This window comes from Phacochoerus africanus, chromosome 10 (assembly GCF_016906955.1).
Source record: "Phacochoerus africanus isolate WHEZ1 chromosome 10, ROS_Pafr_v1, whole genome shotgun sequence".
In the NCBI taxonomy this organism is placed as follows: Eukaryota; Metazoa; Chordata; class Mammalia; order Artiodactyla; family Suidae; genus Phacochoerus; species Phacochoerus africanus.
Window position 1 is genome coordinate 114,198,125 of NC_062553.1, and position 288,358 is coordinate 114,486,482.

A 288,358-nucleotide genomic window follows, 5' to 3' on the forward strand; every position below is an offset into this window, starting at 1 on the left:
CTGCCCAGAGGAAACCACTGTCACCAGTTTTCTTATTTATCTTTCCAGAGCAAGTCTATGAATATATTTTCGAAATAGGTGGTGATGATGGAAAATGACATTTATGCCAGATACTGTTCTAAGCATTTTACATAAATCAACTTATTTAATCTTCACATTAGCTGTACTAGAGGTACTTAACCTTATGATAGTATTTTTTGGAAATAATTAACTTGTCTAATGTCACATAGTAGATTGGAAGAGCTGAGATTCCATTCCAGGTAGTTTGACTCCAAAGCCTAGGCTTTTAATCACTAAATTATCTACATAGTCTACAAACTGTTTTGTACCTTTCATTTTTTTTGTATATACCTTTCATTTTTCACTTAACATTTTATCTTGTAAATCACTTCTATCAATACATATAGAACTAGTCCATTCTTTGAATACTATTGCATTATATCAGTTCCTAACTTGGGGACATTTGGCAATGTCTAAGGACATTTTTTGGTTGTTATAACTGGAACGGAGTCTGGGTGCTGGGTACAGTTGAAGGACACCCCTTCACAACAAAGAATAATCCTGCTCAAAATATCAACGGTATTAATACTGAAAGGCTCTGTTATATACCTTCATTTAACTCATTACATATTTTTCAAAAAAGAAATGTAAGCTAAAAATACACACAATCAGGAATCTAATTGTGCACGTTTGCACTCTATTTTTCCTAAGATGAAAGAGTATATAAAAGAAAAAAAAATCTAAAATTGACAACTCCAGATGAATTTGAAGATTCAGAGAAACTTAAGGATTCTGAGAAGGTCAAGACAGAGAAGGCCCAAAGTTGAAATCATTTTTTTTTCATTGATCTGGTTAAGTCTTTACTTGGAGTGATAACACATCAAAATACAAAGCTGACTTTCTTTTGCCCAGTGAACTCTCTGGGACCCAGAATGAGTTCTACAACAGAGAAAGCTGTGTTCTTTTCATTTCTCCTTAGGTAGAGAGGCCTGAGAAGCCTGGCCTGGTCTCTTGCTCCTTCTGGAGCCATTTAAAAAAGCTGCCAGAGTGGACATCTATGAAGATAAGTAACAATTCTCTAAAGAGTTTTATTTCGATAATTTATATTTTCTATAGCTTTTGAAAGTCATACACACATGTAGTAATTCAAATAATACTGAAGGATATGAAGTTAAAAATAAGTTTCTCTCACTGCCTGACTAATCTTACTTTCTAAGGATAATAACAAGAGTTTGTTATGTATTCTTCTGGATTTATTTCTTATGCCTGTGTAAACATCTATGAGTATATTTATTATAAATGCACATGTATAGCATATTTTCCATTGTAATGAGCTCTGTTTATCTAAAAATTATTTTCCCACCCACACTCCACCACGACTCACCAGTTTATCATGGAGATCCTCCAAGTCAACTCAGATATATCAATTTTATTTTTTTTGTCTTCTGTCTTTTTAGGGCCACACCCGCAGTATGTGGAGGTTCCCAGGCTAGGGGTCTAATCGGAGCTATAGACACCGGCCTACATCACAGCCACAGCAATGTCAGACCCGAGCTGTGTCTGTGACCTACACCACAACTCACAGCAACGCTGGATCCTTAACCTACTGAGAGAGGCCAGGGATTGACCGCAACCTCATGGTTTCTAGTCAGATTCATTTCCCCTGCACCATGACAGGAACTGCACTATTTTTATTTTTAGTTTTATTTTATTATTATTTTTCTTTCTTTCTCTCTCTTTTTTTCCTTTTTAGGGTCACACCAAGGCATGTGGAAGTTCCCAGGCTAGGGGTTGAATGGGAGCTGCAGCTGCTGACCTATGCTGCAGCCACAAAAATGCCAGATCCTTAACCCACTTAGCGAGGCCAGAGATTAAACACTCAACCTCACGGATCCTAGTTGGTTTCGTTACCATTGAGCCACAGTGGGAACTCCTAGCTTATTGTTAATGACCATATAATATTTTTTATTTCTTAATGACCATATATGTGTCTAACAAAATTTATTTAACTATTACCCTATGGCTGAAAATTTAGATCATTTCTATTTTTTACTACTAGATAATGCAGCAAAGAACATATATATACTTACATACTTAGGTAATTTCCACTCAAGGATAGAATCCAAGAGATGAATTTGCTAGGTCAGAAGATGTGTGCATTTAAAATTTGATAAGTATTCTTGGAGTTCCCATTGTGGCTCAGTGGTTAACGAATCCGACTGGGAACCAGGAGGTTGTGGGTTCGATCCCTGGCCTTGCTCAGTGGGTTAAGGATCCGGCGTTGCCATGAGCTGTGGTATAGGTTGCAGACGCGGCTTGGATCCCGCCTTGCTGTGGCTGTGGCGTAGGCCAGCAGCTACAGCTCTGATTTGACCCCTAGCCTGGGAACCTCCATATGCCGCTAGAGCGGCCCCAGAAATGGCAAAAAGACAAAAAAAAAAAATTGATAAGTATTCTCAGTGTTTAAGAGTCCCTATTTGCCCACAACCTACTAAAAAAAATTGGAAGGAATTATAAATTACTAATGATAGAGAAACAAATAACATGGTACTAAAGTAGATGAATTATTATACAGATATTTACAGTTGGATTATTTTATAAATATTAAAATAAGTATGAAGGATGTCTTACAACATGAAAATGTTTATAATACAATACTAGGGTTAAAAGTAGAATGCTTTATGTGTAAAACTATATGTGTCAAGGGATGAGAAATGAAACAGTTACATGGAAAAAGTAAAAACAGGTTCTTTGGGTGCTAGAAGTAGAGATAATTTTGTTCCTGTCTTTTTTGTTTTCTATTATTACGCTATTTGTAGTTCTTACAATAAAACAATAACATGATAATCTTTAAATAATTAACAGGAAAGATCAATATAAAAATTAATTCTTATCACATTTACTGGTATCTAAATCTAGCCTTGATTTGTCATTTGTCCCTTCAAATAGAAAACGAAAAATTACATGTGTATTGATGTTGTTGTGACTGGGTTCTTTAAAGAGATGGTCCTTCTCTAATAGCAAGTGCTATATTGCTGAAAAAAAATCACTGGCACATAACGTTGTGAAAATAACTGGTATGGCACCAACCCAATTAGCAGAGTCTCTTGAATTTGGACAAATGTCCATTTGTTTAAATTCTCCTTTTGTTTGAGAAGGTCCTAAAAGAGATTTTCATGTTTTTTCTTCAATAAGTGGTATTTTCAATTGTAATGATAAAAATCAAAGTTCCAAGGATGATAAAATTGCAGAATTGTGATAATAAATATCTTTGCCAATCCTGAGGCAGGTTTGGAAAAATAAAAATGTCTTGGCTAGGTACAGAGGAAACGGGCCCAGGCGTTCAAGTATAGCTTGACCCAAAAGATGAAAGCAGGCATGGCCCAGAATACATAGGGTTCTGAGAGATACACATAGCTTGAAGAGAAGGTGCCTGTTGTGATGTGAGGGAAAGTAAGGTTATATAGGTAGAAGGCTGGGGGAAAGGACAGGCCTTGAAAGCCAAGCAGAAAGAGTGTGGATTGAATGCATTAAATTGGATTGATTGAAATATGGAGACACTTTAAGATCCTTAGCCAGGAAATGAGAAAAAGTGAACAGTTGCTATTTTTACCAGAATGGGGAGGCATGTTCTTATCTAATTCTGGGATAGGGGCAAGAAGGAGAATGTTTAGTTTGAAAACAAAATAGTATTTTGTCTCATTGCTTTAAGTTGTTTTTAGTTACAAAGTTTACTTCATTTCAATCTCCAGATAATAGTAAAACAATATGTGGTTTTTGTTTGTTTATCAAATGCAATCATGTGTTAAAAATTGTTGAAAAACACAGAATATAAGCTCCTGTACAAGGTACTTTTCATTAATATAATTAAAATAATGGGATATAATAGAGAGTTACAATTATAAAAAATGGCCCTTCTTTCCCTGTGCCCAGTCTCAACCCCTAATTTTTAATCCTTTCCCTGTGTCTTCTGGTATTTGTCTTTATATATGAGAAATACATATTTATGCTGCTATATCTTATTACATCTATTTTATACATTATCTATTGTCTTTTCACATTGGTTAATGAGGATTTAGCTCTCTTACACAATCACCCTCTTCCTTTCCCTCCAACCTCCCAATATAATTAAATCACAGGTTTGGCTAAATTTTATTAGGTATTGACATTATTTTGACTGTCTGCACATATTTTATAGTTCAATCTTGTAGTAGTGTACCATGATTATGCTTCTTTTCCACTTTTTTTTTTTTTTCACTGAACCACAGCATGTAGAAGTTTCTGAACCAGGAATTAAACCAGAGCCACAGTAGCAACCCAAGCTACAGCAGTGATAATGCTAGATCCTTAACCCACTGAGCCACCAGGGAACTCTTATAATGAAGTTCTTTTAAAATTCCTAATTTAATACCGCATATACCTGCATTTATCTCTGGAATGCATTTAGTATAAGAATTGTCTGTGCGTTTATATAAGAAGCAAGAAAAGAATAAATAATGGATAGCATTGCGTTAATATATATATGTCATATTGATATGAAATGACATGATATTAGCATATATAAATAATTAAAATTTAAGAAATTAAACACTGAAGCAAGAAACTAAAAGCATTTCCCATATACCAACAGCTAGTAGAGTGGTTCTTCGGCAGTATTTCTAGTACTTTTGGGTGAGAGATTATCTCCATATTCTATCCATTTGAAAAACATTGGGGGTTTGAGATGCCGGACAACTGATATTTATTTTCTTCACTGAATTGATTGTTAGTAATGTATAAGTGTCAACAATTATGCTCTACTGCTCATACTTTCTGAATTTTGTTTCATGCACATTGGGCTGAAATTAGCTGTGTTTATATATACACAAAAGGACTGAAAAATTAAAATTTCCATCGTGGACTGGCTTATACCAGATCCTCTATTATAACCCTTGGAGCAGAGCTGTCTTTGAATGAAGTGACTACTCAATACATATTTGGTTGCTTTTTTTGTTTTTTTCACAACTTGTTAAGGGCTTTGATTTATACAGTGTAGGTGAACTATGAGGGAATTCATCCAGTCCAGGTATAGATGTATCATGGTAGAATTATTTTTTACTTCATACATAAAAGATAGGAATGGATTCCCTTATTCTGTCTGGACTGAAAAATCATTATTTCGTTAGGCGTTCTTTCATGGTCTCCAGTCAATCTAGTAAATTATCAACTTATTTTATATCTTCTACTTCTAAATCATGTCTCCTTTTTCCATGTTTTACATGAGAGAAAGCATATTGCCTGGGAAGAATGTCTTGACCAGTCACATCTGCCTCACTCTTGTAGACCTTCTGCTTTGTTGAACTTCCTCTAGACCTTCCAACAAAAATATCTGACTTTTTTCCCAAGTCTTACTTCCTGACCATGGAGTGCAGCTTGGAAAAAATACACAAAGCTCATTGGCTCTATCACTGCTTGATGATTTCCAACATTAGCTCAGTTTCACTCTCTGGATAACTTCCTCACCAATCAACAATAAAGACTATTCCAGACTTCTATCACTTATCCAGCCCGATGCTGTAGGTGTACTCCGCTTATCTCTGCTCTGTCAGAGAAAATAACGACAGCAGCTGCCACTTAACAAGCACTTATTGCCAAGTGCTTTACAACAAAACTGCACAGTAGATCTTTTATTCCCTTTTTGCAGGCCAGGACAACCTCAGAAGAAGAAACATACTCAATGGCACACAGCTCATACATACACACAGCTCATCAGATAACAGCTGATTCATGTCTTATCTTTTTTCTTTGTTTTTCCCTTTGTTACTTTTTAATTTTAATTTTTGTATGGCCCCACCCATGGCTTATGGAAGTTCCTGGGCCAGGGATTGAATATGAGCCACTGCTGTGCCCTGCACCACAGCTGTGGCAACGCCAGATCCTTAACTCAGTGCACCAGGCTGAGATTGAACCTGGACCCCTCAGAGACAATGCCAGATCCTTAAACCACTGTGCAACAGCAGTAACTCCATCTTACAAAGGATGATATTTTATGTACAAAAATATATAAAGTTGGAGTTCCTGTTGTGGCTCGTGGTAATGAACCTGACTAATATCCATGGGGATGTGGGTTCCATCCCTGGTCTTGCTCAGTGGGTTAAGGATCTGGCATTGGCATGAGCTGCAGTGTATAGGTCGTAGATGCAGCTCAGATCCTGTCTTGCTGTGGCTGTGGTGTGGGCTGGCAGCTACAGCTCTGATTGGACCCCTAGCCTGGGAACTTGCATATGCCATATGTGTGGGCATAAAAAGTAAAAAAAAAAAAAATATATATATATATATGCACACACACACACATATATATATAGTTAGTTTTATATTTATTATTCCTTTACTATTTTTAAACATTTATTTCAAAATCATTTAAAACATGGAAGAGTTTAAGGAGGAGTTCCTGTGGTGGCGCAGCAGAAATGAATCCGACAAGGAATCATGAGGTGGCGGGTTCAATCCCTGGCCTTATTCAGTGGGTTAAAGATCCGGTGTTGTCATTAGCTATGGTGTAGGTTGCAGATGTGGCTCAGATCTGGCATTGCTGTGGCTGTGGTGTAGGCTGGCGGCTACAGCTCCGATTAGACCCCTAGCCTGGGAACCTCCATATGCCATGGGTGTGGCCATAAAAAGACAAAAGACAAAAAAAAAATTACAAGAAATTCCCATATACTCTTCACCAGATTCAACAATTGTTATCATTTTGCCACATTTGTCTTCTTGTCCTCTTTCTGTATGCATACGGCTGTGGTTATTCTTGAATCATTTGAAGATAAGTTGCAGATATTATATTTCTTTGCCTCTAAAATCCTGGGTATAAGTTTTTTTAAAAAAAACAAGGATATTCATGATCAAAATCAGAAAATTTAACACTGATATATTACTATATCTAATTTATAGTTCATTTTCAAATTTCACTGGTTATCCTAATAAATAACCTTTATAGCCATCCTACTCCACCCTCATGCCCATCCCCCTACCACAGGATCCAGTCCAGGATCTCATATTATAGTTCAGCTGAATTGTCTCTTCAGTCACACTTAGTCTGGAACAGTTCCTCAGACAAATGTTTTGCTCTTGATCGTGACATATTTGAATAGCTCAGGCCAAATATTTTGTAGAATGTCCCTCAATGTGGGTTTTCTTCATGGAATATTTCTTTATAACTAGACTTAGGTGATGACTTTCTGGCAGGAATACTGTATAAGTGAGGTTGTTTGCTTGTCAATGTAACATTCAGGACAAATACAGTATCAGCATTTTACATTTTTGAAAATGTCAACTTTGATTACTTGGTTAAAGTGATGTCTTCCATGTTTATCCTCCCTAAAAGCAGTATTTTCCCTTTTGTAATTAATAAGCTACTTTGAAACTATGTAGCTATCTTGTTCTTCATCAACTTTCAACCCAATAGTTTCAGCATCCATTGACAATTTTCTCTGAATCAATTATTGTAGTAGTTGCCAAACGGTGATTTTCTATCTCCATAATTCCTTCTACACGAGATTCTACTGTAAGAGAATTTTTCCTTCTTCCATATCGATTTATTTATTATCAGAAGAAACACATCTATTTATTAAATCTCAGTGTAATATTTCCTCACTGATCAGCATTGCTGCCTCTGACATTTGTCAAGTTTCCATATGTTCGTGGGTCTTTCTGGGCTCTCTTTTGTTCAATGATCCTTTGGCCTTTCCTGTTCCAAAACAACATTAAGTAATATGGTTTCATCATTAGTTTCAATGTATGATTGGCCAAGTTTCCTCTTTTTACTGAAGAGTTCCTAGGATATTTTTCCTTTTCCATGCAAATATCAGAATCAGCTGTCATTTTTCACAAAACTTCTGTTGATATTTTGATTAGGATAACATTAACTCTGTAGGTCAATTTGGGGACAATAACTTTTTTTAAAAAAAAAATTCGAGCCTTTCTTTCCATGAACATAGCATATTTCTCCATTTACTTAGGTATTTTGAGTGTCTTTTAAAAATGTTTTGTGTTTTTTTTTTTTTTCTGTACATGCCTTATACATCTTTTATTAGATTTAATTTTAGATAACTTATTTTTGAGTTATTTTTAATATAGTCTCTTTCTAAATTACGTTTTCTACTTATGTGTTGTTACAGAAATGTTTTCTGAGTACTTGTTAAATTTAACAGAAATACAACTGAATTTTGCATATTGACCCTATGGTAGATTCTTATTACTTCTAAAAAGAGACCTTTTAGATTTTTTACATAAACTTATAACTTTTGTGAAATAATGCAGTCCTTTGTCTTCCTTTCTAACCATTTTGGCTTTGATTTATCGTTCTTGTCTTTCAGCGTGAGATTAATAAAATGGGTAGGAGACGGCTCACAGTCCTGGGCTTCACTATCCAAAATCCATGCTGGGTCCCCACTACAGTTTGGCACCATCTAGTGGTGATTGTTCACTCCAGTTTACATATTGATGGGAAGTATTCAGGGTCTGTAGTGACTGGATATCACAAAAGTATCAGTGATTCCAGGAAATTCTTGGCTAGATGGCAACAGTTTTGTTGGCTCAGTTTGGAAATATTGAATTGGGAGATCACTGAACAAGCAGGATTCAAACTCTACCTCCCCTTTGGGTTTTGTGTTTTTTTCATGTTAAGTTCCTTCCCTACCCCTATCATATTCCATTCCCTGTCCTCAGGAAAACAACTTTATTCTCCTTCCTCTGTTCTACCTGTGAGGTTAGGTGGTGGATGGGAGCAAATCATTCATTCTATAATCTCAGAATTCATGACATCTGGGTGTGTTTCACAGGGTTTTACTGTATTTATTTGTGCATTTTTCTCTCTCCTTCCATTATAGTAAAATAGTAACTACAAAAGATTGAGGATTTTTATGTTTCATTCACAGCCATATTTCCAATGAATAAATAGACATTTTCTTAGCATTCAGGCATCCAAGAACATTCATTGGATAAAATGAGCAAATGGATATTGAAATAGTCCATTACACAGTAGATTTCTTAATTTCTTCCTGTAATTCTACCAACTATTACTTTACCTTTTCTTTTTTCAGCACCTGTGGCATGTGGAAGATCCTGGGCAAGGGACTGCACCCAAGCCACAGCAGCACCTCAAGCCACTGCAGTGACAATGCAGGATCTTTAACCCGCTGTGCCACAAGGGAACTCTGCTTTAAATTTTTAAGGCTTTTGGGAGTTCCCATTGTGGTTCAACAGGTTAAGAGCCCAACATAGTATCTACGAGGATGTGGGTTTGATCCTTGCTCAGTGGGTTAAGGATCTGGCATTGCTGCAAAATACGGCATAGGCTGCAGATGCACGTTGGATCTGGCGTTGCAGTGGCTGTGGACTAAGCCAGGAGCTGCAGCTCCAATTTGACCCCTAGCCTAGGAACTTTCATATGTCACAGGTACAGCCATAAAAATTTTTTAGGGTTTATTTTTATTAGATGCATACAAAATTAAAATTGTTGTGGCCTTTTGATGAACTCAGTCTTCCTTAATAATTTAGTTTTTTGGGTTTGGGTTTTCGTATTTGGTCAAAAACCTAATTTCAAGGCACTGCACAGTGCACTGCCCTGTGGATCAGTGTCTTGCTTCAATAGTGTTTGGACCAGGAGTTCCCATTGTGTCTCAGTGGTAAAGAACCTGACTTGTATCCATGAGCATGTGGGTTCCACCCTGGCCTTTCTCAGTGGGTTAAGGATCCAGCATTGCTGTGAGCTGTGGTATAGGTCACAGACATGGCTCAGACCTGGTGTTGCTGTGGCTGTGGTGTATGTAGGTTGGCAGGTGCACCTCCCATTTGACCCCCAGGTTGGGAACTTCCATATGCCACATATGTGGCCCTGAAAAGAAAAAAAAATAGTGTTTAGTGTTTGGACGGAAGAGAACCTGGGACACCACTTCTTCCAGCCTCTGACCACCATCCAACCTTTTTTCCAGTGACAACTGTTGGTACCAGATACTCAGCTATCCTCAGCCTCTAGGAGGAGCCAACACCATTTTTAAAGCTTAGTTCTTACTCTCAATCAACCGTGAGCTTGCAGGTTCATCAGAATTACTCCACTGAAGTAGAGGCTGCCAACAACTGCCTGGTCAACATGAATCTGAAGGTCTCCCACACCTACCTCTCCCTGGGCTCCTATTTCCACCACAATGATGTGGCTCTGGAGGGCATGGGCCATTTTTTCTGCCATTTGGCCAAGGAGAAGCACAAGGGCACTGAATCTCTCTTGAAAATGCAAAACCAATGTGATGGCCCACCCTCCTCCAGGACATGCAGAAGCCAAAACCCAGGACAATGTGGAGGCCACCCTGCTCATGCAGAAGAACATGAACCAGTCCTTTTTGTTTTGTTTTGTTTTTTTCTTTTTACAGCAGCACCTGTGGCATATGAAAGTTCCCAGGCTAGGAGTTGAATCATTGCTACAGCTGCCGGGCTGTGCCACAGCCATGGCAACACAAGATCTGAGCCGAATCTGCAACCTATGCTGCAGCTTGTGGCAATACTGGATCCTTAACCCACTGAGCAAGGCTAGGGATCCAATCCGCATCCTCAGTGAGACAATGTTGGGTCCTAACCTGCTGAACCACAGCAGAAACTCCTGAACCAGGGCCTTTTGGATCTGCGTGCACTGGGTTCGGCCCGTGCAGACCCCCACCTCTGTGACTTCCTAGAGAGCGATTTTGTACAGCAGGAGGTGAAACTCATCAAGAAGAAAGGCAACCACAGGCTGGCTGGTCCCCAGGCTGGGCAGGGCGAGTATGTCTTCAAAAGGCTCTCCCTCAAGCAGGACAGAGTCTCTGGAGCCCAGCGGGCTCTCTTGTGCCAGAGCGTTTGCCTGAAGCCTCTCTCTGCAGCCACTAGGCAGCTTTTAAACCACTTTGGAATCCTCTCCCGAGCCTTGGACCAAAACGAAACAATAAAGCTTTTTGCAGCAAAACAAACAACCCCTCCCCCAACAAAACAAAAAAAAACTGTTTCATTAATAACATGCCACTAAGCTTTCTTTTGGTTAGTATCTGACAAGTATCTTTGTACTTACTTTTACTTTCAATCTTTAAATGTCCTTAGGTTTTATGTTCCTTTCTTCTAAACAGTGTTTAGCTGGATTTTTTTTTTTTTTTTTTTGTCATTTTGCCTTTTCTAGGGCCACTCCCGCGGCATATGGAGTTTCCCAGGCTAGGGGTCTAATAGGAGCTGTAGCCCCTGGCCTACGCCAGGGCCAAGGCAACTTGGGATCTGAGCGGCGTCTGCGACCTACATCACAGCTCACGGCAATGCTGGATCCTTAACCCACTGAACAAGGTCAGGGATCCAACCCGCAATCTCATGGTTCCTACTTGGATCCGTTAACCACTGAGCCACGATGGGAACTCCTTTAGCTAGATTTTTAAAAATACAATTAAGAGTTCCCTCATGGCCTAGTGGTTAAGGGCTCAGCATTGTCACTGCTGTGGCTCAGGTTTGATCGCTGGCCTGGGAATAGCAGCATGCCATGGGTGTGGCCAAAAAAATTTACAAATCAGTTATTTAACTGGTGAGCTTAATTCATTTATGTTTATGATAATTATTGATATATCTGAATTTGGGGGTTCCCAAGGTAGTGGTCGAAACAGCGCTACGGCTGCTAGCCTACACCACAGGCACAGCAACAATAGATCTGAACCACATCTGTGACCTATACCACAGCTCACAGCAACACCGTATCCTTAACCCACTGAGTGAGGCCAGGGATTGAACCTGAAACCTCATGGTTACTAGTCAGATTCGTTTCCACTGAGCCACAACAGGAACTCCCGAAACTCCTTATTGATTTAAAAAATCCTTTTGCTTCTTTTTCAGATCAGGTTATTCCTATTAGTCTTATTTCACCTGCTCATCTTTAATTTCATTAGTTTTTAAAAAATTCCATCATTTATTTCTGTAAATATTCTATGCCCAATCCTCCATTCTGTAAGTAGACCTGAAACACTTATAGAATGCTAACATATTTATAGAATGCTAACATAATTGTTACACACATTAGGTAAACACATATTTTCTAGGTACTCTCTTTAAAAACTTTAATAATGTATTTTATTTAACCTATATATCCAAAATGAGGTGCTATTTTAATGAGGTTATCATTTCAATGAGGTACTCTTTTAAGAACTTTACTAGCATTAGCTCATTCAACTCACATTTTACTGATTAACTGGAAACTGCAATAGAGAGAGGTAAAAAAAATGTGGTCATGATTACATAGCTAGGTAGATTTCTGAGCTGGGATTTGAAATCAAGTTGTTAACTGTACTCAGCATAAAGCAGGGGAAAAACCCAAATGTTGTTTTTGGCAAAAGAAAGTTTTATTTTTGTCTTCTTCTTCTTTTTTTTTTTTTTTTATAGCCACACTCCATAGCTTTATGGAGGACGTTCTCGGGCTAGGGATCAAAATTGCGTTGTAGCTCAACAGGTTCAGAACCTGACATAGTATCCATGAGTATTTGGTTCGATTCCTGGCCTTGCTCAGTGTGTGAAGGTTCTGGTGTTGCCACAAAGAGCAGCATAGGTTGCAGATGCAGCTTAGGTTGGCAGGTGCAGCTCCATTTCGACCTCTAGCCTAGGAATTTTCACATGCCATAGGTGCAACCTTAAAAAGAAAAAAAAAAGTATGTATTCTTCTGTTATGTATATTATGGAAAATATCATTTCTGGATCTCTATAAAATTAAATAAAATATATTAGATATATCAAAGAACTAAATATACTGAATATTCCATAAGCATAATACAATATAATGAGTATATAGACACAATTTATATTTGTGTTATTTTAAGGAAAAAAAAATTCAAAAAAAAATTTTAAAGGTAAAGATTAGTGATTTTGCAAGATATAAAAAGAAACACTTCATTTTCAAGAATGAGCCACAATACGGATCCTTTATGGAGAGATACAAAGTCTTATTTGATTTTTTTAAAACAAAAAACAAAACAAAAAAGTTTCAGAAATTAAAGAAACATACAGTCCCTTTTAGAAGCTCTCAATATTTGCCATCATCAGAAAGGGTCTTGGTGGGGAGAAGAATAAAGATGGCAGAAGAGTAAGATGTCATGCTCACCTTCTCCCCCAAACACATTAAAAAAAAAAAAAAACCCTACATGTAGAATGATTCACACAGAACATCTACTGAAAAGCTGTCCTTTTTTAAACCTCTAAAAAGGACAAGAAACCCTCCACATAACTGGATAGAAAGAAAGAAAAAAAAAAAAGAGAAAGAGAGAGAGAGAAAAGGACTCAGGACAGGTCTAGCACCCCTGAGAGGAAGCTGTTAAAGAGGAAAGGAACCCACACCCTGGGAAGCCACCTAACTTATGGGGAGATCAGCCAAGATGGAGTGACCTTGAAGTCACCAAGAAAAATGCAACAGCTGGATTGAGGAGGGCAAAGCAGAGTGAGAGCAGCACAGATCATCTGCACCACTGCCCTAGGCACCACAGTCTGAGATGCTTGGGTGAAGCCTGGGAGCTGAGACTCAGGCTCCAGAGGTCAGTTCTTGGTAGAGGACTGGGGTTGGGTGTGTGGAGACAGCCCGAGGGGCTAGGGAGTGGTGTGCCATGGACTGGGGAGGGGAATACCACAGCCAAGGGAATCTGGGAGGATGTATGGGCCCAGGAGAAGCAAGGCACCATTGTTTGGGAGGGCAAGAGGAGGAGGGGTGGACTGCCATAGGACTCTCTTTCCCTGCACATGCAAGGACTCTCAGAGGACAGGGTGCCTCTGGCACAGGCTACAGGTGGTAAGAAACCACTTGCTTGGGCTACAGGAGACTGGGTGCCTCTTGTGCAGGCTGTGGGTGGCTGGTCACCTCCTGTGTGCATTAAGGGCAGTGGGGGGTTAAGCACGATATGGCATCTCTCGTGTAATCTACAGGTGGCAGGGATAAACCACAGTAGCCATCTCAGAAACCAGAGGCAGGGCATGGCCCACCACTACTAGGGGTCTGTGAACAGGCTCCACCTGCAGCCCCAGTCATCTCAGAGGTCAGTAAAAAAGGGGGCACTGCAACTGAGCACCACCTATTTTTGCTCTCATTCCTCTGGGAACACATCCACCCTGCTGCTACCACTGCCAAATGCTCTGGGCAGCGTCCATGTATGCCTGATCCCTGTCACTTCTCAGGAACTTTCAACTAGGAGCAGCCTGTGCAGCACCTCCTGTGTGTGCTAAGCAGGACAGAGTGCATCTTGTGGTCTACAGCTAGTGGGGGCAAACCACCACAGTTATCTCTGACTCCAGAGGTGGGCATGGCCTGCCATCACTAGGGATCTGTGAACAGGCACCACTTACAGCTCCAATCACCTCAGAGGGGACCACAGAGGAGGGCATTGTGACTTAACCCCACCTATTGTTGCTCTCACACCCCTGGCTACTTACACACCCTGCCACTGCCACTGCCAAATGCTCTGGGCACCACCTAAATCTGCCTGAAGCTCATTACCACTTCCTAGGGTTCTGCAACTAGGAGTAGCCTGTACTACCTTCCAGTGGTTCCTCACTACTGTCAAGAGCCCAGCAACTAGGCACTGACTACTAGTCCTGCCCATTGCCTTCTTCTTCCTGGAAGTACACGCAGCATCCTATCAAGGGGATAAGAGACTGCTCGCATTGAGGAAAGAGACAGCAAATATCCAAACTCCCATGCCAAAAATAAGTAGTAACCCCCCACAAAACACAAAAAGGAGCTCTTACTTAGAAATAGCCCTCCAAGACTACAGTAGTTGGTTCCCCTAAACTCACAGAATAAGAAAAATATAAGCAAAATGAAGAAGCTCAGGAACCATTCCCAGTTAAAAGAACAGGAGAATTCACCTGAAGAAGCAAACAATGAAACAGACATCTACAGTCTGATAGACACTGAGTTCAAAAGGGAGATAGTGAAAATACTGAAGGAATTAAGGGTGAGTATGAAGGAATTAAGAGTGGATATAAACAGTAATGCAGATTACTTTAGAAAGGAATTAGAAAATATGAGGAGCCAAGAAAAATTAGAAAATTCATTTGCAGAGATGCAAACTGAGTTAAAGGCACTAAAGAATAGAATGAATAATGCAGAGGAATGAATTAGTGACTTGGAAGATAGAATAATGGAAATCACCTAATCAGGACAGTGGACAGGAAACCAAAAGAACAAAAATGAAAGCAATATAAGAGCTCTATGGGATAATATAAAGTGGACCAATCTATGCATATAGGGATTCCAGAAGGAGAAGAAAAAGAAAAGCAGGATGAAAATATATTTGAAGAAATTATGTCTGAAAACTTTCCTAATCTAAAGGAAACAGATATTAAGATACAGGAAACAGAGAGGGCCACAAACAAGTTGAACCCACACCAAGACATATTATAATAACAATGGCAAAAGATAAAGAGAGGGTTCTAAAGGCAGCAAGAGAAACACAAAGCATTAATTATAAGGAACCCCATAAGGCTATCAGCTTATATCTGTACAGAAACACTACAAGCCAGAAGAGAATGGCAAGATATATTTAAAGTTCTAAAAGGGAAAAATTTGCAGCCTAGAATACTCCCCCTAGCAAGAATATCTTTTAAAATAGAAGGAAAAATAACGAATTTCTCCGATAAACAAAAACTAAATGAGTATAGCAACACTAAGCCCATTCTAAAAGAAATACTAAGAGTGCTGCTCTAAATAAAAAAGAAGTAAGAAGAAATAGGATGGAGGAAATCACAATTGAAAGCAATCACTTAAATAAACCAGCATACAGATCTGAAAGGGAATTTTAAAAAAGCCTACTGTAAAAGTGACGGTAGACACAAAGAACAGCAACAAGAAGATGTTAGAAAAGGACTTCAAAATCATAAAATGTGGGGAAGTTAAGTCATAAAACCTAGAGTCTTTTTTTTCAGAATGTATTTGAGCCTATGTGACTATCAGCCTAAAGCAAGCAGATATAGAAAGGGGTTAACATACTTGAAAAACAGGGCAACCAGAAATCAAAACCAAATATAACATTCACAAAAACTAAAAGTACACGAGCATAAAATAAAAGGAAATCATCCAACCAAAAAAAAAAGAAGAAGAAAAGAAAAAAAGAAAGTAATAAAGGAGAAACATAGACTCAACTGGAAAACAAGGTTTAAAATGGCATTAAATACATATTTATCAATAATTACCTTAAATGTCAATGGACTAAATGCTCCAATCAAAAGACAGAGTGGCAGACTGGATGAAAAAGCAAGAGCTTACAATATGCTGTCTACACGAGACTTACCTTAGGGCAAGGACACATATAAATTGAAAGTGAGGGGATGGAAAAAGATATTTCACGCTAATGGAAAAGACAGGAAAGCAGGAGTTGCAATACTCATATCAGACAAAATAGACTTTAAAACGAAGGCCATAAAGAAAGACAAAGAAGGACACTATTTAACGGTACAGGATCCATTCAAGAAGAGGATATTACAATTGTCAATATACACACTCCTAATATAGAAGCACCCAAATACATACAACAAATACTAACAGACATAGAAGGAGAAATTGATGGTAATACGATAACAGTAGGACACTTTAACATCCCACTCACATCAAAGGACAGGTCCTCTATACAGAAAATCAATAAGGCAACAGAGATCCTAAAGGACACAATAGAAAAGTTAGACTTAATTGCCATTTTTAGGATATTACATCCAAAAACAATCAGAATATACATTTTTTCAAGTGCACATGGAACATTCCCAAGGATTGACCACATACTGGGGCACTAAACTAATAACCTCAGCAAATTTAGGAGTATAGAAATTATTTCAAGTATCTTATCTGACTATAATGGCATGAAACTAGAAATCAACCACAGGAGAAAAAAATGAGAAAAAACTGACTATATGGAGACTAAACAACATGCTACAAAAAAAACCAATGGGTCAATGAGAAAATCAAAAGGGAAGTTAAATACCTCAAGACAAATGATAATGAAAACACAATCATTTAAAATATATGGGATGCTGCAAAAGCAGAGCTTAGAGGGAAGTTCATAGCAATATGGGCCTTCCTCAGAAAAGAAGAAAAATCTCAAATCAACAACTTAACCTATCACCTAAAAAAAAAATTAGAAAAACAGGAACAAACAAAACCCAAAGTCAGCAGAAGGATGGAAATCATAAAGATCAGAGAGGAAATCAATAGATAGAGATTCAAAAAACAATAGAAAAAAATCAATAAAATCAAGAGCTAGTTCTTTTAAAGAGTAAACAAAATTTACAAGCCTCTGGCCAGATTCACCAAGAAGAAGAGAGAAAGAACTTAAACAAAATAGGCAACGAAAAAGGAGAAATCTCCACGGATACGGCAGAAATACTGAAATGGTCTTGGGTTTTGAAAACAGCACAATTTAGGAGCATTGCCATCTAGTGTTCACTTTTAGAACTGGTCCCACAAAATTAATGTAATCTCAACAGACAATTTCAAAACGTAGTTAAGATCTTGACTCTTTGAAATTGGAGCCAGAGATCAAGAGAGTTTCCTGAGGTAATGAGAAAATTTTTTAAATTAAGTAAATAAAGGAGGAGGTTACTAAATTACATGTACATACATGTGAGGACAGCAATAAATAAGGTTAGACAATGAAAAGAGAAAATGGCAAATGCACAGGATCCTTTAGGGAGAATAAATAATGTGAGGAGGCTGAGGGTCAGATTGTGAAGCAGTAGAAAAATAATGAATTGGATGGGAAATTAAAAAAAATACAACATACGTTTACAAATTTCTAAGAATTTTTGCTTCAGATAATAAAAAGCAACTGTTTGTTGAGTAGTTAGTGAGTACCAGATATTCTAAATGTTTGGCATGTAATACATATTTGACTTCTATATTTACTCTTATACCTTCATTTTAAAGATGAGAAAATTGAGGTATAGAGAGTTTACAACGCCAGTAAGTGGCAAAACTGATTTGTCTAAGGCAAGAGGCTGGTTCCAACTCCATCCTCTTAATCCACATACTATAAACTTCCTTCTAAAATAAGTACAGAACTCGGCCTGGGGTCATTGCATAACATTAGAAAGTTTAGTCAACCATCCAAATAACTCTGACCAAATTTTATTATTTTTATTATCTGGATCTGGTGTTTAGATAACTGATAAAATCATCTAAAAATTTCTCAGTTTTCCCTTTTACATCTGTGCTAGGTCCTAGATAAACTTTAGTACACACATGTCTTACATATAAAAATACTACAAGCACTCTACTTTCATTTGTACAGTGTGTAATGTCAACTTTTTTGGGAGAAAGGGTACATTTTTTCTGTCAGCTCTTGGTAATCTTTGCTCTCATCAGCTCAATGGTGGTCACCATTATAGGTTGAGTTGTGTCTCCCACCCCTTTTCTCATTTATATTTTGAAATCCTAACTTCCAGTATCTCAGAATGTGACTATATTTAGAGAGAAGCTCTTCAAAGAGGTAATTAAGGTAATATAAGGTCACTAGTTTGGGCCCTAATCCAATATGACTTGTGTTTTTTTTTTGTTTTTATTTTTTGCTTTTTAGGGCTACACCTGTGGCATATGGAGGTTCCCAGGGGAGGGGTTGAATCCGAACTACAGCTGCCGGCCTACACCACAGCCACAGCAATACCAGATCCAAGCAGCATCTGCAACCTATACCACAGCTCACAACAACGGATCCTTAATCTGCTGAGCGAGGCCAGGAATTGAACCCACAACCTCATCGTTCCAAGTCAGATTCATTTCCGCTGCACCGCAGTGGGAACTCCCAACTTGTGTTCTTAAAAGAAGAGGTGATTTGGATGTGGAGAGTTACAGAGGGAAGCGCATGTGAGGACAAAGGGAAAAGACAGCTCTCTACAAGTCAAGGAGAGAAGCCTCAGAAGAAACCATCCCTGACAACTTTGCTCTTAGACTTCTAGCTTCCAGAAATGCTAGAAAATAAATTTCTCTTGTTTCAGTCACCTAGTCCATGGTACTTTGCTATCGCAGCCCTAGCAAACCAAGTAGAATGAATGCACTGTTCAGGCTCTTGGTTTTTACAAAACAAACAAACTACACTTGATAGTTTGAGGAGAGAGAGAGGGAGAAAAGACATTGCCTAAGAAGTATTAAATAGCTCAGAGAATCTCTGAAGAACTAAAGAGCCAGGTTTGAAGGCCATCCAGTCAGAAATTGTGCCAGAACCTCACTGTGAGACTGTGTCAGTAAAGGCTTCAATGAAACCAGACACTGCAATGCACTTCACTCACTGTGGACATGAGACACCAGGACTTCCCACTTCTGACCGTGAACGGTGACATCTCAGTGGCTACATTTGCCTTCATGATGGGTTTCCTGCGGCTCTGCCTTACATGTAGCTCATTTGCGGTTTGACATCCTGCATGAGTGTGTGTTGGGGGAGCCGAGGCTCCATGCCTGCAGCCTAGCTGTGGGTGGGTTGGGAGAGTGCGTTTTCTGGCTCTGCCATGTGGAGGTGGATCAAAAGGCAGGAAATTGTCTAGACAGGGAAAGGGTGCTCAAATGTAGTGGAAAACCAGGAAAAGCACATAAAGGGAATCAACTTTTTTTTGGCTACGCCTGTGGCATGTGGAAGTTTCCAGGCCACAGACTGAACCCTTGCCACAGCAGTGATAGTGCGGGATCCTCAACCCACTGAACTACCAGGGAACTCCAGGGAGTCAATTTTAAAACCTTTGGAGTTCCCACTGTGGCTCAGTGGAAATAAACCCGACTAGTATCCATGAGGATTCAGGTTCCATCCCTGGCCCCTCTTAGTGAGTTAAGGATCCGGCTTTGTTGCAAGCTGTGGTATATGTCACAGATATGGCTCAGACTTGGCATTGCCTATGGCTGTGTCCCAGGTCCCAACTGCAGCTCCATTCTACCCCTAGCCTGGGAACTTCTATATGCCGAAGGTGTGGCCCTAAAAAGAATAATAAAAAAAAGAAAAAAGAAAAGAAAAGAAAAATCTTATTAGAATTATTCTTTGACCAGATGCTCTGCTGGTACATTTCTCTGTGACCTCATTGTCATTTCCATAGCACTTTCTTGAATCTGTTTTAATTCTCATTGGATAAAACTCTCCCTTTTCTAGATTCAAATGAGTATCAAGCACGAATAGCTGGACCTCTCACCCACCTTGTTGTCTTCATTTATAAGAAAGAAAGGAGTTCCCATTGTGGTGCAGCGGAAACGAATCCGACTAGGAACCATGAGGTTGCAGTTTCGATCCCTGGCCTTGCTCAGCTGGTTAATGATCTGGCATTGCCGTGAGCTGTGGTGTAGGTCACAGACGTGGCTCTGATCCTGCATTTTTGTGGCTGTGGTGTAGGCCAGCAGCTGTAGCTCGGATTCAACCCTTAGCCTGGGAACTCCCATGTGCCACAGGTGTGCCCCTAAAAAGCGGAAAAAAAAAAAAAAAGAAAGAAAAAAGGAAAAAAGAAAGAAATAAAGAAAATAAGCAAGTTGGTATGAAGATGTTGCCTGCCAAGAAGTCATTACTCTTTATGCTGGTAAAAGAACTCCCCAACTTTCCTCACTGAATCATCTCTCTCTCTCTTGAACCCATGTCCTCATGGATGCTAGTTGGGTTCATTACTGCTGAGCTATGACAGGAACTCCAGTTTGCACATCTTAATACCGTACTTCTCTACTACCCTCCCTCCCCCACTGGTAACCACTGGTTTGTTCTATGAGTCTGCTTCTTTTTTGTTATATTCATTAGTTTACTATATTTGTTAGATACCGCATATAGGTCACATCATAGAGTATTGGTCTTTATCTGATTTATTTCACTTAGCATACATAATGCCTTCCAAGTCCATCCATGTTGCTTCAATTGGAAACATTTTCTTCTTTTTATGGCTGAGTAGTATTCCATTGTGTATATCCCACGAATATATTATATCTTGTTTATCCATTCATCTGTTTATGGTTACTCAGGTTGCTTCCTCTTGGCTACTGTAAATAATGCTGCTATGAACACTGGTGTGCACATATCTTTTTAAATTAGTGTTTTGGGGGTTTTTGGGGGATATATATGCAGAAGTGGAATTGCTGAGTCATACATTTCTATTTTTAGCTTTTTGAGAAAATTCCATACTGTTTTCCATACACAATTTATATTCCTATCTACAGGGTTCAAGGGTTCCCTTTTCTCTTCATCCTTGGCAATGTTTGTTATTTGCGTTCTTTTTGATGATAGCCATTCTGACAGGTGTGAGGTGATACTTTATCGTGGTTTTGATTTGCACTTCCCTGATGATTAGCGATGTTAAACATCTTTTTATATGCCTATTGGCCATCTGTATGTCTTCCTTAGAAAAATGTCTATTCAGGTCTTCTGCCCATTTTTAATTGGGTTGTTTGTTCTTTTGATGAGCCGTTGGATATACCCCCTTATTGGGCATATCATGATATAAAATATCATTTGCAAATATTTTATCCCATTCAGGATGTTGTCTTTTCATTTTGTCAATGGTTTCCTTGGCTATGCCAAAGTTTGTAACTTTAATTAGGTTCCATTTGTTTATTTTTGCTTTTATTTTCCTTGCTTTAGAAGATGAATCCAAAAGAAATTAATGCTATGATTTATGTCAAAGAATTGCTCTGCCTATGTTTTCTTCTAAGAGTTTCATATTATCCAGTCTTACATTTAGTCTTTAATCCATTTTGAGTTTATTTTTGTATATGCTGCTAAATAATGTTTTAATTTCATTTTTTTTACATGCAGCAGTCCAGTTTTCCCAATGCCAACTTATTGAAGAGACTGTCTTTTCTCCATTCTATATTCTTGCCTCCTTTGTCATAGATTGTTGATCATAAGTGTGTGGGTTTATTTCTGGGTTCTCCATCCCAGTATCACTCATTTAAATCCAAATTTGCCTTGGAAGAAATAGTTCATCAAAGGCACCGTAACTGAATATATTAAGCATCTAGCTCTAGAGTTGTGTTTCTACATCAATTACAAAATAAGACATAAATTAGTATCCTTTAAAAATTATGGACATAAGCACTGCCTTAGTCTGTTCAGATGATTGTAACAAAATACCTCAGACTGGGAGACTTATAAATAACAGATATTTATTTCTCATAGTTTTGGAGGCTGGGAAGTCTAAAATCAGGGTGCCAGCAGGGTTGAGTTCTGGTGACAGCTCTCTTTCTAGTTCATAGCCTGTATCTTCCCACTGTGTCTTCACATGGTTGAAAGAGCTAGGGATCTCTCTGGGATCTCTTTTAGAAGGCACTAAACCCAATCATGAGGGTTCTACACTGTGGAATTATAGAACCTCAGCTAAAATTAAAGCCAGAACAAGTCTGTAGGGGTAGCTCTCACTCCCTGCCATACATAATCAACTACTTCAAACAGGAAAAGACTTTAGTCTCTATGTCCAACAGGAAGGTGCCTTTTATTATCCAGCAGAAAGAAGAAAATTTCTCTCCACCCCAATCTGAGGCTGTAGCAGCCCAACCAATGAGAAGCCTCCATAGTTATCACAGCCCCTCCCAACCCTCACCTTTTCCCTGCAGAGGCAAGTACCCTCCCTCCTTTCTTCTAGCTCTTCTTTTAACAACATTAACTTTGTGTTTTACTGGACATAATGTTATTAGTGTGTCTTTTCATATCATTTGGAAATGTGTTCCTATAATTCCAAAATTAAAACTTACTCTTTTCTTCTTTTTGACCACTTCCGTGGCATGTGAAACTTCCCAGGCCAGAGATTGAACTTGTGCCACAACTGTAACCAGAGCCACAGGAGTGACAATGCTGGATCCTAAACTTGCTGAGCCACCAGGGAACTCCAAAAACTTACTCTTAAATCTTTGAATTCTTGTTTTATAATTCTTGCTTTAGTGAATATCATATACTAAAACATCCAATGGAATAATTTTTGTGTGATTAGAAGTCATGTCCAATAAAGTTAACCAAGACTACAGCTTTTATATAGAGATGAGCTTGATTTAGGATTCTGTGTATCTTATGTTGCTAGATTGCTTAACCTAGAAAGGGGTAAATCTAAAATGGAGATTAATTTTTGATATTATAATAACACCACATCTAGGCTTCTGACTGGCTTGTGTGAAATGAATGTGTGGGTTTCTCAGAAAACCACCTCACAACACTCAGACCAGTATGATTTACCTAGTATTTTGGACATCCAGGGAGAAAAGGCTTAGACTTGAGGGTGGTTCCCTTCTCCCTGGGCAGAAGGGAAGGGGGAAGGAGGAGGAAAGAAAGAGAACTGTATTTAAAATTTTATCTTCTTAGGGTAGATACTGAGTATTCCGAGGCTTGTAAATAATAGGATAATGCTCCCCACTGAAATTAGGACCTTGTCTTTATGTTATAAATAAATTTATAATTTCCTAATTGCTATTGATATTTGTTGCAGCCTAAACAAGCAGATGTGTTTTTAAATTAGATCTGCTTATAATAAACTAATGGATGTCTCAAGTTCAATTTTTTCTTAGACCCTTATTTTATGAAAGTATTTTAATTGTGTTTACTGAAAGAAATATGCACAATTAAATTGACTTCTCTGTGATTACATATTTCATAACTTCCTTTGATATATAATCTTTATTGATAAAGTGGTTATTCTCAAAAGTAAATGGAGGCAAATGATTGTGGTAAACAGTAAAATTAAATATTTATAAATAAATATCAAATGTATTTCCTCTAAAATGAGTCATTTCTGGAGAAGACACATGTGCATATAAACGTGATTTAGGCACTTGATATATTAAGTTTATGCAGTATTTTCTCAAAACAGTTAATCTATTTTTCTCTCTCTCTTGCTTTTTTTTTTAGGGTTGCACCTGCAGCATATCGAAATTCCTAGGCTAGGGAGGAATCAGAGCGAGCGTAACTGCTGGCCTGCACCACAGCCACAGCAACACAGGATCCAAGCTGTGTCTGTGAACTACACCACAGCTCAACGCCAGATCCTTAACCCACTGAGCAAGGCCAGGGATTAAACCCGTGTCCTCATGGATGCCAGTCGAGTTGTTACCACTGAGCCACAGTGGGAACTCCCAAAACAGTTAATTTATTTTTCATTTAACTACTGTTGTTTAAAAAATTACTCCAAGACTTGTTGGCTTAAAGCAACACAATTTTGCTATGCCTCACAATTTTGTTATGCCTCACAATGTGTGGATTGGGATTTGGCAATGGCTTTTTGATTTCATATTACTAGGACTCACTGGAATGTCCAGGATGCCTGCTTCCCTCACATCTTCCACTTGGGCTGGACTGATTCTCTTGGGGTCAGATCGTTGAGTCTTTGGTTCCTCCTGTTGGCTGGGCTCCTTGGTCTTCTCCAGATAGCATCAGAGCCTCTCTCCATGTGGCCTCTCTATGTAGTTCTTCTGGCAAGGTAGCCAGACTCCTCAAGTTGTCAGGTATAAGCCTGGAACTAACACACAGTCACTTCTGTCACATTGTGTTGGCTAAAGTAAAATCACAGGGTCAGCCTGGATTCACTGTGGGAGAGGACACACAGGGTATGAATACGAGGATGAGTGGTTCATCAGGGAAGAGGGAGTACCTTGCGGAGTTTAGCTGCTTCAGTCCATGTGTTCCTTGACCACATCATTTCCTGGATCCTCAAGGGTAAAAACTGAATATTTCTCTTGGTGTATCTTTTGTGTTATCTGAGGCTAAGAAATGCCTTTCACAAGCAACAAGTTCCTATTACATAGCACGGGGAACTATATTCAATATCCTGTAATAAATCATAATGGAAAAGAATATGAAAAAGAATACATATAGAAGTTCTCACTGTGGCGCAGTGGGTTAAAGATCTGGTGTTGCTGAAGCTGTGGTGTAGGCTGCAGGTGCAATCTGGTTTGATCCCTGGCCAGGGAACTTCCAAATGCCACAGGTATAGCTGAAAAAGGAAAAAAAAAAAAGAATACACACACACACACATATATAATGCTGAATCACTTTGCTGTACACCGGAAGCTAACACAACATTGTAAATCAAGTATACCTCAATTTTTAAAAATGTCTTTCAGAAAAAGAGCACTCAATTTAATAAATTTGGGAGATAGTGCAAACAATAGCCCTTCTCTTGGGTTTATAATGTCATACTAAAAACAGTAAGGTTTTTGCAGTATCTAAGTACATATGCTTTGTTTAAGCCGGCATTTCCCAAACACTTAAGTGCATGGAACTGTGCCTGACACTTGGTAATCACTTACAAATAGTTTGTTGAATGAGATTTGTCATGGGATCCTTTTTCACAAAGTATACATACATGGACATTACAAAGAACTGGTGTTGCCAAAGGAAGGAACGGGAAAAACAGGTTTATAAGAAAGGAGTATGTGATTCTGAGTTTCTTCCTGACTTACAACCTTCTTGTAGGTGCTTCCTAATGAATGAACTGTGGTACTTTAGTCTATACCACCCCATCTCTTGGTTGTAGGTGACTAGATTTGCATGGGCACCTGACCCAAAGGCAGCAGCCAACAACTATAGGCTGGCCAGCAACATAAAAGATAACCTGGCACACGAACTTTTACTAAAAGTAGTCTAAATTGGCTTGTGATTGGCAGACTGAATTCAATCCTGTTACTTGGATGGTTGGTGGGAAAATTGGTCAGTTAGTTGGTGGAGACAGGAGTAGGAGAAAACAAAGCAGAAAAGAAGTGAGCTTCTGTTCTATGGAGCCTTGGGATGCTATTTCTTCATTAACCTGGTTGTACAGCTGCTGAAAACACCGCCTATTTCCCTTTCTCCTCTCATTTTAGAATAAAACCCCATTAACTGAGGGAGCTCAACTATGTCTCCACTCCTTACAATATGAAAGAGTGTAATAGCTGATGTCAGGGAGAGAGGCCTGAGGCCCTCTTATTTAGAAGGAGAAAACATTTTATTCAATCAGCTGCTCAGGGGAGAAGTGTCACAGTGACATGTCCCTTCAAAGCATGTGAAGGACTCCTACTAGTGGGAGCTCCTACCAGTGGCCCCAGTAATAAATAGAATTGCAGGAGGGTAGGGTAGGCTGACAAACCACTTGCTCAGGAAGTCTTTTCAACTGTTGTAGGAAACTCTCTGTTTAATAGCTACAGAAGAAACTGGATGTGAGATTTTTTTCTTCAAAGGATCTCAGAAATATATGCTGAAAATTCTAGTTCCGGACATGTTATTTGATTGCCAGAAAGGAATAATGAGGAAATTAATTATGGAAGGAAGACGACAAGTAGAAGGAGAAGGCACATGGACACCAGTGAAGCTGGAAATGTTGTGCCAAATTTGGCTCACTACTAAAGCAGAGCTAGGGAACAATGGAACACCGGAAGAAGTGCTCAGCAGGCCACCAGTCTAAGGTCTAAGCCTGTGGTAGAGTCCGAATGCAACCACCACCTTGGGTATTAGGAGGGCAGAGTGAGGAGTGGGGAATAGCACCCAGGGAGTTCAGTGTAAGTTCACAGAAAGCCAGGCTGAGAATGTCAGTGAGAAGAAGTAGAATATTGACATCCTCACACCAAGTTGATCAGTGGGCAGGGCTACAGTTTACATGAAGGAGAAGAAATTAAGTTGAGATGCCTGGAGTAAACAGAATCTGCCTGTTGTTAAATGAACAGGTTCAGTGGATGGTGTGCACCAGGGGACTTAGCACAAGAGAAAAACGTGTTTGTTTTAGGGTATCAGGATTTTTAAATTTTATTAAAGTAGTCTCTATTTTTTAGAATAATTTTATATTTACAGAAAAATTAGGCAGATGGTTCACAAATACCCCCACACTCAGTTTTCCCCTATTGTTAATATTTATCTCACTATCGTCCAATGTTATACTTGATGAACACTGATATATCATTCATTACTAACTAATACAGTTTATTCAGATTTCCTTAGTTTTTACTTAATTCCTTTATATCTCCAGGGGCCCATTCAGGATACCACATTGCATTTAGCTGCCATGTCTCCTTAGTTTCCTCTTGGCTGTGATAGTTTCTTAGAGTTTTCATGTTTTTGATGACCTTGACAGTTTTAAGCACTGGCTGGGTCTTTTGTAGGTTATCCCTCTATTGGAATTTTCCTGAAGTATTCCTTATGATTCAACTGGAATCATTACTTTTTGGAGGAAGATCATAGAGATAAAGTATCATTTTCATCACACCACATTTAACTATATATATATATACCATCAACATAACTTATCATTATTGATGTTGACTGATTAGCTGGCTAAGGTAGTTTGTCAAGTTCATTCACTATAAAGTTACCTTTTTCTCTCCATTTCCATAATGTACATCTGGGAGGAAGTGTGCGCAGCCTGTAGTTACGGAATGAAGATTTATGGTCCCTCTCCTTGAGAGTTGAGTATCTATACAAATTATTTAGAATTCTTCTGCATGGGAGGCTTGTCTCTTCTTTCATTTATTAATTTATGCTATCATTTATTTATATCAATATGGACTCACAAATATTTCTTTTATATTTGTGGTAATCCAATATAACTTTATTTTGTTGCTCAAATTGTTCCAGCTTTGGCCATTGGGAACTCTTTCAGTCAGCTCTTGTGCTCCTTTGAGGGAACCACATGAATATGATGTTTTATTATGTTTTGTTTTGTTTAATTGTACTTCCTTACTTTCTGACACTATAAGATGTTCCAGGCTCATCCTGTGTATTTCTTCACTAGTCCTAAAGTCAGCCATTACCACAAGGAACCCTGGTTATTTTTACTGGAAGTGGCAACAGAAACCCAGATCTGGGCATTAGGTGTACTTGTTATTATGCATGGGGTGTTGTTTCTTTGAGTCCTCTCAGCTGACAGGGCAAAAAAAAAAAAAATATACATACACATATCACTTACGAATATACACGTATTTCTAAGTATTTCTTTACGGAATCATATGTACCTATAATATGCTAAACATGAGTTCTTACTAATGTCTCCAATTCTAATCCATTACCAAATGAATCATTCAAGCCTCTCCCCAACTCCCACCCCTTGCTTATCCGAATCCCATTCCAACAGTGAAAAAGTTGGCTCTTACTTTGTGCCATCCATTTACTTAAGTGTTCAATTCCATTATTCGTGTGCAGTAGCATCAGAATTGCTAACCTGTATACTCATGAGGAATGATTTTATCAACCTGAGTACAGAGTTAATGTGCAGTTTATTTTGCTTTTAGTTTTATGGATTCCATTCTTTTCCAAATTTACTTAGTTATTCAACATCATCTGTCATTAGCAAACTAACAAGCTTTTGCACAGCAAAGGAAACCATAAAAAAAAAAAAAGACAGCCTAAGGAATGGGAGAAAATAGTTTCAAATGATTCAACCAACAAAGTTTTAATCTATAAAATATACAAACAACTTATACAACTCAACAGCAAAAAAACCCAACAATCCAATTGAAAAATGGGCAAAAGACCTGAATAAACATTTCTCCAAAGAAGATATACAGATGGCCAACAAACACATGAAAAAAATGCTCAACATCACTGATTATTAGAGAAATGCAAATCAAAACTACTATGAGGTACCACCTCACACCAGTCAGAATGGTCATCATTAATAAGTCCACAAGTAACAAATGCTGGAGAGGATGTAGAGAAAAGGGTACCCTCTTACACTGTTGGTGGGAACGTAAATTGGTATAACCACTATAGAAAACAGTATGGAGGTACCTCAGAAAACTAAATATAGAACTACTATATGACTCAAAAATCCCACTCTTGGGCATATATCCAGACAAAACTTTCCTTGAAAAAGACACAGGTATCCATATATTCACTGTGGCACTATTCACAATGGCCAAGACATGGAAACAACCTAAATGTCCATTGACAGATGAATGGATTAAGAAGACATGGTATATATATTATACACAATGGAATACTACTCAGCCTTAAAAAAGAACAAAATAATGTCATCTGCACCAACATGGTGGGAACTAGAGACTCTCATACTGAGTGAGGTAAGTCAAAAAGATAAAGTCAAATACCATATGATATCACTTATATCTGGAATCTAACATATGGCACAAAGGAAACTTTCCACAGAAAAGAAACTCATGGGCTTGGAGAACAGACTTGTGGTTGCCAAGGGGGAGAGGGAGAGAATGGGATGGACTGGGAGTTTGGGGTTAATAGATACAAACCATTGCCTTTGGAATGGATAAGTAATGAGATCCTGCTGTATAGCACTGGGAACTATATCTAGTAACTTATGATGGGGCATGATAATGTGAGAAAAAAGGATGTATACATTTTGTGTGACTGGGTTAACTTGCTGTACAGTAGAAAGTTGACAGAACACTGTAAACCAGCTATAATGGAAAAATAAAATCTTTTTTTTTTTTGCTTTTTTTTAGGGCCACACCCATGGCACATGGAGGTTCCCAGGCTAGGGGTTGAATCAGAGTTGTAGCTGCCGGCCTATGCCAGAGCCACAGCAACATGGAATCCGAGCTGCATTTGCATCCTTCACCACAGCTCATGGCAACTCTGGATCCATAACACACTGAGGGAGGCCAGGGATCAAAACTGCAACCTCATGGTTCCTAGTTGGATTCGTTTCCTCTGCACCACAATGGAAACTCCCATAAAAATCATTATTAAAGTGTGCAAAAAAAAAAAAAAGATGTGGTATATATACACAATGGAATACTACTCAGCCATAAAATAGAACAAAATAATGCCATTTGCAGCAACATGGTGGAAACTAGAGACTCTCATACTAAGTGAAGTAAATCAGAAAGAGAAAGACAAATACCATATGATATCTCATATCTGGAATCTAATATATGGCACAAATGAATCTTTCCACAGAAAAGAAACTTATGGACTTGGATAATAGACTTTTGGTTGCTGAGGGGGAGGGGGAGGGAGTGGGATGACTGGGAGTTTGGGGTTAGTAGATGCAAACTACTGCATTTGTAGTGGATAAGCAATGTGATCCTGCTGTACAGCACAGGGAACTCTAGCTAGCCACTTGTGATGAAACATGATTGAGGATAATGTGAGAAAAAGAATGTATATATATGTGTGTGTGTGTGTGTGTATGATTGGGTCAGTTTGCTGTATAGCAGAAATTGACAGAACATTGTAAATTAACTGTAGTAGAAAAAAATAAAAGCCTCAGGAAAAAATAAATAAAAATACAAAAAAGAGAAAAAAGTATCATCGGTCATTAGGGAAGTGCAAATTAAAACCATGAGAGACCACTGCATACTTAAACAATGACTAAAATTAAAACGACCAGACATACTAAGTCTTGGCAAGGGTGTTGAACAACTACAATTCTCATACACTGCTGGCTGGAATGTAAAATTATATAGCCATTTTAGAAAATGGTTTTGGCACTCAAAAAATTAAACATATACCTACCAAATGGCTCAGCCATTCCTCTCCTAAGTACATACTCAGGGGAAAAGAAGGCACAGGTTTACACAAGGACTTGTATATGAATGTTCATTTGCAATAGCCCCAAACTGAAATTACCCACATATCTATCAACAGATGAATAAACAAATCATGGCATAAACATATGCTGAGAGTTAAGCTAAACTACTCAATGGTATTGCTATCTCAGCATCATTTTGTGCAGCCTTGGGGAGGGGTGACTTAAACTGACCCTAGCTCCCTCATGCAAGCACATGCCCTAGAAAACGGCCTGCAGAATCACAAGCAAATGTAGGTTCCTGATATGACTTTCCCAACAGCCCTTGTGATCAAGTCTCCCCTGCCTCCTAGGACCTTTTCCTTGTATGCCTCTTAGAGAGAAGACCACATGTCCTACCCCATGACACACACACCATAGAGCTCACCAAAACCCTGTTCTTTTTCATTTGAATTAACCAATATAGCCTTAGCCCCAAAGCACCCACCCACAGACCCTAATAATGTCATGTACTTCTGGTCCTGCCTCTCTCTCTGTCTGCACCTTGCCTCAGCCTCCCAATGTGGCCCTTCAAGGTGTGCTATGTACTTGTTCAGGATCTGTGAGTAATAAACTTATCTATTTTGATTTTTCCTGTGCTCTGTAGTTGAGCCACAACTCATCACCCAGCACCCTATGCTCCACTTAACAAATGTTCATTTGACCATGTCCTAACAACATACAATGAAATACTAATCATCAATAAATGGAATAAACTACTGATATACACAACAACACGGATGAATCCAATAATTATAGCAAAAATGTAGGTGCTGTGCTTGGTTCTGCATCCCATTTCTTACTACTCAGTTCCTTTAACATACAGGGATTATTAACGACGCTTTACATATAGTGAGGTACTTAAAGACAATCTGTGGTTTTGATTAAATTATCATTTCCAGGTATAGATGACACACAAATTAAGAACCTAGAATAATTTTAAAGGGAGAATACTTTCAGATAAATGTATCCAACAGCCTCATTCCCCACCCCCCAGAAGTTACATGGTTATATAATTAGCAGAAAACCTAGATTTTTAGCACTCTGAAGATCTCCTTTGAATTATGAATGAGCCATAATTTTAAAATATAATAATTTTCAGTAACTGAAATTCACTATTTGGGGGCTTTTATCTAAGGAAAACAAGGCAATGTTAACCAGAAGAAGATTCTTCAGACAAAATCGCTAAGTGTGTTTCCAGGATTTTTTTAGCTCTGCTCCTTTAGTCAATCAAACTTCCCTGGTGGAGAAGATAGGCCTTTATGTATCTTCTCCACACAAAATGTGGAGAAAATGGAATTGCCTTGACTTAGAGGGGTCATTTTCTCTACAGACTGACTTTGAAATCTTCTGGCAGATCCCAGAGACTTGAAGTGATTAGGAAGAAGGGAATTTTCCTGAATCTGTGTTGTTTCCTTCCAGACAGAAACCAAATATCCTTGGCTGCTTCCAAACCATCACACTAGTTTCTCAGCTGGAAGGGATTTAATGAGGGAGTGTGGAGGATGAATGAGATCCTAATGGCCATTTACCTTTGGCTTTTGCGACATCTTTTTAACTCTGTTCATCCCAGACGAACTTCTGAGACTGATGCTCTGATATTACCAAGGCAAATGACTTACAATATTACCAAGCTTACTTACTTAACTACTACTCTCTTACTGAGCACTCCTGTGTACCCAAAGAGTTAAAATACACTTTGCTCTTAAATTTCCTAATTTTTATAGCTCCTCAGTTTAGCTTAAAATATTTAATTTGTTCTTTTCATTTTCGATGATATTTGAAATATGCAGTTAAATGACAGGAAAGATTTTAATGCCTAAGGTTAATTACTTTCCCCCCTGGCCACATCCGTGACATACACAAGTTCCCAGGCCAGGGATCAAATCCCATCTGGAGCTATAAAGTATGCCACAGCTGCAGCAATGCTGGATCCTTAACCCGTCGTGCCTGGGCCGGGCCAGGGTTCCAACCAGCACCTCCACAGAGACAAGCCAGATCACTAACCCACTGCACCACCGGTGGAACTCCCCTAGGGTTAATTATTTAGTTATAGTTATTTAGGAATGCCCATCTAGAGCAATAGTTCTCAAAGCATGGTTCTCTCTCACTAATGGTCTTGCTTCATACTAACATGACAAAATAAAAGCCTTCAATGGAAATTCCTTTATCTTTCCATCACCTATACAGATGGACTAGCATCTGTGCCTATCTCCTTTTTTCACTTGGTTTTGCAGAACTTACTGCCCATTAAAGACCCATCTTTACTTGTGCTCTGGATTCTCAGCTGCAAGGACCTCCATCCATCTGTTTCCTCTCTCTCTCTCTGATGGATCATTCTTGCCAGCATACAACTTACTCTACTTTCTCCCTTCTTTTTAAACTATTTTATCTTGATTCTATATTATCCCTCAGCTGTTTCCCATATCTCTGCTCTTTTTTTCAAGCCAAATATCTTAAGGGTCGTTCTTACATGATCGGTTCATTTGAATTCTTTTTTAAAAAATTATTTTGGAGTGCCCGTCATGGATCAGTGGTTAACGAATCTGACTAGGAACCATGAGGTCGTGGGTCCGATCCCTGGCCTTGCTCAGCGGGTTAAGGATCTGGCGTTGCCGTGAGCTGTAGGTGTAGATCACAAAAGCGGCTTGGATCCTGCGTTGCTGTGGCTCTGGCATAGGCTGGCAGCTACAGCTCCGATTAGACCCCAGCCTGGGAACCTGCACATGCCGTGGGTGCAGCCCAAGCAAAGACAAAAAAAAATATATATATATATATATAAAATTTATTTATTTTTATAATCATTTTTATTTTTCCATTATAGTTGGTTTACAGTGTTCCATCAAATTTCTACTGTGCAACAAAGTGATCCAGTCACACATATATACACTCTCTTTTTCTCACATTAGCCTCCATCATGTTCCATCACAAGTGACAAGATATAGTTCCCTGTGCTATACAGCAGGATCTCATTGCTTATCCACTGCAAACAGTTCATTTGACTTCTAATTCGCTCTTTAAAAAAAAATTTCTTTTGAGTGTGTGTAAAAATTATACATCCAAATAGTTTAGAGTCCAATAATTCTACAAGAAATTTTAAGACAGAGAGCAAAGTCCTAGTCATATTCCCCTCCTCCCCCAATTTTCCTTTCCTGGAGGGAACTATTCTTAAGTCTTTAAGAGAATTCTCTTGGAATTATGCATTCTCTTGGAATTTAGTCATTATTATGACTAAATATGTGTGATTTAAAGCTGAGCCATGTAGTAAAACTATTATTAACCTTCCTTTCCAGCCTATTTTTCCTCTGGAAGCAGTTTCTTTTTTCTTTTTTTTAGAGTGGGTGCGTGTGGTTTCCTTTGAAAAATTCTTTATTGTTTTTTATTTTCTTAAAAGAAGTACCTCTCAGAAAAAAATACAGAGTATAGAAAGATGCTTTTTTTTTTTTTTTTTAAAGAATACTTAATAAGTGGCTATAGCATATACTTCTGGTGCCCATCCATATCCACTCAACCATTATTATTTTGGAGCATGCCATTTGGAGCATCTGTGAATAATACATGGCCATCTCTTTGTATGAGCGCTCTCTTTGGGACATGTCCTCTCTATTTATCTATGCACATTGCAATCCGAAAGTACTGGGGAGTGAACGAACACTCTCTGGGAGTAGTTCTCGAATAATGACTAAAGGGAGTTGTATAAATACCCTAGCTCTCTCCCTCAGGAAACATACTCTGAAAGACACATTCAACACTGTTTCTCAGAGTCTTCCCTGGTGGGATTAAGCTCCAGTTACCCACAATGACTGCTTAATAGCACACTTTTTTTTTTCCTTTTTTTAGGGCTGCACCTGAGGCATTTGGAAGTTCCCAGGCATAGGCGCTGAATGGGAGCTGCAGCTGCCAGCCTATGCCACAAGGGCAGCAATGCTGGATCTGAGCCACATCTGTGACCTACGCTGCAGCTTGGGGCAAGGCCAGGTCCTTAACCCACTGAGTGAGGCCAGGGATTGAACCTGCATCCTCATGGACACTATGTTGGGTTCTTAACCTGCTGAGCCACAACAGGAACTCTGATAGCACATTGTTTAAGGACGTCTTGTTCCTGTATCACTCTACTAATGGTGTTTCCTGGAATCACCTCCCAAATAAATGACTCGTATTTAAATCCTTCTTTTTATGCTTGCTTCTTGAACAACCCAAACTAAAGTAATAGTGCTAATTATTTTGTATTACATCACATTTTAAGGTACATAAAATCTGCTGTCAGTTTTAGAGATGCTAAGATTGGTTGGTGGATGCAAGTGGTATCACCCTGATTTCTCCATTATAAAATTTATTTTCCTACCCGTATTAGTGATGGTTCTCCAGAGAAACAGAAACAAAAGGATAGATAGATATAAAGAATATATAAGGAATTGGCTCACATGATTATGGATGCTGAGAAGTCCCAAGATCTGCAGTCAGCAGGCTGGAGACCCAGGTGCAGTTCCAGACCAAGTCCAAAGGCCTGAGAACCAGGACTGCAGGTGATGGATTTTCTTGTCTGAAAGACAGCAAGCTCTAGATCCAAGAGCCAGTGTTTCGGTTCAGTTCTGAAGGCAGGAAAAGAGCAATGTCTCAGCTCAAGGAAGCAAGACAGGAAGAGTTCCCTTTTACTTGAAGAGTCATCTTCTTGTTCTACTCGGACCTTCAACTGATTGGATGATGACCACCCACATTAGGGAGGGCCACCTGCTTTACTCAATCTACTGATTAAAATGTTAATCTTATACAGAAACACAAACACACCCAGAATAATGTTTAACCAAGTATCCTGGCACCCAGCAGCCCAGTCAAGTTGATGTTAAATTATCCATCACACTACCTTTCATCTAATACTTTTATTACCTATGTCAATTCCCTCATCAGGTGTTTAAAATGGCGATTTTTAAATGCCAATATTCCTTTTGCATTAATTAGCTAAAATTCTTATCAGTATGAACTTTTTCTTATCAACTATTTGATGACCCTGAAATATAGTTTGTACAGAAAAGGTGGAATAACTGTATCCTTTTTGATGATTTAGTTTTCTAAGTAGTTATCACAAATTTAATCCCAACTCTGTCAGCTGCCTGTATGATTTTCAGTATGGTCATTCCCATAGAAGCTCTATCAAGTTAACCTTCCTAAACAAGGCTCTCTGACTTCTTGGAGAAGCTTCTCAATAATTATCCTCTATGGCTGGTTTTCCAGCAGTTATCCTGGGATCTCCCTTCACCATCAATCTGGGAATTCCCTCCAGCCGTCTCCTGTGTGGGAAGTCTTTTTCTCTGGAAGCCATGTTTTTCTCTTAACATTTAGGTGAAACCTATCATCCAATATTCCTTTGAGAATGGCTGTGTGATAATTCCAAATTCTAAGTTGGAAATACTTTTCTTTTAGAGCCCTGAAGCTACTGTTCCATTTATCTTCTAACTCTTGGTTTTTCTCTCAATAGCTTCAATTCATTTTTACTCCTGATTGTTTGTGAATGTTCCTTTTCCTTGGAAGCCTTTAGGATTTCCAAACAATTTCAGAACACTGGGCAACAGTGTTTGGAGACTTCATAGTGCTGTGCTTTGTTTGATTTTTATCTGTTGAAATGGACATTCAGGGAAGATCTCAAGTCTTTCAGTAATAGGAAGTTTTATTGAATAGTGTTCTTGGTTATTTCCTCCTGTGAGTTTTCTCTTTCTGGAACTCCCAACATTTGGATGTTAAATTTCCTGGACTACTCTCTTTAAAAAACTTTCTCTAATTCTCATCATTTTGATTTTTGCTCTGCATTCTGAAGGAAAGCTTCACCTTTTCTTCCACTCCTGCTATCTTGTGTTTAATTTCCAAGAGCCTAATTTTGTTTTCTAAATACTTATGGCATTGACACTTCATTGATAAATCTTTCTTTATATATATCTAAAATAATTCCTTTAAAAGTGTAATAACAATGGTATTATTACACCAAAAAAGTGTTTAATATCAAGAGTCTAGGGTCTCTTCAAATTTATGTTTAAAAAGATTTTTTTGTTTGAATCAATATTCAAAAAAGTTCATATATTTCAATTGCTTGATATTTCTCACGTTACCTTTTAATCTTTAGTTCCTCCTCATTTATTTTTTTATAATTAAATTATTAATCATTTATAATGTAGAATTTTCCAGAGTTTGGACTTGACTTATGGTGATTTTACATTTCCCCCTTTCTCTGCATTAACTAAAACTGATAATTAGACCTAAAGATTTGATTAGAATCAGGTTTGATTTTTTTGAAGGGCATTAATATTTCATCAGGAGGCAAAAAAGTTCTAATATTCTTATTTTCATGATTTAGCAGCCAATGAAGACCATTGTCTTTATTCATATTTCATTAAAAGGTGTAAAATGGTGATATCGTAAGTCTGTCTTTCCATTTTAATTTATTAGCTGTATGTCTACAAAGAGAAACTTTCCCTCACCACCTTTTTCATTACCTGACTCACAGTTAGTGCATGGAAGGCAGGGTAAATTCTTTCCTTTTATTTATCAGTTTTCAAAATGATGAACTGGTTTATTAGCATCCCCCAGGGATGAAAATGAGCTCTTTTAAACATCTAGGTTTTGCTTTTTTTTTTTTTTTTTTTGGGCAGTGCCCATAGCATGGGGAAGTTCCTGGGCCAGGGGCTGAACCTTAGCCACAGCAGTGACAACCTGGGATCCTTAACCACCACAAGGGAACTCCATGAATATCTAGATTTAAACATATTTTATTTGTTCAATCTCATAGTTATTATCCCTTTAGCACTCTAATTGTGTCATTTGGCACTGGAAATCTTCTTCAAGTTGGCGTTTGAGTCCTTTTAACATAATGCTAGTAGTTTTTGATAATTCCTTGTTTTGGGTTTGACAAGATGTTTCAGGCTTATCTGCAACAAATGAAGAAATGATAAATTCAAATTTATAAACTTACATTTTACCAAGAAAAAGTCTTTCCCTCAAAAAGTCTAGAAATATAGATTAACTCAGAAGCACTGAACACACCAAAAAGCCAAGATTTTGATATCCAAATACATTTTCTTTCTAAAAATGAGGAGCCCTGGGACTCCTTGGAGAAATGTCTGATTCCAAATGTGGTGCTGTGTTTTCATTTGAAGGTTGGGATCCTTTTCCAAGCTCATTCCTGTTATTGGCACAGTTTAGAATTATACCGAAATTCAGTTCTGTATACAGGCTGTAAATGAAGACGCTCCAAAGAGAAAGCTATAAGGAACCATTGACAACTTAAGAGGTAAGTAACAAGATCGAATTTACAATTTAGAAATACCACTCTGACAGTGATGCTAAGAATGGAGTGTGTGGGAGTTCCTGTTGTGACTTAGCTGCTAAGGATCAGATGTTGTCTCTGTGAAGATGCAAGTTTGATCCCTGACCTTGATCAGTGAGTTAAGGATCCAGTGTTGCCGTCAGCTGCGGCACAAGTCGAAGATGCAGCTCCAATTTGACCCCTGGCTGGGGAACTTTCATGAGCCACTAGTTCCACTATAAAACTGAGAGAGAGGAGTGTTAGGGGCAGCAGATCCATGGGCTGGAGGATGCCCAGTTAAAGGGATTAGTTGTGATTCATCCTGGATATGGGGAAGGCCTAATACTTTGACAGTAGCAGTGGGGTAAGTAAACAGGGGACTGATTTTGCTAGCTATTAAGAATGCATGGAAAAAATAAAGAATGTATAGCCATCAGCATAACTGACACCATTTTGGACTTATATTTCTTGCTGTCCTTCCAGTGACCCCACCCAGGATTGTACTCTGCAGTAAATCACTTCTCTGTCATCAAGGGCTTTTCAGTTAATATATAATTAATAATCATTAGGATCCGGTGGCCTCTGCTTTATTAGTCCCCAGTTATGAAGACTTTTGCTGACATATTCCTGGTACTCAGGAGACTTGTAACCCTGATTTAGGAATACACTTCCTATTTCTAAGCACTACTCTTATACCCTAGGTTAACTAGAAAACCATCCCAATGGCCTCTCAGCTATTGGGAGTGAAGAGTAGCTGCGAATGCTTCTGGGTTATAGTCCTCTTGATCTCATTGAGTCAGGCTGAGACCTGGGACCTGGGACCTTTTGAGGCAGTGCTTGTACCTGGACAAACTATTTCCTCCAGCAACAAAGTACAGAGAAACTTAGGGGACTAAAAATAACTGCAGTTAGGGCAAATAACCAGCAAGATACAAAACCACCAAAAACCCAACTGCTACCCCTGAGTTGGGAACAATAACAGGGTATGGGGCATGCACCCTCCACACAGTACCACCAAGGGGGTGGACAGACCACCTAAGCCACCCCTCCAGCTTGACTCATGGTCCGGGGCGCCGATAGACCCCAGGGGGCAAGCAAAGGGAAACTTAGTTGTTTCGCTCCCTAGGGCTGTAGCACATGTCCTAAGAAAGCCTTGTCTGAATTTCTTGTCTGGTCTCTTAATTTGTATTGATTAAGGAGTCCAAGAACCCTGGTTAATAACACCGCCTTGTAAGTTACTGTATATAAATCGATCCACTGATAATATGGAGATGCGTGCCTCATTTTTTCAGTTTCAGTTTGGTGTGCCCCTTTCATTGTCTCTGTCCTTCAACCAAGAGGCAGTAAAGTCAGGTCTTAGCGATTGGGGTGTGTAAGTGTGTGTGGAGGGGAGGGCACTGGGTTATGGAGAAGCCCTTCAAGCAACTATCTCAGTGCTAGGGACCAGCTATAGAAAAGCCCTGAGAGTAACGGGGGTGGAAGTGGAGAAAGCTCCCCCACACCTCCAGCCCATCCTCCTGTGAAGTAGCCCTGGAATAATTTAAAATTAGGTGAATTTAAAAGTGTCCTCCACAAATGGACATTCTACTCTGTGGTAACCCAGGCCCTTCCCTCAGCCTGGATTGCATTCCTCTAAGGATTTTCTGAGAAGCTAATAATACAGAGGCCCCATTTTGGGCCTCGCCGGTGAGAAGTACCTGAGCGAAATCTCCTGAAGAGAGGTGTCCAAGTGGGGAAGCAGGGACCTTGCAGACAATCACTAAAACCACAAGCCATATTAATGACTGATGTCCAGAGATGGGGTATTTTTTTTTTTTTTTTTGGAAACTGTGCGTTGAGCAGAATTTTAAAGCAAATCGGTGTGGAGAAGGAGCTGGTCAGTAAATCGATTCTTCCCCTCGCGCGGCTGGAAAATTCCTTTTTAAATACGGCCAGGCCGACATGGGCACAGATGTGGAGAACAGGAGACTTGGTTGCCGGGCTTACGGAGAAGGCAGAGGGGCGGGGAACCACGTCAGCGTCTTCGCCGGCCCACAAAACAGCAGCGGGGAGCCTCGTAACTTTCCTGCCCTTTTTGGCCCAAGCCCGAGAAGCGATTTCAGCTGTGCGCATGCGCACCGCCGGCTGCGCTCGGAGGAAGGACCGGGAAGTACCACCACTGCCTCCTCAGGCCCCGCCTCTTCCTCGGAAGCAAGAGGGAAGAGCCTCCTGCGCGCTCCCGTCGTGCGCGCTCTCAAGCCCGGCCGCCAACTCCTGCCTCCGGTTCTCGTCCATTGCTTCGCCCCACCCCACATACCTCTGCCCCGGACCCATTTCGGCGGAGCGGCTGACGCGACGTGGTCTGAGCCACGGGCACGAGCGCGTGCTTACGACAGCGCGGGCCAGCCGCGTCGCGAGGAGGCCCCGCCTTCCCGTCCCGCCCCCGCCGACCTCCCCTTCTCCCGCTACCCTGTGGGCACTGCGAACACCGGCACCCACGCGCGCTGTGTAGACATGGAAGTACCCGGTAGCCTGTGCAAGAAAGTCAAGCTGAGCAATAACGCGCAAAACTGGGTGAGCAGGCACAGAGATGCGGAGGAGGCTCTGGGAGGCTCCCGCTGCAGCTCGTTTAGGAGCAGCTGCCTTCCTCCTGCCTCCTCTGCATCCTCCCGGGAGAGCCGGGGGTGGTACCCGAGGCCGCGGCGCCTTCCAGCTGGGGAGGTGGGTGGTGCGGCTGCGGGGGGGGTCTCCGGCTGGGCTCAACTTGTAGTCGGATCGACTGTCCGTGGGAATAACGCCTACTTCTTCAGTTCCTCGGCTCAGACGGGACCTCGGGGAGGATTTTTTTGGAAGTGAGCTGGCGGCTGCTAAAACCTGCACCCCCGAGGGGGAGCTGCCCGCATCCCCTGTAGCGGCCTGAAGGTCTGCAGCGGAGGCGGAGGCAGGCGCCTTTGGTACGTTCCTGGTTTTTCTTGCCTCTGCCAGAGCAGTTAGCCCAGGTTTGGGTCCATGTCCGTGTCTTTCCATTTCTGAGTTTCAGTGTGAAGGGAGGGTACCTAACAATGTGGCCATTCATGAGTTGAGACTGTCCTGAACTGAGGTTCTTTGTGACTTGCTGTTAAATTGGAATATCTAATAAATAACATGGAGACGGTGTGTAGGAAAACTAATGGTTTATAACGTTTAGCAGGGACTGCCATTTGGCTTCGTTAGTGTTGCGTCCTTAGAAGGTTGCTTCCTTCTTTAATTACTCTTTTGTAAGAAACAGCCTTAAGTTTTTTTTTTTTTTTTAAGTGCAGAAGGGGTGGAGTGAAGGAGATGGTGACCAACTCTCCAGTCTGGAAAGGCACTGGTTTTAAGTTTGGATGGAAATTTTTATTTCACGGTAGCACAAGATCATGAGGTTTAAATGCAGCCTTGCAAATCATCATTGCCCTTGGTGAGTCAAAGAAAAAAAGAGAAGCCATTTTAGGCAGACGTTCATTTTAAGCCATTAATTTACCATATCTGTTGTTACCAAGGTTCTCATCCGATTCCTTTCTTCTTTTAGTTATTTAACTCTTCTTTAGGTAATAAGGAGGGAGAGGAGATAAAAGTACATTGGAAAGAGGGTTGGACTACTGGTCTGGTTTTGGGTTTCAGCTTTGCCATTTAGTAGCTGTGTAATCTTGAGGAAAAACACTCTACTTCTTCAGCTGACTTAAAGGCCTAAGAGTGTGTACGTCACTGGACTGTTTTGAAGAGGAAAGAAGATAATGAATTGGAAAGTGCAATGAGACCACTGCCATGGAACTATTGATATTGCTCCGGTTACCTTGAGGTATTTCCTGGTTAGGGAAATAAGGTTGGCTAACTTAGGGTATTTTTCAGACCATTTCACCTACACCACTTGTAACTCACTTACTATTCCATTTGCCGGATAAGTGTGTGTTCCTTGTAGAGGCAGGTGCTAGTCTTGGAGAAAATGAGGAACTCGGTGCTTTTGCCTTCCCGTTGCTCGTGGCCTAGATGGGGTTGTAATTGGCATTTGCAGGTGATGATACATCATTACAGACCCCAGGGAGTGGTGTGGCAGTTGTTTTATCACAGTTTAGAGGAGAGATTGGTTTAGCCTGAGTGTTTTGGGGAGGGTTTGTGGAAGAGAAGCGTGCACAGATTTCTGAGGCAGAGGGGAACTGTATGAATAAAATCTAGGAGTGATAATAGTAATAGCTGTTATTTAATCCAGGAGCAATGAAAAGACCTGTTTAACCACTCTGCAGGATTTTTGTTGACTGAAGGAGATAAGACTGAATAATTGGGGTGGGACCAGGTTATGCAGTTGTTAATATTTGGCTGCTGAGTTGAGAATTGATTCTGTGGGAGATTTTGGATGAGGCTAGAATTTTTTGATTTTCAGGGCCTGTAAATCTTTCTTTGCCCCAGTAGGGAACACCCATCATCGTTCCCTCTCACATACTTATATCAACTAATGGGCACAAGTGTAGAGAACCCATGCACCTTTAAAGTTCTCATCACATGATGAGATTAGTATTCCAGGAAGATGGGGTCTGCTGAAGAAATTAGACACTGTTGGAGCCCAGAAGTAGAAGTTTTGGAGAACAGACAGGGTTATAGTGAGGTTTAAATGAATTAATAGATGTGAATCATGCTTGGTACATGAGCACCATTGAAGGTGTTTTCCTTGTTATTAATTCATCTAGTGTGAGGGTGCTCAGTACCAGGCGAAGGTGGTAACATTTTTAAGGTGGGTGTCATGAAGGACAGTGATTTAAAGTGAGGACTCTGCCTGGACTTGAACCTGGGCTCCATCACTTACTAACTATGTAACTTTTGGCTAGTCAATTTCCTTGTGCCTCAGTTTGCTCATCTATGAAATGAGAGTGATAGCCTCATAGGGATATTGTGACAATTAAAGGAATTGATGGCTGAAAAATACTCAGAACTGTGTCAGGAAGTGTTGTGTGTGTGTTAGCTCTTAGTGCCTGAGTATCATGTGTGTTAGCTCTTATAGTTATAGTTATCCTCTTTATTAGTTAGTTTCTATGTTTTATTGATAAAGAAACAGGCACAGAGATATCATAGAGCTTATAAGTGGGGGATCCAGTTTTAAGCATGCTGTGTGTAAGGGCTGGCCTTAGTAGAGATAGTCTGTAGAATAAGGCTATCCAGTAGAAATATAATGTAAGCCACATAATGTAATTTAAATTTTTCTGGAGGTCTATTAAAAAAAGTAGAAAGAAAAGGTTGAAATAAATTTTAATAATTTATGTAACCCAGTGTATCCGAAGTACTGTCATCTCCATATAAAAATGAGTTTAATACTATCATAAGTGATATAAAATTATTAAGATATTTATGTAAGTATATATTTCACACTTAGCAAATGTCTCAATTTAGACTAACCATATTTTAAAAACTCTGTAGGCACAGGGGGACCGCCCAACTATAGGGATTGGGTTGGGATTAAGGTTGGGAAATAAAGATTTGATAGTTAAAGTCATTCGAGAATATAGAGAGAAAAAGGAGAAAGCATGCACTAAGTTTTGGGTAATGTGTCGGGTTAAGGAGCAGACTGGGGAAGTGGTTTCATGGGGGATGCAGGCTGGGAGATGGGAAGAGGCAGTGTGATGGCATCAGGAAACTTGGTTCATCTCCCCAGGAAGGTGTCTCCATGTATCTTATAAGAACAGTAAAGAAAGTTAAGAGTGAACGTGCCCTTTAGCCTCCTCTATTCCTCAGTCTGAGAAAGCCACAGATGTAACGAATATCATCCTTCTCCATCTGATTGAACCTTTGTCCACTGGGACCAGTGTTCATCTGCCTTCGGTGAAACATTTCAAACTGTGGGTTGGCTGGGCTGAGGGAGGCGTGGGGCACTCACTGCAGACCCAGGTGTCACTCACCCATTTTGTAGACTCACGTCCAGCTGAGTCCCGTGCCTGGGCCTTTCTTACAGCCGAGTTGGCTCCTCCTGCCCACAGAGGTGTCTGAAATTGAGCCTGCCATTCCAAAGCACATGCAGTCGTCTTCTGGTTTGCCGTTACATTCAGGGTTTTACACAAGCCTTTCCTTCTGCCTGGGATGCCTGTTAACCTTTATCAGTTGTGGAAATCTTCAGGGCCTTGGGCTCCTCTGCTGTAACAGTGGGGCCCTCCTGTGTCCACACACTTTTGCACATGGGCCGAATTTTTTGTGTACCTCAGTATTACATTGCACCCTGCTATTATCATGCAATCATACTTCATTATAGACGTTATTGTGTCTGCACCGAGCTTCTCCTGATGTAACAGGATGGGGATGAGGGCTGGAGTGCCGAGTAAGCTTGTGTACTTCTGATATTAAAAGCCTTAGATAACAAAAACTCAGCATAGCCAAAGTAAGAGACTAAGTTCCATATGTGGTAGGATTAAAATTATAGTTTTGTCACTTAATTACCTGTGTGATCTTGGGCATGCTACCTAATTCCTCTGTGCCTCAGTGTCTTCAAATGCAATAATGTGGATAATAAAACATACCTTGTAGTGGAGGTAATAGTGCATATTTCATAGGGTTATAGTGAGGTTTAATGAAGTTAATATATTTAAACCCTTTAGTGCCAGCTCATGTTCTTATTTATGAATTCATCAGATATTTAACACCTGCTTTGTATGCACCTTTGTTCCAGGTGCTGAAGGTGCAGTGGTTAAAAGGCAGAAAAGGGTCCTGCTGTCATGGTTATTACCTTCCACTTGGGAGAGAGTCCATTAAAAAGCAAATAAATGAATGAGATCATTTTTTTTAACAGTCTGTCGCTCACACTGTTTGATGCCTTTCATAGAAGGCCAGCAGCCCATTCTGGATTTGGGGAAGACCGAGGTGATCTAAAAGTGAAACAAGCATTCAGAAATGGAACACACAGCATATGAAAAGCCATATATTCATCCTTCAGAGCACTGGCCTGGTTGTGGGCAGGGGTAGGTCTTGATTTTCCTACCCTGGAAGCTAGGGAGATGTTGCTGGAAGAGTTGCCTAAAGAAGAAGGAAAGCTGGACTTCTACCAAGAATATACTCTCAGTGTTAACTGACAACTAGAACAAGCAGAATGATGACAGGTCTAGATCTGCGTTTTGTCCAGTCGGGTAGCCCCTAGCCACTTGTGGCAACTTAGGTTTAGTTAAAATGAAAAATTCTGTTCCTTTATTGGACTAGCCGCCTTTCAGGTGCTACATTGCCACAGGAAGCTAGTGGCCACTGCACTGGACAGCACAGTATAGAACATTTTCATCGTCTCAGAAAGTTAAATGGAACAGGGTGGCAGGTCTAGATAGTAACTTTGGGATGGCTGCCAACATCTTTCTACTTATCTGTGTACTTGTGTATTCATGTATTTATTTTCACTTTCTTCCCTGGGCAAGGAAATTTCAAAAGGTAGTGGCTACTTTGGTGCCACGGTTTTAGGCAGTTCTGCAGTCCTGGTTCTGGCAGGGTACCCAGCAGGCAGTATGAACATGGGTACTTCTTTGAAGTTGAAATGTAGAATAAGTTTCCCCAGCATGGCTGTTACACTGTCCTTTGAGGAATAGTTTCTTCTCTCGTGGTTCTTAACCAGGTAAAAATGTGCCATCCCAGGGAGGTGTTCAACAGTATCTGGAGACACTTTTGGTTGTTATATTTGTGTGTATGTGTGTGTGTGTAGGGGCTTCTGACATCTGTTGGGTAGAGGCCTGGGACGCTGCTCAACATGCTACATTGCACAGAACAGCCCTTAGCACAAAGAATTATGATTGCTGAGGTCCAAAAGTCATTCGTCAATGCTAAAGCTGAGAAACCCTGTCCTATTCTGCTTTGAGTAAGAAAAAGGGGAAATTATGTAACTCTGAGATGCAAAAACTAGTAATTTGAAATGAAATCTAGTTGGTAATAGCATTTTCTCATCCATCAGCCTAGATGTTACCATCTTTTCTCTGAGATGGATCAATTACCCCATAGCATGCCAACCATAAAACAGTAAAACTTCAACCCTGAATTGTTTTGAAAGGAAATTACTGAGTAATTAGTTCAGATGAAGATAATCTGTTTTTCTTTTTGGTATTTACCTAAGTGGTAATTATTTCTGAAACATCCTTTCTTAAGGACACAATTCTTTACCAAGAAAGTTTTAACTAAGTAAAAATAGTATAAATATTAGACATGTATAGAAGTCCAGTTTCTAATCTGAGATAGGAATTAGCTATTGCTCTTATTCTTCCCTCTAATTTCTTTGGTGCTTGCATCCTTTCCCTGTCTTTTTTTCACATATGTTTAGGCGTTCAATTAATTCACAGTTTGACAGCCGTCACCAGTGTTTCGTTTTAGAGTGTTTTCATCACTCCTCAAAGAAGCCCTGTACCCATTCGTGGTTGTTCCCTATCCTTCCCTTTCCCCCTCTGTAATAACCCCTGACAAGCAATAATCTACTTTTTGTCTCTGGGCTTCCCTATTCTAGACTTTGTGGCAAATGAAATCATATATGGCCTTCAGTGTCTGACTTCTTTAACTTCACATACTGTTTAAAAGGTTAAGCCATGTTATAGCTTATATCAATACTTCATTCCTTTATGTGGATCAATAATACTACATTTTATGGATGTATCACATTTTGCTTATCTGTTCATGAGGTGATGGTCATTTGTGTTATTCCTGCTCTTTGGTTGCTGTGAATAATGCTGCTGTGAACATTCATGTACAAGCTTTTGTGTGCACTCTCAGACAGTTTTAATGGTTAATTTCAACTTCTGAGGTAGGCATGAGTATATTTTTGGCTGCCTAGCCTCTGAACCCCCAATTTTTTTTTTTTTTTTTTGCTTTTTAGGTCCGCTCAGTGGCACATGGAGATTCCCAGGCCAGGGGTCCAGTCGGAGCTACAGCTGCCAGCCTACACTGCAGCCTCAGCAATGCCAGATCTGAGCCAGGTCTTCGACCCACACCACAGCTCACGGCGATGCCCGATCCCTAACTCACTGAACGAGGCCAGGGATCGAACACGAAACCTCATGGTGCCTAGTCGGATTCGTTTCTGCTGCGCCACAGTGGGTACTCCTGAACCCCCATCTTGTATGTAGGAAATGGCTTGCTGTCACCATGGTAGGAGGCAATGACCTGTCATAGTGTAAAGATTTCTTTATATGTTTATTGTTTGTCTCCGTCCCTGAAATGTTTTTTTTTTTTATTTTTATTTTTATTTTTTTGTTGTTGTTGCTGTTGTTGTTGTTGCCATTTCTTGGGCCGCTCCCGCGGCATATGGAGGTTCCCAGGCTAGGGGTTGAATTGGAGCTGTAGCCACCGGCCTGCGCCAGAGCCACGGCAACGCGGGATCCGAGCCGCGTCTGCAACCTACACCACAGCTCATGGCAACGCTGGATCGTTAACCCACTGAGCAAGGGCAGGGACCGAACCCGCAACCTCATGGTTCCCAGTCGGATTCATTAACCACTGCGCCACGACGGGAACTCCCCTGAAATGTTTTTGAGCTGTTTTATTCCCCATATTTAGGAGAGATCAATCAACAAATAATGAATGATTGAACAGGTAGTCTCAGACTCATTTCTGACTTCTAGGAATTTCTTATAGCTGGGCTTCCCAACTGGAGGGGTCCAGGGGCCCTTCCAGTAAAAGTATTGATGGTTTAAAATATCCATTTAAATGTTACCCATTTATTTAGATGTTCTTTGATCTTTAAAACAGAGAGTTGGAGAGCCATAATGTATAAGCAGAGCGTATGCCTGATGATCAGCAGTCAGGACAGTGTGCCAGTATTTGAGCTCTGATTCTGGAGGTCTGGCGGGTAGTTGGAGATTCAGTTCCTGACAAGCTACCAGGTTATTGTCAGTGTTGCTGTGCATTGCGCTTTGTAGCAGCAAGGTTTTCAATGTAGCCTTTTCAAGTTGTTTTCTTAACCTCCAGGGATGTGGGAGCCTCACTTTTGGTGTTTGTCTTTGGCTCGTTAACCATTCAAAAGATTCATTTCGGTTATTAGAAACTCCGAACTCAAGTTTTCTTCTCATTGTGCCCTTTTCAGTTTATCCACACGTCTTGGGATATATAAGGCATGTGCCTGTTGGTATCCCAGGCCTTCTCTTTGGAGGAGTACACTGTTTGGCAGTTGGTTTAAGATGGTGGTAGGATGAGTGATAGATGATATTTGGTATATGCTCTTTGCCTTTACAAGTTTCGTTTCAAAATGCAGAGTTCTTAATAAAATCGTAATAAACTCACAAACCATGCTATTCTCCAAATAGCATCATAGAAGTTCGTATGTCCTATAGGGAAGTGGATAAATAACAAAACATCCCATGTAGAAATTAAGGTGGGTCAAGAAAGTGGCACAGGGCCATGTGTGTGGGTGTTGAGGACAGCAGTTTGTAGAAAGTGTAGAAAACGTCCACTGCAGATATGAGAGGCCCCTTGATGTTAGCCTGGTCACCCGCTAGTACCATTTAGTCCCGGCCGTAGAAAGAGAATGAATTCTTTTGAAATGAATTGTCCTGGTTCTGCTAGACTTTAGATTTCTGAATGTCAGTCATCACTGAACTTGCAAGAGAACACAAATCACACCTTAAAATAAATATCTTTGGAGTTCCCGTCATGGCGCAGTGGTTAAGGAATTTGACTAGGAACCATGAGGTTGCGGGTTCGATCCCTGGCCTCGCTCAGTGGGTTAAGGATCTGGTGTTGCTGTGAGCTGTGGTGTAGGTTGCAGACGTGGCTCAGATCCCACGTTGCTGTGGCCATGGTGTAGGCCAGCAGCTACAGCTCCGATTAGACCCCTAGCCTGGGAACATCTATTTGCTGCGAGAGCAGCCCTAGAAAAGGCCAAAAGACAAAAATAAATAAATAAATATCTTATATCTAACTTTCACTGAGCACTAACTAGGCACAAGAGGTTGGGTATTGTGAAAAATACATAACTCATAGTACTTGACCTGTCCTTCCAAGGAAGAAAAAAATGTACAAAAAGACACCTAAAAGCATACACTGGTCCATAAATAACAAATGAAAATCATGTGGGCAGTAAATGTTATTGGAACTGTCTGGGTGTCTGTACACCAAGCCAAATACTACTACAAACCACTCCCTTTTCCTGTTAGGAAAGAATAAGCCTGCTTTTGCTGTTCTCTGAGTAGAAACTAGGCCATTGAATACCCTGAAAATAGGAATGGAGAATCGGAAGGAAATAACTCACTCTGGTTCTTAGTCACTAATGCTGTGCTTTCCCAGCAGAATTATAGGAAGGATTTGGCTGGAGTGGATGGAAAAGGAAAAGAAAGGGGAAGGGGAACTAGAAGATTATGTATGGAAGTGGCCTATAGATTCTTAGCATAATTTGGGCACATACCCAACACCTTGCAATCTTAATAGTTTTAAAAAGTGCTCTTTGATTTACTCAGAAAAATTGGGAGGTAGGACATTGTGGCAGATCTTTTTTTTTTTAGGGCAGCACCTGTGGCATATAGAAGTTCCTAGGCTAGGGGTGGAATCAGAGCTGCAGGCCTATGCTGCAGCGATGGAAACACCAGATCCGAGCTGCATCTGCAACCTACACCACAGCTTGCAGCAACACCAGATCCTTAACCCACTGAGGGAGGTCAGGGATTGAACCCACATTCTCATGAACATTACATTGGGTTCTTTTTTTTTTTTTTTTGTCTTTTGTCTTGTCTTTGTTGTTGTTGTTGCTATTTCTTGGGCCACTCCCGCGGCATATGGAGGTTCCCAAGCTAGGGGTCCAGTCGGAGCTGTAGCCACCGGCCTACGCCAGAGCCACAGCAACGTGGGATCCGAGCCGTGTCTGCAACCTACACCACAGCTCACGGCAACGCTGGATCGTTAACCCACTGAGCAAGGGCAGGGATTGAACCCGCAACCTCATGGTTCCTAGTCGGATTCGTTAACCACTGCGCCACGACGGGAACTTCAGATTGGGTTCTTAACCTGTGAAGCCACGATGGAAACTCCAGTGGCAGATCTTTTTATTTTAAGTTTTTTTACTATGAAAAGATCAAACAGACATAAACAGTGAGCCTCCTTGTACCCAAACTGCTGAATTTGCTTCAAGATTTTTTTTTTTTTTTCCGCTTTTTAGGGCTGCACTCATGGCATATGCAAGTTCCCATATGGGTCAAATTGGAGCTGCAGCTGCTGACCCAAACCACAGCCACAGCAATTTGGGATCCGAGCCACATCTGTGACCTACACCACAGCACACAGCAACACCGTGATCCCCAACCCACTGAATGAGGCCAGGGATCGAACCTGCATCCTCCATGGATACTAGACAGATTCATTTCTGTGTCCCACAACGGGAACTCCACTTCCAGGATTTTTTTTTTTTTTTAACCAGGAAGCAAGAAATCCCAAGGGAGAGTACTTTTCTAGTAATTAAAACAATGTCTTATTCTCTGTTTTCTCTCAACCATGTACTCAGCAATTTATAGCTTCTCAGGTATGCTTTCTACTAAATTTAAAAAGAAAAGCGGAAGATATTTCATGGTGCCAAGAATTAAGTTTCATGGTGCCAAAATAAATTAAAATTCGTTAGATGCATGTTTCTTCTTGCCCAAAAGTAAAGTAACTTGGAAAAATATCCCTAAACAAAAGACTCAATGAGGCAATTTCTGCAAGTGTAGGCAGCTAACTGGTATAATACCCTCCTGGGCCCCAGTCCCCTTCCAGCAGACTCAGCTCCTGTCTCCTCCCAGGCAGCCTGACTGGGGGCTAAAACTGGAGGCCTCAGGGAAGAGGTGCACTTGCTTCTCCAGAGATACAGTTGTCTGTGTCTGAAACCCCATTTTTTGGTTTAAAATCCTGGAAATACAGAACTGGAAAGTCTTATTTGCTTCATCACTTTAATTGAAACGAAATGGGTTAGGAGACCAGTGTTAGAATTTTTTATGATTAATTGATCATATATTCTCTCTCTCTCTTTTAGCCATGCCTGCAGCACATGGAAGTTCCCAGGCCAGAGACTGAACACACACCACAGCTGTAACCAGAGCCACAGCAGTGACAGTACTGGATTCTTAACCCACTGTGCCACACAGGGAGCTCCTTAATTATATAAAAACATGATTTTGGGAGTTCCCGGCGTGGCGCAGTGGTTAACGAATCCGACTAGGAACCATGAGGTTGCGGGTTCGGTCCCTGCCCTTGCTCAGTGGGTTAACGATCCAGCGTTGCCGTGAGCTGTGGTGTAGGTTGCAGGCGTGACTCGGATCCCACGTTGCTGTGGCTCTGGCGTAGGCCGGTGGCTACAGCTCCGATTGGACCCCTAGCCTGGGAACCTCCATATGCCGCAGGGGCGGCCCAAGAAATAGCAAAAAAAAGACAAAAAAAAAACAAAAACAAAAAACAAAAAAAACAAAACATGATTTTATTGCAAATCCATCTATTAATGAGATGGTTAGTGCCAGAGGGGTGCAGCTTTCGAGGCATGCCTATTAAAAGAATTGTCAAATGGTCCCTTTGGCTCCTGAGGATCCACCCCAGGGCAGTGAGTGATAGTAAGATGCAGATGGACAGAGATGCTCTCTCCTGTACCCCAGGAGGACTCTGTGGGGAGAGGTGGGAAAAAGATCCTCAAACTTGGGCATCTTCTCAGGCTGACCAGCTTTAACAAGGCATATATCTGGAAGTTAAAGATCTGGATGGAAATGATCTCTTTAAAAAGTCCATGTTTTTATACATAAGAGGGTATGTGTTCATTCCCCATTGTGAAGACCTCTGGGTCAAACCACAGCCCTGGTTGAATGTCTCTTGACTGTTCCATGTGTCAGCCTGAGCCACTCATGTGACATGGTCATGGCCACTGGTCTTGCTTTATTTATTGATTGATTTATTTGTCTTTTTATGGCCGCACCTGTGGCATATGGAGGGTCCGAGGCTAGGGGTCAAATCAGAGTTGTAGTCACTGGCCTTCGTCACAGCCACAGCAACGCAGGATCTGAGCTGCGTCTGCAACCTACACCACAGCTCACGGCCACGCTGGATCCTTAAACCTACTGAGCAAGGCCAGGGCTTGAACCCGCGTCCTCATGGATGCTAGTCGGGTTCGTTAACCACTGAGTCATGAGAGGAACTCCGATCTTGCTTTAAATGTACGACGGTTGTCTCCAAGTGTCTTGTTGGGTTGCCCAGCAATCATTCTGGATTTCCTGTTACTTTTTTACTTTTCTTTGCACTTGCTGTTTGTTCCCTGTCTGGAAGGTGCTTCTGTCAAAGTTTGTCAGAAGTCTTAAATGTCTCCTTTTTGGTGAAGCCTTCTCCGGCCACCCTGTGTAAGCATCACCCTTTCTCTGATAGATCTTCACATTTTTTGCTTTATCTACTTTTTTTCCTCTGATACTTATTTCTTTTTTGTCTTTTTGCCTTTTCTAGGGCTGCTTCCCATGGCATATGGAGTTTCCCAGGCTAGGGGTCTAATCGGAGCTGTAGCCACCGGCCTATGCCAGGGCCACAGCAACTCGGGATCCGAGCCTCGTCTGCAATCCACACCACAGCAATGCCAGATCCTTAACCCACTGAGCAAGGGCAGGGATGGAACCTGCAACCTCATGGTTCCTAGTTGGATTCGTTAACCACTGCGCCAGGATGGGAACTCCATTCTCTGATGCTTATTTCTAACTTATTTACATCATTTCCTTATTTATCTTGGCGTTTTCTTTTCCCTCCTCCATCTCTCCTGTTAGTCCAGTGGTTCTCAAACTTGAACTGACATCCAAGCCACTTGGAGAGCTTTAAAATGCAGCTTGTCAGGCCCCACTGCAGAGTTTTGAGAAAGAAAATACTGCCTGCCACATCAGTAAACAAGCGGTGTCACAGTCATCGGTGCTGAGCCGGTGAGCCCTGAGGGAGCTCAGGAAGGAATATCTGCTATCTAGCAGCCATCAGATTGCAGCCATTGCCAAAGGTGAGCCCTCAGGATGTGGAAAGCACCAGATAGAGGCCCCAGATAACTGAGGTGCTTATCGAAGGAATGATTTTCAGGAGCCCAGACCCTTGCATTTTCCCATACCTAGGAAAGAGGCTAAATTCCTTGAGGTAGCTGATTTTCTTTTATTAACAGTAAACTTTCATTCTTATTGCCTACCCTTTGTTGCAAAACTCCTATATACCCAGCTCTCCCCTCAGAGCTATCTGAAATGCTGCCTTCTGGGCCATAGTCCTCATTTTACTCCCAGTAAAACTTACAACTCTCACATTGTGCACTTTTTTTCTTTTTTGTTTCATTCTTTTTTTTTTTTTTAATTTTTTGCTTCGCCTGAGTTATGGAAGTCCCTGGGTCAGGGATCGAACTTGAGCCACAGCAGTGACTCAGGCTCCTGCAGTGACCATGCTGGATCCTTAACTAACTAGTGTGCCACAAGGGAACTCCATACTGTGCATTTTTAAAAAGTTGACAGTTTCTGGAGTTCCCGGTGTGGCGCAGTGGTTAACGAATCCGACTAGGAACCATGAGGTTGCAGGTTCCATCCCTGCCCTTGCTCAGTGGGTGAAGGACCCGGCGTTGCCGTGGGCTGTGGTGTAGGTCACAGACGCGGCTCAGATCCCACGTTGCTGTGGCTCTGGTGTAGGCCAGCGGCTACAGCTCCGATTAGACCCCTAGCCTGGGAATTGCCATGTGCCATGGGAGTGGCCCTAGAAAAGACAAAAAGACAAAAAAACCCAAAAAACAAAAACAAAAAAAAATTGACAGTCTCTAACCTAGTGGGCTTAGGGCTAGGTATGATAATTTGCATTTCTAGCAGTTCTCTGGAGATCCAAAGCTGCTGGTTAAGGGTCAGGCTTTGAGAAGCGCTGCCCTGGGAGGGAGGATTAGAGAAGCCCCAGGAGAAGAGTGCTTTTATTGGTATCGACCACTTCTGTTTCATCAGCACCTAGAAGAACATCAAGCATGTAGTGTGCATGCAGAAAATATTTTTGAGTGAATGATGACTAAAAATGGTCTTGAAAAATAAGAGCTATAAGCAATGTCGAATTCAACACCTTTTCAGAAGAATGCTGACACCTATTGATAAAGGCATAACTTGTTAAAAAGAACCTAAGTTATGTTTTTGCTCCATAGGAGGAGAAAATAGAGGCTATGGTGATTCATCTTTTTAGTTTGGGAAAACAGCTTTATTGAGATAATTTGCATACCACTCACTTTACCCCTGAAAATGTACAATTTGATGGGTTTTAGTATAGTTATCAGAGTTGTTCAACCAGCACCACAGTCAATTTTAGAGCGTTTTAATCCCCTCAGAAAAGAACCCTGTACCCATTAGCAGCCACTCCCCATTTCACTCCCAACATCCCAGCCCAAGGCGACCACTAATCCACTTTCTATCTCCCTAGACTTTCCTATTCCCGACAGGCCATATCAGTGGAATTATATACTGTGTGGTCTTTGTGACTGGCATCTTTCACTTAGTGTAATGTTTTTGGATTTGTCTATTTTATAGGATGTATCAGTTCTTCATTCCTTTTTATTACCAAATAATATGCCATTGTATGAATAGACCACATAAGTTAAAAACTTATTTTGTTTATCTAATTATCAGTTGATGGACAGTCCGGTTGCTTCCACATTTTGGCTTCATGAATCATGCTGCTGGAACACACACGTACAAGGTTTTGTGTGGGATATCCATTGGCAAATATACAGTGAATTTAATTTCTCCACATCCTCGCTAGCACTTGTTATTGCTTGTCTTTTTGTTTATAGCCATCCTAGTTGGTGTGTAGTGGTATTTCATTGTGGTTTTGATTTGCATGTCTCAGGTGGTCAATGATGTTGAGCATCTTATAATGTGCTTATTTGCCATTTATATTTTTCCTTTGGAGAAATGTCTCTTCCGATCCTTTGAGACCTATGTAATTTTCTCCCTTTTTTTTGAAGAAGAAAATTTGGGAGAGGTTTTTTTTTTTTTTTTTTCTTACAGTCACATCTGTGGCATACCAAAGTTCCCAAGCTAGGGATCAAATCGGTCTATACCACAGCACCAACACCAGATCTGAGCTGTATCTGTGACTTATGCTGCAGCTTGTGGCAACACTGGATCCTTAACCCACTGAGCAGGGCCACATCCTGCATCCTCATGGACACTATGTTGGGTTCTTAACCTGCTGAACCGCAGTGGAAACTCCCCATTCCATTTTTTTTTTTTTTCTTCATGCATTTCATGATACCTGCAGACATCCCTTCCATACCTCATTCAGGAATCTGCTCAGATGCCACCCGATCAGAGGTTTTTCCTGATTTTTCCCGGTCTAAAGAGGCACCCCCTCCCCCACCTCTCCAGTCTTACTGTGTTTTATTTTCACAGCACACTTGTCACTCTCTGACTTAATTAGTAAGTTTTACTGGTTTGTCTTCTCCAGTGGAATGTAAGCTCAGTGAGGGTAGGAACCCTGTTTCGTTCGTTTGGTGACTAGTAGGGCCTCAGGAAACACTGGTTGAGTGAATGAATGAATGCCTGAGTGAGTGAGAAGACCGGGCTCTGGAGTCCACCACTCACTAGTTATGGGAACTGGGGGAATTATTAACTTTTCCCAGTTTTAACACCTTCATCTGGGAAACCACAGTAGTGGGAGTTTCTGCATCCTTGGGGGCTGTGCCTACTACATTGACTGGTGTATGCAACGAACCCGACTCTGTGCCAGGTACTCTCAAGAAAGAAAAAGCTCTTCGTTTTAATCTTTTCCCTTGCTTTTGGTGTATTACATAGGGCAGCTACTGTATATTTGCAAGGAATGTATGCCTGTCTTTTAAGGGACTCAGGTAAACCAGAATTCTTTTTTTTTTTTTTTCTTCTTTTTTCCAGGGGATGCAGAGAGCGACTAATGTCACTTATCAAGCTCATCATGTCAGTAGGAACAAGAGAGGCCAGGTGGTGGGGACCAGAGGTGGCTTTCGTGGTTGCACAGTTTGGCTAACAGGTATGGTTCAGAGATAAACCAGTTTATTTCAGAAGCGGAATTTAGAGACAGCCTTGAACTAGGAATAAACATATTTAAACTTCGAGCTCTGTTCTTATAACTAGAGCATCATAATATATAACTGACAGAGTTGATTCATAACAGCTTATTTTCTTTCAGTAATTCCTTTCCTTCTTTACAAAATTGCTGTTAAAGGGGAAAGGGGAAAAAGCAGAGTGTATCTTCTTTTTGTCTTTTTAGGGCTGCACCGGTGGCATATGGAGGTTCCCAGAATCGGAGCTGTAGCTGCTGGCCTATGCCACAGCCACAGCAACACCAGATTCGAGCTGTGTCTGTGACCTACACTACAGCTCCTGGTAATGCCAAATCCTTAATTTACTGAGCAAGGCCAGGGATCGAACCTGTGTCCTCATGGATGCTAATCAATTTGTTTCTGCTGAACCATAACGGGAACTTCCAGAGTGTACCTTAAAACTACTTTCTAGTTGATAACTACATTATAGTCAATAAACTTCTGCATGCAGATAATTCCTGGATTCTGCCTTCAGGATGCTAATAATGGAGGCCTTATGAAGAAAAGGAATGGGTAATGAATTTCACAGTTTCTGTTATTCTTCTTTTGCTTTAGCCTCTGATTAAGTCTTGTGTTAATTTTTTTTTTTTTTTCCCCAGAGTGTCTCTTCTTTTTATTTCTTGGCTGCATTTGAGGCATATGGAAGTTCCTGGGCCAGGGATCGAACCCACAGCACAGCAGCGACCTGAGCCACTGCAGTGGCAACACTGGATTCTTAACATGCTGTGCCACAAGAGAACTCCCCCAGAGCCTCTCTTTCAGAGGGTAAATTGATCCAGGTTTTTGGAGGTAGTTGTAAAAATGATGGATCTATTTACTTCCAGGAATTTTATTTAAAAATTTGATGCATCTTGCCAAATTACCCATGTTGGAGGATAGAGGGAATGAAAAGTGCCCAGGGAACTGAGAAAGTATCTTGAAACTGAAAAAATGAGACAGACAGCTCCATATGATCAGTGGGTCTGTTCGTTGTGCAGTAACTTACTCACAGGGTGGGGTCAGGAGGACAATAATGTGGAAATATTGACAGTTGCACTCTGCACTCTCAGGGGCCACTGGGACAATTTTATAGTTGACGTAGGGTATGGGGTATGTGTTGGGAAACAGGAAGTGCATTCCTAAGTCAAGATTTATGGACTGTTAACTAGTCCTCTGGGCACTGGGAATACGTCATCTAAGGTCTTCGTCATTGGGGACTGACTAACAGAGGCCACTTAGACCTAATGATCAGTAAACAGTATCTATTGACTACAAAGCACTTGATGACAGAGAAGTGATTTACTGCAGAGCACAGTCCTGGGTAGGGTCATTGGAAGGACAGGAGGAACTATACGGGCCCAAGATGGTGTCAGTTATACTGGTGGCCATACAACCTACTAAAATTTGTACCTGTTCATTTGCCTAATGTGGGAGAGGGTCCATTTCCCAGTGTCTGTGTCAACACGGTTATTACCAATCCTTGAAATTTTTGCTGTTTTCCAAAAAACAGCATTCCTATTTTCTGTTTTTATAAATTAAAATTTTTGGTGGTAGACAATTTTCTGTTGCTGTATGAAAGACGACAGCACTTTTGGACTCTTCCCATCTCCTCTTTCTTAAGTCTAGATGGATGTTAAATTGTTAGGTTTACATTGTCTAGGCTTGTGACACATTCTGTTCTCAAATCTTAAATGGAAGGACAGGAGGAAGTATATGGGTCCAAAATTGTGTGTACTTGAGTTCTGTAAGTAAATTGATTTAACATTACCACTTCAGCATCAGTTCTGTTATGGCATGCCCACTCAGGAGCTCTTTAATGAGCTATATTTTTTGTTTAGTGGTTTCTTTAAGATGGCTTTCCACTGGATTCTTTTTTTTTTTTTTTAGGGCCTCACCTGCGGCACATGGAAGTTCCCAGGCTAGGGGGTCAAATTGGAGCTGCAACCGCTAGCCTACACCACAGCAACACAGGGTTCAAGCTGCATCTGTGACCTATACAACAGTTCATGGCAATGCCGGATCCTTAACCCACTGAGTGAGGCCAGGGGTTACTAGTTGGGTTCATTTCTGCTGAGCCACAATGGGAACTCCTCATTGGATTCTAAATTCCCTGAGTTTTTACATCTGAGAATGTCTGCCTATCTTTTATGACACCTTGGCTGGGGAAAAATTATATTTGGTTCATACTTTCTTTGTTCTGGAATTCTTAAATCATTACTCCATTTTCTTCTGTTAAATGTTGTGAAAAAGTGTGACACTAATATGATATTTTTTTTTTCTCCCCTCTCCTTAGGAGCTTTCCTTTTTTCCTCTGCGTGTCCAAAGAATTATTTATTTTCCTACATTTTATTTTAGAAGTTTTGCTTTTCTTGTTGAGGCTCTTTATTCTTCTGCAGTTGGTTTTTGTGTGTAGTGTGAGGGAGGGATCCATTTTCTTCTTTTTCCACATGGACAATCAGCTGTCCCAAGAGAAGATATCGATGAGGGTGTCCTTTTCCTGTGATGTGCTGTGCCAGCTGTCGTGGATCAGGTCTCCATTTCTGTGTGGACTCCTTTCTGGGAGCTCTGATCTGCTTTACTGGTATACTTGTCTAATGCCCTTAGTTACTATATATTTGTAAAGTCTTGAAAGCCAGTGGAATAAGTTCTCTTACCTTCTTCATTAGGAATGTCTTGACCTTTTTGGGCTTTTTTTTTTTTTTTTTGCCTCTTTGTATTACTGCATAAATTTTGTTATCAGTTTAACCATTTCCTCCCCAATCCTGCTGGGATTTGGTTTGGGATTGCATTGTATATAAGGGTCAATTAGGAGGAAATTTATTTTTTAGAATATTGGGTACTCCTCTTTTTAAACATGGTTTATTCCATTTATTTTACCATTAATGATGCTTATAAATACTGTTGTCCTATTTTTTGGGTACTTTATAGTCTAGAATGTAGTCAGTTTCACAAGTTTGTATTTGAAAAGAAAATTTATTCCCCTTATGTAGGTAGTATTCTATATATGTTCCTTAGATCAAGCTTGTTACTTATGTTGTCAAATCTTCTGTAGCTTCCATTGTTTTTGTTTTTGTTTTGACAACACTGTTGGAAAAAGAAGGTATGATTTCTTACCTTTGCTAGCAATTCAGTAGCTTAGCCAGGTCTGTCCAGGTGTGGAGTGGTTTGTATGCCAGTTTCCTGGAATACTTTTTTTTCTCAGATTTTATTTCAGATAAAGTTTCTTATTTTGTTTTTTATGTTTGTATATTGGTTTCCCAGGGCCACTGTAACAAATTAGTACAAACTGGGCAAGTTTATTCTCTCACAATTGGAGGGTGGAAGTCTGAAATTGAGGTTGGTTCCTTCCATTGGCTCTGAGGGAGAATCTATTCCATGCTTCTCTCCTGTGTCTGGTGCTGCTGTCACCTTTTCATATCTGGTTTTTTTTTTTTTTGACTGTGCCCATGGTATGTAGTGGTTCTGGGGCCAGAGATTGAACCCACTGAGTCACCAGGGAACTCCATTGTTTTTTTTTTCCGTATCTTTTTTTTTTTTTGGTAATCTTTAGTGTTCCTTGACTTGTAGACCAGTCACTCCAATCTCTGCTTTTGCCTTCACATAAGGCCTTGTTATAATGACACCAGTCACTGGATTTAGCTTCCAACCCAGTCCTGTCTGATGTCTTTTTTTTTTATGGCCTCACCTTCGGCATATGGAAGTTCCCAGGTTAGGGGTCACATCGGAGCTGCAGCTGCCAGCTTGCACCACAGCCACAGCAATGCAGGATCTGAGCCATGTCTTCGACCTATACTGCAGCTCTTGGCAATGCCAGATCCTTAACCCGCTGAGGGAGGCCAGGGATTGAACCCACATCCTCATGGATACTAGATGGGTTCGTTCTGCTGAGCCACAGTGGGAACTCTCTGTGTAATCTCATTTAACTAATTACATGCTTAGAGACCCTCTTTCCCGTTAAGTTCACCTTCTGAGGTTCCAAGTGCTTATGAATTTTGGGGGGGACTATTCAATCCGGTACATTTGATTTCTCTTAGGTATACCAATTTTCCTTACCTTACTTTTGGATGATTTTGCATTGTCTATGGGTTTTCTCTAACTGCTTTAATTTCCTTGCCTTTGTGTCCACTATAATCATCTCATTGAAACTTTCTGTGTCAGTGGTTCCATTTTCAGCAGTGTCTATTCTTTGTTTCAAATTAAATGTATACATTAAAAATATATATGTACACCTGTATGTATAAACAGACACTTTAATTGTAACATAGGTTGTCTTTGTTGTATAAGATTATGTTTTCAGGTTTTTTTCTTTTTTCCCTGATACTCAGTGTTCAACTGGTAGTTAAAAATAACAACAGGAAGGAACAGAAAAACCCAATCTCCCCAGCTTCCATCTCTTTGTTCAGTTATTGTTGTTGTGTAACAAGTTACTCAAAACCTGGTGGTGTAAAATAACCGTTTCAAATTGCTCACTGTTTCTTGGGTAAGGAATTCAGGAGGCCTGCGCCAGGCAATTTCCCCTTGGGTTTTGCTTGTTTGCAGTCACGCTGACTTAGGCTACAGTCATTTGGAGCAGCAACTGGCTGGGTGTCTACAGTGACTTCTCTAGTTAATGCTGCTTGTCAGCTGGGAGTTTAGCTGGCTGAGGCAATTGACTGGAACATTTATGTCTAGTTTCTCTATTTAAAAAAAAATTTTTTTTTTTTTTTTTGGTCTTTTTAGGGCTGCACCCATGACATATGGGAGTTCCCAGGCTAGGGATTGAATCAGAGCTGCAGCTGCCAATCTATACCACAGCCACAGCAACTTGGGAACCAAGCCATGTCTACAACCTACACCGCAGCTCATGGCAATGCTGGATCCTTAACCCAGTGAGCAAGGCCAGGAATCGAACCCATGTTCTCATGGATACTGGTTGAATTCTTAACCCGCTGAGCCACAATGGGAACTCCTAAATCTTTTTTGTTATGGTTTATTTACAATGCATCACTTTATTCTGTAGAGCAAAAGTGACCCATTTATACACACACACACACACACACACACACACACACACACATTCTTTTCTCATAATATCTTCCATCATGTTCCATCACAAGTGATTGGATATAGTTCCTGTGCTCTACAGCAGGACCTCATTGCTTACCCATTGCAAATGCAATAGTTTGCATCTACTAACCCCAAACTCCCAGTCAATCCCACTCCCTCCCCCTCATCAACCACAAATCTGTTCTTTACATCCATGAGTTTGTTTCTTTTCTGTAGATTGGTTCATTTGTGCCATATTTTAGATTTCACATATAAGTGAAAACATATGGTATTTGTATTTCTCTTTCTGACTTACTTAGTATGAAAGTCTCTAGTTTCATCTATGTTGCTGCAGATGGCACTATTTTGTTCTTTTTTACGGCTGAGTAGTATTCCATTGGGTATATGTACCACATCTTCTTAATCCATTCATCTGTTGATGGACATTTAGGTTGTTTTCATGTCTTGGCTATTTTGAATAGCACTGCAGTGAACATACAGGGTGCATGTATCTTTTTGAATGAAAGTTTTTTCCAGATATATACCCAGGAGTGGGATTGGTGGATCATATGGTAGTTCTCTGTTTAGTTTAGCATCGTGGTCTGAGGGTATTTAACAGCTGGCTTCTCCCAAATTAAATATCCAAAGGGAAGCTGCATAGTCTTTTCTGACCTAGCCTTGGAAGTCATGAATCGTTTTTGTTTTGTTCTTTTGGCTATAGATGAGTCCTGAGTCCAACCCAGATTCAAGGGCAAGGAATTAGTTTGTATCTCTGGGTGTGATGGTGACAATGTCACATTGTAAAAGAGCTGTCAGGCCATTTTTGGAAAATACTACCTGCTGTGTACTCATGTTGATATACATTTTTAATGTAGAAAGCATCTAACACTATACTGATTCTCTTAACATACTGTCCTCTTTTTACTTATTTTTCGGTTAGCCTTCTATACTGACAGGTCAAGAGTGTCAGTACTTTATGTTTCACTGTTTCATCTCTTGCCTCATAACCACCTTGTCAGTTTTGTAATGACCCACACTCACCAAAGTGGCAAGTATTAGTGCATAAATGTCCTCTTTCCTTTACCCCTCATTGTTTAATGACTGAACACTGCTGGTAGAGGGAGGTGAATTGAAATGAGGATATCCTTTCAAGGTTAATTATAAATTGGATTCCCAGATGCTTTTATTGTGGTAGTTTGTGAGAAGTGTTGATTCTGGGGTATAGGGGTGACTTTCTAGTATTTATTTATTTTTAAATTTTTAAAAGCTTTTCATTTACTTCTGTTAAAAATTTTTTTTCTCTCAAAGTTTTGTTGAAGTATAGTTGATTTACAATGTTGTGATAATTTCTGTTGCACAGCAAAGTGGTTCAGTTATACATGTTCACATATCCATTCCCATATAGATTATCACAGAATATTGAGTAGATTTCCCTGTGCTCTACAGTCAGCCAGTCCATATACCAGAGTGTGCATCTGCCAGTCCCAAACCCCTAGTCCGTCTTTTCCTCCCACCCCACTGTCCTCCTTGGTAACCATAAGTTTGTTTTCAAGGTCTGTGAGTCTGTTTCTGTTCTGCCCATAAGTTCATTTGTATCCTTTTTTTTTTTTTAGATTCCATTTATAAGTGATATCATATGATGTTTGTCTTTCACTGTCTAACTTCACTTAGGATGATAATTTCTAGATCCATCCAGATTGCTGCAATTGGCCATTTCATTTGGCTGAGTAACATTCCACTGTCTAGTGTATATTTCACTTACTTTTGTCCTTTCTTTTTCTTTCCTCACCAGAAATAGTGTGGGCATATAACTTGGTCTTAAAATTGGCATGCAGCTTTCGAATTTAGTAATGAGAGGACAAAGTGACTATCCACCCAACCGTGTGTCATTCTAAACTTGGCTAAGCCTTTGTAGCTCAGTGATTTCTAGGATGCCTTTGGGCATAGACAGGAATTATTAAAAATGTAAATGCTTATTATATTTAAACTCCGTATGCTTTTCTAGCCAAGAGGTGGTAAATCTTACAGAAAAATATTAGATAAGAATATCACTGAGAGACTGCTCTGAATAATGAATGTAATTAAGCCTGTGATGAAAATTCTTTATTATGAGGTAGTTCTCCTCCTAACTTGAACTAATAGAATCTGTTTGGACCATTCACTTGTAGGCTTATCTGGAGCTGGAAAGACCACAGTAAGCATGGCTTTGGAGGAGTACTTGGTTTGCCATGGTATTCCATGTTACACTTTGGATGGTGACAACATTCGTCAAGGTCTCAATAAAAATCTTGGCTTTAGTCCTGAAGACAGAGAAGAGAATGTTCGACGCATCGCGGAAGTTGCTAAGCTGTTTGCAGATGCTGGCTTAGTGTGCATCACAAGCTTTATATCACCTTATACTCAGGTATGTGGCTTTTGTGCCATTGCTGTTCTACTTACAGGTATTAAGAATATGGTATCATGCAAAGAAAATACTTTAAACGTTGATGTGTACTTTGAGGCTAAATTAAAACACTTAACCTACAGCATTTTTGTACTGCAACTTTCTGAGTAAATTCATCTTTGAAAAGTGTACTGTAACCCACTTACCCACCTACCCCAAAGTATAACCAGAGTTGTCGAACTTGACTTTTCAATTCAGAAAAACGATAGTAAATACTCAGCATGTATCAGACACTGGGGACAGTCTTTTTTCTTTTTTTTTCTTTTTCTTTTTGTGGCCACACCTGTGGCATATGGAAGTTCCAAGGCTAGGGGTCAAACTGGAGCTGCATCTGCGGGCCTATACCACAGCCACAACATGGGATTTGAGTGGTATCTGCGAGCCATGCCACACCTTGCAGCAACACCGGATCCTTAACCCACCGAACTAGGCCACGGGTCGAAACTGCATCCTCACAGACACTATGTTGGGGTCTGAACCCACTGAGCCACAGTGGGAACTCCTTCCTTTTTTTTTTTTTTTGCCACACCCACAGCACCCACAGCATGTTGAAGTTCCTAGGCTAGGGAATCAGAGCTGTGCCACAGCAGCAGCCCAGGCCACTGCAGTGACAACACCTGATCCTTAACCTGCTGCAGCACAAGACAACTCCACCTGTTCGTGTTTTGAGACTCAGGTTAGACTTCTTCTCTTCCTGAGTCCCTCATGCTTTGTTGGGTAGCTGTCTTTAGTGCCCTTGTTACTGTACCACAACACATTGCTTTGTTATAAATACCAGTTCTTTGGTTGGAGGTGCTAATAGCAGCAGCAGCAGTAATAGTAATAATGATGATGATAAGAGCAGCTAACATTTATTGAACACTAATTATGTACTGGTAGTAGTTTTTAAGTGCTTTTAGGTGAATTAGCTCACTTAGTTCTCATCATGCAGTGAGGAAGGTGGAGGTGAGGAAACAGAGGGGTAAATTACCCAGGCTCTCACACTGTACATGGTAGAGCAAGGATTTGTACCTAGTCAGTCACTGGCACCCATGCTCTTGCCCACGGTGTTTTGCTGCCTCTAGATCTCACTGGCTCCTTGAAGGCTGGGGACTCCATCCTATTTACTTTTATAATCTTAATGCCAAGACCAGATCCTGGAACACAGTCAATATTTAGTGTTTGTTAAAGGATAGCATAGCCCTTCAGGAAGCCCAGATGTGAAAGAACAGGCGAGTTAGTGTAGGGGTTAAAGATAGCAGCTCTGAAGCCAGAAACAAGAAACAAATCTCAGCTCTGCCAGTTCCTGTTAGAACGTTGGCCAGTTTACTTAACCTTTTTAAGTTCAAATAGTGCTACCTCATAGGCTTTCTCTGAGGATTAGGTTAACTCATGTATTCAGAGCTCTTAGCACAGTGCCTGATGGGTGGTAAGTACTCAGGAAATGTAATGATAGCACAATATTAGTACTATTTGCACAAATCTGGCTGGCTACCTAGACTCTCTTAAAACACAAAAACAAAATTTGAGCTGTAAGGGAATTTAAGATAAATATGAAATTGAGTGTTAATCATGCAGGTTAATTTAATTGAACCATGGAAGGCGTCCTAAAAGATTCTCTGAGGACTAGCTCCTTTTCATTTTCCAAAAACATTGGGGTCAGTGTCAATACATCGGTTTAAAGTCTCCTGGGTAGTGAAGTGTATAAGACAATGAGAGTCGTTAGAGCTCCTGAATCCTTGCACATAAACAGTTTTCATGGTAATATAATACCAGGGATATTCTTGGGCCTTCTGGGAATCTTTGCAGCTCCTGGAAGCAGGGAAAGTCAGTAACACCTAATTCGGAGAGCTAGCAGCTGAGGCCTGGGTATCTAGAAGTATATACTAATCTGCTTTTTGGCCCCTTATTTCCATAGCATGGAGCAAAACTTGTTGTTCTCATCCCTAAAAGCCCTAAGTATGGGGTTAGGACTGTGCTTAGGGTATGCCAGAATCTATGAGAATATTAGACCAAATCATATAATGGAGGAGAGGTTTGTTTTTTCTTTGTCACCTCTGAACTTGGACATATTGGTTGTAAACACCCTGATAGTTCTTATCCTTGAGGAGTTGGTAGGTTGTCTGGTGGGAGCATAGAGATGCAAACAGTTGCCATGTCTTGAGGCAGGTAATTAGGTCTGTGAATATGAAGGTGCTGTGGAGGAGTCACAGAGAAGGTGCTGCTTGCAAGGAGTCATGAAGGATGGGTCAGTGTGCCAGTTAGACCGGAGGGAGAAAGCTATTTCAGACCGAGGAGACCCTACAGTATTTGCACAAGTATGGAACTGTGTGAGAGAGTTTGGTTTTTGGGGAGCTGGAGGTAGTTGATTTTGGCTGCTCTGCAGGATGAATGTGAGGGGAGATGAAGCTCAAGTAAGGTCTGATGGCAAACTCTGGACCACTTGGGGCTTTACCCTGCAGGTGGTCTGGGTTTGAGATTGTACTGGGGAGTGAGATCACTCTTTTTGTGTGTGTGTGTGTGTGTGTGTGTGTGTGTGTCTTTGTCTATTTAGGGCTGTATCTCGGCATATGGAGGTTCCCAGGCTAGGGGTCAAATCGGAGCTGTCGCTGCCAGCCTACACCACAGCCATAGCAAGGGGGGATCTGAGCCGTGTCTGCAACCTACACCACAGCTCAAGGCAACACTGGATTCTTAACCCACTGAGCATGGCCAGGGATTGAACCTGCATCCTCATGGATACTAGTTGGGTTCGTTAACTACTGAGCCACAACGGGAACTCCTGAGATCACTCTTAAAGCCTGGAATGAGGACAGTCTGGAGGTAGGAGACGAGTTAGTGAGGAGACTATTGAAGTGAATTCAGGCAGCGGCCATAAGAATAGACACTATGGGCGAAACAGAATTTGGAGGTGAACCTGAAGGGTAGGGCTTTCTGAATAGAAGATGGGGCGATTGAGTTAGAAACTGTAGGGTAGGAAGGGAAGAGAGGCTTCTTTTTAGGCCAGTTAGGTTTGAAATGCCGGTGGAGTGTCTAAGTGAAGATGACTGCTTGGTTCTAGGCTCAGGAATATTGTGTAGAATTGAGGTATAGAGTTGGGATTCCTTAGCTATATTAGTTGAAACCCAGATGAGGCAGAATATACAAAAGAGTACGTAGAATGAAAAAAGAGTCACGGATGGAAACTTGGGAACACCTTCATTTAAAAGGACAGATGCGAAGGCTGTAAAGCTAATGAAATCATTTTGGTGTAGTGGGATAAGATCTGCGGCAGAGACACCTGGTGAGCGCGCTGAGAGTCTGGAGGAAGCAAGGGCCTCAGTCAGTCTGGACATGCGAGGTCAGCTTCCTGGAGGACTTGCAGGGAGCTGTGCTGGATGGAGCACATTGCTGTGGCCAGAAGAGGGGGTGGAGTGTTTTTGGCCAGGGGCGATGGCAAAGGCATAAGGCCCAAACAGCCTGGTAGACTAGGCAGGTATTACTTACAATAGAACATCAAGTTCAAGATGGAGTATGGTGGGGCCAGGTAGAGAAGGCCTGACACGTCACACTAAGATGCTTGGGTTTTACCCTGACAGTGGTGGGGAGTCCGAAGAGTTTAGTGACTTGGTTGAATTTGCATCCTCCGTCATCCTTGGGACAGGGTGGAGGCTTTAGACTAAGTGACAAAGGTGTTACTGGAGCTGTGCAGAAAAGTCAAGTTCTGGGAATGCTGGAGACGTAAAGTTGCTGCAGGGGTTTGTTTCTGGCCAGAGAATAAACTAGCCTCGGGGTTCTGAATCGACCTCTTGGGAAGTTACTTCATGCCAGCTCAGGCTGAGGTCGAGTTTGTTTTTAAGAGAGGCCTGATGACATCTGCATTCGAGCTGAGCTTTGGCTCAGGGTCCCCATAAAATTTAGATGAAAGTTTTATAGGGTATCCATTGTTCTGCCTCCTGCAACTCCCCAGTGTCTCAGATTATTAGAATAGTAGGCCTTTCAAAATTCCTACTGAAGAATAGGTGTGGTAACTTAATGATTTCTTGGGTTTATTTTTTTTCATTTTATAGAAATTACACTTTGTCTGATATATTTTCCACTAATTCAGCTGAAAAGCACTTTTACTTGTCCTTGATATTAATACATACCCTTGATTCATATGAGCACTATTTATTATGTTTCTCTATATCTCTTTTTTCTAAGGATCGCAACAATGCAAGGCAGATTCACGAGGGTGCAAGCTTACCTTTTTTTGAAGTGTTTGTTGATGCTCCCCTGCACGTTTGTGAACAGAGGGATGTCAAAGGACTCTACAAAAAAGCAAGGGCTGGAGAAATTAAAGGTAAGTCACATTGTTTCCCCCAGTTTCTCTTTCCGTAGATTCCTTTTATGTGAGACTGATGATCTTTTCTGAGAGAAGTATCCAGGCAGCTTGGAGCTCCTTGAGAGAAGAAAATGAATCTTACCACACCACTCTGTCTCTCAGGCTTACCAGTAGTACTTGGCCCTGTGCACACTCAGCATCATTAGTCAGGTTGAAATCCTAGTCGCCAGAAAGTTTTAGAGGATTGCGACCTTGGGGGCTGGTGGAAACTTGTTTGGTATAATTAGGTGCCTGGCATTAGGTTGGATATCCGTTGCTAGCCGCTGCCACTTCTGTTCTTTTGTTCCAGTGAAAATATAGGAAATCTCATAACTAGTGGGGAAAATGTCTGAATTAGAAGCATCATGAGAGCGTGGACAATGACTTGTTCTTTTTTAGACCATGCTTAGAGTGGTCTGAAATTCATTTCTGTGTATGATTGTCCTATAAGATTGAAGGAACATACCTGTGATTTTATCAAAGTACGTACAGCTTGCCTTTTAGGTTTATGGTCTGCTCCTGGAGTTTCGATGGTGATGAAAATTTGGACATTGAAGGGATCTCCTGTTGTGGCTCAGCGAAAATGAATCTGACTAGCTTTGCTCAGTGGGTTAAGGATCCAGCATTGCCGTGAGCTGTGGTGTAGGTTGCAGATGAGGCTTGGGTCCCACACTGCTGTGGCTGTGTGTAGACTTGCAGCTGTAGTTCCAATGTGACCCCTAGCCTGGGAACCTCCATATGCTGCAAAAAAGACAAAAAAAAATTAAAAATTGGAACATTGAGACATTTAGAACTCATTTTGCTGTGGCCTTTGATGCCAGTAATTGTATTTATCTTCTAGACATCCTTTGACATTAGTCCAGTTCTATTATTATTATTGTTATTAATGGTAACAGACAATATGGCAGCATTGAAAAAAAAATCAAAGATAGATTACTCAGTTGGCATTGTTTGAGATCTCTTCATGCTGGTAACTTTTGTTTGCCTTCTCTTTATGGGGTGTGATAGTCTGGGACTCTCAGAAGCTCCAGGAGCTCTACGACGTCTGCGTTTTGGCACTAGCTTTAGACCCTGAAAAGGAAAAGGCGGAACAGGAAGGAAAATGCTTGTTATTCTGGGCTCTTCTGTTTGGACCTAGGAACGCATCAGCAGTTGGGGCAAGTCCCCCTGGCCGTGGTGAATCTGGTTCCTTGGGCAGGGCTCCCATCTAGTCTTGCCCCTTGGGAGACTCAGTTTCATCCATAGAGCCTGTACTTTCTTGACTCAGTGAGAATAGGCTGCCTGATCTGAATAATGTATGACAACAGGAGGGAGACCGGTTTATCCTTTTTACTTTCTAGATCACCCTCTCTCTGTTGATGGCTGATATTCACTTTGGTTTTTTTGTAATAGAGTTTTGGCAGAGAGAAGCAGAAGAGTGTGTTCAGGTCCTGAAGTCTGAATCTTTTACTTGTTTTAACTGTAGTTGGTTTAGTTGTTTTGCAAGGATGGATGGTGAGGGAGGTAGACTCGTTTGCCCAGGTGGAATAAGCGCCCTGTGAGCCAGAACATCTTTACCATTTTTTGTATTTCTAGAATTTAGCACAGAGCATGGCCCAAAATGTAACACCTGGCACACATGCTGCAAATGCTTGTTGGATATTAGAAGGCACAGTGGAAATTGGATGTGCAATTCATTGATCAGTGCTTCCCATTTGTAAGGTTTATATTTGATGCTGAGGATGCAAAGATGGATAATTAGACTGAGTCCAAAATAATCTTGAGTTATTTGCAGTTTGGATTCTGTACCTGGAAGTGTGTTTGTATTAGTTCAGTTTTCTGTGTGTTACTTGTTTACCAAGTGCTTCTTAATGCCTTTGAATAGACATTGATAAATTCCTTAGGTTAATGAATACCTCCGTGCATGTATGTACACGCATTTATTTATTTTAGGTTTGTCATGGTACTAGAGTTTCTGACTCTACGTTTTGTAAAAAATTGTTTTGTTTTTTGGCAAAACCTGAGGCATGTGGAATTTCCTGGGCCAGGGATCAAACCCATGCCCCAATTGTGACCCGAGGTTCCTGTAGCGACGAGACTGGGTCTGGATCCTTAACCCATTGTGCCACAAGAAAACTCCCTGACTATACAGTTTTTAAATATCATTTACTCATTGTCAGAGTGATGCTTAAAACGTTTCCTATCAGTGCTGATTCAGAGCCGGGATGGTACACACTCAAGACAGGTGAGATTGCATACATTCAGCAGACTTGAGGCTCTTAGAGGCCTTAATGTGGCAGTTTCTAAATGTACGCCTGTGTCACCTACAACCTAGATTATATTCATGATTACTGCTCAGGTTGTTATTGTCTACTTAAATAGAAATATTTTTCTTACAGTGAACATTTATTATGGTTGCTTACTATAAATTAACTGGGAAGAGAATTCCTGGGCTTTTAAAATGTCAAACTAAGTCTTCTAACACAGTGATCTCAAGCTTTGCCGTTCATATGCTTTACCTAGGGGAACTCAAAACATCCAGTGCCAGGGCTATGCCTCGGACTGGTGAAATCAGAATTTCTTTTGGCGGGGGAGGTGGGGGGGAACCCAGTGATTCCAGTGTGTAGCTACATTTGGGAATCAGAGCTTAAGAACTAGTGTTTTTGGCTGTACCTGCGATGTGTGGCAGTTCCCGGGCCAGGGATTGAACCCATTTTACAGCTGTAACTACAGCCACAGCAGTGACAATGCCAGATCCTTAGCTGGCTGAGCCACAAAGGAACTCCAAGAACTTGTGTTTTAACCAGATTTGTTTTTTTCCTCATGTACTTCACTGTGACTCATCATTAATACTGTTGGGAGTACTGGAGATGCAAAATATTCTTCTTGGGTTCAGGACTTCGTGTGATACTTAGAAGTATGAAATAGAAAAGAAAAGGGGATAAGTGGGCTGTAGACTTGGAGTGCTTATTTGAAAACTTTTTTGATGCCATTGCCTTTTAGAAGTAATGATTTTGGATTCATGTTTACCATTCTAAGCCAAGAATGACTTGGCATTCCAAGGCAGACAGGTCTTGAAGGACTCAGGTATGGAGTAATGTGTAAGACAGAGGTAGCATGTCTTCAGCTTAGCCAGCCCAGTCTGTGGTAACACCAAGTGTTCTCTCTCTTCTTGGCAGTTACAAGGTAGCACATATACGACAGGGAAAATCTAAGCCGTGGTTACTATCTAAATTGATGACATTTGGTTGTGAAGCGGAGGTGGTGATAGACATGGGATTCCTTACTTAGGTTTTGCTTAAGCCAATAGTAGTTAATCTGTCTTTCCTGAACACTTCATCTAATGGCAGAAGAAGCCTGCAGGGCTTTACTTCGGCTGTGGATTATCCTGGTGGAGATGAGGGACAGATTGATTGGCCTCAGTGTTTGCACTGAGAGGAGAAAAGCCTTGTGGAGTTGGGTTGCAGGCCCAGGCTTTAGGCACCATGGCCTATGCTCCTGTGGAGAAGTCGGGGTGCTCTGGATCACTTGGTATTCTTTCCTGTTTCTTCACAGGTGGTTGAGGCATTTACTTAACAGAAAAAAGGAAGGGCGATAGAAGGACCCTCTGTCCTCATTATTTGAAGATTCCAGGTTTGCGAACGTGCCTACTCATCAATGTTTATCCGTAATCCCCACATCCGTGTACCCACTAGGCTTTGGCTGCTGCTTGTGAATACGCTCAGAGCAGCAGTGTTTTAGTCACCCAGGGAATACAGTCCCAGCTGAAGGGAACCAGGCCTTTGTGTTTCAGCTCATATACTGCAAAGAGGAGTCCTTTTACGGCCTGTATAGTGCCATGTTTTTTGTTTTTTGGTTTGGCTTTTTGTTTCATATTTTGCTGTTTAAAATGGGCCCCAGGCACATGCTGGCTGGTGTTCCTAAATGCAGAAGACTGACTTGCCTCATGGAGAAAATACACACATTAGATAAGCTTTGTTCAGACTGCAGACATGAGTTCTAGCGCTGTTGGCCATAAGTTTGGTGTTAATGGATCAACAGTATATATTAAATAAGGTATCTTTAAACAGAAACACTCATAAAACAAAGTTGTAAGTTAGTTGACCAAAATTTGGTGACAAGAGGCTCACAGGAACCCAACCCTGTGTTCCCCTCAGGTGCAGTGAGTGGTTCAGTAGTCACTCATTTTGTGTTTGTGGCAACTAATGAGGAGTGACTGTGTTCAAAAAAGAAACAAAAGTTTAGTTAGAAATCTTCTTCCAAGAAAGAAGTTTCAATATTATAACCCTGCAGTATAGAAGGGGCAGCATAAATATGAACATCAGCGTAACAGAGACTTGCACTGAAAAAACAAACCTATTTTAATTTTCACCCCTCTGTTATCTGTTACCTTTTACAGGTTTCACTGGGATTGATTCTGAATATGAAAAGCCAGAGGCCCCTGAATTGGTGCTGAAAACAGACTCCTGTGATGTAAATGACTGTGTCCAGCAGGTCGTGGAACTTCTGCAGGAACGGGTAAGGGGAAGTCAAAGAGGGGATCACCAGAGAGATAACGATACCATCACATAATATTTCCCCTCCAAAACAAGGTGGTGGTAATAGGGTGTAATACCTGTATTTTAAAGTCTTTTCTTTCCTTCCAGTTTTATTGAGACATAATTGACACGCAGCATTGTATAAGCTTAAGGTGCACAGCATAATGATTGGACTTACATACATCATGAAATAATAATCACAAGTTTAGTGACCATCTGCCATCTTATACAGATACAAAATTAAAGAAACAGAAAAAAAATTTTGTATGTGATAAGAATGCTTAAGATTTATTCCCTTAGCAACTTTCATATGTAACATCGAGCAGTGTTAATTATAGTTATCATGTTGCACATTGCACTTCTACTATTTATTTTCCTTATAACTGGAAGTTGGTACCTTTTGACAGTCCCCACCCCATCCCACCCCAGCTTTGGTAACTACAAATCTGATCTCTTTTTCTGTGAGTTTGTATGTTTGTTTGTCTTTGAAGTATAATTGACCTACAGCACGAGGTTAGTTTCCACTATACAATGTAGTGATATTTTTCTATACATTTCAATATCTTTCAATACATTTCAACATTTTCTGTACATCACCATAAGAAGTGTGGTTACAGTATGTCACCATAAAGGTATTATTTAGTTATTAACTATATTCCCCACACTGTATGTTTCATACCCATGACTCATTTATTTTGCAGCGAAGTTTATTCCTCTTAATTATCCTCACCTATTTCTTGCCTTCCCTCAGCCCCGTCTCTTCTGGTAAGCATCTTTTTGTTCTCTGTATCAGTTTCTTTTTTGTTACCTTTGTTTAGTTCTGTTTTTTAGGTTCCACCTATAAATGAAATAATAAAGTATTTGTCTTCCTCTGTCTGACAAATTTCACTTAGCAGAATACCCTCTGGGTCCATCCGTCTTGTTGCAGGTGGCAAGATTTCATTCCGTCTTATGGCTGAGTATTATTTCATTGTGTACGTGTACCCCATCTTTATCCATTCATCTATTGATGGGTCATTGGGTTGCATCCATATCTGGCTGTTGTAAATAATGCTGGAATGAACATAGAGGTGCACATATCTTTTCTAATTACTGTTTTTATTTTCTTTGGATGATTATTCAGGACAGGTATTGCTGGATCATATGGTAGTTCTATTTTTAATTTTTTGAGGAATCTCCATACTGTTTTCTATAGCGGCTGTACCAATTTATATTCCCACCAACAGTACATGAGGGTTCCCTTTTCTACACATCCTGACAACACTTGTTCTTTGTGGTCTTTTTTCTTTTTCCATTTTTTAAAGTTTTATTGAAGTATAATTGATTTACATTGTTGTGATAATTTCTCCTGTACATCAGATTGATTCTACATCTATTCTTTTTCAGATTCTTTTCCTTTATAGATTATCACAGAATATTGGGTAGAGTTCCCTGTGCTATACAGCAGGTCCCTGTTGGCCGGTCATTCTATATACCACAGTGTGCACATCCCAAACCCCCAATCCCAATCCCAGTCCCTAACCCCAATCCCTAACCACCAGTCCATCCCTTCTGCCCACCTATTCCCTTTGGTAACTGTAAGTTTGTTTTCAAAGTCTGTGAGTCTGTTTCCGTTCTGCAAATAAGTTCGTTTGTGTCCTTTCTTAAGATTCCACATATAAGTGATATCATATGATATTTGTCTTTCATTGTCTGACTGCCTTACTACAATAATCTCTAGGTCCATCCATATTGCTGCAAATGGCATTATTTTCTATGGCTGAGTTATATTCCACTATATATCACATCTTCTTTATCCATTCCTCTGTCAATGGACATTTAGAGTTTATTTTTGTGTATAGTTTAGAAAGTGTTCTAATTTCATTCTTTTACATGTAGCTGTCCAGTTTTCCCAGCACCACTTATTGAAGGGACTGTCTTTTCTCCACCGTATGTTCTTGCCTCCTTTGTCATAGGTTAGCTGACCATATATTGAGGATTTTTGTTTCTATATTCATCAGCCATGTTGGCCTGTAATTTTTTTTTTTTTTTTTGGTGGAATTTTTGTTTGGTTTTGTTATCAGGGTGATGATCGTGGCCTCATAGAATGAGTTTGGGAAAGTTCTGTCCCTGTCCCAGTCTGTTGTTGCTGCAAATGGTATTATTCCTCAAAGACAGAAACAGAGCTGCTTAAGGTCTGTAGTGCCAGTACCCTAGACTGTGACTGACTATAGTAGTGGGGTTTTAACAGATGTCTGATTAATGATGAAAAATGAAGTAATGGATAAAGGAGAGATGAGTGAGAATTCAAAAGTAGAGTCACAGGACCTATTAATCAATGGAAAATTGGAGAACAGTAGAAAGATGAAAGAGTAGGAAGAGACAAAACCTCCTGGGATTAGGTCTCATTGACCTGCAGAGACTATGTCAGCATATATGAAGAAAAACCTCAGAGCAGGGCAGTATCAATTCATTTAATTTATTTTATTCTCTTAGAGTTTCATCTCAGTTTTTAGAAGTTATTTTTCTTTCCTTCCCTGCTCCTTTCTCTGTACTTCCACTTTTCCTGCAGAGGGTTACATAATTCACTTCATTGAGAAAGATCTGGCCTTCACGTGGATGTCAGTAGTTCCTCTCTCCCCAGGCCTTGGGTCCCTGCCTTTGCTGTTGAGTATTGTGCAAGAACTCCTGATAAAGTGGTACACAGTTGGTGATGCATTGTTGCTCCTCATTCAGTCCTAACGTGGCTTATGATGTCTAAACTCCCTCTTGATTTTTAGAATACATTACCATAGAATTCTTAAAACTCTTTCATCTAGTATCTCTTCCTGGATATTTTAGATGTACAGCTTCTAAGTGAAATATATTATGAATGTTTAGCCTTTGAATTTTGCCCTGTTATTAAAATGTCTACAAGCTGATTAATCTGGGACTAGCTTTCCTATTTTATTTCCCTTATGAAAACATTTTAGCTGAATAAATATAAATTAAATGAATCGATTCTGCCCTGATCTGAGGTTTCCTCCCCCCCATTTCTCCTTTTATCCATTCTTTCATCATGATGAAATCATTAATCAGACATCTGTTAAAACCCCACTACTGTAGTCAGTCACAATCTAGGGTACTGGGCTACAGACCTTAAGCAGCTCTGTTTCTGTCTTTGAGGAAATTACATTGTAGGTGATAGAAACAAATTAAAGGATGTAACATCTAGAAAGTGTCTCAGAAGTCACAGTTTCAGTGTATACCTAGCTTACTGAGAGGCACAGGGGGCTGAGTTTGGAAAGGCTTTATACCAGATCTTTCTCGCCTGTTTATTCATTTTTAAAATATTTTTGTTGGGCACACAACTCTGGGTTGGTCAGATTTTTTTCTTTCAGTACTTTAAGGATGTTCCATGGTCCTCTTGTTTACATTGTTTCTGATGAGAAATCTTTTCTTTGTCCCCCTCTTTGTAATGTTTATTTTTTTTCCTGCCTAAATTCAACATTTTATTTTGTTTTTTAATTTTAATTTTTAATTTCTATAGGGCACTTTAAAAATTTTTACTTTTTTTTGTTTGTTTGTTTGTTAGGATATAGTTGATTTACAGTGTTGTGCCAATTTCTGCTGTAGAGCAAAGTGACCCAGCCATATATATATATATATATATATATATATATATGCTTATATTATTTTCCATCATGCTCTGTCCCAAGAGATTGCTTATAGTTTCCTGTACTGTATAGTAGGACCTCATTGCTTATCCATTCTAAATGTAGCAGATTGCATCTACCAACCCAAACAAACTCCCTGTCCATCCCACTCCCTTCCCCACCCCCACCCCCCTTGGCAATCACAAGTCTGTTCTCTATGCCTATTAAGCTCTTTCTGTTTCGTAGATAGGTTCATTTGTGCCATATTTTAGATTCCATGTATAAGTGATATCATATGGTATTTGTCTTTCTGACTCACTTAGTATGAGAATCTCTGGTTGCATCCAAGTTGCTGCCAATGGCATTATTTAATTCTTTTTTTTTTAATGGCCAGTTAGTCAACATTTTCTTTTAATCTTTGGTTTTTAGGTTTTTTTGTCTGTTTTTGTCTTTTTAGGGCTGCACATGCGGCATATGGAGGTTCCCAGCCTAGGGGTCTAATCAGAGCTGTAGGTGCTGGCCTACACCACAGCCATGCCAGATCCCAGCTGTGTTTGTGACCTACATAAACTCACAGCAATGCCAGATCCTTGACCCACTGAGCAAGGCCAGGGATCGAACCCGCAACCTCATGGTTCCTGGTCGGATTTGTTTCCTCTGCGCCATGATGGGAACTCCAGTTTTTAGCAGTTTTAATGTGAATTGTCTAGCTCTTTCAGTATATTTAGGTCTGTTTCTTTCAGTTTATTTATTTATTTATTTTTAAGTTTTTTAATTGTTGTTCCCCAAATACAATTTTTTTTCTACTGTACAGCATGGTGACCCAGTTACACATACATGTGTACATTCTTTTTTCTCCCATTATCATGCTCCATCGTAAGTGACTAGACATAGTTTTCAGTGCTACACAGCAGGAACTCACTGCTAATCCATTCCAAAGGCAGTAGTTTGCATCTATTAACCCCAAGCTCACCAGCCACCCCACTGCCTCGCCCTCCCCCTTTGCAACCACAAGTCTGTTCTGCAAGTCCATGATTTTCTTTACTGTGGAAAGGTTCCTTTGTGCCATATATTTGATTCCAGATGTAAGTGATAACATATGATATTTGTCTTTCTCTTTCTGACTTACTTCACTCGGGATGAGAGTCTCTAGTTCCGTCTATGTTGCTGCAAATGGCATTATTTTGTTCTATTTTATGGCTGAGTAGTATTCCATTGTGTATATATACCACATCTTCCTAATCCAATCATCTGTCGATGGATATTTGGGTTGTTTCCATATCTTGACTGTTGTGAATAGAGCTGCCATGAACATACGGGTACATGTGTCTTTTATAATGAAAGTTTTGTCTGGATAGATGTCCAAGAGTCGGGTTGCTGGGTCATATCGTAGTTCTACGTATAGTTTTCTAAGGTACCTCCATACTGATCTCCATAGTGGTTTTACCAGCTTACATTGCCACCAACAGTGCAGGAGGGTTCCCTTTTCTCCACACCCCCTCCAGCATTTGCTATATGTGGACTTATTAATGATGGTCATTCTGACTGGTGTGAGGTGGTATCTCATGGTACTTTTGATTTGCATTTCTCTAATAATCAGGGATGTTGCACATTGTTTCAAGTGCTCGTTGGCCGTCTGTATATCTTCCTTGAAGAAATGTCTATTCGGTCTTTTGCCCATTTTTCAATTGGGTTGTTGGCTTTTTTGCTGTTGAGTTGTATAAGTTGCTTGTATATTTTAGAGATTAATCCCTTGTTAGTTGCATCATTTGAAACTATTTTCTCCCATTCTGTAAGTTGTCTTTTTGTTTTCTTTTTGGTTTCCTTTGCAGTGCAAAAGCTTGTCACTTTGATTAGGTCCTATTCATTTATTTTTGCTTTTATTTCTGTTGTTTTGGGAGACTGATCTTAGAGAACATTTGTAAGGTTGATGTCAGAGAATGTTTTGCCTATGTTTTCTTCCAGGAGTTTGATGGTGTCTTGTCTTATATTTAAGTGTTTAAGTCATTTTGAGTTTATTTTCGTGCATGGTGTGAGGGTGTATTCTAGTTTCACTGATTTTGCATGCAGCTGTCCAGGTTTCCCAGCAATACTTGTTTCTTTCAGTTTAGTGTTCTTTTACTTTCTTGGGTTGATAGTTTGTTCTTTTCTTGGTTTTTTTAGAACTCTTGACCATTATCTCTTCAAATACTTCTTTTGTCCTATTACCGCTCCTCCTCCTCAGACTCTAGTTACACTTATGCTAGACAATATAATACTGTTCCACAGTCTAAAGATACTTGTTTTTTCACTCTTTTTGTTTTAATTTTTCAGCTTTAATAACTTCTCTTTACTTATTTTTGTTTTTTGATTCTTTAGCTGTATCCAGTGTATTGATTTGTCCATAGAAATAATTTTAAAACTCTGATAATTAAAAATTCTATCATTTTTCAGATTTTAGAATTTTAATATAGTGTGCACCTCTAGTGTTGAAATCCTCTGTCTTTTCATGCACACTGCACTTTTGCACTAGATCTTTTAACACAGTTATTGTAGTCATTTTAGTGTCCTGCTTGAGGGAGTTCCCATCATGGCTTAGTGGTAACAAGCCCAACTAGAATCCATGAGGCCCAGGTTTGATCCCTGGCCTCGCTCAGCAGGTTAAGGATCTGGTGTTGCCATGAGCTGTGATATAGGTCACAGACATGGCTGGAATCTGGCATTGCTGTGGCTGTGATGTAGGCTGTTGGCTACAGCTCCGATTTGACCCCTAGCCTGGGAACATCCATATGCCATGGGTTCACTAAAAAGGAAAAAAAAAAAAAAGTCCTGCTTGATGGTTCCAACCTCTGGGTCATTTCTAGATGTTGCTAAATTTCTTATCAGTGGGTGGTTTTCTTGCTTTTTTGGTCTAAATTTTTTTTTTTTTTTTTTTATTGAATGCTGGATATTATATCTGGAAGAACAGTAGAGATTGAGGTCATTAGTATTTATGTTTTGGGCATTTATGTGCTTTTCCTGTCACACTGTGAGTGAAGTGAGTTGAGGTAATTTAGTCAGTAGGTCAGCTGGGTTTGAGTTGCCTTATTCTGCAGTTACTTTAAGGACCACCAGCTTCAAATATCTCTAGCGATGGGCTGTTCTACCCTGTGCTTAGTGTGGGATCTGGCCTGCTGGAGAGTTTTCCCCAGTGTTTCTACTCAGCCCTCAGCTTTTGGCATTCGCTATGTGCCTGTATCACAGAAGGGGGTCTTGCTCCAGGCTCTTGCTCCTCTTAGCAGTAAACTGTGGTTGCTTATTATTTTGTGCCAGGCTTATGATGGGGGAGCAGTGCTGGTTCCTCAGTTCTCTTGGTCCAGCTTCAGGCTTTAGCAGGATCTATGTGCCTGGGTCTTGGAGTGGGTCTTTCTTAATGTCTCTTCCCCTCCCTGCATGGTTGCCAGCCTGTCTTTGAAATTGAGAGGTCTTGGAGGGTGAGTTTTCTGCTCCTCACATGCAATAGCAGATCCCTGGTTTGTATCAGTTCAGGATCCCTGGCCAAGAGTGTTTCCTCTACTTCTCTGCAGACTACATTTGCTTCTACCCCTCCCCAGAAACAGCGGACCCTGGAGGGGTTCCTACCCTTTCCTATCAGCTTTAGGTTTTTGTGTTGGATGAAACTACACAGGGATAGTTTGTTGGATGCAGAGAGTGGGCAGAGCTTTGTGTCCATGCACCACTGACTGAGAGAGCTCTCTCTCTGGTCTCCAGACCTACTCCTGATCTTCCTTTTGCATATGAGTTTTAGACCTTCTTGTAAGTGAGCAAAGAGCGCTTCGTGTCTGTGTTCCAATCATACTACCTGTGACAGTAGTTCACACTTAGGTCTCTAAGAGTTTTCAAAACTTTGAAGCTGTTTTCTTTCTTTTTTTTTTTTTTTGTCTTTTATTCTTTTTAGGGCCATACCTACAACATATGGAAGTTCCCAGGCTAGGGGTCTAATCAGAGCTGTTGCCACCGGCCTATGCCGCTGCCATAGCAATGCAGGATCTGAGCTGCATCTTTGACCTACACCACAGCTCATGGTGGCACTGGATCCTCGACCCACTGAGCAGGGCCAGGGATCAAACCTGCATCCTCATGGATATTAGTGGGGTTCGTTACCACTGAGCCACAACAGGAACTCCTAAAGCTGTTTTTTTCTACCAGTTTTTTTTAAAGCCACCTTTTCCCCCATGCTCTATTAAGTGAAATAGTTCATGTGTCTTGACTTTTTGTGGTGGGACTTGTCACTCTTTGGAAGCAGTTCATGTTACTGCTTTAGGACCTCAGCTCCTGTGATGGGCTCAGGGAAGGTGGATTTTATAGATTAGCTGGCTTTTCCTCTTGTTATGTATTGTGTAACCTCTGTGTTTCATTTTCAGTGAATTATTTATCCTTACCCTACTTTTACTCTAGGGTTATTTATAGTTTTGTTACAATTTGTGTGAAATCAATAAATATTCTATGCCATTTTTATCAAAACTGTATTTTTGGTATGATTGTAGTTGTGTTTGTATCTTTTTTTTTTTTTTTTTGGCTGCACCTGTAGCATGTGGAAGTTCCTGGGCTAGGGATCAAACCCCAGCTGCTGCAGTGACAATACTGAGTCTTTAACTTGCTGTGCCACAGGGAAACCTCCCATGTCTAGAATCTAAATTTTTTTTTTAACTTGAGATTTGTCATATCAGTGTTATCAAGTTATTCATAGTTTTATTTTCTATTAGTTTGGATTATCTATTTTTATATCTAGTTAATGATTTTACAAAACTTCAGAACAATACAAATAGATATTATCATATAATTTTAGGGGGCTCATGAATCTCTGAAACTAATTTATGGGCTATAGATAATTCCAGATAGTTCAGACATTTATAAGGGGTTATTAAACTTAGTGATGGGTAGCCTCCTTCCCTTCTTTCTTTCCTTCAGCTCCTAACCACTTATTTGGGGCCATACTCAGAATAGCAATTTAAAATTTTTTTTTGTAGTGGACAGGTGATTTTATAGTTTAAAAAATTATTTTGTAAGAATTTTGCATCTCTTCTGTAAGTCTAAAAATAGTACAGACTATGCTTGTATATTTTTCACTCAACTTCCTCTTAGGTTACTAACTTATATGACCATAGACCATTTCTCAAAGCTAAGAGATTAACCTTGGTAGTAAAGCACAAACTTAACTTGAATTTTTCCACTAATGTCCTTTTCTCTTGTCGGATTCAATCTGGGATCCCACACTATTTAGACTTAAATTGTTTTTAAGCATGATTCTGTAAAATAAAAAATACTGACTCATTTGGTGTCTGTTACGCACATGACTTTGCTTTTTTTTTTTTTTTTCCCCCTGTAATGCTAAAAAATTGAGGATGACTGCCGCTATGCAGTTTTATACCACTTGATATTCCCTTACTTGGTTACCCCACCTCTGGTTCTGTATTTCTTTTATTCTATCCTATATTGTTAGCAGAATCATCTAAGGTGTAGTCTAATTTTTTTTTTTGTTAACTCTATGACATTCATAACATTCATATATTTTCCCATTGTTTATATAATTAAGGTAATTTGTGTTCAAAGTTCTCCATAGTTTGGTTCTAAGCTGCATTTTTTCTTATTGCTGTTTATATGTCTTTCTCCACAGAGTTTACTTTTTTTGGTTGATGCTGTTGCTTGCCTTTTGTCTTTGTGGCCTTAATTAATGCTTTGCTCCTAATTCATTCCTAATTAATGATTATATTTATTGTTCTTCCCTTATACAGATATTACTCTGTATTATGCTTGCTAGACAATCTGATAATTGGACAGTTTCATCCAAGGTTTTGAAAAAGAGGATAGATGAGAAACTAACATTTGGTGGATACTTATTATAAAGGACATATATGTGGGGCTTTGTGTCTTTAAAAATGTTTGCTTCGTTTGTTAGAATCTAGAGGAAAGCAGGCTCCTACTTTAGCTTCTATCTACCTCTCACTTGAATTACTGTGTAGTTTCCCACTTGGTCTTTGCACCGAATGCTTTATACATGTTGTCTAATTTTATTCACACAGTAAACCTATGAAATATTTCAGAGATGTTAACTAACTTGCTCATGAACTTACTGGATTCTATACCTAGAATTCCAGGTATATGAATTCGTAGAATTCATTTTCATATGCCTCTGACTTTTACTTTCAGGAATGCTTGCATTGTACTTCAGGTATAACATAATTAAGTTTACAGCCAGAAATGTATTCTGGTTATATTAGTTTAAGACAGAGAAATTTTCTTTTGAAAAATTGTTCGTTTTTATCCTAAAGCATGATGGTGACAAAAGAAGAAATGCAAGAGCCTCCTTAATGTAGTTGCTTTTTTGGATACCACCCTCTTAAGGGGAAAAGATTTCAATTGTATGCTTTCCTAAGTCAATGACTTCACTTCCTATTGAAGTCTGAGTTGTACTGGTTGATCCTGTGAATTAATTAATAACTACTCAGTGCCGTATGTACTAACACTATTGTAAAATACTGTGGACGTGTCAGTGGATTAGACAATACAAATTCCCGCCTCATGCCTTAATTTTCTGTCCTTACTACCATTACTTCTAGTTATTAACCAGAATGACTATATAAATCCTTTTTTTCTTTTATAACATGATGTAGGAGTTAAAAATACAATTGAAGGAAATGCATACATGTACACAGCTGCTTCTGTTCTTACATTTATTTTCCTTTGATTGATTTTCTCAAAGTTGACTCTTAAATAAGCCTCAGAACAGATGGGTAAACAAGTGAATGCCTGATTCTCAAAGTTCACAGTTAGTTGGTGATACAGGGAGTTTATTTGCCTGTTGTGCCCAGATTGAAGGTGACTTAATATAATGTGCACTTTTCCTGACAAAACTTCTTCTCTCTGGTGATCTAGTGCAATTCAACCTCCTTGTCATCCCAAAGGCATTTGTTAGGTTTTCCAAAGGTGGGTCATGTGAGCTCACATAGTCCAGCTAATAGCACAAGGACAGGCTGGGGCCGGAGAGGATGAGAATGTCGAGTGCCGTGGTGTTTTAAACAAGGAATAGTAACCAGATCTCTGTAGCTTTATAGTGTCTTTTAAGAGGTTCTGCATTGACCAGCATTACATGGAAGAATATAATTGTGTGTATTGAAAAGGGGTGGCGTGGGGGGAGGTGGAGGCTGGCAGCAAGAACTCCCATGAGCTGAACTCTTAGCATGTGCAAGGCCTTTGGTAGTTGCTTCCGTAGCATTACTGCTTTTAATTTGTGTTAAAATTATGAGAGGGAGTTATCTTGTGGTGCAGTGGGTTAGGGATCTGGTGTTGTCACTGTAGTGGCTTGGGTTGCTGCCGTGATGTGGGTTTGATCCCTGGCCTGGGACCTTCCACATGCCACAGGTGTGGGCAAATACCCCCCCACCCCCAAACTAAGAAGTAGTTATAATTTTCCTCATTTTACTGATGAGGAAACAGATTCAGGGAGATGAAGCTGTTTGTCCCAGGATAGTTCATTCAGAGTTCAACTCATTGGGACACTGATGGATCTTGCAGCCCACACACACTCTTTCTACTACAATGGCTTTCCCAACACTGTCCAGATTCTATTTCTAGTTTATGTCTAAAAAATGAATCTTTTCTCCACACTCTTTCACAGTCAGTGACCATTTGTTTTCCTAAGTGTAGTTGGGATTAAGAAATAGAGAGGCATAGGCCTTAGAAAGAATTAATATTTTTAGAATATTTCTAAAGTAATTCAGATCAAAGATGACACTGTCTCAAATGGAAAGAATGTTTACTCTGTAAAGAAATAAACTACCCATGCCTGTCTCTAGTTAGTGTAATGTGTTCTTTGTGGTGTGAAATAAGAAAAGTGTTTGCAGGTTATTTACTTTGCCTTGGAAAACTGAGGAACATTTTGCCAGATGAGTTATGATTTAATTAGGTCCTAAAACCTCAATCTAATTGGTAAATGAGTGACTTGGGTTATTAATGCCGAATACTTCTTTTTAAAATAATAGAGGTAAATAAACTTTATGTCTTGTTCAGGCTCTACTTTTGAGGTTTTATTCCTCACGTCGACCAATTCTTTGATTCTCTGACACCAACTGGCTGTCCAGCAATTCAGTTCAGTTCTGACAGTAACTATCCAGAGGTGGCTCCAACCCTGTGGATTAAGGGCTATGCTTTTAACCTGGAGTGCTGTGTGGCATAAGGAGGTAGGCTTCTTGCTCACAAGATTGCCTCTCCTTCAGATGCCAGCTGCAATAGGTGACCAGGCTACCTACATTTTTTTTTTTTTTAATACTATCACCAGTTTGTCATAAAGGATACAAACCTGGAGCAGCCACGGGGAAGAGACTTAGGAGGTGAGAAGAGGCAGAGAGCATCCTCTCTCCAGACACTCCATCTTCCATGTGTGTTCAAAACCTCAGAAAAGCTCTGAACCGGTCCTTTTTTTTTTTTGATGGTTTTATCATAGAGGCATAGACAGGCATGGTTGATTAAGTCTTTGACCATTGGTGATTGAACTCAATTTCCAGGCCCTTCGCCAGTGCAGAGGTCTGGGTGTGAGGGGTTGGGTGGGGGGCTGAAAGTTTGAATCCTCTAACTGGATTGGTCTTTCTGGACAAGCTCCTAAGGTCAGAGTATCTCATTTTCATACCAAAGACACTCTTATCATTTGGGAGATTCCGAGGGTTTGAGAGCTCTGTGCCAGGAACTAGAGACAAAAACCAGATAGGAGTTACTGTTGTGGCTGGAGTTCTTGTTGTGGCTTAGTGGTTAAGAACCTGACTAATAGTATCCATGAGGATGTAGGTTCAATCCCTGCCTGGCCTTGCTCAGTGAGTTAAGGACTTGGCATTGCCATGAGCTGTGGTGTAGGTCACAGATGGGGCTCAGATCTGGTGTTGCTGGCTGGCAGCTGTAGCTCTGATTCAACCCCTAGCCTGGGAATATCTATATCTATATGCAGCCCTGAAAAGAAAAACAAACAGCTAAATATTTTCCATTGTATTACAGCTTTTTAAGAGGGCAAAGAGTAGTGTGGTTTGGGACTCTAGGGGATGAGGGTATTTGGGAAGTGCTGCTTCCCTAGTGATAAATGGAATTTTTTTGTAATGCTTGGCATTACTTTGGAGAGACTCTTTTGAAGTGTATTCTACGAAGTATTTTTTCTTTAACGTTCTTTACCATTGATAAAAAATTAATTGGTTCATCTAAGAAGGAAATGGAAATTTTTATTGAGGCCCCTTCTAGAATTATAACCCAGGAAAAAACAGCCTCTCAGAAGCTCTGAGGACTTCCACCCATTAAAGCTCAAAGCAGTACATAGTTTGTTTTTTTTTTTTTTTTTTTTGAGACAGAGGGCTGTACTTTAAATGACATAGATAATTTGCACAATCCAGATCTGTAAGTACAAAGTGGTGGGTCATCATGATCCCTTACTAGATCAAGAAGGAATGTTATCTTTTAAAAGAGTTGTCTCATTGGTGCCAGGAGAATGTTGCTTTTTAAGGTTGAACAGGAATTTCTGCTGATGGGGGAAGGTTTGACCAATACGTAATGGAGCTACACAGTGCACCAGGGGAGGGGGTGTCAAAGGTCAAATTTTCATGTTTGAATTTTCCTTGATTTGCTTTAGAATACAAATACTTATTTTGTCATTACTAAGATATGAAATTGGTTTTTGCTCTCCAAAATGTATATATATTTTTGGGGTGCACTACAATTGGGTATTTTATGTATTTTGGTTCTGTCATCTCTGGATTGTCTTCTTTCTTTTTTGACCTGGCCTATGTATTATAATTGGGATAGGCAATGTGGTCATTTATATAAATAATTTCTAAATATTTTGTCGCTTAGTTTTAAAGTGATGCCAGAATGTTGTTTGGTGTTCATGCTTCGGGGGCATGTAGTTTAGATAATAGAAATTTAATAGCTACATAAAAATATGATTGAACTTGAGTGCTCAATAAGTAAAGCACATTTATTTTCTTAATGTGCTTCAGTGGGCACATTTTTATTCAAGAAAATAAAGAACACCAGAAAATAACGAGGATTTTTTTTTTAGGTTGACTTTTTTTTTTTAAATAAAGTGTAGTTGACTTACAATGTTGTTCCAATTTCTGCTATACAGCAAAGTGACCCAGTCATGCATATATGTACATTCTTTTTCTCATATTCCATCATGTTCTATCCGAAGAGATCGGATAGAGGGCTTTTTAAGTTTTTTCCTAACCCTTGAATGGTCACTAGATGGCCTGCTGGTATTGCATTTTAACTTGGCGTGTTATGCCATAAGGAAGTAGGTTTCTTGCTCATGGTTTTAATCTAAAGTGATATTTTAAATACTGTTTTAAAATCTACTAGGAACTCTAGATTTACTAGTGTTATGAATTATTTAAAGGTCTGGCTTTTTATGAAATGGCAGTTTAGTGCTCTAAATGGATTTTATATTGCATGTAAAAGCCGACTTTGCAGCTTAGTTTTAAGGTGATGCCAGAATGTTGTGTGGTGTTCATGCTTTGGGTGCATGTAGTTTAGATAATAGAAATTTAATAGCTACATAAAAATATGATTGAACTTGAGTGTTCAAATCTGTTGCGATTTGGCTCAAGAAAAAAGTGCAGAAAAATTTTAAATATGAGGGAAAATTTTTAAATGTGACCTTACTATGTTTATTAACATGTTCACAATTCTTTAGGAAGATTAAAGAGAGAGGCAAAACTACTATTTTCAGGTACTAAATGTTGTGTATTTTGCCTGCCAATTTCCAGGAAAAAACAGACAGTTGTCTCTTTGAGCAAAGATATGGATATAACATATGTTAGATCTTAGATGTTTAGTCAGTCAAGCATAAAAAAAAAAAATTGCCTATCCATGATAGATTTTAGCATTAAATTCATATTTAAATATTTCTAGACCTATTTCATTAATGGTAGCATGTGAATTGTTTACCAACCCTCCATTCCGAACTCCTAAGAGCACCCATGTTTCCCCTTTACCCTTAAATGCTGCTTGGCTATTTTAAGGGCGGAAGGTTAGATATGTAGGGGTTAGATATGTAGACACTAGTTCCTGCCCTGGCTTGTGATCTTTTTTTTTTGGTCCTTTTCTTAGGGCCTCACCCATGGCCTGTGGAAGTTCCCAGGCTAGGGGTCCAATCAGAGCTAACGCTGTCGGCCTCCATCACAGCCACAGCAATGGAGGGTCTGAGCCTCGTCTGCGACCTACACCACAGCTCACGGTAGCACTGGATCCTTAACCCACTGAGCAACACCTGGGATCCAACCTGCATCCTCATGGATACTCGTAGGGTTGGTTAATGCTGAGCTACAATAGAAACTCCTGTTTTTGTTTTAAAGGAAATTGCCTGAAATAAAGGGTTTTATATGTACAGGTTGCAGGTTGTAAACAAACGCATTGTTTTCTAATAACTGCCTGTGTCTCTGGAAATCCTGATGAATCCCAAATAAAATGGTAGCTCATATGTCAGGGATTTCATGTTCTGTTGGCCAGATATCTTGTCTCACTTTGAGGTGGTTTTGATCCTTCAGATGTTTAGTAGTGGTTTTGGAAACTAAAAATATTTGTCCATAGATGTGCTCACAACTGCCTGTGTCTGCATTTTAAAAACTCTTTTTGTGTTCTCGATAGAGAATTCCCTCTACAGAGAATGTGCTTCCTCTGAGCACGTATTCCTTGTTCCTGTTGATTCACTCTGTTTGTGTTAATTCCAAAAACACGTACTTTATGTACCGTTTTAGAAGAGAAAAACAGTAGCAGCCTCTTTATTTTGCTACCTGTTAGGCATCAGAAGAATTTTATATGTGAATTATGAGGCTAGAATTCACTTTAGAATAATTTCTAAGTATGAATTTTGAAAAGTGCAGAATTTTATGAAATGCTTGTAATGAATAAAAATTTCACGCTTAAATAATTTTGAGAGAACGTTAATTATAAAGATCAAGCATATTAAAATGTGATGTAACTTAGAATAGTTTCTCAAAATAAGAAATTCCCCCTCTCTTGGAAAAGAAAGTGATTATAGCCTCTATGTTCATTCATATAATGCAGCACATTACAAAAAATGCATTCATCCTAAAGCTATGGCATTGTTAGTGTACAAAACATTAAAAGATAACTTGGTTGGGCTCATAATATAGATAGTACTCTTTCATGCCCAAACTCGTTCTCTTGGAGACACTGAGATTTGCTTACAAACTGTACATTTGGTTAACTTATGGTGTGGTTGGAAGGAAATAGACATGATGTGTAGAAACATTTGTTGGTTCTCAGTTCTTTGAACAAATTCTCTTCAGAGGGAGCAGATTCACATGCCAAGTGCACCCACCAGTGTGGTGGCATTCTAGAGAAGGGTGGAGGTAAGGCGGGGGCAGACCCAGCCTTGCACCGGGAGCATCTCAGTGGGCAGGGTGCACTGCTGCTCTTCATTAGTATTTGTGGGCTGACGCTAGTGATGCTGGCTAGGAAACCAGCTAAGAATGCCCTGTTGCATCCAACAGAGATCAAAAGATTGAGTCTGTTGTTTGTATTCCTCTGACCCTCCAAAATTGTTGACAGCTATTAGCAGTAAATCAGGGGTAGGAGGAGAGTAGTCAACACCCACCACAACACAAAAAAAGGCATCCCATCTTTACAAGGATGTAGGCTTCAGAGATGGCAAAAAAAAAAAAAAAGAAGCTTTATGTAGGACTGTTCCTATCAGTGAAATTCTTCTCTTCCCCGGAGCTCCTGTGTCCTTTGTTCCCCTATTGTGGATTCTGGTGTTCAAAGTTCTAAGGGGTTCAAAGTGGTGGAAGTGAGGTTTTCAATGTATTCACAGTGATGGGGTTTGAGAAAGTTGGTTGAAAGTTTATTTGTCATTAATAGAAACGTTTAGGCATAACTGAGAGATGTTGAATATCTTAACTTTGTCTAGAAGTTTATTAACACAGAAAGATCACCTGTGGACCAGAAACCCTTGGAATTGTAAATATGTAATAAAATCATGAAAATAAGAACAATTTATGTGACAAAATAGTTTCATAACTTAGTTTTCATGGGCAAGCAATAAAAGTTTTTTGTTTTTGTTTTTCTTTTTGAAGGAGAAGAGTACTGGGATCTGAGTTGAAATACCCGTTCCAACACTTATCAAAATTAACTATTCAACCTTGGAAAAAGTAACTCAGGTTGTCTGGTTCAATTCTCCCATCCGTGAAATGGGAAATAATAGTAATACCTGTCCCAGAATTGTACTGAGGATTCCATTAATAAATTAGAACAGTTCCTGGTATGTAGCAAGCACACTGTAATTTTTATTATTTATTGTGTGTTAAGCACATTGGAAGACAGAATAGCAGGGACTGGGAGTGAGTTTTAACCTCTCCTGAGTCTCAGTTTCTGTACCCGTAAAAGGAGGATAGCGATAGTTTCTTCTACTTTCTTAGGTAGGATTGCATGCAGATCAAATGAATTGATTCACATGAACCCCTTTGGACACTGCTGGTATGGTTAGCATCCAGTATATGTGAGCCCTGCAGTTACGTACTTTAAAAGTCATTTGTCACAACAGCCCTGTAACTTTATATATGAGTAAATACATTTTTCGTTATTGTTAAACAACTGAGAAGGAGACAAGTTGAGAAATATTAGATAACCTGCTCAAGGTTGCACTGTTAGAATTTGAATGCAGGTCTTAAATACAAAATAATCAGAGATAACTGACCTATAAGCCCCATATTGCTTTCTTGTATCTGTTTTTGGTTTTGAAGATAGTGTGCCTCTAATGTTTTGGGATTAGTGTAAATATTTAATTTCGAGTGTGTTTTATGAAACTTTATCATACTTTTTCTCACAAAACCCTCATGACACCTGTGTAACTTTACACTTTTGTGTAACTTAAGTACGGAAGTTAATGTTAGCATTTGTTCCTAGTGCGGAGGATTTAAATTCTTTATTTTACAGCTACAAAAATGGTACCTTTAAGTGCTTTATATGTCCAAGAAGTGAATTGAGCATCTAGGGAGGAGTGTGTGCAGTTTAATTAATGCACTTCATACAGTTTTTCCAGCAAAAGTTGATTCTGAATTTGTATTTTCTGGTTGACAGAGTAACAGGCTTTGTACAGACTGCTGAAGCTATCAGTTGCCCTCTAATACGCCCATGGGTGCGGAACGCTTGAGGGAGAATATACAGAAAGGACAGTGATAACCATCTATAGGGTGATTGGTTTTTCTCATTTACACATTCTCTTCACTGCTATTTTATAATTTAAAATGAATGTGTTAAAAGTAATTCCTGGTGTTAGGAGGTTCAGAGTGGACTACTTAAGCTGTTTCTCTTGCTAGATTTTTTTTTTTTTTTAAATGGTTGCACCCAGGGTGTATGGAAATTCCCAGGCCAGGGATTGAATCTGAACTGCAGCTCTGACCTGTGCCACAGTAGCAATGCTGGATCCTTTAACCCTGGTCATACCTGAACCACAGGAGTGACAATACTGGATCCTTAACTGCTAGCCCACCAGGGAACTCCTCCTGCTAGATTTAAAAAAGAGTCTTTTCTATTATGTAGTTTTTCTCTTTAGGTGCACAATGAAATCAAGTATTGTGTATACATTATGTATGTTTATCATTGCTTTGACTTCTTTGGAAAAATTTAAGACATGCTCTCTTTAGCTTGGGTTTATTAGAAATATTGTTACTACAAGATTGTATAATATTTACATCTACAAAGAGAAGCCAGTTAGAAGCTCTCTCTCCCCCTTCATCATTATTCTTTCATGCCCTCATGTAGTGCTTATGGTTAGTAAACACGGTAAACAGCTTTTTGCTTTGGGTACCTGCTGCAGGTCTAGAAGGTTTATGAAGTGCCTTATGCTGTGCAGAGTTTGTGCCTAACACTCTCCACTTTTCCTGTGAGCAGCAGGATGCTCAAGGGACAGAGGGCCTTCAGACACTTAGCTGAATGTGGTATGGTAGCAAACATATTTCTTTATTTCTTTTATGTCTTTTACTATTTTTTTTCCTTCATGTTTACTCTTCTTCTTCATTCTTGGGTTTACCATGAAAAAGATCAAGAGGCCTTGAACTTACCTATAGGAGGAGCTTGATTTTGGTACCTGATTTAGCAAGTGCTCTTCATCTTTGAGGGAACAGAGTATCAGATAAAGGTAGCAGAGTAATTCTTTCTAGGTTCGCAGAACCTGGAAGGGATGCTTGAGTGGCAGCACCCAGGCCTTTCATGATGTCATCTAGCTTTGAGACACCTATCTGACTCTGCTTCTTCCCTCCACCAAAGATAATAACATTAAGTCCAAAGAGAAGTTGAAGTTTCTTACCAAACTTTTCCCTCAGGAAAAAAAGTATTTAGTATCCTTAAACACCTGGTTCTTCCATTAATATTTATTTTGAATTACATTTTTGTTGTTTTGCTCTTTTAAAAATGGACTTTAGGAGTTCCCATTGTGGCTCAGCGGTAGTCAACCTGACTAGTATCCATGAGGGTGGGAGTTCAATCCCTGACCTTGCTCAGTGGGTTAAGGATCTGGCTTTGCCATGAGCTGTGGTGCAGGTCACAGACTAGGCTTGGATCCTGCCTTGCTGTGGCTGTAGCTCCGATTCGACCCCTAGCGTGGGAACTTCCGTATGTCACAGGTATAGCCCTAAAAAAGCAACGTAAATAAATAAATAAATTACTTTATTTTTAGAGCAGTTTCAGGTTCACAGCAAAACTGAGTGGAAAGTACAGAGCATCAACTCCCATACCACCCCCCCACTCCCCTCCTCACTGTGTACAACTTATTCCACCTTCACCATTCCTCACCAGAGTGGTGTGTTTGTTATAATTGGTGAACCTACACTGACACATCATTATCATCCATAGTTCATAGTTCACATTAGAGCTGAACGTTTTATGGGTTTTGACAAATGTATAATGTCACTTATGCACCATACATGGGATCCAGGCCTTGTCTGCCTGGGATCAAACCTACACCACAGCAGTGACCCAAGCCGCTGCAGTGACAACAGTGGAACTTTAACCTGCTGTGCTACGAGAGAAATATATAGCCTTTTCTTTTTTAATTTTTTGTCCTTTGTCTTTTTAGGGCTGCAGCGGAGGCATATGGAGGTTCCCAGGCTAGCAGTCAAATCTGAGCCGTAGCTGCTGGCCTACGACACAGCAATGAAGGATCTGAGCCTCTTCTGTGACCTACACCACAGCTCACAGCAATGCCAGATCCTTAACCCATTGAGCGAGGCCAGGGATTGAACCCACATCCTCATGGATCCTAGTCGGATTCCTTAACCACAGAGCCACGACGGGAACCCCCATTTGTAGCCTTTTCAGATGGGCTTCTTTCACTTAGAAATCTGCGTTTAATGTTCCTCTACGTCTTTTCATGGCTTGATGGCTCATTTCTTCTTAGCGCAGAATAATGAATATTCTCTTGGATGTACCACAGTTTATGCACTCATCTCCTAGGGGACTTCTTGGTTGCTTTTAAGTTGAGGCAATCATGAGGAAGACTGGAATGAATCTCCGTGAGTAAGTTTTTGTGCAGATTTAAGGTTTCAGCTCGTATGAATAAATACCAAGGAACACTATGGCTGGATTATATGAGAGTATGTTTAGTTTTGTAAGCAGTCACCAGAATCTTCCAAAGTGGCTGTACCATTTTGCATTCCCACCAGCTCTGAACGAGAGTTCCTGTTGTTCCACATCCTTGTCAGCATTTGATGTGGTTAGTGTTTTGGATTTTAGTCATTCTAATAGGTGTATTCTAATAATGGTATCCTGTTGTTTGACATTGCATTTCCCAGATGGTATATGTTGTAGAGTATTGTTTCATAGACTTATTTGTCATCTGCATATCTTCTTTGGCGAGATGTCTAGGTCCCTGGCCTATTTTCTTTTTTAAAATTTTATTTTATTGAAGTACTGGTTTGTTTGCTGTTTTTGTCATTGTTGTTTTGGGTACACCCTTGACATGTGGAATTTCACAGGCCAGGGACTGAACCAAGGCCACAAGATCCTTAACATGTTGCACCCCAAGAGAACTTCCTGAAGTATAGTTGATTCACAATGTGGTGTTAATTTCTGCTGTACAGCAAAGTGATTCAGTTATATGTATGTATGTATGTATATATATTTCTTTTACATATGTTCCATTATGGTTTATCACAGGATATTGAATATATTTCCCTGTTACGTAGTAGCACCTTATTGTTTATCCATTCTGTATCTAATAGTTTGCATCTGCTAATCCCAGACTCCCACTCCTTCCCTCTACCATGGTCCCTTCCCTTTGGCAACCACAAGTCTGTTCCCTATGTCTGAGTCTGTTTGTGTTTCATAGATAAGTTCATTTGTGTCATAATTTAGATCCCACATATAAGTGATATCATATGGTGTTTGTCTTTATCTTTCTGGCTTCCATCACTTAGTATGAGAATCTCTAATTGCAACCGTGTTGCTGCAAATGGCATATTTCATTCTTTTTTATGGCTGAGTAATACTCTATCATATATTGTATCACATCTTTTGTTTTTTGTTTTTCTTTTTCTAGGGCTGCACGTGCGGCATATGGAGGTTTCCAAGCCAGGGGTCTAATTGGAGCTGTACCCCCTGGCCTACTCCAGAGCCACAGCAATGCGGGATCCAAACCTTGTCTGTGACCTACACCACAGCTCATGGCAACGCCGGATCCTTAACCCACTGAGTGAGGCCAGGGATCGAACCCGAAACCTCATGGTTCGCAGTTGGATTTGTTAACCACTGAGCTATGATGGGAGCTCCAGTACCACATCTTCTTTATCCATTCCTGTATCAGTAGACATTTAGGTTGTTTGCACATCCTGGCTATTATTAATAGTGCTGCTATGAATATAGGGGTGCTTGTATCTTTTTGAATTATGGTTTTATCCAGATATATGCCCAGGATTGGAATTGCTGGATTATGCCAACTCTATTTTTAGTTATTTGAGGAACCTTCATACTGTTTTCCATAGTGGTTGCACCAATTTACATTTCTAGGACAGTGTAGGAGGGTTTCCTTTTCTCCACACCCTCTCCAGCATTTATTGCTTGTGTTTTTTTTTTTGTTTTGTTTTGTTTTTTCCATCTTTTTGCCTTTTCTAGGGCTGCTCCCGGGGCACATGGAGGTTCCCAGGCTAGGGGTCTAATCGGAGCTGTGGTTGCCAGTCTATGCCAGAGCCACAGCAACACCAGATCCGAGCCGTGTCTGTGACCTTCACCATAGCTCACAGCAACGCCGGATCCTTGACCCACTGAGGGAGGCTGGGATCGAACCCACATCCTCATGGTTCCTAGTCGGATTCGTTAACCACTGAGCCATGATGGGAACTCCTGTTTGTGATTGTTTTAACAGTACCCATTCTGACCAGTGTGAGGTGGTACCTCAGTATAGGTTTGATTTGCACTTTTCTAATTATTAGTGGTGTTGAACAGCCCATTTCTAATCGGGATCTTTTCTTGCTGTTGAGTTTTAAGACTTCTTTGTATATTTTGGGTAAAAGTCCTTTTTCAGATATGCCTTTTGCAGGTATTTCCCACCATTGTGTGGCTTGTCTTTTCATTATCTTGAGAATTAATTTATTTTGAATAAGAAGTTATTGTTGGCACATGCATGAAAAGCCCTCACTCAGTACCAGTTTTTTTTTGTTTATCAAGGTTACTTGATAGATTTGACTTTAAAAAGGTGAAAGTGAAGTTCCTGCCATGGTGCAATGGGGTTAAGACTCTGAGTGCAGCAGCTTGGATCACTGAGGAAGTGCAGGCTTGATCTCTGGGCCAGTGCAGTGAGTTAAAGGATCCAGCATTGCCACAGCTGCAGCGTAGGTTGAAGCTGTGGCTTCAATTCAACCCCTGGCCTGGAAACTTCCCTATGCCATGGGTGTGGCCATAAAAAATTAAAGTGATTAAACACATTTGGTTATTTTTCCTCAGTGTATTACGAATGTAAACAGGCTTTATAAAGGTTACTTGAGCAGTGTCTAAATTTGTGGTAATGACAAATATATACTTGTAGGATAAATGAGAAAAAGCAGTGTCCCAGTGTGATACAAATGAGTACATGGAATTTGGATAAAATTTCCAGGCTGCGTTTCATAAAAGATCAAAGAGTGCTGTTTCTCAGAGCACAGTGGTGGGAGTAGAGCTGACGTGCTTTGGAGTGCTGTGTTACATGACTGAAAATGTGGCTTTAAGTGACACCAGTGATAAAGATACACATGGAAGCTGGAGTAAAATGATTTCATGATGTGTTATGGATAATATTGATTATGTTCAGAGTGCTTTTTTCGTTTCTTTGTTTTCAAATTCCTTTTGTTGTTACCCTTACTTGAGGTCACCTCTTCTTTGCAGTTGCCTGATGTTGACATGGGCGTTACATTCTGGGAATTTCTTTCTCACTAGAGAGTGGGACATTATGTTTCATGGTTTCTTATATGGGATGTTATCTGCTTGAGAGTAGACCAGCTGGTCATTGAGAAAAATGATTGGGAGGTGCAGCATTAACCCCACCCCCCGTACTTCTTTTTTAAAGTCTTATTTTGAAATGTTAACTTTCTTCATTAAGATACCCTTTGGGGAACTCTAAATTGTTGAATCAAACATTTAATTGTATTTTTTGTGCATATATAGGATATTGTACCTGTAGATGCCTCTTATGAAGTGAAAGAACTATATGTGCCAGAAAATAAACTTCATTTGGCAAAAACAGATGCAGAAACATTACCAGCATTGAAAATTAATAAAGTAAGTCTTTGTTCCTTTTCATACTGAGTGATTTAGCCTAATATATAGTCATTAGTCTATAGAATTTGTGATTTTATTATTGTGTTTGAGGGCATGGGTGGTGGTGGTAGTTTTGTATATCACAGTTCCCAGGGGCAGGAAATATGTTTAATTTGAAAAACCATATTCCCAAATTACCCTAGCTCTGACTTGCCTTTAGTTGTAATATTTATTTTGAAATATCAAAGAACAAAGATGATGTAAGATTTTTAGGTTTATCAGAAAGAATACGGTCTAAGAGGTTAAGAAATACTAATCTATAATAATGAAAATGAAATTTTTTCCTTTAAATATGTTTCCTAATCCCTTGCCAAAACCCTGCCCCTCCCTTTCTTATAGTGTGAAGAATAATCCTATTGTATCTCTTAGCTCTAATAATCTCATTAGGTGTTTTTCTCAATAAAAAACTGCTTAGCGGAGTTGCCTTTGTGGCACAGCGGAAATGAATCCAACTAGGAACCATGAGGTTGCGGGTTTGATCCCTGGCCTCGCTCAGTGGGTTAAGGATCCAGCGTTGCCACGAGTTCTGGTGTAGGTTGTAGACGTGGCTCTGATCTGGCATTGCTGTGGCTGTGGTGTAGGCCGGCAGCTACAGATCCGATTAGAGCCCCCTGGCCTGGGAACCTGTATATGCCACATGTGTGGCCCTAAAAAGATGACCAAAAAAACTGCTTAGCTAAACTAGATGTGATGACAGTAGAGACTATACTTTATCACTTTGAACTCTTAGGGAATTGTAAATTGTATCATTCAGATATACTTTAAAAATGGAGAGATTTAGGAATAAGAACTTGGACTAGGACTGGAATTTCTCAGCCTTTCTTCAGTGTAGTAAAAAATCCCAGACACCCAGGAAGGTGCCAAGTCTGAAGGTAAAGTGTCAGAGAAAAATAAAGCCCCCAAACCTTCTGAGGAGGGAGAAAGATTCCTCAAACAGTTATTCAAATCCCTGGTAAGAGTACATTATCCGAGGTGGATTCTGTGATTTGGTCTCTGACCAGAAGCTAAGACATGCTGGGGGAAACAGGCGGGAGAGGTGGAGAATAGAGCCACCCAGAAAGCTGACTGTTGCAAAGGAACAGCAGATTCTGTCACTGACAGACTTTGCATCAAATGAGTACACACACACACACACACACACACACACACACACACACACGTGCACGTGCACGTGCGCGTGGAAGGAGAGAGGGAGAGAGAGAAACTGAGAAAGAATGACTTTGAATCCAGGTCAGTCAAACTAATCCAGAAAGATTGTAGCTTTTTCTGAATGTGAGCTTTTTCTCAGTACAGTGGTTTGTTCTTTGTACAACAGTATGAAAAGTAATTTATTAAAACAACTTTGGCCACATCATATAGTGTATTAGCTTGGGCTGCCATTAACAAATACCATGGCCTAGATGGCTTAAACAATGGAAATTTATTTTCCCACTGTTGTGTAAGTTTGAAAAGTCCAAGATCCAGGTGCTAGCCCATTGCTTTCTGGTCAGGCTCTCTTCCTGACTTGCTGTCAGATGCCTTCTCACTATATCTGCACAGGGTGGAGACTGGGAGCTCTCGTGTCTCTCCCTCTTCTTAGGAGGGCACTGGACCTATTGGACCTCTAAGGACCCACCCCACCCTTATGACCTCTATTAACCTTTATCACCTCCTCAGACCTCTATTTCCAAATACATTCACATTGAGGGTCAAGGCTTCAACATACCACTTTCAGGGGACAGAGTCTCCCTTCAGTCTATAATAGACACCATCTGACATTGGATTCCATTAGAGACAAGTGCTGGCCATTGTCAGAGGTCTCAGAAAAATTAATAATAGGAGAACTTGAAAGTGAAACAGTTTGGTACATGAATATAATTTTTTCCTGCGAGGTGAAGGAGAACACCTTTGTATCATTTGATTATTCAGTGGCCAGCATACTTTGGGACTACATGGTAAGCTGCATCTTACTGCACACCTCTTAGTCAGGTGCTTGATCTTTTCTCATTTGAGAATCACCACTATATATATATACCCGGTTAAAAAATGAGCATGTCCAGCTTCCATTAATGATACATAGTTCACCAGTTCTTTAATATTCTGATGGGGTATGCTGGAAATCTTAAAGTTTAAGAGAGAGGACAATGTTTGTAAAATTGATGAGGGATTTTTTTTGGTAAATGTTATCTAAAGTCTGTTTTAGTTTAGGGCAGTGGTTGTCAGAGGGTAGTTTCCAGACCTTCATTATTAGCATTTTCTGGGCATCTGTTAAAATTAAAAATCCTTGCACCCCATAGCAAACCAACTAAATCAGAAACTGTGGGCATGGAGCAGTCTTCATTTAACAATCCTTCCAGAGTTTTTTAAAACACGTTAGTGTTTGAGGACCACAAGTTTAAGAGATGCTATGCTTAATGGAAATATTGGGAAGCCTAATATTATTTTTGCTTATTTAGGCCTGCACCTGTGGCATATGGAGGTTCCCAGGCTAGGGGTTGAATCTGAGCTACTGATGTCAGCCTACACCACAGCCATAGCAACACCAGATCTGAGCCACATCTATGACCTACACCATAGCTCACAGCCACACTGGATCCCCGACCCACTGAGCGAGGCCTGGGGTTGAACCTGCATCCTCATGGATACTAGTCAGATTCATTTCTGCTGCGCCACAATGGGAACTCCCTATTTTTTAAATTTATTAAGAAAAATGTGTATTTTCCTAGTGCCCTTTTTGTTTATCAGATTTGTATAATCCGTAATCATTCTTGATAAGTTTGTTTCCATTGCTTTCAAAATTAAACTCCAAAAAACCATTATTGCTCTTGTTTGTAAGTATGTAAAACAGACTTTTTCTTCACTGTCTCATTTACTAGGTGGATATGCAGTGGGTACAGGTTTTGGCAGAAGGCTGGGCAACCCCGCTGAATGGCTTTATGAGAGAGAGGGAGTACTTGCAGTGTCTTCATTTTGATTGTCTTCTGGATGGTAAGACTTTTTACATTCAGTACATTGAGTATGGAAAAGACATTACACAGTTGCAGGGATTTGTCACTATTTATAGAGACTAGTGGTAACATCTTTTTTTTATAAAAGTAGAGTTGGTTTACAATGTTGGGTTAATTTCTGCTATACAGCCAAGTGATTCAGTTATATATATATGTATATACACAAGCACACACTCTTTTCTTTAATATTCTTTTCCATTATGGTTTATTATAGGACACTGGATATAGTTCTCTGTACTATACAGTAGGATCCTGTTTATCCCCTCCATGTTTAATAGTTTACCTCTGCTAAACCCAACCTCCTGCTACATGCCCCCCTCAAGCCTCTCCCCTTTGGCAACCACAGGTCTGTTTTCCTTGTCCGTGAATCTGTTTCTGTTTTTTAGACAGGTTCCTTTGGATCATATTTCAGATTCCACGTATAAGTGATACCATGTGGTATTTGTCTTTCTCTGACTTATTTCACTGAGTATGATAATCTCTAATTGCATCCATGATGCTGCAGATGGGATTATTTCATTCTTTTTTATGGCTGAGTGGTATTCCATTCTATATACATAAGTGGTAATATCTTAATGAAGATAGAATTTTAGGACTAAATTATATCAGTACTGAACATTTCAAGTGTATCACGAGATCTTTTTTCTATTTTTAGTATTCCTGCTAGTGATTTATTGCAGGGAGAGAAGGACAACCTGGGAATTAGGGCTGAAAATGGATTTAAAAACAAATACAGGGAGTTCCCATTGTGGCTCAGGGGTAATGAACCCAACTAGTATCCATGAGGACTTGGTTCAATCCCTGACCTTGCTCGATGGGTTAAGGATCTGGTGTTGCTGTGAGCTGCAGTGTAGGTCACAGATATGACTTAGATCCCATATTGCTGTGGCTGTGGTGTAGGCTGGCACCTGCAGCTCCAATTTGGTGCCTCGCCTGGGAACTTCCATATGCTGCAAGTGTGGCCCTAAAAAGCAAAAAGAAAAAAAAAGAAAAAAGAAAAAATTGCCAAAGAAATTGATGTTTAGTATTTTATAATTATATTCCAGCTACCTTAAACTTTGTATACTATTGGTAAGATTCATTTACTACAATAAAGAAAATAATGCTAAACAGTAAAGAACTCTAGTGCCAAATGATCCAGCCATTCCACTTCTGGGTATTTATCTGAAGAAAACAAAAACCCTAACTAGAAAAGATATATGCATCCCTATGTTCATTGCAGCATTTTTTATAATAGCCAAGATAGGGAAGCAACCTAAGTGCCCATCAACAGATGAATGGATAAAAAAGATGTGGTATATATACACGATGGAATATTAATCATAAGTAAAAAATAAACTTGGGCCACTTGCTACAAGATATATGGACCTGGAGGGTATTATTCTAAATGATTTAAGTCAGAAAGGGAAGGACAGATACTGTATGATTTAATTTACATGTGGAGTATGAAAAAAAAAAAGAGCAAACATAACAGAAACAGATAATAAAGATACAGAGAATAAACTGGACTTTGCCGTGAGTGAGGGAATGAGGGTGAGCTAAGTAGGTGAAGGGGAGTAAGAGGTACAAACTTCCAATTGTAAAATCAGTAAGTCATAGGGATATAATCTATAGCATAAGGAATAGAGTCAGTAATAACGTAATAATTCTGTGTGGTGACAAATAGTTGCTAGACTTATGGTGATTATTTCATAATGTATTTAAATGTTAAATCACTATGTTTTACCTCTGGAACTAATGTAATACTGTATGTCAACTATAATACTTCCGTTAAAAAAAGTCACAGAACCCGACAAAATTTCTACCCTGTTCTTTTGTGTTATTTATGATTTCTTTTAACTGAGGAGTAAAACAGATACTAGAAAATGTAACTCATAATCATTATGCTCCAGAACTTTTGTTCTAAGAATATCGGGATTAAATTTTACTTTTTGATTTTCTTCCTTGGAAATAATGGTAAAGGCTTTGTGGACTGCCTCCTTAGTAATGATTCAGTCTTGGGTGTGATGTAAATTTACCTATTTATTTTCCGTTTTGAACTGTACCTTGTGGTAATTTTAAAACAGCTGTCTAGTTATCACTGATTTTGTTGACACGTTTTGCCCAAAGAAGACATGTCATGGTTTCCCAAAAAGGTATGGTTTCTCTTTGATTTGTAAGTAATTTCCACCTATGGATTTCTGAGTGCATTTTATTTTTCTAACCTGTGCATGATGAGTAGCAAAGGAAAACAAACAAACACTTTTTGAGCTTGAAAGGTTGGGAACTGAGAATGTCCCTTTAGGCTCACCAGCAACATATTTTGATTTAAATGGAACCTCTGATTATTTACTACCTTTGCTTCTTGACCAGTGGTAGCTGATGTTAGTTCCATTCTGGTTAAAACAAGAAAAAAAAAAAAGCTTTTTGAAAGTGTTTGTCATCATCTCAAGGATACCAGGCATACCAAGTACCCTCAAGTATACCTAACCGATTTGCCACTCAGAGCGTAGTTATCAGCAGGGGTTTATATTTTTCCTGAAAAGGCCCTAAAGCGTAATCCTTTGTTTTACTCATGTATTTTTGGTGGTGTTAAGGCTTAACCACCTGATTCTTCCGTGTTAAACAGTTTCTTTGACTTTTGTGACTCTGTACCTAGAATCACCCTCTGTGATTTTTCCTCACCAAAGACAGTTTCCCGAATGGTTGTTAGAAGTTTTGCCGCACACAATGTTGATGCTCTGAATTTTTGATTTTTTTTTTTTTAAACCTCTGAATTTGTTGCTTGTTCGCTGTCCTGATTTTCCATACCAGGTACTAATGGAACGCCATCACTGGACCCATAAATCCTGTATTACCTGAGGAGTGCCCACTGAAGTGTGAGCGGTAGATGTGAAGCCTGTTGAGTGATCCAAGCTGTATGCTTTATGTTTTTTTGTGCCCTGCAGGGGGTGTTATCAACTTGTCGGTACCTATAGTTCTGACAGCTACTCAAGAAGATAAAGAGAGACTGGACGGCTGTACAGCATTTGCTCTGATGTACGAGGGCCGCCGCGTGGCTATTCTTCGCAATCCCGAGTTTTTTGAGCACAGGAAGGAGGAGCGCTGTGCCAGACAGTGGGGAACAACGTGCAAGAACCACCCCTACATCAAGGTCCTGAATGAACCTTGCTGCATTTTATCTTGATTTGGCAGTAATGTTTGTGCTGAAATGTGGGCCATCCCTTATATGTCGAATCTTCCATTGGAACTGTTAATATTCTCAGAATCGAGACTAGATGTTGTATTGGTGTGATGAGCATATGGTCTTGTCGTTTTGGTGTAGATAAATATTTGTTCAGCAAATACGTTTTTAGTTTATTTTTAATTTTTAAATTTTAAAATAATTTTATTGGAATATAGTTGACTTACAAAGTTGTGTTAATTTCAGGCATGTGGCAAAGTAAATCAGTTATACATATGCACATATCTATTCCTTTTCAGATTCTTTTCCCATACAGGTTACCACCCAGTACTGAGTAAATTTCCCTGGGCGATACAGTCCCATTACCCATCTATGCTATATATGGTCGTGTGTATTTATCAATCCCAACTCCCTAATTTATCCCTCTCCCAACCCACATTTCTCCTTTGGTAAACCTAAGTTCGGTTTTGAAATCTTTTAGTCTGTTCTTGTTTTGTAAGTTCTATTGTATCATTTCTGTTAGATTCCACGTATTAGTGATCTCATATGATATTTGTCTTTCTCACTTCACTTAGTATGATAATTTCTAGGTCCATCCATGTTGCTGCAAGTGGCATTATTTCATGCTTTTTTATGGCTGTGTAATGTTCCATTGCATGTATGTACCACATCTTCTTTATCCAGTCCTCTTTTGATGGACATTTTGGTTGCTTCCATGTCTTGGCTGTTGTAAATAGCAAATATTTTTAAACACCTACTAAACACCAGACACTGAGTTAGGTGCTAGTGCTGGGACTATAGGGCCAGTGTGCATGGCAGGCACAGTCTTCACATGCTTGGAGCTTACTGTCTGGTGGTGGAGTAGACACAGATCTTGTACTTACAGGTAGGATGGGAGGGCAGGTTGCTATGGGAGCCCACAGCAGGGTGATTTTATCTAGTCTTGGCCTTTGATTGAACATTATGTTTCTGCTATGAAAGCAGTGACATATTTAATTAGTCTCTCCAATGGGCCTTATGTATTTTATGTGAAATTTTAGTAGTTTTATTTATCTGGAAGATCGATACAGCATCTGTTTAGATCATGGTAATGTGCTAATCGTCATTGTCTCATGTAGGACAAAAAAACCCAATAGACTTAAAAATTAGCAGATGTATTTCAGAAAATAAGGAGGATGAACTAATGATGGTATCAGACATTTCTTCAGGATCCAAATTCTGTAGTTGTTAATAACAACGTAGCTTACAAAACATGCTTATGTAAATTCTTTGAACTTACAGGATGGGTGGTGTTTCCGTCTTACACATGGAGAAATTAAGACTTTATAGGGGATATATATCTTGACCAAAATTATGCTTAATATAGTTGGGATGAGAGCCTGGTTGGAATCCAAGACCTTGAGTTTTGATGCCGTCTTCCATCATCCATAACTCAGTCATTATTGATATGTGTAGAGCTGCATGTACTGTGTGACTCCTACTGCTAGATAGTGCTTTTTATATGAATTCCTTAGAGGAGACATTTTTATAAATCACTCAGTGTATGTGAATGCTATTTATATTTTGTGCTACTTGTATTTGGAGTGATTTGTAAGACTTCATAGCATAGTTAGTTCATGGTACACAGCCTTGAGGAACCAGTCAGGCTTGGATAAGAAGGAAATGTCAGAAATAGCTTTGTAGGTTTCTGGAGCAGGAGGAGCAAAGACACGGTGTGTTTGAGAGCTTGCTCATCATTGAGTGGGAGAGTGGACCTTGGGCTTAGCATTATACCTGAGATGTCAAAATTTTGTTTGGTCTTAGTAGCGGTTTACACAGATTTATGCTTTTCCAGGCACATTTCTGTTTTTCAGTCCTTACAGTGACCCTTAGAAGTAGACAAGGTTGTTCTCTTTTATCCTGAGGAGTTGTAGAGTGGGTTCACTTGCCCAGAGCTGCAGAGGCACCAGTGAGGAGTCAGGATCAGAGTTTGTGTTAGGTCTTGTGTTCCCTTTCCATTGAGCTTCTCCGCCTTACTGGGTACAGAGAGGTGGCAGGCAGGCCTGACAGGGTCACAGACAAAGTGGTGCTTTAAGAAGCTAGCCCTGTGGTCTAGAGCAGGCTGTCCTGTTCCACCTCCACGCTGCCCCCGGAACTGTCATGCTCTCTTTGCAGCTTAGACTGTGGCTGTTGTCTCCTGGCTGCAGTCCTGCCCTGCTTCCTTTCATACCCACTGCAGTCTGTTCTCCTTGGTGCCACCAGAGCGAGGCTCTTGCCACATAGATCTGAGCATGTCACTGCACCATTTAGAGCTCTCCAGGTGCCTGAGTATGGACTGTGAGGCCCTGCATATGTGGCTCTGGCCTTCTTACTCATCTCTTCCTCTGCTGCTGCCCCTCTCGTTGCTTCGACCTTTCTGACCTTTTAGTCACTTTAGCCTTCTCTTTGCTCCTCAAAGACAGAGCCAGTTTCTGCACCAGGACTTTGTCCCTCTGCCTGAAATACCTTACCTCTGTGACCGGTTCCATTTCATCACCCCAGGTGAAATGTCTCTCCTCAGAGAGGCCTTTACTGACTCTTTTCTCTTCAGTGCCATTCACTCTACTCCTTAGACCCTGTCTTTTCTCTCTAACATTGGTCACTAGCTGGTATTTCTCTGGTTTCTCCTCTGTCTCGCCCACTAGAATATAAGCTCCGTTGGAGTAAGATCTTTCTCTCTTGTTTTCTGCTGTACTTCCCAGTGCCTAGCGCAGGCCCTGACACATACATTTCCTCTGTGACTATTTGTTGAATGAATGGTGTGATGGATGGAGAGAGACCTTCTAGGGAGGAGACCAGGCAGAAAGTGACTACACAGTCTAGGTGCATTGTTAGCAGGTAGGCTGAAGCAGTGGGGGCAGGAGCTTGAGCTGTATTGCAAAAAAGGATGAGTCCTAGAGGGTAGTATCTTCTGCTCTCAGAAGGAAGACTAATGAAGTGGAAAGAAATACGAGGCGGTGTCGAGGTTGGAAGGAATGAATCTGTGTCCAGCTCCATCATCGTTACTTTAATTGCTCCAAAGTTTAGGTCTGGAGAACACAAGAGGGTGGAGGGACCCAGGGTTACACGTTTTTTCTGTTAATCAACCTACACCAGCAATGAAAAGAATGTTTTTGTTCCTTAAAAAGTCAAAATCATTCATTTTTGTTTTGTTTGCCTTTCATATGCAAGTACAATAGCCATGTCACAAATCATTTGTCAAATTATGAAGTATTTTCTAATTGGAAGCATCTCTAATCCAAATTCAGTTGATAAGCCAAACAAACTTACCTTAAGACCTTAAGATGAGAATAGTTTACAGGTGTATTTAGCTTGTGTGAGAGAAATGTTCTTCCTCAATTTTGACCTTGGTTCCTGTTTAAAAAAAATATTTTCTTTCTCTTGCCAATTAGATGGTTATGGAACAAGGAGATTGGCTGGTTGGAGGAGATCTTCAAGTCTTGGACCGAATTTATTGGAATGATGGTCTTGATCAATATCGTTTTACTCCTACCGAGCTGAAGCAGAAATTTAAAGATATGAATGCTGGTAAGAGATGGGCCTGGTTTTCTAACATGGGACTACTTGGACTCTGCTTGATGGGAAAGCTCTTGAAGATTTTTTCCAATGCTTACTAAAATGAAAACCGGGATGAAGACTCAAGGTAAATGTAGTTAGCATTGGAGTATGTAAGGAAAGGTAGTTAGTCTAATCAGGCGATGCATTTCATGCGTATCAACGTGCCTTATATCCCAGAAGGTCTCGTATGAGTGGGATGGACCACTGACAACAATAATAGAACAGCAACATCATGTTGTTCAGCAAGTGTTTGTCATGCATCTTTATGTGTCAGAATGCCAAGTGCTGAGGATTCATAAATAAATGATACGGGAGCTCATGATGTGGAAGAGAGAGGAGAGTAAGTAGATCACAGAAACAGTTGTTACAGAGTAAGTTAATCATGATTTCAGATTTCTGGATTAGGATGAAATGGTGCAGTGCAAGTAGAGAGTCTGTAGAAACTGTTCTTTATAATACTGTTTTGGAAAGTGCACCAGGACAAGGATTTTTATGTTAGACGTCTGTGATTGGCAGGTCTTTACACAGAGGTAGGTAGATGGTGTGTTTACACTGGTGCACCCACTCTTGCAAATTCCAGGTGCCACAGCATTTGCTGTAGGTTTTGGAAGACTTTCTTAAGACCTGAAGAATTGGAAGTCTGCAATCATGCTGCTAGTGAATTCTCACCCTCTACAGAAGTGGTTAAACCCTAAGCACTGGTGCTGCTTTTTAATTATCTTTTGTGTAGAAATTGAGGAGATGGGACTGAGAAAAGTCAGGTGAATGTGGTTGCTTTTTAAGGAACTTGCTGGCCACCCAGCCGTATTTGTTAACCCTTCCCAAGTGCCTCAAGAATCAGGCAAGAGCTCCCATTCATCAGTTGTGTTCGGCTTCTGTGAACCTCAGCTCCTGCTAGTTGCTCAGAGTCCTGTGTGCACACTGCCTCCTGTTCCACCACCTGGAAGTTAGGTGTTTGTGGGGAAATGGGCTTCCTCTCTAGGGCTCAGTTCTCTCAGTTGTACGTATGAGGACAATGATGGTACCTAACGCATAGGATTTTATTTTAAAAATTGAAATAAGATAGCAAGGCCCAGTCACAGTACTTGGCCCACAGTAAGAGGTAAAGGTGTGGTTATTTCTGTTACATGAGTCTGAAGGTAGTTTTACCTGTACTGTAAAGAGGAGAGTAAGAAGATCTGTTTGCTCTTCCATTCTATCATAGTTTGTTAATATTTGAAATGATGTGAAATGGATCAAGAGCTGGAGATATGAGGTAGGCACACTCTTCAGAGCTCCGTGGTCCCCAGCAGCCTGCCTCATTGATTCACATTTTTTGCCTGGCCCCCTTAGGGTGTTTGATAGTCTAGGACCCCATTCCTCCTCCTGAATTTTATTCCTCTCTTCTGAATTTGAAGCAAATATATTGTAGGCCCAGGCTTAGGGGATGGTGTTGATGGCACCCCATTCTCTTTTGTCAGCATGTGATTTAAGGATTCATGTGTAGGTCAGTTTTGGCCTTTGAGATGTAAGGAAGAGGAGCCTCTGGGAAAGATTTTCCTTCCTGGAAAGAAACTGGCTTAGGATAAAAAGTTGTTTTTTTCCATCCTTCCTTTTCCTCCTGCTTTGCGTGCTGTCATGTAAGGATACGGTGTTTGGAGCTCTGGCAGCCGTTTTGTGTCCATAAGAATCTTATACTGCTTGAGTTCTTTGATCCCACCCTGAAGTCCTCTGTATCCAAATTTCTTAAAGACCTTGAGTTACATAAGACACTTCTAGTTGGGTGTTCTTTTATTTGCAACCAGAAGCATCTGATAGTTTAATATGTATAGAGGTCTCTTTTTTTCTGGCGAACAGGAACATGTTTAGCCAAGAATTTGCTGAGACCATCTCGTTTACTTGAATTTTTTCCAAAATAATTCATATCGGGAATTCATGTTAATGAATTAATTGTTGGCACTGTTGAGGGGTCTTAGCAAGAAATTATCATTCATAATCAGAGACTTTATTACATCTGTTTTATATTCTTTCTTGTGTGCCAAACATTTTAAATCATTTAGAGAATTTGTTGCATAATGAGCGATTCCAACTTTGTTTAAAATAGCTGAGAGCCGGCTCTTAGCCTTACATCAGGCAAAAGAAGATGGTGGAGTGTTATTTTGTTTACTTTTCCATTTTAGACTAAGACAGATAAACACCAGACTGAGGATTTTTCTTTATAGTTCTTATTCACTCTATTAGGAAGGAAGTCCCAAGTCATCTACTCTTGTGTGCAGATCATAGTTCAAGAGAGAGAAATGGATCTTTTTTTTTTTTTTCCTTAGGGTTTCTTCTCTTACCTCTTTCTCCTTCTCCTTCCCGTTTCTTAGGAGAACTTTGATTCCCCTATGTGGCCTCTTGTCCTCTGCACATTAATAGAATCAGTTTTGCTCTTTCTAGGCCATTCTGTAGTGGAAGGATTGAGAGGTCTTTAATACCCACATCAGGACTTCAAGGTGACATGGTTCCAGATGGCAGGGTCTTTAAACCACTGATGACTGACCACTATCCTGGAAAGGAAGAATACATTTCACTGGAGCCAGTTAGTATTTATTACACACAGAGTATTGGTGGCCTGCTGGGTTACCAAGGGAAAAGGTGACATAATTTTTTTCAAGCTAGTATGCGGTAGCACAGTGTTGAATCAATCTGAGAAAGCTTTGTAGAGTTGTTGAACCACAGACTGTTTTAAGTGAATGGAAAGAGACGGTAGGTGGATATCTTAGGCACAGCTGGGAAGGACAGATACAAGAGAAAGCTGAGGTGGAAGCTGATAGTTTGTCTCTGAAGGCACTGGGCTTTCTGGACCATAAATGGCAGTGAGCTGGAGATAGCGTCATCTGAGTTTGGGCGACGGAGCCTCTGTCAGTCAGGACAAGGCACGCTCAGGTGAGGCTGTGAACATTATCTAACAAAGTGAGTATTTAAAGAAGGGTGGTCAGGGTTTAGGAACCACTGAGGAATGATAAGGCATCCGGGGACTAACAGTTTGGGGTAGTATTATCATTCCTGATGGGGCATTGGAAGGAAGCATTGTTTCTGAGTCGGGGGTAAGTGGAGCTGGAGCTGTGAGGAGGGGCTGCTGGGCAGAAGCTAGTTGTAGGGGGATGCAGGCACTGCTCTAATCACAGCACCGAGGCAGGATGCTGCCAGGGCCAGCTTTTTCTTCCTTTGTCCTCTGGTTGTCTGCTGATGTCTCCCATAGGTAGGTGGGAGTACGGCACTGCCCCCCCACCCCAACATGTGTGCACACGCACCCCCCCCCAACACACACACAAGACAAAGGCTAGACGGGAAGGGGAATGGAGAGCAGGCAGTACAGACTCCAGCTGGCACAAAGCTTTATAGTCAACATTATTTTTCACTTGACTTTGAAAGCATTTCTAGTCTTGAGAAAGCAAAACAACTTGCTGCCATACCTGGGGGTATGAGAATACCTGTTTGTGAGAAACTCTAGTCTGTTCATTTATTCAAGTGGGCTCTCTCTGTCTTGTTGGGCCCCCCTCCGCCGCCGCAATGGGCAGTTTAAGTAAAATAAAGACTGGTAATTTATGACAGTCCTGAGGGAGGAGGAGGATCGACTCTTTTTTTCTTATTTCCAACTTTCTTCAGAAACCTCGCACAAAGCAGACATAGCATGCACGCACACACAGACTCTCGACAGCTCTGGAACTACTGTCAGGGCTCTTCTGTTCAGGTACTCTGACCATTAGGGAAAATCAGAAACAGCTTTGGGGTAAAGTGGCAGATCACAAAGCTTGCGTAGGACTCGAAGAGAAGACTTATTAATTACTGCTGTGTGTAGGACAGTTTTCAGAGAAGTTGAAAGGGAGGATGCAGGAAGATGTTATAATTCTGGGTTTAGTGGTTGGGATGCAGGCCAGGGTTCTGCCTGTGGGCCTGGCAGCGAAGCACTGTTCTGAGAGATCTGAAGGAAGGGTGACAAGGAGTTAGGAGCACTTCCCTGCTCCCCAGTTCATCCTTGCTCACAACAGCCCTGCTGGGGAGCTGCAGTTGACCCCAGGCCCCTGGGGAGAGACTGCAGAGCCCAGTTAGTCAGGCCCAGCTGTTTGTACTGTGACTCATTGGCGTTGCATGGCCGTGATGCCCGAGGAGGCAGCTCATATCCTGCACGTATCTGGGGGTCAGAGTCCACCCTCCTCCCACCAGCAGAAAATGCTCATGCATGCCGTTCCTTCCCCTGTCACAACTTGGCATGTCCTCAGGAGAAACTTCCCCACTGTCTCTTCCCTTTCACCCGCTGGAGGGATTAGACTGTACTTGTGAACAGTGTGTTGGCTCCTGGCTGGAAGGTGTTGAGTCCAGAGGAGTGAGGGAGGTAGACGCTGTGCTCCAGGGCTCTTCCTTAGATATGAAATAGAGGAGAAGGAACTGGTTTTGGGAGCTGGACATGCGTTTGGCTTGAGATGTGATTGTAATAGTGAAGGTGGAGGAATTGGGGGGTGGAGGGTGGTAGTGAACAGTATCTATTAAAATGTTTTTAGTAGTAAGTCTCTGTAACTGATGAGCTGGAAGGTCAGGACTTAGAGATGCAGCTAACAGAAGCCATCTGTATGCACATGGTAATTGGATCCAGGTGAAGGGATAAGTTTCCTGAATGAGTATGTAAAGAAAGAATTCCATGGGACCCAGCAGTGAACCCTGTTGCTCCAAGAGGACTACGAAATGTCAGAAACAGGTGATTAGGTCAAAACGGCCAAGCAGAATATAAAATGTCATACATATTCGATCACTGCTGTGTAAAAATGTATGCATAAGGAGAAAAACTAGGATACCAAAAGTCTAAAAAGTTATGTTAAGGTAGTGGATTTGGGGTGATTTTTTCCCCCCTCCAAATTTTCTTCAGTGCTTTATGGTTTTTACTAAAGAAAAAAAAAGAGTAAAGAAGCAGATGAAATAGAAAAGTTTGGTGCTATAGTTAGCAGGCCTTAAGGCTATGAAGACTGTCTTTTTTTGTTTGTTTGTTTTGTTTTGTTTTCTGTTTTTTGTGTGTTTTTTTTAATGTTAGAAGCAGTAGAGAGATCGGGAAGGTGCCTTTTGGATTAGGCAGTCATACTCACTGTGTGACAGAGCAGGAAGGAACTGGTGGAAAGAGGGACTCCAGTTCTGTTCTGTTCTTCTGTCACTCTATCCTTCACACCGTCCCCGGACTTACCTTCTGAAAACAAAGATCTGATCGTGTCCTCTTGGAGTGGAAGGAAATACATTCCTTCTAACGTGTATTTATTCTCTGATGAGTGACGGTTTGCTTCTCCTCCTCTGACCGGATTGTAAGCTCCTGGGGGCAGGACCAATTTCACTCTTCCCCCAGGACAGTGTATGGAAAAGGGAATTCTCCCCTTGTCCCAGACTGGTTTCTTCCCTGTCCCCCTGCTGGGGAAGACTAGGCTTGTGAAATGGATAAGGGCCGATGTGTGTGTCGTGAAGAAAGCAGGGTTGTGAGTGAGGTCTAGGGAGAGAGAGGTGCTTTGTGTGGAGGATGGCGGGGTCCTCCCCCATCTCAGTCTAAGACCAAGACTCGGAGGTGGGTGATGGTGCTGTGTCCTCGGAGGGCACGGAGGAGGACCAGAAGTGCTTGGGGAGGCTGGCAGGAGGTGATTTGAGGTGCCCATGGAGTGCCCAGGGCTAAGAGGCAGATGGCGAGATGGCCTGGACCTTAGGGAAGTTTGTCACAAGACGTAGATCTGTGAGTTGGTGACGCGTAGCGCTGTGCTCAGGGACCTCGGGCCCGGGGAGCAGGAGGGGGAGGGGCCCTGGGCAGAGGGTGGTGCTCTGTTCCCCAGTGTGTAGGCTGTGGTCCGCGGACGAGCCTGTCTGCATGCTGGGGGAGGAATGGGTTGAGGGGGTGGAGGGAATGGACGAACTAGAGGACGCTCTATTTTATGTAGAAATGTGGGAGCGTGTTCCTGTGCAGCAGCTTCTCTTGTTGCCGTGTCCCCGCTTTCCCCACTGACTCTCTACTCTCCTCACATTGACCCTGCACTATCCGCTAGGCTAATTTTCCGTGAAATATTGCCAGTGAACTCACAACTTCTGTTTGGAATGTAGTCCCCTTCCTAAGCTACCATGCAGAATTCTACATGCTAATCATGTGCTAGGCTTCATCTCTGTTTTTGCAAAAGTGATGGTTCTGTGTTCTCACACACATCTGCTTTCTGCCTCCACACTTCTGCTCATACCAGTTGGCTTGGTTCAATGCTCTTCTTATTTCTATCAGCCAAATTTCATTTGTCTTTCAGAGGCCTGTAAAGTGAAGTCTGCAAGCCAAATCTGGTCCACTGTCAGTTCTTGTAAATAAAGTTTTATTGGGAAATATCTACATACTCCATGCATCATCTGTGGCCATTTTTGCACTACTCCAGCAGGGTTGAGTAGTTGCAGCAGAAACACCATAGCCTGCAAAGCTTAAAACACTTAATCTGGATCCTGAAGGAAAAAGTTAACTTCTGTGCACAGCGTCAGCAGCTTTGCAGTGTACTTTCCATAAGTAAAGATTATAGAATTCCTAAATCCTTTCCCAGGAATGGGGACAGAGGGCTAGAGAGACATGGAAGTCACGAATGCTAATACTAAATTTCAGTGTTCTTGTGGCTCACCTCCCATTTCAAGCACAGTTGAAACCCTGCTCTTAGGTAAAGCAGCCTTAAATTAAGCCATAAGGAATTGTAAGTAAAAGGGCAGATATTTTATACCAGTTGTGGTGTGACAATAGGGAAATCATTGTCCTTTAGAAAATGGGATGAGAATGTGAGAAACTATTGAAAGTTGCTGCAGGTATCAGTGGCCCCAGGTCCATAGTGGCCCATTATTCTTTTTCCGTCCTTGATGGGAAACTGATGGAGGAAAATTTAATGGTGATACATGTTGGGTTAAGTTAGTTGAGACAGGACCTTGGAAATGTAAGCTTCCAGTGGGATCAGTACTCCTACCACATTGTTCATCCACACAAGTTCTCCAGTGGAGAAACCGGATGGTGGGGATGAAAATACAGTCTGGAACTGTACTCAGAGCCCTTCGTGTGACTCCCTGATAAATAGTAACAAAGGATTGAAAAGACTGGAAGTTTAGGAAAGACTTGGTAATATTGGAAAGAAAAAAAAATGGGCAAACAGATCAATGATCATTGGATTTCTTTTTTTTTTTTTGTCTTTTTAGGGCCACACCCGTGGCTTATGGAGGTTCCCAGGCTAGGTGTCGAATCGGAGCTGTAGCTGCCAGTCTACACCACAGCCACAGCAGCGCCAGATCCAAGCCACGTCTGCCATCTACACCACCGCTTACGGCAAGGCTGGATCCTTAACCCACTGAGTAAGGCCAGGGATTGGACCTGCAACCTCATGGTTCCTAGTCGGATTTGTTTCCAGTGCGCCACGACGGGAACTCCAGATCATTGGATTTCTGAAAGGAACTGATAATAAGGAAATAATTCTACCTGGAAGAAATTTTGGCAGTAAAATCCTTTATAGGCTGCTAATATAAACTTTTAATAAGTCATTCATCTTAACTTTATCTGTAACTGTCCAGTGTGGAGCTTGATTAATTCTTCTTGGAAAAGAAGCCTGGGTAGATGAATTATTAGAACCTGTGAAATATGTATATTTGAGACAGTTTATTTTTTCTGTTTCCTTTTGCACATCCTGCCGTATAAATAATCTTGCTAAATGGCGATTTTATAAAATCAGATTTGACGTGATTGAAGTGTAGGAATGTAGGCATCACACACCTGAGATGTGTAAACCCAAGGGGCCTATTCACAGGCACCTGTTCCTGATTAAGGAGGGAGGAGGCTGCTTAGCCCAGCGCAGAGCTAATGCACCCTTGTCTTAAAAACACTCTCTGGAGTCTTACTTTGTACTGGAATAGACCTTGAGCCACTGTTGGAACAGCGGGTTGAATTTCTTGCCAGGAACGTTTAGATATGATGCTTTATATTGTTGTTGTTGTTTAAAAAATAAACTATTTTAGGAGTTCCCGTCGTGGTGCAGTGGTTAACGAATCCGACTAGGAACCATGAGGTTGCGGGTTCGGACCCTGCTCCTGCCCAGTGGGTTAACGATCTGGCGTTGCCGTGAGCTGTGGTGTAGGTTGCAGACGCGGCTCGGATCCCGCGTTGCTATGGCTCTGGCGTAGGCCAGTGGCTACAGCTCCGATTGGACCCCTAGCCTGGGAACCTCCATATGCCGCCGGAGCAGCCCAAGAAATAGCAAAAAGACAAAAAAAAACCCAAAAAAAACTATTTTAAGAAACTTAGATTTATTGAACTGCAAAGTGCATCCCGCTCTGCTAGGTACTTTATGTTATAAAACCTTCATAACAGTAACTTTAGTTATCATTCCCATGTTGAAGATGTAGAAAGTGAAATTAGGTCCTTAAAGACCACAGTCCAGTGGTTAAAAATTGGTAGACTTCTGATTTGAACCAGAAATATCCTATTCGAAAACAGTGCTTCTTCTGCATCTATCTTTCAAACGTATATTAGTTATGTTACTTTATTTGTAGAGACAGTAGTATAATGAATCCCTGTTTACCTCTAACCCAGCTTCAGGAGTGCCAGCTCTGGAGTAATCTTGTTCCATCTGTACCCCCCACCTATCCCAGTGCCTCCCTGTATGTTATTCTGAAGCAAATCTCAAACCTCATGTAATTTCCATGTAAATGTTTCCGGAAGTCTTTCTTAAAGTTAAGGACTTTAAAAAATACAACCATGATATGACTCTTGTGCCTCAATAATAATAATATATATATATTTTTTGTCTTTTTGCCATTTCTTGGGCTGTTCCCGCGGCATATGGAGGTTCCCAGGCTGGGGTCTAATCGGAGATGTAGCCACCGGCCTACGCCAGAGCCACAGCAACGCGGGATCTGAGCCGCGTCTGCAACCTACACCACAGCTCACGGCAATGCCGGATCGTTAACCCACTGAGCAGGGGCAGGGATCGAACCTGCAACCTCATGGTTCCTAGTTGGATTCGTTAACCACTGCGCCACGACAGGAACTCCAATAATAATATTTTTTTAAAAATTTTTTATTCTTTTTTTAGTTTCTTAATATCATTAGCTATCTAGTCAGTGTCCATATTTCTAATAATTCCATAGTCACATTTCTTTTTCATTGTTTGTTTGGATCAAGTTCTAAATAAAATTCAGCACATTGTAATCAGTTCATATGTTTCTCGTCATAAATCTTCACTTTGTTTTTTAACTTTTTATTTTGAGATAACTTAGTTTACAGAAAAATTTTAAAAGTTTCCAAAAACTCCTATATATTCTTCACCCAGATTCCATAATTAACATTATACTTTATTTGCTTTCTTATTCTCTCTTTGAAAGTTACAGGCGTGATGCCTCATTATTCCTTTGTTTTTTCCACATGTATTTCCTGAAAATAAGGACAGTCTCCACCTACCCTCACTGTGCTCATCAAACTCAGGAAAATAGCATTAATGTAAATCGGTCTAATTGGTATATTTCAGTCACATCATGCCATCGTCCCAGTCATGTCCTTTATCACAAAACCAACCACTAAAGTCTTCTCTTTGCCACCTTTCTTTCCTGGTTCAGGATGTTGGGCATGTTTCTTTAGTCTCCTTCATCCAAAACAATCGCTTAGTCTCTGTGTATCTTTCATAGTCCTGGCATTTTTGAAAAGTGCATATCATTTATTTTGTTAATTCTCTTTCAGTGTGAGTTTATCTGCTATGTCCTGATTAGGTTCCAGTCACACATTTTGTTCAGGAAACCTGCAATACTGAATTCTTGGTGCATCATATTTGGTGGCTCAGTTTTGATTTGTCCTATTACAGATGAAGTTAACTTTTATCATTTAAGATTGTGTTTTCCAGGACTTTCTGCTATAAAGTTAACAGATTATTTTATATGTACTAACAAGTATTTTGGGGGAGAGATTTTGAGATTCCATAAATATCCCATTGTCATCAAATGTTTACCTGCTATTTTTAGCATGCTGCGAATGCTGTCAAATGATAATTTTTTCTAATTCCATCATTCCATCTATATTTATTAATTGACCTTTTACTGTAAGTTAGAGTTCTACTTCTCCATTGGTTTATTCATTTATTCTATCTGGACTCACAGATTCCTATTTTACTCAGTGGTTTATAATCCATTCATATTATTATTTACTTTGATGTGTAGCTTGTCCTCAGTTGGCCTTTGAGGCCCTGTCAGACCACTGGCCGTATCCTTTTGACGTGTACTTATCATCCTCTGAGCATTTCCTTTCTTGATGACAGTGAAGGACCTTCCAGCTCATGTACTCTCTATTGCCTTTGCCCTGGAATTGGCCATTTGGCCAAGGAGCCGTGGGTTGTTTATGTAGTACTTATAATGTGAAATTTGGTTTTGCTCATTGCCACTGGGTATTCATTGCTCGTAGGACCTTTCAGTGGATAGAACCAAGAAATGTGCATAGACACAGAAGCATATGCTCAAGGCATATGTGTTCCTGTATCTTTCTCTCTGACTTTCTGTCTGAAAACCATGAGATCACATTGCTATTTTCAGTCCTAATCCAGTACCCATAGTCTTTTGTGGCCTTTATTCTCCTACAGTGAGAATCCTGGCTCTCATTATTCTCAGTATGTTTGCTTATTTGCTCTACTGCCCTAATAGCCCCAACCATGCAGGCATCTCCTTGGCCCTGGTGCTGCAGACTTGTGCTGGACCAAAGTCTCTTAGTCCCCTCTCCTCCCCACGGGGCAGGTGTGGAGCCACTTGCCACCAACCTTCCCATCAGTGCCGTTACTTGCATCAGCCCAGGAGTAGAATTCATCCGTGCTTAGTAAGTGTCTCTGTTGTGATTCAGGCTTGGGTTATAAAGAATGGATAGTACAGAGGGAAGGGAGGAAGGGGAAAGAGCTAAACTTCTGATGTGATTTAGGTCAGAATCAGAATATAGGCTAAGTTGAGGCAGTGAACAGAACTGAACTCCCATCAATGGAGCACTGTTAAAGCTCATGTTCAGGGGACCTTCATCTGTTCTTTTCTGGAAGGACTGGAGTATAATAAATTAGGCAGTAGAATTGCTTCCTGGTCTTGGGGAAGGGGAGTTCTAGAGTTCTACTTAATGGTTAAAAGGGATGTTTTGAAATCTTTGCATATCCATATGCTATATCCACAATTCGAAGTGATTTCAGAAGGATAGAAAAACTTTCAGGTCTGTACCTGTCCCCACATTTCCTTAAAGCAGAATAATTTTTTTTTTTTTTGGTGTTTTTAGGGCCGCACTCATGGCATACGAAGGTTTCCAGGCCAGGGGTTGAATTGGAGCTGTAGCTGCTGGCCTACACCACAGCAACAGCAACACAGGATCCGAGCTACATCTGCAACCTACACCACAGCTCATGGCAACACCAGATCCTTAACCCACTGAGCAAAGCCAGGAATTGAACCCACGTCCTCATGGATGCTGGTTGAGTTCGTTAACCTCTGAGCCACAGTGGGAACTCCTAAAGCAGAATAATTTTAAATAATCACATATTTGTATCAAGGATTCTTTTTTGTACCTATGTCATATCGGCAATTTTTTGAGTGGCAACTGGCCTTGTTTAATATACAAGGTAATTTGAGAACTTGAAAGCGTAATTAATGATAATGATCTAAATTTTGAAATATTGCAAGATGTGTGCCTCAAAATCTCCTGGTCAAATAGAGCTCCATAGTTTTCTTTCTGTGCCTTTTGTCATGATGATGGAAGAGGGTCAGAAATTGAGAATAGATTGAAAATGTTGTACTGTTGAGCTTAAAATTATTAGGGGAGGGGAAGATACTCGTCCCCCAGTCAAGATTGGATCAGTACAACAATGCACGAGATGTTGTGAGGGCTTAAAACACATTTACTGGGTTGTTACTCCTCTTACTGGGTTGTTACTCTGTTCTGTGAAATTGCTCTGTGACCCCAAGGAGCTGCGCCTTTGAAGAAAGGTCTCTTAATAGCAAGTGCCCTATGTAGGAATGAAGCCAGGCTTGTAAGCAGGCCGTATGGTTTAATTAATCGAGCAGTTTTCAACATTTGACTAATAGCAATGGCTCTTGTAAGGGATACTGTTGCTAAACTATAATCCTGAATTCAGACCTGGCATCACAAAACAACATAGGGTTCCAGTTAAGCAAAATAATCAGTATAAATGAGCCTGTTTGGATAGTACGTACATTTTTTAAACTCTGCATTTCTTCTCATTTCTGCCTTTCATGTTAATGGAGTTCCTGCTGCAGTGCAGCAGGTTAAGGATCTGGCATTGCTGAAGCTGTGGTATAGGTCACAGTTCTGGCTGAGATTCAGTCCCTGGTCTGGCAACTTCCATATGCTGCAGGGGCAGCCAGAAAAAAAAAAACCAAATAGGAGTATGTTAGGTCCAGCATAGGGATTGACCTGATGGGTTATTAAGGCATAGACCAAGAATTTATATTGATTGCAAGCAGCTGAACTGAGATGACAGGACCAGAAAGTCTGATTATTATTCCCAGGTTGCCCCTAGAAGCAGAAACTAATTGTTATAAACCCATTATTGTTACATGACACATCCTCATGCTTGTAAGATGTGTAAAGTAAAAATTATCATAAGTTATGTTGCCCTGAAGTAAATGATTAAAGCAGTACATGTTTTTCACCATTTTCTGATTCTGAGCATGCGGGCTTGCTTAATCCTAAGCATTAAGCTTTAAGAAGAATTGCTTATCCTTGGGAAGGTGATCTGTTAAGAACGTACCATTCTTAACTCTGGAAATTCTCTTTCAGATGCTGTCTTTGCATTTCAGTTACGCAACCCAGTGCACAACGGCCATGCTCTATTAATGCAGGACACCCACAAGCAGCTTCTAGAGAGGGGCTATCGGCGCCCTGTCCTCCTTCTTCACCCTCTTGGTGGCTGGACAAAGGATGATGATGTTCCTTTGATGTGGCGGATGAAGCAGCACGCTGCAGTGCTGGAGGAAGGAGTCCTGAATCCTGAAACAACGGTGGTAGCCATCTTCCCGTCTCCCATGATGTATGCTGGACCAACTGAGGTAGACCGGTTTTAAGATTTTCACTGCAGCAGTGTTGAAACCACTCTTACTGACACAGCTGGTGTCAACAATGCATGCACTATGGATGTTTCCCTGATCCGTAGGCTTTTTTCCTAAACATGAGGTGTGTCTAGAGTACTCTCCTACTCTGTCAGGACTCTTCTCTGGAGGTGGCCCCCAAGAGGCAGCCTTCTTAGGTATGGGGAGGCAGGGAGGGGTTTTTCTGCTCTCCTTGGGGTTCTTGGTCCCAGCTGTGAAGGAGGGAGAGTTCCCTGCGGACAGAGGGCTGGGTGAGCTTGGGAAGGTGCAACCCAGGCTCCTGCTTGGCCAAGTTACGCAGCTCTGACAACACTCACCTTATCCGGTTAATAAAGTCCTAAGTCACTTTTCCCAGTCTGATTTTTGCTGCTTCTGAATTTTGGAAGGGCCAGGGCTATTTCACTGGGAAGAAAAAAGCATGATATCTTTTACAAAAACATTCAGAAGACATTCTTCATCTGTTCTTTATTGAAGGACTAATAGAGTCAGGAAGTCAAATTGCTTCTTGCTATTGGGTAGGGAAGAGCTCCACAGTTCAAGTTGGTGGTCAAAAGGGAGATTTTGCGATCTTTTCATAACCATATATAAAGATGACTTTTGCTTCAAGGCAGAATTGGCTTTCAAAAAATAATTTGAATAAATGAATAAATCAGTGAATGACCTAAAAAAAACAGTGTGTGGGGGATTCTAGCCAGCTTCTTATTGAGTATTCAAGATAAAGAATGGAATGCACATTATTTTTTTTTAAGCTGTTGGAAATTTTTATTCTGCATAGTGGTTTTTTCATTTTTTTAAGGTTTTATTGAAGGATAATTCATCCGCTGTACAACAGAGTGATTCATTTATACGTATTAACACATCCACTTTTTTTTTTAGATTCTCTTCCTATGTAGATGATCACAGAATATTGGGTCGGGTTCGCTGTGCTGTACAGCAGGTCCCCTGTGGTCCGTCATTCCGTGTACCACAGTGGAAGGCACATGATTAGTGCATCCTTTTTCATTCCCACCTTGAAGGGAGAAGAATTTACTTTGACTTATCTGGGAGGGAAGCCTTTAAGAATTAAATAATTTATTCGTATCTACTCTGATAGCTTCCTTTAAAAGAAATTTACAAGAAAATGTGAGCTGTTTGGCTGTTCTTTGACATCAAGCCTAAAAAGTTTTCTTTGAATTTAGTTGTGGGGTTGTACATTCTTTATCCAAGAAATACTGACAAAAAACTAGAATAGCAGTAAGCTAGAAGATTACAGCATATTTGACTCTTCTTTTGGATCCAGCCTAGATCATGCATTGGAACTTCCACATGAGGTGAAACTCCTCATGTTATTGCCACTTTTTTGGTATAAAATGTTGGAAGAATTGGGCAGCGAGGGTGCTTTTAGTTTCCCGAAGACCACCGTAACCTTTAGTGCTTACATCTCAAAGAGGAACTGAACTGTTTTTGAAATAAAGTAATGGTTTTGTTCCAATAGTTTCCAATTTCTTTCTTTCTTTCTTTTTTTTTTTTTTTTAGTGCTGTCTTCATCATAGTCATTGGAAGGGAATCATTTTGTCTGAAGTTCTCCAGAAGATAGGATGAATGGTTTTCAGTGTGAGGATGACACACGTGAGTTTAGGGCCAAGAATGAACAGAAACCTCAGTAAAAGCCAGTGAGGAAAGTGAAGGAATTTACCTTCCCTCCTGAGGACATACTTTGTCCTCTTTGTGTTTCTTACTCCCTTTCCAAAAGGAGAAGATATGATTGATATTTTAATACCTAAATAAACTAAAAACTGCTCTTGAGAAGGTGGGAAGGAGGGGATAGATAAATAATAAAAATAGCTAGCTACAGTAAGAAAGTCAGTCCTTTCTTGAGAGAACACCACACAGGGTCAAGCATGCTATTTTGTCTACATTAGAAAGAATTTTGAGTCTTCTGATTTCAGAGCCAGGTGTGTTTCTCAAGGAAGATTCAAAGGTGAAGGTACCTAAGGGTATCTCAAGGGTGCTTGCATTTTGGCTTACCTCAAAACACAAGCACCCTTCTCCTTGCAAGGCAGAGGCAACAAGGCGAGGTGGCTGCAGCAGGCCCTTCCCTGGACCCAGATTTGACTCCTGTTGCTGTTGTAGGGGCATGGTCTGGGACAAACAGCGCAGACTGTGGTCAAGGCCTGGGCCTGTCCTTGGCCTGGTTTGCCACCCGCTGGTCTGTAACCTCAGGTTAAGACGTCTCCGAGCTGTGTTTAAGGGCACAGAAAAGGGTAATTTAAGGGAGGCCCAAGGATGTGGGACTAAATATTCTTTGAGGTTCTGTCCCATTCTGATCATTTTCTAATTTGCCTTGTTGTCTTTTAATTTCATACTAAAGTATAATATACCTGGGAAGAATATGCACATCTCACAGGTGTACAGTTACGTGATTTTTTTTTTTTTTCCCATTTGAGCAGTCATAGTCAGCAGACTGGTAAATAGGTAAAAATAGTCTTTTTTTTACCAGCACCCTGGATGGTCCCCTTCCTGCCCTCTCCTGTCACTGCCTGCTCTCCCCACAATCTCAAACTTGTCCTTGCTTCTCACATCATAGATGCAGTTTGCTTGTCTTGAAGGTTGGATGCTCTGGGAAGCAGGATGTAAGTGAGAGTAGGGTTCTGGAAATGTATTAGGGCTTGCTCGTGGGATCAGCCCTTGTGGGAGAGAAGAGCGAGGAAGGGAGCAGGATTGAGTGGGGCTGTGGGGGGAGAAGTTGAGCTGCAGTTCAGTCTTAGTGGAAGCCTTAGTTGACCCCATGTGGAGTTCTGGAAAGGCCCTTCAGAGATGTTCTGAGTTGCACAAGAAATAGACATTTCTACCTCTGTGTTGAGCAGTGATTGGCGGCCCAGGGAGCCATGCCCTTGGGCGCTACTGCGTTTTTCCACAGAGGCAGTTTCTAAAGAGGGCTGACAGCTGCTGGGTGTGTGCTGGCAACCCTCCTAAAGCTGGGGGATAATCCTTCCTGGGGGAAACCTGGGCGTTGCATCACAACATCCCATCCAGCCCGTTCTAATGCTTTTTATAACTACAGAGTGTACAGTGCATACTCTTTGGTGACGGGCTTCTTTTGCTTGACGTTATGTTGGTGAAACTTATCCTTATTGTTATGTGTAATTCATTGTGATTTGGTCATTCTCAATACTGTGGGGTGTCCCATTGTGTGACTGCATCCAATTCTGGTGATAGACTTTGGGGCAGTTTCCAGTTTTTTGATGTGAAGGTATTGCATGACTTCGTGGGTATTTCTGTTGGCTATTTACCTAGGTACTCGAGGGTATGCCTGTGTTCAGCTTTAGTAGTGTTCCAGTGTGGCTGTACCCTTTTATACTCCCATCAGCAGTATACTTCTTCATCTATACTTGACTGCCTTTCTCATTCTAGCCATTTTGGTCCTCTAGCCCTGACTATTTAACCAAGGATTCTGTGATACTTTTACTATTCAAAAATTTTTTTTTTTTCTTTTTAGGGCCACACCCATGGCATATGGAAGTTCCCAGGTGAGGGGCTGAATCAGAGCCGCAGCTGCTGGCCTACACCACTGCCACGGCAATGCCGGATCCTTCACCCAGTTGAGCAAGGCCAGGGAGCAAACCCACGTCCTCATGGATGCCAGTCGGGTTGTTATCCTGCTGAGCCATGACAGGAACTCCTTCTTTTACTATTTGTTAACCAACCTCAAAATATTTTTTCACTGAACTGGAAAGGAAGTGGAGAGGTAGTAAATGAGTAGTCCTTAGGTACTGCAATTGAGGACATAACAATAGCCCATTTTTATTGAGCTCTTATACTGTATTTGCCAGGCAGTGATCCACGTGCTTTACATGTACTAGCTCACTTCATCCTTAGAATGACACCAAAAAGGTAGGTACCGTTATTCTCAATGCACAGATCGAGGAAACGGAGGTTGAGGGTTTGAGTAACCCGTTTAAGATCACACAGTAGTGCAGAGGTAGTCTGGCTCCAGAGCCAGTGTACTAGAACTGCCCCCAAATACTTTTTATCTTATCATACTAAAAAAAAAAAAAAGTGACTACAGTTTTTTGAAAACAGACTGGGATAAATTTGTAAAATATCTTTAATAACAGTGAATTAGGGTGGTCTTGGCTGGCATTCCTTAAAGGTGGAATCTCTAAAATAGTACCTTTCAAACTTACGTTTTGTTTATCACAGTCTGGAGTTGTGGGTTGTGATCGTTTCAATGTGTCGTCTTACTCTTTGTGTTCTTATGATGCCTGACTCAGGGTAGTCGTAATATCTGTCTGTGTTTTTGTTGTTGTTGTGAGTAGTAAATAGGATAAATGTAAATCACTGATGTTGCCTAGCTTAATATCCGCTGCCTTAAAAAACAGTAACAAACTGTGTTGCTGGAAATTCTTAGCATCCTTAGGATTCTGTCCCTACATCATGGGAGCTGCCTGCATTTCCAAGTGGCTTGTCAATCTGTGCGAAGTCCTAGCATTTTGATTGTGGCACAAAGCCTAGAATTACCTATATTCTAATAGACTCCATATCAGAGCATGCATCTTCTGATCTGAAATGTCCTTTGGCATTTGTAAAGCTCAAATAAAGAATATGAAAACAAATAATGTAAAGACAAATGAAAACAGCCGTTTCTTGAATGGGGAGCATATGTCTGTCACACATTGAACAAATTCTGTGCATAAGTGATATAACCTCATCCCACAATAGCTTGGCGAGGTAGGTTTTATTTCCATTTTATAGATGAGATTACTGAAGCTCAGAGAGACCAAGTAACTTAACTGTGGTCTGTCCAAGAAAACCAGAGCTGGAGAGTAGTTAAAGCAGTAAAAATGGATTTTTATTCAGGAACTGTTGCAACAGGGGAAAAGAGACCTTAGCAGAGAACTGGACTTAGTTGAACACGTGATGGTCAAGTGAGGATTTCTAGCCAAGGAGCAGAGCCAGAGTCAGTGGCTGGAAAATTATTAAGAAGAAACATCAGAAACAGTGGGCAAGGGATGATTCTGGTTAAACAGACCTAGCAGGATCCTTTCTGAAGGCAGGACACCTGATTAGGTATCACTTGAAGGATGGTGGTGATGAAGAATTCGGTCAGATATTAAGGATGGAAGCTCTAGACTAACCTGGCAAGGTTTTTGCCACAACCATACAGGCCCTGTAGGGATGGCCTTTGAAGGTCGAGGCCTAAAGGGATTGGAGGGGAACCTGCCCAGAGTTAGGTCAAGGAGACAGTCTTGGCCAGATCTTAAAACCAGCAAGGTGCAGAGCTGGGAGTAAAACTCGGGCCTGTCTGTCTCCAAGGCTGCCTGGAAGCCTCTAAGGGGCCCTGGCAGTTGGTGGGAAGGCCCCTGTGCCTACACAGAGCTACCCAGCTTTCTGGAAGGGTATAAAGGCACATTAAAGTAGTTTCTGCCTATGGATCTCTGTTTGGAGTGTCAGTTACAGGCTAAGAGGTGTGGCTCTTGTTAGGAAGCACCACTTCTGATGCCTGAGCAAAAGGCAGTTTTTAACTAGTGAACATTTATAGGACAGACTTCAGAAATTCTGATAAATATCTTCATCTTTTAAACCATTAAATCTTGTAATGTTTATGACCGGCAGGATTTAAACTGTTAGACTGAGTGACTTTGGAGAACTATCCATTTCTTTTTCTCAAGTGCCTCCTGTGTGTGTGTGTGTGTGTGTGTGTGTGTGTGTGTGTGTGTGTGAGAGAGAGAGAGAGAGAGACTTATTTGGCGTATTCACAGCCTCAGGTGAAGAATTTTTTGTAGTAAACAACAACAACAACAAAAAACAACCCCTCATTTTTGCAGCTTTTTCAGTGACATCAGGAAAAAGTCTGCCAGTAAAAAAAAGTCTGCTCATTTGCCAACTAATAATAACAAAATAAAAACAGTGACTCTTCCTTTAATCATTTTCTGTAGGTCATTTAGAAGGCGTTGGTACCAGATTTGTTTCCCCAGCACAAATGCTTCTCAGAAAACAAGCAGCTGTTAGCCTATTTGGTTATCAACAGGATGTCCCTGATTTTCCAGTCTGTAAAAATTTAATGGCTTGATTCCTAAATTCCATTTTAGGAATTGGGTAGGTGGGGGGCTGGGCAGCATGTGGTAGGAGAACCACTTTTCTAATGCTACAAATGTGTCATATATGCACATTTTTATTTTTTTGAGGCATTAATCACTGTGTAGAAAATTGTCCCATCTCACTAAATGCTAAATCCATTTCTTTAAAAAAATTTTTTTATTAAAGTATGGTTGATTTACAGTGTTCCTTCAATTTCTGCTGTATAGCAGAGTGACCCAGTTATACATATCTATACATTCTTTTTTTTTTTTTCCATACTATCTTCCATCATGTTCTAACCCAAGAGATTGGACGTAGTTCCTTGTGCTGTACGGTAGGCTCCCCTTGAGATCCATTCCAAATGTTAATAGTTTGTGTAAAGGACGGATAATGCTTTTTTAAGATGAAAGTGCTGCAGGTAAGGTGTATCTGGGGATGTGGATATGTACAAACAATAAGTTCTATCTTGGCCTAAGGCATTTGAATGAAAATTACCAGTTGAATTTTGGAGAAAATACGTTGTTAGAAGCTGGGATTTTTCTTTCTTTCTTTTTTTCTGAACTATACACTTTATTTTAAATGACTTTTATTTTTTCCTTTATAGCTAGTTTCTAGTGTTTTGTCAGTTTTCTACTGTACAGCAAGGAGATCCAGAAGCTGGGATTTTTCTTTGCCTTGAAAGTTACCCATGAAGTTAGTAAGCGCCTCCTTAATAGTAACTGATGCTGCGTGAGTGAGCAGATGCCCTTAAACAGCAACAGTAGGAACACATTGCCACATTATGCCAGTGTTTTTGTTTAATTACTCCATGCTTTACGTCAGTATCTGGAGCAGTAGGTAGGATGTCTGTTAGGGGATAAATCCTATTCTTTCCAATAAACACTTTGCAGAGCTTTAACAACCTATAGGGACACTGCTTCTTAGGATCTGAGCCTAATTATAGGAGCCATAAACTCCAAAGTTTTAATTGTCGCCTTTGACTCTTTGAGGTCTTTGATAATTTTGTCTTCTGCTCATTTATTTTATTGATGTTTCTGGAATAGTGCAATGAAAGTTTACAATCTCTTATCCAAAATCCTTGGGACACGTATTACTTAATTCTCCTGAGGGATCTGGGGCATTAATATTGCTGTAGCAGAATGAATGATATTTCACATTAATTGGGATCAGCAAAGGCCATAGATAACTTCATGTCAGTTTTTGATCAGGTTTTGCTAAGTTAGTTAAAATACTGGATTTTTAGATTTCAGGTGGATATATGAAGTAATCTTACAGTAACCATTTGGCAGTATGTACCTATATTAAATGATCACGTTGCATACTTTAAACTTACAAAATGTTGTGTGTCAGTTATATCTCAGTGAAGCTGGGAAAAAAATGAACTTCACATTTTGAAGTAAGCAGTTGTGGATCTTCTACCACAAAACATTTAAGAGTCTTTCATTTTAAAACTAATTTTTGAGATTTCTACAGTCTGTTTTATATACTTTTAGGTTATATGTGTCTTGACAACTGAAATAACTAATTTAATGCAGAAACAATAGCTTTTACAGGTGTTTTAAGATGCTTTTCATGGGGGAGGGAGGATATCCTGTTTTTCTCCTGATTTTTCTGTAAGTTTCCAGCTCAGAATCTGTTTTTGCTTATTTCTTACTCAAGCAGAATCAAGTTCAGATATTGTCTCTTAGTTTGGCTTTTTACTTTTTTCTGCCATCGTAATCTATGCTGTTTCTTCCCTAAATGTGGTACTAACTTATATTTTCTTTCCTGCTCTGATGTCCTGTCTTGTAGGTCATGACACAGTGTAAGTAGCTCAGTAAGAATAAGTATGCATGGATGTTGGGATTGGAGGGCCCAGAGTCAAATACTTTAAATCTTGGTTGGTTGTTTTGCAGCCAAGTTAACAAAGCATGGTTGTTAGCTTTGAAAGTAGTATTGAAAGTTTTATCTTTTTTTTTCATTTTTTAAAGTTTTATTGCAGTATAGTTGATTTACAAGGTTGTGATAATTTCTGTTATACAACAGAGTGATTCAGTTGTACATGTGCACACATCCATTCTCTTTCAGATTCTTTTCTCATGTAGATGATCAGAGAATATTGGATAGAGTTCCCTGTGCTATACAGCAGGTCCACACTGGCCAATCATTCCATATACCTCAGTGTGCATATGCCAGCCCCAAACCCCCAGTCCACAACCCCCCAAGCTGTTGGAAAGTTTTCTTCTTTGTGAAACAGAAATATTAGCTATCTTATTGATTTGCTCTAAAAATTAAATGATATAAAACCCTTTATACAGTGTCTGACTGTCTTATTGGGAAGACAGTAACTGTAACTGACAGTAACTGTATTTTTTTCTTCTCTCACCGCTGTGAAGGATCTCATGAAATGTTTTCCAGTGACGTACCAACACAGTTTGCCTTCCTTTGGTTCCTTAAAATAATAATCACTGGGGAGGTAGAGAGACAAGAGAATCAAAGACTACTGGCTTTTATCAAAAGCAAATTTGGGGGTCCCTAGGCTTGGAGGCAGGAATGGAGAGGAAGATACTGGATTTGCTCTCTATTTCATGATCCTCTTCCCACCTGCCAGAGCCCTGGCCTTAGCCAGGGCAAGGCAATTTACAAGAATGAGATTAGTTTGGTTGCTGATGGTTCTGAACAAACATTTCTCTTACATTTGAGGTATGTTCTTTTGAACACTGGGACAGCTGAGGTTTATCCTTGTCTTTGGAAAGGTCTGTATTTAATGCATTAGGTCTCAGATTCTGGATGTGCAGAATGAAGGATTTGGATTCCACAATCTAAATTCCCTTTCAGCTCTTAACATTGTGTGATGGGAATAATCTTAAAGTGTGTCTAATTCTCGTCTACAAGCTGGAGAATGGCATGTCTAAGTAGATTTCATGATTTTGGCATTGCAAGTCAGAGATGTGGCTCTCAAGGCAGTACTGTTCATTGCCTGTACACAGTGATAGAAATTGGTAGAACCATTTAGATACTAAGATGTACAAAGAAGATTGGAAGTTGTAAATGTCTAGAATCTATGTGATGGGAAGGATGGATCTTGTCTCTCATTTGCCTCTCCCAGTCAACTTGAAGAATTTAAAATGATTTCTGCCATTAAAGAGGCCAACCATTAAGATTTGGGAATTTTAATAAAATTGGTTAATACTAAAGTGATGTGATAATGTACAACCAAGATGTGGGGGGTATTTTAACACACAGTTCATAAGATGAATGAAGATACGGGTTTTTATACCTAACAAAAATAGATAATGGATTTGACTTTAAGAATTTTTTGTAACATGAAAACAAGTTTTTTTTTGAAAATTTGGAAAAGAAAATTTGCACATTTACTGGGGGAAAAAAAAGTCCCCATGCCAGAAGTTCTCTCATAAATGGTTGAGTATGAGTTTGGCATTAGGGAATGTTGACTTTAAGAAGATTCATTACACTTAAAGTTTTGATGTTAAAAAGAAATAGCTCATGAAGTAGGGACTTAACTGCTATTTGTTATCCTCAGTATTTTTAATTAAGAAAAATTGAAAATAGGTTATACTTAATCTGTCAGGCTTCTGGGACAGTGTGGGGTAGGAAGAACATGGTATAGTATTAGTTGTGATATATGTAAGTGGTATAGTTCAGTTTTATAATTTTATAATGTAATTATAAATTTGAAAAATAAGTTATTATTTTTTTTTCTTAGTATCTACTGAAAATAAAATTTACCAAAATCTTAGCTAGGTTGGGAGTGGAGAGGTCGATGATAGATACTGTTTTTCCATTGGAGTTAGGGAGTGAATGACACTTTTATATTTATAAAATGGGGCAAGAATTAAAAATGGGAAAGAGACACTCTTCTAGGTAATATGTCATATAGGGATGAATCAAGAACAATTCTAATTAAGAATTTACGTTATACTGTGTATATAGACATGGGTAATGTAAGTTCCCCTATATCAGTGACTTTTTGGTTTGTTAGTCACACGATATCTTTATCTATGATGCGTGATAGGGAGAAGCTATTATAGGATTTACATTGATCAGCCTCGTTTCTTTGAGAATTGATTATAGTTTGAATCATGAGCTCTCTCCCTATTAGCACTATTGGGTGGCAAAACTTAATTCTTGTCTTAGTCATATTGTGGAAGTTAAATTTCAAGTTAGCTGCAGAAATGTACTTGGGGAGGAAATTCTGAAACAAAGTATTGATTTATTTCAATGACAGTTAATTGATTTTGAGTTGTCACTGTTTTGCCATCCATTTAATTTTATTTAACTATTATAGGTTTATAATATTGTATTAGTTTCCGGTGTACAGCTTCAGATTCTTTTTCATTATAGGCTATTATAAGATATTGAATATAGTTCCTTGTGCTATATAGTAAATCCTTGTTGTTTATTTTATATGTAGTAGTGTCTATCTTTAATCCCAGACTCCTAGTTTTATCCTCCCTGATCCCCTTTGATAACTGTAAAGTTTTCCTTTTCTTTTTTTCTTAGGGCTGTACCTGCGGCATATGGAGGTTACCAGGCTAGGAGTCGAATTGGAGCTATAGCTGCCAGTCTACACACAGCCACAGAAATGCCACATCCGAGCCCTGTGTGTGACCTACACCGCAGCTCACAGCAACACCGGATCCTTAACCCACTGAGGGGGGCCAGGGATTGAACTTGTATCCTCATGGATGTTAGTCAGGTTTGTTTACACTGAACTACAACAGGAACTCCTAGTTTTATTTTTTTAATATTTATTTATTTATTTAATAATGATTAGTTTTAATTTTTTAAGGAACCTCCATGCTGTTCTCCATAGTGACTGTACCAATTTATATTCCCACCAGCAGTGTAGTAGGGTTCCCTTTTCTCCACACCCTCTCTAGCATTTATTATTTGTAGATTTTTTTTCTGGTTGTACCCGCAGTATGTGTAAGTTCATGGGCCAGAGATTGAACCCTTGCCACAGTGGTAACGAGAGCCACAGTAGTGCCAGTGCTAGATCCTTAACCTGCTGAGCCACCAGGGCACTCCCTTATTTGTAGAATTTTTAATGATCCATTTCGACTGATGTGAGGAGGTACCTCATTGTAATTTTGATTTGCATTTCTCTAATAGTTAGTGATGTGGAGCTTTTTATGTGCCTGTTACCTGCCAACCATTTTAATAAGATGGTTCTCAAACCTTCATTGAAGGTGAAATGAGACAATTGTTGAACCTCAGTATTAGTGTTTGACACTTGTATTTCATCTTCCTGTCATTCCCCTGACCCCACCCCACCCCACTTTTTTTTCTCTCTCTCTTAAAGAAGGCAGTATGGACATTCTGTACCACACCGTCAGTTCGTCCCCAGATTTTATTATTCTATTTCCGGAGTGTAAACCCTTCCTGCTCTACTGGGACCCCTGTCTGGTGTTTGAGAATTCAAACTCCTGATTGTTTTCATCCCCTCCTTTGTTTTGAGTTGCATGCTTTTGCTGCTGTTGCACTAATGAGCCAGTTCAGTGAGTAATTTCCCAAAATCTAGCTCTGTAGGACATGCCATGACTATAACAGAGATGAAAGCCTAAAATCTTTATTTCATTTCCCTCCAACATTTCTACTACTTATTTTGCATTCTGTTTTGTAAAGCTGTTTCTTAAACTTCCTGTTTTAGAAATATCTTTTCGTATGAATTTAAGTATTCATCTTTATTTTTAATGACAGCACAGCTTTCTAGTGTTAGGAATTTAATCAACAGCCACACCCTGTTGAAGGATCTTTAGGCTGGTTTCTGTCTTCGCTAGTGATAACCCTGTGATGAATTCTGAAATGGATATCTTTTCATGCTTCTCTCAAGATAAGTCCTGGAATTGGAACTACTTGGGTTTTTGATATGTAAACTGCAAGCCTTTGAGCAATTTTATACCAGTGTTCATTTGCATAAGGAGAGTAATATAGTATAATACTTAATCGGGTAATCACTGTGCACCTAAATATCTGCTTTATCACTGACTTTGAACTTCCAAGGCCCATGAAAGTTCTTTAACCAATGTAATAAACCGAGAAGCATATTTATTGAGCCAGGTTCTTTCTCTGTGAGCCTATGTCTTTAAGTCCTAGAAGCACCATAATTTCTAAAAAATGTAACAATTATACTGCTTTGGATGATGAGAGTATTTTTGAAATTTTATAAAGTGGTATTTATTATGTCAATTTTTAGTTTCATGTTTTCAGTATATAGATTTTTCTTTCATTGGGGTTGAGATAACGCCCAGTGTATAAATTTTGTTAGTGGTTTCGATAATTTAAAAATTTTAGTAACCCAGGGAGTTCCCACTGTGGTACAGTGGATTAAGAATCCAACTTCAGGGGCTCTGGTTGCTGCAGAGGTACAGGTTCAATTCCCGGCCCAGTGGGTTAAAGAATCAGGCATTGCCGCAGCTGCAGTATAGGTGTGGCCATAAAAAAAAAAAAAAAAAAAAGATAACCCACAAAATCACTTATTACTCTCTTTTTCATTTCATCTGGCTAACTTGATCATATAAATTGTTTGTAGGCAGTTCTCTTATGGCACAGCAGGTTAAGGATCCAGCACTGCCACTGTAGCACCTTGGGTTGCTGCTATGGTGTGGGTGTGATCCCTGGCCTGGGAACTTCCACATGCAATGAATGGGGCCAAAAAAATAAAAAGTCTGTAGGAGATTTTAAGTATGTAGAGTAAAATAGTTCTTTCCTGTACCTGTCTCCTCCAGTCTACTTTTAAATGTACCTTGAGACTAAAAAAGTCATTCATTTTGGATCCTGGATGGTCATCTTCTCAGCTTTTGTCTAATGACTAAAGAGAGTAATTTTAGTGAAGATGTTTTTCCCTTTAATTCTTTACTTTGGCTTATATTAAAATGAGTAAAATTCAGCTTGTCAAAATGAGTAAAGTTCAGCAAATATATATATATACCATATTAATACTGGGGATTATAATACAGTCTACAAGGTCTTTTTCCTCAAAATATTTTTTTCACTTTTTGTTTATTTTTGGCAATCATCATTTTGGGAGCATGTTGTCTTTTTCAGACAATGCATGGGTTTCCTTTTGGGGGGGCTGAGCCTGCAGCGTGTAAAGGTGACCGGGCCAGGGATCAAACCCATGTCACAGCAGCAACCTGAGGCATTGCAGTGACAGTGCTGGATCCTTAACCTACTCTGCCACAAGGGAACTTCTGAATGGGTTTCCTTAGTCAAGAAATTGTAACTTGCAGAAGTCTGTCCTTCTAAAGAAGTATATTCATGTTCTTGTGAAGGCCAATAAAATATAAAAGGGAAGGAAAAATAAAGAATTTTAAGGAAAACTTTAAAAAATATGTCCAGAGTGTCGTGGAAGTCTTAGATTGTGTGATATTTCTACGCAGTTTAGCCATCCCTTAATTAATGAATATAAAATCTTATGGTCCATGTGCTTTGAAACATAAACAGTGTGAGGTAGGAACTTCATGAACCAGATTAGGTAAACTTTGAGCTCTAGTTTAAGAAATGCATTTTCACTCAATATGAGAGTCTCTAGTTCCATCCATGTTGCTGCAAATGGCATTATGTAAGGATAACTTGATCCTCTTGCTGTACAGTGGGAAAATTAAAAAAAAAAAGAAATGCATTTTCTTTTTTTGGGTTTGTTTTAAATGATGTATGGATACCATACATCATTGGTATCTATATGAGCCTTACTAGTTTTCCACCTTTTACTTTGAAAAAATAAAACCCAGTAGGAGTATAAATTACTATCAGTTTCTAAAACAATCCTGCATAACCTCCGATGCACAGAATTAGATTACTCAGTATATGGGATAGCTGTCAGCATTGATCCATGAATTGCTCTTTTCAATTTTGATCATTTAAATATGTTTTATTTTTTTAAAAAATCACTGCATAAACAACTATGAATTATCCCTGATCTGAGAAATCTTACTTAAATCTCCCAGGTGCTCCTACCCATTTCCTTCCTTTGTTGCCATTCTCGTCCCCAGCCAGGTAGCCACAGTCTCGGTTTTTGTATTTTTTAAATTTATCTTAACATATAACCACAGTTTTATCACACGTATGTATGCTTAAAAGATATTATTTGTCTTTACTGGTTTTCCAACTTTACTAAAAGAGTGTAATACTTGATGGTCTTTTGGGACTTGTCTCCACTGTTAGGGGTATGCTTATATTACTAAAGTTCTTCCATGTTAATTGTTTATGTGGCTGTAGTTTATTCATTTCACACGTACTACGTAGCGTTTCATTATGAGAACAGTTTACCGAGTTTTTTTCCAATGTTGAACATTCATGTTTCCTTTTTTTGTCGTGTGTGTTCTGTTTTCACTTTTCTATTATTTTGCTATTGTGAACAGCACTACTATAATTTTAGGGGGCCCGCCTCATGCATGCATGCAAAATTTCTCCTAGAAGTGGAATTTCTAGGTCCTATAAAATGCAAATATCCAACTTTAAATTACAATGCATAATTATTTTCTTTTTTAAAAATGATTTTTATTTTTTTTCCATCATAGCTGGTTTACAGTGTTCTGTCAATTTTCTACTGTATAGCAAGGTGACCCAGTCACACAAAATGTATACATTCTTTTTTCTTACATTATCATGCTCCATCATAAGTGACTAGATATAGTTCCCAGTGCTATACAGCAGGATCTCATTACTTATCCATTCCAAAGGCAATGGTTTGCATCTATTAACCCCAGATTCCCAGTCCGTCCCACTCCCTCCCGCTTGGTAACCACAAGTCTGTTCTCTAAGCCCATGAGTTTCTTTTCTGTGGAAAGGTTCATTTGTGCCATATATTAGATTCCAGATATAAATGATATCATATGGTATTTGTCTTTCTCTTTCTGACTGACCTCACTTAGTATAAGAGTCTCTAGTTACATCCATGTTGCTGCAAATGGCATTATTTTGTTCTTTTGTATGGCTGAGTAGTATTCCATTGTGTATATATACCATGTCTTCTTAATCCATTCACCTGTCAATGGACATTTAAGTTGTTTCCATGTCTTGGCTATTGTGAATAGTGCTGCAATGAACATACAGGTGCATGTATCTTTTTCAAGGAAAGTTTTGTCTGGATATATGCCCATGAGTGGAATTGCTGGGTCATATGGTAGTTCTTTTTTTTTTTTTTTTTTGTCTTTTTGCCATTTCTTGGGCCGCTCCCGTGGCATATGGAGGTTCCCAGGCTAGGGGTTGAATTGGAGCCATAGCCGCTGGCCTGTGCCAGAGCCACAGCAACGCGGGATCTGAGCCGCGTCTGCAACCTACACCATAGCTCACGGCAACGCCGGATCCTTAACCCACTGAGCAAGGCCAGGGATCGAACTTGCAAGCTCATGGTTCCTAGTTGGATTCATTAACCACTGAGCCACGACGGGAACTCCATATGGTAGTTCTATATTTAGTTTTCTGAGGTACCTCCATACTGTTTTCCATAGTGGTTGTACCAATTTACATTCCCACCAACAGTGTAGGAGGATACCCTTTCCTCCACACCCTCTCCAGCATTTGTTATTTGTGGACTTATTAATGATGGCCATTCTGACTGGTGTGAGGTGCTACCTCATGGTAGTTTTGTTTGCATTTCTCTAATAATAGTGATGTTGAGCATTTCTTCATGTGCTTGTTGGCCATCTGTATATCTTCTTTGGAGAAATGTCTATTCAGGTCTTTTGCCAGTTTTTTCCATTGGGTTGTTGCATAATTATTTTCAAACATGGTTGTACCAGTTTATATTCTCACAATCTCAGTGACACACAAGAGAGCCAAATAACCCACATGTTCCTCAACTGGTAATAACTTTTTGGGGGGAGATGATTTAAAAATTTCCTGAACGTCTTAACATTGTGTGGGTTTTGGCCCATCCATTGTTCTTCATGAGGAAGTGGTGAGATACCTTACTGTCTTCCATCACAGCCCCTGGTTCTCCTCTCCTGTGTCTGCACTTCCCTCTGTGCTGGTCTAATCTAGTTCCCTGCTCTAGAGACCGTTTCTCTACTGATGATAGTGAAGAATCTATCTCTAATTCACACTTCCTTGCTGAACAACAAATCCATATAACCAATCATTTGGAATGGCTAACAGATAGCTCAAATTTAACATGTCTAAAGTGTTAACTCGTTTTACACCCTCCAGATCTGTTTTATCCTTTGCTTCCCGCATCTCACAGTTCCTTCAGAAATCACACTTCCTTCAGAAATCTTAGAATCATCATTGATTTCTTCTTTTTCTCTCTTAACGATGCCTTGTCTGTCCTCCCAAAAATGCTCTTCCCTCTACTTTCTGCATACATCTAGATTTCTGCTTCTTGTCATGATAGAGAAACTGGTGCTGGGCTTACCCTCCTGCCCTGGATTTGCCCTTTTGCCAGAAAGAACTAGAAAATTATGTATGTGAAACTCCTGTTTAAAAGCATTAGTGAATAGGTAGTGCAGGAATCTGATCCATGAGAGATGGGAATTACACATGGTGGACCCTATGTTTACCCTGGTTCTCTGGCCAGCAGCGTTTTCCTGACTACAGCACAGACACTGGGAACCCAGGTAGAACATAGTGGTCCCATTGAGCTGAGAAGGCAGAGGTTGGGTTTGTGGGCTGGTGGATCGGCCGGGGTTTGCAGAGTACTTACCGGTGAGGAGGGGCAGCACAGAACTACGGCAGCAGAAGACTGTTGTTCCTCATGGTTCCTTGGACTGCATTTCTGTAGGGCAAGACTCTGAAGTCTGGTAGAGAGTGGCTGCAGTAAGTCTGAGCATGGATTGAAGATACCAGAGGTTATTCATTGTTAGAAGATGACATTCCAGGCCAACTAGAGTGGAGAAACCTGGTTAACACGAGGCATTCAACCAGAAACATGTGCTTTGGGAATTAAATCCACACGCTAGAGAAAGAGTATATCAACTGGGTCCAATCAGGAAGTGGGAAATTGCATGCAACTGGACAGGGGAAGTTTAAAGAATTGTTAAACTTTCATAGAGGAATAATTATAAAAATGCAAAGGGTACCCTGGGCTGAGGGATGTTTACAGAGAAAGGACAGACTTGGAAAAGGGATCCTCTCCCCAAGACTGGGCTTCAGATCTCACTGGAAAAGGTATGCTTTCATCCCACTGGATAGTGAAGTTCAGTCAGTTTCCTGGACCACACTGATTCACAGATGCCAATTGTAGGAAACAACCCTCTGGTTCACAGGCCAGCTGAGACTAATAGACTGGTGTTCAGAGGGTGTCAGGGCACTGGGAGCTGGCTTGCTGTCGGAGGAGTTCAGAGGGTGAGATACCCATGTTGGAACTGATGCAGGAAGCAACTCTCTGGGGCACAGATGAGCACAGGTTGGTGAGTGAGTAAGCAGAAGGGGTCAGGGAGCTGGTGGGAGTGCCCTGGTGTCCGCATTAGGAAAGCCGCAGTGACGTGGTCACTGGACTCGGGCTAGGGCTTTGAGGTTGTTGAAGGATTGTGCACTTTGGGTTTGCAGCTGGACCAGAGTGCCACCAAATACCCACATACTCAACTACCACTGTACACCCTTCCTCCTATAGTATCCCTCTAATGCTCTCTACTGATAAAACTTAATGTTGTGCTCACTGTAAAGAAGATTCCTTAGAGTTTTCAATCCATTATCTTAGGGCAAGTACGGAGGGTGAATTTGGAGTTGTAAGGTAGTAGGTTGATAACTGGCACAAAAAGCTAGACTGGACCTGCCCAGTAAGGCTTAAAACTGACCCTCAAAAAGATAAAGAGAAGCACCGTTAGTTTACCTGCCTGTTAGAATCAGGCTCTTAACATTCTAAAGGAAAACAGCACTATTGAGACTTCTTGAATCATCCAGAAGCCCAGCATGTGATAACAACTTATTGGAAATATGAAGAAGCAAAAAAGTGCGATTTATAATCCAGAATAAAAACTGTCACAGGAAACATACCTTGAGATTATGCTGATGTTGGAATTAGCAAATAACTTTGAAGCTCCTTAAAGGAAAATAAGGTGTTATGAATGGGGAGTCTCAGAAAAATGGAAACTATAAAGAGAAATCAAATGGAAATTCAAGGACTGAAAAAGTATAGTATTTGAGAAGAAAACGTTTATTGAGTGGACTTAAAAACAGACCTGCATTGGCAGAAGAAAAGGTCAGTGAATTTTTGAAAACTCAGTAGAAATTATTTGAAAAAAAAAAAGAAAGAAATGAGAAAAAAATGAGCAGAGCCTCAGTCACATGTAGACAATGTGAACCCATCTAACATATGTATAATTGGATTTCTGGAAAGAGGGGGGGAGAGAGAGAATGAGAATATGAACGTGGCAGAAAAAGGTTTTGAAAAAAATATTGCCTGGCGGTTTTCCCAAAACATCAATTTACACATTCAGGAAGTCCAGAAAATAGAAAATAGAAAGGATAGACCCAAAAGAAGCCATACTTAGTCACGTAGTAGTTAATCTGCTGAAAATTTATGATAAAGAGGAAAACTTTAAAAGCAGAGGAATGGGAAGGGGAAGAGGACGAGGCAAGAGTAGAGAGATAATAGGAATGATGCCTGACACCTCAAGAGCGTTATGAACCAGAAGCTAATGGAGTAACTTTTTTTTTTCGTTCATTTTTATGGCTGCACCTGCAGCATATGGAAGTTTCTGGGCTAGGGATTGAATCAGAGCTGCAGCTGTGTCTTAGGCCACAGCCATGGCACCACCAGGTCTGAGCCACGCCTTCTACCTACCCTGCAGTTTGTGGCAATGCTGACCCACTGATTGAGGCCAAGGATTAAACCTGCGTTCTCACAGAGACTATTTAGGGCCCTTAACCCGCTGAGCCACAATGGGCACTCCTGCAATAACATTTTTTTTTTTAAGAGAGAAAAAAGTAAAAGCAAGTCTGCTATTTTAGAATTCTATATTCAAGCAAGAATAAAGTGAAGTAGAGACATTTTCAGATAAGTGAAAGTTGAGAATTTTATTAGGGAAGGAAAGTTTTTCAGAAACTCTCCAGCAGGCTTACCAGGAGGTCCTATTATTTGTTCCGATGCCCACACTTTATGGGTGTGCATCAATGAAGACTGAGAAAACGAGGACCTGGCATTTTCATCCTTTAGAGTGAGGTTTCTGTCATTAAGGAATAGGGAGTTCGGGGCAAAGAGAAACTGGTTGTTGTGGAGGCTGCTAGCACTGTTTGACACTTGTGAATTAAATTACTTTTATAGTCAGAAAAAAATGACAAAGCTGTTCATTAGTTGCTACATAGATGCAAGGAAAGCTGAAAAGTCATTTGTTGTTAGGTTGGCCATTCTTAGGGTTTATAAAAACCCCTTTTGGCATCATCTTGTATTGTTTCTTCAGTATGCCTTCAATTTCCTGATACCAGTCTAGGCACTGGGCATAGAAAGGTAAAATATACATCTTGACCCCAGACTGCTGGATAGACAGTTCTTTCTGTCTTTTTTCAACCATCTTTTTGGCAGCATGTCATCTTTTTCAGAAAGTGAATGGGTTTTCTTTAAAAAGCACACACACACACACACACACACACACACACACAAAACTGGTTAGGTAGCAATTAATTCAACTGTGATTGTCAGGAAATACTTCACAGAATAACAGCAGCCGTGTTTGTGACTGTCCTGTACTGAGGGTCAGGTGCAGTCTTGAGTACTTTCAAATGTCCCAGTCTCACATGTTAAGTAAGTTAACTGAACGCAGGCTTGGGTGCTTGCCACTCAAAAGCCAGTAATTCAAGAGACTTGTGTCAATAGGAAGGAAAGGTGTTTTAATCAGAAAAGCCAGCAATCTGGGGGAGAAGGTGGACTCATGTCCCCAGACCAACTCTGAAGACTATTCGGCCATGGCCACTTTTTAAAATTTATTTATTTATTTATTTTCCTGAAGGGGAGGGAGCATGGCTACTTTTTAGAGGGGAAAAGGGAAGAAACTCTGAATCATCAAGGCAGGAGGCTGGATTCTGCATCCTTCTCCAGTACATGCAGACTGATTGATTTTCTCTTCAGATGTTATCTTGCCTGCATGATCTGCCTGCAATATTGCTAAGGGGACTATTAGGAATAGAGAGTTAGTCATTTTTTAACTGCTTAATTCTTTGTTCTTCTTTTTATTGAGGGAGAGAGTCAACAAGTGAAGCAAGGCATGGTGTGCATTCAGCAGAGCCTCAGTCAGGAGTCAGGTTAAGTTGCCTAGTGATCTCATTACTATAATTAGGTTCTTTTAAGGTTAGAGAGGAACAGAAATGAGAAAACAGGAAAGGGGCAAAAGAGCTGCCACAATACCCCATTGTCTAACACAATTCCATTTCCATGGGATTGGGGGCGAAGGTCTATCTTCTGTAACTTCTTCATGCTGACATGGGGCGCCATATTTGCAGAGTTGAAGATGTCAGCATGGGGTCTCTAGCATCTCTTTGATGACAATTTTGTTATTATTGTTTTATATTACTCAATGAATTTATTACATTCATAGTTGTCCAGTGATGATCACAACCCATTTTATAGCATTTCCATTCCAAACCCCCAGCACATCCTCCCACCTCCTCAACCTGTCTCCTTTGGAAACCATGAGTTTCTCAAAGTCTGTAGTCAGTAACTGTTCTGCAAAGAAGTTCACTGTCCTCTTTTCAGATTCCATATGTAAGTGATAGCATTTGATGTTGGTGTTTCATTCTCTGACTGACTTCACTTAGTATGGTAATTTCTATGTCCATTCATTCATGTTGCTAAAAATGCCGTTATTTCATTCCTCTTAATGTGTGAATAACATTCCATCATGTATTTGTACCACATCTTCTTTATCCACTCCTCTGTCAATGGATATTTAGGTTGTTTCCATGTCTTGGCTATTGCAAATAGTGCTGCAATGAACATTGGAGTACATGTGTCTCTGCAAGTTGTGGTTTTCTCTGGATAGATGCCCAGAAGTGTGACTGCTCGATCAAATGGTAGTTCTATTTTTAGTTTTCTAAGGTATCTCCATACTGTTTTCCACAGTGGTTCCACCAGTTTATTATCCCACCAACAGTGTAATAGGGTTCCTTTTTCTCCACACCCTCTCCAGCATTTATTGTTTGTAGACCTTTGAATGATGGCCATTCTGGCTGGTGTAAGGTGGTACCTTGTAGTGGTTTTGATTTGCATTTCTCTAATGATGAGAGATGTTGAACATCTTTTCATGGTTTTTTGGCCTTCTTTGGAGAATTGTCTGTTTAGATCTTCTGCCCATTTTTTAATGGGGTTGTTTGTTGTTTTGGTATTGAGTGGTAGGAGGTGTTTATAAATTTTGGAGATTAATCCCTTGTCAGTCAATTCATTTGCAGTTATTTTCTTCCATTCTGTGGGTTGTCTTTTCGTTTTGTTTAAGGTTTCCTTTGCTGTGCAGAAACTTTTAAGTTTAATTAAGTCCCATTTGTTTGTTTTTACTGTCATTAAGAGGTGGATCTGAGAAGATGTTGCTGTCATTTATATTGGAGAGTGTTTGGCCTATGTTTTCCTCTAAGAGTTTTACTATAGTATCTGATCTTATATCTAGGTCTTTAATCCATTTTGAGTTTATTTTTGTGTATGGTGTTAGGGAGTGTTCTAATTTCATTCTTTTCCACGTGGCTGTCCAGTTTACTCACCACCACTTATTGAACAGGCTGTTTTTTCTCTATTGTATTTTCTTGCCTCCTTTCTCATAGATTAGTTGACTGTAGGTGGATGGGTTTAATTCTGGACTTTCTATCCTGTTCCACTGATCTCCATTTCTGTCTTTGTGCCAGTACCATACAGTTTTGATGACTGTTGCTTTGTAGTAGAGTCTGAAGTCCAGGAGCCTGAGTCCTCCAGCTCCATTTTCTTTTTCAGGATGTCTTTGGCTATTCTGGGTCTTTTGTGCTTCCAAACAAACTTTAAAATATTTTGTTTGAGTTCTGTGAAAAATGTCCTTGGTAATTTGATAGGGATTGCATTGAATCTGTAGATTGCCTTAGGTATTATAGTCATTTTGATAATGTTAACTCTTCCAATCCACGAGCGTGGTATGTCTTTCCATCTATTTGTGTTATTTTGATTTCTTTCATCAGTGTCTTATAGTTTTCAGAGTACAGGTCTTTTGTCTTTTTAGGTAGGTTTACTCCTAGGTATTATTCTGTTGGATGCGATGGTAAAGGAGCATTACTTTTCACTAAAGCCTTTTAGTATCTTGAATATTTATAATTTTTAATTTTTTTTTTTTTTTAGTTTTTATTTTTTTGCCATGCCCTATTGTATGTGGAAATTTCTGGGCTGGAGATTGAACACATGCTACAGCAGCAAGCCAAGCCACTGCAGTGACAACATTGGATCCTTAACTCATTGAGCCACAGAGGAGCTCCACTGGTTGAATATTTAAAGTTTATGTGCATATATTGGATAAAAATCAGATGCACATTATAACTTTTCAAGTACATTGTATGTATATGTCAATAAAAAACTAAAATATATGTTGTATGGGACAAATACCGAGTGATGTCATTTATATTTATATGTGGAATCTAAAAAATAAAATAGTGAATATAACAAAAAAGAAACAGACTCACAGATTTAGAGAACAAACTAATGTTTATCAATGGGGAGAGGGAAGTGGGGAACAGTAAGGGAGGAGTTCCCGTCATGGCTCAGTGGTTTCTTGTGTCCTGAGTTGGGCTTATATTGCTATAAACTTTCCTCTTAGAACAGCTTTTGCTGCATCCCATGGGTTTTGGAGAGTCGTATCTTTGTTGTCATTTGCTTCTAGGTATTTTTTAATTTTCTCTGATTTCTTCAGTGATCCATTGGTTGTTTAGTAGCATGTTGTTCAGTCTCCACGTGTTTGTGTTTTTTGCAGTTTTTTTCTTGTTGTTGATTTCCAGTCATATAGCATTGTGGTTGAAAAAGATGCTTGATAGAATCTCAATTTTCTTAAAGTTACTGAGGTTTGATTTATAACCCAGGATGTGATCAATCTTAGAGAATGATCCATGTGTACTTGAGAAGAATGTGTATTCTGTTGCTTTTGGATGGAATGTCGTATAGATATCTATGAAGTCCATCTGGTCTAATGCTTCATTCAGGGCCTGTGTTTCCTTACTGATTTTCTGTCTGGATGATCTGTCCATTGTTGTAAGTGGGGTGCTAAAGTCCCCCACTATTATTGTATTATTGTCAATTTGTCCTTTTAAGGTTGTTAGCAGTTGCCTTATATATTGTGGTGAACCTTTGTTGGGTGCGTAGATATTTAAAATTGTTATGTCTTCTTCTTGGATTGATCCTTTGATCATTACGTAGTGACCTTCCTTGTCCCTTGAAATATTCTTCATTTTAAAGTCTATTTTGTCTATTATGACTATTGCTACTCCAGCTTTCTTTTGATTCCTGTTTGCATGGAATATTTTCTTCCATCCTTTCACTTTCAATTTGTATGTGTCCCTAAAAGTGAAGAGGGTCTCTTGAAAACAGCACGTATATGGGTCTTATTTTTGTATCCATTCAGCCAGTCTATGTCTTTTGGTTGGGGCATTTCATCCATTAACATTTAAGGTAATTATTGATGTTTGTTCTTACTGCCATTTTGTTAATTGTTTTGAATTTGTTTTTGTTGCTCTTTTCTCTTCCCTTCTTCTCTTGTTCTCTCCTCTTATGGTTTGATGACTATCTTTAGTATTGTATTTGTGTTGATTTTTCTTATTTGTTTGTGTATCAAATGTAGATTTTTGGTTTGCAGTTACTCAGAAGTTTTGATGTAAGAGTCTATATGAGACTGTTTTAAGTTGTTGGTCTTTTAATTGCAAGTGCATCTCCAGTGTCTTCCATTTGTATCCTCCTCTTCTTACAATTTCTGATTCTGATGGCATAATTGTGTGTGGATGATTTTGTGTCTTTACTGTATATATACCTATACTGGTGAGCCTTGTCATTTCTGCTCTTTTTGTTTCTGGTTACAGCCTTTTCTTTTCTGTCTAGAGAAGTTCCTTTAGTATTTGTCGTAAAACTGCTTTAGTGTTGCTGAATTCTCTTAGCTTTTGCTTATCTGTGAAGCTTTTGATTTCTCCTTCACATCTGAATGAGAGCCTTGCTGGGTAAAGTAATCTTGGTTGGAGGTTTTTTCCTTTCATCACATTAAGTATATCATGCCACTCCCTTCTGGCCTGCAGAGTTTCTTCTGAACAATCTGCCGATAACCTTATCGGGGTTCCCTTGTATGTCATTTCTTTCTTTTGCCTAGCTGCTTTCATATTTTCTATTTGTCTTTAATTTTGATTAACATGTGTCTCAGTGTGTTCCTCCTTGGGTTTATTTTGTATGGTACTCGTTGGCACTTTCTGGATTTGAGTGAGTGGTTCCTTTCCCATGTTAGGGGAGTTTTCGGCTATTATCTCTTGGAATATTTTTTTCTATCCCTTTCTCTCTCTCTTCTCCTTCTGGCACCCCTATAATATGGATGTTGGTGCGTTTAATGTTGTCCCAGAGTTTTCTGAGACTCTCCATTTGTTTTCAATCTTTTTTCTCCTTTCTGTTCCACATCAGTGATTTCGCTAATCTGTCCTCCACCTCGCTTATTCGTTCTTCTTCCTCCTATATTCTGCTGTTGGCTACTTCTAGTGAGTTTTTCATTTCAATTATTGTATTTTGCATGTCTTCTTGCTTAAGTTTTATATTTCTTTGCTCAGTGTTTCCTGTAAGTTATCCATTTTTGCCTCCAGTTTATTTCCAATATCTTGCATCATCTTCAGCATCAAAGTCTAAAGTTTTTTTCCTGGAGGTTGAGAATCTCCTGATCATTTAGCTGTTTTTCTGGGTTTTTTTCTTTCTCCCTTATCTGAATTATAGTTCTCTGTCTTTTCATTTTTATAGGTTTTTGGTGTGGTGACCTTTTTATAGATAATAGAGTTGTAGCCTCTCTTACTTCTCGTGTCTGCTCCCCTTGTGGCTGAAGTTGGTACAGGGGCTTGCTGTAAGCTTCCTTATGGGAGGGACTGATGCCTGCCCACTGGTAGGTGGAGCTGATTCTAATCCCTCCGATGGGTAGGGCTTTGTCTCTGGGTAAGATTAGAGGTGGCTGTGTGCCTGAGGGGCCTTTAGGCAGCCTATTTACTGATGGGCAGGGCTGTGATCCCACCTGGATTGTTGTTTGGCCTGGAGCTTCTCAGTGCTGACTGATGCGTGGGGCCAGGTTTTCCCAAAATGGCCACCTCCAGAGAAAAGTAACCTGATGAATATTCCCAAAAGCGTTGTTTCCAATGCCCTTCCCCCACAACAATGTTCACCCCTGTTTTCCCAGGAAATCCTCCAAGAACCGCAGTCAGGTCTGACCCAGATTCCTATGGAGACTTTGCTTTGCCCTGGGACCCAGTGCACGTGAAAGTCTATGTGCGCCTTTTAAGAATGGGGTCTCCATTTCCCCCAGTCCTGTGGAGCTCCTGTGCACAGCCCCACTGGCCTTCAATGCCAGATACTCTGGGGGCTCTTGCTCCCACTGCCAGATCCCCAGGTGTGGGGACGTGATGTGGTGTCGGAACTCTCACTCTTGTAGGTGAGTCTCTGTGATACAGTTACTTTCCAGTCTGTGGGGCTTCCCACCCGGGAGGGAGGTATGGGGTTGCTTATATCATCATCCCTCATCATCATCCCTCCTACCTTTTGATGTGGCCTCCTCTTTGTATTTTGGAGTAGGATCTCTTTGAAAGTTTTGGGTCCATTTGGTTGAAGATTGCTCAGCATTTGGTTATAATTTTTTTGTCTTTAGGAGAGAAGGTGAGCTCCAGTCCTTCTATTCTGCCATCTTAATCCCATCCTTTGCTGACAGTTTTAGTTGTCCACTTACATATATGGGCAGAGGAAGCTACAGTTATTTTGATGCCTGCAATGTATAGATTATTATGAGCAATAATGTTAATCCCATTCCCTTGAGGCCAGTTCTTGGAATTGTACTTGCCATAGATTCAGTACTGCTCAAGGTGGAACAGCTTATGTCATGGCCTTGGTCTGGTTGTACTCAATTAGCTTTTCTTCCATCTAGTGGCAGATACAGTATCTGTCAAACAACTAAGGAATGTGCATCAGACACACAGACTGTGACTCAATTGTCCTAATCATTTGGGGGTGGGGGGCTGCAGAGTTCTCCTCAGTTCCATAAGTATTAATGTTCTCATTTTTATAAATTAGGAAACTGAAGCTTATATAGTGAAATTGCTTAAGGGTATTCCATTAATAATGGGGCAAAGCCAGGATTCAAATCTAGGATAGCCTGACTTGAAAGTCTGTATTCTTAACCAGATCCTGATGTCTGTGTGTATTCTCTTGATTAAAACATACTACCTTCTCAATAGTGGGCATTCTTGGAAGAGTTACATGTGATTTGCTTACTCATGGATGTTACAATTTTAAAAGTATTCTCATAAGGAACTATTCACTTAAATATATTGAAATCATTCAGGTCACCTGCAGGGGTATATTGACTCTGTATTTGTTGTGTTTACATTTAATTTACTCATATAACCTCTAAAAGAAGTCAGAGAAGCAATTTAATTTTCTGGTAATTTCCAAGACAAAAAATTAGAGTTGGCCAATGTCACTAATATGCTTTTGGTCAAAAAATATTCTTGGTTTATTGACCATTTGATACTTGAATGAGTTATGCATCTAGACATAAATATTTAATGTGCGAAATTTAATTTAATTTAAGCTCACCTAAATTCAGAGAACTTAGACCCCAGACCACCCTTTAAATTTAACTCTGTAAAAGTTATTTTGCATGAGAAAAAATTTCCCATTCAGGTGGAGTTGCAAAGTAGTTAACTGATGATTTGATTCTGACTGACTCCTTGATAAAAATTGAGTCTGAACTAGCAGAGGTCTTCTGTTTGTCTCCTCTGAAGGGGCAGTGAGGAAAGAGCAGAATTTTCATGAAGAGCTGGATCTGGGGTGGGTGGAGGAAAAGGCAGCATAAGTGAGGAGCAGAGGTCTTCTAGCATCATGCTCTCCCTCTTGTTCATACAGAACTATTGCAGCTCAGTGCAAGCAGAAGTAATACTACAGTAGAAAAAGAGCTATTTATAGGACCTTGGGGTCCTGGCATATGGGAAGAGCAAACTGGGATGGTGGTTGGGAGGCTTTTTAATGGTCCATATTTGGAAGCGGCATATTATCACTTTGGCTCTCATTCCTTTGGCCAGAATCAAGGCATATGGCCACAGTGAACAGGAGACTGAGAATTATATTAAACTATGTGTTCAGGAAGAAAAATAACACAAGGTACATAGAAGCACAGGTATATTGGAAGCTAAGCAAGTGGAAAGAATCAAGGCAATAATGAACTCGAGGAAAAACAAGCAGTTATACAAGGAGAGGAATAAAATAAAAATGATAACTGCTGACATTTATTTTCTATTTATTCTATACTAGGTACTTTTAGAAGTCCTTAAATGCTTCATATGTTAATTTTCTTAAAAATTCTGAGGTAAATTCCCTATATTTCCAGTTTTACAGATGAATGTGTATTTCACCCAAAGTGAAATGGGATAGGAAATAAGGATAGTGGAGTCAGAGCCAAATATCATCTTTTTCAGTAGGAAGTATAAATAATGTGGAAATAATGTCTATATTACGGTCGGCCCTTGAACAACACAGATTTGAGCTGTGTGGGTCCACTTGTACATGAATCTTTTCCAGTAAATACATACAAGTACTACATAGTTTGTTATTGATTGAATCCATGGATGCAGAGGAATGACTGTATACAATATCTAAAATTAAATAGTCAAGATACAGGGGTATACACATGCTATTTAGGAATATAGAGGTAAATATCAGGAAAAACAACTAAAAAGGTTGGCACTCCTCCAGGTGACCAGTTCAAGGGTAGGGTATGGGATTGCCCTCGTGCTATTGCACTTTCTGAAGTGTGCTGATAAGAATAAAGAGAGAAAATGAAAGTGATGTGTAGTGGTCATCATTTATACTCATTTTCGTGTAAAACTGAGATGGTTTTGTAAACCATAAATAATGGAGCTGTCAGGCACTAAAAAGGAGCTAAGACTGAATTTGTAGACGTGGGTTTGTTCTGCACTTAACTACGTCACGTAACCTGTGAAGCTTCACTTTCTTGGTGTTTTAATAAGAATGATGACCAATTACAGTTACTTTAACTTCTAAAGCTCCACAGTTCTAGGTGTTAGACTGTCTGTTGTTTTTATTACTCTTTCCCCCTCCCTTTTTTTTTAGGGCTGTATGCATGGCATATGAAAGTTACCAAGCTAGGGGCTGAATTGGAGCTGAAGCTGCGGCCTATACCACAGCCACAGCCACACCAGATTTGAGCCACATCTGTGAGCTACACTGCAGCTGGATCCTTAACCCACTTAGCAGGGCTAGGGATCGAACTATGTCCTCATGGATACTAGTCATGTTCGTTTCCACTGAGCCACAATAGGAACTCCTTATTTTTTGTTTTTTAAAAATAAGTCTTTGTGTGAAAGTATGAGCTACAAAGCTATCTTTGGATGCAGCATGGCTGTTTAGTCACTTCCAACACCTTGTCTTTCTTACCTAGTATCTTGGGTAGTCGTCCCTTAGCTAATTTGTCTCAGGACCCAGTTATGTAAGTATTCATGGAAGTTAAATCATCTTTTCCTTTGGCTGCGCCCGTGGCATGTGTAAGGTCCTGGGTCAGGATTAAACCCATGCCACAGCAGTGACCTGAGCTATAGCAGTGACAATGCCAGATCCTTAATCTGCTGCGCCACCAGGGAACTCCAGTTTAAATCATTTTCATCTAGTTTTTTTTACCTGTTAAAGTAAAACATAGAGAAAAATGCATCCATCACAAGAGTACATCTCAGCAGTCTTAGAGTGAGCATACTCTGATTACCAGCACAACACCCGAGTGAATTAGGTACAAGCTTTTATTTCCAAGGTTGGTACAAACTTCCAGTTGTACATCCTGAGTATGTAAGATATAGCACGGCGACTCTGGTTAACAGTGCCGAGACCAGCTCAGCAGGTTAGGGCTGAAGAAAGGGTGCTGTGAAACTTAAGGAAAAAAGTTAACATAAAACAAGACACAGAGACATTTATCTTAAGGTGGGAACCGGGGGACTCAAGGTCTCAGGGACCAAGAGCGCTGCCTCAAGAGACCACACTGCTTTTATTGTGCTCTTTGGGATTACGTCAAGTGACGAGGGGGCTATAGGTGCAGGATATAATTTTTCTTTATTATTTTATAAGTTCTTCTATTATTTTAACAGTCACATAGGTGGTAAATGGTTAATCTTTTACTCTGACCTTGAGGCATTTAACAGTCATTAGCATTTGAGGAAGCTTGCTGTTAGCTATCTATGTATAGCATTCCAGAGAATCATCTCTGTGCTTCTGCAGACTGCATGCCTATCTTCTGCAACCCTGTGTGCCTAGGTTTACACCTTGGTTCTCTTTGCTAATGCATATTCTGCTAACAACTGCTCATAAACCACTTGGGGCCATGAGGTTCCTCTTTTATTCTTTCTCTTATTCTTAAGAGGACCTGTTAGGCAAACAGTGTGCCATTCTGCACAGGTCTCGTGTGCCTAGACCAGTACATTATGTCCTCATTCAGCTGACCACTTGAATAATTTATACCTTTAGGTCTTTGTTCTTAAGCTTAAGTCATTTACCAGCACTGTGACTATTTTTCAAGCAGGAAGATGGGGTAAAGTAAAGCAGGACAAGATGGAGTTTTCAGCAAAGAGGCTAAGAAAATATTTAGAAACATGTCTCGCAACAAATAGTATTGCCTTGTATACTTGGGATTTGCTCAGAGTAGATCTTAAGTATTCTCACCATTGGCATAGAGAGTTAACTGTGTCTTAATGGATGTGTTCATTAACTTGATTGTGGTAAATATTTTACAGTGTATTTGTGTATCAGATCTAGATGTTATAGGCTTTAAACAAAAACAGTTTTATTTGTCAGTTATACTCAATAAAGCTGAGGAAAAAAACCCAGAACATTATCATTGCCCTAGAAAGCCCTTTCAGTTGCCTCTCTCAAAGAATCAACCACTAGCCTGATTTCTACCCAATAGATGAGATTTTGAACTATATAAGTTGCGTAAAATTGTACAGACACAGTTGTACATTCACATTATTTCTTAGAGGTAAATACCTAAATACATATACATAGACATCCATATACATATATATGTTTAGATTTTTTTTGGAGTGGAAGAGGTTGCCAGTTTTGCTTCTGGCTTCCCGAGATGAGATTTCCTTTGGGTAGATATTGATTGTGTAACAAGTATATGCATTTATCATCCACTTATTATTTCTAAGTGCTGGTCATAAAATCATGATTATCTAATATGAAATTTTTTATTCTAGGTCCAGTGGCATTGCAGAGCACGGATGGTTGCAGGAGCCAATTTTTATATTGTTGGGCGAGACCCTGCTGGCATGCCTCATCCAGAAACAGGGAAGGATCTTTATGAGCCAACTCATGGCGCCAAAGTGCTGACCATGGCCCCTGGCCTAATCACCTTGGAAATAGTTCCCTTTCGAGTGGCAGCTTATAACAAGAAAAAGAAGCGGATGGACTACTATGACGCTGAGCAGTAAGCTTTACATTCTCTGCATAGATCTATGAAACACCTTGGGCTCTAAGCTCCTCCTGGGACTTTAGTGTATTGTCTCATCTTTATAACACTTTACAAGCTTCATCATACCCATTTCAGAGAAAGGCAAACCAAGGAAATGAATTTCTCAATATTTTAGAAGTTAGAAATAGAAATAAAAGTTGCATCTGGTTTCATGGTTCATGATCTCAGGAATTTTGTTGTGAACGGCAGTAATGACATTTCTGCTGGTGCTGAGCATATAGAAGCATCCAGGGACTTACTGATGATTATGCTGGTGAGTCCAGGAGAGCTACATAATGAGAGAGAGTTTAATATTTGTGTAGTCATCGTGTAATAGGCACTGTCCTAATTGCTTTACAGGTATTAAATTAATTATTCCCCACAATAATCCTGTGAAGTAGGTGCTATTATTATCCTCATTTTTTTAGATTAGTAGCAAACTGAGCGTACCAAGTTCAAATAACTTGTGTAAAGACTCAGAGCCAGGGAATGGCAGCTTAGCAGCTGAACTCTAGCAGTATGGCTCCATAGCCTAGGCTTTTGACCACTAAGAGTGCAACTTCTTTCTTCAGAGATCTTAGAAGGAGCAAAAAATGAACAGCCTTTTAGTGCAAGTTATTGGTAGTATTGAGTGTGTATTTATCTTCCTTTGACAAAATTATATTAATTGTTATCTACAGATAATATCAATACAGACATACCTCAGAGATAGTGTGGCTTTTTAATTAAAGCAAGTATCACAATAAAGCAAATCATGTAAATTTTTTGGTTTTCTAATACATGTAAAAGTTATGTTTACATTATACTGTAGTATATTAAGTGTGCAATTGCAATATTTCTAAAAAAAGCAATTTACATATCTTAGTTAAAAATACTCTGTTGCTAAAAAGGACTAACCATTGTCTGAGTCTTCAGTGAGCCGTGATGTTTTTGCTGGTGGAGAGTCTTAGACGTTAATGGCTGCTGACTGATCAGGTTGCTGAAGGTTGGGCTGTGGCAATTTCTTACATTAAGACAATGACGTTTACCATGTCGATTGACTCTTCCTTTCAGGAATGGTTCCTCTGAAGCATGCAGTGCTGTTTATTAGCATTTTACCCACGATACAGCTTCTTTCAAAACTGGAGTCAGTCCTCTCAAGCTCTGCCACTGCTTTATCAACTAAAGTTTATGTAATATTCCAAATTCTTTGTTGTGATTTCAACAGTCTTCACAGTGTCTTCACCAGGAGTAGGTTCTATCTCAAGAAACCACTTTCCTTGCTTATTCATTAGAAGCAACTCTGCATCCATTCAATAATGAGACTATAGAAATTCAGTCACATATTCAGGCTCCACTTGAAGTTCTCTAGCTATTTCCATCACATCTGCAGTTACTTCCTCTGCTGAAGCCTTGAACCCCTCAAGTTATCCATATGGGTTGGAATCAACTTCTAAATTCTTGTGATTGTTGGTATTTTGACCTCTTCCCAGAAATCATGGATGTTCCTAATGGCATCTAGAATGGTGAATCCTTTATGGAAGGTTTTCAATGGACTTTTCCAAATATATTAGAGGAATCACTCTCTAGGGCAGCTAGGCTATAGCCTTATGAAATGCATTTCTTAAATAAGAAGCCTTGGAGGTTGAAATTACTTGATCCACAGGCTGCAGAATGGATGTTGTATTAGCAGGCATGAAAATAACAGGAACCTAATTGCACATCTCCATCAGAGCTCTTGGGTGACCAGGTGGGTGCATTGTCATTGAGCAGTCATATTTTGAAAGGAATCTTTCTTTCTGAGGAGAAACTCTCAACAGTGGGCTTAAAATATTCAGTAAACCATGTTGTAAACAGATGTGCATCATTCAGGCTTTGTTGTTCCATTCATTTATAGAGCACAGGCAGAGTAGATTTAGCATAATTCACAAGGGCCTTTGGATTTACAGAATGGAAATGAGCACTGGCTTCAACTTAAAGTCACCAGTTGCATTAGCTTCTAACAAGAGAGTCAGCCTGTCCTTACAAGCTTTGAAGCCAGGCATTGACTTTTCCTCTCTCACTATGAAAATCCTAAATGGTGTCTTCTTCCAGAAAAAGGCTATTTCGTCTAAAGGGAAAATCTGTTGTTTAGTGTTGCCTCCTTCATTAATTATCTCAGCTAGATCTTCTGGATAACTTGCTGCAATTTCTACATCAGCACTTGTTGCTTCTCATTGTACTTGTATGTTATGGAGATAGCTTCTTTCCTTAAATCTCATAAACCGATCTCTGCCAGCTTCAGACTTTTCTTCTGCAGTTTCCTCACCTTTATCAGTCTTTGTAGAACAGAATCAATCTTGCTCTGGATTAGACTTTGGCTTAAAGGAATGTTGTAGCTGTTTTGATCATCTGTCCTGCTGTTGCTGTGACTGTGGTGTAGGCTGGTAGCTATGGCTCTGATTTGACCCGTAGCTTGGGAACCTCCATATGCTGTGGATGTGGCCCTAAAAAGCCAAAGCCAAAAAAAAAAAAGTGTGAATAAATAAATAAGTATCCATGAAAACTCCCCCACTGAGAACCCGCAAGGAAGATAGGCTTGCCTTCCTACAAATCTATAAAATATATAGTGTCAGAGATGGACTGCTGGGGAGGGCAACGCTTTACTTCTCACCCAGCATACAGTTTGTTTAGTTGTGTGTAGGATTTTATGAACATAACCTTGTTCTGGAAATAACAGTAACTTATAGAGAGATAAGAGAAATAGAATCATTCTGTTAGTGGTCAAATACTTAAAACTTAGGTGAGTTTCCATTTTAATGAGTTAAGGAAACAAAATTAAATAGAGTCGAGCTTTTCTTTTATACTTCTTAGGCTGCTATGTTTCATGACTGTGGTTTCTTTGCATGATCAGCTGATTTAATCACATACAAGACCCTAAAGCCCATCTGTATGTAGTTGAGTAATGTGCTGGGAAGCCCTTGATAACTTTCATGTTTTGTTAAATCTGTGTAATAATGCTTTAAGTCTCTCTTTTAATCATTCAAAAGCTAAATAATTACATCAGTACTCATAAGATTTTCCAGTGATGAATTCTATATTAGTTGCATGACTGGCTCGTTTTCTTGGAATTTTTTTTGAGTTACCAAATCTTAATGAATGGTAACTTGGGAAGCTTTAAAACTGCCTTAGTTTTCTAATTTTTGTATATTTCTGTTCAAATATAATTAAGTTGGCGGGAATATGTTGGAAAGTGATTAAAATTTTGCGAAAAGGCGATAGTCTTTGATGTAGTGAGAAAACACAGTTATTAATTATGCACATATGAGGTTGTCCTATATTTGATTAATGGATGTTATTCAATGCCAGCTTTTATGTAATTAATGATTTTTTAGCTTTTGATTTGATTAAATACCAGTGTAAGACAAGGCTTAAAGAGAAAAAAACTTTATGAAAATTACAGGCATTATTGATAAGAATTATGATAAAAATCATCTGTTTTTACTTAGGAAGTTAAGTCAGTGCATGTTAGCTATAATAATGACTCAAGGAAATTTAGTTTTAAGACTAAAAGATTAAAGCCCCTTCTTTCGGATTTTACAAACTTATAAAGATAATTCAGCTATTTATAATTTTTTCCTTTACATAGTAAATCCTATTTCTATTTGAATAGGTAAATGCAGAATTTTGGTTCAGATTATTTATATAGCAACTCAACAAAAAGAGAGTGCACATGAGTGAGAGTGCCTTGTGGCAATAGGTAAGTGAAGGAACAGGTGGACCTAAACGTTTGCCATCTCGTTATTTCCAGGTTATCATGAAGTATTTCTTTCATATATTTAATGCTGAAGTACTTAAAATCATGTCCTATTAGTGTCTTTTTTTTTTTAAAGCACTCTAATTAGAGGCATCCTTCAAGTATTTTCTCATATATTCTTCATTTCTTTTATATACTTTCCACAGGAAAGCTCATCTGTTCTTGTGTTTTCTATTGGTTGGCTCTTAAAGCTATACCTGGTGTTTCCAAATTGCTAATTATGTTAGTTTCCTATTGCTGAGTAACACATTAACACATTTAGTGTCTTAAAACATTTCCCATTTATTATCTTGTAGTTGCTTAGGTCAGATGTCTGGGAGGGTTAGACTGGACTCTCTGGCGGGGCTGGGCTCTTATCTGAAGGCTCTGGAAAGAATCGACTTCCAAGATGAGACTTGCTGGCAGCATTCAGTTCCTTAGAGTTGTAGGACTGAAGTCCCCATCCTCTTACTGGTTATTGCTCTCTGCAGTCGGCAGCCACTTAGGTTCTTGTGGGCCCTTCAGCTCAGTGGTAGAATCTCCCTCATGTCAGATCTCTCTCTGTTGGTGGGGATTGCTTCAAATCTGACTTCTGTGGTCATCTGAGGACATTATTTGCTTTTAGAAGGCTCGAGTGATTAGTTTAGGCCCGCTCACGTAATTTCACTATTTTAGGTCAGTTGATTAGTAACTTTAATTGCATCTGCAAAATTCCTTTTGCAGTATAAGGACCTATCATGGTAGTAACACCGTGGGGTGAAGGTCATGAAGACTACCGCACTAATGGGTGTTTCTGCTTAGATTTCTTGATATTATTTAAAATTCCCAGAAGCAGCTTTACTTTTCCCTTCATGTATCTCCAGATCCTGAGATTCCCTAGTTACTTGTTCTTCCCACTGTGTGGAATCTTGAAGTCTTTTATTCTTTCACCTCACTTTTCACATCCAAGTTTTTCATGCCGTTGTGTGACTTTTGTTCTTTCTCTTTCTTGCTGTGTACTCTTTATCATATGTAAATATTTCTGTTAGACTACTGAGGAACTGTCTTTTCCATTAATTCATAAGATGCTTTGTTTTTATTAATTTTTGTGTTTCTTCTGAAAGCTGGTAGACTCTAATTGCATGCATTTACCAGTGAGTTTGTCCTATGTAGATTTTTTTTTTTGTCTTTTTTTTTTAAGGGCTGCACCTGTGGCATATGGAAGTTCCCAGGCTAGGGGTCCAGTCAGAGCTGTAGCTGCTGGCCAGAGCCACAGCAACGCAGGATCCAAGCCGAGTCTGCGACCTACACCACAGTGCACGGCAACACCGGATCCCCAACCCACTGAGCAAGGCCAGGGATCGAACCCACAATCTCATGGTTCCTAGTCAGATTCGTTACTGCTGCGCCACGACTGAGAATTACCTGTGTAGATTTTGCACGTATTTTATTGCAGGGAGTTATGGCAATAGATAAGGTCTAATTTAAAAATCGATTGCACTGTCTTTTTACTATAATTTGAATCATAATTAGGGACATACTAGTATTTATATTTTTGAAAGTCAAATTATATATGTTATATATGCTGTATCTTATTTTAAAGTCATATTACATTGAAATTAGTATAATAATTTCTGATTGTGTTATGCTTTATTCATTAACCATTTATTGAGTTTTTTTTTTTTTTTTTTTGTCTTTTTGCTATTTCTTGGGCCACTCCCACGGCATATGGAGGTTCCCAGGCTAGGAGTTGAATCGGAGCTGTAGCCACCGGCCTACACCAGAGCCACAGCAACGCGGGGTCCAAGCCGCGTCTGCAACCTACACCACAGCTCACGGCAACGCCGGATCGTTAACCCACTGAGCAAGGGCAGGGACTGAACCCGCAACCTCATGGCTCCTAGTCGGATTCGTTAACCACTGCCGCCACGAGGGGAACTCCCATTTATTGAGTTTTTACTGTGTACGTGTCATTGCTAGCTGTGGGCCCTGTAGTTGGGAACGAGCAGGGATTGTTGTTGTCCTCATAGGACTTAGGTTCTGGAGTAGGCAGACAATGAACCACTAAAAACACTGTTACTTAAGGGTGGCATGTGCTTTTGCAGAAGACTTGTGGGAAGCTCTGCTAACACTTGTCTGATGAAGTCTAGATTGTCAGGAGTGGGTTCCTGGAGCAAGTGACATTTGGGCAGAGCTCCAGAAGATAAGTGGGTTTTCCCCTGGTAGAGAAGGAGGTAATAGCATTATGGACAAAGCAATAAGCATGTGCAGAGGTGCCAGGGTGAGAAAACCCAGAGGGTTTGGGAAGGGTAGGCTGGAAAAAAGAGAGGAAGAAGGGTGATGGGATAAGGACCAGATAAGGCAATTCTTTGAAAGGTCCAAACTGGGATCAATTGTCAGAGATAGTAGTGCTCCAGTGTACATTAAATGTTAGGAAGTTCAGGCTTTGGGTAAATTAGGTAAGTTGGATTATACAGATTGATTCTCCTGAGAAATTAAAAATTCTGGATTTAAAAATGAAAGTTTTTGTAAAAGCATTGTGGCACTCAAAAGATGTTAAGAACTATAAGGCCAAAGTAGTAAGTGAAGGTTAGAGCTTCAGTAAGCAGGGCAGTGAAGTTGCTTTTGTCCTGGTGGACCTAGCAAACTTGGGTACTGATTTCCATGGTCCTGACCTGGGTGGGGAGTCCACCGGGAGACACTCCCAATCAGCTGATACTCCTTCCACCTTGGGTACTAAGGCAGAACCTGAAATGAACCCTGTCCATTCTTCTCCCCCAAGAACCAAAGCAGAGCACTGCTTTTAGGCTCAAAAGCTCAGACCTGCTCCAGTGGGCCAAACACATATTTCCTGGGTTGTATCAAAACAAAACAGATAAACAACCAAAAAGCCTTCAAACCATGAAATTAGTTTTGAGTGGTTCTTAACTGGGCATGCCTCTAAGTATTCAGCAGAAGCAGGCATAGATTCTCCCTGGCGCATTACTCCTTTGTTCTAGGCCTCACCTTATTCCCACAAATAATTATACAAGCTTAATGAACAGGTTAAGTAAAAAATGATAACATGTACAAGGAAACAAAGTACCAAAGCAAGGAAAAAAGCAAAAAAAAAAAAAAATTACAGTCAGCACAGCCAGACCTGCAGAGACTTTATATGCTAGAATTACCAGACATGGCTTACAAAGTAACTGTACTTGCAGTGTTTATTAAAACAAAGACAAATTTGAAACTGCATGGCACATAAAAGTATAGACAGGACCTAGCAGTATAGACAAGAGGAAGATGGGAGGGAGGTCCTTGTGACGGTGTGCATTAGTGCAGGCGAGAGTGAATGAAATGATGGTTTAGGTTTAAGGAGGTTGCCACAGGGGATTGGAAGCAAGGTGATTAGGTGGTCCCTGGAAACTTGTTGTTTGATGGAGTGTCTGACAGGAGCTGTTCTCTAGCTTTTGTTTATAAGGGAGAAAACGTGATGAACGAAGGATTTTGGTAAATTAGTTTGAGATAATTACATTGTTCATGGATTTCAATTGGTCTTTGGTTTGGAAATAAAAATTGTCAAATGTGTCATGTGTGATGCCAGTCGCTGCTGCTTGGCTCCTGAAAAGTAAGCTATAAATAACTGTTGATCTGGTTTTGAAGAGATGATCTGTATTTGAAAAGAATTCTTAGTGTATTGGTGTATACTGTATTATTTTTGAGTTTCTTTCAAGTGCCATGAAAGTTAATTAGCTGCCAAATAATTCACTAGCTTCACTTATATGTTAACCATTATTTTTGGTTCTGTCAGAGAAGTTTCTCTTTGCTTCTCTGATCCATTATCATCTGCTTAGCTTTTTTTTTTTTTTTTTTTTTTTTCCTTCTCCTTTTTTGGCTGCCTTGTGGCATATATGGAGTTCCCGGGCCAGGGATCAGATCCCAGTTACAGTTGCGACCTAAGCCTTAACCACTCTGCCAGGCCAGGGATCGAACCTGAGTCCCAGTGCTCCCGAGACCCCGCTGATCTCGTGGCACCACAGCAAGAACTCCTAGTTAGCAGTTTTTAAAAAGCTGGTCAAATTGAATATGAACTTTCAAAAGAGACACTGGAAGGCCTGTCAGCTGACCCCAGCTTCTTGTCTGTTTGAATAGCTTGTGCTGGTGGCTCTAACAGCCACATGTGTGGACTGAGAGATGGCAGATGGTTGTAAAGATTTAAAATCTTCAACAAGTGGCCAAGAGTCCTTGTACTTTGTAGTCAAGATGCCAGCCAAATGTAGTGAGTGTGTCCCACATGAGACAGGGTGCTGGTCCCACATGGTCCCACACAGTCTGCTGGATGGGGTGCTTTCTCTGTCCCTGTGTTTTAACCCCTTCCCCTTTGTTTTGGGGATTTGATTTGCTTGTTTGGTTTTGGCTTTTTTTTGGTTTTTGTTTTTGTTCATTTTTTTTTTAAGAGGAGGCGTTCTGTCAACTGTGGCTTAAAAGAATCTGTGACCAAGTGGTTTTCAAAAGGAAAAAAAAAAAAACAGACTTGTGTTTCTTTTTTCAGGTGCCATGGAGATTGCTTAACAAGTACGATTAGGTGGCCTAACTAGAATTGCTTTGTAGTGAGAGCCTAAAGCATTTTATGTAGTAGTAGCCTTTCCTTCTTCTGACAGATTCCTGATTATTCACAGGTAAAGTTCAGGGCTAGTTTTAGATCTTTCCCGGAATGCCTCAGTGTTCACTTAATTTCGTGTTTGTTTTTTCTGTAAAATGCTGTCCATCTAAAGGTCTAATTGTGAAAACCGAGATTAGGTTACAGATAATGACTCTCGTGTCAAGTCCTTGCACCTGACTCCTGATGAAAAGTAAAATTCCTGACGTGATGGATAGAAGTACAAAGAGGAGGCAGAGGGAAATAAATGTGTCTTCGTAGCCAGGGTGGAGTGGAACCACCACCATGTGGAAGCAGAAACTCCCATTTCATGTGATGAAGAAATGCCTGTGGCATGCGGGGCAGATGGTGTGTGAAATAGCCTCAGGAAAAGAGGTACCCAGGGACCTTGGGTTTAAAATGCAATTTCGGAAGGAATGCAAGCAGACTTCTGGATTTCAGACTCTTTGGCATTCAGGGAAAAGAAAGGACTTTTAATTGGTCTGGCTTTTTTCCCTTTAATCGAAAAGTCAAGACGGAGTCATCCAGCAAGCTGCTCCCTCACTTCCTTCTCCTTGCCCATCAGGAACAGGCACTTTATGCATGTGACACAGGGTTTCCTTTTTTTGAAATCAGAACCTGGCCAGATCTAGGGTCATATTTTTCCTCAGTGAGGCATATTTAGGGAATGGATAAGACCTGAAACATTTAGGGTTTTGTCAAATGATTCTCAGCTGAACTAACCAGTTTTCCATCAGGTTGGAGTGAGGATTTTTTAGATACCATTGGAGAAATCTGGACCCCTCCAGCTGTTGACTTCCTCTCCTGCTAAACTCTGCGCTGGGGGTAACCTCTTTGGCCTGGAGGTATATGGTCCCCTAACTATGTTGATGGATCTTATTACCAGTTCATGCCCATGCCCAGTCTGGCTACCCTCTGGAGAAAACCTTACATCTCTATTGAGAAGGCTGAGACTCTGTTGCCTTAACCACCTTATCTTTTTCTGACTCTAAATCATCACTACTTCTTCTTCATTCTTCACCCTCTTGGTCAGAACTTCTTTCTCTCTGTTCTTCATCCCAGACTTTCTTCTCCATCTTTCATCTCTCTCCTATTTCCCTTTCTTGGATTTCATCCTCCTCCCCTTTCTCCTTCTTGACACTTATTTTCTTTTGCCTATACGCTTGCTAAGAACTCCATTTTCCTTTTTAAAAAAAAATCTTTTCTCCTATCTGTATCTCTGCCACTTTACCACTTTATCTCTTCCCTTCATTATCTGGTCAAACTCCTTGATTAAGGAAAATTTGAATGCTGATTCATATATCCAGTGGATTATTCCCCCCCCCCCCCATGGTCATCTTCCTTAACTCCTCTGTGACCTTAACCTCAAAATTTTTCTTTTTCCGTCATCATGGTTTTCTTCCTACTCCTTTGACAAATGCTTTCTCTTTGGGTGAGTCTTCTTTGGAGAGCTTATCTATTTTCTCAAACTCAGTTTTCATTTTAGTGTTGATAAATTTAAAAATTCTATTTGGAACTCCAACCTTTCCTGAATTGTTTGAAAATCTCCTGTCATAGACTTGCTTTTTTTTTTTTTTTTGGCCACACCCACAGTCAGTAGAAATTCCTGGACCAGGGATCCAAGCGGAGCCTCAGCTGTGCCTTATGCCATAGCTGTGGCAACACCGGATCCTTAACCTGCTGCGCTGGGCTGGGGATTGAACCCCAGCCACCACAGAGACAGTGCTGGGATCCGTAACGCACTGCACCACACCAGGAACTCCAGCCTCGCTTTTCTTCTAGGCCCATCTCACATGCAGTCAATTTCTTCTCCCTTGAAGTTGTAGTCATTTAGGTAAGGGAAAGAAGATAGCTTACTTCATATATCAGCTATGGTAACCAGCTCATCTGCATGGGCCGTTTTATTAGTAGATCTGACTTCTCTTGCACATTGAATGCATGACAGAAGTGCGAGATACTCCCTAGGTTTAAACTTCCTGAATCCATCTTGCTTGGAGGCAATATCTGTTAACCTTTCATTTTTATTGATCATCTTTGAAAATGTGTGCAGACATTTAAAAGATGTTTAACCTAAGAAGATGAGAGCTGCTGAAATACTGAGTGGAATGTATATCTTACTGTCTTTCTTGCGGTGCAGGGAATAGAAACGCAGAAAATGTCACATGCCTGAGTTAAGTGTCATCTGCTTACTAGTAAGAGATGGAATTATAAAGCATCAGATTGATTTTCCAGTGGCTGATTAAAAGAGTTAACACTATTTTATATTCATATCCTGTATATATAGCATTCTAGAATAAAACTTTGTTTCTGATTATTTCCTTTATGTAGATGGCTAGAAGTGTGATTATTAAACATACCCGGCATACCTGTAGAAGCAAGAGCCATTTGGCAAGTTATGATTTCACTTTGATTCCCAGGTTACCTCCACAAATAGTTAAGTGGGGAGAGAGCATTGAGCCGCTGATGAGGAGTAAACAGAGCTTGTGATCTAGTGACTTGCATGACCTTGGATTCTCGCAGACCTGGTCTGCTCTCTAGCTGGTTCCCTTGTTTGAGGGAAGAGGTTGAAATTACCAGTAGACAATATGTGTCTTAGCTATAGGTGCTTTGCGTATAGTGGTCTAAGGGCTTTTGTGTGTCTTTGTAGGTATGAAGATGAAAAAAACTAACACTACCTTTGTGCAGTATTTTAATCAGTGGGTAATATTTATTGCTACTTGCTTGCTATTGTTTTTTTTAGGTTCCAGTTTTTCTCTAAATGTTCCAAAATGCATTTAGCCTTTCAGATTCAAATTTCCTAAAAAGTTTTCAGTCTGTGCTAACTAAATTTTTTTTTTTTTAATTTTCCCATTTCTAAATTTTTAGTTGCAGGGGCTGGGGAAAACCAGGGCTGGAGGGAGGAGAGGAGTGGGTATGACTATAAAAGGGCAACCTGAGGGATCGTCATGGTTTTGGAACTGTCCTGATTCTTGACTATAGTGGATATGTGAACCTGTACATGTGATGATATTGTCCAGAACTAAATAAACACAGAGAAATGAGTATGAGTCAAACTGGAAAAATCTGAGTAAGACTGGCGGATTGTTTCAAGGCTGATATCCCGTTTGTAATATTATGCTGCAGTTCTGCCAAATGTTACCATTGGAGGAAACTGAGTAAAGGATACATGGGATATTGCTGCCATTTCTTATGATTGCATTTGAGTCTACAGTGATCTCAGTAACAAGTTCCATTAAAGTATATTTTTTCTTTTCAAAAATGGGTGATTGGATAGTGTGATTTTTTTGCTCAGTGACAAACTTGAAATCAGGTTGATATAAGTACTACATTGCATCCAGATTTTTTTTTCATTAAACTTGTCTACACATGAACAGAATGAACAAGTTTTTTTTGTTGTTTTTTTGTTTTTTGGTTTTTTTTTTTGCTTTTTAGGGCTGCACTTGCAGCATATGGAGGTTCCCAGGCTAGGGGTCTAATTGGAGCTGTAGCTGCCAGCCTAAACCACAGCCGCAGCAATGCCAGATCCAAGCCGCGTCTTCGACCTACACCACAGCTCTCAGCAACGCTGGATCCTCAACCCACTGAGCGAGGCCAGGGATCAAACCCACAACCTCAAGATTCCTAGTCGGATTCATTTCCCCTGAGCCACGACAGGAACTCCCAAGTTTTTAAAAATTTCATTATCTTGGGGTTTCATACATAGCAGAGCCGCTCCCCTCTATTGAGAGTCAGCCCCGGACACAAGGGTTTGTAAATAAATAAATAATAAAAGTAAAAAAAAATAATTTTTTTGGGAGTTCCCGTCATGGCGCAGTGGTTAACAAATCCGACTAGGAACCATGAGGTTGCGGGTTCGGTCCCTGCCCTTGCTCAGTGGGTTAACGACCCGGTGTTGCCCTGAGCTGTGGTGTAGGTTGCAGACGCGGCTTGGATCCTGTGTTGCTGTGGCTCTGGCATAGGCTGGTGGCTACAACTCCGATTGGACCCCTAGTCTGGGAACCTCCATATGCCGCGGGAGCGGCCCAAGAAATAGCAACAACAACAACAACAACAACAAAAGACAAAAAAAATAATAATTTTTTTAAGGAGAAAAAAATTCACTATTGGTTTTTAAAAATGTGAAATTAATTTTCTTTTTTTTCCCTCCCTTTCAGCCATGAAGACTTTGAATTTATTTCGGGAACACGAATGCGCAAACTTGCCCGAGAAGGCCAGAAACCTCCTGAAGGCTTCATGGCTCCCAAGGCGTGGACCGTGCTGATGGAATACTACAAATCCTTGGAGAAGGCCTAAACTCTGAAGCCAGCCATCTCACCTTTGACACCTCACTGAGTAACAAGAGGGGACCACGTAGTTATTGTTGGCTTTTCTTTGTGGTATCTATCCAGATGTGCTTCCTAAAAACAGACCCTTTCCTGTAACTAGCATCAGTTTTGGTCGGCCTTATGAGTTCTGTTCTGAACTAATGTAACACACTCCTGGTTGTAACGTATCTTTTCCACTGACTATAGTTAATATTCCTACAATTCAGTTTTAAAACCTTGTCTTTTTGTTTTATATTTATGCTTCTGTCTCATGATTTTTTTTTCAAGCTGATATATATTAGTTGTAACCAATAGTATTCATATGGCATCTTACTTTTCATCTCTTGAGAAAAGAAAAAAAAAATCTCCTAAACAATAAACATGGTTAGACCTTGTTTTGGGAATTTTACAAGACATCTGTAGGAATTAGATTTTCTTTTCTCTCCATTGAAAATATAAATTGCTTTCTTCCAATCAGCTATTGAGCTCTCAGCTGTTATAATCTAAAATATATTAATATCTATGTAAGCCCTAGATGAACTTTCTTTATTCAATAAAAGTAAACTTTGGCTTCTTATTTACGTGATTCTTTTAAAAATACTGCTTTTTTTACACATATTTGATCCTTCTTGTGAAAAAGTTTCTGAGGGAGAAGGGGAAATACAGGCATCTTTCGTTATTGGAATCTAATCATTAGTTCCAAGCACTGTTTCATAGTGAATTTTTAAGTAGGAAGATAATAATGCATTCTCGGTCCATCTAAAAACTCAACCTGTTTTCCAGAATATTTCTCTAATATTCTTAAATACCTAAGATAGTGGTATTAATAATAGAGACATGATAGAGGGAGGTAGGGGATGCCAGTTAGTTCATTGGAGGAGACCACGTGGGACAGCGTATCCAGTTTGCTTCTGTAGACTGTCCTCCAGTAGAATATTCAAATGGTGATGACTATTTAGGAGCTGAGTATACAGTTTTGGTACAGAGGCCAGCATTTTTGATATGCAGTCTTAACTTGTTATGATGAAATACTCTTGCATGATTTGGCCTTGATAATTCAGCATTATAAAGAGATGGCAGATTATATACATGGAGATATTGTTATGTCATTAAGGCCAAAGGGAAATGAAGTACAAGGAAAAAAACCAGATAATTGAGGAAATCAATTAATAAATGTTGATAAACAGAAAAAAGCAAATGATTAGATGTTTTCTAACAGACAGAATTCTTCACTAGTGGATATTGAATGAAAATATTCATTAGTGGGTGATGTGAAAAGCATATAGATGTGTATGTGGATGGGAAATATTAGAGGTGACAGCTGGTACTACTTTTTGGGCTCTGCATTATCTGAATCTCTTTTAGGGAGAACTCCTTTATATAAACCTATGAAGATTGAAGTGTTGCAGAGGGATAACCTCTCCAACTGCAAACATCTAAGATATGACATACAGAGCCTCTCAGCTCAGCTAATTCAGAAACTCCCACCTCCAGTGTTGAACATGTGGAAACAATGCAGAGATGTAAGGACAGAATGAATGATGGTTTCATGGTAGCAGTGATGAGTTGAGGTGCTGGGGACAGTGAGTATCCTGTGGAGGTGACACCCATGTTAATAGAGTCTCCTGTGGCAGAAGTAGTATCCTATCAAATATTCCAGTGGCATGACCTTGGCTGAGTCCTCTGCCACTAACCTCTCTTCATTCCTGACCATTTTCCAAGCCTCATTCTCTTGACTTTCCTTCAGTTCTGTAAAGTACCCAACAGCCTTGCTGTATACTTGTTTGCTGCCTAAATTATCTGGAGTTTCTTTTTTCTTTTTTTTATTGGCCACTCCCAGTGCATTCGGAAGTTTCTGGGCCAGATGTCAAACCCATGCCACAGCAATGACAACGCCAGATCCTTAACCCGCTGAGACACAAGAAAACTCCTTTTTTTTTTTTGCCAAGAGCCTTGATCTCAGTAGGTGGCATGTGAGAAAAATACGTATTTCACATGAAAGTCTTGATACTGTTTAATTCAAGGTGATTTTCAAAAGTTAAATACAAAATAATTTTTTTTAACATGCAGCATTCAGAAAACACCTTTTAGAATTACGAAAGTGTAAAATCAAGATGAGAACCTGAAGAACAGTAATCAAGATTAATGGCACCAGGGCGAAGTGGCGTCAGAAAAGTAGTTTTGTCTTCCATCATGAAAGTGTCCTTTCTGAGTTAGTCCTGTTGTGCCCCTTGTCCTCTAGCCCACAAGAGAGGGACGTGATGAAAACGAATCTAGGCTCCTGTGCTCTTGGGGTTGTCCACCCACTTCTGGGTTCCAGAGAGATGGAGAAGAAAATAAAACTACCCAATGATTCTACCAGTTCACGGGTTGGTATGTGTGTCTTTTATCTACAAATAGGATATATGCAGAACTTTTATTTTTCCTTCCCAGTTCATAAAAATGAGCCCAAACCAATCTTTAAAACCTTCAATCCTTACACCAAACGTCTCCTGCCAAGTGGACTTGGAAATCTCAAGGCCGTTTTTATCTATCCATCACCTGGAAAAGTGAATGGAAAAATAATTATTTGTTATAAAGGAAGGAGGAAAATAAAGTGCAATCATCTTGGCAGAAATATAATGTTTTAAATCTGTCAATTCTCTATTCCACTCTGATAATCAAGACCACATATTTCAGTTTCGTTTCCATCCAAAAGGGGAACAATCATGTCTATTTCTTGGAAGTTGGCATTTAAACACTTTATCAGGAAAAATTCAGAAGTCATGCTTCCCACATGTGGTATATTTTTATTAGCACATATGTATCCAGGGGTGAGTTGGCTCATGAAGTAAGGAAGTATTTGCCACTGGGCTTCTTTTATGTGTGGGCTATATTTCTTAGAGGGCCTATAAGCCTCTTTGTATTTCCACAGATTCTTTTTCCTCTTCCACACAGTCTTGTCCTGAATGTAATTATGTATAAGGTGTGTGGAACACATTCTGCCCACCTAACTCCCAGTCATTCTATTCTGGACTGAGATAGAAGCCAGCCTCCCCAAAGATAAATACTTGAGCAGGAATATGTTGAGATTGGAACCTCTATTTCCTAACTTCCTATTTCACCAGATTCTCAGGAAAATAGCAGGAGAGTTTAGGGCCTAGATTTGAGGAACAGAAGTTAGAAACATTGAAAATCTCATCTTGGACCTGTATCTCCTGGACCTGCACCAGCATTTAGCATCTATAATGATCTGCCTTTGTTAAGAAGAGAAAAGGGATGAGGCACGTATAAATTTGGAAACTGGGATTAACATTATTGTATGTAAAATATACAACAAAGACCTATTTTATAGCACAGGGAATATATTCAATATTTTGTAATAACCTGTAATAGAAAAGAATCTGAAAAGGAATATATGTGTGTATACATATATTATGTATGTGTGTATGTATATATATAAAGCTAAATCCCTTTGCTGCACGTATGAAACACTGTAAATCAACTATACTTCATTTAAAAAAAAAGAAGAAAAACAAAGGAAACCATCTCCACTGAAAAGAATTAGAACACTGACTCCTCTGCTTTTCTTTTCTTCCAACAGCTCTGGCTTGTCCTGCTTGAGAAGTGTTTGTTCTTTCTGAGAGCAAAGCCACTTCTATTGCCCAAGAGAAAGTAAGCATCTGTTAAAAGCAAACTTTTGGGACCTTGCTGCACAGTCTGTTCCCCAAGAAAAATCAACCGAGTCAAAGGAGAGACAGTTAGGTCTGACCTGTGACTGATTCACCACCTGGCTGCCCAGAGCCTACCCTGAACAACTTTGTGCTCCAGTGTGTGGCTAGTGCTATTCTGAATGATCTAGAGGGACATATGTATATTCCATATAGGTGCAGTTACAGCAATTTAACTTTTGATATTTGGGGGCAATTCCAGTGGGCTACTCACTTTGAACCTTTAGAGAATTTTAAATAAAAAATAAGCTAAAAGTTGATTTTTTTTCTAGGAAATGTTTTGCCTCAAGCAGAGGCACAAGCTTCAAAGAGAGTATAGTTTTGTGGTTGTCAGGCTCTGAAGTCAAACTCGACCAATTCCTTGTTGGTTGTGTGACCTTCAGCCTCATGAGGCCTTGACTTTCTTATCTATGAACTGACGGTTATAATCAGGAATGATATGAGGTCATGCTTGAGAAGCACTGCTGCTTTATTATTTTATTACTTAAAGATGTAGTCTTTTGGCCAAGAAACACAGTGATATCAATATTTATGATTGATGAAAAGTTTACCTTTACGCTTCACTTCAATATACCATTCTCTAGCCCACTGAGCAGTAACTAAATACAGAGAAATGTTAGGTACAAATCGAAAGGAAGTCCAAACACAGTATTCCTGGTTCAGCCATAGTGTCCCCTCACTTTTTCCCTGCGTTTTCTAGATGAAGAACACAGGTCTGGGGAGTTCCCCTGTGGCTCAGCAGAAATGAACCTGACTAGTATCCATGATGATTGATCCCTGGCCTTGCTCAGTGGCTTAAGGATTTGGCATTGAGGTGAACTGTGGTGTAGTAGATTGCAGGCGTGTGGCTGGGATCTGGCATTGCTGCAGCTGTGGTGTAGGCTGGCAGCTGTAGCTACAATTTAGCCCCTAACCTGGGAACTTCCATATGCCTCACCTGGCCCCTAAAAAAAAGAAGTACATTTTTAGTTTCTTCTGTGGTGCAACAGATTAAGAATCTGACTGCAGTGGTTTGGGTCAATGTAGAAACTTGGGTTCAATCCCTGGCCTGGTGCAGTGGGTTAAAGGATCTGGTGTTGCTGACAGCTGAGGGTTAGGTCACAGCTGCAGGATGGATTCAACCCCTGGCCTAGGAACTTCCATATGCTGCTGTGCAGCCACTTAAAAGAAGAGAAAGAAAGGAGAGAGAGAAAGAAAAGGAAGGAGAAGAAAGAAAAGAAAAAGAGGAAGGAAGGAAGAAAGGAAGATACACACATATGCCTAAAGCAATCAGACTAATCCTGTGAAAAGATGATTGAACTCTGGAAAAGTATCATCAAGAAGAAGATCAAGATTAGAAAGGTTAATTCTCAAAATTAAGTTTAATGAGGAAAGTTTTCTCTTGCTTTTTTTTCTTTTGGCGGCACCCATGAAAGTTCCCCAGTTCAGGGATCAAATCTGAGCTGCAGCTGCACCTGCAGCCCACACCACAGCTGCAGCAATACCAGATCCCCAACCCCTGGGCTGGGCTGGGGATCGACCTTTGCTGCCACAGAGACAACACTGGATTCCCAATCTACTGAGTGCAGTGGGAACTCTAAGGAACTTCCACTTTAATTAATGTGGTCATTACTTATACTAAAGCTATATTTTACAAGTATTAAAATTTTCATTTAAATTTTAGCCTATTGTCACTTCTGATCAAAGCATAAAATCGTAAATATATTTAACTTTTAGAATTGAACTATAAGTGGTGCTTCATACACAAGCAAATTATTTGCATCTTATGTGGATATAACAGGAATAAAGATATTAGGAATATGAAATACAAAATTGTATACTGTTTCCCAGAGTTTTCCACACAGACTTTTTTTTCCTGTTTATACAATCAAAAGATCTCATCGCTAAAAGTAGGATGATGAGTGAGTGAAGATTAGCACAAAATTTAAATTTATCTTGAATAAATAGAATAGAAATCTTAATAATAGCTAACATTTGCTAAACACCATTTTATTTGCCACACACTGTGCTAAGTGCTTTACATGTATTATTTTGTTTAATGCTTGTGACAGTAACTGGCATAGTAAAAAATATTATTAAGAAAGGAGAAGAGAAATTCGTTGTGGCATGGCAGAAACAAATCCGACTAGTATCCATGAGGATGTGGCTCGATCCCTGGCCTTGCTCAGTGGGTTAAGGATCTGGCATTGCCATGATGTGGTGTAGATCACAGATGCAGTTTGGATCCCACATTGCTGTGATTACGGCTCTGATTCCACCCCCAGCCTGGGAACTTCCATATGCTGTGGGTGCAGCCCTAAAAAAGAGGTTATTTCTAGGGCATTTCTAGGACTGCTTCTGCGACATATGGAGGTTTCCAGGCTAGGGGTCTAATCAGAGCTGTAGCCACCGGCCTACGCCAGAGCCACAGCAACGCGGAATCTGAGCTGCGTCTGTGACCTACACTACAGCTCACAGCAACGCCAGATCCTTAACCCACTGAGCAAGGCCAGGGATCGAACCCGAAATCTCATGGTTCCTAGTTGGATTCGTTAACCACTGAGCCCCGACGGGAACAACGAAAAAAATTTTTTAAAAAAATTGAAATAAAAATTAACAGTATACTGTAATTTTGTTTGAAGAGAAATTAAAAGTTGCATTTGATAAAGAGGTTGAGTATAAGATAAATGTGCAATTGGGGTGGAAATGCTATAAAATTGGGTGTGTTGATTGTTGTACAACTATAAAATTCATTGAGTAATTAAAAAAAAAAAAGATAAATGTGCAGAACCCGAAAGCTCTGTGTTAACAATAATTGACTACAAATGAAAATGTCTTTTGGAAGAGGTCAAGAAGAGGACATGACCACCAGTTGACCTGTGAGCTGGACCCAGACAATCAGAGGTCCCTCATCCTTCTCCATCCTTGAAATATATGTTCTGCCCACAGTTGCCACAGCCAGAACCATTTCAAGGAGGCAGCCCTGAGAGAGCAATATGTTGTTGAGACTATCTGGACGGTATGTGGGACTGAACACCGTTCAGGCTGTTACACAAACTCAAGATTCTTTCAGGCAGATACAGAGATCTTCTCAACTTGCAGCCACTGGCGACAGGCCTCGTAAATGAAGTTCCCTTGCTTATTAGAACTGCCCACTAGGAACCTGGACTCTGTGTTCAGGAGCTATTTTCAGATTTCGCCAGGGAAATCCTAAGTTTGTGAACCAATAATGTCCCCAGAATGATAGTCACACAACTTGTAAAAACTTAGGAACAAAAGAAGAAACGAAACAGGGTCTACATGAATAAAACTATAAAATTTCAGGAAAAGACATAAAAGCAAAGTCTAAAAAAGAACTATGTACCATCATTGCAGGTGAAAAGCCTTGATATCAATAAAATGGCATTCTTCCTAAAATTAATAATTTTGAGGTGATTAAAAGCTCAATGAATTTTGGGGGTGGAAAATTAGATAAAGTAATTTTATCAGTTTGTCTGGAATAACAAATACCAAGAACAGGCAAGAAAATTATGAGAAAAAAGTGAGGGGAGACTTACCAGTTGAATCAAAGACTCAGGAAAAATACTAAGTAATTGTTTTAAGCACTGAGTTTTGGGATGTATTGTTATACAAAAATAACTGCTTAAGAGAGGCATTACAGCTCCTATATCCTGACTCACCAGCTTCTGATGGCTGGGGAAATTGGGGTTGTGGTAAAAGTAAAAAAAAAAAAAGGAAAAGAATACTGTAGTAGGACGTAGAAGCTTTATGATTAGAAAGATAAATGATAAGATCAATGCAAATAGCAGTGGCAAGATTATAAATAGAATATGTTCTTTCAAAAAATTTGTTTTTATTAATGTATAGTTGATTTACAATGTTTCTTCAGTTTTTGTTGTACAGCAAAGTGACCCAAAATAGCTACATGCATTTGTTTAAGTATTGTCTGTGGCTACTTTTTTGCTCCAACAGCAAAGCTGAGTGGTTGAAACAGGGACCCTGTGGCCTGAAAAGCTGAAAATGCTTATCATCTGGCCCTTTATAAGAAGAGTTTACTGACCCCAGCTCTAGGCTGACAATTACTTCTGCAGCATGGAGTTCCCACAGTGCAGTTCCTAGTAAAAGGAGGGGGCAGAAGTGGGGAAAGGAGCAATACACCCCTTCTTTAGTCTGTGTATCTCACCCTTCTATTCCCTTCTCAACTAAGATAGCAAAGGGGAAAAGACCCAGACCCTCAGCAGATTTAACCCTTCAAAGTCAGAGAAATCAGAGTGGTACATGCTCAATTGCCTCCTATCGTGGGAATGAGATTGGAGGCTTAAGACAGTACAATGTCCAAGTAATTCATTTAAGTGTCAGACATGCAGTCTGTCTCAATTTCAGGCTATGTCGATTGATGTTTCCCAAATGAAGCCGAGTTTTTAGTATCATGCTTATTCAGTGGCATTTCTTTTGGTAATGGGAACTAAAAAATAATTATATTTTTAAAGTAGATACAAGGCAAAGAATAGACCTAAGTATGAATTTTAATAAGCAGTGATTCCAATTGTAGTTCTTTCACTTTGATAGTTACAGTGACTGTCCAGACAATGACAGATTCATAGTGGTTGATAATAGGACTGTCAGGTATATCAGCAGAAATACCAAATGTTTAGTGCTGACAGATCATTATGCAGGTATTAAGGGCATATAAGCTAAAGTTCCTGTGAGAATGCTCACCTTTGCATTTCCTGACGTCCACATTTTAATTTGTATCCTGTGCATTGTATTAACATTTTTCTTTGCATTTAGTTTCCTTTTAAACATGAGAACAAAAGAAAAATCTTAATATCCCAGTCTCTCAGGGAAATCAACAGATTCCACATAATAGCTGTATCGAGGGTCTTAAGTGTTTTATATTTTCAATCTTTGGAACATAGGGAAGAGATTTGGTTTCTTTTATTCATATCTCTAATGGATTAAAAGTATTGTGCTCAGAGTTCACTTAATTTTTTTTCTTTTACTGCCAGAAATAAAAGAGAACAAAGAACTTCAATCAGGAAAAGAAAATTTAATACAGTTTAGAGACAAACTTGGAAACCCAGTTTTGAGTGATTAAAAGACATTAAATGGATACTTTAAAAAGGCAATCTTCTTGGAAAAGGGCCTGGAATGATGACGTCGTCTACTGTGATAACTGAAAGAGAGCACAGGTGAAGTGAGAAAAGCAAAGAGCTCAGTTTACAGGGGAGTATGAGGTATTATGTTAAATGAACATTTTAAAAATGTGGAAATACTTGTTCCAGAACCTTCCATATGGTAGGTATTCAACATATAATTTCTTCCTCCCCTTTCAAGTAGACACTATGTGTTGTCTAGTCTTCATTTCACTTTCTTTAAGATAGGATCCTGATTGTGTTGAGGCTGGCAATGTGCCAAACTCTAGGGGTTGGGTCATGAGGTGCTTCAACTGATCTTAGCCTTGTTCCCAGCTTTCCCAGCCTCCTTTGAAGGAGGTCTCCTTGGCCCTGGACCAATTCGGGCTGAGGAGACCTATGAGGGATTCTGTTGGGGTGGAGCCTTTGATTTTCTTATAAAAGGGAGAGGACAGAACTAGTCACATGAAAACTTCCTTTTTTTTTTTTTTTCTTCGGGTAGGCAGCCTTAAGAACACTCTCTTGGAGTTTGGAGTTCATAGATGCAAACTATTGCATTTGGAATGGATAAGTAATGAGATTCTGCTGGATAGCCCAGGGAATTATATCTGATCACTTGTGATAGAACATGATGGAGGATAATGTGAAAAAAAGAATATATTTTGAATATCTATCTATCTATCTATCTATCTATCTATCTATCTATCTATTTATATCACTGGGTCACTTTGCTGTACAGCAGAAATTGACAGAACATTATAAATCAACTGTAAGAAAAAATGTTTTTAAAAAAGAATGCTCCCTTGGCCAGCTCTGTTATAAGATAGGATGCACAGCATTTAGCGATTTATGTTGCATTTGAAAAAAAACCTAAAGAAATGTTTTTCAAATTACGACCTTAGCCCATTTATTCAAGTCACCGGGGTTGGTATCTCTGGTTTGAAGCCAGGAATATGCCCTTTAAATATGTGCTTTGGGTCATTCCTATGCACCTAAAGTTTGATATCTACTTATCTAAAACCTGAGGTAGGAGTTCCCGTCGTGGCGCAGTGGTTAACGAATCCAACTAGGAACCATGAGGTTGCGGGTTTGGTCCCTGCCCTTGCTCAGTGGGTTAACGATCTGGCGTTGCCCTGAGCTGTGGTGTAGGTTGCAGACGCGGCTCGGACCCCGCGTTGCTGTGGCTCTGGCGTAGGCCGGTGGCTACAGCTCCTATTCAACCCCTAGCCTGGGAACCTCCATATGCCGCGGGAGCGGCCCAAGAAATAGCAACAACAAAAAAGACAAAAAAAAAAACCAACCTGAGGTAGACAGTTCTTTAGAATTTGTTTGTTTAAAAAGTTATAATATGTTTTGATTTGGATATGCATTCCAATTTTAGACTTCAGTAAGCTTTGGACTTGGCTATCAGATCCAGAAAATGAGGTTTATGGAGAAGTTATTGTTTAGAACCACAGAGTAAAGCCCTGGTTCTCTGACCATTTTGAGAAATATTCAAGTCAAGAATTTGCAGCTAAAGACAGAGGTGAAACGAGGAGGGTCCTCTCCTGAACTAGGGCTTTGATAAATCTTTCTCCTTTCCTAAAAGGTTAAAACCTATTTACACTCCCTTGAGTAATTCTCAGAGATTCCTGAAATACTAAGAGCCCACATAATCATTTTAAGGAACAAAACAAAACCAGCAATAACAATAGAACATTTTAAGTTTTTTTTTTTTGGAGCCTAGGTTACCTTTTCAGGTGTCTGCAATTTGTTTGGTTCAAGACATGGCATCTCGTCAAAATGACAAAATGACAAATGACACGGCGGCTTGACAGGAAATGACAAAACACTCTCTAGATAGGCCAGGCTCCTTAGCTGAAAGCTTTATGATCAGTTACATGGGATTTTAACTTTTAAGAAGGAAAAGTTAACAGGCATTAGGAGGTTCCTATAGACACCTCCACATTCCCTCAAAGTCAATCCTGCCTTAGAGTACCCTTCAACACCAGGAAAATAAGCAGTTGTATCCCCCTGGATGTAAGGCTTCCTGATGCCCTTTCAGCTGAAGTTCCTGGACTCAATATAGGCATTTTTCTCTTCAGGGCCAGGCTAGTCTCCCATTCTCTCATTACTTCCCCTCTCTTTCTTCATAGCAATCCTACTAGCCTGGAAATGTATGTATGTAAGTATGTATTTTGATTTTTATCTTTTTATTTGATTATTAATATGTATTTTTTAAAATTTCCCCAATACATTATCTTTTTTTCCTACTGTACAGCATGGTGACCCAGTTATACATACATGTATACATTCTTTTTTCTCACATTTTCATGCTCCATCATAAGTGACTGGAAATATATTTAATATGAGAAAAAAGAACACCTCAGTCTCAGAAAAATGCTTAGCACCAAAACTTTGGGGCAAGCTCTTCAGTGTTTACCAGGGTGTTTTGTTTGTCTTTTTTTTTCTTTTTCCAGTTTTCTTCATCTGAGGAACACCAGGCACCTTTTTCCCACCTCGTGCAGTCTGGGCATCCCTTCCCAAGAGAGACGTCTCACTGCCTCTTCAGCTGCCCAGAATCACTGGTGGGAGATTCCCACCCTCCAGTCCTGAAGGAGGCCACAGGATGTGATTATGGGAGGACCAGATTATGGGATGTGATTATAGGAGATTCCCAGAATCTGTCCAAGCAAGTGACTTTTTATGATAACCAGGGATTCCAGTTCTGGGAACTTGCTTAAAAATGAAATAAATTAAAATGTGTTAGAGGAAATCTTGTTACAAAAAAATAAGAATAAAATATAACCAGTGGAAAAATACAAAAATGGGAAAATGTTCAGCTACACTAGATTTTTTTATTGCTCCCTGAAGATTTTAGTATTTTCTTTTTCTTTTAAAAAATGCTTCCAGAGTTCCCGTCGTGGCTCAGTGGTTAACGAATCCAACTAGGAACCATGAGGTTGCAGGTTCGATCCCTGGCCTTGCTCAGTGGGTTAAGGATATGGTGTTGCCATGAGCTGTTGTGTAGGTAGCAGACACAACTTGGATCCCGCCTTGCTGTGGCTCTGGTGTAGGCCAGCGGCTATAGCTCCGGTCAGACCCCTAGTCTGGGAACCTCCATATGCTGTGGGTATGGCCCTAGAAAAGGCAAAAAAAAAAAAAAGTTTCCTTCTAGTTTAATTGAGATATAATTGACATTCAATTATAAGTGTATAAATTTAAGGTGTACAGCATGATTTGACTTACATACATCATAAAACGACTGCTACAGTAAGTTTAGTGAACAACCATCGTCTTATATAGATACATTAAAAAATGGAAAAAAATATTTTTCCTTGTGATGAGAACACAGGATTTACTCATAATAGCTTTCATCTATAACACACAGCAGCGTTAATTATATTTATCATGTTGTACATTATATCCCTTGTACGTTTTTTATCTTATGACCAGAAGTTTGTACCTTTTGATCACCTTCCTCCTTCCCATCTCTGGTAACCATGAGTCTGATCCCCCCCTTTTTTTTTGCCTTTTGTCTTTTCAGGGCTGCGTCTTCGGCATATGGAGGTTCCCAGGCTAGGGGTTGATTCGGAGCTGCAGCTACCTGCCTACACCACAGCCACAGCCATGTGGGATCTAAGCTGTGTCTGCAACCTACACCACACCTCAGGGCAATGCCAGATCCTTAACGCACTGAGCGAGGCCAGGGATCAAATCTGCATCTTCATGGATACTAGTTGGTTTCGTTAACCACGGAAACATGACGGGAACTCCTGACCACTTTTTTAATGAAATTTTTTTTTTTTAAGCATAATTGTCCTGCAACACTATGTTAATTCCTGTTACACACACAGTAATTCAGTATTTCTATAGATTTCAAAATGATCACCATGATAATTCATTTCCATCTTCCCCATACAAACATATCACCGTATTATCCCACACTGTGCATGCCATACCCATGACTAGATTTCTTATTAATGCAAGTTAACACAACCTAAAGTATCTCGTATTATTCGGTTAGGATGCCCTGAAATTAGACGGAAGATGTGAGGGCCTGAGGAATTTTGCTGACTCCAGACCATGTAACTGGGGTCCCTGAATGTTCAGGAAAGCATCTCCCTGCCCAGTTTCTGCAGTTGGAGGATTACTATTCTTAATGAGAGGTACGTCATGTGGGTGGATGGGTGAAGCCGACTGCTGTAGGAATGAAGCATTTACATTGAACAATAGGATAGGCCCCTATTGGTTTTCTCCCAGGAGTGTGACATGAGGCAAGCAAGATTTTTAGGTAGATTCCTCTGTCCATGGTGTGCTGAGTGAAGAGGAGAACCGGCAGCGGGATCCGTTTAAAGGGCTGGGTTTATTTCTGACAGGGAGTGATGAGGGCCTGCCTTACATATTGGAAGAAGCAGTGGAGAAGGGAGGGTGTTTTGTCATTCTTCCAAATAATTCCCAGGTGTCACAGCTCTGTGGGAGCTGTTCTTTGGTGGTCAAATATCCTTTACCATCATTTGTTCACTCGCAGGTGAGCTTTTGACAATAGGCGTTCAAATGCATTCCTGTTGGGGCAGCTGTGCCTACCAGATGGGTCTGCTTTTAGGGTCTGTATCTTAGGAAACCCTCTAGGAGCCCCTCTTCTTCCTCTTCTCTGATAGCCCTCTCTTTCACCATTCCACCAGTATTGTCATGTTATAGGATACTCCCTACATACTAAGAACACCTGTGATGAGAACTCACCATTGAGTTTCCAGGTTGTTTCTTGGAAAACTGTGGGTGTCTTTTCCAAATTGGACTTTCAGGATGTATGAGGAAGAGCCCTGAAGAAATGATGCTAATACGCAATACTTGCTGTGAGTTGTAATGTGCCAGGCATTGGGTGTAGGACTTTAACTCTTCTAATCTTCACACCCTTTGGTATTAGGTAATACCTTTGTCCCTGTTTCACAGATGCAAAAACTGAGACTTAGGGGAAGTCTCGAGGTCACAGGCTGAGAGGTGGAGTCCGGGACAGAAACCAAAGTGTGACTAACTCCAGAGCCTGACTTGGTGTGGGACAAGGTTTTCATCAAGGGATCTGGAGGTGTGGGCTAGAAATGCAAACTAGCCCTTTACGGGGAGTAGGTACTTAAAGATAACAGTATAAGGAATGAAGAATAATGAATAGTTGAACATCTATTGTGCACCAGGTTCGACAACTTATTTAATTTTTGCAATAGACTAAAGAGCTAGTTAAATTCCTGTTTTAACAAATAGGCAAACTGAAGCTCAGAAAGGTTAGGGGAATTACTTTAAGATTATGACTCTAGTAACATGCAAAGTCAGGACTAGATTCAAACCCAAGAATTCTGCAAAGGTGGTACATATTTTAGGTGACGAGTGAACACTGGGTTCTTGTGTATTCTGATTCGTGTAATATGCTTAGTGTTGAGGCTACTCCGTAATCTAGACTCACAGGGTTTTCTGAAGTGTTATCTTAAGATTTTCCAAATCAGAATTGCTTCTGATGCTTGATAAAAATGCACATCTCTGGACCCAGTTAATCAGAATCTCTGGAGAAAGGGGCTGAGGGATCTATGTTTCTCAGAAGCCCCTACTTGGTCCCTGGTAACCAAGTTCCAAGAGTAAGAATAGAAGCAAGAGATCTGAAAGTTGTCCTCTGGTGTTGCTGCCACATCCCATTGGCCAAAACGAGTCACAAAGCTGCCCAGATTCAAGCGGAGGGGCAATAGTCTACCTCTTGATGGAAAAAAATGCAAAGTGAAATTTCAAGGTCACATTGCAAAGGATAGAAGGAGGGACAGCATTTTGTAATCATTTTTGTACTTTGTTACCAGTGGGAATCCCACCAAGCCTTAGGCTTGGCAGTACCCCTCTTTTGCTTGGCATAATCCTATCCTGAATACAGATGATACAAAGGGTGCTGATGTGCTTGGTTTTGTAAACAAAAGAGTGGATTTTGTAATGAGATGGGAAGAGACTGTGGAAATCTTTTGTACTATAACAATTTCGCCACATTTCTCATAGCACAGAACATTTCTCCACATTTCTTAAAGCCTTTTTAAACTTAAATATGTATTTTGCACTTTTTAAACAAAACGGCAACCGTTCCAAATCTGTTATCCTCTTTTGTGATGACAAGTGGCTATTAGTAGTATGCTACCCAGCAGAAAGTTTTTGAAAATATAAACACAATTTATGCTGCAAGTTTAAAGTGATGTTTTAACAATGAAGGCAAAAGTAATTGGTTTTCCATAGAAATTCCTGCTATGAACAAAGCATTTTGAAATTATATGTTTGGAAATATTTCCGTTGTTATTTTATTGTCAAAGAAACATAAATGTGTCACAAAATTTCTTATATCTAAACTGTTAAAAAATAGGAAACTACGAGTTCCCTTGTGGTGAAGCAGGCTCGGGTCACTGCTGTGACATGGGTTTGAGTCCTTGCCTGGGAAATTTTACATGCTGTGAGCATGGCCCCTCAAAAAATTTGAAATGAAATTTTCAGTCTAGTTATAAACATGCTTCAAATAGAGAGTTTGGAAACTGATAATAATTTTTAAAATGTAATACTTTCTGATTCATTAACAAGGAAACAGGTATATCAGAAAAAAATGAAAATTAGTGGTATTTTGACCAAAAAATATTGAAAATTGGTAGACTAAATTGAAAATTAAACTCCAGGATTTACAACAAATGCTAAGTTTTTCCATGTAGCACTGAGCATTTGTGCAAGGAACTTTTGGCAAATGACAACCATTAAAACTCAGTGATATCACAAAATGTTGACCTAAGGTTTAGAAATATAAGAAAGTATTATTACTGGCAGGGTCCCTTCTGCTCAGTATCATTTGAGCCAACATGAAACCGAGTTCTCCTTAGGAGTGAAGGAAAGCTTTATTCCTTGATTAGAGAATTGGAGAGGTGTGAGCACCAGCTCTAGTGCACGCTTTCTCCCCAGTACGCTGCAGGTGGGGCTGGTTTATAGGGATCTTTCGGGGGGAGGGGCATGGTTCTCCCAGGTCTGCCAGCTGTGCTGCTCAGGGCTCCAGACTGAAGTGCCAGGTGCCAGGTCTCTGCACACAGCCTGCCGCTGCCATCGTGAAGTGCAGAGCTCTTAGGGCAGCATCTCTGCTGCACCTCCAGAGCTGAAGTGTGAGGCGCAGCTTTTTCCCCCTGAGGAACTCTGATCTGAAGTGCCCAGTGCGAGGCCTCTGGATGCGGCCCTCTGTACGCAAGTGAAATTAGACTACACCAAAGAAAAACCAGGTTAGACTTTATTTCATTACGCAGATTCTATTTTCTTTCTCTCAGGAACTGTTAATGGGCTTTGCTAGTGACAGTGAATTTCGTTCCTTTGTGTGCACTAAAATCATTTATGTTCGTGTTAAAGCTTTAGTGTGAACATAATGTTCTGAGAAACAGGAAAAGCAATTTTTAAATTTATTTAAAAATATAACCCTCATTATCTTTTTCAAATTTGATTTTCTATTTTTACCTTTCACAATTAACAAAGACTAATAGGGGAGTTCCCGTCGTGGCGCAGTGGTTAACGAATCCGACTAGGAATCATGAGGTTGCAGGTTCCGTCCCTGCCCTTGCTCAGTGGGTTAAGATCCGGCGTTGCCGTGAGCTGTGGTGTAGGTTGCAGACGCGGCTCGGATCCCGCGTTGCTGTGGCTCTGGTGTAGGCCGGCGGCTACAGCTCCGATTCGACCCCTAGACTGGGAACCTCCATATGCCGCAGGAGCGGCCCAAGAAATGGCAAAAAGACAAAACAAACAAACAAACAAAACAAAACACACAAAGACTAATAGGATGGTGGAGACATGGATAAAAAAATATCACATACATTAAGTTGGCTATTATCATAAAAACAGAAAATAACAAGTGTTGGTGAGGATGTGGAGAAATTACAACCCTGGTGCACTGCTGGTGGGAATACAAAGTGGTACAATTGCTATGGAAAGTACCATGGTGGTTCCTCAAAAAGTTAAATGTAGAATTACCATACGACCTAGCACTCAATTTCTAGAAGTTTCAATCCCAAAATAATTGAAAATAGGGATCAGATACTTGTGTAATAACTTTGGGAATTCTGCCAGAACTGGAGACATGCCCTTGGACTTAATGATCTATAAGTTTGTATAATTTGCTAGGGTTTCAAAACTTATTTGTTTTTCTACCTTTTATTTCCCAGTCTTGAAAGGTGGAATACTATGATTTTTTTTTCACTATATAATCAGGATAAGCACTGTTAACTGCTATAAAAATAATCTCAACCTCTCTGTGGCCTAATACAAAAACAGCTTATTTCTTGTCTACAGGTAGATGTAGAGCATTCCATTTTTTTTTTTTTCATTTCATTACTTTCAATTTGTGGATTCTTTGATCGCTTTGGAAGAACAGAGAGAGCAGGAATGATATTGCAAGGGCTTGAGGCCCAGGCCTTGAAAGTAGCCTTTTTTGAGTTCTATCTTCATTTCTTTGACCAGGATTGGTCACATGACTCCAGACTAAGTCTGTGAGATGCTGGGAAATGTAGTTTCCCTGAATTCTCAGGGAGCATTAAAGGGATTATTATTTAGCTAGTCTCTGTTACAGTGTTAAAAAGAAATAAAAAATAAAAACAAAAACATGATTTTTTTTTTAAAGATTTAAGCTATTTTATGAGGATTCAAATGAGGAGACATAATAAATGGATGAGGAAATTAGGACAATGGGAGAATGAAAGTGACAGGGTTTTTTTTTAGATTTTAGATTTAGATTTTTTTAGATTTTTTTGTTGTTTTTGTTTTTATGGCTGCACTCTGGGCATATGAAGTTCCCAGGCCAGGAATCTGAGCTGCAGCTGTGCCTGAGCCATAGCTGTGGGAAATGCCGGATCCTTGAACTCACTGTGCTGGGCGGGGGATCAAACTCATGCCTCTGGAGTGACCTGAGCACCTGTGGTCAGAATTCTTAACCCACTGGGCCACAGTGGGAACTCCTGAGAGATATTTTGCACTAAGAATTTATGTTGTATGAGCTTGAAATCTTTTTATTATTTATCATACAACTGTAGTTGCTATTCCTTTTCTCACGGTGCCAGTTCAGATTCCATACTCCAAAATGACTTCCCTGTGCCCGAGTCAGACAAGACATTAAAGTGGAAATTCAGTTTAATTAGCCTCAGCCACATAACTTGTTTTTGCTCTTGGTAGAAATCTAGGAAGCGGGAAACAGTCTGACACTGCCTTTCCCATTTTATTAAAAAACAGAGGCATAGAAACCTTAGTTAAGACTGTCATAAAGCAATTGTCATAATACTCAAGTTCCCAAGACAGATGGTCTGGAAGGGATTCCCTTAGCAAAGTTTTGTTGAGGGATCCTGAATTTCAGCTCACAAACTGACAGTATCCTTGATTGTGTGTCGTGGCTTGTTATGATTAGAAAATGAATCTGAGCCAAATGCTCCATTTCTCTGGCAAGAGTCAAGGCCAAGTATGTCCTTGGGAAAGTCGACTTCTCTGAGCCTCTAGATGAGTTTTCTTACCTATAAAATGAGACTCTCACAGGGACTTGAAATTTGGTAAGAAATATTCAAAGGTAGCTAACTCAAAAGTTTCTGACACATAGTTCATAAATGTTTATTTTGAATTTATTTATTTTTTTTTGACTGCACCTGCATCATGTGGACATTCCTGGGCCAGGGCAAACCTGTGCCACAGCAGCGACCTCAGCCGCTGCAGTGATAACGCTGAGTCCTTAACCGCTGCACCACAAGAGAAATCTGTTTATTCTAAGTGTTATTGTAGTTGTTTCATATTTTCTAGTTATAGCCTACATTCCCATCTGATGTGGCATTGGGTAGGCAAGGAGGATTAGATCATGGCTGCAGAGGGAGCAAACTCCATTTAAGCACATATTCTGGTCTTCAAACTCAGTGTTGAAGCACGTGATAGCTTGTTCTGTAACATGTGAAATTCCGATATTGATATTTCTAATCTTAAACATCACCAAGTTTTAAGTCAGTTTTTTAGTCTTATAGGGTTGGGAGGGGAAAGAGTGGTGTGGGGGAGGGGCAGCATAAATAGGCTTGTAGTCATAACGCAATGGGTATGTTTCGGGATATGGAGATAGGATGAGAGAATATGGCCAAACACGTATGAGCGATGACTTGGCCCAGTGTGATGTCCTGGGAGCTTGCTGGCAGGCATGACACGGAGCACATCAGGGCCCAAAGGGTCTCTTTTATTTTCTCCTTCAAGTATTTTAGATCCACTTGCCAGGGATGATCTGAGCAGGAAAGGTTGGTCTCATGCCTGGAGCTGTCTCATCAGCTTTGTTCTACTATATTCCCATTTTCATACATCTGGGTTCAGGCCTATGTGCAGGGAAGAAGAAATTGCAAAGAAAGCCTTCAGCTTCTCTCTTATACAATATACGAGTGCAGTGGGGATTTACCCATCAGAATTGAGGAGTTCTTTTCACTTTGCTGGGTGTGGGATGGAAAGAATAAGATGTGCCATCTTATTTCGACTTTGTTCTTTGTTGTGGGATTTTATTGAAGCTTGAGGAGAAAACAAGTTTAGAACAAGCATTCCTGTCTGCATAATTAAGCTGAATTTAAGCCATTTAGAAACTGACTACTAGTCTTTTGCTGTCTGGAATTCATGTTGATGTAGGTAGGGGTTGAAAACCAAGAGTATGTGGATAGGCTTCATCAAATTTTATGAATTAGTGAAAGAAAACCCATGCACGTGTGTGTCTATATGCTTATTTCTGGCTTTCCATAGATTCTCCCAGATATCTGTGTCTTCCCCCACCCAAAATGTTGAGAGCCACTGGTTAATATGATATCTGTCTGGTAAGTCTGGATCTCACTCTTGGACATTGATACTATATTTTAAAGAGGGGATTAATACTATTATTTGTAGCTAATCCTATTTGTGTAACCCTACATATTTGTGTGGTATAATTTAATGAATTTCAGAATTTTGAATTAAAAAGAATGGGTTCAAATTCTGGCTCCTCTACTTCCTGATTGTGTGACTTTGGCCAAGTTATTTAAGCTCCATGTTCCTTCATTTCTTCATCTGACCAAGGAATGATATTTCTTCCTTCTAAGCTTCTATCTTATAATGGGTTAAGGATCCAAGCTGTGGCGCAGGTCGCAGATGTGGCTCAGATCAGTGTTGCTATGGCTGTGGCATAGGCTGGCAGCTGCAGCTCTGATTTGACCCCTAGCCTGGGATCGTCCATATTCTGCAGGTGAGGCCCTAAAAAGAAAAAAATATTTTAAATTAATAAGTACTAGTTAGAAGAAAATAGAGAAAACAGATATACTCCTACTACCCAAACTCACTTTTAATTTGTATTGTGTCTTTCAAGTCTCATTTCCATGGATAGCATTTTTTTTTAAAAAAACTATCATAATTAGACTACACTTATAATCTCTTTAAAATGTCTTGTTTCTAGTGATGATCACTGAAAAATTATTACTGTGTTGGAAATTAATATAACCTAAAATCCAACAATAAGGAAAATGGCTTAAATTATGTTTGAAAATGATCTGATCTACTTGTAATTGTAGAGTAGATTTCTGAAGGTGGAATTTAAACAGCAAAAGTATGAGCCATTGTTTTAAAGCTCTTGAAATATAATTGGATCCACAAATTGTGTTTTTCCAACTTTACATTATGCATTGAAACATAGAAAAATGTGTATAGAAAAATGCACACACCCATAAGCACAGCTCATTTCTAATCTATTTATTGCAAAACAAACATCGGTTTACTTATGTTGTTACTGGTCCAGAAACACCCTCCTTCATGATCCACCTCTGTCATTATTTCTCCTCAAGGGAAATCAACATCTTTTTGAGGGAATTCATTTCTTTGCTTTTATTTATAGTTTTATCATTGAAGCGTACATCCCTAAATATCAGAGCTTGGTTTTGCCCTCTTTTAATATATATGTTGTCAGACAGTGTGTATTGTTTTTGTCTGATGCTAATGTTTGGCTTTAGGTTTGTGAGATTCATTCTGGTTATTACATGTAGCTGGTAAATTGTTCATTTTCTTTGCCATAAAGTCTCCCAGTCTGGGCAACAATTATGAGCTGTGGTCTACTCTCATCACATTACAATACCTGAAGGGATTTTATATTTTTTGTATTTCTTTATGAAGAAGAGAAAGAAACATGGGGGTATCTAATTGAGACACTACAAATCTAAAAGAAGAAATTGAGTGTATTATGTGTATGTACTTCACTTTTTATATGTGGAATGTTTTGTTATATGTGGAATTTATATGTTAGGGAAATAACTAATATATAACATATGGAAGATAATTTATGTTCTAAATTGTTGCTCCTTAGCTTGATAATACAAGGTCATACAGATGTGTGTGTGTGTGCACGTGTGTGTGTGTTTCCTTGCACAACTATGAAAGCCGCTTCTTTTTTCCATGGAAAGAAAAAAAATATTTTTTCCAGAAAAAAAATTCCTATCCCCTTTTAAAGTGTAAAAAATGTCTTTACATTTATAAACATTAATATGTTGATGGGACAAGTAGAAATTTACTTACAAAGTTAGACCAACAGTTGTAATCTTTTCTTCCATGAACAGAGATAATAGAAGATAAGATTTTTAAAAGTAAAATCCATCAAATTGTATATATTTGATTTAAAGAGAGAAACACAAAATTTTCACATTTATAAAGTACGGAGATTTTGAATCAGATACCTTCCTTATCTTCTATATGTCTTAAGCATCTTTATGTACTGACTCATTTAAAAATAAAAAAAGACCTTACTTTAACTCATATGTTTGCAAAAGGAGACATGATGAATTTTAAGAAATAGCAGCATCTCCACCATCATTCTCTCTTAATCTATGAAGAATGATTTTTTTTTTCTATCTTTCACAACATCAAGGTCTAAATTAGAAGTGTCATTAAACAAGGGCCTAGCAACTTTGAGCACATTTCCAGACTGAGTTCACAAACGTGAACTTAATCCTTCACGAAGAGGTGAACATACAAAGAAAGTCTCAGAGACTATGCATCCGCTTCTGAAAAGCTGCCTTAGTACATGTCCTCATTTGCGTGTCCACTTTGGACTCTAAGGGAAGAGGAACCAGGACTTTCTTTTTATTACCTGTATTTAAATAATTACTACAATCCTGGTTCATAGTGATCACTCAGTAAACATTTGGAAGTTACTACTGCAGGCTGTTGAATACCGGCAGCCATCATCTGTGCAGATAAGATTTATTACAGCCTCTACAGCCTTCGGCAGGGGTTTGTGGAAGACCTTCCTGACACCAAAAGGTCTTCTCACCACCACAGTGTTTGTTGACTTGAAGAGGAAAACCAAATATCTTCTGATTTTGTTTAATCCATTTTCGCTCATGATTCCAATGGCATCAAGACCCAAGATGAGGTAGTAATTAAAGTTTCCTGATTTCCATGGTGTAAGAAAGGAAATGTATACTTGTTTTTCTTTTAAGAGAGGATGATCATGTCACCTGAGTTATAGAATAAAATTACACATAATCTCTTTTTTTTTTTTTGACTGCGTCCGAGGCATGCAGAAGTTCCTAGGCCAGGGATCGAACCTGTGCCAGAGCCGTGACCCGAACCACAGCAGTGCCAATGCTGGATCCTTAACTGCTAGGCCACCAGGGAACTCCACACAAAACCGTCTTAATAGGAGAAATTCATTTCTGAAACTTAGATGTTCTGTGCAACAAATGTTGGCTTTCAGCTCATTCCCCATTGCTTGAAATAGTAAATATAGGTATGATATACCCATCCCTCACCAATTTCCTTACATGGAACTAAAACAATTATTATGTATATTACTCACACACATAAATAACAGATTGTAAAATGCTTGCAATATTTCTTCCTGATCCCCAAACAGTAAAAATAGTGGTTATAAATAGTTGTTTTGCATGCAGCATCACATTGCATGTCCTCTCTGTTAGCACTTTTCAGCTTTTAAAAAAGTCTCTCTGGAGTCTGACATTTTAGCAGTTGCATTTGGAGTTGCAGAATTTTCCTGTACATCATTTTGCTTAATGTGTTGTAATGAGTGTGGTGGTTAATTTTATCTGTCAACTTGACTGGGTTAACAGATGCCCAGATGGCTGAGAACACATTATTTCTGGGTGTGTCTGTGGGCATGTTTCTGGAAGAGATTAGCATTTGAATTGGTAGACTGAGTAAAATAATCATCTCACCAATGCAAGTGGGCACCATCCAATCCCTTGAGGGCCTGAAGTGAACAAAAAGACAGAGGAAAGGTGAATTCACTGTTTGAGCTGAAACACCCATCTTCTCCTGCCCTCTGACATCAGCATAACTGGTTCTTTGGCCTTTAGACTTGAACCAGGGCTTATACCATCAGCGCCCTGATTCTCAAGCCTTTGGACTTGGACTTAAACCATTGCCTTCCTTGGTTATTAGGCCTTCATACTCAGGCTGAACACCACTAGCTTTCCTGGGTCTCCAGTTTGCAGACAGCAGATTATGGGAGTATTTGGTTTCTATAATCATGTGAGCCAATTTCTATAATAAATCTCCTCTTTTATCTATCTATGTATATCTGATTAATTATATTTTTTCTGGAGAACCTTATTAATACAATGAGCTTTAGGGATATAAATATAAATCCTTTCTATATAAGTATCAGCCAAAATTAGTTGTGCTGAAAGATATGTATGTTCCATGAAAGTTGGATATTAAAAACCAATAGAGGGGAGTTCCCACTGTGGTGCAGTGAGTTAATGATCCATCATTGTCTCTGTGGCCTTGATGGTTCCATCCACAGCCCAGGGCAGCAGATTAGGGATCCAGCATGGCCATAGCTACAGTGTAGGTTTCACCTGTGGCTTGGATCTGTGGCTTCCATATGCTGTGAGTGAGACCATAAAAACCAAACCAAACCAAACCAAAATAAACCCCCAAACCAAAAGAGAGAGTTCCTTTATGGCCCACTGTTAAGTATTTGGCGTTGTCACTGCTGTGGTGTGGGTTCACTTCCTGGACTGGAAACTTTTGCGTGCTGTAGGCACGGCCACAACCCCTCCCCTCCAATCCAAAAGATGTTCTGCCATAAAACATTAGCCAGGGAGATGCTCTGTGGGTATGATTGTATAAGACTCTATTTAACTGCAAAGTCATTAATGAATTCAATTCTGATGCTCGAGTGTTTATAATCACTGAGTTGTCTCAGCCAGTTTCTTTGCAGACACTCAGGTGCCATTTCATAATGGAGTTAGTTCCTTTTCTATTTCTGCACTCCCTCATCTCCCGAGTTCTCTAGCCTATACACAAAATAGGATTAGCCCACTCTGAAATTTTGTTACTTTACTTACGTATGGGTATGGGGAGAGTTGAGCACATAACTATAAGAAGGGAGGATGGGGCCCAGTACTTGCACTGACATTTCTCACAGGTTTTCAGGACCAAACCTCTATTTGACAGACAGTGTCAGAGAAAACAGCAACATTTTCCAGTGTGAGTAGATTAGAAAAAAAACTGTTTTTGAGGCCAAACAGATCTGGTCTCAAATCCCAGTTTTTCCCACTTCCCTGTGTGACCTTCAGCAAGTTACTGAACCTCTAAGATTCATTTTCTTTATCTATGAAATTGTTAGTATGTTTACTTTAGAGGGTAATGATAAGGATTAAATGACACAGTGAAAATTTAAAAATCTATATAAACCCATCCCATAAGAGACCATAATGGTTCATTGTATGTGTCATCTTGGAGGATGTTTTTGATGAGATGAACATTGAACTTAGTGAATTTGGAGTGAGTCTTCCATAATGTGGGTGGGCCTCACCCAATCAGTTGAAGGCTTGGCCAGAATAAAAAGACCAGCCTCCCCAAAGAAAAGGGAATTCTCCAGAAGACTTGTCTTTGGACTTTATCTGCATCATCAGCTCTCCTCAGTCTCTAGCCTGCTGGCCTATGCTGTAGATTTTGACTTGCCAGTCTCCATAATAGAATGAGCCAATTCTCATAATAAATCTCTTTCTTGATATATTCATCTCTTTGGTTCTGTTTTCTGGAGACCTCTGACTAATACCTAAACCCATAATAAACTAAGGGCTCAAATATGGGAGTTATCTGAGGCTAGTGTCTCTGTGACATCAAGATGCCAACCAATATCAGCAAACACCTGGTAGTATGAGAATACAAAATACCATTAAGCAAGAATAAATTTCACAAATTCACAAACCGTTAACCCCAAGATGAGTTAAAATACTATTTCCTCCACTTAATGCAATTTTTCTTCAGATTGCAACAGGCAATAATATTTTTTGTTAAGGTCATAGATCACAGATCTGAATGACTGGTTTTTAAGAGTGGATAATGCAGGAGTTAGCATTTCTAGACTGCATTGAACCCACTGGGGTTGAAGAGTGTCATGTTATTTTTGTAACTTCAGGGGTTGATGGCATCAATTTCCTAAATCTTTCAAAAATTAATTAAAGATCATCCTGGGGAGGTCAGGTCCACCAGGCCTCTTGTGTGATAGACTTTGAATCTCATTTTATCTACAATAGATGGAGCCACGAAATGAGTGAAAGCCTGGCTCCTAGAGTCAAAATTGTGTTCTTAGGCCGCTTTAGTTAAATGTTGCATACTGGGGAGGCAAGGGTTGGGTGGGGGGTGGTTCTGAATTGTAAAAAGTTGGCATTATATCATAAGAAGAACAAATTTTTCTTACATTCAGGAGTAGTTAGGGAGTTCCTATTGTGGCTCAATGGGTTATGAACCAGACTTAGTCTCTGTGAAGATGCATGTTTTTTCCCTGGCCTCACTCAGTGGGTTAAGGGTCCGGCATGGCTGCAAACTGTGGTGTAGGTCACAGATGCAGCTCAGATTTGGTGTTTCTGTGGCTGTGGTGTAGACCGCAGCTGCAGCTCCACTTGGACCACTAGACTGGGAACTTCATCCAGCTCTTGTTTCTGTCCATATGAAGCTCCCCGCTAATAAGTGGTGGTGGGAAATGGAACTCAGGAGATTTCTGTGGTCCGTTTCCTGCCACTGATAATAGTAGAAACTCTTCCTGGTAATACACAGTGGCGGTGTAATGGCCCTTCCTCTCCCACAGTGGTCCTTAATCTTCATCAGCGCCTCTCCAAAATGGGGTCATTGCCCTCCTTTTTCCCAGTACCTTCTGACTTGCTAGTCTTCCCCATACCAAACAACCAATTGATTATAAAGAACATATAACAAGTGATTTTACAAAAGGGTCAGTTATGCCTTAGAAATAGAGATTCAGTGAAGAGAGAACTAAGCCTCTCTGCTACATAAGGCCTTATTAGATGTAGGCATTCTAAAGAAGACTAACCTTGTGAACACTCTCTTTCCCCCCTCCTCTCTCTTGCTCCCCTGTCCTCTCATCCCTGCTCCTCTTTCTAGAGCCTTCTAGTTTCAGCCCTCAAATCCTGATGTTTTCTTTTCCGCTGGGAAAGTTCTCCCATTTTTACAAGGTTTTGCAAACTCAAGTGGCTTTGATTTTGGCTAATCACGGATACTCCCCTCTGGTCCAACTTGGCTGTTTTGAAAGAGATGAGGAAAATCCAAAAGCAAAATAGGACCATGAACTAAGTCTTCTGCTTTGGAAGACTCTGTTTATCACAAATATATACACACAAAGTTGATTATTAAAGAATGAATGGGCATCTCTGTCCCTCAAATTCTGGAGCTCACTACAATTACAGCATGAGCCATGGCAGTGAAATGCCTCTCTATATCTCTCGCCCTCTATCCTCCAAACAAAGTGACCATCTCTCCATGCCATGTGGGTGGTGCTGCTGTCATGATCAGAGAGATGGAAGTACTTCAACATGTAGGAAGGATTTGGATGATCGAAACATTTAGATAAGAGAAAAGACAAATTAACTCATCAGACTCTTCCTTCTCAAAATCGGCCTTTAAGATAGCACTAAACGCAAAGCTTCTTATCTGGTGAAGTATTGGTTTCCCAATAGTGCTGAGAGACCATTTTCTTCTCTTCATGTTTCAATTTGTAGATCCTAAAACACTTAGAAATTAGCAAGACATTTCCAGCAGTCTGGACGTGGTTGCTTAAGATTATTTTTCAACATTATAATTGCTATCACTTACATTTCATGTGTGTAAGTCTAGATGTAATATTGATGAAGAGTGATAGCAGTTCTTTACATTGGCAGCTGGATGGATATTGAATGTTAGAATAGCATATAATTTGATTTATTAAATATATCTACTAGGATTTTCTTGTATTAAAAATATTAAATAAAATTTTATTTTTCTTTATATAATTTTATTTGATATTTTGATATTCCATAATAATTTGTATTTGCCTTTTGGTTTCTGTAACAACCTTGAATATATTAGAAGAAAATCACTATTTTTGAAAAATAGAATTTTAATTAAAAGCTTTTATACCCTATTTTTGATAAAGATAGCCACATTTTATCTATTTTGAATATCATTACATTTTACTTTAAATTTATTAGATTATTATTTTTGGTAAAACACAAATTATGTAAAAATACTTCACTATAATGATGTAATTAGTGATTTTTCTGAAATGGGGGCAAGAAAATTTTATGAAATAAATACATAGTAATTTATGAACCATGAATTCTTTCCTTTATTATTCATACAAACATCTCTGACTCATCAATAGAACATTATGATGTGCAGAATAGTAATTAAAATCAGTTTTTAAAAATATCCTTCTGGAGTTCCTGTCGTGGTGCAGTGGAAATGAATCTGACTAGGAACCATGAGGTTGCGGGTTTGATCCCTGGCCTCGCTCAGTGGGTTAAGGATCTGAGCTGCGGTATAGGTCGCAGACACGGCTCGAATCTGGCATTGCTGTGGCTGTGGTGTAGGCTGGCGTTGTACCTTTGATTAGACCCCTAGCCTGGGAACCTCCATATTCCATGGGTGTGGCCCTAAAAAGACAAAAGACAAAAAATAAAATAAAATATTCTGCCAACTTTCTGTCATATAAAAACTGTGGCTTTCTACAGTCTTTTCAGTTTTGTTGTTGTGAATGTATTTGTCAAGGAAAAAGGATAAAACATACTTCGTTCAATAGTTAAGTTGATTTTTACCTTTTAAAGACTAAGGTAAATGATATATGGGTGTCCCTTTGTCCAGAGAAAGAGGAAAGCAGCCCCAGACATCTGAGAGCTGGCTTTAGGTGGCTAGGAGCTGACCTAGTACCTACAGCTGGGCAATGCTGTTCTCTGTGGAACAAGAACAAATTCACAGAACACCATCATCTGACAAGGTCTGTCCATGACCAGGATGGAGCAAGATGGAAACAGGACCACTCTAGAATCATGTTCTGAGTACAAGAACATTTTCCAAACCAAAAAATGTTCCAACCTCCCCCTGCCTATTTACTGTTAGAGACTGCTAATGCTTTACAGATACAATTTGGTTTCCACTCTCTTATTTTCTGGATAAGAATTATTATCTTATTATAAGATCCCCAAACATAAAATTACATCCATTTTCCTGACAGCATCCAATCTTAGGCAAAATCCCATTCCCTTAAACTCTCCTCTAAATTACTTAACACAGCCCCAATCGTGTTAAGTCCCTTCTCTAATACCTTCTTAATGAGAAAGCTCATGTTTCTCATGATAAACACTATGAGTCAATCATCCCAGCACACTGCAGAGGCCTTCCTGGTGGCCTGACTGGAGGGCTTTGCCAATACTGTTGCTCTAGATCCTACAAATAGTGAGGGAGGTCCTGCCTGGAATATGGATTCTGAGTCCAATATAGCTTTCCAAACAACTAGAGTCATTGTTGCTTCCTTACTACTTAACCAAGGACCAAACATATCTCTACAATCATGATTAACCTTTCCCCAGACAGCAGAGGAAAGGAAATTCCTCTAACTAACTTCAGCCCTGTTCCTTGTGAAATGATAAAGCTGGTGTCATTTAATTATTCATGGAAGAATTCAATAAGTATTTATTAAGCACTAGTTATGTGCTAGTCACCGCTATAGCGGCTGAGGCCATAGCATTGAATAAATGGACAGAAATCCCTGTGTTCCTGGCACTTATATGTGATGCAGTATTACGGCTCCTTCCTGTGTTTGGTTTATATTAACAGAGTGTCTATATTAGATACAAATGGCTCTTTGTTATTCAAATAACACCAACTCAAGGGGAAGCTTTCTACCCCATCCTTCCTCTGCTCTCTGCCCCACTCCCTTATTGAAGATGGGAGAAAAAGATTTAAGTTTCAAAACATACAAAGTTGAAGGCTAATTCTCTGAATGTTAGTCTGCTTTGGTAGTTTGGAGTTATTTGTTATCAGCAACATGTATTTATACATAAATAATTTATTAAATTGAAAAAATTGATTTCAAATTAAATACACCCACTCTCATCTCTAACATCTTGCTGGTATTACTTAAGGAAATCAGGGCTTTTCTTTGTAGTTAGAAAAGATAACCTTAATTCTAGCACTGATGAGGTTATCACAAAATCTGATATGATGAAATCCAATTTAATTCAATGCCACAAGTTTGTACTGAATACTTACTATGGAATGGATCTTCCTTTTATGAAGGTTAAAATGCTTTGCAAGCATTAGTGGACATTTTCAAGATAATGCCTAGATCTGACCTCAATATATTTGTAGCATATAGTGTGACAGTGTGTGTGTGTAGCTTACTATATATATATAAAGCAACATTTTTGGTAATGACTCATATATAATAATGTCTGCAATGTGGTTTCCATTATAACTCTAGTCCTCATCTGCTAGTAACTTTCTCCAAATTTAATCTTTTGGGTTGAAATTTTCCATGCCCAGGAAAGGTATTTTAAAAAATTATTTTTAATGTTGCAGGGCAATTCCTGTAGCTATCATATAGACCTCTTCTAATTTCAATGTAGGCAAGAGAAAAACATAAAAAGGAAAGGTTTGAGTATATGGGTATTTGAGTGTTCAGCTAGAGCCATAAAAAGGCCTTTATAGCCTAGACCTAAGATCATTTCACTCAGCTCATTTCCTAAAGTAACTTGAGTAGGCCCACTGTTACTGGTATATCTTTGTCAGTGCAGGACTATTCCTCCACATGGAAACAGTGGCTAAAAAGATCCTTAGAGATTAGATTCCCATGGCTGTTAAATATGTAGGTTTAGGGAGTTCCCTTTGCAACTCAGCAGTTAACCAACCTGACTAGGATCCATGAGGATAAAGGTTCAATCCCTGACCTTGCTCAGTGGGTTAAGGATCTGGCATTGCTGTGAGCTGTGTGTAGCTTGCAGATGTGGCTCGGATGCCATGTTGCAGTGGGTGTGGGCCGGCAGCTGTAGCTCTGATTTCAACCCTAGCCTGGGAACTTCCATATGCTGCAGGTGAGGCCCTAAAAAGAAAAAAATAAAAATAAAAAACAATGTATGTTTAGCTGATTATTGTGATGAATTGCCTACAATCCCTTGCCTTTGAGGCTCTTAAGATGGGAATTCACGCTTCCATATGTTTTTCCTCTCATCCCTTTCCATGTAACAAATATGTTATTTAGGAAATCCTAAGTGGCTTCTCATCAGAAAATATGGATGATTTTATAACCTTCTAAGGTGTTTATAGTGAAAAAGATGTTGCTTTGGTTTTCGCCTTGGTGGTCATATTGACAAACTTGGAAATATTCGGCAGACATTATTTGTGTCCTAGGATATCTACAAATGTAGCTATAAATATACCCTTTCCCTTCATCCAGAAATAAAGAATAAGGACGTAGCCCCCATAAAGGTCTTTGGTGGTGAGGCTGACTGGTGTATGAGGATTAACACCATTCTTGAGGACAAAAAAATGAGGGGGAGCACAGGCAGGAGTTCCTTTTGGGTCCACACAAGAGAAGATAAAATACCCTGTATCTTATATTCTCATGTGTCTTGAATCTTCACCTTACACTTGATTTAAACTTTATTCTCATCTTAAATGTTATTAGAAAGTCATCAATTTTGAAACTGTGTAACTTGATCTTTACCTAAAAAACTTCCATTTGCCCCAAAGGCATTTAAAAAGATGACATCTTAAGTATCCTCTTTCTAAAGACATACCCATGTGTGTGTATTTGCATAACTGGTTTGCGTGCCTAACTGTCCATTCTCTCTCTGTAGCTCTCCCATGTAGATGTATATGTATATACATACATCCGTGTAGATTCAGAATTTTCCACAAGGAACAAAGGGAATCTCATAATGAAAAGCAACATATTTTATGGATCCATGCCAAGGTACCGGATCCTTGTTCTTTTCCAGTTGATTTATCTTAATGATTCTCTGTCAGGCAAAAGCCTTTATGAATTCTGCATAATGTCCTATTCAATTACAGCAGCATGCTTGCATCAGCTTTGCAAGGCTAAACTTGAGGTGATTTTTTTCCTCTAAGAATCTCCCCATGTTCAGGGACAAAATGAGACCAATTATTGCTGGAAAAATGTGATTAACAAAAGGTTTTTCTTTCTTTTTTCCTTTCTTCATTTTTTTTTTTTCCCTTTCTCTCTCTCTCCCTTTTTTTAAGAACTCAGACTTATACAAATTAAGCCTGGACAAGTTTTACCTGTTTTATATTTGAGGTTAACTTTTCATTTCTTTTTTTTTTTAAATCCTATGTAGGCAGAGCTCTTCATCTCCTGATATTTGCATTTATTTTTTTTCTTTTTAGTGATTTTAATTTTTTTTATTATAGCTGGTTTACAGTGTTCTGTCAATTTTCTACTGTATAGCAAGGTGACCCAGTCACACATACATATATACGTTCTTTTTCTCAGATTATCATGCTTTATCATAAATGACTAGATATAGTTCCCAGTGAAATACAGTAAATACATTGCTTATCCATTCCGAAAGCAATAGTTTTCCTCAGTTCAATTAGACATAGGTCTTAGAACTATGCTTTGAACTAATTTTAAGTATAAGTAGACAGAATGCATTGTCAAAATGTTCCTTCTTAGCCTCTTCCTTCTGTAGGGAAGCATGGACAGAGCTCTGGGTGCTCTGTAATAATGCTGATAGAACTGTCTTTGAAAATAAAAATGTTCTATAATCTGTTCTGTGCTTTAATAATGGCAACCACTGGCCACTTGTGGCTGTTGAGCATTGGAAATGTGCCTAGTGTAATTGAGAAAAATGAATTTTAAAAGTATTTTTAAAATTTAATTAGTTCACATTTAAATAGCTTCCTATGGCTAGGGGCTACTCGCACAGCAAAGGTCCATATAACTCCACTCTTGAAAATTGCACTGAGATTTTGTCCAAATGTTATTCCCATAACAAACCACCCCAAACTTAATGCCTTAAAACAACCATTTATTATTTTTCTCTCGTGATTCAGTGGGTTGACAACTCAGCTGGTCCGTTTTCACTTGGGGATTCTCATGTGGTACAGTCAGATATCAGATGGGGCTGGGGTCATCAGGAGGTTCAGCTGGACTAATGTCCAATATGGCTTCCCTCTCCATGGCTGGGGACCTGGAATGGTTTGGAATAGTTGGGGTCTGGCCAGGCATTCCTTTCTCCATGGAGCTGTTCCAAGCAACAAGGCGGGGTTTTCTCACAGAATTGGTAGTCTCAGGAAGTGGAACTTTTCACAGTGTCTGACTTCCCCCAGAGTAAGTGTTTGAAGAGACAAGAAGTAGGTGCTGCCATGTGCTTCTGGCATGGAAACTGGCCCAGCTTTCCTTTCCTTTTCTTTTTTTCTTTTCTGCCTTTTTTTAGGGCCTAACCTGTGACATATGGAGGTTCCCAGGCTAGAGGTCGAATTGGAGTTGCAGTTGCCAGCCTACACCACAGTCACAGCAACTTGGCATCTGAGCCACATCTGTGACCTATACCATAGCTCACAGAAATGCTGGATCCTTAACCCACTGAGTGAGGCCGGGGATCGGACCCACATCCTCATGGTTCCTGAGTCGCAGTGGGAATTCCCAGCATTACTTATATGGTTTATGGGTCAGAGCAATCAGACCCTGCCTAGATTTAAGGGATGGTGTCCTAGATCCTTCCTCTGGATGGGAAGGAGGTGAAGAAATTTGTGGCTGTTTTTAGTTTTTCACAGCTATTCTGTAAATTGGCAAATTCTTATAAATTTGAACATAAGAAAATGTGAAGGCAAATGTATCTGCTTTGCTCCTCTACCTGACCAGTAATACAATTTCAGTTGCCTATTTTTAGGTCAACAAATGACAAGAGCAAAAAATGTTGTGTTTTTGATGAGGTTTTAATGATAACTAAACTGAACTGAGGACCTCACATGAGAGGAGAAACTTAGAGATTTTAACTCAGGACTCAGCCTCAGGAGAGGGGCAGACACCGTTGGCTGAGGTAATTTTCATGGTTCTAAAATGGTTGCAAACACCAAATTCTGGCTAAAAGTACTTTCTAAACTGCATGCATGTAAGTGCTGTTTTTCTTTGTTAATATGTAATGATTGTTTTCATTTTTTTGTTTTGTTAATGGGGCTTCAGTGGTTGAGGTTGTGTGTTTGTTAAACTTCCTTTTTTCCCCACATTCAGCCTCAAGTTGATCCTTTTATAAAAAAGATTAATAACCCAATAGTAACAAAAAATCATCAGCTTCTCCAAGTCCATAAGGTTAGATTTCTCATGTTGCTCTACAGATAGTTTCATTCATTTTATTTATGTTTCATTATGTATTCAAAATATTTCTTCAGTTTAACATTAACTTTTTTTAACTTTAAAACATCTGCATGGATATCCTGTTGTCAGCCAGCTTCCACCTGTCTTATCCCAGAATATTACTTTCAGGTGAACATTGCTTCTCTCCTTAAAAGCTGATCATGGCCTGGACCAGAATAGCCACTAAAAATTACAGAAGAGTTGGATAAATTCTGTGTAATAGAAACATCTCTGATAAAAACCTATTGTTGATCATGCCTCTCAAATAAGATACAGTGCAAGTATAACTGAAACAACTTTGTAAAAGAGATACCATTTTTAGCAAAAGAGTTTGCATATTTCCTGCCTTTGGGTTCAATTTGAAATAAGGAGTAATCTTTTAAATACAGTTTATAAATTCACAGTAGTGATATGCCTATTTTTAGATAATCTTAGTAACCCAGGTACAAAGAAGGTCATAAGTCAAAAGAGACAAAGAGAAAAGGACACTTCTTTTGCAGGAAGCCTTCATCCTCATTTCACTTTTCTGGACTTTGCTTTGTGCACATTATGCCTGGCCAACCCCAGCTTTACATGAAAGGGCTTCATCAGCTTTTGAAAAACCATATGGTAAAAACATCTACACATATTACTTCTGATACCTTCAGGCACTGCTAAGCAGCTGGTATTAATGAATAAGCATAGCCAGTGAAATCATGGTATGTTGTTGCTAGGAAGGAACAGTTTATAGCCAGGAGAATTATACATTACTAGGCAAGAACACACAGGAATAGAAGGGATGTGTGATATCTGCATTTCATCTAGATTTGGCCACCTGTACTGCTTAAGGCAAGGCAATGCTGGGCTGATTAGCAAGTATTAATTCTCTTCCTACTGGTGGTGGTCCTGGGAGATGGGACCAATACCTTCAATACTTATCAAAATATTTCTGAGCCAGTGTCCCTAACTGAAGCCAGTGGGGGAGCTATGAACAAGACCCTGGTTGAACACCAACATTTTGTCAGGTTCTTTCTCTAGATTTTCCATTTTTCCTTGCAGAAAACATATTTATTTCTTCCACTATATACATAAAATTTTTTATTATGTTGTGACACAATTCCTACTATAACCTTTTAAGAGACTCAATTCCTGCCATAACCCAGATATGGGAATTTCCGCCTGTCTGCAGTGGGATACTTTCCAGCTTCACACAAACTTTGATGCAAAACTTAGTCCTTTCACCAGCTTCCAAAAAACAAACAAACAAACAAACAAAACAAACAAACAAACAAAAAAACCCAAGCATAGTTTTGGGTAGTTTTTGGTAGTTTTCATATTATACCACATTTCCCTTCGCAGCCACCTGATTAATATAGCTCAAGTGTTTCCTTCAGAGCCCTGGCCTCCAGCTTCATCTCCTCCCTTATCCTTTGCTCAGGCTGTGCTCAGTCCTCCTGACTCCTCTTTTTCTCTTCTGTGTTATTCACAGCAGGGTCTCTTTGGCAGGAAATCTGGCTGACTTTGACCCATAGGCTTAAAAATGTGTTTTTACAGCAAGTATTGTCAGCCAGCAATAGATAAGATAAAATATTCACAAGTCTATATATTAGAAAATGTTGGAGTTGCTGTCCCTTCTTTCTTTTCCTCTTCTCTTATTTCCTTATTTCCTATTCGCTGACAATTTGATTTTCAAAAAAATTATTTGGCTTGAATGATTTGATTCAGAATTCATAAATAATAAATTCCCTAAAGGGAAATTAAATATAAATGGAAATTTAAACAGAAAGCAGTTGAACTGAAAGTACTTAAGTTAGTTCTATACACATTTGGGTGTGTGAGCATGCCCCCAGAGCCCCCGTACAGATAGCTGTCAAGAGTTGCACCTTCTTTGCAACCTAGACTGTTCTAGGATATTGTGAAAAGATTATCTGAAATGGGCAGGAAAGACAGAAACCAAACACATTTTCAGAATTTGGACAGAGAGAAAGTCTCTGGGCACTTTTCAACCTAAGTTCTGAGTATTGCTTCAGGGAATTTCTTATCAGATGTGGATGGAGAGGACAGTTATTTTGGCCTTTAAATGGAGGCTATAAAAATGCTATAAATGTTTTAGATTTTTATTATTGCTATTATTATAAAATACAGTAAAGGAATTTGAACATACAACCAAGCCAGAACCCAAGAGAGTTTCCAGAAAGTTAGAAGGATGTGTGGAGGCTGAAATAAAATTGGATGATGGGGTTATGGAAGGTAGATATAGGTCTAAATAGCTGGTGCTTAGCATTTTGATATCTGCAGAGGAAGAGAAGGCTATGTTGAAGCCCCTATGGGAATGAGAGCTGGAGTCGAGTAACTTAAATATACAACAATAGCCAATATTTAATGAATACTTCCTAGGTACCAGGAAATGCTTGACATACCCTTTAAATCTCTTAATACTTAAAAAATATTTATTGGAAATTCCCATTGTGGCTCAGCAGTAGTGAGTCCAACCAGTATCCATGAGGATGTGGGTTTGATCCCTGGCATTGGTCAGTGGGTTAAAGGATCTGGCCTTGCCATGAGCCATGGTTGTAGGTCGCAAATGCGGCTTGGAACTCATGTTCCTATAGCCGTGGTTGTGGCTGTGCCTAGCAGCTGTAGCTCCGATTCGACCCCTAGCCAGGGAACTTCTATATGCTATAAGTGTGGCCCTAAAAAGCAAAAAAAAAAAAAGAAGTGATTTATTAAACTGTGGTTGATTTACAATGTTGTGTTAGTTTTAGCTGTACAGCTTCAGATTCTTTTCTATTATAGGTTATTATAAGATATTGAATATAGGTCATGTACTATACAGTAAATCCTTGTTGTTTACCTATTGATCTCATATTCCTAATTTATCCCTCCCCTTCCGCTTTCCCCTTTGGTAACCATAAGCTTGCTTTCTATGTCTGTGAGTTTGTTTCTGTTTTGTAAGTACATTGATTTGTATACTTGTTTTACATTCCACATATAAGTGATATCATATAATATTTGTCTCTCTCTATGACTTACTACACTTAGTTTGATAATCTCTGTGTTCATCCATGTTGCTGAAAATGGCATTATTTCATTTTTTACGGCTGAGTAATATTCCAATATATATAATATATAATTTTACAATGTATATATACTGCAAAAAAAAAAAAAACTGGAACACAAGTCATAAACGACCCATGCTTATATTATTTCTAGGAGACAGAGAATATCACAAACTTAAAAAGACCTGTAAGTAGAGAAATAAACACCAGTTCAAGCAGAGTTACCAGTGGGGTGGGGTTCCCACTGTCACTGCTAGTCTCTAGGTACCCAAGGTGGGACAGAGGAGCATGGAGGACATAGATGTGACATAGATTAAAAAAACTTCCCCAAAATACCTGATATTGAGGGTTAAAATGTCAACCTAGGGACTTAGTTTATTGTAGCAGCCACAAAGAGGGAGCTTGAATGTGAGTGAAGCTAGAGGTAATAGATTTACAGAAGCATTGATACTGGATGAAAAGAGGTAAATAGAGAAAATAGGTTTTTCCCTGATGATTTAGCAGAAAAGGAAAAGAAGGAAAGGAAGTAAGAGGGAAGAATTAAGAATAACACAGAAATTAAAGAAAAAGAAAATACACCAACTTCTGCCTTTCACCCTATCATTATCATTCATCAAAGTGACTGCACTTCCCTCTACTGTCAGATGAGGGTGATCTTGAACAAGTAATCCTAATGCATAACAGGAAAAAAATCAGACTAACTCCATAGGCAAGTGCTGTAAGAAGAAAATAAAAGTGAAAATGAATATATTTCAGCTGATGAAAATTCTTCCTAAAGAACCAATCAAGTAGAAGAAAACTATAATACTGCACGGAATTCAATAGCAAGAAGCATCTGGAGCTATAAAACCAAGAAACAATAAAAATTCAAGTAATAAGAACAGAAATGATGAAAAATGTAAGAAATGCAATGAGGGTTGATTGAAATCAGGAAAGCAATTAAGGGAAAAAATGAAGCTTAAATTATAAGATCCAATGGAGAATAGTCTTAAATGACAATTTAACAAGAGACATTTTTAAAAGATAAGAAAACAGCCGGGAGAAATAATAGAAAGAAGAAAGAAAAAGGGCCAGCAAAAGTGATTAAATCATAAGACAATGAGAATCCAAATCAAGTATAATTGGAGTCACTGGAAAAAATAAAGCTTAGCAATCAAACAAAACTAATACTTAAAACTATAATCCCTTCTCTGACCACAATGCCATGAAATTGGAAATCAACCATGGGAAAAGGAAAGAGAAAAAACCTACTGCATGGAGACTAAACAACATGCTACTAAAAAATCAATGGGTCAATGAGGAAATCAAGATGGAAATTAAAAACTACCTTGAAACAAATGATAATGAAGACACAACCTCTCAAAACCTATGGGATGCTGCGAAAGCAGTGCTCAGAGGGAAATTTATAGCAATACAGGCCTTTCTCAAAAAAGATGAAAGATCCCAAATGGACAACTTAACTCTCCACCTAAATGAATTAGAAAAAGAAGAACAAAAAAGGCCTAAAGTCAGCAGAAGGAAGGAAGTTATAAAGATCAAAGAAGAAATCAATAAAATAGATACTCAAAAAACAATAGAGAAAATTAATAAAACCAAGAGCTGGTTCTTTGAAAAGGTGAACAAAATTGACAAACCCTTGGCCAGACGCACTAAAAAGAGGAGAGAAAGAACCCAAATAACCAAAATTATAAATGAAAAAGGAGAAATCACAACAGATACAGCAGAAATACAAAAAAAACCATAAGAGAATACTATGAACAACTATATGGCAACAAGTTTGACAATCTGGAAGAAATGGACAATTTTCTAGAATCTTACAGCCTGCCCAAACTGAATCAAGTAGAAACAGACCAACTGAACAGACCAATCACTAGAAATGAAATTGAAGAGGTCATAAAATCACTCCCTACAAATAAAAGTCCAGGACCAGATGGCTTCACAGGTGAATTCTATCAAACATATAAAGAGGAATTGGTGCCCATCCTCCTTAAACTGTTTCAAAAGGTTGAAGAAGAAGGAATACTCCCAAAGACATTCTATGCTGCCACCATCACCCTCATTCCAAAACCAGACAGAGATACCACCAAAAAAGAAAACTAGCGCCCAATATCATTGATGAATATAGATGCAAAAATTCTCTACAAAATCTTAGCCAACCGAATCCAACAACATACCAAAAAAATTATACACCATGACCAGGTTGGGTTCATCCCAGGTTCACAAGGATGGTTCAACATATGCAAATCAATCAGCATCATACACCACATTAACAAAAAAAAAAAGTCAAAAATATGATCATCTGAGTAGACACAGAAAAAGCATTTGACAAAGTCCAACATCCATTCATGATCAAGACCCTCGCCAAAGTGGGTATAGAGGGAACATTCCTGAATATAATCAAAGCCATTTATGATAAACCCACAGCAAAAATAATAGTCAATGGGGAAAAACTGAAAGCCTTCTCACTCAAATCTGGAACAAGACAGGGATGCCCACTCTCACCGCTGCTCTTCAACATAGTTTTGGAAGTCCTAGCCACAGCAATTAGACAAACCAAAGAAATAAAAAGCATCCATATAGAAAGAGAAGAGATCAAACTGTCACTGTATGCAGATGACATGATACTATACATAGAAAACCCTAAGGACTCAACCCCAAAACTACTTGAACTGATTCATAAATTCAGCAAACTAGCAGGCTATAAGATTAACATTCAGAAGTCAGTTGCATTTCTGTATACCAGCAATGAAATATTAGAAAAGGAATACAAAGATACGATACCTTTTAAAATTGCACCTCACAAAATCAAAAACCTCGGAATACACCTGACCAAGGAGGTAAAGGACCTATATGCCGAGAACTATAAAACTTTAATCAAAGAAATCAAAGAAGATGTAAAGAAATGGAAAGATATTCCATGTTCCTGGATTGGGAAAATCAATATTGTAAAAATGGCCATACTACCCAAAGCAATCTACAGATTCAATGCAGTCCCTATCAAATGACCCAGGACATTTTTCACAGAACTAGAACAAACAATCCAAACATTTATATGGAACCACAAAAGCCCCAGAATCGCCAAAGCAATCCTGAGAAACAAAAACCAAGCAGGAGGCATCACTCTCCCAGACTTCAAGAAATACTACAAAGCCACAGTCATCAAAACAGTGTGGTACTGGTATCAAAACAGACAGACAGACCAATGGAACAGAATAGAGAATCCGGAAATAAACCCTGACACCTATGGTCAATTAATCTTTGACAAGGGAGGCAAGAACATAAAGTGGGAAAAAGAAAGTCTCTTCAGCAAGCATTGCTGGGAAACCTGGACAGCTGCATGCAAAGCAATGAAACTAGAACACACCCTCACACCATGCACAAAAATACACTTCAAATGGCTGAAAGACTTAAATATAAGACAGGACACCATCAAACTCCTAGAAGAGAATAGAGGCAAAACACTCTCTGACATCAACATCATGAATATTTTCTCAGGTCAGTCTCCCAAAGCAATCGAAATTAGAGCAAAAATAAACCCATGGGACCTCATCAAACTGAAAAGCTTTTGCACAGCAAAGGAAACTCAAAAGAAAACAAAAAGACAACTTACAGAATGGGAGAAAATAGTTTCAAATGATGCAACCGACAAGGGCTTAATCTCTAGAATATATAAACAACTTATACAACCCAGCAGCAAAAAAGCCAATCAATCAATGGAAAAATGGGCAAAAGACCTGAATAGACTGTTCTCCAAAGAAGATATACAGATGGCCAACAAACACATGAAAAAATGCTCAACATCGCTGGTTATAAGAGAAATGCAAATCAAAACTACCATGAGATATCACCTCACACCAGTCAGAATGGCCATCATTAATAAATCCACAAATAACAAGTGCTGGAGGGGGTGTGGAGAAAAGGGAACCCTCCTGCACTGTTGGTGGGAATGTAAACTGGTACAGCCACTATGGAGAACAGTTTGGAGATACCTTAGAAATCTATACATAGAACTTCCATATGACCCCACAATCCCACTCTTGGGCATCTATCCGGACAAAACTCTACTTAAAAGAGACACGTGCACCTGCATGTTCATTGCAGCACTATTCACAATAGCCAAGACATGGAAACCACCCAAATGTCCATCGACAGAGGATTGGATTCGGAAGATGTGGTGTATATACACAATGGAATACTACTCGGCCATAAAAAGAATGACATAATGCCATTTGCAGCAACATGGATGGAGCTAGAGAATCTCCTACTGAGTGAAATGAGCCAGAAAGACAAAGACAAATACCATATGATATCACTTACAACTGGAATCTAATATCCAGCACAAAGGAACATCTCTTTAGAAAAGAAAATCATGGACTTGGAGAAGAGACTTGTGGCTGCCTGATGGGAGGGGGAGGGGGAGGGGGAGGGGGTGGGAGGGATCGGGAGCTTGGGCTTATCAGACACAACTTAGAATAGATTTACAAGGAGATCCTGCTGAATAGCATTGAGAACTTTGTCTAGAGACTCATGTTGCAACAGAAGAAAGGGTGGGGGGAAAATGTAATTGTAATGTATACATGTAAGGATAACCTGACCCCCTTGCTGTACAGTGGGGAAAAAAAAACAAAAACAAAAACTATAATCCAAGAAAATTTTAAGGAAATTATTGAAACCTAAATCTAAATATTGAAGGGGCTCATGGTAAATCTGGGAAAATTGACTTCAAACAATAAACTCTGTGACTAATTCTAGTAAAATTACTACACTATAAATACAAATTAAAAATCATTAGGTCCAAATTATTCATAAGCATAAGAAAACTAAATTGGTATTCAATTTATTAAAACTTGTTAGGGTATACATTTTTTTTTTTCTGTTTAGGGCCACACCTGTGGCATATGGAAGTTCTCAGGTTAGAGTTCAAATTGGAGTTACAGCTGCCAGCTGCCAGCCTAAATGACACTTACAGCAATGCGGGAATCTGAGCTGTGTTTGCAGCCTATATCAGGTTTCTCGGTAATGCTGGATCCCCAACCCACTGAGGCCAGGGATTGAACCTGCATCCTCATGGATATTAGTTGGATTTGTTTCTGCCATACCACAACAGGAACTCCCAGGTGTACAATTTATTAAAACTTATTAAGGTATACTTGAGCAGCATTTTCAAGAAACTCGAGAAGATGAAAGACAAGTACTTTTCTATCCAGTTATATCTTAAATGCTGTATTAGTTTCTTACAGATGTCTTAATAAATTACAGCAAACTTTGTGGCTTAAAATAACAGAAATTTATTACTCTTTTAGCGTTCTGGAGGCCAGCAGTCTGAAATCACTGTTTGGGCGGCCATACACCCTCCGAATTCTCTAGAGAAGTGTCCTTTCTGCCTTTCCTAGTTTCTGGTGACTCTAGGCATTCCTTGGCTTATAGCTACATCATTTCAGTTCTTCCTCTGTCTTCACCTGGCCATCTTCTTGGTGTGTCTTTCTGTATATCTGTATCCAAATGTCCTTTTCCTTTCTCCTATTAGTTATTGGATTTAGAGCCCGTTTTTTTAAATCCAGGATGATTTCATTGAAGATCCTTGACTGATTAGTTCTGCAAAGACCCACTTTCCAAACTGGGTCATATCCACAGGTACGAGTGTTAGGACTTGAATGTATTTTTTTGGGGGGGATACAACTCAATCCACTACAAGTGCCAAGGCAAAAAACAAAACCAACAAAAAAATAAACTCTAAGACACTTCAGTATACCACTCACAATACAAGACTGATCAAATGTACAAAAAGTATAAGAATATAAAAGAGCTAATAAACATAATCAATGAGGCAACTCTTTGGAGATATATATATATATCAGACATTACACACTGGTAATAGAGAATAAATAAATTTACCAAAATTGATCACAAGAGGAAAAAAAGTTTAAATAGACCAATATTCATAGGAGAAATAGAGAAAGTCATCTTGGAACCAGAATACAAGAAAACACTAGACCCAAAAGTTTTCACAGGGGACATGTATTAAAGCTTAAGGGTCTGATAAACCCAATGCTATAGAAAAGTAAAGAAAGTGAGGAAAAATATCCAAATTCTTTCAATGGTTTAGTATAACATTGATACCTAAGCCTGATAAAGATAGTGATATTATATCACTCATGTGTGTATATATATATATATATATATATATATATATATATATATATAGTCTTTTCTAGGGCCACACTCACAGTATATGGAGGTTCCCAGGCTAGGGGTCTAATCAGAGCTGTAGCTGCTGGCCTACGACACAGCCACAGCAACACCAGATCCAAGCTGTGTCTTCGACCTACACCACAGCTCACGGCAACGCCAGATCCTTAACCCACTGAGCAAGGGTAAGGATTGAGCCCACAACCACATGGTTCCTAGTCAGATTCATTAACCACTGCACCATGACAGGAACTCCACTCATGAATATTGATGCAAAAATCCTTAATAAAATATTAGTGAAAAGACTCCATCACCACATTAAGGAAATGGTAAGCCATGACCAAGTATGATTTATATCAATATGAGTCAGTGTTAGAAAATCTATTAATATGATTCTCTATACAGTAGGTTTCAGGAGGAAAAATATATAAATAGTTCCATAAGTGCTCACAAAAGATTTGACACAATTCCGTCCTAACAAAAACACTTGAGAAAATAAGAATAAATAGTTATGTCCTTACTATGATTAAAAACAACAACAACCTGCACTTTAGTACTAAAATTGGCTCAAAAAAAAAAAAAAAAAAAAAAAGGACCTGGTATTGTCACTGCTTTGGCTCTGGTTACAGCTATGGTGTGGGTTCAGTCCCTAGCTCAGGAATTTTCACATACTATGGGCACAGCCAAAACAACAACAACAACAACAACAAAAAACCCAAAATCCTACAGAGGCCAGCAACATGACAAGATAACAAGTAAGCCCACAACCTCTAGTGTTATTTAACATTGTGTTAGTTGTATACGCTGTTGTGATTGGACAAAGGAAAACAATCAGGGACATAAGAAATAGAAAAGAAGAAACAACTATTTGCAGATTATATACTCAAAAAACCTTAGAGAATCAATGATAAAGCTAACTTAAGCATAAGAAGAATTTAACAAGGTAGCAAGATATAAAATTAACAGGCTAAAAGAAATAGCTTTCATATATACAAATAACATTATTTAGGAATTATAATGGAAGAGATGACCCATTTATAATAACCCCCCACCTCCCAAAATACTTAGGACTAGCTTAAGAAATGTGCAAACTTTTATGGAAATTATAGAGTACTTCTAAATAATATAAATGGAACATCCTTGGTCTTGGATAAGACATTATTCTCCTTAAGTTAATTTATGCATTGATGATCCCAGCATACCTCCAAACTTTTTACCTGGGGGTAACCAAGTTGATACTAAAATATATGTGGAAAAAGAAACATAATAATAGCCAATAAACGCTGAAAAGGAACTATGGGTTAAAGAGGGGAGGTACTACAATGGTTCTCTATAAAAAAAGGTTTCAATAATTAAGATATTCAATAATTAATGAGGTAATAGTGCATAAAAATTCAGATCAATAAAATAGTATAGAAAGTTCAAAATAGACCCAAATACATGTCAAAATTCATCACAGGATAAGGGTATCTAAAATTGCTGGGACAGGGATCAATTTTTAAATAAATAGTATTGAGATAACTGGATAGTCATTTAGAAGTAATTGTCAGATCTATTCCTCACACCATACAAAAGACTAACCATCATATGGACCAGAGATTTAAACATAAAAAATAAAACTAAGAAAACATTTGTGAATTTCTCTATAACCCATGTATGGGGAGAGGGTTCTAAATATGACTTAATATCCTGATGCAATAAAAGATTAATTTTACAAAATTACAAAAAAGTATTTTTCATGCGAAAAAGCCACCATTAACAAAATCAAAAGACAAGTGACAAGCTGTGAAAAAACTCTGAAATATGCATAACAGAAAAATGTTGACACCTCAAATGTATTTAAAACTATCATTTGAGGAAGGCAGACAAAATAGTTAATTGAAAAATGAGTAAGACATGAACTGATAACTTACAAAAGTGATATAAAATGGCCCTTAAACATGAAAATGTATTAAACTTTACTCATAATAGGAGAAATGCAAGTCAGAAGTATGCTGAAATAACATTTCTCACCTACCAGGATGACAAAAATTTAAAAGCTTAACATGCCCTGTTGGCCAGACTGTGAGGAAGCAGTCACTCATTTACTGCAGGGAATGCAAAAATGATACATCACCTATAGAATAGAATTTGGCAATATCTATAGATGCATTTTCTCTTTTACCTACCAACTCTACTTCTAGGAATTTACCATAAAGATATACCTCCCCATATTGAAAATAGATGATACAAAATTATGCATCGAGGCATTATTTGTAATTTGCCACTATATTAGAGAGACTGGATGACTAAATTATGGTATATTTATAAAATGAAGTATTGCAGCTGCAAGAAAAGAAAAAGAGCAAACCTATGAACTCCTATAGTGTGCTTTTTTAGGACATATTGCAACAGAAGCACAAAAAGTATGCATATAAATACACACACACAATCGTTTGTGAAAGAGAAAAGGGAAACATACAAGAGATAAGGCAGAAACCAACAGATTGCTTATACATAGGGTGTGAGGAGTGTCATAAATAATAGACCAGCAAGGCAAAATTTAATAATTATAAAGAAAATTTTAATGATGTGCTTGACAAGTTGATTTAGATATGACTGGCATTAGAAAACACATTTTTTTCCAATAACAATTGCCCAGCTAACTGATTTCATAGAGACTATTATTCTCTGTTAAAAATACCTAGAGATTGTTAATCAACAATAAAAATTAAAAACATCTATTCTTATTCGTTTGGAACCTAGAAAACATAATTCTAAGTAAATCAAGGATTAAAAAGGAAATAGAAATTGGAATTTTGAAATACATGACAGCACAACTGGGTGCATGTGAAAATTACTGAGATGCAGTTATAGCAGAGCTCAGAGGAAGATATTTAGCCTAAGATGTATCCCTTTAAAAAATTAAGGTAAAAAACTAAGCATTTAACTCATAAAGGCAGGAAAAGAATGCAGAAAAACACAGAAATGATAGAAGAAAGGAAATAATAAAGATGGCATAACAAGCAAGCAAGCAAAGAAAAACCAAAGTGATCATTAATACTGAAATCAGTTCTTTGAAAACTTTAATGACATAATAATTTTAGTAACACAGACAAGTTTCTGGAAAGACTGACCAGGAAAAATAAGCAGAAGGAATAAATCAGCAATACAAGAACATCAGAAACAAGAGAGCTCTGTCATACAGGAAGGAATGATGAACTGGTTATGGAGTAGGGGTCATATTTAATATTCATTCAAGTGCAGCCCAGATGCTAGCTCTGCTTTCATAATGGGTCCTGCATTTCTGTCTCTGGGTCTTTTAGGTCCAGCGGTCCAGCTTATTAGCTTGGCCACTCTGAGAATTATTTACATATCTTTTATTCTTTTGGTTCTCCTAAATTCATTGTTTTTGAAACACAAAGCCAAATGGATTCTTTGACTCTTTTTTTTTTTTTTTTCTTTTTAAGGCGGCACCTGCGGCATATGGAAATTTCCAGGCTAGGGGTTGAATCGGAGCTATAGCTGCCAGACTACACCACAGCCACAGAAACATCAGATCCAAGCTTTGTCTGCAACCTACGCCACAGCTCATGGCAACACCAGATCCTTAACGCACTGAGTGAGGCCAGGGATCGAACCTGTATCCTCATGGATCTAGTTGGTTTGTTAACTGCTGAGACACGAAGGGAACCCCCCCATGACTCTCTTTCTATTGTGCCCTTTCCCCTTACTCTGCAATAGACACGGGAAAGCATTATTCTGAAATGTTCTTGAGGAGTTCCCTGGTGGCTCAGTGGGTTAAGGTTTTGGCATTGTCACTGCTGCAGCTAGGGTTGCTGCTTGTGGTGAGTGTTTGATCCCTGGCCTGGGAAATTCCACATGTCACAGGTGTGGCCAAAAATATGTACTTTGGGAGGGAAAAAAGTAAATCTCTAAGAAAATAAATTATTTGTTAAGATCTAAATATATTCTTTACCACAAATGTTTTGTACATGTGGATAATTCACTAATAATAATACAATAGCCATCTTATGGAATGAAGCTCAGCCATGGCTGGAAGGCAAATATTATGTATCTTATTAATTATTTATCTGAAACTCCTATTTCAGAATAAATTTCTTTTTCTAATTGTGCATTTGGGTGGTTAGCTTAAACTGGAATACAATAAGGGAATACATTAGACCTTTAGTAGAAACGATAAATGCAGATACTTAAAGGTGATATTCACATTTTTAACATACAGATATTTACATATGGATATATTAGTATGCCTGTTTTCCTCTATCCAGTGACTTTTTCTTCCAAACATTTCAATTTGGTAAACTTTCAATGTGTCTCATTAGACACTTTTGCCTGTAGTTCTTTAAAACCATGTGTGACTTAATCCATATGCTTTTCATTCATTTACAATCAAATCATCAAAATACAGCCTTTAAAGGGCTATTTGATTTCAAAGAACATTTTTAATAAGCATTTAAAGCCCTTTGAGAATAAAAGCAGGATGCCACATTTTTCCAAGAGTAAACACAGCACAACCAAAAACACACTCAATGCCCAGAGAAATCCAAGCTACTGAATTTTAATTCTTTTCCATTCTTGACTAAATGAGCCATCTCCTATCTTCCTTTAACTCCTGCTGAAGCATGAAGTGTTTTGAGATGAGGAGGTAGTTACTTTTCAAATTACTATTTAAAAATCTATTTAGCTACTATTTAAGCAGCTTCTGTTGAGAACTTCTTGTTCAGTTGTTCTACAGCAGCAGTTCTGAAAGGGTAATTTTGAAACCAGCAATATCGTGGAACTTTATGGAAATGCAAATTCTTTAGCCCCATAGCCAATGTACTGAATCAGTAATTACTGTAAGCAGTAATGGGGGCCGAGCCCAGGAGTCTGTTTAACTAGTCCTCTAGGTGGTTCTGATAGACACTGATGTTTGAGAGGCACCGTTCTAGAGCACTGGTTTACCCTTCTATCTGAAGGTCATGTTTTCAGTAAAGTAGTTATGAGCCCCATCATTCACATCTTAGTTTGAATAATTTTATATGTGTGTATGTATATATCCTGTTTTGTAGCTATGTTAAGGATCAAAGAAATTTTAGGTATCATGAGGAGGAAGTTTTTGTTGTTAGTTTCCGCCTGCCTGCTTGCCTTCCTTTCTTCCCGGATATATGTATGGTCAGTCCACTCAAGATGGCTGTTCCCTTGCTCTCTGTACTTCCCCTTCCCTCCCAGTGTCTGCTTTGCCTATACCCTTCTCATAGGACTGATCTTCAGACATACTTGCCCCCAGCCCCAGCCAATTATTGTTCTAGCTTTAGCACAAAGAGATGGTGAGGGGCGTGCTCCTCCACTGGTTTCCTTGGTAACTGATGAGCCAACCTGATGTCAATTCCCCCTATAACTGGTAACCTCCCCTTCCCACCCTGGGAAGTGAAGCTTGCCGCCACGTCCTGCCTACCGTCCCCTGCTCACTGTCCTTGGTGGAGGTGTTGCTCCAGAACCTTGCTTCAGACAGTAAGCTCCCCCATTTATTAAACCACTGATGTCTCTGTTGCTACCTGGGTTCTTTCTTTGGTCTTGAAGCTGGGCACGTACAGGCCTTGCAGGCCTGTGTGGTGTAGCCCAACAATTAAGGTATTTTTTCCACTGCCTCTGAAACTCAGCGCCTTGGAATTTAAAATCAGAAACATCTTTGATTATTTTTTGGTCAAGAAATCAGGAGCTACAAGCTTTTGTATCAAATTAGGACCCATAGTTCATGGTTTATGGATGCTGATTTCTGTTGTTGTATTTTGAGCATTTTAAACAAGTTCTGGCTAACCTTTTTTTTTTTTTTTTCCATGATGCAATTTTAAGATGAAGAGAAATTATAAAAAACTGAGGTAAATATAAGATTTTACTAGATATTTGTACCGTATATTAGACCCAATTGTGGTTAGAGGTGGCTTTGGAATCGGTAACACCTGGGTATAAATCTCCCCTTTTCAATTTGTGCAAACTGTGGTGAGTTACTCAAACTCTCTAAAACTTTGTTTCCATGCCCCTCATTTATGAAAGAGAAGGGGAAAATATTTACCTTCTGAGGAGTGCTGTGATATTTTAAATGAGACGCAATACGGTATTTAGCCTGGTGCTCAGTATATGATAGTGATTATCATTTGGTAGAGTAGGATTAGCGGATGACTTGAGAAAAAGTGTGTGTGTGGGGGGCGGTGGGAATGGTGCTGACTGTTTAGTAATTTAAAAAGAGAGGGAGTTACCGTGCGGCTCCGCAGGTTAACTATCCGGCATTATCACTGCAGTGGTTTGGGTCACTGCTGTTGTGCGGGTCCAATTCCTGGCCCAGAATTTCTGTATGTGGCTGGTATGGCCAAAAAAACAGACACAAGATGTTGTTTAGAAAGGAACTTTCCAGGAAGCCACTTTGTTCACAATCACCAGTTTCCTTTAGGCTACTGTTTTTATTTCTATTTCCTTTTAACTAAGTGATGGCTGGTATAGCTCCTGAAATAAATTCTCATTCCTCATACTCTTATATCCTTACTCTTCAAGAAAGGATATTACTGAGACTGGCATCAGCTGACTGACTTTGTGTTTACAAAGTGAGTTGCCTGGAAACCTGATACCTTAAAAGATTACCAGAAAAATCCTTTCTCTAACCTTCCTTACAGACATCTGTGTAAGGCTTCATGGACCTTGGGCTCCAGCTTGATAGAGATAACTTTAAACTTATTTGTGATTATTATCATACAATAATACAGTAATAATAGTGATTGGCTTAACTGTCAACCACTTGGTTGAGTTAGTGGTTGAAAATTAGTCATTGTGTATATAAGCAGAAAGTTGAGGGTTTATCAGCTAAAATAAAAAATAAGTGACATACCTGTTGTAAGTTTGTGTTGGGAGAGGAAAATAGCTTGATGGGGTGTCTTCCAGATTCAGCCTTTTGTTGCCTTTTAAGCACATTTTTTGGATTGTTAGATCCTGAGGCTCCTTGAAAAGAGAGCCCTAAATTGGGTTAATCTGCGCACCTCTTCCTGAAGGTCTCCCTGTGGGAAACCGCCCTGTCATTAGTTGTCTTGAGTTCCAAGCTTGCCTGCAGAATACTGAAGAATCTCACACTGTAAGAGAGTTAATCAAGGGAAAATTCTTCAAACACGAAGGCGAGAATAATGCAATGGAGTTATGATTCTGGGACTGTTTTTTGGCAAAAGGAACCGGCTGACTGAGCACCCTAGTTATGGGCTTCATATTTTAGTTTATTTTGTCTTTAAACTTGTTTCAAGAGGGTAGTGCCAATTTTTTTAGAAAAAAGTTAAAATTCTATTGTTCATAATGACCTTTCGAAAACTTGGAAATTCTTTTTGTACGTTTTGCCTTTTCAATTTGGCTAAGAGAGCTTTGTTTCTAGCAGAAGTCTTAATTATGATTTTAAAAAAAGACTATCAACAATCTCAGTAGTAATGGAGATCTAGATTTTAGTCTGGTATTTATCTGTTACTTGCCAAGGACATGCCAACCCACTTTGCTAGTACTTAAGTGACGATCTTGCATAATGGAGGGACATGGTGGAAGGCCTGTGGCACTGATCAGAAAGCGTGGTCTATTAAAATATTGCTAAAAATGAGGGCTCCTTGGGAAGATGTGTAAGCTTCCCAAATTTGAATCTTTGGGCTTTTCTGTTTGTTTTTGCTTTATAGGGTCCCACCTGTGGCATATGGAGGTTCTGAGGCTAGGTGTCAAATCAGAGCTGTAGCTGCTGGCCACAGCCACAGCAATGCAGGATCTGAGCCGGGTCTGTGACCTACACCACAGCTCACAGCAATGCCAGATCCTTTACCCACTGAGCAAGGCCAGGGATAGAATCTGGGTCCTCATGGATGCTAGTCAGAGTCGATAACTGCTGAGCCACAATGGGAACTCTGAATCTTGGGTTTTTGAAAGGGAATGTCTCAAAACATTTTAAATAGTCCTTAAAGGTGTGAAGAGAGAAACATTGTGAAGGTCTTAGAGGTCATATGATCAAAGTCTAGTCCTTGCTTCATACTGATAATGTACACAGCCTTAAATCTTGCCATTATGTGTTTTCTCAATGTTCATTACCGAAAGTGCAATTACTCTTAAGTGGAAATGCTCTTAAGTGGAAGTTAAAAGGGCTTTCACATTTAAAAGATTTTTTTTAATTCAAGAATTTTATAATGTTTGTAGTTGTACAACCATCATCACAAGTTAAACTTCGTAACATTTCCATCCCAAACCCCCAGTCTGTCCCTTCCCCAAATCTGTCTCCTTTGGTAACCATAAGTTTTTCAAAGTCTGTGAATCTCTTTCTATTCTGCAAATAAATTCATTTTATACTTTTTGTTAGATTTCACATATTACTGATAGCATATGATGTTTGTGTCTCACTGTCTGACTAACTGCACTTAACATGATAATTTCTAGGTCCATCCATTTTGCTGCAAATTGCTATTATTACATTCTTTTTTATGGCTAATATTCCATCATGTATATGTACCACCTCTTCTTTATCCACTCCTCTGTCGATGGACATTGAGATTGTTTCCATATCTTGGCTATTGTATATAGTGCTGCAATGAACACTGGGGTACATGTATCTTTTTGAGTCATGGTTTTCTCCAGATAGATGCCCAGGAGTGGGATCACTGGATCACATGGTAATTCTATTTTTAGTTTTTCGAGGAATCTCTGTACTGTTTTCCATAGTGGTTGCAACAATTTACATTCCCACCAACAGTGTGAGAGGGTTCCCTTTTCTCTACTCCCTCTCCAGCATTTACTGTTTGTAGACTTGTTGATGATGGCCATTCTGGCTGGTGTAAGATGGTACCTCATAGTAATTTTGATTTGCTATTTCTCTAATAATTAGTGGTGTTGAACATCTTTTCATGTTTTTTGACTATCCATATGTCTTCTTTGGAGAATTGTCTGTTTAGATCTTCTGCCCAGAACAGATGCTCTGTTTAGATTTTTTTTTTTTAACAGGGTTGTTTGTTTTTTTTGGTATTGAGTTGCAGGAGGTGTTTGTATATTTTGGAGATTAATCCCTTGTCAGTTGTTTAATTTGCAAATATTTTTTCCCATTCTGTGGGTTGTCTTTTTGTTAATTGTTTAGGGTTTCCTTTGCTGTGCAAAAACTTTCACGTTGAATTAGGTCCCATTTGTTTATTTGTGTTTTTATTGTCATTACTCTAGGAGGTGGATCTGAGAAGATACTGCTGTGGTTTATATCAGAGAGTGTTTGGCTTAGGTTTTACTCTAAGAGTTTCATAGTATCTCATTTATATTTAGATCTTTAATCCATTTTGAGGTTTTTTTTTTTGTGTGTGTGTGTAAACTGTTAAGGAGTGTTCTAATTTCATTGTTTTACATGTAGCTGTCCAGTTTTCCCAGCACCACTTATTGAAGGGACTATCTTTTCTCCATTGTGTATCCTTTATTCTTTCCTCCTTTGTCATAGATTAGTTGACCATAGGAGCACAGGTTTAATTCTGGACTTGCTATACTCTTCCACTAATCTATGTTTCTATTTTTGTGTCAGTATCATACTGTTTGGATGGCAGTAGGTAGCTTTGTAGTATAGTCTGAAGTCAGGGAGACTGATTCCGCCAGCTTTATTTTTCTTTTCCAGGATTGCTTTGGCTGTGGTGGGTCTTTTGTGCTTCCAAATAAACTTTAAAATGTTTTGCTCTAGTTCTGTGATAAATGTCACAGGTAATTTGACAGGGATTGCATTGAATCTGTAGATTGCCTTGGGTGGTATAGTCATTTTGACAATATTGATTCTTCCAATCCAAGAGCATGGTATATCTTTCCATCTGTTTGTGACATCTTTGAATTCTTCATTCAGCAGTGTCATAGTTTTGAGAGTACAAGTCTTTTGTCCCTTTAGTTGGGTTATTTCTAGGGTATTTTTTTTTATTCAATGGTAAATAGGAATGTTTCCCTGATTCCTCTTTCTGATCTTTCATTGTTAGTATATAGAAATGCAGTTGATTTCTGGGATTAATTTTGTATCCTGCCACTTTACCAAATTCATGGATGAGCTCTTAATAGTTTTCTGGTAGTATCTTTAGGATTTTCTAGGTATAGTATCATGTCATCTGCAAATAGTGATAGTTTTCACTTCCCCCTTTCCAATTTGGATTCCTTTTATTTCTTTTACTTCTCTGATTGCTGTGGCTAGGATTTCCCAAACTCTGTTGAATAGTGGTGATGAGAATGGACATCCTTGTCTTGTTCCTGATCTTAGTGGGAATTCTTTCAGCTTGTCACCATTGAGAATGATGTTAGCTGTGGGTTTGTCATATATGGCCTTTATTATGTTGAGGTAGGTTCCCTCTATGCCCACTTTGTGGAAGGTTTTTATCAGAAATAAGTGTTGGATTTTGTTAAAGGCTTTTCCTGCATATATTGAGAGGATCATATGGTTTTTATGATTTAGTTTGTTAATGTGGTTTATCACACTGATTGATTTGTGAATATTGAAAAATCCTTGCATCTCTGGGGTAAATCTCACCTGATCATGGTGTATGATTCTTTTAATGCATTTCTGGACTTGGTTTGCTAGTATTTTGTTGAGGATTTTTGCATCTATGTTCATCAGTGATATTGGCCTGTAATTTTCTTTTGTGTGTGTGTGTGGTATATTTTTCTGGTTTTGGTATCAGGGTGATGGTGGGCTCATAGAATGAGTTTGGGAGTGCTCCTTCCTCTTCAATTTTTTTTGGGATAGTTTTAGAAGGATAGGCATTAACTTTTCTCTAAATTTTTGTTAGAATTAGCCTATGAAGCCATCTGGTCCTGGGCTTTTGTCTGTTGGAAGTTTTTTAATCATAGTTTCAATTTCAGTACTTGTGGTTGGTCCATTAATTTTTTCTGTTTCTTCCTGTCTTAGTCTTGGAAAATTGCACCTTTCTAAGAATTTGTCAATTTCCTCAAGGTTGTCCATTTTAATCATAGTAGTCTCATTTTGGACACAACAAATCACATGAATTCATAAGCCTACCCAATCAGTAGGACTATGCCTATTTTATACGAATTTACTAGCACACATTTAGTGTACCAAGTAGAAGATTATTAGAGTGAAGAAACTATTGCACTATGGATAGACACAGTGGGAAGAGGAAAGGAAGCTTATGCAGTATCTTGTTCATGGATACGCATCATAAATATCTTACAATAGTTTTAATGGGAAAAATAAAACCCAGAGGAAATTAAAAGCAACAGCTTTGGCAGTGGAAATGTGAATACCTAAATTGCTAAAGTATTTGGTAGGGTTTGAGAAGTGTGATTTCCATTAAGATGATGGGAATCACATGGCCCTCACCCTGAGAAAATGTGGGAGAATTTCTCCCTCAAGGGTCAGATGAATTATGAACATTTGAAAAGAGGGAATTTAGAGTTAATTTTCCAACTCACCATTACACTGGGGACTATTGGAGAGGAGAAAATCCTATTACTGTATGGGACTATGGGGCGTTGTACAAGAAATAAAACGAAGCAAGTGTTTACTTGTTTCTTCCATGATGTGGTGTGTTGAATAAACAATTTGAGATAACTATCAACTCTCAATGCTGCTCATTTAATTTTAAGCCTTAATTCTAACTTGGATTATGCATTGTGTTTGTAATTTAATTTTCTGTCTGGCTTTAGTGATTATTTAAATCAAATTTGGTTGTTTGTAGAATTATAGTGAAAAGGACTTGAGTGAGTAGTTGGAGAATCACTATAGCCTCTAACTCTTCACTTAGAGCAAAGATTTCACATTTTCTTTTAGATTCACAGTGTTTCTTCAAATGAAATCTAATGTTAGAGTCCAGCATGTAAGCAGATGAAAGTGGAACTGCTCTGATCCAAGCACAGTGAAACCCCATTCATTACCAAACATTACCTCTCCAGTCGTGCCCACCATGTGGCCTTTGAGACACCACTGAGTATCCCTGAGGTTTGTGAACCTCTTTAAAAACTGCCACTTGAGGAATTCTCTGGTGGTGCAGTGGGTTTAAAGATCCAGCATTTTCACTGCAATGGCTTGGGTAGCCACTGGGGTGTGGGTTGGGTCCCTGGCCAGGGAACTTAAACATGATGTAGGCAAGACCAAACAAACAAGCAGCAAAAAACCAAAAACAAAATCAAAACCCTACCGCTTGAGAGCCTTTTAAGCCTTAAAAAATATCCTATACAGTCATTTACCAGTTTTTCACTCTAATAACACATATGCTTTTTCTACATCTTTGAAGGATTAATTAGTTATTACCCAGGACATAATAGGTTTGTTATGATCTATCAACTTCAACTGATTGTGTGAAACTAGAACTAGTTCCTAAGATTGAATATCTTACATTATTGTGCTTCTATGCAATGAAAGAACTTTGAGGGATAATAGAAAAACTATAGTAATACAAATCAAAACATACCTTATTGTTATTAAAAATCAATGCTACCATTTATTGAGCACATTGTATGTGAGGTACTCTCCTTACGTTTTTTACTGATTTATTTCCTACAGAATCCCTGTGAGCTGGATGTTATTATCTCCACTTTACAGATGAGGGACTTGAGGCTCAGGGAGCCCAAGGTACCATGCTAGTAAATGGCAGGGATGGGATGCCATCCTAGTTTTCTCTGGTTTTATACTTGTACTATTTCCACAAATCCAATTCTCTTTATGTGCTGGTTTAGACATACTGACAATGTCCTTCAAAATCAGTATGTTTTTAGGAGAGACCCATTATCTCCTCCAAAGTAGTGCTCAAAGTAAAGAAGTTACATTAACACTGATTGCACTCTGATAGCACCTCTGATTATAAAATTGAACAATCAAATGCACTTCGTGACTGAAATAATAATTTTTAACTTATTTTGGTGTGTTCTTCAAGATGGCATTTTTAAAAGATTTATTTATGTAATAATTTATATTGTTAGTGCATTTAGTATCCCTGGGGAGCAAATTAACTCAATGGATTAGGGTATAGGGTAATGACAGATACTGATAGAAGTTAAAGATCCATGGGTTAGTGGGTTCAAAGCCCAACTAGTATCCATGAGGATGCACGTTTGCTCCCTGACCTCACTCAGTGGGTTAAGGATCCAGCGTTGCTATGAGCTGCAGTGTAGGTTGTGGAGGTGGCTCTGATCAGGCATTGATGTATTTGTGGCATAGGCCGGCAGCTGCAGCTCCCATTCAACACCTAGTCCTGGAACTTCCATATGCCTCAGGTGGGGTACTAAAAACGAAAAAAGAAAAAAGTCAAAGATCTGACTTAGCATTGCTAAACAAGTCAGTATTTGGGAATTTGAGTGTGTGCATGTGCATTTGTGTGTATATTTGCACATTAATGCACTACAATAAACAGTGCAAGACATCTTTTTTATTGTTGCTGAACTTGCATTGGCCATTTATTGCCTTTATAATGTCTTTCATCTTAGAAAAACACCTCTCTTGATCCCATATTCTCCTGCAGCCAATACAGCATTTCTCTGCTGGAAAAACTCTTTTTTTTTTTTTTTTTGTCTTTTCTAGGGCCACTTTCCGTGGCATATGGAGGTTCCCAGGCTAGGGGTCTAATCAGAGTTGTAGCTGCCGGCCTACGCCAGAGCCACCGCAATGTGGGATCTGAGCCGTGTCTGTGACCTACACCACAGCTCACAGCAATGTCGGATCGTTAACCCACTGAGCAAGGCCAGGGATCGAACCGGCAACCTCATGATTCCCAGTCGGATTCATTAACCACAGTGCCACGACGGGAACTCTGCTGGAAAAACTCCTGAAAAGAATCTGTACTCCTCCACTACAATACATCCAACTTGCCAAGTCTCATGCTTAATTCTCAGTCCTCATTTTACTAAGTCTCTCAGTGTCATTTGTAACAGTGTAGTGGTTCTTCCTTCTGGAAACTGCTTCTTGTCTTGGTTTCCATGAGGCCACACTCTCCTACTTTCCTGACCCTTCCTTCTCTTCTTCTTTCTGAGGGGACTCCATCCAGTTCCTGCCTCATGTGTCTATCTCATTATTGACCTTTCTCTCTTTATTCCACTGTCCTCCAACCGCACTGGCCTTTATGATTTTGGAACACACCTCGCTTTTCGTGTCTTAGTTCCTCTGTACTTGCTTTCCCTTCCACCTTCTGTATTCCACTTTCCCCTCATACGTCTGCATGGTTGACTCATTTTATTCAAGTCTCTGCTCAAATATCGTTACTTTCTCTCCCACTCCAGAGGCATTCTGAATTTCCTCATTCTGTTTTATTTTTCTTTAAAGAGAGTTTCATGATCTGAAATTGCGTAATAGTAGTTTGTTTACCCATTTCATCCGTCCACCTTTCTTGGCTATTTCTTGGCTATTAGCTCTTGAGGGCAGGGATTTGGTTCATCTTGTGCATCACTGTAAATGACCAGAACAGTGACTGGTGTTTAAGAAGAGCTCAAAAATGCATAAAATAGTACACTTCTGTGCTAAGTGGCTCTCTGCGAAATGGCCATGCTTTATATTACTTTTATGCAGATTTGCCATTTTCTTGATTTTCTAATTTTCGTTTTGTCCTATGGTGGCTACTTTAGACATAAGAGATTTGTAAACTCAATCATGATTTTATAACCTTGCACATTCTCTTCAGATTTCAATTTTTTCCTTTTTCTGTGTGTATGTACTTTAATGTAACAGTTTTGTTTTGAAATAATGTGGATATATATTCATACTTATGGGAATCCTTAGTGATATGTTTGGGTCAGTTTTGCATGTGTTTTACCCAAGCGCAAGCACATACACATGCACTCACTGGGGGAAAGAAGCCCAAGAAGAAATTGAAACCAGATGATACATAAAGAACTCCCTAAAGGTAAAGCACCAAATCCTTCATTCAGAAGAAATAGCTTCTATACCGAATAATGGATAAACTTACTGGATTCTATGGTAGCTCAAAGATAGATTTTACTGTAGGAACCCACTCAAGCAGAAAGAGTTTTCAGTTAGGCAGTTAACCAAATTAAGGCTGTCTGCTTAATAAGTACTACTGACCAAGGTAGTCCTAATTTAAATCTTTTTGTAACATCGTGAATGTATATATCTCTTTGTAAGAGGATAGCTGAAGTTTGTCATCATCAGAACTTTTCTTGGAGCTAAGTTCATAATTTATTGATTTCACTCCATTTAGAGAATTCAGCAAAGCAATTGAATAAAAAAATACAAATAGAGATATAAGAATGTCCTCCCTGTTGTGGAGAAAAGGATTTAGGTGTGACCACATGTAGGCATTTTTCCAAATCAGACGTGTTGATGCAGCCTCTCCAAAATTTGGGGTTTCACATCATCCTTTGGACTCATCCACTTTGACATGGTGGTAGTAACCTTTCTTTTAAAAGGTACTGCAACATAATAAAGGCCATATATGACAAATCCACAGCGAACATCCTTCTCAATGATGAAAAGCTGAAAGAATTCCCGCTGAGATCAGGAGCAAGACAAGGATGTCTGCTCTCGCCACTACACTTCAACATGGTTTTGGAAGTCCTAGCCATGGCAGTCAGAGAAGTAAAAGAAATAAAAGGAATCCAAATTGGAAAGGAAGAAGTAAAACTATCACTATTTGCAGATGACATGATACTGTACCTAGAGAATCTTAAAGACTCTACCAGGAAACTGTTAGAGCTCATCTATGAATTTGGCAAAGTTGCAGGATACAAAATTAATACACAGAAATCGATGGCTTTTCTATAACAATGAAAGAGCTGAAAGAGAAATTAGGGAAGCAATCACATTTACCATCGCATCCAAAAGAATAAAATACCTAGGAGTAAACCTACCTAAAGAGACAAAAGACCTGTACTCTGAGAACTATAAGACACTGATGAAAAAAAATCAAAGATAACACAAATAGATGGAAAGATATACCATGCTCGTGGATTGGAAAAGTTAACCTTATCAAAATGACTATTCAATGCAATCCCTATCAAATTACCAAGGACATTTTTCACAGAACTTGAACAAAATATTTTAAAGTTTGTTTGGAAGCACAAAAGACCCAGAATAGCCAAAGACATCCTGAAAAAGAAAAATGGAGCTGGAGGACTCAGGCTCCCGGACTTCAGACCCTACTACAAAGCAACAGTCATCAAAACTGTATGGTACTGGCACAAAGACAGAAATAGAGATCAGTGGAACAGGATAGAAAACCAGAATTAAACCGATGCACCTACAGCCAACTAATCTATGACAAAGGAGGCAAGAAAATACAGTAGAGAAAAGACAGCCTGTTCAATAAGTGGTGGTGAGTAAACTGGACAGCCACATGTAAAAGAATAAAATTAGAACACTCCCTAACATCATACACAAAAATAAACTCTAAATGGATTAAAGAATTAGATAGAAGATCAGACACTATAAAACTCTTAGAGGAAAATAGGCCAAACACTCTCTGACATAAATGACAGCAACATCTTTTCAGATCCACCTCTTAGAGTATTGACAATAAAAACAAAAATAAACAAATGGGACCTAATTAAACTTAAAAGTTTCTGCACAGCAAAGGAAACCCTAAACAACATGAAAAGACAACACACAGAATGGGAGAAAATCTTTGCAAGTGAATCAACTGACAAGGGATTAATCTCAAAAATTTATAAACGCCTTCTGCAGCTCCATACCAAAAAAACAAACAACCCCATCAAAAAATGGGTGGAAGATCTAAACAGACAATTGTCCAAAGAAGGCATGCAGATGGCCAAAAACTCATGAAAAGATGTTCAACATCACTCTTTATTAGAGAAATGCAAATCAAAACCACTACAAGGTACCACCTTACACCAGCCAGTAATGGCCATCATCAAAGAGTCTACAAACAAGAAGTGCTGGGGAGGGTGTGCAGAAAAAGGAACCCTAGTACACTGTTGGTGGGATTGTAAATTGGTGCAACCACTGTGGAAAGCAGTATGGAGATTCCTCAGAAAACTAAAAATATAACTACCCTTTGATCCAGCAATCCCACTCCTGGGCATCTATCCAGAGAAAACCACGACTCACAAAGACACATGTACTCCAATGTTCATTGAAGCACTCTTTTCAATAACCAAGACATGGAAACAACCTAAATGTCCATCGACAGAGGAGTGGATCAAGAAGATGTGGTACATACACACAATGGAACATTACTCAGCCATTAAAAGGAACGAAATACCGGCATTTTTAGCAACATGGATGGACCTAGAAATGATCATGCTAAGTGAAGTCAGCCATACAATGAGACACCAACATCAAATGCTTTCACTGACATGTGGAATCTGAAAAAAGGACAGACTGAACTTCTTTGCAGAACAGATGCTGACTCACAGACATTGAAAAACTTATGGTCTCTGGAGGAGACATTTTGGGGGGTGGGGGGATGTGCTTGGGTTATGGGATGGAAATCCTGTGAATGATCACTATACAACTACAGATGCGATAAATTCATTTGAGTAATAAAAAAAAAGAAGAAAAAATAAAAGGTTAGATCACTTGTTTCAGTGTAATGGATGCAATAAATAATGCCTCCCATCCCTGATTCCTTCCCCATTTTCTTTTTACTTTACCTAATCCTAGAAATTCTTTATGCATTACTTTTGCAAACAGAAAAAAACATTGAAATTTAAGAGAACTGCTAGAAAATATATTGAATGTTTTCTATGCAGGAATTATATCCTAGTTCAAATATCCCCCCATGTTCCAGTGTGCTATATATATATATATATATATATATATATATATATATATCCAATCGAGTCAAGTTTGTGTAATTGGGAAACCTTCGAACTTAGAGGTATCCACAATTTAATTCTCTAGATGTTCAAATGTGAAACAGATGAAGTAGCACTTTTACATAGACAATTCTGTTGATTCACCAATGTAAAGGAGTATGCCCACTGTAAATTTAGCAGACTGTTTAAGATAGAAATGCATTCTCAGAGAATGAGCAAGCACTTTGTTAAGAATGACAGATGGCCCTCTATAAGATGAGCAAGTATGGTAAACTATAACTTCTGGTCACATATAATTGGTCTGCCAGACGGTGCCTAATGACCCCATCCCTTATCCTCAACCCATCTCTGACCCTACCTTATTCCAGACCTCACCCCCAACCCCCTTAATCCCTGCTTGTTACCCCAAGGGGTGGGTATCTACAACAAGGTGAAGTTTTGTGGAGAGATTTTAGAATGGGAAGGATATATCTGTTTCACACATTACTTGTTAATGGAAACAGCTGAAAGTTTAATGGTTTTTTTTTGGGGGGGGCTATGTTTAAAAGCCCCCTGCATGAAAACAGCTGCATCACTTCCAGCTGTGTCAAAACTGTCTTGTCAGAAATGTCAGGTATGCACATATTTTTTTCTAAACTATTTTGGACAAATCATACTTCTCAATGTATTTTCTTTTCTCCACCCACATATAGTAATGCATATTTTATAGCATGTGCCTGGTAAACACGTTTATAAAATACAAAAGATAAAAATCTCATGCACACTTGATATCTTGCTGTTCAAATTAAATCATATTTTCACTTTTTTGGAACTCCATCTTCCCTTATCCAGGTGTGTTTCTGGGCTTTGTAGTTTAATATTTAGAATGTAATATAATATGCAAATCTCTTTGAGCTTAGGAGATCAGAAAGCAATTGCATATATCAGAGCAAAAAAAAAAGTTTTATTTTGGATATAACTGCAAATTCCAATAACCAATTTTCCCCCACCATTTTCATTATGATGAATTTCTAAATTCCTAATACTTTTCTCTGTAGTTTTACATTATAAAATGGAAATTAGTGCACTGCATTTTTAATCTTTCTTATAAAGTTGGAATGAAAGGAGTCATGTGAAACAGTTGTTACATGCCAAATTTTTTGAAGATTGGTCTCGGCTGAGATTTAGAGGCATGATAAAATTTGGAAGTTATTTTTAATGTTACTTTAAATTTTTCAATGTATGCAAAACTGTACCAGCATTTGCTGATTGAGTGAATTTGTGTGAGTCTTTTAAATTTTCTGAGGGACAATCTCCTTATCTTCAAAATGAAAATAATGATATTGGCCACCCAGCACTGTGGGGAGGATTAAACTTGATATTCATGTAGAGCACTTAGGTCAGGGTAAGTACCCAACCCTGGACACCACCTAAGGTGTCCTGGAAGGTCTCAGAGGCCCTGCCTCTTTCATTTGTGGCCTGAGCTGAGACTTCTGTGCACTTTTCCGATGTACAGTAGCTCTCAGTATTGATACCTGGTTGTCTTGGAGTGGTCTGATTGGCAAAGGGATGTGTTCTTGGGTAAGTGAAAAGAGAAGCCCAGGGTCTCCCATGTTCCCTGTCCTCAGCTGATACAGGACCATTGGGGAAAAGCCAACTGCAACCAGCACTGCCCCCCCGCCCCCAGGCCCTGGCCCTTAATCTGTGGAACCTCAGACCATCACTTCAATCCTCACTTCTCCAGGCATTTCCCCAAGTCTCCTAGAAAGGTCTGACTTGAGACCTTGCTGGAGGCACAAACTGAGTCCCACCATCATAATCATGTATAAATCTTGACGCCAAAGCCAGGTTGTATTTACAGGTATGCTGGGGTCAGGGGGAGCCTATAGTTACATAATTAAAAATAAGAGCTTAAAATGCAGTTGTAGGTAACGTTGATGTGAATGAGGTGAAAGATGTGAACTTGCCTGCTCCCTTCCAGAGGGTCAACTTCTGGAACTGGGCTGGGGCAGAATAGGCTGGGATGATAGCATCTGAACTGATTTAGAGAAAGGCAAGAAAGACTGGACATCCTTTACAAATTGTATAATTTTACCATGATTAGTCCTGTTTATCTTCAACTAAACATAGCTGTGGAAGGAAGCTATTTCATGTCATGCACAAGAAAATGAAAGATTTTTTTTTTGCTTACCTTTTATTTTTGGAGGTGTTTATAGCACATTGATTTCATACTAAGTATTCTGGAATGTTTGACTGGCACCTAATTCACATTAATAGTTACTCTATTTGATATATAAAGTTGATGGATGCACCTCAGTTGAATACATTTTCTCATTTTTGATGGTTGGTACATCAGATGAACCTATGTCAGTGTTCTCAACTTTGACTACCCACTGGGGAATTTAAAAAAAAATCTCACTGGTACCTGTGTCTCAACCCCAGAGATTCTAATTAATTTGGTTGGAGGAGGCTTGAGGAGCAAGAGTTTTAAAGCTCCCAGGTGATTCTTCTATTTAGGTGAGGTTTAGAACTACTAATCTAGATTGAGGATTAAGGTGCCTGGGCTAAACCTGTAATTTATATAACCTGGAAAAACTCTCTTCCACTTATTTTAGTAAAGACTTACTGAGAAGCCACTTTATTCAAGTCCCTTTTCTTTAACCCTTAGTTTGCTCTTTATGAATAGGTATCATTGGAAATAAGATAAACAGAACTTAGAATTTTATTGTTTGGAGTGTGGTTATAAGCAATCAAATCCACATCTATAAATAGAATAAATCTATTTTACAGAGAAGTATCAATTGGTGAGAAAATTCAGAAATGTTAGTGCGTAGTCATATTTACAACTGAAAGAGGGAGATAGAAACAAAAGAACTTGGGAATTTTCCTCAGTGGGTTGGTCACTAGATAACTTTTTTTTTTTTTTGTCTTTTTAGGGCCTCCCCCAAGGCATATGGAAGTTTGCAAGGTAGGGATTGAATTGGAGCTATAGCTGCTCACTTACACTAGAGCCACAGCAACATGGGATCCATGCTGCGTCTGCAAACTACACCACAGCTCACCACAATGCTGGATCCTTAAGCCACTGAGTGAGGCCGGGGATCGAATCCGTATCCTCATGGATACTAGTCAGGTTTGTGACCATTGAGCCATCCATCACGAGATAACATTTTAAAAATTGTGGCAAAAGCAAACAAAAATTTACCATCTTAACAATTTTTAAGTGTGTAGTATAGTAGTGTTACAGTGTTAAGCATATTGCTATAAAACAGACCTTTAAAAATTTTTGTCATGCCTGAATCAAGTTCTATTCCCATTAAGCAACAACTCCCCATTCTTCCACTCCCCTTTCCCGACCCAGGTAACCACAATTTTACTTTCTGTTTCTATGAGTTTGATTACTTTAGGTGTCCTGTGTAAATGCAATCATGCATTACTTGTCCTTTTGTGATCAGCTTATTTATCATAATGCCTTCAAAAGTCCATTCATGTTGTTGAATATGACAGGCTCTCCTCTTTATTAAAAGGCCAGATAATATTCCATTGTATGTATATGCTTTCCCTTCTTTTTTATTATTTTTAAAATAGAATATAGTTTACTTATAGTATTAGTTTCAGGCTTACCACATAGTAATTCAATTTTTAATAGAGTATATTCCATTTAAATTTATCATAAAACATTGCTTATATTTCCTATGCTGTATGGCACATCCTAGTATACTTATTTTATACATAGTAGTTTGTACCTCTTAATCCCCTATTTCTATTTTGTATCTCTTTCCTTCTCTCTTCCAAGTCATAACTACTAGTTTATTTTGTGTATCTGTGAGTCTGTTTCTGCTTTGTTACATTCATTCATTAGTCTTTTTTATATACTCCATATCTACGTGAAAATATATTTGCCTTTGATTTCATTTAGCATAATACCCTCCAGATCCATTTTCATGTTGTTGCAAATGGCAAAATTTCATTCTTTTTAATGGCTGAGTAATATTCCTGTGTGTGTGTGTGTGCATGTATGTTTATCTCACACCTTCTTTATTTATCTGTTGTTGAGCACTTGGGTTGCTTCTATATCCTGGGTATTGGAAATAATGCTGCATTGAACACTGGGGCTCTTGTATCTTTTCAAATTCATTTTGTTTTCTTCAGATATATACCCAGGAGAGGAATTGGCGAGGTCCTATGGTAGTTCTATTTTAGTTTTTTGAGGAAGCTTCATACTGTTTTCAATTCACATTCCCAGCACTAGTGTACTTGGATTCCCTTTACTCTGCATTCTCACCACCATTTGTTACTGGTGGTATTTTTGATAATAGCCATTTTGACAGGTTTCAGATGATAGCTCATTGTGTTTTTGATTTGCATTTATTTCTCTGATTAATGATGTTGGGCATCTTTTTTTTCCCTGTGTTTTTAGGGTCACAACTGAGGCATTTGGAAGTTCCCAGGCTAGGGGTTGAATCAGAGCTATAGCCACTGGCCTATGCCACAACCATGGCAATGTCAGATCTAAGCTGCATCTGTGACCTATGCCACAGCTTGTGGCAACCCTGGGTTCTTAACCGACTGAGTGAGGCCAGGGATTGAACCTGCATCCTCATGGATACAAGTGAGGTTCTTAATCCACTGAGCCACAATGGGAACTCCAATGTTGGGCATCTTTTCTTGTGCCTATTGGCCATCTCTATCTTTTCTTTGAAAAATTGTCTCTTCAGGTCTTGTGCCCATTGGTTTTTTTTTAATATTGATTTTTATTTTTTTCCATTATGGATGGTTTACAGTGTTCTGTCAGTTTTCTGCTGTACAGCAAGGTGACCCAGTCACACATACATATATACATTGTTTTTCTCACATTATCATGCTCCATCATAAGTGGCTAGATATAGTTCCCAGTGCCATATAGCAGGATCTCGTTTATCCATTCCAAAGGCAATAGTTTGCATCTATTAACCCCAAATTCCTAGTCCATTCCACTCCCTCCCCCTCCCCCTTGGCAACCACAAGTCTGTTCTCCATGTCCATGATTTTCTTTTCTGTGGAGGGGTTCATTTGTGCCATATATATAGAGTTGTGTATATAAATTGTTTATATATTTTGGATATTAACCTCTTATCAGTCATATTAAATGCAAATATTTTCTCCCATTTAATATGTTGTCCTTTCATTTTGTCAGTGGTTTCCTTTGCTGTACAAAAGCTTTTAAGTTTGATTAGGTGTTCCACTTAATTTTTGCTTTTGTTTCCTTTACCTTAGGAAACAGATCCAAAAAAAAATACTGTTATGATTTATGTCAGAGTGTTCTTCCTGTGATTTCTTCTAGAAGTTTATGGTTTTCAGGCTTATATTTAGGTATTCAGTTCATTTTGAGTTTGTTTTTGTATATGATGTTAAATAGTATTCTAATTAATTTCATTCTTTTCCATGTAGCTGTCCAAGATTCTAAGCAACAGTTATGAAAGATACTATATTTATTTTATTGTGTATTCACACCTCCTTTGTTGTAGGTTAGTTTGCCATAGGTATGTGGGTTTCCTACATTAACCTAGGTGTCTGTTTTTGTGCTGTAACCATACTGTTTTGATTACTGTAGGTTTGTAGTGTAGTCTGAAGTCATGAAGCATGATTCTTCTAGCTCTGTACTTCTTTATTGAAGTTAAATGCTTTTTACGCATCTATTGAGATGATTATGTGATTTTTTAAAAAAGCCCTTCCTTTTGTTGATGTGGTGTATCACATTTATTGATTTGTCTAACACATTATCTGTTGGTAAACATTTAGGTTGCTCACAGTTTGGCTGTTGTGAATAATGCTGCAGTAAATGTGGGTGTGCAAATATCTCTTTGAGACTAGATAGCATTTTATACTTATTAAACAATGAGCCATCTAAGCACATAACCAACAAATCTCTCCTAAACTGGACTTAGAATAAACTGAATTTGACATGCAAATGAATATCAATATAGTGCCATTTGTCAATTTAGAAGATACACGAGGAAGTTCAGAATTTGGTTGTTTTCTCCACTTTTCTCTAAAATTTATTTGTGTATATTCTTTTTAAATCTGTAGATTGTTATTTTTTATTATGATTCTTCACTTTTTCTTTGTTTAAAAAAATCTTTTGTAAAATCTATAAAATTAGAAATAAGAGGGGAAGTGACTATATATAATGAGGATATTAAAATAATTTTAAGATAACGTCTTTGAACCCCTTAAAATATATTTTAAAATGTGATAGAAATGAATGCTTCCAGGTAAATAAAAATTAGCAATTTTGTTTAGAAAGAGAACAGTTAAGTGGACCATTTATCATGTAATATAATGATAAATTTTCAAAAATCAACTCCCCTTAGCTAATATGGTTTCACAGGTTCATTTTAGTACACTTTCAAAGAAATTATAATGGCAATTTTATTTAGATTACTCTGTGTCCGGAGAGAATAAATATGCTTCTAAATTTTTTAAAAAGCTATTTTAACAATGCTATCAAATTATACAAAGATGGCACATAAAAGAAAAACATAGATGTCTCCCTTATGAATATCTATAAAAGTGTGTTAAGTAAAATGTTAGTGTGACAAGAGACTTTTTCAGATATTTGAATTTATTTAATTTAAAATTTTTAAATTTATTTTTTTTCCCCTTTTCATTTGTTTCATTGCAATAGAGCAGGCAGCCAGCTCTGGATTTCTTTGCCTCAGGGGATGTTTGTGGCAAAATGGAAAGCTGGAGCTGCCTGTAAGATTCTTCCTTTCCAGATCTGGATCCTAAAAGGCAGGGCCTGTAGAGGGTGTATGTTAGAGGTGTTGGAGTGAGAGATGGAAGGGAGGGCATCTGAGAGGAACTCAGAGGGGGAGGGCTTTCCCCTAGACCACCAATTAAGGAATCCCGGGCCCTGGGAAAGGGAAAAAAATTAGGTGGGTTCCATGAACAGAAGAAGGGGAGCTCCTAGCTCTGGGGAGAATCTGGATCTTGGCATTGTTTATGCAGTAAATGTAGAGAAGCAGCAGAGCCACTGTCCGACCTGTAGGGAGTATGTGAGGCAGATTGTGGTGCCTTGGTGGGCACAGCGTAGAGTGACAGTTGATGTTTAACCTTTACCTTCAGTAAAGCTCTGAGTCTTTTATGGGTACTTGGGAGTGGGTAGTGGGACTGTGGATAAGAAGAGGCTGTGAAAATTAAGTAGATTTAAAGAAGATAAGTCAGATATTTCTCACTCAAGTGTAACACTGTTATATTAGCAGCTAAATCCATCTTCAAAATGAAAGAAATCTCAACAAAGTATAGTTTATTTCAATAGCACAATTTTCAATTTTTGCAAATTTACTAATATAATCCATTCTACTTTTTTTTTTTTTTGTCTTTTTGCCATTTCTTGGGCCGCTCCCGCGGCATATGGAGGTTCCCAGGCTAGGGGTTGAATCGGAGCTGTAGCCACTGGCCTACACCAGAGCCACAGCAACTCGGGATCTGAGCCACATCTGCGACCTACACCACAGCTCACGGCAATGCCTGATCCTTAACCCACTGAGCAAGGGCAGGGACCGAACCCGCAACCTCATGGTTCCTAGTCGGATTCGTTAACCACTGCACCACGATGGGAACTCCAATCCATTCTACATATTAAAGATGAAAAATCATATGATCATCCTCAAGAATGACAAGAGGGCATATGACAAAATTCAACACTCATAACTGCTTAACAAATAAATATGACTTTTCTGTTAGAAACAATGCTGTAGTGAATTATCCTGACCATATATTTTCCCAAACTTTGTTATGGAAGGTACTGACCTTGAAAATTGGTATAAATGCCATTTCTACATTGGACACATCTTTTGGCTTGTTACTTAAGGACTGGAATTTTATTTTATGCAGATAGATTCAAGTTATAGGTTTTGGCTTGTTACTTAAGGACTGGAATTTTATTTTATGTAGATAGATTCAAGTTATAGGTTTAAATTTGACTTAAACATACCCATATTTTACATTATAAAATACACATATTTTAGTCCTGTGCTTATCAAAACTGTTGATTCTCTTATGTCTCCAACTTGACAGGAAGACACAAAACTTGGATATTTTATCTTAGTTTTCTTTCTTTTTCTTTGGCTGCATTTGCAGCATGCAGACTTGCAGGCCTAGGGATAAAACCTGAGCCATAGCAGTGACAATGCTGGATCCTTAACCTGCAGTGCCACTTGAGAACTCTTGCGTATTTTATCTTTCCTATTAAAAAAAAACTACTCCAGGAGTTCCCGTCGTGGCGCAGTGGTTAACGAATCCAACTAGGAACCATGAGGTTGTGGGTTCGGTCCCTGCCCTTGCTCAGTGGGTTAAGGATCTGGCGTTGCCGTGAGCTGTGGTGTAGGTTGCAGACGCAGCTCGGATCCCGCGTTGCTGTGGCTCTGGCGTAGGCCAGTGGCTACAGCTCCGATTCAACCCCTAGCCTGGGAACCTCCATATGCCGCGGGAGAGGCCCAAGAAATAGCAACAACAACAACAACAAAAAGACAAAAAGACAAAAAAAAAATCCTACTCCAAACCATGGGGCAAGACATACTTTGTTATTATTATTATTATTTTTGTCTTTCTGTCTTTTTATTTTTAGGGCTACAACCGTGGCATATGGGGGTCCCCAGGCTAGGGGTCCAATCAGAGCTGTAGCTGTTGGCCTATGTCACAGTCACAGCAACGCCAGATTTGAGCCACATCTGTGACCTGCAACACAGCTGAGGGCAATGCCAGATCCTTAACCCACTGAGTGAGGCCAGGGATTGAACCCGTGACCTCACGGATGCTAGTTGGGTTTGTTAACCGCTGAGCCACCATGGGAACTCCTGATAGTAATTATTTTTACATGGAAGTGGAAACCTCTAGGCTATTATAAAGCAAGCAAGGCCAACTAAGGTTATATACCAGGATAATTTGTTGGCTGATAGTTCTCACAAAGTACCAACCTTACTTTTATTTTTCTAGGAATGCACCCAGATTCGGCAGAGAATGAGCTTGTTGTTGCCAGTTGAAATAAGCAAATGCTGATTTTACGATCAACAACTAATAGAAATCATACATAAATGTAATATAGAAAATTCTGACTTCCTAGGTTTCCAAGTAGAATGAAATGTGTTCACTGATTGGCTATTAGGATTAATGTCAGATGATTAAACTACCTATCCATGAGTGTGGAGATTACCAACATCATGTGGGTAAAATACAACTTGTTTCTTTCCATGAATAGCAAATTACTTAATATTTTAGAGACTACCAGCCATCAAAACCCAAAAACCAAAAACCAAAAAAAAAAAAACTTTCAAATCTTTCAAATATGTTCTCCTGGGTGTCAAGAGATGGAAAACAACTTTGGTACAAACTAGTCGGATTTCATGTTTGAGTCACATAATACCATAATTTTCTTAAAAGCATATGTTATATGTAAATCATGTTCTGAAAAGCATATGTTATATGTAAATAATGTTCTGAAAAAGGGGTCATTAACCATAACTAGTGTTAAATTTAATGGATAATGAATATTTTACTTCTTTGGACAACTTAATCAGCTCTCCAGTGGTTTGTCTAAGGAATTTATAATTTCCTTGTGGCTTTTGTCTATTATAAAAGTTAGTAAGTTCTTGAGTTATCACAAATAGAGAATAGATAATATTTTAAAAGCTTTTCAATAGTTTGGTCTTAATCCAGAGATATTCTTGTAAATCAGACAAATCAAATATATTTTTCTGAGTAACAGGAACAAGGTAGCAAACCAATGGGTACTTTTCTTTTTGTACTGAAGCTCCTGTATGCATATAGTTTAAGTGCCATATGTATCTATATCTTTTTTAAATTGAAGGAATAGTTTATCTGAATTCTCTGTCTGATTTCCTCAGTATTCTCCACATTAAGTAATTGAGCATGTATGTTCCAGTCTTTCCAGACAGAAAAGCGTCTTTCATTTTGAGTTGGAATTGAAAATTAATAACCTATTGGGCAAGCCTATATGCTACTTGACAATAATTTTTAAAAAAACATATTTTCCTATATTTTATTACTGTATTGAATCAATTGATTTTATAGGATTCAGAGTAATTCATGAGAGGTTTAGCATCACATTCTGAATAATATAGATTTGATTTGTATCATACTGAAGATTTTTTAATAAATATTTTTTAAGTAAATTTTCATTTCTTTTTATTTATTTATTTATTTATTTATTTGTTTGTTTGTTTGTTTATTTATTTTGTCTTTTTGCTGTTTCTTTGGGCCACTCCCGTGGCATAAGGAGGTTCCCAGGCTAGGGGTTGAATCGGAGCTTTAGCCACCGGCCTACGCCAGAGCCACAGCAAGGCGGGATCCGAGCCACGTCTGCAACCTACACCACAGCTCATGGCAACGCCGGATCGTTAACCCACTGAGCAAGGGCAGGGACCGAACCCGCAACCTCATGGTTCCTAGTTGGATTCGTCAACCACTGCGCCACAACGGGAACTCCCGTGTAGATTTTTTATGAGAGGATACCTTTTCTAAAGTGGACTTGGGTAATCAAATAGCCCAATATATGGTATGATTAAAACAAAGTGTATAGTATGATAAAACTAAAAGTTCTAATACTGTGTTATTTGCATTGTGGAAAATGATGTTGGAGTAAAGATGAGCAAGTTAATCCCTTTTGTGTCTTTTCAACAATAGCAATTTAGAAGTTCCTCACTGTGTTTTTATTTCTTGGTCACTCTCCTGAGACTTACCTTATAGCCTGTAAACTACTTAAGCAGTGCAGCTGGTAACTGCATTTCTGAAGGCCATAGGATATAATTTCTTTAGCTCTTGATGACAGAATAGATTCAGTAGTAGAATTTCTTCTGGCTAGTAATACATGTAGTATGATACATTATTTTTCCCTATTTCTTCTATCCCCTATGTCTTTAAAATGTTGTTTTTCTGGGTCCAGACTAAAATTTCTTGATGTTCAGTATTTAGTTTGGGCTGTCTGTGTTTGAGAGGGGAGTGTGGCATATATAAAGGACCACATAGCTAGAAATCAAGCTGAAGTTTCCTCCCCTTCTCTGAGTAGTGTTTCTTTGAAGTAATTTTGTCTTCTCAAAGGGGAGGGAATCATTATGCTGGACTTGATGTTGAACACGGCCTTGTGTGTCTGCAAATTGGACTATTGGGGAGCATTAGGATCAAGCAAATATGGACTGCTTTTACCTTGTGTGTACTTAACAACATTCACATGAGGGGAGAACCTCACATTAGACAAAATATGATTAAAGGCAGAAGTTGAGTAGAGAGGATTACGCTAATGCTCTCCAGAATGTGGCATAGAGAGACTTATTTGTTGGGTTTGAGGGTTGCCTTTTTTCTTAAATTCTTTTTGGTTTAACATGTATTTTCCTTCCTCTTTAATTCGGCAAATTGAGACATATTCAGTAAATTCTGTCCAGTGGAAAAGACACTCATCTGTGTATGGTGCTGTAATGGAAAGAGACCGGAACTGAAAGCCTGTTTTCAGGATTAACCTAGAGGATTTTCCACTTTCTTTGACTGGGTGAAATAGTCACAGAAATAATAGATACACAGGAGAAAATGGAAAGCTTATCACCAGGAAACTAAGAAATACATTCAGTGAGACATACACAGCAGCTTATTCTGGTGCACATGTGGAGAATAGGCACTTACGGGTCCTCACACCAGGGCGTCTCTTGAGGATTGTGTTTGTGAAGGGAAGAACCACAGTATGCCTGCTGCCTCATCTTGTTGTCAAGTCAGATTCAGGTTTCAGAGACCTGCCTTATCTTCCTTCTTGGCCCAGGCATAGGTAAATTCCCGAGAGGTCCGATTAAATTTTGCCTTTCTTTTTCTGGGGCCTGTAAGTGGTTTTGCTTCCTTGTTTAAAAAAAAAAAAAAAGAAAAAGAAACTCAGCTTTTGCTGAGTGTTTCCAGTAAGGACAAACGAGGAAGCAGGATATTGTGTCATAAGAATGATTTTTGTTGCATGAAAGAAAACAACTCAACTCTTACTGGGTTAATAAAGGGATTTATTGGCTCCCGTTACTGGAAAAGTCCAGAGGTAGGACAGGCTGCAGGGAAGGTTTGGTCTGGGCCTTTGCTGTTTTTCTCTGTGATTTATTCAGTTTGTCCTCATGTCACTCAGCTTTGTTCACATATTAGCTTTGTCCTCATTCTCTCTTTCTTCAAGATCACAAGGCGGCCTTAGCTTATAGACCTTGAATCCTCACAGCACATTTTTCCAGAGTAGGAGAGAACATCTACCAGGGCCACTGTGTCACACCACTCCAGGGTGCACAGTTCACATGGAATAATGTGGATCAGAATGGTGACAAGAGGCAGGACTGGCATCTGTGTCCTAGAATTCCTAGCAAAACTCTTGATTATCCCTGTGTTTGGACCAGTGTAGGTCCCATCTCCACCCATGAACCAGTCATTGTCAGGGGACTAGAATGCCTTGATTATTTTTCTAGGGCCCTGGGAGCCAACCCTGTAGAAAACTATAGGGTAAGATTCATTGGAACCACATGGATTTCCAAAAGAAATTGGGAATGATTTATCTGGTTTAGGTGAAGAATACTGGGTAGAGAGGCAACCAAAAGTATACTGCTTTAGATGTTTTGGATGAGAACTGATGCTTCTGCCTCATGACAGTTACCATTAGCACTCAATCTCTGATACTCTTCCTTCTGTCCTTTCACTCCTTAAACTATTCCCTTTGATTTTTGCCTCCACCATTCCACTGAAACAGCTCTTACCTTATCAAATCCAGGGGTGGCCTCCGAATCTTGATATACTTGCCATCTGTATTATTTCATAAGTTGACTGCTCCTTCCCCTCCCTTGATTTTCTTCTTTTGATTTCTTTGACATCATTACTAGTCATCTTCCACATTGATGACTCCTACTAAAGTCACTCATGATGATTTACATGCCTATTGTGGACTCTAGTGAGTAGTATATTATTGGACATGGTATATTATTGATGATTTCCTTCAGTTTTAAAAGAAAATATTTTTCATTTCAATAAAAAGTAATTGTTATAGAATACAGTTGTAGCATGATTATGTAATGCTTTATAATATCACAGATAATTTGAAAACTTGAAAAAATAAAGACTATATGCATTCATATAGCCCAGATGTTAGTTATTTCTATAGCATTGTATTTGATACAAATATTTAAAAATATGTGTGGTTAAATGATATTGAATAAAACTCTTTGTGCTATTTAAATTTGTTTTTCTGGAGCTCCCCTTGTGGCTCAGCAGAAACGAATCTGACTAGCATCCATGAGGACACAGGTTTGATCCCTGGGCTTGCTCAGTGGATTAAGGATTCAGCATTGCTGTGAGCTGCAGTATAGATTGTAGACGCAGCTTGGATCCCATGTTGCTGTGGCTGTGGCATAGGCCAGTGGCTATAGCTCTGATTTGACCCCCTAGCCTGGGAAACTCCATATACCTGGGGTTCGGCCCTAAAAAGACAAAAAGACACACACACAAAAGAAATATAGAAATAAATCTCATGCCCCAGAGATAGCCACAATTAGCATTTTTCCATTTCCTTAGTCATATGAGATGACATAAAGAGGTCCTTGGATTATGATAGAACATGATAAAAGATAACATGAGAAAAAGAATGCATGTATATATGACTGGGTCACTTTGCTGTACAGCAGAAATTGACCCAACATTGTAAATCAACTATACTTGAATAAAAAAAATTTAAAAAGAAGTGCTTGAAAAGTTTACATGTGCAGCAGGAGTTCTGTTCATCTTTTGACTGGAAAAATATCCAAATAATTTTGCTTGATGTATGTGGGTTTTAACGTTACAGAAAATGGTTGTTCAAGTTCCATTGCAGTGGAAATAATCATTATGTTGCCCTGTGCAGTTCTTTGTGGGAGGGTAAATAAAAAGATTTTATTTATTCTCTCAGCACAATGTCTAATCCTTTAAATATTTTCCTCATTATTTGCAGGGTACTAAGAGAATAGGGGTAGTTACTGTTTTATGAACCATCAAAGATGGCAGTAGTTTCCATGTGAACTCTGGGACAAGGTAGCCTTCCTGATATGGTGCTGGAGAGGAAGTAGCAGGTAAAAGCTGAAGGAAGCACAGCTAAGCTTTCTTCTCTAAGGTGAGGAACCCACCTGACCAACTAGATGTCTGAGTCAGAACACAGAAACCCTCCTCGAGTGATTATCTCTTATTTTGATTAATTCATATTTGCTAGAAGTATCTAAGGTTTCTAAGATCTTTGAATAGTGTGTTTTCTTTTTAAAAAATTAATGAATTTCATTACATTTTTAGGTGTACAACAATCATCACAACCAAATTTTACAGCATTTCCATCTCAAACTCTCAGTGAATAGGGTGTTTTCTAAGTTACTGTCCTTGAAAATGTATTTTGTCATGTTTACATACTGGTCGAATGTAAAAGTTTTGGCACACAATATTTCTTCTCATTGTTTTTTTTTTTGACATTTAGTGTTTTATTTGTTAAGTCTAATGACCACCTGAGCTATATGTTTTTGAAAAAATAGATTCTTTGTCCGTGTAGATATTTTTATTTTTCTTTCCTATCCAAATATTTTGGCACATGACTTAGCCTTTCATTGAGTTTACCAGTATATAGTGTCTCTTAATGAGAACTCAAGTGTTTTATTCTCAAGTCAACAAAGTTTTCTTCAATTATATCTTTAATTATAATGCTGGATCTAGTTATTATAATCTTTGTTTAGGATGCTAAAATTCTTACCTTAAACTTTCATTTTCCTTTCCTTGGATATGCCATTCTCTCTTTTATCATTATTTCTTTGTCTTTTTTTAAAAAAAAAAAAAAACAAAACTCTGGTAGAGTGTTTTAAATTTGTCCCCTGTAACCCTGATTTGATTTTCCACAATTTCAATAACATATTGCTGTCTTCTCTAAGAATATAAATTGTGTAATTGAACTTTAATTTCTTTCTGTACATCCTTACTTCACATTTATTTTTTTGCCTTTCAGTCTCAACCTTATACTTATTTTTTCCCCATCTCTTAGAGATGATGTCGCTCTATAGCCTGGATAAGAATGCCAAACTCAACTGTTTCCATCCTCCTACAGCATGGTTCCCTGAGTTCTCATTGAAAAGCTATAGACTGAAGATTTTCCCCTTATATAAGGCTCTCTCTCTTTTTCTTTCTCAAAAGACAAATGTATCCATAACTTAGTGTTTCACAAAACAAAGTGTGTGGCTTGCCCTTGGCCCTACTCTCTGCCCATGGTTCTAGAGGAATCTCCTGCAGTGTGCTGAAGGCAAGTTCATGTGCACAGTTGACCCATTACCCAGGGCTTAAATACCTTTGGGTGACTCCATTTGGTTTTGCTGAAGTATATTCTTCATTAACCTCCTAAGCTCAAGTGCTTGTAAAGTAGGACATGGGGTGAAACAAACCTACAATTCCACACATGCACTGCAACTAAGACTTTTCTTGACTTCCAGAGGCAATAACCGTCACCCCTTCTAATCTCAACCCGTCCTGCCTCTCTCTCAGTGCATTTTGGGAGTTTCTTCATTAGACTGTAGAAGAGTAAGGAATTCAGAGAGGTGTTAAAAGATCAGTGTTTGTTTTTAAAAACCATCAGCATTGGATTTCCAATTTTGTAATGTCTAATTTTCTGTATGGTGGGTGGGGGAGGATGAGGAAGTGTCTTCTTACTGGCTTCTGGGCAAGCAAGCAAAGGGAGATCTGGAACTGGTGGTCTATTTTGTGTTTTCAGCTTGGTTTTAAGTAGATGGACTTCCCAGATTCTGAAATTACGTTGATTATTTGGCATTATTTAGGTATACATGGATATTTTGGTAAGAAGTTATAAAGGGTCTCTTTCCCAGGAATAGAACTACCACTTTGTGCATTGTTGCTACCACTGATGCAACTTTCATTCTCTTTGAGAGTGTATAGTTAATTCTCAGTTTAGGCATCAGTAAGTTACCTGGAGGCAGTTACTTAACATTTACTGAGTATCTGTATCAAAATATCCCAAGTGTACTTCAAACTAAGCTGTCAATTTCACCCCTTTGTTTCAGACTGTTCTTTCCCTTGAGATTCTATCTTATGTGACAACATTTATCCTTTCATTTAAGCCAGAAACATGGACATCCACCTAGAATTTTATGTCTTTAACCCCTCAAACTGCATCAATAATTATGTCAACTAATTACCTAGCACTTATAATATACTCTTGAACATATAAACAGTGCTCTTAAACAATTTGCATATGTTGATTTACTTAATCTCCATGATTACCTTGTGAAGGAGGTCTTCTTTATCAAGGCTTGGACTAGGGTGAGTCAAGTGAGGTACTCAGGGAGCAAAATTTAATCCATACTCACTCTCAGGGTTATGCAAGTATATGCTTGCCCTAGTTCCAGCCCTGTTCTTTCTCAGACCCATTTTCTAAATGAGAAAATGGAGGAACAGAAAAGTGAAATAATTTGTCCATGTAATTAGTATGCCAACAGAGTTGAGATTTGGAATCTATTCAGTCTAACTTCAGGGTCCATAAGCTTAACTGCTACACTGCCCACTCCTCATGCATCACCTGCCCCTCTTCTCCCAGTTAACTCTTAAATCTGCCTTTTCCATTCTCACTGCTCAATATCTCATTATCTCTTGCCTGGACTCTTGTGTAGTTAACTGGTCTTTCAGTCTTCAACAGAGCTTCTATCAGGGTGGTGAGCCTTAATACTATTGGAGTTATTCTTGGGTAACTTGAATAATTAAGAGAGCTGATTTCAGCTCTCCCTAGCTCACATGCATGGTTTCACCAAGTTTACTACTCTTTACTCCAAGCATTTAAAGATGAAAAAGAGATCTATTTGTTAAATTCAGAAAAACATAAATGGAAAAACATTCAATTGATATGTCATCATCTCCTTTTGCATTCCCATTCTTTTGCTTTTGATTCTAGGCTGAGAGTCTTTTGGGGTATATACATTCTTCCCTATAGAGCTGTTCATAGGTGGGATGGGCTTAAATTTCCCTTCTAGTCCATGGCCTCAATGTGTAGGTTCCCATATTTCCTGGCCAGGAGAAGCAAGAGGAATGGGTTTGGGTTTTGATCGTTACTCCAGCAAGTTGACAGTATAATCTTCACAAGAATTCCATTCTTTTCCCAGGGCCCAGTTCTCGTAGGTGGCTCCCTAACTTTAGCTCCTTTCTAACAATAAAAAAGACTAGACTAGTATCCTGCTGGACTATCTGTCCTGAAGCTGAACATTAGAAGGAAGGAAATGTCTTCTTTTTCATTGCCTTATTTATCTGAGGACCCACACAGAGGAACTGGAATATGGTTACATAGGAAGATAACTTTAGTGATGGATGATATAAAAACATTTCTCTGGTTAGGTCATGTTGACCTAAAATACTTTTTAACCTATTATATATTTTCAACCCCAAACATATTTATTCTCTGAGACTCCACCAGGTCATTGTGACTTTTACTCAGGGTTATAGAAAATTCTCAGACTTAGTCTAATACCTGCCTCATATTTTCATTTCAATCCCCCACATCAATTATGCACAGGACTTTTAAGAAGAGTCCTGTAGAATTACCTTGCTAAATTTACAGTATGATTGTAATAGTCACAGCCAATATTCATTGAGTGATTTCTTTGTGCCAGGCACTTTGTAAGAACTTTGTGTGTAATAACATGCAGGTTTTCACCACAACTCTATGAGATGAGTACTATTATTTTCCCTGCTCTACAGATGAGAAAACCGAGGCACAGAATGGTAAAGTATCCCCCCATCACCCAATAGCGAGTGACAGAGCTAGGCTTAGTTCTTGGACTTGAGAGGCCATGCTCTTACCCACTCTGCTAACCTTCTTAAAACCTTCCATTAAGTACTATTGACCATCTGATAAAGTCATTGTTCCTTAGCACAGAACACGTTCCTCTCTAGCACCTTACGTAAACTTATCAGGACCAAACACCTTATTGCTACCTGCACATACCATGATAATCCACACTTACATGGCTCTAAGCCATTTGTCTAATTGGCTTTCCTTCCTCTTCTCTCTTGTCCAGTTGGTGTGTGTGTGTCTGTCTCTTTCACCTCTCTTGCCCCCTCCCCCAACATATTATTTCTTTTTATTTCTTTTGTTTCTTTTGATTTCTCTTTCCTTTTCATCCCGTTTCTCCATATCCAAGAGAAATAAAGTAGTCATCCCTGAGTATCTGCAGATTTGTTCCAAGACCACCACCCACCACATACACCAAAATCCATGGATGCGCAAGTCCGTTCTATAAAAAGTGTAGCACCGTCAGCCCTCCGTATCTGTGGGTTTCACATCTGCTGATAGAGCCAACTGTGTCATCATAGGGTAGTGTGATGTTTCCTTAAAAAGTGAAGATTGGAGTTCCCACTGTGGCACATTGGGTTAAAGGATCTGAGGTTGCCACAGCTGTGGCCTAGGTGGCAGCTGTGGCTTGAAATTGATTCCTGGCCTGGGAATTCCCATATACCATGGATGTGGCCAAAGATGAAAAGTGAAGATTGTTTTTAGTATCTGAGAAAAAAGTGACAATAGTGATTTGGGACTGTGACTCAACCCAGACACCTTGAATAATCTTCGAAGAGCCTTCTCCAACTATCCTTGAATATGCTCTTGATTTTTAGAACCCAAACCATCCCTGGGATTATCTAATTAATAATTTTCTAATTACTATTTTCATTTCATTTCTAATTATAATTTCATTGTTACAAGGAAATTCAATCTGAAGGAGGTTGACTTGACCAAGAATCACATAGTTAATTCTAGATTAAGTCCAGGTTTTCTGAATCAGAAGAGTATTCCTTCCTCTGCCTTTTTAAGCCTATTTGGAAAAAGGAGAGAAAATGGAAAATATCCTTGATTTACTTCTTCTTTTACATTTTTATTCTGCCAGCAATCCCTTTTTTCTCTTTGGCCTAAGTTTTTGATATGCGAGTGTCTGTTTTTTTTTTTTTTTTTTTTTTTTTTTTTGAGAGGGTGCCAGGCAGAATCTCTTGGCTCTCTTCTTTCTTTTCCCTAATCCTCCCCTTAGGCTAGCCCTTTCTCTTGCCATACTTCGAGTTCATGGTTCTGATTGTTCGTAAGAAATATTATGCACACCACCATTTTTATTAATCTCTGAAGTATTTAATAATACTAGTAAAGAAATGCAGAAATCATGTGCTTGTCATATGGATGGCATGTGTATTTTCATTGCCCATCATTAAAAAGAAAATGTTACTCACGCTTTTGTGTGTATAATACATAAAACAGCTTGACCCTTTGAAAAAATAGAAATGTAGATTCAGTTAAGAGTCAATAGCATGGATATGCTTCCTTTCTCATTAAGATAAAGCAGGAGAAGCATCTAACGAGGACCGTATGTATGGACCAGAACCTACAACATGTATATGCATATGTGGCCTCAGTGAGAGGTATCATAGGTAAAGGTCACAGGAAAGAGAGCAGCTTCACAGACATCAAGGAAATAGCAACTATTTACCGACAGCCAGACATTTCAAATAATATCATGGATCCCAGAACCACTTCAAAGGCAGTTGGTCAGGAAATAGACAAGTCATGAATTTGAATACTTTTGAGATTCCGGAAATTCAAAAGCAGAGCCTTCAGATATTTGCATTAAGGTAGATTATGGGCAATTATTTTATTTTTGGAAATTGCTCAAAGCCTTTTATGAACACACAGGACCATTTTCTGCCTTTGAATGATACCCATATACTGTTAGAAATTTGGGGAATGTTTTAAAGAAATAAATTCCGAAATACTGAAAAATGTTATGTTGTGCCTAAAACATAAAGAGTTTTATTTCAAAAAGTATTAGCCTGTGAAATACTTTCTCTACCAGGTAAGTGAAAATTGATCTTTGAGGTGTTTCGCAAACTGGCTGTACCATTTCAACTTGCAGAAGTGCATCTGCTGTTTTTTTTTTAGGTTGTCAAGCTCTACTTCAGGAGAAATAGGGAACAATCTTTAATTTTGATGACTATACTGGTTTTTTGAGCATTGTAATTATTTAAAAAATTAAGTAAAAAATATTATGTTTGGTACATAGCAAATTGAAGGCCTTCCTTTTGCAATTTTTGATTTTTAGGAACATGAATCTCACAATCAATGTTTATTTTCTTCATAAGCAAATTAAACACTTGAAACCTTTAAAGTATAATTATTCAAAGTAAGGAAAACAAAACAATTAGATTGTGGTTATTTCATTTCTTGGTCTCGACATTTCCAAAAATCATTCCCGGGACTACTTATTTTTAAAAAACAAAAAAGTTGCTATTCCAAATCCATGAAAGTGGGCATTAGTCTTTCAGGAAAAAAAAAAGACACCCCACTGGCACGTCACAATAGTGTTTGGAAGTGGACTTTTGGTATAAACAGACATAAAATCTAGCTATAATCACTCTACAATTGTGTTGAGGTTTTGCTTTTCTTGAGGCACATCCTTGCCCAGAAATCTTCCCACAGGGAGGCAGTATGGTCTAGAGAATAAAACACCCATCTTACCTTCCTTCTAGCGTTGCCACTGACTTCTCTATCATCGCAAAGATCTAGCAATTTTTTATAGTCTCCTTTTGCCATTCTACTAGCAGAAGCACCCTTTTCTTTTATGTAAAATCCATCTATTCTGGTTAACTAGATTTGCCTTTTAGTTAGAAATATGCTTGAATGCGAGATGAGGGAAAAATTCCTCATCCATGTGTTAATGAGTGACTGACAGAACCCTAATTAAGAGCATGCAAATAGTTGCATAGCAGTTGGAACTCTGCACCATATACCTTGCTGCCTCTCAAAGAGTCATAGCTCTTTCCTTACATCGCAGGCTTGTTACAGGTGGATAAGGAACTTTGAAAAAACAAATCGTTCTGAGAAACTACGAGGCTTCTGGCCCTGTGCTAGATATGGCTCTGCGGGGATATGCAGATGGACAACATAGTTCATGATTTCAAGGAAATTGCCGTCTAAAATTTCAGAAAGACAATTCCGAGGAAGAGAATGCAGCAGGCTAAGCATTGTTATTGCAGAACTCTGCTGGCACAAAAAACAAAACAAAAACAAAAAACAAAACAAAACAAAACAAAAAAAACAAGGGCACTTGAAAAGGTGGGTAGGAAGAGGATAGGGAGAGTTTTCTGGAGGCATCTAAAAAACACTTGTGGGAATTCCCATTGTGCCTCAGCGGTAATGAATCTGACTAGTATCCATGAGAATGTGCATTCAATCCCTGGCCTTGCTCAGTGGTTTAAGGATCTGGAATTCCTGTGGCTGTGGTGTAGGCTTGCAGCTGCAGCTCCGATTTGATCCTAGCCTGGGAACTTCCATATGCCGAGGGTGCGGCCCTAAAAAGACAAAAACAAACAAAAAACTGGAAAAACCCTACCACCACCAAAAAATGTGTAAAAGCTCTGTGGTTTGTGTGTTGTATATACCTGTGAAATGTGTAGGTTAGTGCTGGTGCTGTGTGAGGTGTATGAGGGACCATCTGGAAACTTGGATTATTTTTGGGGGGATAATTGATAGTCATTAAAAGATTTTAAGTAAAGGAAGGACATGATTATATTTTTGTTTTGAATAACTTGGCTGAAGCTGCAATGGGGGGGGGAAGAGCTGAGGTTGGTACCTACATAAACTATATGGAATGATAAGGGCCTGAGCTATGGCACTGGCAATGAAAGTATAGAAAAAAGATCATAATCAAAAACATTTTTGAGGCAGAATCTGAAATGTTTACCAACTAGTTTGGTGTGTGGTGAAGTGAGTGTGAGTATTCTTAGGTTGACTCCTTAGCTTCCAGTTTCGGTGGTTGGGTGGAAGGAAGGTAGAGCCATTGCAAGACATGGTATACATGCAAGGAGTTTGGAGGGTGAAGAGTAAGAGTGAGATGAATCCAAAGTGCTGAGGCTTTGTGGATGCTCAACAACGTTAGTTCATTCTTTCCTCCTGTTTCTTTCCCTCATGGAACACTTGTAAGCTGCCTTGTAGGCTTTAGACATATGAGTCTCGGATGGAAGTAGATCTGCAATTAATCAGTGTTTAGATGGTATTTCCCACTATGGAAATAGATGAAATTGCCCAGAGACATGTATATAGAGTAAAAAAAAAGAAAACAGGCAAAGGATTGAACACTCTGGAGCAAATCAATATCAAATGGACAGAGGGCTGTGAAATTATTAAAATGCTTTCTATGTTACATATTTCAGGTGGATAGAAATTTGGATGTTTTGATTTTGACTTGAGAAACATTCTAAGAGTTTTGTGAAAATTGGTAAAAGCAACTAGTTTCACTCAGTGGAGTTTAGTAGTAACATAATTTTGAGCTAAGAAACTTTTTTTTTTTTGTATCAATACAAAGACAAGGGCGACTAAAGTGCTGACTATTACTGTTTCTAAAAATGTACCTACTGATAAATCCAAATTCTGAATTGATGCAACTCAGAGTGTAGTTATGAGCTTTAGGGTCAATAATATATTTATTCGATATATTGCGAATGGATTCTCTACCCTATCTAGAGAGAGTAAATCATGTTTTTGTTGTTCTTTGGCTGTTGTTATTCTTTTTGTTTGTTCCAAACAAACAAAAAAATTATTTTTTGGATCTTCCCCCCCACCATATTCTGGTTATCTTCATTTTCAAACCAAGAAGGTCATCTCCAGCCAACTTTCTTTCGGAAAGGCTTCCTTCTCTTTTTCCCCAATAAATAAAAAGCTATGGTCTAAATATCAACAAGTACACAGAAAGAACTATATAAGCCTACTGGCTTTCTAAAGGTGTTTTGATGGTGGCAATGGGATTCTGTGTGGCTATGAATTAGGCAGACTGTTGGGCCCTGACCGAAGAGGCAGCTGGGCAGTGAGTAAGAAATTTTCACTAGTGCAAGTTAAATTGGAAATGAGGTTTACTTGGTGTATAATATAAAACAAATGCAAATGGTGATTTTCAGTCTTGGAAAATGTAAACAAATTTTCTCCCTCTTCATTTTCATCTTTGAGATCCAGTCAAGGAGTTCTGTCATTTGGAACCTGCTGAGTACACACTGGAGTCCTCAAGCTGCCTTCATTCTGCCCAGGATTAGAATTAGTGTGCATCCCATGATGAGTCCTGGTTACATAATGACACCTCTCTGGCTTTCTTCTGCCTCGCCCTCTTTTCCTTATGGAAACACAATTTTATTGTAGCTCATCCTCCTCACCTCCATCTCCACCCCCAAGTCATTCTGTGTTCAAGAGGCATCCAGGTTGTTGACTCATAGCTAATCAGATAAACAAAATTTTTGCTAATATGTTCATGGCTAGGAATCATAACTCCAGGGTTCTCTAAGCACATCAGGAGAATGAGTTACTAGAGATAGCAGCCAGTGAGATATAATGGACTCTTCTGTCTTTCTTACACCATAGGATGACTTTATAGGTAAAGATGCTGGGGAAGGCTGTGAAAACCTTGGCAGTAGAATTAAACTAGCTGACTGATTTATTTAAGCAAACACTTGAACCTTTCTCAAGTCACTCTCCTATTGAGAAGATTAAAACAGGACTTCACAGACCAAGCCTGCTATGGGTCAAAACACAGGAAATCAAGCTTAACCTATACATGCATGTTGAGGAAATAAAGCTTATGGAATAAAGAGAGAGTAAGACCCTCTGCAATAAGCTCACTCACTATAACAGTGTTGCTCCAGCCACACTAGCTTCCCTCTCTTCCTTGTATGCAACAGACACAGCTTCTTTCCTCAAAGCTTTGCACTTGCTGTTCGGTCACCTTGGGTGTTCTCTTTAGATATCGCCATGGTCGGCTCCCTCATTGCCCTCACTTCTCAGGTATGACTACCCTATATGAGATAGTATTCAATCTCAGTACTCTTTATTCCCAACTCTATTTTTCTACAGAGCAATATATATTTGTTTGTAATTGTCTTCTTTATGAACTCCTTGAGGTCAGAGATTTGCCTTCTGCTGTATCCTTGGAGTCTAGTTCAATGCTTGTTATAGTAGGTAGTTGATTAATAGATTTTGAATGAATGAATGAATGAATGGTGAGTTGAACATAGAACCCAGGTCTTTAGAGTTCCAATCCAGTATTCTTTACATGTGGCTTACTGCTTATCTTTTGAGGTCATTCCTCTTTGCTTGCCCTCCATATAAATGTTTTATACCTACACAGGCGTAGAAACAAATAATCACTTCTTAGGGAAATTACCTTGGCTGGTGGTTTCCATTGTTTAGGCATATTAGATACACCTAGGAACCTTAACTGAGTACAGACTTCTAGGCTTCATGCTGTGCTCTTGATTCAGTAGGGTGGAGCTGAGGTCTGAGAAGCAGCATTTTAAACAACACTCTAAGAGATCTGTAAACTAGTGGTCCCAAGGCCACATTTAGGACAGCAGATTCCTTGAGGCTATAGTGAAGCCCCATTTAGGTTTTTACCATGGCTCAAGGAGACTACATACAGTTGGCAAATTCTGTGCTAATTGCTCCACTGAAACCTCTTAGCAGTGCTACTGCTCTGGGCCATAGGCAGGATAAAACAGTGGAAGTGACTGGGGGGAGGAGAGGATGAAATCTGAGTTGATAGTTTATTGGCATGTGTATGTCAGTATGTCTGAAGGCAACATGGATATCAAAGCAGGGGGTCATTTCCATTCTACCTCCAGCTCTACCTAATGAAGAATGGAGATTTCTTGTAAATCCATAATCACTTTGGGTGATACTTTTAGGATTGTGATGGTCGTTTCAGTGGTAAACTGCAAGAAAGGAAGAATAGAAGAAGGCATAGAGGGACAATGAGAGAGGCAGCAGTTAACAAAATCTTCCACGTTTATCTGAGAAGGGCATGCGGTTCTCAGGAATGCAGGTAAATGGCTGACCTAAAAAAAAAGTGGGTACACACCTCTTAGGGTTATGCAGACCAAGGGAGATCCTGTGTATAAAACACTTAGCAAAGTGTCTGGAAAATAATCATCACAGTAGATGATATTATTGTTACTAGAACATATGGTATGGTTAAACAGGACATCTTCAGGCTTCATTCCACCTCACGAATTTCCCAAATTTGTCCAGCCTATGGTGAAAAAAAAAATGTTTAACATACATGAAAATGTGTCAAACTTTTCAAAAGCAACCAAACAATACTTACTTAAATGATGCTATACTTATTTTTATCACCATTGTGATACTTAAGTTCACTATGTACTTCCAACCATTTTCCTAAAGACTTACTAAGTCCAAAATACATTTGGCTAAATGCTTTTTTTCCTTCATTTTTGAAGATGCATGCTTGGAAGAAAGCTTATTCACATGTTATTAATTATTTGACATATAATTAAGGACTTCCAAACAATTAGAAAGCATTTCCAAGATTTCTTTTCCTTTAGAAGTTGGAGTTGCCTTTGGTTTGTTTTGAAGTGAAACACTAACCATGCTAGCTCTATTTAGGCAAGAATAACTGTTTATCTACCCATGTATTCACAGTAATTAGGACAGGGCCTGGCAAATAATAGGTGCTCAATATTCAGGTGACTTAAATTTTGTGATCCTAGTAAGTATTTGCATCTGAAGGGCCCTGACTTAATTGTTTTCTTCCTAAGTAACTCTGTGTATTCACAATAGGATTGTTAGTTTCCCAGGGCTGCAATAATGAAGTACGACAAATTGGGTGGCTTAAAACAGCAGAAATTTATTCTTGTACCTCTAGAGGCCAGAAATCAATAAACGAGGTGTTGACAAGGCTGTGTTCATTCTGAAGACTTTAGGAGAGAATCCTTTCTTGCCCCTTTAGTGACTCCAGTCATGTCTTGGTTTGTGACTGCATAGTTCCAATCTCTGCCTTCCTGTTCACCTGGCTTTGTCCTTTGTGTGTCTTCTCTTGCATCAATTATAAGGAAACTTGCCGTTAGATTTAGAGCCCACTTGGATAACCTCGAATGATTTCATCTTAAAATTCTTAACTTGATTACATTTGCAAAGTGTCTTTTTCTGAATGAGATAAATTCACAGATTCCGGGACATGGACATATGTTTTAGAGAGCCACCATTCAACCTACTACAGTGAGTTAACAGAGGTTTTCAACATTTATAGTGACGTTATCTCTCCCCTGATGTTTTTCTCACTGTATCACTATATATGGATTTTTGAAGTTTCTGTAGCTGAGAAGATTGAGGACATGGTTTTTTTGTTTGTTTTTGTTTTTTGGCCCAATGTAGCATAGAAAATGGGAAAAACAAATCAACATTTCACTTACCGTTGAGAAAAATATGATGAATGTTGATAACTGGTGGATGGAGAGAGGAAGTTATGTCAGTGCTCAAAAAGTAATGTTATACCCAACCCGATGATGTCTGCTTGATATATTTGGGATGGGTATTTGCAACATAGTTACTTGAGTGATGACAAATGCAAATGAATAGTGGTTATGATGGTATAAAAGGGGCCATTTTGTAGTAATCTCAGTGTTTTACCCTTTGAGAGGGAAAGCAGTTTGTAGAGAGAATTGATAAGTAATAAATACAAGTCCAGAGACCCCTGGGATCAACAGTTTTAAAGAAAGCCCCAGGAAGAATACTGATCAGGAGAGAGACCTGGGGTGGATTGAGGCTTCTGTACTGAAACCATCTGCATTTGATTTGGCAGTAGTAAAATGCAGTCTTAGAATGTATAATATCAAAAGTAATAGTACATCAGTGATAAGTTATTCCAGCACTAAATAAGGAGCCAGAGAGAACATTTTCAGAATTACTGTAATTCTGGGCAGCATTTTATTAAGAGGAAATTGTGGAAATGGAAAATGTTCAACAGGTGGCAGCTATAGTAACTTTTTTTTTTAAGCCGAAACAATTTTTTTGCTAAAAAATGAGCCATTATTGCTTAAGTGAAAGATTCTTGAAAAAACAGAGATGTCATGAAGTAAAAAATTTACTGAAAAAAGAATACATTAAATAAGTTAGAAATAGAGCTTCAACACCACAGAAAGAACTTGATGAATAAAACACTCAGTGAAGAACCCAGTAGTAATTGGAACAGAGTTCCTTTTGTTCTAAGGCTTAATCACTGGAGTGGGATTTTAATGCATAGTCTTTTATTAAAAGAACCCTAAATTTATTTATAACATCCACTGGTAGACAAGTCATACAAAAATGTATTTGTTAAAATGGAAAGCACCTGCAACTTTGGGGGTTAAGATAAACTGAATTTATATTTGAGATCTCAAGGGAAAATTATAAATCTATTTTTTCCTGTCACTGGAAATTTCTTTTGGCGAATTCATTATCCGACTTAGGCAGTTGAAGTCAAATAGTGAGAATATTATAGGGGATTTATGCAGAAAATTAAAGTATATACTCATCATGTGAATGTCTTTGTCTATGTACCAATAAAATATATTCATCGCTTTTAATTTATGTCTTTCCAAATGGTGGAGATAATGATGCCCTATAGTTATAGTTTCTGCTTATGCTATTCAGATCCCCTGTCCTTCTGGTCTTATGTAACCAAAATTCCCTCTCCCCATTTTTTCACCTCTGGCTGTACAGGCAGGTGTATACATCCTTTGCTCTACTCTGACAGCATCTGCATTACAGGTCAAATTATCTCAAGTATTTCTTCTAAGTCTGTTTGCAATTTAATAACAAAAAGAAAAGTCTTATGTACATTATATATAATTCAAGAAACCCATCTTTAATTGCTAAAAAATCCCATTAATTTAATGACTTTTTCAGTTTTTATTAACAATATGATAATGAGTTGCTGATTATATCCCCATGGAGGCTGAATCAACCCATTCATACAATGTTTTTTTCTCTCTCAAATATTCTGCCACTTACTTTCCAACGTATGAATACATGTTGAAGATCCATTTTTGAATTTTCAAACTCCTGGAGCAATGATCCACTATAAAGGTAGATAGAGCCTTGGGATAGTAAATGATAATTAATTGAGAAATAGAAGGGAATGTAATTTACATTAGTGTGTTTTTATGTAAAAACATCAAGAAAGAAATTAAGTTTGCTAACATTCTATTTGCATGAATTGGTAGCACATGTATATAGTTCATAAATAAATATACATATAATGTGTATGCATTTTAGAAAATCCCACTGGAGTTTTAAAACCTTTCTTCTTTTATATCTTTTAGCATTTAACTTTAGACTTCAAAGTAACTTGTAAAAATAAGTCACTTACTCAATAAAACCTCAGAACTTTGAACTTGCGTTTCTCTAATATGCATTTTTCTTCCTGGAAATCTTCTCTTTCTGACATAGAGGCATGCATACTGCCCTTCTGGGTGTCTGAATCTCTGTCAGAATTTCTTCCTGCTGCAGTATGTGGGCAGTGAGCAGGAGTGCCTAGGAGTCTTCTAAAGAGACCCCCTGCAACATTGCTGGGCCTAACAGGCTGAAACAATGATGGTTTTTCACTTTTACATCTGTTTCAAAGATTTGGTCTGTTATATTCCTTTTTTCTCCTTTATGTTTTCTCTACCCCACTCCCCCCTGATGCCTAATTACTACATTAAAGCACAGAATCATTTGAAATTTCCTCCTTTGAGTACTGTGGTTCAGGGTAGCTCAAATCCAGTAACTTGACAAATCTTAGTTTTAGCAGAAGTTTCCAGGTCTGTGAAGTTGTTCTGGGGCTCCTGGTGCTACAGGTGGCAATATATAACTAGATTAGCTTTGGCAAAGATGCAGTCTCTTTTCTGCTAAATATCACTAATTGTTGAGCTATTGGTGTTTGTCTTTCTGGAGCAGTTTGTTCGTCTCTGCTTACAATACAAATTTTTTGATTTTAGAGCATCGAAAATAAGACATATTAATAAATGTGGTAATGTGGTCACAGTGTTAGAATTTTTTTCTTACTGTCTTTTCTGCACTTAGGACTTTCTTATTAGTCTTTCTCAGAAAAAGAAATCCCCTTTCCTAAATTGTTTGAATTCTCAATTTGTCCTCACTTCAATTAAGAATAAATATTGATCATATACTGGATTCCAGGCATTGTGCTAAGGCATAGAACATGGGACACTCATCAAAAATAGACCCAATCTTTACCCCTTCAGGAATTTATGGGCCATCAACAAGCAATTCAGATAATAAAGAAGTCACTGTATATGAAATGAATGTTGTAGAAAGAAGTAAAAGGTGCTGTGAAAATGCCTTTTAAAAAAGGCATTCTTTAATCAGATTTCCAGTTGAATGAGGCCAAGAAGTTCTCTGGGTCCCATTTCTCCTGCTCCCCTTCAGCATACATGCTCCTACTTTCTATCTTCACACAAGTAACGTGGAGATAAAGAGGATAAACAAAGCACTGCTCACTTTCCTGCAGTTCTTTAATTTGATTTGTATCCAGATACAAATTTGGGATCAATTTTAGATTATTTTAAAGCAACTTTTGTGGTGTATAGCTAGTTGTTTTCACTGGGAATGTGGAAACTTTTGATGATTTTCCTCAAAATTTCATTCACACAGTCTACTTTTCACATCATCTCGGACCAAGTATAGTGATGAATAGAAGGTAATTTGGATGTGGAATTACATAGTGTTTGCAATTGTATTTTTCTTTCTTTCTTTTTCTTTTTTTTTTTAATGGTTGCACCCACGGCACATGGCCTATGGAAGTTCCCAGGCTAGGAGTCAAATCAGAGCTGTATGTGCCAGCCTGCTACACAGCCACAGCCATGCCAGATCTGAACCGCATCTGTGACCTACACTGCAGCTTGTGGCAATGCTGGATCCTTAACCCACTCAGAGAGGCCAGGGATTGAACCTGTATCCTTAAAGATACTAGTTGGGTTCTTAACCCACTGAGTTACAACAGGAACTCCATGTAATTGTATTTAATGTGAAGTAAATATTCTATAGATTAGCTTAAAATGTGTAATGATCTGACTGTAATCTTGCTTTGTACAGAAATTAATTAGCTTATATAATCAATTTGGATGACTCGAGAGCTCTTACAATAGAATTTCTTCATTGTAACTTACTTCACTTCATTACACACACACCTGTATTATGTGTCCCTGGGCACACATTCATGTTGGTAATGTATCCTTGCAGATTCTTGGAAGTATACTCTATCATATCTGAGAGACAGGAATAGTACTACCATCAGAAATGCTTGCTTTCTGAATGCATAGGTTATCTTACGAGAAAATTAAAAGAAAAAAAAGTCCTTGCTGGGAGTTTCCTGGTGGTCTAGCAGTTAGGATTCAGCTTTGTCACTTTGTTTTATCTCTGGCCAGGGATCTTCTACATGCTGCAGACGTGGCCAAAATGAAAATATCTTTGCAACTGAAAAAGCATGAATTAGGTTATCATGATTATGGGCGTATATGTTTTGATTTATACTTCATATGGAGCTTTCATATTCAATATGTTTAACAACCATAGTATAAAACAATCCTTCTGGTTATAGATAGCTGCAAAAAAGATGAAAAAAATAGAGTCAGAAAAAAAGTAGAACAAGTTGGCGGCAGAACCAGGAGTGTAATTAGAGCTTCATCTTCAGTTTGTGCTTAATTTCTAGGTCCGTATTGCTTTTCTTACCATGGAATGGCTAGTAGAGTGCCATAAAAACTTGCCTACAAAGATTAAGAAAATAATCCTAGGAAGTCAGGATGGCCGAGCGGTCTAAGAAACTAATCCTTTAAGAAATTTTCAATGAGAAAACTTTACAGATTCTTGTAATTAGATTAATTGAGGCCATTATTTTCCTAATTATGTTCTATAGATTTGTTTTTTGTCCAAGAAGTTGGGAAACATTGTATTATATGAAATGAAGTGGGTTTCTTTACTGTAGGACTTCTCAGAATCTTCTAATTTTAATGTGCCCCATATCTAACTAAAGGAGAAAAAATAGTTTGTTTCATTTGACTAACATTTTGACCTAATAATCATTCTTTAGAGGGACTCTTATTCGTATTTCTTGGATTAAAGTTTAGACATTACTTATCTAGGATAGTGACACTCATTGTGTGCCTTTTCCTTTGATAGAACAATCTGTATACCTAAGAGCTGCTTCAGAGTATAAGGGTAGGAAGGTGTCATACCTGAATGAAGAAGCTAATCAGCATATCAAGAAAAGAGAGGTCCAATCAGAGATTTTGAGTACTTTTGTTATGGATGAAATGTATCCCCCCAAAATTCATATGGAAGCCCTAAGTCCTACTGTATGTTTGGAGTAAGGGAGTATTTAAGGTTAAATGGGTTCATAATGATGTAGCCTTTATCCTATAGGTTTAGTGTCCTTATAAGAGTAGGCACCAGAAAGATTCCCCTCCTCTCCACTTGCTCATGCCTGTGGTCAGAGGAAAGGCCACTTGATGAATGCAACAAGAAGGCAGCCGTCTATAAGCCAGGAAGAGAGCTCTTACCTGAAACCAAACCCTGCTGCAATTTGATCTCGGACTTTCTACCTCCAGAACTGTGAGAAAATAAATTTCTCTTGTTTAAGCCATCCAATTTATGATATCTTGTTAATGGCAGTCTTGAGGAGACTAAGACAGCCTTTAAGGCTAAAAAATAGCCAGATTTGTTTGAAATACATGGGAAAGTTACTCTTTCACTGCAATTATTGTCATGTGAGCTTCATAAGATAAGCTTACTAGAGAAAAAGGAAGTTGCCTGCAGATTTGGAAGACATGGAAGAGTGAGAGAGGGAGCATGGAAATCCTAAAATAGGCTTCATATTGTGGCCTCAAAATATATCCTCCTGGGAGTTCCTGTCATGGCTCAGCAGTAACAAATCCAACTAGTATCCATGAGGATGCAGGTTTGATTCCTGGCCTTGCTTAGTGGGTTAAGGATCAATGTTGCTGTGAACTATGGTGTAGGTTACAGACGTGGCTTGGATCTGTTGTTGCTGTGGCTGTGGTGTAGGGCTGTAGCTGCAGCTCTGATTTGACTCCTAGCCTGGGAATTTCCACACGCTGTGGGTGTGGCCCTAAAAATACACACACACACCCTTTCTATGTATATTTAATATATACATTCTCCTTTTGCCATACTTGTGGCCTGTGGAAGTTCCCAAGTCAGGGATCAAATCCATACCACAGCACCAACATTGGCTGCTGCAGTGACAATGCTGGATCCCTAACCTGCTGCACCACAAAGGAACTCCAACTCCTTATCTTTTAGTATCAAGTCATTAAGTTTCAACATTAAATGACTCAGTCACATTAATTGCTGCTTCTTGAATGGTCCTGTCAAAGGCTGAGCTCTCTGCATGTTCACAGGCATAATTAAGGCCTGGCACCAGTCTGCATCTGCTCTTCTTTTCTAAGGTGGTCAGAAACAAGAAGATCAGAAAAAAAGGAGTTTCGAGCTCATTTCTTCTCTGTTTTATTTTTATTTTTTGAATTTAACAACATATGTGAGAGAGATCTCACAATCCACCTTGCAAAAGGCTTTAGAAAACTTAAGAAGAAAAGAACCACCATCCTTACACTATTTTCCAAAGGCAAATGGGTGTGTGTGTGTGTGTGTGCGCGTGCACGTGCGTGTGCACATACATGCAAAGGATCCACTTACACTGATTTTAAGAATGCAATTCAGTTGTAGAGATTTAAAATTTCATGCTTTTAGATTATATTTTATTTATGAATCACATCAAAGTATTTAATAGGAAACTTGTGGTTTTAAAAATATTTATCATCAAACACAAACATGCAGGCATGAAAAATATCATTTGGCTTCCAATATGATACCGCCCATGATTTCTCTAGGTGAACAAGAATGGATATTTGAGTGAGGCTAAGAAGAGGCCAGAGTCTGTGGCAGGATTTCTTTGACTGTCTCAAACACTGCACAGACCTGTCTTCACATTGGAAATCTAAAACTGCATGAAAGCAGAGACACAGGTGTTGACCAGGCCCGTGAACCAAGCCTGCTTTGTTTGTATTACACACAATGACCTCTTCTGGGAGGTCAGATCACAAATGGAAACTGGAAGCAGCTTGGGAAACTAATGAGTGCTGATCTGTAGATGGTATCCTTTTCCTTTTGGACATGAGCTTGCTGCATTTCATCAGGACATCTTAGCAGCAGGTCAGAGACTTTTCAGTCTCTTTCATTGGTGTCCTGACTTGTGTACTTAAATACAAACCAGCAAACTAAAACTCTTTAAGTAAAGCAATTAAATATGCATCTAATTTTAGAAAATTCATATAACAGTCTCGTCACATTTTGGCAACTCTGATGTTCCTTTTGCCTTGTAAGTCACCACTTTATTCATCTTGGGGAAATTATGCTATAGCCTAGAATCTGCCTGGAAATCAGAAGCATCCAAATAAGGTGTCCATGAACAAGGGTACCCCGTTTGGAGCTGATAGCTTCACTTCCTTTTGCTTCATTCTGATGTCTGTGTCACAGAAGGGGAAGTTTTTTGACATATACATACTCAAATCAGGACAATAGATTTCTTTTTCTGGAAAAATTACCTTAAGAAAGAGAACATTTGGTCACAGATCAAGCTGCTGCACTAAAGGACGAAAACTGAAGACCTGTGAGACATTAGTGCCAGTGGAAATATTCATTCCATCATGGTGATTTATGAAACCAAAGAATATCCTTAAAATCAGATTTTGGAAGTCTTTTCGTTTCAACTAATCCTCTTAGCAACCGACGTGTATTAACTGCTTTAGAGTGCAATGTGACTACAGTAAAAACACTCACGTATCCAGATGAGGGAGAGGCTTGTTCACTCCTAGAGGCTGAAAGCACTTGAGTCTCAGGAGAGGGGCTGAAAGGGAGAACCTGATCCAGGTTTTCTGTGAAAAGCTAACAGAGCCCATAGTCGGCCTCCCTTCATTTTTTTTTTTTTTAATTGAAAGTTCATTGATAAGTAAAAGTGACTGTTGGTGGGAGCTTGGCACATGGAAAGCTATCTCTGGCAGGAGAAAAAGCCAACTGCAGTTGGCTTTCATTCTTGCTATAAAATGCAGTAATATGACCTACACCTGGTTCAGTGAACTGAAGAAGCTGTGATATTAATCTTCATGAATACTTTTCCAAACATTCCAGGCTCCTTCAAGTAATTTTCTGCCCCCTCCTCTGTTTTTGTTTTGGTAATCTCACTGGAAACCAGTCTCTGGGGATTTTTCCAGAGGCCAAATTGATATTTCGACAGAGTTGAAATAGACTCTGACCTACCACCGTAAAAATATCTTCCTTACATGTTCAGGTCCCTTCTGTGGAGTGCTGGGCTTTGGGAAGAATGGAACAAGGGACCCAACTAGCCAGGATTTGCCTACTTGGACAAGTTGCTAAAGCAGTCCATCTTGAATTCAGAGATTCCAGTGTACACTGAGAAGGTAAACACATTAATTTTCACACCACTTTTAAATGATGATTCTATATATTTTCCATACATGAATAGAGTAGTAGCTAAAACAGAGTTTGTGAGCTTTGCATGGTAGTCAAAAAATGGTTAAGCTTGAAATTTGGGCCCCAAGCAAAATTAAAAAATAAATATTCTTTCAATTCTCAACATCATTGTATTTTATTTATTCCCAGCTACCTCCCCCAAAAGTCTACCTACCAATCTCCTTATACTGTAAACTTCCGTTATTTTTTGGGAAATAGAGATATCCATATTCAAAAGTCTATCAGAAGTGGGATAAAGCATCAGGACAAGCTGGCTATCTCTCAGTCTTTGAGAAGGATGAAGATACAAACACAGATTGATGAGAATGTAAATTTCACACAGGTTGGGGAGCAGTGATCTAGACCAAGGTGGCTGGAAACAAAGTCTGAAGAAGGAAAAGCCAAGCATGGAAAGTTCATTTTTTGTTGTTGTTGTCCTCTAAGAAGTTCTTAGGCAAGAGGAAGGTGAAGGGCAGGGATACAGGAGGGAGAGGTTTCTTGTGATAGATGGGAGCAGTGAAGGTATTTGGACTAGAAGGAAGTTTAGGTGCAGCAGTGGTGTTGGCTGATGGTGGATTTCTGTGGAGGAGGAGGAGGCGGAGGACAGCGACGGTGAGGCAGCATGTGCTAACTTCTGGGCACATAGCCTGTTGGATGGTTTAGACTACGAGGGCAAGTAAATGTAAATCTGAGGCTTACATTGTAGAAATGAGTTACAGGGTCAAAGCCACTTTCTTTTTTCTGTTTTTTTTTTTTTTTTTTTTCTTTTTTAGGGCCACAGGTGCAGCATATAGAAGTTCCCAGGCTAGGGGTCAAAATCAGAGCTACAGCTGCTGGCCTATGCCACAGACACAGCAACGAGCGATCTGTGCCACATCTGTGAACTTCACCACAGCTCACGGCAATGCCAGATCCTTAACCCACTGAGCAAGGCCAGGGATCAAACCCACGTTCTCATGGATACTAGTTGGATTAGTTACCACTGAGCCAGGATGGGAACTCCTCCACTTTCTTTTTTTTAATTTTAATTTTTTTTATTAAAGTATAGTTGATTTACAATGTTACCAATTTCTTCTGTGCAGTAAAGTGACATTCATATATAATATGTACTTCCCTTATATTCTCTTACTTCCATTATATTCCATCATGGTCTATCCCAAGACACTAGATATAATTCCATGTTATATAGTAGGACCTTATTGCTTATCCATTCTAAATGTAATAATTTGCATCTACTAACCCCAAACTCCCTAGAACATCCCATTCCCCCTCCAGCCTTGGCAACCACAAGTCTGTTCTCCATGTCTGTGAGCCTGTTTCTGTTTCATAAATAGGTTCATTTGTGTCACATTTTAGATTCCACATACAGGTGATATTCATATGGTATTTGTCCTTTTCTTTCTGACTTCATTCAGTCTGAGAATCTGTAGTTGCATCCACGTTGCTACAAATGGCATCATTTTGTTCTTTGTATGGCAGAGTAGTATTCCATTGTATATATGTACCACTTCTTAATCCATTCATCTATTGATGGACATTTAGGTTGCTTCTGTATCTTGGCTATTGTTCATAGTGCCGCTGTGAACATACAGGTGTATGTATCTTTTTGGATTTTAGTCCTGTGCACATATATGTCAAGGAGTGGCATTGCTGGTTCATGTGGTAGTTCTATATTTAGTTTTCTGAGGAACCTCCATAGTCTTTTCCATAGTGGTTTTACTGATTTACATTCTCACCAACAGTGTAGAAGGGTTCCCTTTTCCCCACATATTCTCCAGCATTTGTTATTTGTAGACTTTCCAATGATGGCCATTCTCGCTGGTGTGGGTTTGCAATTTTGATTTGCATTTCTCTAATAATTAGTGATGTTGAACATTTTTTCATGTGCCTACTAACCATCCATACACATGTATTATTAGAAATATCTTTTTAGCTCTTCTGCCCATTTTCCAGTCGGGTCATTTGTTTTTTTGCTGTCAAGTTGTGCGAGTTGTTGGTATATTTTGGAGATTAAGCCCTTGTCAGCTGCACCATTTGCAACTATTTTTTTTCTCATGCTGTAGGCTGTCGTCTCATTTTTAAAAATGGTTTCCTTTGCTATGCAAAGACTTGTAAGTTTGATTAGGTACCATTTGTTGATTTTCATTTTTAAACCTATTACCTTGCGAAATTGATCTAAGAAAACGTTCGTACAGTTTATGGCAGAGAATGTTTTGCCTATGTTCTCTTCTAGGAGTGTTATAGTGTCATGTCTTATGTTTAAGTCTTTAAGCCATTTTGAGTTTATTTTTGTCCACTTTAAAGCTGTGTAAATGGAAGAAAGTTTTTCCTTAGCTTTTGAGAAAATTTCAAAATATAGAAAATCTCTTGGTAGAGTGAGAGACAATTAATAGAGTGTCTCTGAACCAAGTGAGGAAAAGTATTTGCAAAACTGCCCATCCCTTTTTTTTTTCTGGTAGATTCGGTGTGTTATTTGAATTTCATTGCATAGCCAACCATGCATTTCCACATATTCTTACTTTTCATAAAAATCTTATGACATAATTTTAATTTTTAATTTTATTTTTAATATAAATTTTATTTTATATTGGAGTATAGTTGGTATAAAATGTTTTGTTAGTTTCAGGTGTATAGCAAAGTGATTTAATAATACACATACATATATTCCTTCTTTTTCAGATTTTTTCCCCATATAGATTATTACAGAATATTGAGTAGAGTTCAATGTGCCATACAGTAGGTCCTTGTTCATTATATACTTTATATACAGTAGTATGTATATTTTAATCCCAGTCTCCTAATTTATCATGTCTGCCTTCCGCTTTAGTAACTAAGTTTGTTTTCTATATCTTTTAAACTATTTTATCTTTTCTAAATAAATTCATTTGTATCTTTTTTCTTTAGATTCCACATATAACTGATATCACATGATATTTATCTTTCTCTGTTGACTTACTTCACATAGTATGATAATATCTAGATCTGTCCATGTTGCTGCAAATGGCATCATTGCATTCTTTTTATGGCTGAGTAATATTATATTGTATATATGTACCCCATCTTCTTCATCCATTCACCTGTTAATGGATATTTTGGTTGCTTCCATGTATTGGCTATTGTAAATAGTGCTGCAGTGAACATAGGCATGTGTGTATCTTTTGAATTATGGTTTTCTTTGGATAGATGCCTAGGAGTGGTATTGCTGGATCATATGGTAGTTCTATTTTTAGTTTTTTTGAGGAACCTCCATGCTGTTCTCCATGGTGGTTATACCAATTTATATCTCCACCATCAGTGTAGGAGTGTTTCCTTTTCTGGACACCCTCTCCAGCATTTATTTTACAAAAAGTTCATAGACTTTTTGATGGTGGCCATTCTGACTGGCATGATATATTACCTCACTGTAGTTTTGATTTGCATTTTTCTAATTGTTGATGTTTAGCATCTTTTCATGTGTTTTTTGGCTACCTATCTTCTTTGGAGAAATGGCTATTTAGATCTGCTGCCCCCCCCCTTTTTTAATTGGTCTTTTGGGTTTTCTTGATGGAAGGCTCCATGAGATATTTGTATATTTTGGAGGTCAATCCCTTGTCAGTTGCTTTGTTTGCAAAGATTTTCTCCCATTTGTGGGTTGTATTTTTTTTTTTTATGATTTCCCTTGCTATGCAAAAGATTTTTTAAAAATTTTAATTTTTTTTTCTTATGGCCGCACCCACAGCACATGGAAGTTCCTGGGCCAGGGATTGAATCAGAAGCATAGCTGTGACCTATCCCTGTGGCAATGCTGGATCCTTTAACCTACTGCACTGGGCCAGGGATCAAACCCCCACCTCTGCATCGACCCGAATTGTTGCAGTCAGATGTTTAACCCACTGAGCCACAGCAGGAACTCTAATGCAAAAGCTTTTAAGTTTAATTAGGTCCCATTGGTTTATATTTATTTTTATTGTCATTACTCATAGGAGGTGGATCAAACAAGATAGAGCTGTGATTTATGTCAAAGAGTGTTCTGCCAATGATTTTTCTCTAGGAGTTTTATAGTACTTGGCCTTATGTTTAGGTCCTTAATCCACTTTAAGTTTTCTTTATGGTGTTAGAAAATGTTCTAATTTCATTTTTTTCCTTGTAACTGTCCAGTTTTCCTAGCACCACTTACTGAAGAGACTGTCTCTTCTCAGTTGAATTTTCTTGTCTCATTTGTTGTAGATAAATTTACTATAGATGCTTGGGTTTATTTCTGGGCTTCCTATCGGGTTCCACTGAACTGTATTTCTATTTTTGTGCCATTATCATACTGTTTTGATGACTGTAGTTTTGTAATGAAGTCTGAAGTCAGGGATCCTGATTCTTCCATCTCCATTTTTCTTTCTCAGTAGTGCTTTGGCTATTCAGATCTTTTGCATTTCCATATAGATTAATTTTTTTTTGTCTAGTTCTGTGAAAATGCCATTGGTAATTTGAGAGGAATTGCATTGCATCTGTAGATTTCCTTGGGTAGTACAGTTGTTTTGACAGTATTGATCCTTCCAATCCAAGAGTATGGTCTATCTGTTGATGTCATCTTCAGTTTCTTTCATCAGTGTCTTACAGTTTTCAGAGTACAGGTGTTTTGCCTCCTTATGTAGATTTATCCCTAGGTATCTATTCTTTTTGATGCAATGGTAAATGGGATCATTTCCTTAATTTCTCTTTCTGAACTTTCATTGTTAATTAAATGAAATGCAAGAGTTTTGGGAATTCCTGTTTTGGCTCAGTGGTAATGAACCCAACTAGTATCCATTAGGATGCAGGTTTGATCCCTGGTCTCACTCAGTGGGTTAAGAATCCAGTGTTACTGTGACCTGAGGTATAGGTTTCAGATGTGGCTCAGGATCCTGCATTGCTGTGGCTGTGGCATAGGCCAGCAGCTGTAGCTCTGATTAGACCCCTAGCCTGGAAACTTCCATATGCTGCAGGTGTGGCCCTAAAAACAAACAAGCAAACAAAAGAAATGCGAGAGTTTTCTGTGTAATAATTTTGTATCCTAAAACTTTACTGAATTCATCAATGAGATCTAATAGTTTTTTGGTAGCATCTTTAGGATTTTCATATATGTTATTATCTCATCTGTACACAGTGATAACTTTACTTCTCTTCCAATTTGGACTCCTTTTCTTTCTTTCTTTCTTTTTTTTCTCTGATTGCTGTAGCTAGGACTTCCATAACTATGTTTTATAAAAGTAGTGAGAATGGACATCATTGTCTTATTCCTGATCTTAGAGGAAATGCTTTCAGCTTTTTACTGTTCAGTATGATTCTAGCTGTAAGTTTCTCATAAATGGCCTTTAGTATGTTGAGGTAGGTTCCCTCTATGCCCACTTTCTGGAGATTTTTTTTTTTATCGTAAATGGATGTTAAATTTTATCAAAAGCTTTTTCTGCATCCATTGAAATGATCTTATGGACTTTATTCTTCAACTTGTTAATGTGGTATATCACACTGATTTACTTGCAGATATTGAAAAATCCTTGGGTCCCTGGGATAAACCCCACTTGATCATGGTGTATGATCCTTTTCATGTATTGTTCGATTCAGTTTGCTAGTATTTTGTTAAGGATTTTTGTGTCTGTGTTCAATAGTGATAATTGGCCTATATTTTTCTTTTTTGTGTGTGGCATTTTTGTTTTGTTTTGGTATGAGGGTGATAGTGGCCTCATAGAATGAGTTCTGATGTATTCCTTTCTCTGCAATTTTTTTGGAATAGCTTCAGAGAATGGATATCACCTTTTCTCTAAATGTTGGGCTTTTGTTGGAAGTTTTAAAATCACAGTTTCAGTTTCAGTACTTGTGATTGGTCTGTTCATATTTTCTATTTCTTCCTGTTTCAGTCTTGGAAGTTTGTATCTTCCTAAGAATTTTTCCATTTCTTCTAAGTTGTCCATTTCATTGGCATGTAGTTGCTTGTAATAGTCTCTTATGATCCTTTGTATTTCTGTGGTGTCAGTTGAAACTTTTTTTTTATTTCAATTTTATTGATTTGGGTCCTTTCCTTTTTTTTCTTGATGAGTCTGGATAAAGGTTTATAGTGTTACTTATCTTTCAAAGAACCAGCTTCTGTGTTGTTGATTTTTTTTTGTTGTTTTCTTTGTCTCTATCTTTTATTTCTACTCTGGTCTTTATGTTTTTTCCTTCTTCTATCTTTGTGTCTTGTTTTTTTCTTTCTTTAGTTGCTTTAAGTGTGAGAGTAGGTTATTTATTTGAGATTTTTCTTGTTTCCTGAGGTGAGTTTGTATTGCTATAAACTTTCCTCTAAGAACTGATTTTGCTGCCTTGCATAGGTTTCGGATTGTTGTTTTCATTTGTCTCTAGGTATTTTTTATTTCCTCATTGATTTCTTCAGTGATTCATTGGTGGTTTTGTGATTTATTGTTTTGCCTCCATGTGTTTGTGTTTCTTTGCATTTTAACTATTTTGTGGTATGTTCTTCTGTCCCACAGAGTTTCTACCAAAAAATCAGCTGATAATCTTTTGGGGATTCCATTGTATGTTTTTTTTAAATTTTCCTTCATTCTAATATTTTCTTTTTATCCTTAGTTTTTGTAAATTCGATTAATATATGTCTCAGCATGTTCTTTCTTGGATTTATCCTGCATTGGATTCTGTACTTTCTGGACTTGGGTGACTGTTTCCTTTTCCATGTTAGGGAATTTTGCAGCTATTACTCCTTCAAATATTTTCTCAGGGTCTTTTTTGTCTCTTTCCTTATTCTAGGACCCCTGTAATGGGAATGTTGGTGCATTTTATGTTGTTCTAGGGGTCTCTCAAAACTGTTCTCATTTCTCTTCATTCTTTTTTTCTTCTATCCAATGGCCGTATTTCTACTACTCTGACTTCCAACTTATATATTCATTCTTCTGCCTCATGTATTCTGCTGTTGATTCTTTCTAGTGTAATTTTTTATTTCAGTTATTATATTGTTCATCTCTCTTCTTTAAATCTTCTCTTTGTTAAACACTTCTTGTATCTTCTTGGTCTACTCATCCATTCTTTTCCCAATGTCTTGGATCGTCTTTACTATCTGAATTCTTTTTCAGGTAGATTGCCTGTCTCTGCTTTGTTTAGTTATTCTTCTGGGGTTTTATCTTATTCCTTATTCTATAACATATTTCTCTAACATCTCACCTTGTCTGTTTTTCTGTATTTGTGGTCTCTGTCCCTCAGGCTGCAGGGTTATAGTTCCTCTTGCTTCTGGTGTCTGCCCCCTGGTGGGTTATGTTGGTCTAAGTGCTTGTGCAGGCTTCCTAGTGGAAGGGACTTGTGCCTGCCCACTGGTGGGTGGATCTGGATTTGTCCCTGTCATGGACAGGGCCACATTAGGAGGTGTAGTTAGAGGCAACTCTGGGCTCAGACTTTAGGGAAACTGTCTGATGGGTGGGACTGTATTCCCACCCTGTTGGTTGTTTGGCCTGAGGCATTCCAGCACTAGAGCCTGCAAGCTTTTGTTTGGCACCAAAACTGTGACCTCTGAGATAGCTCATGCTGTTGAGTATCTCTTGGGTCCTCAGCAACCAGTGTCCTTGACCATACAGTGAGCCCCACCCTCCCTCACCTTCCCAGGAGCCCATCCAAGACCTTAAAATAGGTCTGGCTCAGGCTCCTGTGGAGTCACTGCTTTGCCTATGTCCCAGTGCACATGAAACCTTGTATGCACCAAGAGTAGGGTGTCTCTCCTAGTCCTGTAGAGCTCTTGTACTCAAGCCCTGCTGGCTTTCAAAGCCAAATGCTGTGGGGGCTCATACTCCTAATGCCAGACCCCCAGTCTGGGGATCCTGATGTAGGGTTCAGAACTCTTCTAGGGGAGAACCTATGCAATATAATTATTTTCCTATTTGTGGGTCACTCACCCTGCAGCTGTGGGTTTTATGTCACTAATCTTCCCCTTCTATCAGCTCATTGTGTCCTCTTCTTCCCCTCTGAATGTAGAATCTATCATTATTTTTATATTATAGATGAAGAAATAAGGTTCAGAAGAGTGGAAGTGAATTACCTAAGGTCAGCAAGTGTCAGGGTCAAACTCTGATGCAGTCACTCTGGGCTACCCTGCTATATGACAAAGTCCTGGTGACTATTCTATTACCCTTCATCAACCACCACCTTATCGTCTACTGTTGTACAAAGGTTAGAACTATTTTCAGAGCTCTGATCATTATTCTGAGCATAGATGATGAAATGACTGAGATTTATTAAATTATCACTGCAGAGTTTTTAACAAAGGATGTGGAAAACTCAAAAAATATTCTTGCTCCACAAAGACATTTGATGATTTTTTTCAAAAGTAGATATTTTGGTCATTAATTGCCATAAGAGAAACTGGGCTTGTTGAAATGTAAGGTGTAGGGAGAGCATGTGGTAGAAGATATCTTGTAGAATTATTTCACATGGTTGTTATTTTAGAAAAAGCAAGAGGCAAGTAAAATGGAAAAAATAAGCATGGATTCAGTTAAACACATTTTTACTTGAGATATACATTGCCTTAAATCAATACAGCTTTTACATTAGACTCTATTTGGCAATAGTTGAAACTTCCAAGTCTCTTATAGAAAGTGACTGTAAATGAAGGGTCCTTTAAATGTATGGAGAGGTGGCAGCCCTATTATTAATACTCAGGAAAGCACATTCTCTCACTGATAAAGGTGTTGAATATGCATCAGAGTTTTTTTCTTCACAGCACTCACTTTTTGCAAGAGTAAAGTAGTTTACTATGGCTCAAGTCTACTAGAATTTCAGCCTGCCATTCCGGGCACTGGCAAGGTCCTGGCCATATGTTCAAAAATAAAAAAGATGAAGGAGCTAATAAGTAGTGGTCAACATGCCTCTAGTAAGTACAAAAGAAGAAGTGAAACAAGGAAGCAGTCTTTGTTTCAGCAACTGTGCTAGAAAAAACACCAAATCACTACCACACCAGGAATTGCAGGTAACACCAGCAGAGGAAGCTACGAAACATGTAATAGGTCTGCTTCAAAACACAAAAAGCAAAAAAACAAACAAAAAAATTCCACCCTAAATAAAATCAGTGTTTTTAGGCATATCATTTAGCAATATCCTTTTTTTTTTTTTTTTTTTTGGTATTTTTGTCTTTTTAGGGCCGCATCTGAGGCATATGGAAGTTTCCAGGCTAGGGGTCCAAATGGAGCTGTAGCTGCCAGCCTACACCAGAGCCATGGCAATGTGGGATCCGAGCTGTGTCTGCGACCTACACCATAGCTCATGGCAACGCCAATCTTTAACCCACTGAGTGAGGCCAGGGACCAAACCTGCAACCTCATGGTTGCCAGTTGGGTTTGCTAACCACTGAGCCATGATGGGAACTCCCCATTTAGCAATATCCTAATTTATTTTTCAGTTTGTATGCTAAACTTAGGTAGCTTTCACAGATTGTTTATTTTGGACTCATGCAAATTGGGGCAGAGCATTGGAGCTTTAAGACCTAGAGATCCGCAGGGCTTCGGTCCAACTTGTTTCACAGGAATAGAAAGTGTTGACAATTAAACACAGTATTTTATTTTCTGGGTCCCAATCTCTTAACATCTGCCTGAAGTTTTCCACCTATAAAGAGGTATATAGCTTCTCTGTGCTGCTGCCAGTCTCTTATAATCAGGCCTCTAGGGAGTATGGCTGATGCCAAAGAAGAGGCTCTCCAAACGCACGATTTTCTTGGCCTCTTATTGCAGTTTTTGAGAATACAACTGGGAGTGAATGATTACATAGGTGTGCCACAATGATGCAATAACTGATGTGGCAAAGAACTAGAAGTGGAAAGCTTAAACAGAACAGAGTATGATTTGGGAAGGTTGCAAAGCTGCATTCAATTATTCTGATTCAAAGGTTCTTCACTTGCCCAATCTTGAAGGACAAATGTCAAAAACAGATAAAAGAGTGATTTGGGGGTTACTGACAAAGAGGGCAGAGGGCAAGAGAGGGGCAGATTTTCATGCATGCCTGGATCTGGAGTCAATTTGCAGGCAGAAGAGGTGATGAGTGCCAGAGCTCTCTGCCCACCCACCTTGATCTGGAAGGTAGTCAGGGAGCGATATTGTTTTGTGAAATTTCTCAAATGCCCTTGGAGATAATAGGTCTTCTAGGAATAGTGACTCGTTACAGATGTGTGCTCCTGTCCCACGACTGCCCATAAAAACTTAGCATCACAGAGGAAAGGATCATAACAAACTCATGCCAAATTGAGGCTTGCGTTCTTTTAGGGTAGAGCTGCATCCATTCCTTCTGCTTTTGTTGATTACTTCATAAAGGAAGGCACTGAGTCTGGTTTCAGGAGGATGAAGACAGTTAAGACACCTTCCTGCCCCTGCCTACTCCATAGTGTCTCTGCTTTACTAGATAGTGTCAGCCTGAGGCCATCTGGTCACTGGCATGTTGAGATGCACTCACATTTCTTTCCACCAGGCTCTGATAGCAGCTCTTCTCTAGATGCTACAGTTGTTGTGTGCTTCCACTCCATCATGTAGATTCTTCATCTCCTGAAAAATGCAAGATGAACAATAAGTCCTCATAGGTGCTAACTCAGTAAAACCACCAGTTTCTTTTCTTTTTTGGTCTTTTAGGGCCATATCCACAGTGTATGGTAGTTTTGAGGCTAGGGTCAAATTGGAGTTAAGCTGCCAGCCTATACCACAGACAACACCAGATGCGAGCTGTGTCTGTGACCTACACCACAGCTCATGGCAATGATGGATTCTTAATCCACTGAGGATGCCAGGGATCAAAACTGCATCCTCATAGATACTAGTCAGGTTCATTACCGCTGAGCCACAATGGGAACTCTAGAAACACCAGTTTCTAAAACGCAAATTCAGATCCTGAGAAACTTTCTAAGTATTCACCAGCAGTAGTCTCTTGAGGGGGAGAACACTAATTATACCAATGATATTGAGGTCTAGAGGCATCTACTTATTTTTTCCAGAAAGATGGTGACATTAGAAACAACTCTATTCACTTTCCCTTCGAGTTCTTAGTCTAAAAAATAGAAAACACTGACCTCAGAATTATAAAGGTCCCAAAAGCTGCTCTCACCCCTCAACAGCAGAATGACAGATTTTGAGAGGCTCCAAATTTACTGAAGTTGATGAATGGAAAGTTCATTCTACCTGTTGAATTGAAATCTGTTTTAGGAAAACATGCATAACCACAGTCAGGATTATTGAGCAATGTTTTCTGGGATAATGGATAAAGGTTTGCATCATGTTGGTGGAATACCTCACTTTTCTCATTAGCTTATCCTCATCCTAGTCTCTGTCTTTTCACTTTCCTGGAACATCTCACCTGGGATGACCTAGTGTGTTCTCCTTTAGCATCTCCCCACTTTGTTCTCCCAGTATAGTTCTTCAAGACCCCCTAATTGTAAGCACATTGGTCTCTCTGTAACTGCCCATTATAGCAGCCACTGGCTACATGTAGCTATTGAATATTTGAAATATAGCATGTTTACATTGAGAGGTAAGTGTAAATAAATACACACTATGTTCTGAAGACTTATTACAAAAAAGTGAAATGTGTAAACTTTTTAAAAATTGATTACAAGTTGAAATGATCCTATTTTGAATCTATTGACTTATTATTCTTCAATTAATTCCACTTGTTACTTTTAAAATATAGCCATTAGAACATTTTAAATTACATATGTGGCTTACATTGTAGTCTATTAGATGGTACTGTCTTGGAGCACTTTGAGTCTGAAATAATAGTTGAATTATTTTTTGGTCAGGAGTCAGGATTCCTGGGTGTAAAGGAACATAAACTACTCACATTTTGTCATGGCTATATAAGGGATTACTGTGAAAACATGGAGCTAGAAGAATGAATCACAGTCAGGACTTAAGAGAACAGAAGCAAAATGGGAAAACATCAAGGGTCCAGACAGCTTCATGCTTTCTCCCTCTTTTTATGTTTGTTTGTTTTTTGGTTTGTTTTTGTTTTGTCTTTTGTCTTTTTAGAACTGCACCCATGGCATATGGAGGTTCCCAGGCTAGGGGTTGAATCGGAGCTGTAGCTGCCAGCCGATACCATGGCTCATGGCAATGCTGGATCCTTAACCCACCAAGCAGGGCCAGGGATTGAATCTGCATCCTCATGGATACTAGTTGGATTTGTCAACCACTGAGCCACGACAGAAAATCCCTCTTTTTATGGTTTTTGATCTGTGTTTCTATCTGCATGTCTGCTCTATCCTCTGCTGTCCAAACAAACTTGTTCATTGACTGTTTCTTCATTATTGCAGTTTCTATGGGCTTTTGCCTATGACTGTGCAAACTTTAGCTCTGACTCTCCTTGGGCTTTTAGTTCATCTCCTCATAGTTAGCTAGCTAGCTTGGGCTTATCAGCATCTCAAAGTTCCAAAATTACAGGGAAATTGAATTGACCCGGTTTTATTCGTATTTTTCTGTAACTCTCCAGAGACATAATGACTTGGATTAGGGATAGTGCCTTCTGGGACCACAGATAAGGTCAACTAGTTGAGTAAGACTGGTTGAAATAGTGTACCATTGTGTACTTCCTAGCATTATATTGTTTCCTTCGTTGGTTATCTTCCATTTTGTCCATATCATCAGCCTTTATTCTTCTACTGGATCATTTCCATCAGCAAACAAGCCTGCTCTAATCTATTCTTGATAACAAACTGGTCTTGCCATTGCCCTTTTCATTCTGCTGTAACTAATTCAGACTTGGACCTTAGCATCAAGTAACCTTTGTTTTGATTCAATTTAATAAACTTTTATTATACTTCTACTGCTTTTATGCAATTGTGGCAGGTGCTAGGGGTATTGGAGGATACTAGAACAAAAAAGCATCTCATCAAAAGATGAAAGCCCTGAAGGGACCTGTTCAGGAAAGCTCTAACTGCAAGTACAAATATGCACTGTCTTCACTTGCTACAGGAAGTTCTGTAGACTTTCAAATAAACCCATTTCATTTAGCTGTGTTCTAATTTTTCAATTGATTTTAAACTTTAGAAATATGATGTGTGTCTTTCATTTCAAATATTTATAAGTTTATCCTTTTTTCTGGTTTGTTCCATTGATAATATAGTCAATAGGGACTTAAATTTAGTGGCATTATGGCATTTTTGCCTTATTTCTGTCTTTATTGAGATGTATGTTAAGGACTGTTGGTAAGTATCTTTTACAAAGTTGAGTTGTTCCCTTTTGTTGTAATCGTGAGTCACATTAATAAATTTTCCAGTGAATGTCCCTGCTTTCTTAGAATAAAACTATTTTTTTTTCATAATATATTATTTTACAGATTTCCCATATGGCTCACAACATAATATATTATTCTTTTTAAGTTGGTAAATATTACATTTATTATTTTACACCTAGTTTAATAAATTAAATTTTATTTAATTTTCATTTGTTGGTGCTGGTTTGTTACATATATTGCAGAAAAAATAGGTTTGGACAGAGGTCTGTGGAAAGTAAGTCAAGTGTGTGCAGGAAAATTGTGTGTGTGTACATCTCTCTCTGGGGGAGGGGATTTATAAGAGCTTGAGTTAAAAGGTTGAAACTTGTCTTCTGGATGGTTTTGAGTGCATTTTAAAGATATTTATTCTTTGTTTTGTGGAAAAGCCATTAGAGTTTATGTATAATAGAGGCATAATTTGATTTGTGCTTTGAAAATTGGATATGAAAAAGTATTGCCTCAAGCAGAGAGATTTAATGTGAGGAATACAAAAAAAAAAGCGCAGTTGGATTTAGAGCCATTAGATATTGTGACCTTTGAGAGAACAATATAAGGAGAGTGTCATGGTCATGAGAATGAATAAAACAGCTATTAAGTCATTAAGAAATTTTGAGAAGAAGCTTCACAAAATGTGTTTCATATCATTGCAAAAGCAATAGGAAGTTCTTGCTGTGGCTCAGTAGGTTAAGAATCTGACTGGTATCCATGAGGATGCGGGTTTGATTTCTGGCCTCATTCAGTGGGTATAGGATCTGGTGTTGCCATGAGCTATGGTGTAGGTCACAGATGTGGCTTGGGTCCAAAGTTGCTGTGGACGTGGCATAGGCCAGCAGCTGCAGCTCTGATTTGACTCCTATAGCCTGGGAACTTCCATATGTCACAGGTGTGCTATAAAAAGACAAAACAAACAAACAAAATACCAATGGCTACACTGTTCAAGAAGTGTTGCCTTCCTAGACATATGCTGATGTAAATTTAGCCATAAAGAGAATGGAGGTACTTATTAGGCAGAGTTGTACTTAATGATGTATTGATGACATGCAGTAAAAGGTGGGGGAGGATGACAAGTATTATTTGCCCATCAGTGTTAGCACATAGCAAGAAAGTAGATTTTTCACTCTATACAAATGATTGATGCATTTCTGACTTATGACTAGAGAGTAAACCCAAGAATATAAATTCAAGGTGTTCAGCTAAAAAAAAAGTACTCTCTCAGTTCCCTCAGGAGTGTTTGTCTCAAATTGTTGAATTCCTTAAAAGCCTTTTTTTTCCCCATGAAATGCAACACAGATACAGAAAAGCATACAACACATGACTGCATATCTCAATCATCAAAAAGTACAAGCTTGTGTAACCATAATTTTGAACAAGAAATGGAACACATGAGCACCTCAGAAGTTCTCCTTCTACCCAATTACCATCCCATCTCTGCCCCAGAGGGGACTGCTATCCTTCCTGTAATTGAAATGGTCTTTGACTTTCTTTATAGAATGTCATCTAATAATGCCTCCCTAAACAATGTAGTTAATTTTCCCTTCTTTGAAATTTAAATGGAATTATAGGTGGTATATTGTATGTATTTTATATCAGACTTCTTTCACTAAACACTATATTTAAAAAACTATTCCATGTTGGGTATAGTTGTAGGTTGTTTATAATTGTATTCCATTTATGAACACCAAAAGTTTTTGTTCATCTTATAGTTGATGGACATAGTGCTGTTATTCTTGTATACATCTCTTGGATCACATAAGCATGCATTTTGATTTGGTAGGAGTGAAATCACTTCATGGAAAATTAATATTTCCAGTGGTAGTAGATAATTTTCCAAGGCCACTGAATAACCTTCCCAAGAGCACCATCAGAGTTCCTGTTGATCTACATGCTTGTCAAAACTTGGAATTGCAAATCACCTAAATTTTAGCCCTGTGGAGGCTGTGCAGTGATAGTTCATGTTATTTTAGTTTTCATTTTCCTGATCGTAATGATGTGGTACATCTACTTACATGTTATTTGACCATTTGGACAACCTCTCTCCAAAAATATATTTTCAATTTTCTTGCCAATTTTTCTGTTGAGTTGTCTTTGTCTTTTATCATTGATTTTAAGGAGTTTCTTATGTGTTAACTTATGAGCCCTTTGTTGTATATGTTAAAATGATTTTTCATCCTGTGGTTTGCCTTCTAATTACTTAGGGGTGTATTTAAATATTCTTTTTTTTTCCTTTTTATGGCCACACCACCCACAGCTTATGGAAGACCCTAGGGTAAGTGTTGAATCCGAGCTGCAGCTGCCAGCCTATGTCAAAGCCACAGCAGTGCAGGATCCTTAACCCACTGATCACGGCCAGGGATTGAACCCATATCCTCGTGGTTCAATCCTACTTGGGTTTGTTTGCACTGAGCCACAATGGGAACTCAAAATATTCTTAATTTTCATGTTAATATGGGGCAGTTTATCAATCTTTATTTTTATGACCAGTGATTTTTTCTTTTTTCTTTTTACTTTAAATTTTATCTTATTTTTCCAGATTTATTGATATAATTTATATATAACATTATATAAATTTAAGGTATATAATTATTGATTTGATGCATTTATATATTGTGAGATGATTACCATCATAGCATTAGCTAACACCTCCATCTCATCACATAATTAGAATTTCTTTTGTGTGTGAATGTTTAAGATTTACTCTGTTAGCCACACTCTATAATACATTATTGTTAGCTATTATCACAGCTATTGCACATTGTACATTAGATCCCTAAAACTTTTTAAATTACTGTTTTTTTCATTGCCAATCTTTCCCTTCTTTCAGATCATGTAGTTATATTCATATTCTGAACGATTTTTTCTCCCCCTCTTTCTCTGAATCACTTCCCTTGTCTTTCATTTCTGCACATTGGAATTGCACATAAATGTTTGCCTTCGTAGTGGTTAACGAATCCGACTAGGAACCATGAGGTTGCGGGTTCGGTCCCTGCTCTTACTCAGTAGGTTGACGATCCGGCGTTGCCATGAGCTGTGGTGTAGGTTGCAGATGCGGCTTGGATCCCGCGTTGCTGTGGCTGTGGTGTAGGCCAGTGGCTACAGCTCCAATTGGACCCCTAGCCTGGGAACCTCCATATGCCGTGGGAGCGGCCCAAGAAATAGCAAAAAGACAAAAAAAAATGTTTGCCTCACTTCTGTCTTCTGGGGAAATCAGGCAGAGACAATGTGTTTTGTACTGAGCATACAAATATATTTTCCTCTCTGGTCTGGTTGTCTTTTAAATCATATCTTAGACCTTTTACACTTTATGTAATTATGGACATGTTTAAATCTAACAATTTTCATGTTCTTGATTATTTTTGGTTTATTCATTTTTGGTTTATTCATTTTTGCCTCATGTTCATTTTATTTTTTTACTACTCTTATTTAATTATATCTTTTTTTTATTTTTATTTTTTTTTTGAGGCAAATGGAGGTTCCCAGGCAAGGGGTTGAATCAGAGCTACAGCTGCCATCTTGTGCCACAACCATAGCAACATGGGATCTGAGCCACATCTGTGACCTATACCACAGCTCATGGCAACGCTGGATCCTTAACCCACTGAGCAAGGCCAGGGATTGAACCAGCATCCTCATGAACACTAGTTGGGTTCATTAACCACTGAGCCATTATGGGAATTATATCTTATAACATTTTAGTTTGGAAGTTGTACCTTGTTTTGTTAAATTTTAGTGATCATTTTAGAGATTTTAACTTGCATCCTTATCAAAGTCTAGAGTTAGGTAGTAATTTTACCCTCTTAAACAAAGTAAAAAGCATAGAGTGAGTATTTGTCAATCCACTGAAGTTGGGCTACTGTTGCTATGTATTTTTGTTCTATCTACATTTTAACCAACACGACGTTATTATTAATGTTTTAAACCATCAATATTGTCTTAGCTTGTATTCTTTCAAAAGTAGACCTAAGATAAGAATTTGGGAGCAGATTATCTGTAAAAAAGGAGATCCCAGGAAGGATGACAGGAAATAAGGAAAGGGTGGGAGAAAAGTTAATAAAGGAGCATCAATGTGTGGGTTACTATTGTAGGCAATTGTGACTCAATACCATTCCACAAAGAATCCACGTAGCACACATCTCAGAATCATTCCATGAATGATGGGGATCCTGGGCTATTTAACCACCAGGAGTCATTCTTCACTGATTGAGAGCTCCCCAGGTGTTTTCACTCTATCATACTTCGAGGTTGCGCCTGCCTGTAGTTGAGTGAGCTTCCAAGGTGCTAGAGAAAACACTTAGGAAGAAAAGAAAATAGACACCTGTGAAGGGAAGCTATCAGCGTGCTATGAATTCTCTTCCATTGCTGTTTCTATGGGGAAAATGGATTAGAGAATCAACAGTGTCTCCTACAGAGCATCTGTTATGTTATGCAGATAGATTGATGCTCCATATGTTATTTTCCACTCTGTTACTGATGCTTCAGGGTGGTGGCTGGCCATAATTTCTTAAAAATAAAACAAATAACTAAAACAAAATACTCCTGCCACCCACTCAGTGGCAGTGTTAGTGGGACAAACCACAGTCCTCATTGTTGAAGCTGGTCCCTAGGTGATGAACCAATATGTTTCCTCCATCCCTGATACCATGGCCACTGTTTATGAGCCCATTGTGCTAGCACTGGTGTGGCTAAGGACAAAATCTGGTTTACTTTCACTTGATGAATCAACTTGTTCCTAAGGGTCTTCAGTGTATTCTCTTTCTGCTGGGTTTGCATATGCGGCAAACATTTGCACAATTTGTCCCCATTTCCATAAGTCTGTCCACATGCCTCAGACATCCTTGTCTTTCATCCTCTAAAGGTCTACAATGATCTATCCTTTTTTTTTCTCTCTTTTTGAAAGAATATGCTGCTTATCTGAATGGGAACATGACACAGGAAGCAACATCCCAGCATCTTTTGACCCTGAGGATAGCAGTAGTATCTGAAACTTCAAGCAAGGATGTTTATAGCCTTTGATTTACTATATTGGATGTTGGGGACAGCATCAGGGACTTCACTCTGATAGCTGTTATTCCACATGTCAGAGAAATAGTGTGAGAGTTCTAAAATTTGCTCAACATATCCATTCTGATTATGCACTCATGGACAGAGGAAATAACTAGGAGTGAATCCAGAGACTCTTTGAAGCAATTACTAACAGATGAGTCCTTAATAATATTCTGTATCTGCCAGCATTAATGTCAGTTCTTATTTTATATTGAATAATTTTAAAAATACCTGGATTATTTCCTTTTCTTCTATGTATTTATCCTAAAAAAATGGTTGTAGGTCCCTTTGGGGCATAACACAATACACATTATATATAATTGTTTTGGCTTGTGGCTGAGTGAACTTCCAAGTAGAGTCTGTTCTTAAAGGACTCCCAGTTCATTTCAGTTGACTGGATCTGAAGTGGTTTAGGACCAGGGCTGTGTAAGGAACCATGGTTTCTAATGAGATGGTTGACACTGGCCTTTGCTCTTCAGCTCTTGACCTCTTATGTTTATATAGGTTGAGCACTGCTCTTATTGGCTGCCCATCTATCTTGCCTCTGGGAACAGGATGGTCTTTTAGCCATTGCCATAGATAACAATGATCAAGGACTCCTTTTTGTTACTGTGGTCTTCCTACCTGTTACAGTATTACATCCATGCTGCCTCTAATTATTGAGTGCTGAAATATAGTCTTTGCTATTCTGAAAACCACTTCATATGTATTAACATTTAAGACTCTAATGGAAGTCCCATGGAAGCTTGTCCCACTCTCACTCTTGACCCACACATGACAGCCTTTATGAGTTTCTCAGTGTTGCCTTGGTGAAGGGAAAATCCTTTTGTACCTCTTGGAAACATAGTCAACTGGTAGCTTCTCTGGTCTCATGTAATTCATCTACTGTGATCTTTCTACTTCTTGAAACTCCTGGCCCTTCCCTTAATGGTCTTCTATGGTAGTGTGCAAGAGTGAGTCTAAAACTTTATTTGATTATGAACTAAATCACTTCTTCTGCTTATGGTTAATAAATGTAAGAACTTCAAAATTAATTGAAAAGTTGTAAGTCATGGTCATCTTCCTCATATACATAATATATTTCTGTCTTATTGTAAAATAAAAAGTCTCAGGCTTACTGAAGTATGCTTAATAATTATTCAAAGACATAAAAGACATGTTGCTATTTCTCCTGGTCTCCTTTTTGATCTCATACTTCCTCCATAAAGTCAAGTTTTTCTTTCTATCCCTTCATTCCCACTCTTTCTTGCCCTTAAACATTTTCTTGAAAAATATATACTTTTGAATGAGACTACAATCAGCCTATATCCCATACTCAATAAAGCAAGAGGTTTCTAAGCAAAAATAATGGTGGCTGTTGACCCAATAGATGAGACGTCAATGAGGGTGATGCAGAGAAGAGGTGGTGATAGCACTGATGCACCCACTTCCTCAAGTTGTCCTGACTCCTGCCCGCCCTGGGCAACATGACTGAGAAGGTGGAACATGCTACAAGAATATCATAAGCTATATCACTTAAAAGGCAACTATACTTTCTGTTTTTCCCCAATATTGTGATATTAGTTAGCTTCTTTTCTGTAGCATGGAAATGTACCAGTCAGATCTTCTTGCTGTGGGGATCTAGATGCTACCCTTCTGGATTCACCAGCATATTTGTGTCAGGATTATGATTCTTTCAGACTACTCTCAGCCAGTGACTGAGCATGGCAAGAGTACTAAGGCATGGCAAGGATACTAAGTTCATTCTGACAAGATGTGGGCTTCTTCCAATGGACAACCTTGTCTGGTATTATACTGCAGTCCAGACTTTTGGAGCCCAATTTTCCTTCTTTCTCTATATCTTTTATTAGATATCAGACCCACATTGTAGTTGAAGGCTCTCCTTGCCTTTTTTTGCTTGCCTCCCAAATGCATTGCTGCTGCATAGCAAATTATCCCCCAATCTTACTGTTTTAGAACAACACATATTTATTGTATCATAGTTAATGTGGGTCAATGAGATGAGTGGCTTATCTAGTCAGAGTGCCAGCCAGTGCTGGAGTCTTATCTGAAGCTCAATTACAGAAATTTCTGAAGGATTTAGTTTCTGTGGGCTGTTCCACTGAGGGCCTCATTTCCTCGTAGATTGTTGCCTGGAAAGTCTCCCTTAGTCTTTTGCCATGTGGGGGTTCCCACTATGATGGCTTCCTTTAACAAATACAGCAGAGAGAGAGAGACTTCTAAAAAGAAGAAAATCAAACTTTTTTTTTTCTTTTCAGGGCCATACCTGTGGCATATTTCCCAAGCTAGGGGTCAAATTGGAGACATAGCTGCCAGCTTACACCACAGCCACAGCAACGTGGAATCAGAGCCATGGCTCTGACCTACATCACAGCTTACAGCAATGCAGGATCCTTAACCCACTAAACAAGGCCAAGGATCAAACCCAAGTCCTCATGGATACTAGTCATGTTCACTACTGCTGAGCCACTACAGGAACTCCTGAAATTAAACTTTTAAAAATTTGATTTTTATTAAATTATAGTTGGTTTACAATGTTGTGTTAGTTTTTGGTATACAGTAAAGTTATTCAGTTTCATATATATACATTTGGTTCCATTATATGTTATTATATAGTTCCCTATGTTATATAGTAGGTCCTTGTTGGCTATCTATTTTATTTATAGTAGGGTGTGTATGTGTGTATATTCGTGTGTGTGTGTTTTTGCCTTTTCTAGGGCCGCTCCTGTAGCATATGGATGTTCCCAGGCTAGGGGTCTAATCGGAGCTGTAGCTGCTGGCCTGCACCAGAGCCACAGCAACACGGGATCTGAGCCGCATCTGCGACCTATACCACAGCTCACGGCAATGCTGGATCCCCCACTGAACGAAGCCAGGGATCGAACCTGCAAACTCATGGTTCCTAGCCGGATTCATTAACCACTGAACCACAACGGGAACTCCAGTAGGGTATATATTTTAATCCAGTCTCCTAATATATCCTTCCCCCTCCCATCCTCCTTGGTAACTGTAAGTTTATTTTTTGTGCCTTGATTCTATTTCTGTTTTGTAAGTTCAATGGTATCCTTTTTTTTTAAAAAAAGATTCCACTTAAAATTGATATCATTTGATATTTGTCTTTCTATGTCTGACATAGTTAATTTAGTATGGTAATCTCTAGGTCCATCCATGTTGCTGCAAATGACATGATTTCATTTTTTATGGCTCAGTAGTATTCCATTGTGTATGTATACCACGTTTTCTTTTTAAAAAATATTTTTTATTAGAGTCGAATTACATTGTTGTGTCAAGTCTTATGTACAGCAAAGTGACCAAGTCATTCATATATATATATTCATATAATGAAATCATGTATATATTCATATATTTGCTCATATATACACACACATACATTCTTTTTCTCATATTATCTTCCATCATGTTCTATTCCAAGAGACAGAAGGTAGTTCCCCATGCTATACAGTTGGACCTCATTGCTTATCCACTCTAAATGTAATAGTTTGCATCTACTAACCCCAAACTCCCTGTCCATCCCACTCCCTCCCCTCTCCCCTTGGCAACCATAAGTCTGTTCTCCAGGTCTGTGAGTTTGTTTCTGTTCTATAGATAGGTTCATTTGTGGCATAATTTAGAATGTGCGTGTAAGTGATATCATATGGTATTTGTCTTTCTCTTTCTAAGTTACTTCACTTAGTATAAGAATCTCTGGTTGCATCCATGTTGCTGCAAATGGCATTATTTCGTTATTATTTATGGCTGAGTAGTATTCCATTTTGTATATGTACCATATGTTCTTAATCCATTCATCTGTCAGTGGACATTTAGGTTGCTTCCATGTCTTGGCAATTGTAAATGGTGCTGCTACAAATGTGGTGCATGTATATTTTTCTCCGGGTTTATGTCAAAGGGTTGGATTGCATGATCATATGGTAGCTTTATTTTTAGGTTTTTAAAGAAACTCTGTGCTGTTCCCTATAGTGGCTGAACCAATTTACATTCCCACCAACAATGAAGAAGTGTTCCTTTTCCCCCTTGCCCTCTCTAGCATTTATTATTTATAGACTTTTTGATGACAGACATAATAATCAGTAAGATGTAATACCTCATTGCAGTTTTAATTTGCATTTCTCTAATAATTAGTGATGTGTTGTGCATCTCGTCATGCACTTTTTGGGCATTTGTATGTCTTATTTGGAGAAATATGTTTTTAGACCATATGCCAATTTTTATTTTTTTTTTATTTTTATTTTTTTTTATTTTCCCACTGTACAGCAAGGGGGTCAGGTTATCCTTACATGTATACATTACAATTACATTTTTCCCCCACCCTTTCTTCTGTTGCAACATGAGTATCTAGACAAAGTTCTCAATGCTATTCAGCAGGATCTCCTTGTAAATCTATTCTAAGTTGTGTCTGAGAAGCCCAAGCTCCCGATCCCTCCCACTCCCTCCCCCTCCCCCTCCCATCAGGCAGCCACAAGTCTCTTCTCCAAGTCCAGGATTTTCTTTTCTAAGGAGATGTTCATTTGTGCTGGATATTAGATTCCAGTTATAAGTGATATCATATGGTATTTGTCTTTGTCTTTCTGGCTCATTTCACTCAGTATGAGATTCTCTAGCTCCATCCATGTTGCTGCAAATGGCATGATGTCATTCTTTTTTATGGCTGAGTAGTATTCCATTGTGTATATATACCACTTCTTCCAAATCCAATCCTCTGTCGATGGACATTTGGGTTGTTTCCATGTCCTGGCTATTGTGAATAGTGCTGCAATGAACATGCGGGTGCACGTGTCTCTTTTAAGGAGAGTTTTGTCCGGATAGATGCCCAAGAGTGGGATTGCAGGGTCATATGGAAGTTCTATGTATAGATTTCTAAGGTATCTCCAGACTGTTCTCCATAGTGGCTGTACCAATTTACATTCCCACCAACAGTGTAGGAGGGTTCCCTTTTCTCCACACCCCTTCCAGCACTTGTTATTTGTGGATTTATGAATGATGGCCATTCTGACTGGTGTGAGGTGATATCTCATGGTAGTTTTGATTTGCATTTCTCTTATAATCAGCGATGTGGAGCATTTTTTCATGTGTTTGTTGGCCATCTGTATATCTTCTTTGGAGAAATGTCTATTCAGGTGTTTTGCCCATTTTTCCATTGATTGATTGGCTTTTTTGCTGCTGGGTTGTATAAGTTGTTTATATATTCTAGAGATTAAGCCCTTGTCGGTTGCATCACTTGAAACTATTTTCTCCCATTCTGTAAGTTGTCTTTTTGTTTTCTTTTTGGTTTGCTTTGCTGTGCAAAAGCTTTTCAGTTTGATGAGGTCCCATGGGTTTATTTTTGCTTTAATTTCTATTGCTTTGGGAGACTGACCTGAGAAAATATTCATGATGTTGATGTCCGAGAGTGTTTTGCCTATGTTTTCTTCTAGGAGTTTGATGGTGTCCTGTCGTATATTTAAGTCTTTCAGCCATTTGGAGTGTATTTTTGTGCATGGTGTGAGGGTGTGTTCTAGTTTCATTGCTTTGCATGCAGCTGTCCAGGTTTCCCAGCAATGCTTGCTGAATAGACTTTCTTTTTCCCATTTGATGTTCTTGCCTCCCTTGTCAAAGATGAATTGACCATAGGTGTCAGGGTTTATTTCCGGGTTCTCTATTCTGTTCCCTTGGTCTGTCTGTCTGTTTTGATACCAGTACCACACTGTTTTGATGACTGTGGCTTTGTAGTATTTCTTGAAGTCTGGGAGAGTGATGCCTCCTGCTTGGTTTTTGTTTCTCAGGATTGCTTTGGCGATTCTGGGTCTTTTGTGGTTCCATATAAATGTTTGGATTGTTTGTTCTAGTTCTGTGAAAACTGTCCTGGGTCATTTGATAGGGATTGCATTGAATCTGTAGATTGCTTTGGGTAGTATGGCCATTTTTACAACATTGATTTTTCCAATCCAGGAACATGGAATATCTTTCCATTTCTTTCCATCTTCTTTGATTTCTTTGATGAAAGTTTTATAGTTCTTGGCATATAGGTCCTTTACTCCTTGGTCAGGTGTATTCCGAGGTATTTGATTTTGTGAGGTGCAATTTTAAAAGGTATCGTATCTTTGTATTCCTTTTCTAATATTTCATTGCTGGTATACAGAAATGCAACTGACTTCTGAATGTTAATCTTATATCCTGCTCCTTTGCTGAATTTATGAATCAGTTCAAGTAGTTTTGGGGTTGAGTCCTTAGGGTTTTCTATGTACAGTATCCTGTCGTCTGCATACAGTGACAGTTTGATCTCTTCTCTTTCTATATGGATGCTTTTTATTTCTTTTGTTTGTCTAATTGCTGTGCATATGCCCATTTTTAGATCGGTTTTTTTTTTATATTGAACTGCATGAGATGTTTGTATATTTTGGAGAGTAATCCCTTGTCAATTGCATTGTTTATAAATATTTTCTCCATTCTGTAGATTATCTTTTTGTTTTGTTCATGGTTTTCTTTCCTGTGAAAAAAGATTTTAATTAGGTCTCCTTTATTTTTGCTTTTTTTCCCCCATTATTCTAGGAGGATGATCCAAAAATATATTCCTACGATTTATGTCAGAGAATGTTCTGCCTATGTTTTCTTCTAGGTGTCTTATAGTAGTAGATCTTATACTTAGATCTTTAATCCATTTGGAGTTTATTTTTTTGTATGGTGTGTGTGTGAAAATGTTCAAATTTCATTCTTTTCCATGTAGCTGTACTGTATTCCCAGCACCATTTATTGAAGAGATTGTCTTTTCTTCATTGTAAATTCTTTCCTCCTTTGTTGTAGTTTAACTGACCATAAGTGGATGAGTTTATTTCTGGGCTTGCTATACTGTTCCATTCATTTATATTTCTTTTTTTTTTTAACCCAATGTCATACAGTTTTGATGACTGTAGCTTTGTAACATAGTCTGAAATTAGGGACCCTGGTTTCTCCAGCTCTGTTTTTCTTTCTCAGGATTGCTTTGGCTATTTAGGGTCTTTTGTAGTCAGACCAATTTAAAATTTTTTTGTTCTAGTTCTGTGAAAAATGCATTGATAATTTGATATGAATTGCATTGAAACTATCAAATGCAATTGATAGTTTGGGTAATATTGTCTGACGTGATCGCTTTTCCAATCCAAGAACATGGTATATTTTTCCATCTGTTTGTATTATTTTCAATTTCTTGTGTCTTATAGTTTTTCAAAAGTACGTCTTTTGTCTCCTAAGGTACCTTTTATTTATGCAGTGGTAAATGGGATTGTTTCTCTAATTTCTCTTTCTGATCTTTATGCAGTGGTAAATGGGATTGTTTCTCTAATTTCTCTTTCTGATCTTTCTTTGTTAGTGGACAAGAATGCAAAAGATTAGATTAATTGTGTATGAGATTAGATTAATCTGTGTATTAATTTCATATCCTGCAAACTTTCGTGAATTCATTAATGAGCTCTAGTTGTTTTCTGGTAGCAACTTTAGAATTTCCTTTGTATATATAATGTCATCTGTAAAGAGTGGAAGTTTTACTTCTTTTCCAATTTGGCTTCCTTTTATTTCTTTTTCTTTGATTTCTGTATCTAGGTCTTCCAAAATTATGTTGAATAGAAGTGGTGAGAGTGGACATCCTTGTCTTATTCCTGATCTAGAGGAAATGCTTTAAGCTTTTCACCAGAGAATGATGTTAGCTGTGTCTTTGTCATATATGGCCTTTATTACATTGAGGTAGCTTCCCTATATGCCCACTTGCTGGAGAGTTTTTATCAGAAATGGTTGTTGAATTTTGTTGAAAGCTTTTCTGCATCTATTGAGGTGACCATATGGTTTTTGTTCTTCTGTTGGTTAATGTGGTGTATCAAATATATTGATTCGAGGGTATTTAGGAATCCTGCTTTCCTGAGATAAATTCCATTTGATCATCGTGTATGATCCTTTTAATGTATTTTTGGATTTGGTTTGCTAGTATTTTGTTAAAGATTTTTGCATCTATGTGATATTAGCCTATGATTTTGTATTTTTTGTGGTGTCTTTGGTTTTGGTATCAGGGTGATGGTGGCCTCTTTGAATTAGTTTGGGAGTGTTGCTTCCTCTGCAATTTTTGGGAAGAGTTTCATAAGGAAAGGTGTTAACTCTTTTCTAAATGCTTGCTAGAATTCACCTGAGAAGCCATCTGGTCCTGGACTTTCGTCTGTTGGAAGTTTTAAAAATCACACTTTCAATTTCAGTATTTGTAATTAATCTGTTCATATTTTCTATTTATTCCTAGTTCAGTCTGGAAGATTGTACCTCTCTAGGAATTTGGTCATTTCTTCAACATTGTCCATTTTATTAGCATATAGATGTTTTTAGTAGTCTCTTAAGATCCTTTGTATTTCTTTGACCATTTTAACTTCTTATTTTTAATTTCTAATTGCATTGATTTGAGCCCTCTCCCTTATTTTGTTGATGAGTCTGGCTAAAAGTTTATTAATTTTGTTGATCTTTACAAAGAACCAGCTTTTAGTTTCATTGATCTTTCCATTGTTTTCTTTGTTTTTATTTTACTTGTTTCCATTCTGTTCTTTGATTTCTTTCCTTCTACCAACTTTGGGTTTTATTTGTTCTTCTTTATTTAGTTGCTTTAGGTGTAAGATTAGGTGGTTTATTTGAAATTTTTCTGTTTCCTTAGGTAGCCTTGCATTGCTATAAACTTCCCTCTTAGAACTGCTTTTGTTGCATAGGTTTTTGATTGTTGTGTTTTTGTTTTAATTTGTCTCTAGGTTTTTATTTTTTATTTATTTTTTTATTTTTATGGCCACACCTGCAGCTTATGGAATTTCCAAGCCAGGGCCTGAATTGGAGCCAAGATGTAGGCCAATGCCACAGTCATGGTAACACCAGATCTGAGCTGCAGCTGCAACCTCTGATGCAGCTTGTGGCAATGCCAGATCCTTAACCCACTGATTGAGGCCAGAGATTGAACCTGCATCCTCACAGACACTATGTAAAGTTTTTAACCCACTAAGCCACTATGAGAACTCCATCTAGGTATTTTTTAAATTTTGTCTTTGACTTCTTAAGGGATCCATTGGTTCTTTAGTAGCATATTGTTTAGTCTCCATATGTTTGTGTGTGTTTGTGTGTTTAACAGTTTTTTATTTAAGTTGGTTTTTAATCTCAGAGTATTGTGGCTGGGAAAAGGTGGTTGATATTATTTCAGTGTTTTCAGTTTACTGAGGCTTGCTTTGCAGCCCAGCATGTGATCTATCCTGGAAAATGTTCCATGTGCCCTTCAAAAGAATGCATATTCTTTTGCTTTCAGATATAGTGCTCTCTCTATATCAATTAAGTCCATCTGGTATAATCCATCATTTAAGGTCTGTGTGTCCTTATTGTTTTTTTGTCTGGATGATCTGTCCACTGATGTAAGTGGGATGTTATTGTGTTGCTTTAATGTCTATAATGCAATTAATTGTCATTTATGTCTGTTAACATTTGCCAAATATATTGAGGTGCTCCCCTGTTGGGTGCATATTTATTTACAATTGTTATATCTTCTTTTTAGATTGATCCCTTGATCATTAGGTAGTTGCTTCTTTGTCTATTGTAACTGTCTTTATCATAAAGTGTATTTTGTATGATACGAGTATACTATTCTAGCTTTCTTTTGATTTCCATTTGCACAGAATATATTTCTCATCCCCTCACTTTCAAGTTGTTTATGTCTCTGTAGCTGAGAGTGGGTCTCCTGCACATAGCATATATATTGGTCTTATTTTTGTATCCATTCAGCCAGCATTCGTCTTTCAGTTGGCATTTAGTATAATCACAGAAATGACATCTTATTACACAGGATGAATACCAGTAGGTGGCAATCATGGGGACCATCTAGAGGCTACCTACCTTAGACATCCTAATGCATGCTTCCCAGAGGACCCATGCTCCTCAGAGGATCCAAACTAACACATGCCTAAAAACAAAATTCTGAAGAAAGCTTTATTTATTAGGACATTTGATTCTAACTAGAGGATAATCTCTCATTAAAAATGAAGTTTTTAAGTTGCTATTTTAATGTATCTGGATAAAGGAGATTTAAAATAGATTGTTTTGTGTGAGAAATGACATTCTGTTATATTTACTGGCATAATGTTTTCTTCCTCAGTAACTGCTACTTTTAGTAGACATTTCATTTCAGCACTGGTAAGGGGGAATTACTTAGCCCTCACAAATGGATAAATTTCCTAGAGTTCCTATTGTGATGCAGGAGAAATGAATCCAGCTAGTGTCCACGAGGATGCAGGTTGATCTCTGGCCTTGTGCAATGGGTTAATGATCTGGCATTGCCATGAGCTGTGGTGTAGCTCACAGACGTGGCTCAGATTCTTTGTTGCTATGGTGTAGGCAGCTATAACTCTGATTCAGCCCCTAGGCTGGGAACTTTCGTATGCCATGGTGTGTCCCTAAAAAGAAAAAATATAATAATAATAATAATCAATTTTAATTCCATAACTGACTGCAAATGGAGTCAACTGAAACTACTACAGGCAGGAGTACTATTTCCTTGGTTTGGGTAGGTCTATAAGTATTATCCTTCTTTCTTTCTTCAAGTAAGATGATTTGCTTTATATCAGTTGCTCAAAGAATTGCATCAGAGCAATTCCTGTCATTGATAGCAAATTCTTCAAGATTGCTGCACAGCAATGTGGGTTCGTGGGGTTAAAAGATAGTATAATGATGAAAATATACTATTACTTCATTTGTCATGACAAAATACAATATTATGCAACTAGTGAGCAATTAGTTTGAATCCTCACAATACCAGATAAATAGGAAATAATTTTTATTTGGGACAAAATATAGTGTTACAGGAGGAAGATAGGAACCACAAAAGTATTACTTTAGATTTTATGAATAGGAAAACCAAGATATATAGCACTAAAGTCATTTCTTTTCTCTTAATAAATATGTGAATGGTAGAATAGAGAGCAGGTTTATGCTCCAGCACCCTGACTAATCAACTGTTTTTTCTATTATAATGCATCTATTTTGGATTTCAGAATTACCTGAGGAATTTGACAAGTTGGCCAGGTTTCAGGTAAAAGACCAATGTATAAAAGAAGCAAAGACAAGAGGTGCAGAAGGGTAAGAGCTAAGTAAGGAAATCTAGGTATAAGTCCGCAGGGATATAGGGATTTTTTTCTTAAGCTTTCTCTGAAATAAGGAAGGAAAGAAAAAATAAAATTGGGAAAAGATAAATTCAGACTGACTATCCAATCCAAGGCAGGGGGTTGAGGATTATTAAAGGAAATAGTGAAAGTTCATTATATGAGACAATGAAAACCAAGACCAGCTGTGAGGTTCCAGAATGCACCCAAAGTAATCCTATCTGGACTCCAGGGAATAGCCTGACCTGGGCAGCAATTTCCAGCTTTAACTTAGAATCTCTATTATTGCATTAGTTTTGTGGGTTGGCTCCAGGCATAAAATGGTTTACAGTGGTGACTGTCTATTATTTCCTGTAGTTGAATCCATATTTCTGTGGGCTGCCTTGTGTTCAGGGCTGCTAAAATCTTCTACCTGCTTCATGGCTCTGGGGAATCTAATAGAAGTTTTCACGCTGCAGTATGGACAGCTTGCAAAATAAAAAGCTTGCAATGGGATATGTGGTGTTCATGCCAAGGATATTCATCACTCATCATTACCTGTGGGTTCAGACAGATCCAGGAATGTTCTTGTTCAGAAACTCTTCCATGTGACAAAAAAACTCTCATGTAGAATACAGCCTTTTTTGTGAAGTGACAGATTTAGTGCTAAAGTGATGGGGAAACAGCTTTTGAGTTTGAATGAAAGTTTTGGTCAGCGGTGTATATTAATGATAGATGGTAGGTGGGATTACTCTCCTTTCATAAGGGTTTATACAGCCAGTTTATTATTATTATACAAAAATTTGCTTGGAGTTTGAACATGAGTTTTAATTCCTTAAAGCTCTATTTCATTTTTATTCACAGTAGAACAACTGGAAAGAATGGGTTAGAGGTGTACATTCTTCTGTTGGCCTTAGCCATCAAGGTTGCTCAGGGAAGCTGGAGCCACTGGGACAGTAAACTGGGGCTGGAGATGACTTGTCCATTTACCTCAGTGTTTGCCCTATAAGCATTATATGTAAGTATATAGTGCCACATGCAAGTTTGAGAAGCACTGCTCTTTACTGTGTATAATCCTTCTAGATCACTTTGATGTCCTGAGACATACAAAGAGAGGTAAAGGGTCATATATGTCATCCCTCCCTTTATTGACTATTTTCCATGACTGCTTTCTTCCACCAAAGACTTCCCCTTGCATCTGTCCAGATATAAAAATATACATGTCCACTTCTAATTTCTGAACATTTTTAATGGTGATATCTCCAATTTGACTTTATTTCAAAAACTCTTTACACAAAATGACTTACAATCTTGTTTAGGATGTAGTAGGAAAATAAAATGCTAGGTAGGAAATTTCAAGATCTTGTTAGACTTCCTGCTATTGGGTCAAACCTCTAACTGCTTTGTGCCACATTTGTTAAAAAAAAAAATTGGTCATGTCCAATGTCTTTTCAAGCATTATGAATCTATAGAAATGATCATTTTTGTCATGCTGCCATGTTGTTATTACTGTTATTGTTAAGTAATTCATGATCATGTAACATATGGAAACCTGTAAATATTGAAATAAATATTTTTATTGCAGATAAAGTAAGTGTCCATATAGTCAACACTTGAGTAGATACTTCATCTTAGGCACATGTTTGTGCTGGGGATGCATAGGTGACTAGTTCATAGCCTTTGCTCCTAAGAAGTTCATCTTCTAGTGGTGACAGATAATCAGAAGTAATGTTCCCTGTGGTGAGGCTGACAATAGAGATGATGTCTACACTCAAGCTGCTTTGCCAAGGCAGGGATGGATGCGGCTTCCCAGAGGTGCCTTTGGTTCAACAAAGGGATATGAGGAAGACACAAAGGTCTGGGAAATGCTCATCCTCCACTCAGATGGTCACATATGCACAGCCTTCTGCTGTGGTTGAAGCCCTGCCTTAACCCCAGCGATTAGGATGGACCTGATCATATAAAACCTTGGTGCCAACCTTTATCCTTAGTTACGGAAGAGCCCCTTCTAGGTGTGAAAGTTTTGTTAGGGCTTCAAATTTTATGTAGGAAAGTTCACAATACACAAAAGTCATGAATCATGCATGGCCTGTACTTGCCATCTGTCATTTGACTTTGAGGATGCCGATATAGTTAAGGTATTGAACTTTGAATTATTGAAGACAAGTATAGCAGCTCAGGAGAGAATGATTGCTACTAGAAATTAATGCTACAGAAACAGAAAAATCTTAATATTTTGAAAGAAAGGAGAAAGGTTTGCTGAGTAATAAAAACAATTTGAATTAAAGAATGTAATTTTAAATTCAGCTTTGATATCTTCAAGTAAATGTATCCACTACTGCCAGGAAACTATACTAGTAGCTATTAAAGAGTCTGGGCTCTTAACTGGTACCTCTCCTGGGCTATCATCTGGGGTTTACTACCTACTCTTTGAGGTAGTCTAGTTCATTTAAACTTTTTAACTGTTTTCCCTCTCAGCTTTTCATCTGTGAAGATGCAGGTTTGTAATAGAACATATCAATCAGAGGAATAAAGGAAACATCTATGTAAAGAA

The 288,358-nt window shown here is 39.0% G+C and overlaps 1 protein-coding gene and 1 pseudogene across 3 annotated transcripts; both read left to right on the forward strand.

Moving 5' to 3' along the window:
* Positions 1–5,042: 5,042 nt before the first annotated feature.
* LOC125137484 (ferritin light chain-like) lies at positions 5,043–20,156 on the forward strand (annotated as a pseudogene).
* Positions 20,157–39,866: 19,710 nt separating this feature from the next.
* Positions 39,867–162,183, forward strand: PAPSS1 (3'-phosphoadenosine 5'-phosphosulfate synthase 1). 3 transcript variants are annotated; one of them, XM_047798454.1, is made up of 13 exons: positions 40,243–40,288; positions 41,014–41,153; positions 55,537–55,651; positions 62,897–63,132; positions 67,333–67,471; positions 71,871–71,989; positions 95,271–95,384; positions 98,279–98,390; positions 101,338–101,543; positions 104,984–105,119; positions 117,946–118,214; positions 148,677–148,906; positions 161,457–162,183. In XM_047798454.1, the coding sequence occupies exons 2-13, from the start codon at positions 41,124–41,126 to the stop codon at positions 161,593–161,595; spliced, it is 1,845 nt and encodes a 614-aa protein (XP_047654410.1). In that variant the 5' UTR covers positions 40,243–40,288; positions 41,014–41,123; the 3' UTR covers positions 161,596–162,183. The 3 variants fall into 3 exon arrangements, with proteins under 3 accessions (XP_047654409.1, XP_047654410.1, XP_047654411.1); XM_047798453.1 differs by lacking the exon at positions 41,014–41,153 and having other exon boundaries at positions 39,867–40,288; XM_047798455.1 differs by lacking the exons at positions 40,243–40,288; positions 41,014–41,153 and adding an exon at positions 40,478–40,668.
* The last annotated feature ends 126,175 nt before the right edge of the window (positions 162,184–288,358 follow it).

Excerpts from the sequence above, each read along its gene's own strand:
- PAPSS1 (XM_047798453.1), top strand. The coding sequence starts at position 40,229 with ATGGAAGTACCCGGTAGCCTGTGCAAGAAAGTCAAGCTGAGCAATAAC. Across the intron at positions 71,990-95,270 it reads TGGAACTTCTGCAGGAACGG|GATATTGTACCTGTAGATGC; the intron begins GTAAGGGGAAGT and ends GTGCATATATAG. Across the intron at positions 101,544-104,983 it reads AGAACCACCCCTACATCAAG|ATGGTTATGGAACAAGGAGA; the intron begins GTCCTGAATGAA and ends CTTGCCAATTAG.